Raw genomic sequence first — 288,358 nt, 5'->3', positions numbered from 1 at the left:
TCAGAAGTTTTAGTTTCATTCCACACAACAACAATCTAAATTTAAGTAAAGAAGATAAAAAAACTGGTATGGAGATGTTTAAATAATTAGGGCTTTAGTTCCACAAAAATGAAAAATATAAAACAAAACCCAGCAACACTATTTTCTTTAATTGGGAAAAAAACCTCCAAACAACTTGCCCCCTGCAACACACACACACACACACACACAATCAGACCAAAAGAAACCCCAAGATATTCTAATTAAAAAGAAAACCACAACAGTTTAAATGAAATATGGTATTTGTGTTTCATCCAAATTAGCTAATCTATTCAGTTTTTCTAGAGTTGGGGTTTTTTTCTTATCTTGTTTGAACATTGATCTAGAGAAGCATTAGATTCAAATTAATATTAGCAACAAATATTTCAATTTAAACCGCAAAAACATGAAAGGCTTCTGTTGGAAATAATCCCACAACTTCAAGACTTCTCCTTTTTCAAATTAAGGTAGATTCTTCAGTAGTGCAAGAAACATTGTGTTTAGAAACACAGCCATATCTGTACACATCATTCTTCAAAGAAAACTGGATGGCTTGTTGCAAGCTTGGTGAAATAGGACTGTTTAGGAAAGTGCTGCTTCTTTTACTTCTATAGGGCAGACTATGTTGTGTCATAGAGCAGCAAAGAGAAAACTTACAAGAAAAATCACAAATGCCTACACTTTTGATACATTGGACTAGATAGTTGACTTTGATGAAACCCTTCTCAAAAGCTATGCCTGTGAATGATGAGCCCTGCAGTTTGGTTGAATATCACCATTTATCAAATGGGAAATGAAGAAAAGTAAGAACAACTATATTGAATTAATACAAACGAAATTATGGAAAGTGACGCAGGGATAACAGCACCCTTGAAACTCTAAAATCTACAAATATGAAATTGCATAATTGTTCTTGTGAGATAAAATGAGTAATCTGGGAGAAGAAAACAAATCAGAAGACACAGTAATTTAAAGAAACCTACCAGCCACCATAAAATAATAAGGTACTACACTGCTGTTTTTTGTGACAAAAGACAACTCTCCACTAGACTGCAGAACTTGGCTGAACAGGTTTTTACTGATTTCAAATCCTTCTTATGATTAAGAAAGACCTCCAAATGCAATTTATTTAGAAGAGAGATGTGAAAATGAAACATTTACATTTCAAGTTGTATTCTATTTATGTTCCTAAAACTTTCTAATTTCTTTCCCAGAAAAGGAATCAAGAAGATCAAAAGATCAAAGAGGAACTACTATGACCATTTTATTCCATTGTGAATCAAATAGTCTGAGCAGTTCTTCATGACAGAGAGATGGTGGAATTTAAAGTGTTTTTCCAATATAGACTGATCTCAAAGGTCAAAAAAATGATGTATGTATGTTCTAAAACAGTAAAAAAAAGGTGAAGTTTACTGAAACCAATACAAACCCAGCATAAAAGGAGATTACTGGAGAGTTTCTTTGTTGCAGCTCAGTAAGGGGTTTTGATATATGGATGTTAGCATAAGCTGTTAACAGTTCAATTGATTCAATAAATAAAAAGTAAATTAGTAATAAACATTATTTTGATGACAACTTGATCACAAAAAGGCAAATGGGATTATTTGTCAAGCTTCTGAAAAGTTCACAAATACAAGGCTTAGTGAAAGCAAATAAGTCCTTTTCTAATATAAGAATTCTTATATGGGCATGAAAATTACAGCAGCAGTGTAGAAGGAATATAATGGAGCTTATAGGTGGCCTCCAAAATTCTGAGTAGCTGATAGGTACTTTTTGTAACTAGTGAGCCAAAGAAAAATTAGTTAAAAGCATAAATAAATTACTCTGATGTTAAAAAATAAATACATGTAGTTGACTGACTACAAAGTAAGAGTTAGTCCTGTTGCTGGAGCAGATAATGATTAAATACCTGTTAGAGTAATGCGTGATAACCTTAATTCCATATATGTAAAATACTCCAAGTTCTTTTTGTTAATTCTACTGTTGTGTCCGTTACATGGTTGGGGCTTCTCAAATAAAGCCATAATATAAGCAAATAATAATAATAAATTACTGATTCTTCCAGTTTGATCCAGAGCTTCCCTCAGAATTAATATGTTCTGTCTCTTGAGAAGAAACAAATATATATACCAAGAAAAACATAGGGCATTTCATTTGTGACATAAGGAGAAATCAGACAAGCTCTCTGAAAGGGTGAGAGAGTATTAAGACATTATCAGAGAGCAAATACATTACAGAAATCCTGTTGGATCTTGATTGATCTCTGTGCAAAAGGCAGTAATAATGATATTGGATCCATCTTCAACAGCTGTCAACTTACTATATTTCAATCAGAAATAACAGAGCTGAACAAACATCTAACATTAGATCAGTGGAGTGAGGTTCTGTGGGAGAGCTACAAATGCAAACAAGCAAGAGAATTTATGAACTGAATGAAGCAATTATCTCTACTGAGAACAGTGGCATTAGGGAACCAATGATTTCACATATTTGATTTTATGTACCTTCTACTGCATTGCTTAGGGAAAAGTAATCTTGTTTCACATTGAAGACAATGAGGCAATTTTTTTCCTAATATCCTACATAAAACCATAAAATTTGTGATTATGGTATTTGTGGATCCTTAAGCAATCAATTTAGCATATGCAATCTGAGCATAAAGATGACTAATAAGAGGTAGAACTTCTGGTATAAGCACTAATTACTCAATAACATATTGTAGAGATCTGATTTTATTGAATGCATTAGATGTACTTTGCAGGACTTTGCAAGTACTAGCATTTAACAAGTTCCCTTAAAGAGGAAATGTATCAATCTTTAAATTTATCCACTTCCTTTACACAATCGCAAAATTTCTGGCACAATATCTTTATAGAAAAAGATTATAGGGAAGGAAAAATCTGTTTTGGGATAAAGAATGTGTAATTTCTTAATACAAAAAAAAACTAAATTAATTTATTAAATGTCCAGATTTGAAAGAGTTAAAATATATTATTGCCACTCTGTGTTTCGGGAATGAAGTTTGCTTTTGAGAGGCGCCCATTCATACTGAATAACAACACCATAACTAAAAGTAATGTTGGTGCACCTATGATGGACTAAAGAAATAAGTGAGAAAATGGTTTGTATGGTGAGGGAATATTGTTCCTTAGATCATCTGATTTTCCTAAGAAAAACAAACAGGCTCTCAGATGAAGAATCAGATGTGGTGGGGGATGAATGTAGCTGATAGCTGTCTAGAGCCACACCAGGGGAAGGTCTAGTCATATTCACAGGTATCCAAACCCTGCTGGTATGTAGCCTAATTTTCATAGCTACTGAAAACACTGATGAGTGTTTTCCATAGATGGCCAGGAAGTCTACCAAGTAATTTATAGCATTATATTCTATTACCTGTATTAGGTTATTCCTATTAAACAATATCCACCTATTGTTTGTCTACCTTCAAGAACAAAAATGAACATTGTGAAGATTTGATTTGCTCTCAGATTTTATGGAGAAGCTATGGTCTAATTATCATGTCATATAAATTACCAAAGTGCCTTTGATTGAGTGTGGGATGTACAAAGGTTGTCAGAAGCAGGATGATTTTTCCTAACATTTGACCTTGGGGTTAGAAAACATAAATCAGAATTTTATATTGGTAATATGATTGCTCTGTTAAAGGTTTGACATTTATATTTTGTACAATGAGAAAATATCAATAAGCAAGAAGTTTAAAAGAGCTATTTGTCTTTGAATTTAGACAAGTCAATAATAAAGAAGACACTAGAAGGGGCTCACAGGATTTTTAGAACTGTATTCTTTTATGGTAATTAAGCAATTTTAGTGTTAAATGTTTGGATATGTGCACACAGGCATGTGTACATGTTGTGCAAATGTGCATTTTCCAAGGAATTTCATTGCTCTTAGTTTGATTCATCATTTAACTCTTTTCCTGAGTGCACTAGCTTTACCATTTCCCAGAGGGGCATTTCACTTAATTTCCTTTTGGATTAGCTGGTGCTCTGAGTTTGAATTTAAAGTTTAAAGGAACCATTTGATTTTAATAACTTTTATGTGTAGTGCTCCACTGAGTTTGGATTTTAGCACATAGCACTACTTTTCCATAAGGTGATTTTTAGTAAATCCCTGTGTGTAAAAGAAAGATAAACACACATCAGTGAGTTTGTTACTGCAATTAAATTATTGGATTTTTACATTAGAATATGTTTTGAACACAAAAAAGCATGAAGAAAATGTTTTATCATGTTGGTCATAGACACTTTTCTAAGACTTCAAAACTTGAAATAAGCCTGTCTGGTTTTCTTCAATCTCAGAGAATATTAACATGCCATGTATATATATATGCAGTCCAGGAAAGCAGTGCCTCTTCAAAGACACTGTTAAACCAAATTCTTAAACAGTAACTATGTCCTTAGATTTTGTACTCTTAGAGAAATATTTATTTGATTGCATACTTGAAATTCCACACCCTGCTCAATCTTCCTGTCCTTACTATCTTAGTCTCTCTCCGTTCCACTCATTTCAAGCTGCAAGGATCAAGGTTGCTTTAAAGCAGGATCTAGGCAGTGTTAAACACTGATCCCATGCCCATTCTAGTGTTTTCAAAAACTGTCTTTATTCATATTATTTTGATTTTTTTTCTCTTGCTGCTTTCAAGTATGGATTAAATACAGACATCTATAAATCTTGGTAAATGTGGAGATGGCTGTGCACCCATTGAAATATCATTCTATTAGGAATGCTCCATCAAAGCTGAGGAAACATTCTCCTCCTATTCACAAGAAAATACAAGAAGCCAAGTTTCTCTTTTCTTCCAAAGGAAAGATAATCACATATCTTTAGGAGACTTTTTTTTGGTTGTTTTTTTGGTGGATTGGTTGTTTTGGTTTTGGGTGCTGTTTTTGTTGTTTTTGCTGCTGTTCTTTGTTGTGTCAGTGGCTTATTGTAGGAAAAGAGAGACCACCCTTTCTCTTAATCATTTCTCTTACTCCTTCAGAGAAGCTGCAATTTGTGTCATGGGTGTCACAGTGGACCTTCATAGGTCCTAACTTACATGTGGACACTTAGGGAGGCTCTTGACTGAACTGCTTGATTTAGAAATTTTAGGAAGAAACATAAAGCCTTACCCATTTGGAATTGCTTCTTTTTATCAGAAGACAATCTCTCAGGCAGAAAAAATCATTTTTTCAGGTGCATAAAGTGTTGCACATAACACATCCAACACATGTAAAATTGGAAAAAATCAAACCATGTGCCATCTTCCATTCTCTCAAATGTCTAGGAGAAATTGCAATCAAAATGAGTTCTGTTGGCCACAGAAGTGCAGTACTTTGAGACAAAATGGGACATTATATGAATCAGTGCAGACATGTTATTGACATACTACCATCCTTGTCTGTAGGCCTGTGGGATGGGTCTGCAGTCACACTCTGTTTTCATCATTGATTTATAGCGGAGATTTTAGCAGTACCAGCACAGGTTTAGCGGTATCAGTAAGTTACACTAAAAGGTATGCTTGGAGCTTGGTTTTGCGTTATTGCAAAATTGTGCAGTTCAGGAAAACATCATAAAATCACACAATTTCTTTCAAGGTAAAGGGAATGCAATGAGGAAGAGAAAGATGCCAGTACTATGAAGAGAGTTAAACTGTAGCTGGCTGATGTTCAACTGTAACTGAACGTATTTTTCACAAGTCATTACTCACAGTGGGATCTGCTACAGTTTTCTGTACCACTTTTTCCTGCTACTTAAAAACTCACTTTCTGGATTCATACCTCCCTACTGAAATTGATCCCACCACTATTATCCCACCATTATTTAATATTAGCCATTTTAGATGACAGAGACAGAAAAAATAGAAAATTACTGTGTAACATTACAATTTCCCTTCTTACCTAATGGCTGATGAGGTTTTACTTAATTCTGCAGTTTTTCTGGTCTCTGAAGATACTTCTTTCAAAGTGTAAGAATTCAAAAAGCCCTGTTGATGCTCATGATAATGAAATAACTAGTCACTGTGATGTTTAGGACACTGCTCCCTGGAGAAAAATGATGAATGCATTGAGAATTAATAAACATTTTAAAGTCTTTCCTATGGATCAGATAATTGACATAAGTTTAAAATGCAGCATTATTTAAGATGTGATTTTAGTGTAACAAACCACACTGAGTAATTCCTGTGTAGGTGAGGGAAATTTTCTTTGCTGAAAAGTAAAGTCTTTCTCCTTCAAAACACCACTGTTTCTTTCAATGTCTTACGTCTTGGTAGCTGGAAGTCTTGTCTGCACTCTAACCTTGGTGTTCAGAGGAATCTGATAGTTATCTAGGAAGCACAGTTTGCTAAGAGAACTTTTGTCTTTGGAAATGTGTTTTTGTGTCACATAACCAGGAACGGCACTGTTTGCTCTCTCATTCCCTGCTTCCACTTCTACTCAATTCTGTTCATCATCTATATAAAATTCAAAGAACTTCTCTGTGTTTAAAGAATGAATACTATACAGAAATTTCTTAAAGGCTATTAAAACTATCTTTGTACTCCTCAAATAATGTAGTCAAATGAAAATGAGCTATCACAATAATAATCTTTGCACAAAACCATTGGAAAAATTCCATTACCTGCCTCAAGAGAAAAGATGACACGAGGAGGCATGGTGTTGCAAGATATATTAAAATAAAATGGAGACTCAGAAATTCACTTATATCTGTACTGGTTCATAACCCCCAGGTGTTCTTCCAGCATAGTGTCAATAATCTCAGATATTTATGGTAATTGTCTACATGTTGTATTCTTCTTTTCCACTCTTTATCCATAAAAGTGGAATATATTTAAAGAACTTTTAAAACACCTCTCTGGTAAATTCTGATAATACTTCAGAACAAAATTCACTTCTAAAATAAAATGCATCAGCACTTTAAGAGTACCTTTATATTAATTTTAAGGAAATAAGTATTTATAGAAACAACACAGGAAATTTATCTACTACAGTTACTAATGAAATTGATTATTAAGCAGAATAAATGTATTACTACAATCAGGCCTTAAAATGAAGGGAGAAGAAAATTTGAAAAAAAACCAGATCAATAACACAAATCAAGATAAATCTTATGAATCTTTGACTAAAAGAATATCTAGTTCAGGTCTTATCTCTCCACACTAAATTGAAGGTAAAAAAAATGTATTAGATTTATTTTTATTTGCAGGACTCTTTGCTATGTAATTGTCTTTAAAATTTATCTGATGCAGGGTCAAGCTGATTCAAAAGCTAGTATTGGAGGTTGGATTTAATGAAATTCTGCTTTTAGCTTAGTTCATCCTCCCCTCAGGATCCTGAGCTACACATGAAGTTCTCTGATTTCCAAATATAATATAACACAGAAGATGAATTTGAAAACTGCTTTTATTTTTCACATGTTTTCCATGGTCTAACAGATATGATTCTTGTTTTTAACACCACTGTTATTCAGCATGAAGTTGTCCTCAAGAGCAGTAGGGGCATTTGAGGTCTACCATATTGTTTTATAATATGCACTGGATCCTTTTGTCTTTCAATGGCACCCGTGAGACCCCAAAATGCCAAACAGCAGAGGATATTATTTTTGGTAGCATCTGGCTTCTTGGCTCACTCCCCAGATAATATTGGCAGCTTTGCATTTGCTTTCAGAGCTGTCATATATTTGACTTCCCAATGGGCTGATAACATTACCTTGCCCTTTTAGATGTGATCCTTTGACTTTTCCTTGTTTCAAACACTTTTTATCAGTAGCTTAAAACATTTCAACACAAATGCATTCAAAAGCACGTGAAGAGGCAGTCCAAATTACTATTTGTACAAATGAAACATATCATTTTCTTAGAATAAAAATATGCATGTGAAATGGATCCATTGTTTCATGCTACACAGCTTCATTTTGACATTAGAAAGCAAGGCTCAAAATCCATTTGCAAAACCGTGGATTGAAGCTATCCCTATGTTATTTACATCAAAGATTTAGGAAACGACATGAAGGCGAATCCCATAGTGGATGACAGGAAACCCACTAAGTCAATCACATGTCCATTTTCTTCCAAGTTCATGGAGAAGTTGGATCAAAAGAACACTTCACTATCCTTTGGGCAAAGGCTTGGCACTTAACTGCATCCTACTCAGGGTCCCTGTAGGGTCTGCTTCTCTGCTGGAACCACTGAACCTGGAAAGAATCCAGGCAGTGGCACTTTGAAGGAAGCATATTTGCTCAGCCTGTGATCACATCATAAACAGAATAGGCTGTCAATGCCAGCATACCAGAATGTTGTTGGAGAGAAACATATGGGTGGAAATACTAATTCACTAATGTCAAAGTTTACTGCTCTGACATTTTTAGAATAAAATAATTCCCTTTTTCATGGCTAATCATTCCATTTATATTTGGGTTTCACATCTAGATACTTCCTCCTTCTGCCCCCAGTGTCAGGTTAGTAATTTCTTTATCAAAGATTCATTGGAGGAAACAAAATAAAATAATCTCAGTGAAATCCCCTGGTTCCACCAAATCAATAAAAAATAGATAAATCTAAAAATGTTTTAAGTAAATATATTCAAATCAGATCCCTCAGGTTTTCCCTTTTACTGTTTTGAAATTAGATCACAATTTAAGTTTTTATGAAGTACAATTAAATAGTTAAAACTGCAAAATCTTAAACTAAAAATAACATAAGAAAGGAATAAAATATTTATTAAAATTTCCGATATATTCACAGCTCTAATCAAAAGCAGTTTCTTTCAGTGATGTGGAATAGCTATTAGGTAGTCTCCAAAAAGAAAGAGGCTTTCAAAATATTATAGTTTTAAGAATAGGATACATTCTCTTTAACTGACAACTCAGTTCCACGATTTTGCTGAATGACTGAAGCTTTGGCATTGGCTAATATTTTTTTCTTTCAATCTTAGACTTTTTTTTACAAATATGCTTAAGAAACACTAGCAGCCATGTAATAATCTCTTCTCATTTCAGCACCTGGTCTAAAATTCTTACTGTTGGGAGAATTCATTCAACATAAGCAAACAATTTATCCTTTATCTCTGCAGCAGTGTATTGATTCAATATAAAAACATTTAAGATTATGAAAAACTAAATTTGAAATTTTGTCCTTCATAGTTCACTGTCCCAATTTACTTACTTTAAATTGATTGGTACCTTGTAAATTTGAGAATTCATTTGATGCATTTGGATATTAAGTGTCATGATACTAAATTAATATGAGATGACCCTTTTTATATATATATATATATATACCAGAATAATGATCATATGCTTTTAATAGTATCTTTTTCTACAGCCCTTTAGAAACCTGTCAGTAACTTGCCTTACCAACTTTGCCTTTGTTTTATGGTCTTATGGTTAACAAATGTGAAGTGAAACGAACTTTGACACAGTCCAACAGGCTGTGCCTCTAGAATTTTTCTTACAGCTAAATTGGTGAACCACAGCACTACACTTCACATGTCAAAAATTTTACTTTCCAGTGAAAAGGGTACAGAAGCTACTCCATCCTCCAAGCTGGACCTAAAGCTCTGGAACACCTTAGCTTTTACTGAAAAGCATTTTGTGTGTGACTTCTTTTCCGAAAGAACACTTGCAAAGATTTGGGTTGGTTCTTGCTGTAACTGCCTCCTATGACTAGAACTGACTTAGCTAAAATAGAAAAGCAGTTTGTGATGTCTTAAAAAAACCCCTACACTAAGACCAAATATTCATTCAGTAAAACTTCCTCATCATCTCCTGGATAAAGTTGCTGAAATTACTGTGAGTAATTACTGAAGTAATCAGCATGAAATAAATACACCCCTGGAGAGAATGTGCTGATGATATCATTAACCAATGTCTATCAAAGATAACTTTACTGGAGTTCAGTCAAAGCTTAACTATTTGACCCTTGAGGATAAAGTATATGAAAAATGTGCAGTGAAGCTTGCAAAAATTGAAGTATGAAGTCTTTAGTTTACCTTTTGAAGGCATACCTGCCTTTTTAACTCTCTTTTATTAGGTCCTTAAAAATCAACACAATGCAGACACCAAATTAATTGATAGGTTTTCTTGGGGATGAAAACAGTAAAATTTAATGGTTGTTTCACTCATCTATTTAGTGTCAAGTTTTGACTTTACAATTTAAGATGAAAATGAAATTATTGAACACTTAAATGAAGTCTCTTGGGATACTCATTTTGATTCATGTCCTTAATTTCTTGGATGACCTGCAAAAATTCTAACCTCAAAAACTTTTCAGACAAAGAAGGGAAGGCATAGATGGAAAAAAGCTATCTCAGTTCCTCCTAGTTTTAATTTAAGTTAAAAAATTAAATGGCAAACATAATTTATTCTCAGAAATTGCAAGAGTCTATGCAAATCTAGATGCGTAATCAGAAATAAGAAAGAAGTGGAATACATTTTTGAGTTCCTCCCTGAAATTCCCATTCCTCAACTAGTAATTCAGGCTGGATAAACTAGAGAAAAAATCAGATCTCCTTTTATTATAAATTTTTAAAATATTTTTTGTCCTCCCCAAATTGTCTGCAATATCACAAGATATCAGTTGGCAAAAGTCAGTGTTTAGTAAATGTTATCCCCATGAATTCTGAGATGCCACAGTATTTTGCTCTAATAAAAACCATTACTTTATGTTGTTAAGCAACTATGATACAGTTCCATTTAATAAATTCTAATTTCTTAATGGATATCACCATCTTTGCATGTATATGTGTGTTATATAGAAGTAAAGCATATAATTCTATGTTTTAATTGATTATATAAAACCAGCTAATATTCTAAATTATGTATTTATCCTTAATATGACCAATAATTTTTCATTCCACTTAGGAAACATAACATATACATAGGTTATAGCAGTGTTAAATATAATTTAGAAGTTCTGTACAATGGCAAAAAAGTTAAAGAGGAGCCTGCAGTACTCATAAAACTCAAGTGACAATTGTATGTAACCTTCCCAGACATACTTCAGGAAAAAAGGCATTCAGAAAACTAATATATATCAATCTGCACAGTGGCACTGGAAATAATGTATTTTTAGAGAAACCATCAGCCTTTCCTTGCCTATTAACTCATTTTCAGTGTCAGCTTTCAACCCTGATATTTTTGCAGCTCTGTTGTTAAATATTGAGTGTATGATCTTAACATGGAAATATTAACAGATATTAGATACATTGTTGCTGGTGGGTGAAGCTCCATTATATATTAAAAAAATCATCTGAGACAAGGAAAGTTGAGATATCAGCTACTCACAATACAATCTAACTACATGAAATGAAATGAAAAAACTTTGAAGATGAAATAAAAAGGCACAATACTGAATACTAAATAGTTCTCATGGGATACAGAAGTAATGCAGGTTTTACATTAATAGCAAACAGCAGGAGACTGCCAAGACTTAGGTGCCTGAGGGCCAGAGAAGCTTAGTTATAACTCCATCCAGATTAGCTCCACAAGATTTGTGTAAGTGACATCCATAAAATGTATTGAGAAATTGTTGGAAAACAACAAAGATCATCGTTTTATGAAGTGAGGGAAAGTTGCACATTATTTTTTCTGTAACATATCTTTTTTATTTCAGTATTATCTATCCACTTTCTTCCTTGCTTTTGTTTTGCTCTTTATTCTGCTAAAACATGGGCACATGCATCTACTGGAGGGCTTGTTCTGCCTGGAGACCACACTGGAACCAAACCTACCTTGACTAGGAATGGTAGGGAATCTTGCTTTCTGCTGCAGTCTGGGAATATACATGATTTGGCTCTAAAAATTCTGAAATACAGGTAGATAATGGAAATACTTTACAAGTTATAGTTCTATATTCTTCCAATATGCCTTCTTTTAGTCTTTAACTCTGAATATAATAATTCTATTGAAACTTGAGGTAAATGTTCCACAAAATTCACATATAATGATGCATCATATTATTCAGCTAGACCATGGCATGTTTTTCAGATAATATCACTTCCAACAAACACCAGAACTCTAAATAAATACTGCTTCAGTCCAAAAGAATTATTTTGATTGCTTCAAACTAATAATTTAGATGAATCAGGTAATAAAAATGCAACTACTTGTTCACTGTGCTGCAATACAATATTCTTAATGCAGTCCATTGGTAATGCTATTGGTTTTCTTATTTCTTTCCACAGCTAAGTCAGTGAGGTATAGATCTAGCAAATAAAAAGTTTATATGAGGAAAAACTAGGGCTCCAGTATCCATAATTATTTGAGATTCTACCCCAGTCTTGTATTCCTACTTTTTAGTTCATATTAGTAATTTTGGTAGAAAAATATGTACATAAAAATTTTATGAAGTACTTGTACATTCTTGAAGCTACAAAGCTTTTATATTTAATATTTTCAGAGTTTATCATGATATGATAATGACTGACTATATATTGATAATGAATGACTATTTATTCATATGTCTGGTGTGCAAATGCAAGAGAAACACTTCCAAAAAAACAGTTGTAGAAAAATATATATGGTCACTATAGAAAACCAGGCAATGTCTTCTGTGGATTGGGCCTCTATAATAGCAAGTCTCTGAGGAATTATTTATAGTGAAATAACAAATTTCAGAAGTAATCCCTGAATTGCCCATATAAAAGTTTGTGTTTCTTCTAATATTCATAGATAGTTAATTCTAATTTTAGTCTCAACTAGAAGGCAATATTCTTTGAGATAAATTTTAAATTAATGATCACTAAAATTTCCTTTTTTAAATAAATAAAAGTTTGTGGCAGAGGTAAAATGTTACAGACTAAATAACAAGCAAATAAGCCATTTTCCAGTCTTCAAGATAAGTAGATGCAGGAAACAATTACCTGGAATTTAATTCCATCATCTTAATCTGATAAATGAAGGGAAATTTGGATGAATTATTATTTTAATGATTCCTCTGTTATTATTACTTTTTATTATCCACATCCTTATTGAGACAGTTTTCAAGGTCTGTTGACAGGAGCAGCATTAATTATGTTTTTCCAAGGTACGTAACGAGCTATGAGCCATATACAATTTTAATATGTAAGAAGAGACTAAGAAATTTCCTGTTGGCTCATAGTTATGGATGAAATTTCATTCATGCACAATATAAATTTATATTAACATTAGAAATGAACAAATACTACAACAAATAATCAAATTTTCAAGAAATCATTATAGTTTTCATTTATCCAAACACCTTAATATTTGTTTCATGGTGTCACTTCCTCTTTATTTAAAAGGACACTTCATGATCTTCACTTCAACCTGGACTTTAAGAATTGAATTTATAATACTGCAATGCATTGATAATAGTTAAACCATCAGGTATGTCATGGACTACTACCTCTTCAGTATTCCCTTGTATTGATTTTTGTGCTTTATCTGATCTCATAGGTCACTTTAAAAAGTAGTAAGAGTATTTTTATTTTTTAAATCTGTACTGGTGAGTATCTGGCATGCTACTGCTTCCCACCCATAGTATCCTATACAAGCAAAGCTGCAATAACAAGACAAAAAATTAATTCACAGGTTAAGGCTATTAATTAGAATTAGCAATGCTAGGATGAGTATGATCCAGAAAGGGTTTAAAATGATAAAAATTTGTCTAGTCCAGGTTTGTAAATTAAATTTTTTTCCTAATATCCTTCCCAGTCAGTATGCTTGAATGTTAACTCATCCTCTGGGCTGTATGAATTAGACTCAAATGGAAGATTAAGCATTCACACATTCACACATTCCCTTTCTGTAAATAGATTTAATAGCCAAGGAAGAAACCAGTAGACTTTTCATTTAATCTATGAGTGATTTTTTTTTCAAAAGTAGGAGGTTTAAAACTAAATTTTGGAGACGAGTGGGGTTCACCAACAAATTTAACCAATTCTATTTGACCAACAAAGTGAACAGTGGAAGTCAAATTCATTCAGTTTCAGAGCTGAAAACCAGCCAGATCCCACATGTTCGTTTGCACTGCTGATTACATCTTAATTTTAAGCATGGAATATAGTCAGATGTGATATTGTTAATGAATTTTTCCTTAATTGATAAGATATATACAGACTGCCTTGGCTGCCGACTAGAGGGATGAGCAGTGCTGAGTGATGTAGAATCTCACAATCCTATTTCCTGTTAGCTGCAGGTCTGAAGAACCTGTGTGCTTTTAGAATCTAATTGCCTCACTGCAGCCTTTGGGCTAGCAAGGGAAATGTTTTGGTGCAATGCAAATATGAAACAAGTACTTTTCAGTCTATGAGATCCAGAGTACACCACAAGTTGTAGACTTTCAATTTTACAAAACCATATGTGTACCAGATATAGGAAAGTGAAAGGCGAAAGTTTTACACTATTCTGATGCTGAAATATCTCTAAACTATCATATTTAATCTAATGTTAATTAAGCAACACACATTGAGACACTGTCAGGAGATTATGAATGCCTGGGAGTGGCTTCTAGATCAAAACTATACTTTGTGTTATAAACCTCAGACAATAATTAAACCCCAGAAAATGCCCTAGTCTGAGGTTAATATTAATCTCAAAGAAATTAACTGAGAATTGAAGAAAATTCTTAACCATGTATGAGGTTCTTAACACAATTTTAACAGAAACAATTGCAGTTCTTCCATCCACAGGTTTTTGGTAAGGCTTAATATCCTTCCTTCACTCAAGAAGACCCTGATATCCTGTGTAATCATCCTGTGTGATTTCTTATAGATGTATATATGTTTTACACACAGACACACACAAAATAGTATGTAGTACTTCTCCCAGACACAAAGCCTCTCAGGCTTAAGAAGACAGTATTTCACCTCCAGATTAAATACCTGAACACTCATTCCACACCCAGCTGAAGAACTATTTCCAGTGTTCACTGTTATATTGATCTTAACTGCTAAGAGCTCAGGGTTGAGGTTCTACATGGTTACCTCTTGTTTTCATTTTACACTTCCAGACTCAATTTTTATCAATATGTGCATGATTATGTTTTGGAGTTTGCTCAGATAAATGGCAGAGCATCAAGCTTTGTAGCCCTTATTCACACTAGGTAACAAAAGATTTCCACAAAGCCTAATTAGGAATCTGTAAACAATAATCTTATTTACAGAAGAAAGCATTACACCATGGGAGCCAAAATATGAAAAAAACCACTCTCTCCATCGTTTATATTGTGCTTTGATAAATTAACATGAAGGCAGCTTTTTGTGACTACTGAAATGTACAATTAAAATATATATAGACTGCATTAAGACATTTTCCCTGGATACTGTTTTCCATGACTTTTATGGTCATAAACAGGATTGAAAAATGGTGATTTAGAGCAATGCAAAGAGAGGAGGCAGGAGGAAAACCAATACAAATTCAAATCTAACGGAAAACTCAGAAATTGCTTTCATGGGATATACCAATGGAATTTTTAAAAGTTTTTTTCAAAGAAATTGAAAGAAAAGTAAGGAAAGGAAATTTTGTGGCTTGTTAGGTTCTAATGAATATTCTTTTTTTTCATACATGGTAAATCTGTCTCCAGCTCAGGCACCTGTATAATCAAGACACTGTTAAGTTTCTTTGAACTCTTCTAATTCAGGTTTCATGCATCACATTTGGTTAAAATGTTTAATAACTTATTCACTAATTGCTTGTTTAAACCTACGGTGGCTGCCAAGTATTCTGTTATAACTGATAAAATATAGATCACTCTGAATATTTATGTGTGATTTTTGTGCAAGTGACATTTATGATTAACGCAAACTTAATTTGGTAGTGGAATCAAATAAAAAATGTCTCTGTGTATTCTACTGGAATGATTAGCAGAGGCCATTAATCAAGAAGTCCCTTTTGTTCTTAATTTTATGCCACATGAATGAGTAAAGATACAAAGGAACTGAGTATTTCATCAAGCTCTGGCTTTCTTTATGTGAAATATTCAATTCTCTCACAAGAAACTTCCTCATTTTTAATGCTTTTAATCACTGCTCTTTTGTGTGTGGCCTTCTTTGTGAAGTGAGACCTGCATATCCTCCCAGAAAAAAACATTTCTGGAGTATAGCATAGTCATGAATTTGATTCCAAATGGCTTTTTCTGATTAGTGATATAGAGTCGCATATGAATGCTGAAAAAGGACCAGGTTGATTCCAACAACTTCTTTTTTTAAATCTGCAAAGGTCGCAAATTAACAGAAGAAAGAATTTTATTTGGAGATTTTTGGCAGGGGGAAGGGGTGATTGAGGGTGTGCTCTTCTTCCACCTTAATTTTTTAGCTACATACTCCATGTTTGGTGTCAAAATGCTGATATACTACAGCTAAGGATGATCCAATGGCAAACAAAGATAAAACAACAGTCTGAGTATTCTCCTAATAATATCAAAAAATATCTCAAGAATTAAAAACTTAAAAAGATCTGTTTGCAGTGTATCAAAATGGATTACATCTGAGATAAAGAAATGAAATTTAAAAAGGCTTTTAATTTTAGGCTACTATCAGTAACAAAAGAAAGATAGATATTGAATGGGTGGATAATGACTTTTTGTTCATTGCTGATTTGAGTGAGGATGAATAATAAAAATTATGTGTGAGTGGGGTTATATCAATGTAGTAAAACCCACCACTATGACTAACAGATACACAGCAGGTTTAAATATGACCAAAAAAGAGTTATAAAAGAGAAGAGAAAGTACTTTTTCTCCAGGATGACAACAACCCACTCCAAAGGTTGCCCACTGTTGTCATGTTTTTAAGGTGGGTCATCTGACCACATGAAAGTAACAGGAATGTTTTCACAAGCTTATGTAAAAGCACAACTTCCAGGTCCCACCCTTCCAGCAAATTTCATGCGGAAACCACTGATTTAACAGGAATTTTGCTTGCATGTGTTCAAAACTTACAAAAACAAATGGCTTAGATTTATTTAAGCTGTTACAAAGTAAACTGCAAAGCTAGAAATCTGTACATTTACTGGCTTACAAGTAAACATTTCTCAAAAATTTAACGGGTTTTATGTTTGCAAATTTATACAGTCATAATTAGAAAATAACAAAACATCTGCAGTTGTCAGAAAGTGCGAATATAAGGCAAACAAACTAATTCAAATTCACATTTGAAGACTGCATTGAAAGTTTGTATAGATACATAAATATATGACTACAACTAATTACTACTGTTAAAACAATATCTATCAGTTAAGACTGTAATTCTTATTTTTCATGTCATTCAGAGTGAGAAGGATTTATCTTTGTCTTACAAACTGCAAAAAGCTTACTGAAGATCAGTAAGATCTTCAGAAAAACAGGAATAGATTTTTCTTCTACTACCTATGGCACTAGATTCAAGATACACCATATGGCAAAGTTCTGCAAACTAAGTAGTGTAAAACTGTCTGTAAACTATTTTAAAATGCTGAGAGTTTACCTGAGGCACATGTAACCCAGATAACTTGAGTGGCTTACTGCCACAGTGCAAAATTCAGTGGAGACAAAGCAAAGGACAATTTTCCTTTTTGGCTAATTTAAGAAAAAAGTACATATTGTTTCCCTGATATCATGCAAGATAAAATCACAATCAACTCCTAAAATATATCTTGCATTCTTTAAATTAGGCAACTGTACACATTATGTTCAGATAAGAAGTTATGTCCTGGTTGAGAATACAGAAGCATATAAGAATTTTTACCTTTAATGTTTCTTGATGCGGTTTTATAGATGTGGTTCATGTAGCAGTTTCAGAAATCCTCTGATTTCAGATACTCCTGTTTCTGCAGAGTCCATGCAGAAATCAATGCAGGTTTTGCACCACAGAAAATACAAACTAATAAGCTAATCAGTTGACTCTTTAATAAACTTATCAGTTATATTTCCTGCCATTTATCTTTTGTTTTAAGACTTGTATTTGGGTTTTTTTTTTTGTTTGTTTGTTTGTCTGCTTTTATTTCTAGCACTGTTTTGAAGGACTAATGGAGAACTTGATTGTTAACTATTCTTCACATCTGTGGTAACAGAGACTTGCAGTAAAATCTTATAATTCTTAGTAACACTGATGTCCATTTTTTTCTAAAAACTTCCTCTCTCTAGTAGCTTTGAGAAAGAAAAAAAGGAAGCACAAAACATATTCTTCTTCACAGCAGTAGCGTCTGATTCTCAGTTGTGGCTTCTCTGCTTGTGTCCCAAGGCAATAGGCACCCAAACTATTTTCCACTAAAAGAAATGTACTGCCCATTACTTAAATGACAGTGCTTTTACCCAGTTTGAACATGAGAACCCTGTACAAGGTTTCCTGTAGAGAAAAATACAGTTTTGGAGCTGATGTCAATGTTTCTCTGAGCTCAGTTTTAACCACCTACAAAAAATAAATGTCAAATGACCAGGATAAGAAAATTGCAGAGATTCTTAACCGAGGTCATTTTCTTAGTGGGTGCAAAAAAGTAAGCCACCTTGAACAGGAGTGTATTGAGAAGAAGAGCTCCATAAACTTAACTTCCAGGTACTCTACTAAGTTTGGTGCTCTTGTTGAAAATTTATGTGATATGAGCTTCTTGACTTGACATCACCACCTCATAATCACAAGCAACAGCAAAAAAATCCATACAAAAAACTCACATTCTGCTACGAATGAAGGCAAATATCCATGACTAAACTAAAATAAATCACTATAAATGTATGCCAGCTCTGCCTGAAAAAGCCACTGAATGTTTCTAGTCAGTTTTGCATAAAATATTTTTACAGATTGCTTGCTCCAGGTGAAAGTCATCTCCAAATATGAGCATGAAACATTTTACTGTGGCTGTTGAAATACTAGAATGCAACTTTAAATCAGCAGGACATGCAGGTAGAAACACTCCACTCAGGTTCCAAGGGGGAAAAGTGCAGATAAGCTGAGGAATGAAGTACAACGCCAAGCCTGGGAGTGAGCCGCAAACCCAGATGTCCATTCGAATCTGTAGGTGTATTTATTAATCCCACAGGGCCTCTGTTCAAGGTTCTCATTTGATTTTTTTCCATAAGCTTTACAGAGATACAGTGGAAACACTTTTCTCTGAGTCTCCTCAGGAAGCTCACCACAGAGCAGCTGCTCAGCTCCATAATGCTGCTACTCACTACAGTTTTATGGCAAAGGAGCTCTGACATTTTGCTTTGATGCAGTAAACATACAACCACAAGTGAGTAAAATCAGTAATATTGCTTCCTTGGTAACAGTCCCAGATGATTGCCTGGGAACTTACACTGTTTGAAGCACTTATTGGGTTCAGTTTGCTAAGGTTTACATTTTCCATACAGGATCTGTCCTTTTTGTTGTGTGTCTGTGTAGTCTCAAACCTAATCAGACCTTACGCTAGAATAAAGTCCCCAGATGGTGTTAGACTGCCAAAAGAAAGGTTGGTATTTCAAAAATAAAAAAAGATGTTAATAACAAAAATCTCTCTTAATGAGATAACATCGAATGCTCCAGAATGCATATGCTGTTGAATTTCTTCTTGCTGCACTTGTCCTTGGGCTTTCACATGCAATATTCCCCACACAGAAACAGTCCAGTCTCAGTTCCTTCAAAAATTTTAAGCTGATATGCAGTAGGAGTACCAGGAATTCCTTCCCTGAGTCCCCTTTTTCTTCATTAATGCAAACACTTCCCTTGCTGATAGTGTCACTTTGTAAGCATTCATTACCTATTGATCGGGCAGTGCAGAGTACATGGATGGATTGGTAAACCCTCACAGAGGCCTCTTCATTTCAATGAGCTTCTGACATGCCATGTACAGGATTTCTTAACAGAATATTGACAAGCTCTGTCAGATTCTCCGTTTTATGGACTAAATATCGTACTTAATGCTTGTTTTGTCTGATTTTCTGTCATTTTTTGTCACTCATTCTTGAATTTCTTTATTTATTGTGAGGGTATTGATATGCAATCAATATAAATCAGATTAAAATCAGATTAAAATAAAATTAAAATTAGACAACAGGATATAATAATAGATTTTTTGTAGACATCTATATTTATCTATTATGTATGTGTCTAAATATCTATATAATTGTGATACATGTGCATGTACATGCACATTTAGAGATCTGTGGTTGGCATGCACTACCAGTGGGTCACCCAAGACTTCCAGGATTGTATTCCCATATGCTTAGAAAGAGAAAAGTGCTTCTTTCATCCTGCCATTCTCCAAGTAAGATGTCTCACTCTTGAGCTAGCAATTGAGACATGGATTGTATCCTGACATTATGGAAATGGTGAAAAAAGCACCTCATGAGGATGTGAGGAGATGTCAGGACTGCAGAGGCTGACATCCTCACAATGCAAAACAGAAAGAGAAGGAGGAAGTACCAAAAAGTCATAGAAATATATATCTGTCTATATTGTATATGTCAGTATGTCTGGACTGATGAGATGACATAAGCTTGAGCCACAAAAGATGTATTTTGGGTCTGTGTCAGTAAAGGTGAAGAAATGTAAAAGAAACAAAGAACAAGGAAAAACTAAAGAGGAAGGGAGAAAAGATGTAACACAGCCAAGAAGGCTGCCTGTGTAACATTGGTTAAAGATCGTGCTATACTATCAAGAAAATAATTCTCATAATCATAAAAACGAGTTGGTTTAATAAATACATACAATCAAAATAGGAAGTAATTCCCTCCAGCACTATAAAAATAATAAAAGTGGTGGTGTTATTTTGAAAAATACATGTAAGAATGGCTGAAAATATATTTAAAGTTGTCCTGAAGGAGAAAATATAATAAGGTGGAAATCTTTTGGCACTGAATAAGTTTTTGCTCTACCTAATATGTAAACTATTACACAAGCTATGTTTACAAGACAAATCATTTGTCTTTTGGCAGTAATTTGTCTCTTAAAAATATCAATATTTTATTACCCATAAGCCATTACATTATTAATTTCAATGGCCTGCAGTAAGCAGCACAGGTGTTTGGGTGCCCAGCAGTAAGTTTTTATTACTACCCAAATATCCCATTGATCCCAAGTTGTATTTTAAAAGAACAATTCTCTTTATAAGCGGATATAAAAATGAGATAACAAAACAAAGCAAAATCTAAAATGTATTTTTAAGACATTAAAAAAGATTGCAATAATTTTTAAAGGTATTTTTTGTAGAGTGCATATGAAATAGAATGTCTGTATGTCCATTTATTGTAAGTGATAGTTATTTTCATTTAATCAGTAAAAATAGTGTCATATAAACTACTACAGACATAATGCTGAGGCTTCTTAAAGTGCATGTCATTCTCTGTCTTCTGTATGAACCTGTTTGAATACCTGCTGCCATCAGTGATGAAATTTTCATCCACTGTAATTCACAACACCATGGAGACATTCTCTCAAACACTGCTCAAGTGTGTCTGTAGCTGTGTACACACTAGTTTTCTACAGGATAAGGGAGCCTTCATTAAAAATCATATAATTTATGTTTACAGTTTCCATAGCAGTTGTTGACAGAGATATAAAAACATAAATAATCCTGAGTAATTTTGTGAAATTTTTTTGAAACCCTCTGTTTTTCAGATGAGGTCCCTGCATTTCTTGTATAACAATATATTTGCAGTCCCAGAATATCCCTCTGTTTGTGACTTTGAACACTCATTTAAATGTGAAAGCTTCCAGTGACCAAAAGAAATTATTCCAAGGATCACTAAGTTTTGCTTTTATTTGTGGAGAGAGGGGTTTTGGGTCCTTCTTGGACTGTAACAGGCTTAGATGGGTTTTTAACTTGACTCAGGATGGATATTTTTACTTAGAAAATTTGGAGATTGAAGACTATATTGACAGTCTTCTGTTTACTGTATTGAGATCATCCTTCAGGCAAATGCCCATGTTTCCACATCATCTACAAATTAGCTATCATATTGAGCCTAAACTGATGAGAGTCATGTGTCTCTCCAGGTCAGGAAACCCAGGCAAAGGACTCAATGGTTCACACTGATCTCAACTCCAAGGGATTGCATGGATTCAGTCAGCTGGAGTCACTCAGTCTGAGAGGCTCTGCTTGCTCATAGGTGCAGTTCTCAGGCTATAACCATATTTACCCACTCAGAACCAGTGAGGCTTAGAGCAAGTAATGGGAGTAGGTTTGTCTAGTTTCCCCTTCCTTTTTCTTCTGTAAGGAAAAGGGCTGTTTTTTATTGCTAATCCTCGCTGGCATTTTATCCTTAAAATCAATGGAGTGGTGGGAATTAGGAATGTAAAGGATCATTTGAATTCACATTGAAGTTTACTGTCTGGAGACTGTGTAGGAAATGTGTGAGTTCAAACAGCTGTAGCTGAATCAACACCTTGTGGAAGGATCATGGAGGACAATGAATACGAAGATTATCTAGACTTTAAAAAAAATTTATTTCTTACGTATACATGAAGTGTTGTGCTCTGTATCTATATCACTTGCTTGTCATTAAGTGAGCTTCTGCTCACTCAATGAATTGAACTGATTATGTTGCTATTATTCATGAATTTTTGCCTTTTTATGCTTAATAACATTTTTTTGTCCCAAACTATATAAAAAAGAAAAAAAAATGCATACAATCAAAATGAAGAATATGTTACTGTTAAAATGCAAATATTTTATTAGAAATCCTGAATATTTGCCATCATTTGGTTTCTTTCCAGAAGAATACTTTTCTGATCAGCCACAGAAAATGAAATTGGAAACATTTCATTAATTTTATAAAAAAGGAGAGGTCTGAGTGGCATTATAGTTCCTTTGTATTTTTCCCCTGTTCATTTGTGCAGCTATAATTACAGATTCTTTGTGGAATGTTTGTGTCAATCATTATTAATCTCTAATTTCTAATCACAGGCATAAGTAGGTTTAAACTTCATTGCAAACCTTTTGAGAGTTCTGCGGATTCTGAGAGAGAAATGACGTTGCTCATCTTCGTAATGTTTTCTGGAGATCCTTGTCAGTAATTTTGCCAAAGGGAGAGAAGCTATCAGAAAGAGGAGTGAGGAGAAGAAAAAACAAAAAGGAAAGGACCGAGATTCTTTCTAGGCAAGAAGTTATGTTCCAGGTTTTTTCACATTTCACAGTTATGGCTAGATTTATTGGTGGGTATGACACTTCTTGGTTGTGCTGCTTCAGTGAAAAGGAAGATAAATAAGGTAAGAACACCTGGGAGACATGTAGGCAAGAGTAGATGAGAATTAAGAAACACTTCTGAGATTCAGAAACCTACAAAAAAATCTAGCAGAGCTGAATTGTGGAAGTTTGAGCAACAAGAAAAAATTGCTTGGAAATAAAATTAAAGAATGGTATTTTTAGGTTGTTGTTTTATTTGAAATCAATCAGTGGCAGTGCGGCTAACAAAATTGCACCAACCAGAGTTTAACTTTAAAATTTGAATGCCAGTCATATGTTCCTTAATACAGTATGTTTTTCAATATTTTTTGGATGCAGCCATTTCTGGCAGTAGCTCAGTAACTATTCCTTATATATATAAATATATGCTGTTGTCATGACTTAAGTTTGCCAATACTGCAATTTTTGTATCATCTTTTATATTCACTGTGGCAGTCCTACTTACCTGAACGTCAAATGTGACTTGCAGAACTCGATTACTGCAGGATGAAGGAAGTCAGCCTCAACTTCACTCAGTGTGGTCATGATGCAACATCTAATTTTCTTATCAAAATATAAGGGCCTTATTTCAAGTAATTTACAATTCCAGTGATTTCTGTTGCTTTTATACGGGTTCTAATAACATATTTCATAGATGACCTTTAAAACGAAGACAAACAGCACACAATAATATGAACCAAGAGACTATTTGGTAGTGGAGTCTGGAAAAGTTTAAAACTAGGTGGATCCCCTGGAACAACTAGAGTGCACAGTTTACTGTTCTTTACTGATTTACACACCAAAAAGATACCTTGCATTCCTCTCACTGCTTACTAGTTGTTAAAAAATATAAAATATAACTTGAATGAATAGAGAAAGATTAGAGAACAAAAATAAAACCACAACTGTCGCAAAAGCATTCAAACATTCTCGACACAGTCGAAATATTGTTCCCCCAATTAAAAAAAAAGTGGTAGAACTGCAAAAGGTGAGAAGAAAGTCAACAAAGGTAATTAAGTGATGAGATTGATTTAATCTCTCTCCATCAGTGGAGAGGTTAACTGACCTATCATCTTTAGTTTGAACAACAGACAGCTGAGGTGAATATGAAACAGGTTGTAACATAGGGAAGAGCATGAAAAAGATTGAGAAGGGGAACACTTTAAGAAATAAAGGGCATCAGATGGACTCAGTAGATTTAAAGTACACCTAATCAGGTAGTTAAGATATGGAACTCATTGAGTGGAAGCTGAAGAGCTAAATTTTGTGCACTCTTTCTCCACTTTGTTCTCATATTTCTTTGTAGTTGGCCACAGTCAGGTATAGGATAGTAGGTTAGGCTTTGTTCTGAATAAATATGGTTATATCTATGCTCTTATAAAACACATACTTTTTACAAAAGAATTTAAATATGGGTAAATACATTTCAGACAAAAGACCGGAAAGACAATATTACTCTCCCCTACTGAAAAAAACAGAGAGAGAGAATAGCAAAAATTCAGGAAAGATAACCAGCTGATCCACAAGTGGAAGAATGCAGGAAAAAGAATTTAGCTGTTCAAAATTTTCACAAACCACCCACCTAAGAGGAAAGCAGAAGGCAAGAAAATCAATGGAACAGTAAGTTACAAAAATGTGACTAGAAAGCACACCAAGCAGATCTGTGGGTCTTGGCTAAATAGCATGCAATTACTTCCTTAACTAGCAATTAGGTGGAATAGATAAAGCTTTCACAGATTTTTCCCAAACACTTCCAATGCAAATTAGGTTATAGTATTTATCCAATATTTGATGCTCTTGTTTAATGATCTTAATGGAACACAGTTTAGGACTTTTTAAGCTATCTTGTTTCTTAGTGTAGTGAAGAGTGAGCACAAAGATAATCCTTTCTTGGGATGAACACATGCAAAGTTTTGTCATGACATGCTGTAATTTGAAGTATTCTAGAATCTAATGACAATTGGTACTGTAATTCTCACTGTTATATTGCAGTGGGAAATAACCAAAGTAACTTGACAAAATACAAATGTAACTTTATGACACTTTCATGTCCTTTTATGTCTTCTTCATAAGGGAAGTTAACATGTGAGCCATTTTGGTGACAGTTAAATAAGACCTTCAAAATACTTCTGTTTATTTAGAAAGATCCTTCTGAGTCCAGGTTACATTAGATTTAAACAGGGAGCAGGTTCCTTTTCACAGATCCAAATCCCTTTTCACTTAGCCCTTGGCCCAAATAGTCACTTTCTGTCAGATTTAGAATGATATCTTCAGTACTCTTCTGTCACCCCCCTTATATTTTGGATTTTATTATTTATGTTTTTTGTATCATCTGTCTTGTTTTATACATGACTTCAGCTGCAGCATAGTTTTTCAGAGCTACCACTTCCAGATTTTTCTCTCCTTTTTAGCATCCCCTGCCTCAGAGTAATTCGGAGCAGGTAAATACACACACCTGTCCCAGTTTTTCTTTGCACAGATAAAGGTTAGCAGAAAGTGCAAGATTTATCTTTCTAGCACTTCCGCCATTTACCTGCAGCAAAATGTGAAATTTCAGGCTTCTGCTTCCAAACAATTGGGGGAAAAAAAGATGCAGATTCTTGATTTACAATATGTTTGCACTTCCCAATCTGCTTTTTATAGAATCAACCCAGTGTACCAAATGCTATTTTTCTTGGAACTGAATTTATCTTATAAAGTTGTAACTGGATAAATTCCATGAGAAATAAAGCAAAAGCTCTTCTGTTACTCTGAAAAAGGATTATTCATCCTGTAAAAACACCCATGAGAAATCAGCCAGTAAATATTATCCAGAGGAATAGATTAAAGAGTTGATATTTGCTTTATGATCTGAAAAAAATGCACATGAAAGCAGGGTGAATATTACCCTTTTTTCCTGTATTTACCTATGTCTGTACACTATTCCTTTTGAGAAAAGAATTACATTTTCACATGTGATCATGGTGTGTCTATCATGAGAAATCTCTGATCTTAATCTGGGCCTCTGATCACAAAGTTGAGATTAAAATAAAAGTCAATAAAGTAATCTGTAGAAATCTTTTGGAAAAATGTGTACAGTACAGCCAAAGCAAGACAAATACTAAAAAAAAATTGTAATAGTCTTCTACTTATATTATTCCAAATGTTGCAATAATTGTGCTTTAATTAAGACGAAAATGACATATGTTTATAATGAAAGAGGATCGAATTTATGAAGCTGGGAATATTAACAAGTAAAAAATTAATTAGTTCCAGATACTAATGATAACATAGTCAGTTTGTGTTAAGTCTGCGGTTAGTGTTTAGGCTTAATACCAGACAGCATCCTTGATCCTGGTCAAAAGACACATGGTGGAGTGAAAAGTCTTTCCAACCAACCATGAGAGAGTATTGCTAACCTCATCTTAGTTGGAAGTCACTCCTTGCATATCTTAAGTTGATCACATTGCCCTGTGTCTTTATTTTACAAGGATCAGATCTTTCCATTCACTCTAGCAAGGGGGATAGGAAGGTTGAAATACAGAAGTGGTTTGTAAAGTGCTTTCAAAAGTACTGTCAAAACTTGACATGAAGAGCTGTTTAAACTGAAAACAGCAAGCAAATGAGTTACAAATCTCAAATGTCTGTGTGTATAAGCTGACAGCTTCTGTCTGCCCCTTGCCTTTGCATCGAAAATGCTTTCCTGATGTGGATGGCAAGAACCTCTCCAATCATGCTCTTTGGCTGTTCCTTCTGAAGCTGTCAGGCCCATCATGGGCATTTCAGTGACTTTCCTCTGTTTTCTTTACACTGTGCAAGTGTCAGCTTGCTATGGGGAATCAGAGCAAAGGCAGCTGTACGGCAGAACATGCCAGCTGCATCAGGAATAAGAGAGAGAAGGTCAGGAAAGAAACTCTGGAGGATCTTACAGTCCAGATCACATCACGGGGACTGAGGGACCAGACCAAATGTTGTGAAGACCAGCCAGCTCCATGATGCCTCTGAGGATGCTCTTTTGGGCTGCGTTCAAATTTTGCAAACAGATCTTACATGTTTTCTTTCCTTCAAATAACTTTATCACTAAATTACCTAAATCTGAGCTGTCTTACATCATTCATGACACACGTTAATTTTGCAGGGGAAAAGATATATTTTATTGGAATTTCTCTTAGATTCACTGTGTTGAAGACCATACCTTCTGAGGTCTTTCAAAATGAAACAGACTCCTAATTTGAAAAAAAATCTTCCAACGGCTTTTTTATCAAGGAGTACTCAACACAATTCTTTCAAAAAAAACAGGCCTACTAATATGTAATTTATTCCAAAAAAAATTGCTAGCCTCCATATTGTTATGGTTCTGATCTGCATCCCCTAAATAGGTGCTTGTCCAGTGGGACAAGAAAAGAGAAACCTGTACTCTGAGATAGGTACATTAGAATTCTAAATCTCTGTGCACACAATGGAAAAATCACCTTTTGAGGCATAACTGCTATGAAAGCTGTAACATGTGCCCTCCAAATTTGATATTGATTCATTGTGTTCTATGCAAATGAAGATGCAGGATTCTTTTTGTTCTTGTGAATGAGGTAACTGATCTCCCCCACAAACCAAAATTGGTTTTATTAGCTCTGACTGCAAATACAACAGACAGAAAATGCTGTCAGTCCAGGAGAGATTAGCTTTCTCACACAGAATATCTGACATCTTTGCTGGAATTAATCCCATTTGATCTTATAGTTTTTATTTGCTTCTTCTATCATTTCGTAGTTTAGGAAGCCTTCATTTTCAGCACTGAGAGCTTCTCCAGGTCAGTTCTGTAATAATTTAGAATGACATTTTCTCTTTTGTATTGTAGCTTTGCACTTGGCAAGTTACATTTACATATAAAAGCATTCTGAAAATATTTAATCCAATATTAATGTAAATTTGTTTTGCAGCTCAGTACTTTGTAAATGACTGTTCTTACGTATGTAAATCCATTATATATATTAAATACTCTAGTTCCACAGGTTTTCTTATATGAGCCACTGGATGAAGCTTACAATGAATGTCCTGGAAATGCAGCAAAGGTGCAAAGACACATTATGAAGAGAATCATTCAGAAACTCATTCTTGCCTAAATTGTCATTTTAAATGTCAGTTCAGCCATCTTATATGTAATTTGAAAAGCCTCCTCCTCCTTGAATGCTCTATTTTCAAGGGCCCTTGTCAATCATGACCTGTATGGCAGGGTGGGAGACTGCACCAGAGTCAGGTTGTTCTAATTTCCTCTAAGACACATTCTTCACCCCACAGGGAGCACAAGTTATCATAAATGCCACCGTGCATATGTATTCAGTACTGCAAGAACATTTCTCCAATTGATTTCCTTCTGTGTATGAGTGTGAGCAAGAGAGGCGGGGGTGGCGGGGCAGTACTTCAGCTCTTCACACACTACATAACCATTCCCAGTTCCAGAATTAAATTACAGAGAGAGATCCATAATATTCATTCAGTCACTACAATGGCTCCCTTAGCACTGTTGTTACTAATGGCATAGGCTCATTTGCGGAGATTTTCATGCAGCTTGCTTGAAAAGGACTCAGCAATCCACCACTTCTGAACAAATTACAGACCAACAATATGCTCACCAAAGGGGTCGCCTGGCATGGAACAGGTTATTTAGTCCTATTTGGCTAGGAAAGGGTACACCAAGAGAGGAAAGGAGAGTAGGAAAAGGGGAAAGGCAGTGATCTGTGAACAGCAGGGAGGGGTGAAGTAAGCAATAACGTAAATGGGCTATTTACACTTTTCAACTATGAAAATAAAGCCTCTGCAATTAACAGAAGGCTTTCTTTTGGAGCAAACCTGTTTATGTTAAGTGTATGTGGCTTTAAAACACTTTTGGAGGAAAGAGATTTTTAAAATCAAGGTTTTCATTCTGTCCATGAAGTTTGTGGATGGTAAATCACGGTATGTTCTTTCCCCAGGCAACGACAGCAGATTAGAGAGGATGCATTGGGTGTTCCTTTATGAGTGCCTCACCAAAAGGCAATAAAGCTCCCGCAGTATGTTGAATCACAAAAAGAAAATACATGTTTCAACATCTTAGCAGCAATCTTGACTCTTCCTTTCTGGCCAGATTCATCCTCCCATGATCACTTCTTTACCTCAGGCTCTCTACAAGGAAAGTCATTAGGGCCTGTACTGTCCAACTTCAGTAAGGGTCTTGAGATATCTCTCTTTTTTCTTCTCTACACTGTCTCAGGAGCATTTGATTTCATGCAGTTTGCCTGTTGTACCCAGTAGTGTCAAAGGTTTTGGACAGAAGACAGGAACTATTTTCTGCCACCTCCTGACTGTAGGCTTTGATGGCAAGGCTGTCATCTCCTTGACAGGTCATGATGGGGAGAAGTGAGGGCAAAAGAAAACTTTGGTCATTTCACCAGGAAAGAAGTCAGCTGACAGAGAGATTTCAATTTACTGTTAAGACTCCCTCTTGGCTCCTAAACAAAAGTTATATTCACATTTTGATAATAACTGCTCTTTTATGTCTATGTTTTAAGCGTCTTTATTTTTTTTTTAGCTGTTAACAGAAAGATTAAAAGTTTATTTATTCATCAGGCTCAACAGTCGCAGACACTTAAAATCCTTTATTTATCTTTTCACGTTAAATCCAATGAGAGCTCAGCATGCCACAGAGGTGAACAGTCTATGTGGGAACAGCTAATTCTTGTGTTACTGGCATATCAGAAGCTCAGTCAGAGTTCATTTAAATTTTTTTAGCTGTGGGACTGCTGCAAATGGTGAATATACAGAGGTGAGAAGTTATATCAGCATTGAAGTGGAGACTCTGTAGGTACATGCTTAGTCCTTGTACACTGATGGGCATTACTATAGTTATTTTCTGAAAATTCAGGTAGTCATTCCTTGGTTTGTTCACATGCAGAATTTAAACATGTTTAAAATCTTTTACCTGGGTATCTAGATATTGGACCATGACCCAGTAAAGCACTTATGCATCTATTTAACCAGGAGGGCAGTCCCATTAGTGTTGTGAGTGCCTGTACATGTATTTGCCTGCATAAGGCAGAGCACAAAAAAATGTAGGCCACCTCTGAAATCAAGCCCTTTATGTTAAAATAGATTTTATTAAAGCAATTATCAGTGAAATCTGACTTACAGAACCACTCAAGGGACCTACGAAAACATTGACTGACAACATATGTTCTCTGTTAATGAAGACAGAGCAGTACTGTACTAAGCTTTTTGGAGGTAGTTTTGGACAGTGCATTAAAACAGTAGGTTGCCTATTAAAGGTGGCTTCTTGTAAAACTGATTGGGACAATTTATACCAATTAATTTCATTAAATATGCTATGAATTTCACTGCTATTTAACATTTCAATAACTTCTTAGAAAGATTTTTAGGTATAGAGAGAAATAGCAAATGTCACACACTACTGTCTCCTTAGAATATGGGGTTGAAGTGTAGAAGGGTCAGGTTCAAGAAATATCTCTGCCTAATCAGCAAGGCAGCTCTCCACAGAGGAGAGCAGGGACCTTTGACATCCACATTCCAGATTTAACTCACACAGATAATCTGTATCATTCAGATCTTTCACCTCCTCTTCTAAAACTGAAAACAAGAATTTAAATGAGTTTTATTTTAATGCAGGAAAACAAATACATTTAAACCTTTTAAAGTTGCTGCAAAATTGAAGTGGCATCCTCCAGGCAATACTAAACTCTTGCAAAATTTTCATTCAGTAATGCAATAAGCACAATTGTGCCTTATGAAGGACAAATGCATATTTAGGTAATGTGTATGTGGTACTTTGTAGGCAGAGGCAAATGACCTCTGCCTGCACTTTGTGCTGGCCAGGTGCCAGGACGATGTGATTAGCATAGTGTTGAGCCAGAACCTACCCTAATAAAGCTCCCTGATTGTAGGGGTTGTTACTTGGGCAAAGATCCATACTAATGATGCTTACAAAGCTTCTGGTTACATCTGTGTTAGTGTGTTAGGTCAGAGAATGGATGTGTTACTGCAGGCTCCGGGAGGGTGGCACAGGCTGGCTCCTGCCCGGAGCGAAGTCCCTGGTCCTCATAATTCCACTGGATCTGGAGCGGGCAGCCCCCGGGGTCCCGTGGCGTGGCGGGGTTCTCCCAACCACAGAAATTCTATCAGGAAACTTAGTGAGACAAAAGAACAAACTGGACTCCATGTCTGTTCTGCTAGGGAGTTTTATTTGGGGTAAGGAAAAAGGGGTTCCAGGGGAAGGAGAAGGGAGTAGGTCAGCGGCTGGCAGCTCAGAGATGCAGGATCTCTCTCTGACGCAGACACAGGCTTATAAGGGGAAGAGAAGGGGTGGGATTTTTCTCCCCTGGAGCCAGTCCAGGGAGATGGAGGGGGAGAATTGATGGGGGGAACACACCAATAGGTTTTCAGGTACAGCAGAGTGCATATTTTAAAATGAACCAATAGCATACAGAGCAGGGAAACAAAGGGAGCACATGGAATCCTAAAAACCCACATTGCTACATGGATGTCCTTGTGAAATGAAAGTCCTGATATCTGCTCATTGAATTTTTGTGAGCATGAACTGGGCCCCATTTAGGATGAAAAGAAAGTCCGATCTCAAGGTGCACTGAAAGCAGTGGAGCATTCAGTTTATGAGGTCAGACTAGAAGCAGTCTGAAGTAGAATCCCCTAAAATTTGTACAGCATGGACCCCAAGTCCTCAACAGGCAGTGTTTTGCTCTGCAATTTTCAGCCTCTCTGTTAACAGAGACATAATTGGAGTGGCTCAGTCCTCACAGTTGGGTATACTTAGTTTGTTGTGGTCCCTGGAAAAGGAAGAAAATCAATACAAATCATCATTGTGTTATAATTATGAACTAATTATGAAGTAGAAAGTTTAGAAACATAGATTTATCTTTAAGACTTACGGAAAAATTCATCACAAGGATATTTTAGATCTCTAGTACAGATATTAAAGATTGGTCTTCTCTACCTAAGTGTATTTATAAATAGTGACTGGATACATGTTGCTTGCTAGGGAAAAATCTGTTTCACAGTCATAAAGAATGATATAGTTCATCTATTCAGGCTCTGCCTTCAAGAAGAACATGGAGTAGATAACTCAGCCTAGGTGAGTCAAGTTCTAAATATTAGCAAGTTAAGAGGTCTCTATATAAGCTGTTCTTAATATTTTTAATTTTAATAGATATTATCAGTTTTTTTCTTATTTTACTGCAAATTTTAAAATTCCTCTAAAAAGAAAGATTTCTGTAACGAAGGCCAAGCTCTATGTCTTTTATTGTTTGGGATTTTTTACCGTCTTCTTGTTCCAACACTTAGATAAAGCAACGTTAATTAAATGATTTCCAGATATTCTAGAGCTGCTAAGTATTGTACAGAAAACCACAAAGTATGTTAAAAAAACATGCAGTTTGGAAATTCAAAAATCTGGAACTCTAAAAGTGCCAAAATTGAGGCTGTTCTACATCTCTAATTCACTCGTTACCTTTAAATATTTACCTAAAACCTCCTGCGTCACTAATAGACATCCTGCAAGTCTTGTTCACTTCACAAACATTGTGCCAGCCCAGCACTGGATCTTTATGAGCTTAATTATTGTTATTACAGTCATAACTCATAATTCAGCTAATGCTGAACAAACACTATAGATTTTGCCCTCAGAAAGCTCTTTTTTTTTCATGTTGGATACATATACAAGAAGGGAAACAAAAACGGTTTACAAATGAGAAAAATGAGGCACAGAATTTGGGCTATTTTTGTTTTGTTCTTCTTTGCTTCACTTTGCTTTGCTCCATTGTACAATTTGTACTTCTCATTCTATGTTCATGTAAGGAATTCACACCCTGCCCTGCTGTGCCTACCTGTCCTGGAACTTGCATTTGGTACCTCACAACAATCAGTGAGCTTTTTCTCCTCCAGTTTGCCTATGCTGTAAAGATGCTTAGGAAAAGCAGAAGAAAAGCAAAGGGATGGAGGGAAAGGAAACACTGATTCTCGTGTCTTTGGATATGGTGCCCAGTGTCTTCACTTGGCACTGCAGTGGCTCCTACTTGAACACTTACAGATGGAGCAGTGGCTCTTGAGACACAAGACAGTGTGAGTCCAATTGCTCTGTAAAGGATTGCTGTTTTTTGCTCATCCTGTTTTTGTATTGCCATTTGTTTATTGGCGGTTTGGTGGAGGTTTTTTTGTATAGTGGGGTTGAATATACTTAGGCAAATTTAAATGAGAAAAATTAAGCTGGAAGATTTGGGTCTTTTTTTTCTAAAAACAAAACATCAAACAACAGCCAGTTTGAAAAAAGAATCTATCAGTCCAACAGCTGTACAGGCACAAGAAACCAGGAGAAAGGAAAATTAAAAATAGCTATTTTTTTAAAGAGCATCTCACTGCATTGAATAAAAAAAAACCTCTCAAACATGATAAAATTTCCATTTTATCAAGTACAAAATTATATGAAAGTTCTTTCCTCTAGAGAGCTGATGCAATCGTTAGTTAACAACTGTTTTAAAACAGTTTAAAACCCACCAAAATATGAAAGATTGCATGGAAAAAATGCATGTCGTCTGGCAAAATGGAACAAACAGATAAACTTAATTTTCATATCTTTCTTAAAGAGGTAGAGCCATTTTTGACAAGGCATTTTACTGAATTCATTAGGTTGTTTATAGGCTGATGTAAAGCATAGTTTGAATGAGAACAAAGAAATTTTTCCCCAGCTTTCTTCTCATTTTAAGTACCCTAATAACATACCAGACTTTCTTAAGTCTTGTGAATGGTAGTTATCTCAAAAATTACACTATTAGATCTACTTGTATATGAAGGGCTTCTTTTTACTTAAATCAAGAATTGTCCATCAGATATAAGTGAAAATTACTTAACATTGATTTAAAAACCCCCACTGATTAACAAAGTAATCTGTATACCTGTGTTGTGTATCTTGGCAAATATTAACTATAAGTAAACCAGAAGTAGAGATCTTGATTTCATATTTCAGCCAATTTCATTGAAATAATTTAAGCAACCACTTTAAAAGCATGCAAAAATGCCAACTTGATGGGATATCTTCCTTAATAAGTTAAGTGAGCGCATAATTATATCATGTTGTATATTTGTAAAGAACAAAACTGAAATATTAACTTCCTTTTCCTCAACTCCAACATTGCCTAATCAAGTTGTCACCATCTGCTCAAAGTCTGTGATTTTTGGAATCATCTTAACTCAGATAAGATTCTGGATTCTGCCACCAGACTGATGTTAGAAATAGAACTATTTTATTGAAGGGAATATATAGCAATTCAGAACCACAGAACTTCCTGCCATTAATGTGTATGCGTTGCCTGCATCAACAACTAAGTGACAAGGCAGAACAATTACTTTGCTCCAGCTGTCCTATGGGTCTTTTTCTTTCTGTCCAATTAGAAGCTTTTCTCTGCATGGAATTCTAAATATTCCATGAAATCTTTTGTTACTAGTAGAATGTACTCTCAGCTCTCGGTCTGGCTTAGGGTTCTGATTTGTTACAATATGATGAACATTGTTGCTTCTAGAAAGTCAATAAAACTTTTCTACTTGGGCATCTTACTATTACAACACCTTAGCTGAAGATAATTCATATGACATAGGTACATTTGATCACAAACTCAGAGAAATTCCAGAACCTCTGGAATGGTTTCCGCTGAGGAGAATTATGCCACAGCCCAAGAGCAATTGACAGAGCAGCAGAAGGTGAAGCAGATGCAATGGAAGAAAAATGAACAGGTGTCTGGCACTAAGACAAGCTGGAACTGGTTTTCCTCTCTGTCTGGTGACTAGAAAGGATAATGGTAATACACAGCTTTGCCAAGAATATGTTGTTTACACAGTGTTTGTACACCCACCTGCTCCATCTGAAAATGAGCTTGTGAAACTTGGGAACTCACCTGACTGAAAAAGACAGAAAAACAGATTGATGTGGTTTTGCATTGTGCCTCTTAAGCTGTCAGAAAACACTGAAAATTAATAAAATCCATGTGAGGGAATATCAATGCCTTTTGTTTAAATGAGATTAACTCTCTCTCTCGCATTCTTTAGTTTGGATGTGGATGTGAATATATGTATCTGATATACCTGTTACAAAGACTACCTTTATTTTCACACTTCCCTTTTTCTGTGAAGAAGGTATTAAAATCAGCAATGACAGAACTAAGAGATATATGTTTGATGTATTTCATGCTATGAGACATGAAGTGGAGAAACTCATTTATGTTACAGTGAGAAATGTCCAGACAACTGCTTAAGCATCTGAATAGAATCAGCTGCTAAAAGCAGAGACACTAGAATAAAGATTTGGTGGAAAGTTAATCAATACCTTGTCTGTAGGATAACTGGGAGATGGTTTCTTTATGTCAAGAAAATTTGCATTGTTCAAAAATTGTTGCTACCCAGAAATGTGACCATAAAATTGGGGGAGAAGGGCGTTAGAAGCCACTTCTACAACTCCCACCCAGAGCAGATGAACAGTGTTTCTTCCTGCTTCATAAGTATCCTCTCAATAGCTGGATGTATGCACATACTTTGATCTTGTGCTGGTAGCCTGTCCTGCCACAGTTCCAGACCTTTATAGATATCATCTTTTTCATATAAGCAGTTGCCATCAAAATCTCCCTGCTCTGTTGATTAGCATGTGAACTGCATCTCCCCTTGCTGTATTACCCAAATTTTCCTGTCATTAAGCTTAGTCTAAATTTAAATTCACTAGCAGTGGCTATGGATTTATAATAGCTTAAATGAGGCTATAATTTGGTCTATTAACTCTGTACAGCTGACTACCAAGATATTTTTCTTTTCTGAGTAGAAAATTCATGCTACTCTTCTGAATGAAATTTCAGCATCTGCCAACTATTTTTTTAAATACATACTGAAGTAAATTTAACACATCACATGCTGGTGAATATTTTCTTCAACACATTTTCAGAAATAACAAGTCAGACTTGTGCCTCCAGAAAGGAAGTACTGAGAAATTATAATGTCCATTATTTCATATTTCTCCTCATCAGAAAAATATACAAACCAACTCCAATATCCTGAGTTACTGGAGTGGAGCTGAAACTGTTCAGTGAACTACTTTTAAGAGGGAAATAACATAGTGGAACAAATTTATTATTGAAAAAGTCAATATAGAAAAGCACTACCCAAAATGACCAAAAGCAAGAGTTTACTTTGAAGTGCATATGGTACAACAATGTATTTTCCTTTAGCATTTTAATAACCTAGAGTAAAAAATCTGAACCAGTACTCTATAGTAACAAATTGAACACATTACTTTTTTGTTAAATTATTTTTTCAGTATTTTTCTAGGCATTTTTGGAGGGAATGGGAAAAGCATGTCCTGTTGATAAAGCCAGGAGATCATTTTGTTGCTTTCCATTTTTTTTTCTTCTGGAAGAGTCTGGAAATTCAATCTATTTTTGTCCTTTAAAAAGTAAAAAACAGACACAGAAGAGGATGCATTTTCACATTTCACATCATCACCAAGAAATACAGAGCCCTGACAACCAAGATAAATGAACAACAAACCAAAAAGCAGTGGAGAAGGGTCAAATCCATTTGACTTATAGGCCATTGTAGAGAACAGTGGGTCACACAATCTTTTCTTTTGTTTCTGAAGCTACCAAGTGGAAAGTATATAGGATAAATGCTACCCTGCTTTCAGAGTAAAGAAAGGGGAAGAGAACTTAGAAATGAAGGGCTGGCCATGCCAGCTACTTGCATCCATTATTAACACTTGTTAGTACCTAACAAGCTTGAGTCATTTACTTAATATAGGTTCAGCTTAAGTGGCAGATAGTCAGAACTTACTTTTTGATGTTGAAGCCTTTCATTTACAATTAAATACTGACTTCCTTAGTTCCATCAAATTTTATGTGACTGAAAGTGTCATTGCAGAAAGTAAGACTGGGTGTAGGGATCCTGGGATTTGGTCTTTTGTATTCTTAGCTGTGTTAAAGGTGAGAATATTCATGTTCAAGACTTGCTCTTTTCCTATTCTACATCACTTATGTCTCCTTTGTTTCTGTCTCATGCTTCTCAAAATGCATAATAACAGTGCGAAAAAATTCATTTTGACATTGTTAACACATTTAGGAAAAATACTCTTTTCTCTCCTCTTTTCCTTTCCCAAATGAGAATTTATATTTTCCTGATTGTGCAGAAAGTTGACAGTTGCATATAATGGGAAACAGGAAGCTGTAGTCAAATGATAATATAAATTTGCTGCATCTGCTAGTCAGGAATATGATCATGAAGTCTTGGTCTCAGAATAGGAAAGATCACAGGAGGAAAGAGCTGCTGTCAGACAAGTGGGATAAATTAGTATGGAAGATTAGTCAGTGATTAATATGTTTCAAGGGTTGTTTTTATACTGTTACAATTATAGATATATACTTATCTCCCCTTCCTGGCTTGCCTCTATTTATGGACAGTAAAAAGATGAAAGGGAATGGAGAGAGAAAATGGGATTTTTCAGAATGCTGATTGTGCAATCAAGCTAAATACATGGAGAAGATTCAAACATCAGGAAAAAAAAAAAAAAGAGGAAAGGAAGAAGCTAGCAATGTACAAAAGTCGGATTCTTTATCAGAAATTGGTCTCCACCATGTTGCTTAGGGACTGTTATAACTCCAGCTATTCCTCTCTCTGAAGAAATAAATACAATTACAGCAGTAAAAAAAAAAAAAAAATTCTCCTGACTAAATAACATGCTAGGTTCTGGCATTACTAATGTTTGTTATCTTCATTGTTTTCATCATCATCAGGGCCACCTGTGTCATTGCATTAATGAGACATGAAGGGGTATCACCTTTTGTCCCAAAATCTTCTTCATGTTCCCATGCAGTGATCCAGTTCATGCAAATACCCTGGCTGCAAACTGATGGGCATTCATCTTGATTTGTCTTCAACTTCTTTGATTTGGCTCATTAGATAACAACACAAGCATGTTTTGATGCATGTGAACATGTAGGACTGAGCCATTGAGAAAAAAACTGTACAGAGGAGCTGCAACACGATTGCAAAATGACTGCCATAATGAGAACAGTAATATGTTAGTCTGGATTAGAAAAATATATACATTATAGACAAAACTGTACCCTTTTGCCCTGTGAATGTGTTGAATTGCATAATGCATCTAGAACAGATTATTTAGTTTCAGAAAGACCACAACAGAAATAAATAATTTTCATATATTAAAAATACCTGTAATCAACTAATTAGATACAAATTGTGCTTGTCCTTACTTCTCCCTGTACTTTCCCTTTAGCAGAGTGAATGCAGTAATAATTCTGTTTTGGACTTTGTTATGAAGGTGACCCTGTCTCCATTTCACTGAAATTCATCTTTCAGTCAAATGAGTGGAAAAAGCTGTGAATATTTCCTAGCATTGCAAAATAGCTAAACAGAGAATTACTCTTACCTGAATCAAAGAATCATAAAACAATTTTTGTTGGGAGGGATAGATGAGAATCATTATTTCACTCACCTGCTAAAAAAGGACAAGGTAGATGATTTTTCTGTGTTGTGTTCAGTTATGGTTAAAACAGTCCTTCAAGGATGCAGATTGTACAACCTCTTTGGGGAACCTATTCCAATAATTTAAAGGCTTTTTCCTTACGTTTGCCTGGAATTTCCTCCAGTAGGTGTTGTGTCCGCAGCCTTTTTTCCTGTCACCCTGAACCTTCAAGAAAAGTCTGGTTTCATTCTCTCAGTGTTTTCACATCAGATGTAGATAATAGGCAGACCTTCTTTCATCCTCTCTTTTTAAGACTGAATAAACTCAGTTATGCCAGCCTCTCCTTATATTCCATGTGCTGCAATGTTTTAGTCACCTTGATGGTCCTTTGCTGGACTCACTCCATGCTATGTCAAAATGTTCTACTGGGGAGCCCCAAACTGGACAAAGCAGGCCAGATAAAGAATAATAATGTCCAGATTACTCTGTACACTTGGTATTATTCTCCAAATGTGTTATTTCCATGTAAGAGATCTTGGCATCACTGTGGGAATTCTCTGAAATGCATTCAAAGAGTGATACATTTTGCCAAAATAAACCAAAGCCAAATATAAAACCAGAAAAACATGGTGCCACAGCATTGCTCATTATAGTGAGCATATATAGTGAGTATATATAGTGAGTATATATATTTAATCTTCCACTCTGGTGTCATTACTGCCATTTAGGAAGGTCATGGTGAAACCTGAAAAGCACAGAAGAGGGCAGCAAGGATTATCAGGAGTATATAAAAGTATGTTTCAGCTCAAGAAACCCATGGCATCTGGGACTCCTATAAATATTTTATTTCCTTCTTGTTGTACAAATTCTACGTGTATTGTATACAAGAATATATTTTTACATTCAGCTCATCATCTGGACATGGAAGTTTTCCTACAGTCACATGTGGGTTTTTGCTTTTCAGGGTTTTGTTGTTGTCGTTGGTTTTGTTTGGTTTGGATTTTTTTAGGGTTTTTGTTGGGTTGGATTTTTGTTTGTTTGTTTGTTTGGGTGGTTGGTTGGGTGTTTTTAGCTTTAGGGGGGTGGATTTGCAGCATCTCATCAGGAACTTGTACTCCAATATTAGGTTTCCCAATGTTTCCTCTTCTGAGGCTGCCAGGCTACTTTGTCCTGGGTGCACTGTAGTTACATCAATTCATGTGGCCAAGCTTTTGAGAATTGTTTCCTTCTCTGTACTTTTTGTTTTCGTGTGGTATGATAATGCATACCAATACAAAGGAGTGAGACAGGACATAGTTATTAACATTTGCTGTCACCAGGTGCTCTAAATCACTCTTCAGTCACTGCTTTGAGTTCTGCAGGCATGAACCTTCTTTCTGGCAGTTTAGTTTAATTTCCCTTCTGCTTTTTATAAATAGTCTGTGAATGGAGCCTAATATTTGTCATGGATGCTTGAGTCAAATTTAAATAGAGAAATACTAAAATGAGTATTTCCTCTTCCAGCCAGTTTGACTTTTCTACAGCTGGTGAAAAGCTGGTTGGGTCTGGAATAAATAATTTTCATCTGTTTCAAAGCTTCACAAGATTTTGACATCTGTGGTGAAAGAAGTACCAAAATTAAGCAAATCAAAACAAACCTAAATCCCAGCTGCAAATTTTCTGATAGTTCTTTTTCTGTAAAGTGTCAAATTTGCTACCTCAAAGTCCAATTAGAGTTCATTTTCTATCCAGTCCTGCAGCTGGCAGAAGCTGAGTGAATTTGCCAAACAGCTAATGAAGATTTTCACTGAAATAAATGTTGTTTAAACAGACACAGTTCAACGCCTTTAAATGCTATTACAAAGGTATGGACTCCAGTTTTTAGAGGTTTAGGAGTTATTTGTTCTAGGGCCTTTTCTAGGTGTTTCAAAGGTTTGGTTGGCTCAGGAGGGAGTGATATTTTTGAGTGGCCTCAGTTTTTCTGAGAGGATTTAAACTCCTACAGAAAGTCACAATGAGACCAAACAAAAGTCAGAAATTATGAGATTAGTGGTATGTGAGATGTGTGCTGGAAAAATGATGAGAGCACAAAAGGGACCTGAAGAGGAATTTTCTTTTCATTTCAGGCAAACTGAAAGTAGGAACCACCAAGGTACTGCAAGTTTTCAGAGTAGCATAAAACACCCAGATGTGTATGTACTGAGGAGAGAAGTGTGAGTGGTTGTGAAGCACTGAAGGTCATCTCTGCACTTCATGGATTTCTTGCATAAGAGCAGAGAAATTTTTCCTTTGCCTTTGCATTTGATAAAATTTTTGTTTTGATTTATAGGTATAAAAATACAATCAAGCAGGTATACAGATGATAATTATAGACTTTCCCTGATATACTTGCACTTCTATGGGTACAGAAACCACTGAATTATCATATAAACAGCAACAAATTTTTTGTGAGAACATATCTATATTCCAGCTATTTTCCCACCATTTTAATACAGGATTGCTTCATCTGATGATTATTTTTGGCTGAAATCAGTGATCGTGAGACTAGACACTAATTAAAATTAGGTTGGTCATTTTTGAGACGACGGTAAATCTAAAATAGTCCAAGGGAAATTAGTTTAGAAAGCCTAGTCAGGAATGAGCTTGTACTGCCACAGCTGGGAAAATAAACAATCACTTCTTCAAAAAGAGTTCATAGCCTTGACAAAATAATAGGATATTTACTCTAATAAGCATCGTCCTATTTACATGATGTAGCAACCATTAGAAATTTGGCATTCTTCATCCTTGATTTCTTCAATTCTCTTGTTTATTTTTATGCTGGGTTTTCCTTCTGAAGGTAATGCCTCACATTCTGTGTATTGTAACATTTCATGAGGCCAGGAATAAAGAAAGGAGAGAGAAGCATTATCTAAACTCAGTGATGTTAATATGTATCTTCTGTAGATATTTTTGCACATTTTAGGTTCCTATGTCCCTGTTCAAAGACTTGTATTTGTCTGATCTTGAAGTCCAAAATACTCCAAGCCTGCATTAGATAGGAAACCAATTTAGAAATCCCATTTCCTGTAAGCACAAGCCAAAGAGCAGGATGTCTGATGAATTTTAATCACAGAAATAAGACCTGAGAGACTCAGTGTGACTTCTGAACTGTTGAATAGGAAAAAAATGTATTTAGTTAAATCAGTGTTGTTAATTCTACAAGTTCACTTGCTCAAAATTCACGTGTTCTTTTTCAAAGAAAACATAATGCATATTGATTTAGTGACTCATATTTTTAAAAGTCTATTTTGTGATACCCCAGGTCCTTCTGCAATCATCCTGCATCATCCTCCCACGTATATATTCCTCTCATAGTTCTATTCCCATTTTATAGTTATGTGTGGACATAATTAACGTTATTAATTACTCGTGATAGTAACACAATCTTCACTAGCATGTTAAATATTTGTAAAAAAGCAGCCACTCCAAAGGAAAAAAACATCATGGCAATGTGTACTATACTCACTTAAAAAAATATATGAATGCTCACAAACGCAGAGCAAAAAGTATTGAAATTAAAAAAATATATTGCAAAAATATTATAATACTGCAAGTTACTTCCCAGAAATGCATTAATCTCACAATGTTACTTTTGAATTTTTCCCTGCCTGCTGCAGGCAGTGGTTCAAAGTGGTTGATAGCTACAGTTTGAGATATAGACTGACACTTTCTTCTGCAGCAGTCATGAGTGAGTTATTCCAATCTGTGCTAGCACAGCTGGAAAATTTACCTTCACACGGCTGGAATTCCATTTCAGCCTGTCATGATACACTACACTGCGTCTGTTTCTTCATGAGCTACAGCATTGGTGCAATGTGTTCTCTAAGGTTTCTGCCATCGCAAATACAGTCACTAAAGCCATCTATTAAAAGTAAGTTGAGATTGAAATGCTTTGATATCAAAAAATAAATTATTTTGTAAAGAGTCAGCTCTCTCAGGGTTAGAAAGGCTTACATAATACCATGATCTTATATCACTTTTCTCTTTAAGTTTTTACAACTGCATTTTTGCAGTTAATTTATAATGTTCCTGGACCAAGTGTATGTTAAGATTCTCTTTATTAGCACTTACCAATGGATGGACTGCCTTCGCTTTTATTTTCTTCAGTTCAAGGGAGATGAAAGGAATTAAACCATACCATCATAATTTGCTGACATGAGTGGTATACACATTAATTAATTAATAGGGGTTATTCCTTTGAGACATCAGCAACAAAAAAACAGGTGAGGCCTGGAAAATGGACCAAGCTCAAATTCAGTATGCAAGTTAAGCTTTCGGTAATTATCGTAGCTTCTGGATATGATACATAATTTCATTTAAACACTACCATTTCTAAAGTCCACGGAGAATTGCTATTAAGCACGTGAATTCAAGTGGTAGTTTTCCTCTTTGTCTTTACTGCAAAATTTCAAAATGCTAGTTGAAAGTAAAGCTATGTTCAGTATTGGAATTGATACTCAAGCATCACAAAACAATCCCATCATTTTACCCCCCTGTATTTTAAATGCTAAGCAGCAGAGGCAGTTGCTTTTTCTGATCCTGTAACCTTCACTCACTTCCTCTCCCAATTCACTTAGGAGTTTTTCTTCTAGAGTTACCAGTGACTGCTGCTGTGAAACATGTTCTGTAGTAAATCATATGTGTTCACAGCAGAACTAAGTGAAAAGCACAGCTTGCATCTTGTGTGCCTTCAGCTCAAGTCTCCTGTGGTCAAAATCTGTGTGCTGATCACAGTGCTGTCTTTGTAATGCAGGTAGAAGCAGGAAGCATCAAAAGGAGGAGAAATAAGAGCAGAGCCAGTTGTTTACAGTTAGTGAAGCAAAAGCAAGACCTGTAATATCAGCTTTTTCACCTCTTTAATGGCGATTTGTGTTGCTGTATGTGGCAGATTACAGACATGGCTAACAGTTCTTATGTATTTGTTGACCTCTTTCTACTTTAAATGGGCTAGCCATACATTCTGTTTGTTCAATATGAACTGGGAAGTGGGTGGTAAAATGTTATTTAAAATTTCCTTCTCTGTGCATCAAGAAATGAGCCAAATCATGGTGAGCACAAAGAAATAAGCTTTCACTTGTGTAGGCAGGTTATGGTAAGTACTGTAGAATTTTTTGAGTTTATAAATAGGAAAATGTATTTTCCTGCTGTGGAAAATGCAAACACATTCAATAGCAGAACTATCATTTACAGTTTTCAGAGTTTAGAATGCCAAGGAGTGACCAGCTCTACATTAGGAAGTCTGGTTTTCACAGTTTCCCTCAGAGGTATTTAAAAAGAGGGTTTTAGGATGTCTGAGTCCATGTAAAATTTAGAGCATTCAAAACAAGTTAGCACTGACTCACTGGGTTTTACTGTAATAAACCAATATCATTTCAGGAATACAGTTTTATAATTAAAGGGGAATACTGACTTCAAAGGCTGACTATCAACAGAGTGATACTTTTAGTAGACATTTTGGAGATGTGTTAGAGGAGACATTTCAGGATTTTGAGACAATGAAGATGGGATTTACTTTAGTTAAGTATAGCTACCTAAATGATAGACTTTTAATCTGTGTAATCATGCTAGGAAGAGAGCATCTCCAGAGAAGAATCTGCAATTCCTTTTGCCTCCATTTTTAATGATTTTTTTTGTCCATTCAAAAATCTATGAAGATAGCTCTCCTTAATGGTTTTTACACTGTCTATGCAGACATCCTAGGCCTCAGGCTTAGTCTAGATGATTAAACTGTAGATAGCTGCATCTTGAAGATCTTCCAAATCATATGTTTGTATAATTAAACTCTTGTCTGCTATTGTAGAAGTCCACAATGTCTCGCTTATGGAAAGTTTGTCTTCTGAGTACCTGTAACACATAGCCTTCCTATTCAACAGGCTGCTCTTTCTTTAGCATCATATCTGGTTTTTGTTTGGAGCTAATATTGGTGCACAAATATCTATCTCCTTTCTATAGACATGTGATGTCAGTTTGGAAGTCTGTACGTGTTTCAGTGTATAAAGATTATTAAGGTTTAAAACCACTCTGCTGTTTTGCACTGGATGTTTCACACAAAATGGTAAAAAATAAGTCTACAGGTAAGTACTATGTCAATTTCTAGAGATTGCTTGGGGAGAAAATTAATTAATTCCCCTCAGGGACATCTGCACCTAGGTGAGGCAAATTTCTGCTTTTCAGAAGAATTATTACTAAAATTATCTAGTAATTTTCAAAATTCTAAATTACAGGAAACTTCCTGCACAGATTTGATTATTAATAGAACCCCTGGAAAGAATATATAGAAATTAGGACATGGTGGAAGAAAAATCCCAGCCAAATTTAAGGACTTTAAGATGTGCTGATGAAAAGCACTGTAGAAGAGGTAGGTGCTATCTTTCTCCATTGAATGTGTGAGAAGCTTGTATCTTCTAACTCAAGTCCCTCTGTACACCTATGAAACTTTCAGAGGAAGATTTCAAAGTCTATTTTCACCATTTATAAGTGCAATGCATCCTTCAATTCCATGATATACACAATTGGTCACTGAACTCAGACCTATGGATCACTCAGCGACAGAGGTGGAGGTGATGACATTTCTTCTGTATGAGTGTTCTAAGTCTTCTCCTTGACCTGTTTTTATTATTGCTGAATGAGGAATGCCTGACCTGAGTCACACTATTCTTGTTCAAAACATGCTTGTAAAAAAGTCAGTTTGTAATAGGAGACTACTGCCAACTTGAAAAATCACAGAAGACATCGCAAATGTTTCCATGTTCTTCACTCCCCTTCTGACTCCATGTTTCTGTGCCATGGTGAAGACAAGTGTTCATCTTTGTCTGAATATGTGACCTTATTAATTAGGAATTTCCCTTATTTTTTTAAAATGTACATTTATATACAGGGTTTCTGTAGTGCACAACATGTACTCTGAATCTCAACAATGGTTTTCTGAAAATTTAAGTTTTTAGAAGTGGAGAATGAAAGAAGCAGACATTGCATGTATACATGTATACATGTATACATGTATACATGCAATGAAAAAGATGTAAAAGATGAGTTTTGGATGTTTAACCCATCAGATCCTATTTGATACACCTGCTTTATGATTCAAAGTACAGCTTAAAGTTACATAAAGTAAGTTAAATTACCAATTTCTTGATAAGGTACATTCAGATATCAGAGGGCAAACATAAATTTCTTCATCCAAAGTCTCCATGTAACATATAATAGAGTCTGGTCTTCATTACCTTTGTAACTGTAAAGGTAATTAAGCATTAAATTTTGGTGTGACCTTATAAAACTAAATAATGTAGGATCACATCAGGATTTATCAGAAAATCCACAAGTGTCTATGTGGGATTTTTAGAAGCTGACATGGCTGTGTTGAGTTGTTATGCAGGTCTTACAACCTACTGTTTGGTTGGACACAAGAGGGTATAGAAGACCTCTAAATTAGAGTTCTTGTCATGCTGGGATTATTGAGAATCTCTTGGGCCTTTATCTAAGGGCAAGATGTTACCATTTAAAAAAAAATCCAGTCCACATAATTTCACTCTGTTTATTTTTACATTGTTTGTTTGTTTGGATACAACAACTCACTTTTCATAACTAGTGGGTTACTAAATGTGGGCTGTGAACTGCAGAAAGGAAAAGTGTAGTAAAATCATCTCCAGTGTTCCTTCTTTCCATGTTAGAAGAAGTCTGAAACCTCTTTCGTAAAACCTCAGGTAAAATCCTGATCTCCATTAAAAAGTCACAATAGAATTTGAGTGCATTATTCTCTCAACATACTTGTGTGCTCTCAGTTTGGGAACACAGACACTTTTGAAAATGCCAGCCTTTTATCTTCAGATTGACCCATATCAATCAATTGAGTTGAAATTGTAGGTTTTGTTCCTCAAGCTGAAAAATACAGCTCATTTGATGATTCCTTTCAGAATTCAAAAAAGCCTTCAGAAAATTTTTTCTTTGAAGAAAGATTTATACAAACATTTTCTTTTGTTAAAGAACAAGGAAAAGAAATATTATTTCTCATTTTTAGTTTTAAATATAAAAATCACCTGTAAGAATTCAGAGTAATCTAAGTTTACAATATTTCTACACAGGAATACTTTTCTGTTGCATGTATTTGACACTGATTCTGCATGATGCATTGATTTATTTCCAAAGATTTTGTGAATACAAAAGCTGAAGAGTTCATAGTAATTACGGATCAATGTGATTTACAATAAAGACTTGGCATTAGGATCTTGGCTAGCACATAATAACACAAAATTGTAACATGCAGTTATTATCCAATTCAGTGTCTTTGTCATTCTGTATTTCATACTCTAGAGAGATTTCAAAACCAAATAAAAAATGACACTAAACATGAGGTGCTTCAGCATACAATGTCATTTTGAAACTATCTAAGCAGATGAACCAAAACCAAAAAGAATTGTCTTTACAGCATGAAGCCATTATCATTTCCCTTTTTGAGTTCTACAGTGAAAAGTCATGTAAGTAGCAGTAAATCCTACATGTTTGACTACACTAGCTAATTAGAAAATAATTATGCCATGGCATTTTGTCAAACTTGCTGGTGCTCCATTAATGTGCATTTCAGATTTAGTACATAGAATGCTGAATTATTTCTTATCCTTTGTTGCTTTTGATATGTGATGTGGTTATTTTCTACAATAAATAATTTTTTAAAAACCCAGTTGATGGATGATACAGAAAGTTTCTGTGTTTAATTAGCTTTGAAAAGGGCAGACAAATGAGTTACCACAAAACTCTTTTCAGTGCTTATATCCTTTTGCTTTTGCAAAACACTGACAAGCAGTTCAAGCTGAGAGAGTTTCCTGATACTTATCAGCCACCCACAGTTTCTGCCAGCCATATGAGAAAGTGCAGGCTACATTTAAGTGTTAAAAGAAGTGAGTGAATCCTTCTCTCTGGCTATTGATTCCGATTAGGCTTCCTCCAGCATCTGTAACCTTCCCTCCAGGGTTGGTGTTGTAGTGATTTATTTAATTTGAAATTTTCAGAAACTATTTGTCTGACACTCCTTTATACAAACACAAATCCAGGGACAAATGGGCAATAGAAATAAGTAACAGAAATTGTGGCTTTGTGAATCAGAGTAATTATTCCATCTATCGAATTTCACATTCCCTTATCAGAGTTTTTGGACATTGTTTCTGCCCTTAAGATTCTCCATCTTTATATGATAAGTAACACAGAGCATGTTGTAAAGTTATATATTTATCTTTGTTTTTCTTCCTCTGTACTCCTCTCTGATGAGACCTCACCTGGAGCACTGCATCCAGCTCTGGGGCCCCTAGCATAAGAATGACATGGACCTGTTGGAGCAAGTCCAGAGGAGGCCACCAAGATGATCAGAGGGTTGGATTGCCTCTCCTGTGAAGATAGGAAGAGAGAGCTGGGATTGTTCAGCCTGGGAAAGGCTCCAGGAACACCATGCACCAGCCTTCCAATACCTAAAGTGGGCCTACAAGAAAGCTGGAGAGGGATGTCTTACGAGGGTGTGTAGGGACAATGTATGGGTTCCTGGAAAACAACTGGTCTTGCTATAAAGACTGAAGTAAAGAAGGAATTTTGTGCCTCAACCTCTTCCTCATCCTTTGTCACTGTGTTTCCTCCCACATCCTCTAAAGGATGGAGATTATCCCTAGATCCTTTCTCATTGATGATGCAGTTACAGGAACATTTTTATTGTCTTTTATAAAACTATCCAGAAAAAGTGAACTTTGGCATTTCTAATTTTCTCCTCTGTATAGCCTCACAACATCCTTGCAGTCCTGCTGAGTTTCTGTCCCTTGTGCTGAAGGTCATAACTTTTTTTTTCCTGAGTTACAGAAAAATTTCTCTGTTCAGCCAGGTTGGTCATTTTCACTACTGACTCATCTTAGTCAACTTTGAACAGCTGTATTCCTTTTTCTTTCTGTTTTAAACATTCTGCCAAAAGAGTTCACATATTTAAGACGGCAACAATTCATTTTAAAATTGTGAAGTAATGAAGGAGCTATTTTAATAACTTCTTTTCTTTATTTAAATACTACCACAACATGTTGCTGGAAGTTTTAAATGAAATATTATTATGCATTAAGCAGCAGTTTAATTTTACAAGACAATTTCTAATTTAACATTTTAAAAAATCACTATGGGCTGTTATTTGAAATTACATTCCAAGAAATTATAATTTTTTATGAGATTTTATGAGCAGCTTTCCAATAAAATTTTTTCAATGGTGGACCCATAACGTTTGAATAAGTTCTTATTATGTGTAGTTAGTGCAGTGCTTGCAGTTTAACTTTGACATTACATAATATTTAATATAAACTAAGTAGAGAGCACTATGTATAAACATATAATTATACATACTTCAGATGTTTTATTTTCTACCTTGTTTAGCATACACATGGGTTTTTCTAACAGACATTTCTATGTATATTAACTATCTTTGCCAAATTTACAGTAAAATAATTACAATTAATCAGGCTATTTAAGAATGCCAGAATTTAGGATATATATTGTTTAATCTGCTCTTTTTTACTTCTACTATCCTGGAGTTTGGATTTCCAGAAAGTGAATTAATGTATATGAAAAAAAAACAGTATAAGCATGCACTGCAGCAAAAGATTTCTGTCTTCAAATCATGCTTCAGATATTTTTTGTTTGCAAATGCTGATCTGCATCAATTGTGAGACTACACATACAAAGGAATTCAAAAGCTACAGCCCTGTTTTTGCATGTAACTCCAAGAATCTGACATAAATCTGAAAATGCAAAAGTTATTCAGATCTGGCTGCAGAGTTTTGGAGAGCAGGTAAGTATAGACATTTTTCACTTAACATTCCTAGCAATCATTTTGCTGCACTAAGAAAAAAAATTCATCACATCTAATTTTACAGCTGCTGAATTTAAAATAGCTATTTGGATTACCTCTGTATGCAGCTGGAAAATGAAGAAACATCATAAAAAAGGATGTGCATTTTTGTGTGCGTGTGAGTGAGAGAAGGGGAATACTCTTTTCCTGTGGAGAAGTTAATGTCTTTAATTGTTACAATCCAGTTGAAATACAGAAGAATTAAGAAAGCTAAGCCTCTGTGAGTAACATGGATCGATCAAATAAAGGTTCAAAATATACCCAAAAAACATGGTTAAAACCAGATAAGGTTAGATGTTGGTGCCAAAAAGATTGATTTATTTCATAATAAAAGAGGCAAAGAGTAAGATAATAGAAATAAAACAAGAGCTGTGCAGCTGTGCGTGGTGGGTTGGGGGTACAGGGAGAGAATGATAGGGGTTAGATAGAAATATATAATCCTTCCAGGGGTCCCAATGATGTCTTGTTGGTCCCCTCCATCTGATCTTCTGGGTGGTGAGCATCCCTTGCTGCCACTACGCTGAAGAGTATAGAATCCAGCTGATTAATATAATTTTTTGGGCAGGTGTGAATGCCCAGATGCCTCCCCTGCAGGGAGCTAGGTTTGACACTGTCCTTTGCAACACTGTGGATCTGTTGCATCATGTTGTAGTGTTCTGGTGCAGGGTCTGGGGACCCCTCTGGGTTAGCCTTTGATGGGCCATGACACCCCCTCGGCTGTCCTTCATGAGGATTAACTTTCCCAGGGACAAGAAGCCCCTGCAGCTGGGCTTCTCTGGGAGTTCACTGCCTCTGACCAGAGGCTTTTCCATCATACACCCACAGCCTCTCTCCCCCTACCCTTTGGTGTCAGGGTCTGGGTGAGCCTGGCAGCTGATAGCCTTGGTGCTGTGGTCTCCATCCTGAAGGTGCTAAGCTTGATGCCTCTGCGAATGTATTCTTTTCTCCCCCAGTCTAGACCTGAATCACTATCTTATCTCCATCAGCAAGCCATTCAAGGCCTCAGTGAGAAGGCCTATTCAAAGTGTGGTGGTTTTCTCCGCAGCTTTTTTAATACAGTTGTGCTATAATGGGCAAAAGTCCCTCATGAAAATGTTTAAGTCATTTACTGTAACTTTTCAGTCTCTGACATTAATGAAGACTGGCAAATTAGTTATACCACGCTGGGAAAATTCAAGAGAACTAGTGTGTAGTCAAAACAGTAATCTGAGAGAGAATCAGATGAAAATCTGTCCTCAGTGTGGCAGTTACTCTTTAAGTTGAAAATTAAGCTATACATGATAAAGATAGAGGTATTAAAACCCCCCATTTATTTGTATGGGTTAATATCAAGAAGAGTTACACAGGTTGATGTATCTGTGCTGAAAACTGCAGTTCTGGAAGAATTATTTGTTGGTCTGACTCTGTTGGCAAGAGTGGACCAAGGCAGTAATTACTAGTGATGTATTAAGAAAGGGGGCAGATAAATTTTAGTAGAAAATTCTATTGATGGCTACTAATTACTGAATGACAAGGAAAATATCCTCGGGAACTATCATCGTATTTAACTTTTTCTATACTTAAGCACCCATTACAGCCATTACCAAAGGTTAAAATATTAGATGAAGACTCCTAACTTTGCATATCTCCAAATAGTTGTTGCATTTCAGATATGTGCTTAAGCTTCTGTTTTAGTGAGTGAGAACCAGTGAAACTGTCTGGAGCATCATTTTGCTGACCTGCATCCACTTTCAGTCGTAACAGCAGTTTGTTTTTTACCAATACCTACTGACAGATCATTTCCTGACCTCCCTGAAGCTATTATCTGTTTCTCTGTATTCTCAGGTTTTATTTGAAAGAAAGTAAATCTCTAAACGTTGTGTTTGTGAAGTTTAGACGTGAATTGAATACAAGCAACACAAAGGTATGCAAAGGAAGAACGGAACAACTCAATGTACAATCTCAGTGTAACACAGCATTCCTCTATATCCTTGGAGAAGCAAATATAGAGAAAAACTCACATCTAGCAGATGTCACCGGTCTCAAATCTATAATTTCTGCACCTTTAATTAGCTGATTTACATAATGATGTGAAAAAAACTTTTATTCTCCACAGTTCAGGTTGTCAGGGTTACAGTCTCTTGCTAATTTTCTGTAAAGAAACAATGTGTAATGATGCCAAAAATTTGTACAGCTTTAGCAGTATAGTCAGTTAATTTTTGTACAAGTCTTAAAAGACAAAATGTAAGGATCTTTGCATAACTAGGCATAACTAGGGAGAATCCAGCTTACTGAGCTAACTGAAGCCAAGAGGTAATGCAGTCATATTTTCAATAGATTTAGAGATAGTAATGGAGCCTTCCTGTACTCCATTTTATTTCTCATCTTGTTTTCTTCTTTTAACCTCAGAGAAAGATGAAACATATAGGCAGGAAACAACCCAAGCTGTGAAACTTTTTCCTTTCACCATGTCTACTGTAACAAGGAATGTCTAGGTGCTTGTGTCAGCAAACATATTCATCCCACAGAGGAAGTTATTGCCGTCACTGTGAGCCAGCTTTTCAGTTACAGCAAAATAAAAGTTTATCTTCTGTAGAAGTGTCTTTTGTTTTTCTGAGACAGAATTTCTTAAAATAAATGCTGCTGCCCTTCTGTTAAAGTCCATAACCACTAAATCTGTGTAACTGAGGATTCACTGTCCTATCTCATCTCTTATCATTGGCCAGTTTTAATACCCTGTATCTCCCTAGAATATTTGTCAAGGACTTAGAAATCATATTCAAGGTACAAAGCAATATATTGCTGAGAATCTTTAAAAAAGTGAGTTTCTCCCTGCATAAATAACATTGGAAGAAAAAATATTATTATTATTGTTGTTGTTATTCTTATTCTTATGCTTATGCTTATGCTTATGCTTACTACTACTACATTGGTTGAGAAGTACAGTTGGTTAATCAGTAGCAGTCTACAATAATTAGAAGATTACCTGTATTCTAATCTAATAATTCTTCTAATTCTAATTAGAAGATTACCTTTATTGCTTTAATGGAATACAGAATATGGTGGTACTGATTCAATAAAATAGTAGGATCGTGTTAAAATTTCTCATATTGAGATTATTTCAGCAGAATATCAGAGATCACTTTTTACCTGTGGCCATTTAACATATCCAACTTATCAGTTTCTAATGGCCTTCTAACTCTAAGATAATAGCTATGCCCTCCTACAAAAACCGCTTTTTGCCTGAACCCTTCTGAGGTCTGTGCTTGAGTGTGACTAGATTAAGTATCTCATTGTGTTAGAACGTTTGTTGAGAGCTTTGTTGAGTTTAGATGATAAACCATTGTGTTCATGAAAGCATTTCAACATTTAAAGTGGTTTAGATGGCAGGGTTGGTTGGTGTCAAAAATGGAATAAAATCTGTCATGAGCTGATTGGTATCTGGATTAATCTGATAAAGTGTAGTAAACTACATCCAAGTCTGCCATCTAGATCATGTAGATTTGTTTTATCATGAAATGGGACGAAGAACAACTTTAGTTCACCTTATCCTAAAGAAAATGTCTAAAGTTCATAGAAGTGATACAGACAAAATAGGTCAGATTAACTGAGCTTTGAGACCAATTTTAGCATTTGACTGAAGCATAGGGTGACCCATAGAGATGTAGAAATTAAAACCCTGAAAAGCTTAAACGGGTAAGGTCAGTCCCACTTATCCTTAAATCATAAGCAAAGAACTTTTCAGTGTTTCAGTCTTTTTATGTGACAATACAATTAATAATATTAAAGCACTCATAGGTCCTGCCTGTTAATATCAGTTAATGTGCTACCCAAGAATTAACGTCAATTTTATAGCTGGATCTGGCACTGGACATGAAAGATCTCAGAAATATAGGCTGAAGGAACGTAAATAGGATAGATATACCCTTCCTAGGGAATCTTATAACCCTACATAAATCTTTTGAGTGAACCTTACAGCACACAGGAATTCGAGAAACACCACAGAGATTCAGGTAGAGTTCTAATGTTTTTAATGTTCATCAACACCTTTATTTTTATCAAGTGAAGTAACATTGAGCTATTGTACTGGTTTTCTCAGGCAAGAGTTAATTTTAGTCATAACAGCTCGTGTGGTGCTGCTTGTGCTTTGTGACCAACACAGTGCTGATAGCACACCAATGTTTAACTTTGGTGAGCAATGCAAGTGGGTGTCAGTGGGATGGGGGTGTACAAGAAGCTGTGAGGGGACACTGCCAAGATAGCTGACTCCCACTGACCAAATGAATATTCCACATTATGTGGTGTTGTACTTAGCCAAAAAAAACCCCAAAAAACTGGGGAAGGAAGGACAAAAAACTGGGGAACTTTGAAGTTATGACATTTGTCTTACCAAGAAATCATCACCCTTGATGCAGCCCTATTTCCTGGAAACATCTCCACACACAGCTTTTAAGTCACCTATTAATGTAGTTTTATCACAATCCAAATATTTTCTCTCTCTCACTTTTTGTGTGAATGAACATATGTGTGGGGCTGAGCTGTTTACCTTGGTGTAGCCCATAATAGCTGTTAAAAAACAGAAAGAAAAATTGGCAAAAGCTAATGTTATGCCATACAAAGCTATATCAAAGATTTAATTTTATTAAGAGGGAAAGAATATGTCCAGCAAAAAGAAATGAAGTTCGGATTGTTTTTTAAAGTTTTTTAATAGCCTATTGTGCTTGTTATTTTTTTCAAAATATTTTATTTTCTTTGACTTTTCTAATTCCCTTTTTGAAATTTTAGCCCACCACAAGTGTAAAACATAATTGTAGTGTGCATTTTCCTAACTATGGAATGAACGTTCCACATCCCACGTTAAATAGTTTATAAGAAAATATACACAGCAAGCAAAATGTAGTTGAGCTTCTACCTGATGTAGAAATATCCCAATCCATATTAATTTTTCTCAGAAAACCTTGGGAATATGTATTAATCTTAACATAGCTTTACAGAAGGTAAAAAAGCCAAACTTTTTTGGAAAAGCTCATTGTCACAACTCTTACAGAGAGAAATAAGGGAGAAAGTGCTGAATTTAGGATTTAAAGAACATTAGGTGTGATTAGTCTGCTGGGTCTTGTCTGAAATCTACAGGTACAATTAACTCTTTTCCCACCAAGAATTACCCTAGTGGCATAGATGTGGCCCACTCCCTGTCCCATACCTTGACATGGCAAAGTAGCCAGAGTTACAATTTTTGTTCTAATAGCATCTTAACACTGGTCTGCAAGATGAGCAATTAGGGTTTTCTGACTCTGTGCAAAAGGTTTGCATTGCTAGAAGGGTTTTTCTGTACTTCTTAAAGGATTCACAATGTAATTAAATCTTGGAATAAACCATTTGGTAAAGCAATTGTCTTCATTTCAACCTAGAAGGAACCTAAGGTCATTATAATCTGTTAGAATGATGATGCTGGGATGAATTAACATTTATTTAATGGATAACCATGCTCTACAAGAAGGTCACAGGGTAACCTTATCGCTTACCACAACTATGAGGGCAATGTAGAGGGTAAAGGCACAACTGTACTGAAGTCCACATGTGGAAGAAGTCTTGCAGTCTTGCACTACATATTCCAGAATTTAGTACTTAAAATAATCTGTGTGGTACCCACGCATATTTTTATATCAATGAAACCACAGAACCTGGTAAGTCTGGCCTTGCTATTTGGAAAAGCTTCCTAAGTTACTGATAATAAAATCGCATCATTAAAATTTTTTCCTACATAAATAATGATTGGATACTGTAGACAAAATAGCAAAAGTATGGAATACAACTTTAGGATCTATTTTTCTAAAATTACAGTTACATTAATTTCTGCTCTAGTTAATATAATTAAAAATGTAGACTGAAACATGTCAGGAGCATAAAACAAAATAAGAAATCATATTGAAGAGATCTTTTAAACAGTGTAAGAAATATTCTATTGTCAGATATATTTTAATCACAAATGAATAATACCCCTTCCTGATATTATCCTCAATAGAAGAGAGAAAGGAATAAGCCAAATATTTCCATGTGTCTTTACACACAGAGACATGGGCACACACTCTTACCTGCCTCCTGATAAAGCCTTCACCTTGCAGATAAGAAACCTGGGCTTGCATCCTCTTCTGAGAGCTTTTTTACTCTAGTTAACTATTATGGAAAATTGGGTGGCAGTCTTGAGCACAGGTTAAAAAAAAAAACCGAAGTCTTCATTTTGGATATTTGTGCACTGTGTGGATATTTGGATATTTGTTCATTTTGGATATTTGTGCACTGTATCAAGTCAGTGTCACTGAGTCATATTTTACTTTAAATTTCACAGAGAGGTATATTACAGTTAGGACTTTGCCTGCAAAGACCTGAACAACAACATATTGCAAAATACCAGTGCCTAAGAAACCCAGGCGGCCACCAAACTGCAGGTTTTAGATTCCATTTTCTAATTTAAGATGTTCAATCTTCTTCAGTCTTGCCTTTGATAACCGGCTTTTCCTTTTAATCTCAGCCTTCATCTTTTAACTGGTCTCTGTTTCTTTCTAGTTGGAGTGGAGAGACATCAAATACTGAGTAAAAACCGATTACATGATACTGTCCTTGACTGGGTGCAAAGACAATCATCTTGCAAACAGAAGAGATAATTCATAGATTTTCTTTTAAAAATTTTTGTGAGGTACATTTCCTTCTGCTATCCTTCTTTTTTCACAATACCACATTTCACCGACACATAATGTGCTACTTAATACACCATAGGCAAATTGTTCCTACAATGAAACAGCATGATCTCCACTCAACCAAGAAAAGAAAATAAGATTGATGTACTTTAACTGAATTACATGAATGAAGGTCAGAGTGCAGTTTTGATGCTTTTGTGTCATATTGGTATAAAAAGTAAATCTTAATATGGCTGCTGGGAAATCTGACAATGTTTCATTAACCATTCAAGCTCTTGGAATCTCAGCTCCCAGGGATAAATGTGTACTCTGAGTCTTTCCAAACTACTTCTTAATTCTAGGGGTTGAATGTTAGATACATGGAATAATATAGGTGTAAAAGAACAGGGATTACTTTTGCATATCTAATAGTCCATTCTGGGTACCTTTAAATTTTTACACATTGCAAAAGGAAAAACAGTGTGAAGGTATTCTTTCAGGTCAGACAACATTAGGAAACTATACTGCTTTTCCTGGAGGTTTATTTTAAATCTTATCATGCTGTTTCTGTGCACTATTTGAATTAGGAGCTGCATCATAAAGAAGATGTTGCATTGAGGTTTTGAGGGAAATAGGGCAATACACTCAGGAACAGCTTGAAATCATGGGGGATTTGGGTCTAGAGGTAATGCTTGAGACACAAACAATGCAAGTAATGACTGTGTTTTGAATTTTATTTTGCATTTTTCTGATGGCTGTCATTGTAAGGAAGATGATCATGTCAATGGTGATTTAAAATGACCTGAAGGCATCTCTAATTTACATCAGCTGATATAATATCTTACAAAAATGAAACTAGAGATGGAAGACTGCAATTATGCCCTGTTTCCCCTATTGTGGGAAAAGGTAGTGAGAAAAGGTGCTGTAATTTATGAGTCCTGATACGGGTGTTTTAAGCCACAAAAACATATCCACCCACTCTAAGTATACTTTTTTTGCTATGAAGCACAGCTAATCAGAGGAATCTGAGTGATTCATTTGGAGACATGTAATTCAATGATACAGATGATTCCTCTAGAGTCTAGGTTGATTAAAAAGTAAGGTTGACTTTGTCAGAATTTCTTTGGTAGAGGGAATTCTGTTAAGATCACAGGATTGAAGCATATGTTTTGCGGTTGTGCAGGTGAGTATGCTTTCCCATGACAGGCAGCAGAACCGAATAGGAAGGCCGAATCTTTTCATTTTCTTTCTGTAACCCAAGACTTTGTTATTCAGATCCTGAACATGTGGAGCTTCTAAGGAAGAAGTACTTGTGTGAGTGCAACTCCTTAATTCTTAAGTAAATATATAATCCAATTAGAATAATTCCTTGAAGTTTACTTTAAATCTAGCTGGGAAAATAACCAAGAGTTACACACTACTTTTTCTCTTTTTTAATGAATATTAGTGGAATGAAATCATCTGAAACTTTTCTTCCTTTCTTCTTTTTTGTTTTCCTATCATTGTAAGGAAAAAAATTAAATGGCAATACAAATTTATTTGAATACATTAGCTATAACTTCATAAAATTAACAATCTCTACTGCCATATATAATTTTATTACTGTTTTCCACTTATCCATTTTCAACATGTTTGAATTAAAATCCATATGTATGTTATTGTACTATACTGCATTTTTCCTCCAGTTGATATTTATATTCTGCATTTGAAAGTTTTGCATCCTTAATTCAGTCACCAATATTTGAATATGAAATGAAGTTGAATTTGTCATCTGTGATGATAAAAACCCTAAAGATTAACATCAAAAATGTTTTCATTCTCTGTGTGTGTTACTTTGAAAGCTCCAGAAGACATTATTTTAGGATATTAGAAAATATTTTATGCAGCTTTTCAAAATTTACTAGTATTTTGACATTTAAAAAGATGCTTTCAGCACTAGAGCTTTCTGAATAACACTTACAGTTGTCCTTTTTGCTGTTTGCATTTAAAAAGGATAATCACAATGGTACTTATCAGGTTTGCTGTGAATTACAATGCTTTTGCAGCCATCACTAATCACCAGACCTGCAGCTCACCATAAAATGGAACTTTAGAGATTGGATTGCTGCTGCAACTTCCATCGCTGGTTTTTATATTTTAATATGACACTCCATTATAGTTCCTCCTGTTGAACTCATTAGATATTTATGTGAAGTAGCGTATCTTTATCTCTGTTGCTGAACAGCAATTATTTCAAACAGTTTGTGTTGCTATTAAGTGAAGACAATTTTTAAACTGTTTTAATTTTCTGTGTGCCAAAGTCTATATGCCTGTTCAGCTTTTCTTTGCCTTCCTACTCTTTGTGCTTTTTTTCCCCTCCATGCTTCATTTTGTTAAAGTGAAGGAAGTAGAGCTGGCTTTTCATTTCAAGTGCTCATGAGCACAGTTAATTCAAAGATTTATTGTCTTGGGAAACAGGCAAAGGTTGACATGCCATGTTTCTTTTTTGTAAGAAGTCCATAATTTCAGCCACATGCCTTCCCTCTCCTCCTCCTTCTCTCGCTCCCTCCCCCTCCCCCTTGTGCTGCTTTGAGTTTTGCACTAGGAATCTAATTTGTAGAAACCAGGGTTTGGACAGTACAGGACTAGTGGGACCTGGAATATTTAGTGGTCTGCAAACAATGCCAGATCTATAACTTCAAGTTCACTCAGGAGTTTAGAAAAGGTTTCTGTGCTTGTAGCAATCAAGCATTGCTTAGCTAGATTGCATTGCAGGTTTTATGTCTGCAACTGGCAAATTCCCCTAAAGTAAACTGCAAATTCATAGGGCATTAAATGGGCTTTTTTTTCTACCACTGATTTAATAGATAAAAATAAGTTTTCACTTTGCTCGAGCTCCACTGAGTCATATCTGTCCTGAATTTTCATATATACAAATGTAACTTCTCTTCCGTAAGTACACAGGACTGCTTAATAGTACTGCTCCCCTAATTTGAATTTTACTCCTGTTGCAAAAGCAGCAGGGTAATCATAAAGTACCATGTAAAAAGGAATGTTAAGTGAATTTGTGAGGTTTGGCCTTGTAGACCAACCTAAGCAGAATGCCTTGACTACATGACTCAGTTGAAAGCAACAGATACATCAATCAACCAGATGACAGGCAACAGTTTTAGTTTTGTCACTTTGTCTGCTCCTGCTCCACAACTTCTCTGGAACACACTGGGGCACATCAGCATTTCTCACAGACAAATAATGTGTATAACTGATTCATTAGTGTTGTAGCTGATCTTATGTGTAAAGAAATGTTTTTTTTAAATAGTCTTCGTTAACTGGATGGGAACCTTAGAGATGATGCTATCTTCACCTATTTTTCCAGTCCCAACACCTTATGACCTTTTAAAGAGAAAAATTAAGAGATGGGTTTTATGGAAAAAGACACTGACTATTGAGATCATCATGCCAAAATAAATACACGTCTCCTGATTTAAAAAACAAACAAACAAACAAATATAATAAATCCCAAGCTAACAAACTCTTCAATTTTAGTTTGGAAGAGTGATTGAAGTAAGCAGGTTAAGCATGTTTATTTAATTACATTGCAATCTTTTACATTGTAATCCCTGGTGTATGTATATGTATGTGCTTTTTCTGAAGACTAAAGCTCTTGATTTTTCACTGCTGTTATAGAAGATTGAAATATTGCAGCTCACTTAGAAAAATCATAGCTTGCTTAATATATTTTTTTCCTAAAATCTGTGATTTGTACTAAATTTTATTATGTAAAGTGTCAGTAACCAAGGAAGGCTGGTTCTTCATATATTTTGAGTTTCTTAGTTTTGTAAGAAATTCCTAAGCTATCTAATGTCTCATTTTTGCTACATCACTATCTTTCCTTCAGTTCCCTAACTACAAGCAACTTCTTTCTCATTATTGTGTTTTGTCTCCCAAGACAGACTTTGAGGATAGTGGTTTCTCTCCTGAAATGTTAGCTAGCAGAAAATTGCATTATCTCCTTCAGTGTCTACTTATGCTCTGTTTCTCCATTTATGCTGATTGTACACAATTTTCTGTTTCTGCCTGTTTTCCTTCTCTTCTCCCTGTCTATTTGCACAGCTCAGATTCTTCAGTAGATTTGATGACCTTTTAATCATTGTGTAATCAGGTTGGTTAGGCACAGTGTTTCTGAGAGCAAGTGGTGGAGGGCAACAACTGCTGTTTGCCGAGTTCATGGCATGTCAAGCATGACTGAATCAGCAAAATCATCAGATTCATAGTGGTCCAGATATTATTGAAAACACCTTATGAACAGTCATTCCCTTAACTATGCTCTTGGCCTGATTTCTTTGCTGCTTTGTTTCTGCTTATAGGATCAGTGACCACTCCAGTTATTCTTACTGTGTTGAAAACACAGCCTTGTGGAAGTGCTACGCTGTGTGACAGCCTGAGATATCTTTTACCAGGGTGAGATGCTCCAAAATAAATTTTGGTAGTGATTGGCACAAAGTTAACTTCCGTCATTCTTCGAAGTACAGTTCATGCAATCTGTCCAACTGAGGTGTTCATGGGCCATCATGTATAAACAGAAGCATTTATCATTATTCATAATTCCATTTGTGTCTTACCTGTTTATCCACTGACAGTCAGTGTAATACCTGTGACATCCCAAACATCAGATCCCTAATAGTTCTGAGAGAAATCACATGCATGAGCAATGTACAAGATGCCTTTGCATCTGCCTTGATCCACATCCAGTTTTCAACTTCCTGACCTGATTTTGTAGTTTTTGATGGCACTGAGGTGGGCAGAATATTGACCCCTGAGGGTAAAACATAATACACTTGCTTAAACATCGACTTTCATGTATTAGAGTTATCTGAACTAAAAAAATGCATAAACTGATGTGCGCTTTAGTAGTGAAAGAAACACACCCCTGAAGGAGTTAAATATCCTCAAGAAGGCCAATGGGCAAACAGGGCTAAAGCTGGAAAAGAATATGATCTGCAAATTCACGATAGTCTTTCAAACTATTTTATGACTATTGGCATCATTTTCTTGTATAAGAGGCAGGTTTCAGTTATTCCACGGACCACAAAATAAAATTCTTTGTGTGGTTTTGTTAATTGAATTCTTACAACACAGCCTCCACTGTTCCCCAAATGTACCTCCTATTTAAAGAAACACAAGTAGTAAAGATAATATATATTACCAAAAGTTCTGGCCAATGGGACCTGAGTACAGTGTCACACCAGCAGCCTTCAAAGCCCTAACTAGGGTTTTGTGTGTGTTCCCAGTCCCCAAACTACAGAGAGAAAACCAGCAGAATTGCAAGCAGTCCCATACATGCAAACATTGTTTTTCTAAGTGTTTTTTCTCTTGGAAAAGGGAAAAATTAAAGGTTCTAGTAGATTTATATGAGACAAATAATTATATAAATGACATTGCCACACTATCACTATATCATAAATTGACAATCAATTTTGCCATATTTTATCAACATTATGCCACTGAAGAACTTTCATTTCCTTAACCACTTTTTTTTAGTGCACAATTGGTTGAGTTTTGTTTCAGTTGAAGGAGAATGCAAAAAAAAAAGGGGGGGGGGAAGAAAAAGGATAAAAAAATTAATGAAGTTAATCTTTCAAATTAAAATTTTCCTCATTCTTAAGGGTTTTCATAGTTTTAATTATGACAATTGAAATAATTTATATAATTATACAAAAATTATTGCATTAAATAGTAGCAATATTTTGTGCCAAAACATAAAAAAGTAATTCTCTATTTGCATTCTAAGTTTTAGAATTTGGTTTTAAAACACAGCTCTGATCTTAAGAAGTTTCATATGCAAATGTTGCAAAATTCCAGTTATTTGAGAAATTATTCTTTAACACACATTGCAAAATACAAAAAACCAAAAGTTTTTATAGCAAAAATTATTTTCTAGTTTCTGATTCACACTGAATTTGGAGCAAAGTATTAATTTCAACTTAAAGCGGAAAAATTATACAGTAGGCAACATTTAAGGATGTGGGACTTACATTTTATGTTATATTTGTGACCTTTACTGTCTTATTTTGGAATACAACTAAGTACATTCTTTAAAATAATTTAAACAAGTTGTATGGAAACTTATGATAAAACATCTTTATACTGAATGAACTAATTTCATCTCCTGAGGTATGTTCTGTGATATGCCTTTTGAATCAGGTACTTATCACAATGAAAATTTCTGAATAATTAAAAAGAAAAATTCTCTCAGGATCATTACAATTCTGTCTCCATTTAAGCACATTTTAAGTCTGAAAAAATGAATTGGTGTCTTTGACTATAACTGAAAACTAAGTGGACATTCAGTGTTAGTCATTCACTGGATAGTCAAGGTATCAGTAGTGACAGATGGTTTGTGGGACGGATTCTTAGCTCATGTATGTTTATGAGAATGCATTAACATCAGCAAAGTGACATTGATTTATGTTGTCTGTAAAATATTATTTCTTCCTTTGTATAGTCTTGCTCTGTTGCAAACGTATTGAGATGTCTGTTCATCACAACAGTAAATTAAGTAAAGGGAAACATGTTTGCATGTGTCTTTTCTGTGACAATTATAATGTTTTCACTTCCCAGAAGTGTCCAATAAATTACAAAAATGTTTCTCCTGAGCACAATAAAGAATAAATTTTTCTAAGGGAGACATTACATTCCAGCAGCACACTAGGTATCAATTAAACCTCAAATGCCAATCTGTAAGTAGCTGCTGAAATGAAGAATTAGGCATATGAAATGACAAGGTGAACAGAAGAACTGTGTTGATTCATTATTGGTAGGATTTACACACTACCAAAAGTCTTCTGGCTTCTTTAATACAACTGAAGGTATTACCATCAGTTTAAAGATTGATCAGCTGTTTCCCACAGTGCAACAAAATCTTATGCTCTGCTCCTGTCCCCTGAACAATGCAGCCTTTGTTTGCCAAAGTAGCAGATCCCAACACTTCTGAGCCTTTTAACCTTTATTTGTGCTGGTGATTACATTTGCAATTCATGCCATGTGGATTGTGGATGTCATTTATAAATCTCTGGGGGGTGTGGGGGAAAGAAAAAAATTGGGAAAGGTTAAAAAAAAAAAAAATCTGTGTAATTCCTCCTGAAAAACCCAAATTGTCCAGTTTTTATGAACACCTTTTTATGGAAATGCCGAGCAATTACAGCCACTTTGTCTCATATCTCTGGGTATGGATAAACCTGCTGTGAAGGATGAGCTGTGCAGAGGGTGATACAGTCCTGCAGTCCATTCTAGCAACTGATCTGGAGCAGGACACCCTGTCAGGATTTCCATATCAGGGAAAGTATTTTTTGCATGGGTTTATTGAGTGAAAAAGATTAACAGGAACCACCTAATCTTCAAGGCAGGAGCAACTTCGTTGTTACAACAAAATCCCATTCTGTGTAAAAGACATTCTTGAAGGCAAAACAGGAGTAAATGATAAAAAAAAAATCGGGACAATTTTTCTTTATCTGCTCTCTCACTTCTTGACTTTTGTAGTCCTTGTAAACTAATCTGACAAGGATGAAGTCAAACCAGTTCTTTGTAACTTATGACGCTTGAAAGCAGGTATTTTTGAAGAAACATAGCATTTTCTTGGCAAAATAGCATTTCAGAGGCATGGTGAGGGCCATATGCCTCTAGCCAGGTTCTATTCCATAGTCATCATTAACTTATTTTTGCCTGTGATTAATGGAATTTTCATTCAAGTAGTGCAGTAGAACTATTGTACACATGAGAAGGGAAAGAAAATAAGATACGCAGACCAAAGAGGGTGAAGGCTTTTTACAAACTATTAGTTGAGGTCGTCCCTTTTCATTTCCATTTTTAAACCCAGAATGTCTTCCATGAAAAGGAAAATAAAAGTACTTAGCATACTGGGATGTTAAATAGAGGTGATCGCAAGGAAACAGAAAAACTAAGTTTATCAACTTCTTCTCTGCACAGTTTCAAGTGATCTGTGAGCCAAATTAGAATATCTGTTTTTTCCTGAATTATAACTAAGAGTTCTGCTGAAATTCTAGAGGTACTTCAAGCTGAGAGAACCCTGGTAGGGACAGATAGCTGTTGAGCTCTATCAGTCCTAAAGCCATGGCTCCGAAGAGCAGTGAAGCTCCATTACATAATCCATACCAAACCTATAGATGTTTGTATCTGAGCCAGAAACATTAAATAAAATGACTTACAACACTGCTTCTATATTCCTGCAGTAACAAAATAGACATATATATTAATCTAATTTTATTTTCTTCTGACAAAGACTGAAAGGGGAATGCAAAATAACCTCTCTTTCTTCTTTGAAGAAGTTCTAGCTGACAATAGCTCTAAAGGAGAGAGGCTGGGTTAAAACAAATCCACTGAGACACAAGGATTTCTTACACTTCTCTTGCATTTCACTGAAGCCCAGACCAAAGAGAGAAATATTAAAGGTTATGTTTCATTTTGCTACAGTGGCATTTCTTAACTTAGCAGAACATGAGTAAAGGTGGCCTGTTGAGATTTGACATGACAACCAATGTCGTCTTGTTGAGGTACAGCTTATAGAACAGATGTCCATTTATAGCACAGTACAAAGTCTTTAATGCCTTTTAAAGGCAGAGCTTTTAAAAAATGCTTTTTTTTTGAAGGCATCATTTTTTTTCCAGAGACAAAAAGCTACCATTCTTTAGCCTGCAACTACTGCAGCACAATGCCCTCCTTCCCACCTCTGGTGTTATTATTCTTGAGGAAGTCATAAATAAAGAATAATATATAATTTTCATTCAAGTTAATGGAACAACAAAGAAATCCCAGACCTCTGGCTTTTTAATAACGATTGTGGATTTCACAAAAGGTAATAATTAGTTTCAAGAAAGACGTTGGGGTGTTTTGCAAGATTACCAAGTGAATTCTTCACAATCTCAATGCTTTCATGATTTTTAAAGCAATAGTATATAATTTAATTAAATAAATATTTAATTGACATAAGGAAAGACGTTTGACTTACACTGTGGAAGAGACTAGTTTTAAATGTTTTGATACCTCCAAAATTTTAATTTCTTCAATTCAGTCTCTTATATACTTGTTAAAGTATGGGTTGATTTCTTCATTACTAATGGGGAATTTTTTTTTCCAGGTTATCCAAGATTAATAGTTCTAAACTTTGAGCCATATAAAATACTGAAGTTTGGCAAATTTCTTTCTTCTATTTTTGAAAGAGTAATTCAAAAAGTAGAGTCTCCTATGTTAATGTCTCTTTGACCTTATTTAAGAATTTGCTTATGCCTCATTGGCTTTAATATGAAAGAAATGAGCATAAATCCCAGCATGTGCTTATATACATTTCTGAATCATGGCCAAGATGGTAGAATAACTAAAGGTAAAATCTATTAATCCATGAACATAGTACTTTATTTGAGTCTTATATTGCAAGGACAATGTGTCCTTTAGTCCATATAATTGGGGTCTACCACATCCTTGCTGGTTAATTGATCGTCATGGGATTAAATAGAAAAGGATGTGAGTTAATAATGCCAAACATATACATAAGCAGAAAGGCTTCAAATTCCAATTGACTCTAAATGGTATGTAATTGAGGGTTTTATGCCTTAGAAAATACCTCCCATTATAATATTTCGGCTTGCTAGCTAGAAGTAACTGTGGTTTCAGGTGATTAGGGAAGCTGAAGATGTGATTTTTGAAGTGGAAAGGTATGGACAGCACTTATTCTGTAAAGTAGAAATAGAGTTATCTGCCATTAAATTGTGGAAAATAGAAGCAGCTAGGACAAAAAAAGTAAGATATAACTGGAATAGATACTACCATTTGTATAAAACATTGGGCATTAAATCTTACTTTGAAAAGAATGTAATGCAATTTAAAATTACCTGTTTCAAATATTTTTAAAATGGAACATTCCCATCTCATTAGACATCTAAATATCTCAGTACAGAACTTTATGTTATTACTAGCTGTTTGCTGCTGCAGTATCTATATGCTTTCTAAAAATACTAGTTTGTTAAAGATTACATACCACATCTTTGGAAGTATTGTAGGTATGACTGCTTGCCAGAGAGAGTGCAAATTACATCATACATTTGAGTTAGCTTATATAATTAATAAAATCCTTTGGATGACACACATACTGTCTAGAAATTGATCCTCTTACTAACCTTAATTCCTAGAACATGATATTTATTAAAATACATTTACCCAGTGGTTTCATGACCTTGTGTTCTATTGTAATGTCTACATCGTTAAACTGGGGAAAGCTCTGAAAACCTGGAAAACTAATAAAAAAGACCATGAAACCATCTTTAATCTCATGTTAAAACCTGAGAAATTAGAAAATGAAAGTTAAGTACCCATAGTCTGTCTTTGCAGGCAAGGAAAATGTCCCCATTTACAGAATCATAGATTGCTTTGGGTTGAAAGAGATGTTAAAGGTCCCCTAGTCCCAACTCCCCTGTCACAACCAGGGACACTTTCCACTAGACCAGGTTCAATGCCACATCTAAACTGGGCTTGAACACTTCCATGGATGGGGTAACCACAGCTTCTCTTAAATGGAATAAAAATAACTCTAAAAATGGGAGGTGAATAGCACAGCCAGGCAACAAAACTAATACTTGAGTCATCTCTATATTCTTACCAACTCCTCACTTTGACTCTGTGCTCAGATTTTTTTTTTTTAAGTTTCTCATTGCAAGTAAAATATTAAGTACTTTTTTCCGTACTTAGGAAGATGCTTTCTCACTTGCAGGTGATCTGAGCATCAGGAGCAGCAGTAGTTGCTAAACAAACTTTTTTTCATGAACAACAGAGTAAACAACCTCATAAAATCCGCATGAGCTGTCAGTGCGTGACTTTATGGTTACCTTGGGGCTGCAGCAATTAAAATATGATATTTACTTAAAAAGAAAAATGTCAGGCTCTTTTAGCTCTCAGAACCATGAATTTGTTTTGTGTTTTAACTACTCCTTTTTGCTATGGGACCATCTGTATGCTGAATATTATTAAATTGAATATAATAAAAAAATCATATTATGCAATTCCTTGGGTAGGCTTTCTAAAGACTCCATCAAGTTGGTGAGTATGTCTTTAGAGAACCTGGATGTGCAAGTCAGAATTACATAATCAACATGCTCAGAAAGGTATCTCATTCAAAGCTGAGAGACTTGGTTTTTACCCTGTATTAATTTCTTATAAAATCTTCAGCTGTTGAAAAATCTGGACTTGCAGAGTGGAGCTAAATACTGTGTGCTTGTGTTTCCTTTCTATTGTACTTCCTTCACTTTCCAAGAATGAAAGCTATGAATGATGTCTGGAAGAGGTGTAGTAGAAAATGAAGTACAAAACAACAGAAAACTTTTATTAGTATTTAACTAATTAATATTTGGCTCATCATACCCTGAAAGCAAGGCACTTTAAAGACACAAAAAAACACTGGAAGTAGTGCATGTCCTCCTTCTTTCTCCAAGTCTTCTCTATTGTCTTGTGATGTTTATTCAAGAAATAGACTTGAGCTTCAACCTGTGTAATTCCAGATCACGACATTAACAAAAAATGAATTTATTGATAAATTAATTATTAATAACACCATGTTGCTAATATATTAGTGCAAAATTAATGCATAAAAGACATGCTGTGACATTGCAGACTGAGATATTGATGCCTGAATGACAGTCTTTGAAAACCTCTGTATGCTAGACTTTTTGGATGCAGAGCTTTCTGACTTTATGATTTGCCTCTGCATGTTTACACATACCCAGGCAAAATCACAGCAAGACTCTGAGTGATCAGGTGATATCTACAGAGCTGAAAAATCAGTCAGGTAAAGCAAGGACCTCAGCAAAGCTTTCCCTTAGGTGACTGTTGGGTCATATTGGGATTCCAGCTAAGCTAAGGTATCTCATGTCTTCATAGAAAGATACGTTATTAAAATGACACGTTTCCATTAAAAACCTTTTGCCTAATAAACCATAATGTCTGGCTTTACTAATTGCTACTAACATATCAATTTAAAGATGAGCAGAAAAAAACCCCAGAAGTGAACAAAATATTTTGTTCTACTCATTATGATTAGAAAAACAACAAAATGTTTTAAACACAATTAATTTTTTTCTTTGTAAGAAATAAATACCTCTTATGAGTTACTTTGTCTTCTTTAATTACTTAATGAAAGAAATAACTCTCGTTCATCTACTACCTGCATCCTATTTACATAATCTATCCTAGTTAATAACATGTAAGGTCACTTCCATATTATTATTTTGCCTTCCTGTGAGGCAGTGAAGTATCTCTTCTTTTTATACGACATAGAGGTGACTGCTTTGTACCCTGAAGACATGTGGAAGAGAAATTATTTCAGTCTGCTTTATGGGGAAGCACCTGGAAAAATTACCACATGTGATGGGTCCAGAAGCTGAACTTACTATCTAGTTTTATATTTTTTTCTGAAAAAGAGAAAACAGCTGTCAATTTCTCTCTTTTCTGCAACTAAGAGAGTCAATGTTGTTCAAAAGAAGAAGTATGGGAGGAGCCAAAAGTCCAAAACAGTGAAAAACTACATTTCTTGTGAGGATGGCTTCAGGGTTTTGAAACTCTTGTGGAATTATTGTAAATCTAGGAGAATATATGTGTGGAAAACAGATTCATATATAATATGGAGAAGAAGAAGGTATATCAAACTTCCAAAGCAGGAAAGGATCTCATCAGAAAATTTTTTCATAGCTGTCCATTTTACACTGTATTTCTGTGTAAGTAATTTGGGATAATTCAAACCTCAGTGTATGCTGTAGTATACACTCCCCGTGATACAAAAGCAATTTATGTTAAGGGGTTTTGTGCTTTTTTTTTCTTTGTTTTCTTTCCTTTTTATTTTCCTTTTGCAATATCAGAAGTAAGTGCTCTCTGTTTCTCATATTTTTTTTCCATTAATTATCTGGCTGATGGACTACAGCCAGTTCCACAGCTCGCTGAGCAGCCTAATATTAATATCATGTAGCTCTGTCAGTTTACCCAAATGCTATATAGCTTCTATTGCATAAATAAACAGCAATTCAGTAATGAGAAAAAGTCTCAGTGTCTTTTTGCCAGTGGGTTTTTCAGGGAGGGAAGGGACTAGATTTAAAATGTTTTATGTGTGTTAAGGACAGAAGAATTAAAAAAAAAAAAAAGGTGGATTGGTGAGTACTGTATGTGAAAGCACTCTTGCAGTCAAGCAAATTGAATTAAACAGCTGGATGAGAAACATTTTTAACTTACATGACCAGGAAAATGTTGATGAAAATACAAAGAAAGATTTTTTATTATGGGGCATATTTCTGGAGAAAACACTAATAAAGCAAGATGGTGAGGGCTGGACCACATAATGTATGGGCAGAGACTAAGGGAGCTCCATTTGTTTAGATGGAAGAAGAAAAGACCAAAGAGGTGGATCTAATTACAGTCTTCAAGTATTTAATGGAAGATTACTGAAAAAAATTAAGCCAGATTCTTTTCATGTACTCAGTGAAGAGATTAGAGGATTTGGCACGAGTGTTGGTGAAGCAAATTCTAATTGCATGGAATGAAAAAAAATTATAACGAGAAGTGCCTTTACAGGCTACAAGGCCTTTGTCTTTGGAAATAATCAAAACTCAAGTGGAAATGGTCCTGAGCAAGATATAACTTTGAAGGTAGCCTTCCTTTGAACAGAAGGTCACCTAGTTTGTATATAATCTCCAAAGGTCTCTTCTATAATAAAATATCATATGACACTATAACCTAAGACAAGTGTAGTTCTGTAAATTTGGCTCTCGTCTTTTGTTTGTTTTTGTTTCTTTTTTTCTTAGCTTACACATGGCCAATCACAACAAGTCTGAGAAAATAATGATTTGAAGATTATGAAATAATTACAAAGAGTATGTATCAATTTTCCCTGGGCTGACTAATTTGTATGAGGTTGATTCTTGCATTTGAGCTTTGTGTGAACTTCCTGAACTTGTTGAAAGGGCACCTGGTGAGCAGCTTGTGTCTGAGCAGCTATGACTGAGCCCACAGAGACCATCTATATTTCCTGACTGAAGTTTAATGAAACAATACTTTGCCACTAAAAGGACCATTAAGTTTGAATGGCTCTGTTCAGGATGTGGAGTTGCTGGAGCTGTAGTATGGAAATTCCCCCATGGAAAAGTGAAAATGGGAAAAGACTCCATTTTCTGTTTTGAAAGCTCAAAAGACCATGATACAACAGTCAGTGGAGACACCTAGAAGAATGGTCTGGTCTAAAGTACACAGCAAAAAGAGTTGAGACCAGTGTTCATATGGGTGATGAGAACACTGAGACTGTAATCACCAGTTTTTTCCCCAGTCTGTAACTTCTTTCAGGAATAAAGTGTAATTTTGTGTTTCTTTATTTCACAGTCAATTTCTTCAGAATGGTCTTTTCTGAAGGGAACATGTTTAGCCACTGGAACCTTGGAAATGTTGCACATCTTGACAGCCCACTGCTCCAGAGGGTGTGGATACATTACACACACACACAGACTGACAGACGTAGACACACGTGTCTGGTGTATATATAGTGTGTGTATATATACATATATATATATATATGTATATTAAGTTTTACATCTCTATAGTATACTAAGCTGAAAAGACTGATGTGTAAGAGCAATCCTCAACACATTAGCCACAGATGTCATAGAAGTATATGGTCCCATCCTTTGACAGACTAATTGCAGGATAAATTTTATTCAGAAATATGGATAGACTGAGACATACTTCCCAGATAGCTAACAGAGCTCTCAGCTGCTGTAATTTATTATTATTAGGAACAAGAATGTCCATAGTGAATAGCAAGGCAGTGAAACTATTTTATCAGGAATAAACCAATACACTAATCAACTAAAGTTTTGTTGTACTATTTTTGTATTTGAGGATAAACACAGCACACTGAAGAAAATTTCTACAATTCATCCTCTATTTTGCTTTTTTTTTATTATTATTTCTGAAGTTTGGTCAGGGTAATTCTTCAAATATTTCTGTATTTGACTCTCAAATCAGAAATTTGTAGAGCACAGCTATGGCATGTGCATACATACGTAAACCCTATGAAGCAGACTTGCAGAGCCAGAACTTTCTGTTCATCTATAGAGAAGTAAAGGGAATTTCTTAATTACTCTGAAGTATAGACACAAACCAATGTCAATATTTCAATTAAAAAAGGAAGTTTCTGTGAACCAAGTACATTGATGAGTATTAGAATTAGTGAAGACTTAATCTCTCGTAGATCAAGAAAATACTGAAATGCCCAACCTCAGTCACAAGATGAGAATTCAGAAATTACTTTGAAGGGACTATTTGAAGTGCCATTTTTATAACCTACACAGAGGCATGATCATTGTTTACCTGGAGTGCCCCTCAGATCTGCCCTTCACTTCTACTAAACAAAGGAGATTGATGTGGACCAGCATGCCCAGATCACAGCACAACCTGAAAATCTTTTCTGCTCAGCAGAGAGGTTAAGTTGGAACATATTCCTTGTACAGGAAGTATATATCTGGGATTTTTCAGGTCCCAGACATATGGCAACAATGAACTAGCTTAACAACTTGCTTCATGGTAGGAACTGTTAATTTCTAATGATGGATGGAATGTCCCTTACCCTAACACTCCCCAGCAAAAAGCCAGTGTGAAAACTATCACCACCACTAGGAATAGTCTAACAGTGGTAAAGAGAAGGGGAAGAAACTGTTTCCTAATAGAGCGATATACACCAGCTAGTCTGGCTCTGAACTACTATGCCATCTTTTTCAGCTGTATCCTGATGTGTGTATCATGAACTTTTTGTCCATACAACCACACAAAGTGAAACAGTGCTCTTTAATAAATATAATGATGTTTTATCAGCTAATCTCTTGATATGGTCTTTTCATTGATGACTCTAAAGAGACTGAATGGCAAAGAGTGAATACTGCCTTTAAAATAGTCTTTCAATATCTTTTATCTCATGTTATTTTTCATGTGACCTCTCTTCCTTACTCTCAGCATTCCGTGTATTTTCCCTATTACCATTAGATAGGCTTTTCTTTACTCAGGATTACATATACTGTGTTGCACAGATTTTCTTTAGAGTTTGGTGGTATCAATGAAAAAAAATATTATTCTCCCAATGATCATGCAATGGCACAGGAGTTGTGAACTATAGCTGTAGCTGACTTCATTAAGGAAAGCCAAGCAAAGTGTGAAAAGGACAGAAAGATTATGCTGGACATATTCAGGTCTGAAGTTTCATTCCAGGATCTTTCATCTGGAGAGTTTATGCAATGACTCTCCAGGCAGGAGTGGACCTGTTCAGATTAGTGAAATAATAAAGTAAGCAGTGAAAGTGAACTGGAGAAGCGCTCTCACCAGACTGATTTTATGACACGCTATTAGGCAGTGCAAGATGGTGTAGATCTCATATCACAGTTTCTTAACTCAGTGTATGATGTCATTAACTCAGGTAGAAAAGCTGTTCTTCTGACTTAAAAGAGTTTTGAATGCATGAAGCTACAGCTATAAAGCAACCTGAGAATAAAGAAGGAAACAAATTATTATTAGGAACCTCTCTTACCTGTGAGAAATAGTAGGGAAAGTGAAAAATATGCCTTCACTGTGCAGGCACAGAGATAGGCTTGGAGTAGCAGAAGCAGAAATAGGTTTGGAGTATGACTGCACACATGTATGGAAGAGTGTGTCTGAGCTGCCTGAGCTGCAGTTTGCCTGCCAGCCTGTCTGGAGTACTGGTACCAAAGCAGGCTTTTAGTCAACCCTGAGTTCTGATAGGAAGTCTGAAGCAGGAAACTGATGTGTGGCCTTAAGTTAGGAGCCCAGAGCAGGAGCAGAGAGCACAGGCTGAGAAATCAACATCATCTCACAAAATTCCCTTAGGCTGAAGCTGAAGTGAAAAAGAACAGGATCTCTGGCTCTCTTTCTGAGAAGAGCTTACCTTGTGCCCACAGAAGGATCCAGGGTGAGTTTTGGTAGCAGAAGGACCGTTCCTTCCACTTTTCCTTCCTTTTGCTTTTAGGTTCAAAAAACATGACTTCCTGATAGCAAAAACATGATGGCAAAAGCACAACATCAAAACCCATGACTTCTTGATTTTAGGGGGCATAAACCATTTAGCAAAAGACATGCAAGAATCAGGAATCCCACTTCAACAGCACTACTGGGTGTGGCCTCAACTGTCTATTCTCATAATCATAGCAGCTCAAAAAAAGCATAAATAAACTGCATCTATCTCAAATTTGTTCACTGGTGGCTCCTGTGCCATTTATTTTCAGGGTAGGTCCCATTTCCACCACATACCTTGTTGTCAAGTACCCAGGCAGAGAAAACACAGAGTACTTAGCCATGTGATGTTAGAATTGCAATTATTAAAACAGCTGACTTGTCTCTGATGTGAAGGTTCCTAGGGAAGAAATTGTAATCAAGCAGCACCATATGGACAACAGAGATTTGGGTAAAACAGAAAAGAAAGAGTGACTAACAAGGAGTGATGAGTGTAAGTTATTGTTATTCTGGAAAGCAGAGAGAAATTTACTCCTGTGCCTAAAGACATAGAAGCTGGGGAACCTTCAGTAGAAAAAAAAATTAATTGCTAACAGAGAAGGAATAGCAAGCCTCTCATTTCTCTAAACCTTTGCAAACATAGGCCAAAAGCAGTAACGTTTCTACCTTTTATGTCTCAGGAGAGTTCTAATTTTTGCTTTGTAAGATCTTATTACTGGGTTTAGAGTGTATTACAAAACTCTAGACATTGAAATCTAGTGGTGGAATCAACAGCAAAGGAAAAAGTAGCTTATTGCTTAATATTAATAAACAAAAATGCACTTTAGCTATGTTACAGGAGTTTATGCCTTAGGGCAGCTGCCAATCAAGTAATGTTTTATGTCTCAGCACCTTGCTATTAAAAACAATCAAGGTTACCATGGAAACTGAGATTTTATCACATGGTATTTTTTCAGTGCTTCAGCTCCAGAACATGCAATTAAATTAATATTTGTGAGTAAGGTGTACATTTAGAATTCTTAATATTTTGAAGGAAAATATTTTTAACTCACAGTCAAACTGTGCCTATTAAGCATATTTTTATTTCACTTGTAGCAATATAGAATAAAGACTATATTAATGAATGTTTAAGACCTTATTCACTCCCCAAATCTTCAACTGTACAAAATAAAATGGAAAAAAAGTTTCCCCTTTATAGTCACGATAAAAATATAGTTATTTTAGTTTGCAACATGTAAAATTATTGCATTTTAAATATACTTCTACTTTTTCTTTCATTTAATTCACCTGCAACTAGGTAGGTAATAGCTTAAATTATTATGGGGTCTTTTATTATATTTTTTAGAAGAATGCTAAGTGTTGTATTAAAAGTCATTATTATTATTATAAATTTAATTTATGTACATGGTTATTCTCTTTTTAGGCTTATAAAGCAAAAAGAGTTTTGCTGTTTTGTTTCTTTTTTTGGGAAGATCATTTCTGTTCTTGATAACAACACTGTATAATTGCAAATATATGCAATGTAGTTGCATCTTGATTATTTCAGGTATATAAAGTATACATAATGGTATATAAAGCTCATTAATGTCAGTTACAGTTACTTGGCAGAATGAGTAATCCAGCCAAAATCTAAAATGCTACTACAACAGGGATGATAACTCATGGGAAGTAGACACCCAGCAAAACAAATTAATAACTGTCCTACAAAGGCAATAGCAGGATTTCTCCTAGTCAGCAGGATTTCTCCTAGTCAGCTAACTCTCATATTTAGTTGTGAGAGTATATCAGAGTCAACTGGTGAACTGATTGAAGAAATTAAGTTTATAAGCACAAGTTTTTAAATCTGGATGCCATATTTGATTTAGAATAGAGTCCTCATGTTTATGAAAGTAATTGAGCATAATGAAATTTTTGCTTTAGAACCAATACTAATTTGTTGAAAGAGCAAGCAGGAGCTTTCATGAACTTATCTCCCAAATTCTTCTAACCACAAGAAATAAAAGTAATAAAAATAGCATGATTAAACAAATGGGCTGGGCATATAGATGTGAGCCATGAGAGGAAAGAACATTTAAGGAAACACTAGTACAATAAATATATTAATAGTGAATTCTGGCCAAATTTTACGTTTCCATAATTTTTAAATTTGCAGGCATCCTGCTATTTTTTCCTCCATGGAGCTTACTCTCTTACTCTCCAGCCTACTGTATATAATAATTTGCCCCATAGGACAGCATAGTCTTCATGTAAATACATCATCTATATTTCAATGAGAATGCAATTTATTTCAATTACAGTTCTGCTTTTATTATTAGCAATACTTATTTAATGAATGCCAGTTTAAATAGAGGGCAGTAAAAATTACATAATTTTAGTCATTCTATTTGAAGCCAATGCTTTATGTGCTTGCCTTTATTTGTATACATCAAAATTGTGGTGACCAAGTAGTGATAAACGGCAATAAACCATAAACTTAAATTAAAACCTGCAGCTTTGTGGAGTGAATGATCCTTTTACATAGCTGAGAAATGCTGAGATGGACTAAACAGTCTGCCCTGCTCATTTCAAAGACGTTGGTCCACTTCATATGCACAGGAAAGCACACTGAATCATGCCTTTCTTTTGTTTTAGAGTCAGAATTGGTATCTAAATGAAGAACTATCAGACCTGATCTAAATCAGGTCTGATACTGACTTTACCCTTTCTCACTTGCTTTGGGGGCCCAGTGCTTTGCAAACAGGCAGCTCTAAAAAAGCCCAACATAAATATTTTTCATGTTACTCTAACTGGTGATTATTTTCATAATGTAGGCTGTTCAGCTTCTGGCAGTTTCTGATTTACTGTGTAGAGTGAAATCTGGTCCCTAAGAACAGATGGATACCTACCTGTGCCTGCTTCTCACAGCCTTGCAGCATGTGCTGAGCAGTGGATTGTGATCAGTCAAGAATGTGTAGCTGAAGTGTCTTCCAAAGCACTGTCTTATTCTCTCTCTTCCTCTCTCTCTCTTTCTCATACCTCCCCTCCACTCTTGCTTAACACACTGTTTCTCCATCTTTATGCTGTGCAGTTTTTTCACTAACATTGCCCAGATATTGTTCAAATGGATTCAGCAAGCTGTTGTTTCCATGGGGTTACCTTTGTTCCCTTTGCTGACACCTTTTCTACACAAACAGCAGACTGGATTGCTGCTGCCACTGCTTGAGTCTGAGAAACAATTTTACACTGAGGATTTGCTTCTTTTTCTCTCCAGCTTGCTTGACAGTGATGCATGAGGAGGCTACTGTGAGAAGTGTTGGCCTCCTCCCTCTCCCTACTGACACAGCCATTACTTCTAGCTTTGTCACAGCTTATAGAAGATCACACCAGAGCTGAGGATTTTGCCTTGGTGACCGCTGTTTCTCTCTGATGCTCTGCTCTAAGTGGAATCATTGAACCCTATTTTCCTATGGTGACATCATGCCTTTCTTTCAATTTTCTGGTAAATAACTATTACATCTTCCGCTTGAATGGGTACATACATGAGGTCTAAATAAAGAGAAATGGAGAAAAGACAAAAACACAGGCATCTTGTGCTGACAACCAGAGAACAGCCTGTTTTTCCGATGTCTTGTCTATCTTACAACAAGCAAGATTCTGCTTTGAATTCTCGCTAAACAGGAAATAGGTTTTTTGTCTGCTGAAAATAGTGATCATGCAGTCTTTGTGGGAGTATGGGCAAAGATCTCTGAGATTACAATTGTTCATTTAGAGATAATGCTGAGCCAGGAGAGGACTGACAAAGAAATTAAGTTAATAAAATCAGGGGGAAGAAAATAAACTTACAAAACGTGGGACTGGGAAAATGCCTGCTCTTACTGGTTCTGCCTCATGTCTCTTATCTGACACTGGGCAAGTCACCCACTGAGAAATCAGCTACAATAGTGGCAACGAATATTTGACCACATGGGAATAAACTTGGAGCAGAAAGTGCAGGATACAGTGTATCCTATGATTCATTACTGATATAAAATTTTACATAAAAATTCTTTGCAATGTAGACGTTGATTTCAAATGAAAATAATTCATTTAGATACAAAATTGTCGGTCCCAGAGAAATTAATCTGTGCTATTTTAATAAAACAGGAAGTCTAGGAAGCCTTGTTTTCATCACAAAAACCTGTCTTATCAATGAAAAAAGGTAAGAATAAACATTTTAGATTAAAAAAATGTCTTCTTTTATTACTTATTTTTGGTCCAAATCTCGTAATTTTTCTCTCCCTGCTCCCATTTTTATCCATTCCTCCTTCTTCTTTGTTTCTGATCTCTAGGCTCAAGGCCTTCTGACTATCCCTGGGTGGGGAAGAAGACTTCCTGTCTTTCACAAGTAAGTAAGAAAAAGAATGGGTAATGAATATGAGGGTGACATTTTTATAGAGAAAGACACGAGAGAGCTTTGTCTTTTCTGTCCTTACTGTCTTTACTGTCTTCAGCACATGGGAACTTTGCTTTGATTTGTAGTTTCCCACAGGTCTTTGTATACCATATCTAAGCATATCAAGTGAGATATGCTTAATTTCAGACAGAAAAGCTACATCATAGCTAAGGAGATTCTATGCAAAAAAGATGGTCCACGATGATAGATGGATAATAACTAAGTTTAGGTGTCTAACTCCCTTAAACTCCCTTAAAATCTGGCTGTGAGTTAAATAGACATTTAGATTTAGGTAGACAAACACCACTATTTTGCCTTCACTGCTTGTTTAGCCTTTGACCTTTGAAAATGGACTTGATGGAGAAAACAGTGTACATCAGAAAAAAGTTATTCTATATTTAAATACTTCCAGGATCAAGATAAAATACTAGCTGGGATTTTCATTGTCAGAGCAATACCATTTTATTTTTCCTCCAAGTATCTGCTGCATCAGTAAACAGAACTACAGTTCTACAGTTTAGCTGAAAGGTAATCCCAAATAATTTCTTTATTCTGGAGACATGAATATTAATATCAGTATATAAACTGAAACACAGCAAACAATAAGCAGAGTCCAGAGCAGAGCCCAATCTTTGACAGCCTTTGGGGACCATACTTAGTTCAGTGCACTCAGTCACATATCTGAGTTTTAACTCTTTTATTTCTCTATTAAGGTGAGCTAAACCTTGGTGTCTCAAAGAGATTGGATTTTTTATTACAATTATAGGCCAGAGAGCACTGACCCAAAGCAAGCAGCTTTGGCAAACACAGAATGTATCAGAGGCTTTAAGGGATTAGCAATCCACAGGCAAGACATTTCTCGAAACGTATGAAACATTGGCTGAGCAACAGTGCAAGGAATCATCTGGAAATATTTCCGACTGGCAAATAAAAATTCCACACGTGAAAATGTTGCCTTAAAGAAGAACAAGTAGTTTATACGATGAAGAAGTCTGAGGCAATCTTTACTCAGAACATCTGCACCCCAATGCCCTATACAACACAGGCTAAAATATCACAAAATCTATTTTGCCTTCTCCCTCTCTTTAAAACAAATAAGCAAACAGGCCCATCTGCTGCCTTTTGTTGATGTTGAAGAATACTTAAGGCAGCTGAGAGTGGAATATTTGCTTTCATTACTGGGTAGAATTCTATCCACGTATTTACTGTATAGTTAAAATTAAACACAAGAATGCAAAAGGAGTCCTAGCCAGCCTGAATTTCATCTACATAAGAGGGTGTAAAAGTGGTGCTTGAAAGAGCAGTACTCTAGGGAAGGTGAAACTGGAAAGTTATCCACGAATATAAGTGAACAGCTTTACTGTACCAATCAAGCATGCTGGCAACAAGGACCACCTGCCAGAATAACCTCTCTCTCTGAGACTCTCTTAAGGAACTAAATCACCTGCTTAAAGTTTTATTTAAGTGAAATGGCGCAGAAAAGCAAACACAGTGTAACTTGTCAGCAGGTCCTCAAGGGAAGGGCTATTTGTTGCTTGCCCAACTCACCAGACTATGAGCATTACCTTTTCACCTAGTCTGAATGACTGAAGTTTGTCTTGACTACATGTAGGCACACAGCGTGGCTTATAAGGCGTGTAAAGAGAATAATGGTTTTGGTCAAAGACAAATTTAATATGGGAAAACAGGCATGGTTGTGACAGCTGCCCATGCACCTGAGGTACCTCTAGCCCTTAAAGTAAGTGAGCACAAGTCTTCTCATATTTTTGTAATTTCAGTTTGTGGTCTTCTGAATGAACTTTATACTGAACACTGTTTTAAGATTACTGTACTTATAACAGTAGTGTTTGTATACTCCTTGTGGCAGTTTCACTCAGTCAGACACAGATACATAATATAAAATAGTTTCAGTATTGAAAAGTCAAGTAGGGTATTGTTAAAAAGCATAGTTTTATTTTGCATGTAGAAAACCATAGATGGAAACTTCAATGTCTCACACCTCAGTCAACATAACAAGTCGTAGCCCTGCTAGGACATAGTCATTTTTAATTACAGCCTAATACCATACAGAAAGATTGCTCTTTGTCTACAGTGTGACTGTTGAAGAAAATAGCTGACTTTAGGCAATATTCTGAGAGAATAAAAAAGTCAGCTCAGAATTTATTTAAAGTTCAACAACTCAGAAATTATTTTAAAAATGTGACTGATTTCTTTTATTCTGATGCATGTATTCACAGCATATTTTCAGTGCAGAATCACTGTACTGTAATGTGTCTTAAAGTTTCACAGTCCTTATTCCATGTGAAATTTTTTGTACCACTTGGCACCTGCCTTAAGAGCTCAGTGATGAAGGTCTTTAAGTAGTGCATTATGTCTTGTAAAGCCTTCCTTACAACTACATGCTTAGTTCTGAGCACCAGATTTTGTCATTTTCATTCACAGTAAATTTTCCCTTTACTCTGTGTTGCTCCATTGGTTTTACAGGCTTTGGAGCAAAAGATTGAAAGTAATAGAATTAAGTTCAGTTTCTGCTGGGCTGTACTAATTCCAGGAATGATGAAGATACCATTTTTGTCTTCTCCCTCCATCATTCTCTGTCTGGGCCAAAGGAGAAAACCATAAGAAAAAAACAGCCATTCCACCCCTCCCCCTCCCCCCTCCCCCCATTTGATTTATCAATATAGAGATATTTGAGGCATGTATAGGTTTCAATCAATTTTTTCTGTATATCTGGACCCCATGTTTGGGAGCATTAATTAGTCAGGAAAGGAAGGACTTGAAGTCAAGTGTTTTGCCTAAAATGTGTTGCCTTCTATGTCACAGAAGTAGGTAGAATATAAGATGCTTATTTTTTAATGAGATCTGTAAAAAGCCATCACTGTTTTCTTTGCACTTTTTTCCACTTAATTGTCCCTCAAAATGTAACAAAACAAATAAGCAACCTCCATTAAAATTGCATTTACTGACTGAAATGAATGCAACATTATGCTGTAACATGTTATTTACAAAGATCTCTGAGTGCCCAGTAGAACTGCAGTGTAACAACCCATTAAAACTAAATCCTGTATAACATCTATTAAAAAAAACAAGAAAAAAACCAAGGAAACTAGGTCAGATAATTAGCTATAACAAGCCTTTCAGCATTGTAAGTCTATATTGTTTGTATAAAAGTAATTGCACAGTGTCAAAGACATTTAGCCTCTGAATGCACACAAAAGGCTCCTCTGATGTTTTTAAGTTCCCATTTTTAAAATGTAACTTCCTTAATTTGTTGGTAACTTGAAGTTTATAGTTCATGACAGAAAGACAGACCTTTTCTTAAGAGAAAGAAAACTACATGCAGGATACCCAAGTATGTGAGTGGACATGTATATATCACAATGAAGACAAAAATAAAATAATTCCTCCAGCCTTGACTAAAACTGACAGCACTCTTTAATGACTAGGGAAATTGTTCCTGAAGAAAGTCAGTGAGCTGGGATAGTTTGTACACAATAATCTTCAGAAAAAAAGTGTCAATATTCCTTATTTTACAAAAGAATCCAGGATCTTCTCAAAAAAATTTTGGTGTCATTAATATGAACATTGTAAAATGCCAACCAAGCCTCTTTTTTTGAATGAGTGAGTGCTGTGGTGTTTCTAAGTCCAGTGAATGAAAACTACATCAAAACATAAGAAATTAGTTTCTAAAGCAGAAATTATCCAGAAATTGTGGCTGTGTCAGAGGAAGTTGAGTGTGTTCAGAGCTCAGGAAAATCCATCCTTTTCTTTGATTGTTAATGTCTTGGTAGCTCAAATTTACTGTATAAAGTCATGGGTGATACATATGACATCTATTTTATAGTTTTACTTTGTACACTGATTGCAAAGTAAGAGAAAATTCTAAATAAGTGTTCCAGTTTCTATTTTTTTTTTTTTATTTATTATCTAGGGTAACCTTTACAATTACAAGGCTTCTGCCTCAGACATCTGCTGGATCAATGACCGTTAAGGTGACAGAAAAGGAAAATTTCCTGTCTATATTCCCTACACACAAAGTAATACAGCTGATTGCACAAAAGATATACACTATAAAATTCTTAGAGCCCCTAGATGGCAGTCAATAGAGGGATTAGAAATTAGTTGCTCCTTTCACTTCAGAAAATGAGTAGCAGGGACACCTCTGTGTGTTCCTCTTGGGACACTATGATAGTAATTCCTTAATTCCATATCTTTCGACTAGCTTATTTCCTTCACTTTGTCTTCTATTTTTTGTGAATACCTGCCTGATGCTACCACTAGAGTTGTTTCTTTAAGCCAGCATGAGAACATTTATGTTTACTGCTATACCAGAATGTACAGTTGTAAACAAACCAGTTGCAGCAGAGGAAATTGAGGGACTCAAAGGAACTGATGCTGCACAGGACTGTTCATGTATGCTGTATTCTGCAAAATGCAGCTCACACAGGAGATGTGCCCTGGAGGGCAGACAGTGGATTTATGTGAACTTGCTGGTGATATCCTTCTGTCAAGGACAAGGTCTCTGGGCCTGCTGAAATGCCCAAGACACAGAGACTGACCAAACCACACCAACTGCCCACCAATGTTTAGTCTCTTAATTCCAAATCCCTCTTTCTGAGTCAGTGTGGAAATAATTTCAAGTCCTTTACTTTCTTATGATTTTCCACCTCAAGTGTGCATAACCAACAAGCATAATTTTTAGGGCCACAGTAAGAAATGCAGAGTCCAGTGATCTTTACTCACTCCTACTCCTGTGCATAAAGAAATTTCTCTTTCCATAAAGTCCCATAAAACTTAATTTTATTTAAAAATTGGACTGTATTACAAAGCATTTTAGAGTATAGGAGCTCATGCCTTTTTATTATGTCTTTTATATTAAATGAGCTCTTGTGATCAAGTTCTAGTTTCTGCTAAGCATAAAATGTGATTTGATACTTAAACTGAGCAAAAGCAATTTAATTTTCAGTGTCTTTGAGAAAGCAGAACAAGATCAGTGTGTTCTGTGAGTTATCAGAAAAGCAAGACTTTCAAATAGTATCTTTGGCTGGGATCTGAAAAGAATCCCTTACATTTGTTAGTTTTCATTAAAATTAGTTTGACTCCTTTGTTTAACTTCTGGCCTGTTGGGCTGAATGCCTTACATTAAGCTTGAATATCCTTGAGCCAGATTCCAAGGTCCTTATCAAAGATCCAGCTCAAAAATATTTCGTTCAATTGCATGCTTCTATATTGCAAGAGTGGAAATTTGTGTGTTAAGACCAAGTGAAAATTGAAGGAGTTTAAGCAGCTGGGTTCAGTCTTGCTCCCATGCTGAAATAATTGCTTCAACTGGGAACAGGACTGAATAACTGTTAGAAACTAACAGCTTACAGCAAAACAACTGCTAAAGGCAGAAATGGTGGATTCTCTGTAACAAGTGATAGAAAATAGTAGTATTTGGTTGTCCTGTTTAATCAACTAAATTTGGTTTACTTGCAGTAAGGAAATATCTAATATTTTCCTAAACAAATTTTCTTTTGAGTAAATGTTTGTGAACTGCTTTCATTATCTTATACACAAGTACAATCCAATATTAGGATTAATTCAAATGGAGCTCACTGTGGTCCATACTCAGGCAGAAACAATGACCTTCATGTACACTTCAAACACATCATATGCTCAAATGCTGTGATGAATTCAGATGATTTTCTGGAGAAAAATTTAGCTTTGAAAGTCTTTCAAAAGAACTCTTTCCCAATCAGCTGAAAAAAATTGCTATACTATAACTTTTGTGTTCCCCATATAGATCTATATGATTTCTATTGCAAAGTCTACAGAGCAAATGGTGTGGCTATTAGATTGCCAATTCTGGCCTGAAGAGGTCCATTTTCATAGCCCGAGGCAGCTTTGTATTTTCACTGCTGTTCTAGCCATGGCTCTGTTAAGAAATGATCATAGGTTATTTCCTTTTGATATCATCTGTTGATTTTACTTGGAATTAAACAACTTTTACAAACCTTGGCTATGGCTTTTCTGGGACAGTTCTACCTACTGTCAGCCATCTTGTCAGGCATTTAATCTGAACTGACTAATTTAGATCTGTGTTTCTCCTCGTCTACTGAGATAGAGAGGAAAACATTTCCAGAAGCTTTTATCAAATAATATGTATTTAGAATAGTGAAAATAAACTTTTCCCTGGAGGAATGTCTTTCTATCTTGATGTGCTACAGAGAGAGGCTAAATTATTAGCTTAGACTCAGTGGTTAACTGTTCAATAGTTGTCTTTGTGTGATGAATCAAACCAGCTCTGACCTAATAAACATTTGTCAAATAGGAACCATACTTCAAAATCTCACTAAACATTTCAGATTCATCTCTCACTAATTAAAATATTTCTTGTGAAGATCCCATGCAGAAGATTACATTTTTGAGCTATACCAGCAAAAGGAAAAACATTTTTTTATGGTTGAAAGCTTGATCACCTGGTCACTTCCTAGAATACTTCATTTTTCTTTCATGACAGGCATAATCACAATGTTGACATTTAGTGACCTGTTTGGCTGTCTTTTCTGGCTTAATAAAAAGGCTCTCTTTTATATTTTATTTTTGTATCTGAAAGACTGTTTACCCCATGTTAAAATTCATAATGGTTTTCTATGTCATGCTGAAAGCTACATATTAATAAAATGTCATTAGTAGGTAAAGCAACAAAATGAGTAATAAAAGAGTTTAATGGAAGAGTTATTATCTATGCACTTCTTTTTTTAAACCTCAAGGCCCATAGGAAAAGTAAAATCCATATCCACTATTTCAAAATTATTTTTCAGACCTAGTGGAATGAAGTCATAATCACACAATGGCTGAGGTTACAAGAGACCTCTGGAGATTATCTATCCCAACCCCTTGGGAAAGTAGATTCACCTAAAACAGGATCATGTCACAGTGAGTTTAGTTTCCTGTGTTTCTGTTTGTGCCCATTGTCCCTTATCCTGTCTCTGGAACCACTGAAAAGGGTCTGGCCTCATCCTCTTGACATATGTTTTACAATATGTGTGTTCAGTGATGATGCCCCCTTTTCAGTCTTCTCCATGCTAAACAGACCCAGATCCCTCAACCTTCCCTCTTTAGAGAGAGAGTTGCTTCAAAGCCTCATCACCTTCATGACCCTCCACTGGACCCACTGTAGTAGCTCACTGTCTTTCTTATACAGAGGCCAGAGCTGGACACTGCACTCCAGATGTGGCCTGGCCAGGCCTTAGTAAAGGGCCTGATCATCTCCCTAAAGGATCATCTCCCTTGATCTGCTGGCAATGCTCTTCCCATTGAACCTCAGGACACCATTGACCTTCTTGGCCACAAATGCACTGCAGGCTCATGGTTTACTTTTCCACCAGGATCCCCAGGCCCTGCTCCACAGAGCTGCTTTCTAGCAGGTCGGTCCCCAGCCTGTGCTGGTTCCTGGGGTTCCTCCTCCACAAGTGTAGGACTCTGCACTTGCCTTTGTTGAACTTCACTAGGTTCCTCTCCACCCAAATTCCAGCCTGTCCAGGTCTCCCTGAACAGCAGCACAGCCTTTGGGTATATTGGCCACTCCTCCCAGCTTTGTGTCATCAGTAAACTTGCTGAGGGAGCACTCTGTCCCTTCGTCCGGGTCACTGACGGATAAGTTGAACAAGACTGGATCCAGTACTGAGCCCCAGGGAACACTGCTGGCTGCAGACTTACAGCTACACCCTGTGCTGCAGATCACAGCCCTCTGAGCTCTGCCATTGAGCCAGCCCTCGATCCATGCCACTCTCCACTCATCCAACCCACACTTCCTGAGCTTACCTATAAGGATGTTATGGGCAAGAGTGTCAAAAGCCTTTTGAAACCAAGGAAGGTAACATCCACTGCTCCTTCCTCATCTTCCTGGCCAGTCATGCCATTGTACAAGGCGGTCAGACTGGTCAAGCATGAATTCACCCTTGTTTAATCAGCGTTGATTATTCCTGATAACCTTCTTCTGCTCCCTATGCTTAGAGATGATCTCCAGAATGAGCTGTTCCACCGACTTTCTAGGGCTAGAGGTGAGGCTTACTGGCCACTGGTTTTCTGGGTCCTCCATGTTGCCTTTTTGAAGACTGGAATGACATTGGCTTTCCTCCATACACTTCTCCTGTTCTCCATGACCTTTCAAAGATGACAGAGATTGGCTTAGCAATAACCTTTGGCGGCTCCCTCAGCACTCATGGGTGCATCTCATCAGAGCCCATGGCTTTGTGCAAGTCAAATTTGCCTAAATGTTTTCTAACCTGATATTCCTTGACCAAGGGAAAATGTTCCTTTTTCCAGACTTTCTCTTGCCCCCAGAGTCTGGAATTGCTGAACACTGATCTTAGCAGTAAAGACTGAAACAAAGAAAGCATTCAGTAACTGTGTCTCCTCTGTATCCTCCTTTGCCTTGGCATCCACCTGACTCTAAACCATAGGATTTACTGTAGGTGAAAAGATACATTTACTGCCACGCATTCCAATATTGTGAATAGTAATAAAATTTTAAGTACTGAGTAGAGAAGTAGTACTGGTAGTGAAAGAAAGGTGGACACTCAAAACAGTCTGCTGAAAACATACAGCAACTGTTAATTCCCTTAAAAACCATGGAATTTTCTTTTCAATTTTTAGGGGTAGAATAAGGCCACGTCCTAGTACTCCTACTTGTATTGCTTCATGGTGCAGTACTTTGAATTTATTGGATTTTTTTACAAACACAACGAAACGGAACAAAAACTATTCCACCTACACAAGTTTGTCACCTATTGTAAAGGAAAGGAAAAAAACCCCACTGAATGTTTTGAGATTAAATTGTTGACAGGTTCTTCAATTAGATTTAATGAAATAAAAGTTGAATTGAATAAAAAGGAGAAGCTTCAACAAAGTAGTCTATGATTTGGACTGATTATAAAACTTGCTTATAACAAGTATAACAAAAAAAAGGAAATGAAATGTAGTTTTCTTTAATATGCCAAGTAAGGTTTCTCTCTCCCAGCTAAGCATGAAAAAATAGAAGAATTTGCCACCCAGTCCCTCTTACAGTGACCATGTAACAAACAAAGTTATTTTCATGAAATTAGGTTGCCCAGAGAAGTTGTAAATGCCTCATCCCTGGAAATGTTTAGGTCCAGGTTGGATGGGGCTTTGAGAAACCCGGTTTAGTGGCAGGTGTCCCTGACCATGGCAAGTGAGTCGGAGCTGGATGATCCCTAAGATCCCTTCCAACCTAAACCCTTCTATGTTTCTATGAAATTATCCAAGTCCTTTTTACAATCAGTTAAGTATCTTGCACGCCCTTCTCAGCCATCCTCTTTTGTCTAAATACTTCCTCCATAATTTTGAACTGCCTACAGCAGCATTGATGGCCGTATTCAGTTCCCTTATAAGATTAAATGCAAAACTTTCAAAATTATCCTTTCTACATTTACTACTGTTCTTATTAACATCAGCACCTCCGAGTTGCTCTTTTCCTTCTTTATTGGTATTGCTTATATTAACTTCTAGATTCACATTTATCTGTGATTTTTTTTCCTGCTAAAACTCCATATAGCTAGTACACTAACCTTTCACAACTTCTTTCCCTCCATTCCTTAGGTTAAAGTTCTTCTTATCTCAATTTCCCAAACGCTGGTTCAGAAACTTCCTTTTCATTGTAGCAGTTGTGCATCCTCAGAGCACCTTTACCACCACCCACCCCAGAGACTCATTGCAAAGGAAATCTATATTCTGCCTCAAAAGTGTATTAATGATATGAACTATGGCTTCTCTATTTAGAAAGTAGATCTGAGATCAAATTCCTCTCCGAAAGTATCTCCAGTCTAGGGTAGGAAAAATAGCAACTCACTATTAAAGACGTTGAAGCAATTTAGGTTGCTCCAGAACTGAAGGATGGAAACTCATAGGAGGTCACCATAAGAATCCTTAGAGACTTGTACCAATAAAAACAAGAGCTTTCAGCGTGTGAAAAAAAGAAATGTTAACGTTTTAACTGACATTTTGTTTCTCCAAACTTGTTCTCTTACATGTTGGAGGTAAGCTAGATTTGCTGAGCTAATGAGGCTCTCTGAATTCTCAGTGGTCCACAAGAATTTTGGGTTTTGTTTCTCTCAGTCACTACAAGCCTTCTTTCCATGTCAAAGAAACTGAATCAGCACCCAAGAAAGAATATTATTTGTCAATTCAGAAATAGTTATAAAGACTTGGAATAAATTCAACCATCCAATGGAACACAAAGTCATGCAGATAAAAAAGCAAGGAAGCTATGACTGGTGGAGCAGATTGTGCTGGCAAGAAAATCACTGATATGAAACCAAAGGGCAGTCAGTGCAGGAGAGAGTTTTGATCGAATATCTGCTTGGTAATTTTGAATTGGTACTTAGATTTTTGAGATAGATAGCAATATGCTGAAGGTGGCTCAGAACTATATTGCTATCCTGCTGTCTTCTAGAGCAGACAGTAATCTTAATTAATTAATGCCAATCTACTTTTAATAGAGTATTTCTGAGCCACATTTCAGTAACAAATGTTACACATCAGAAGATAAAACATAGCCCTATCTGATATATGTGGAGCCTCAGCTGTACATATTTGACCCCTATTTTACACAGCTGCGGCTCATTGATTCTTTCTTTTAAACTCCTGGACTGAGCACTCAGCAATCATTGGACCACCCATACATCTTCTGAGCTGATTTAGTCTATGAACTGTAACCCTGCTACAGGGCTGTAATGTTTCTGGCACCTACAATGCTGGCTGCTTGTCATTATGACATATAACCTAGAAGATGTACTTAAGAACAAATAACCTCAGAAGTGTTAACATGCCATCAGTCTTTTCAGCTAAAGGAAAGACAGGGCTTGGAACTATCAAAAAATGAATAAATGAGGAAATTCACATATTATCGCAGTAGCCACCAAAGTTTGGGTTTGGAACCAAAAGTGTCAGAGAAAGAAAGGAACTCAAGAAAGATCTTAATGGCTCAAAACACCCATTCATTTTACTTGATGAAAGGCTTCAAAATTACACAAGCCATTTCTCTTACTTTTACTTGAAAGATATATATTCTTTTATATATAATGTCTGCCATTGCAGCATGTATCTGATGATGGACAAACTTGAATTATAAATATTTCCTTTTCCAAGGTTTATTAGAAGTGCCAATACGAACATAGATTCTTTGAAATAGAGCATCCTAATTTAATGTAATAGAGCTTTCTAAAAGGTCAGGCAGAACATTTTACACTGAAAATTAAAATATCGATAGCACTAGAGATGAAGTTTCTGTTTATCCCACTTCAGTCCTGTTCTTAATAAAATTGCATTGAATTTTTTATAATACATCAAAAAGTCAACATGAAACAATTCACAGAGAATTAAATATATCAACAATATAAAGCTGGGTCAGATAATGGCAGAATTAAACAAAGACGAAAGGTAACAATACTGCCTTCAATTAATGTAGTGAATTAATGAATGATCTCTATTACTCTACTCATGTTCATTAAACAAGTATAATAGGCTTCTGAATTGTCCATGTGAACTCAGAGACTCTATTCAATCAAAATTACCTATGCTTACTGTCAATCCCTTGCTGATTATTCATCATCAGAGGCATACATAACTAGCCCTTTGGCATTTCCAGTCCCTGAGGGCTCAGGCATGCAGTGTTACCAGGGCTGTGTCTGTGAACACAAACTCCCCAAACCAAATGAGCCACCATCTCCTAGAGTGTGTGTGTGGGGGGGGGAGAGTGTATTTGCACACATAAATAAGTTAGTTGCCAGTAGGGAAATTTTCCAGCCATGTACTCTTCCCATCTTTTAGAACAATAGTGTGATTTCATATATGGACTCTCATAGGTAGTAACACTGATGGTCTTAAAGATCAAGTAACTTCTTTCAATCCAAGTAGGCTTTTCCTAGAGAAAGCAAGAAGATGGACAGACGGCATGGACATGGATTACTGTACTCTTATGAGTTAGCAGCAATAAGCTGGAGGTGTCCCAGCTATTGCCAGCAGCTGCTAGAACTACAAACATTTCCATGCAAAGGAAGAGACTGCTTCTTATTTAAAATATGCTGTCTTAGAGGAAGCATCATTATTTTTCTTATGTTTATCCAACTGGTTTCTCACAAGCGATAGAAACAGGATTGTTTTGCCTGCTTTGCTTTCATTTGCTTGAGTTAGGTGATCACAGTTCAGCCCTTAACCTTATGTTTTTCTTGCTGTTTCTGGGCTGAAAACAATAAATCTTTCTCAATAGCTTATACAAGACAGCCCTGTGGTTTTCTTTTAAGATGGTACATTATTTTTGTGCTATTTTATGACAGGAATATTAGAATGAGGTAAAAGCACTAAACTCATGTTAAATGTTTCTGTAGGAAAAATGGTTGCATTTATTAGGATTAATAGACTACTTATACTGGAAACTAAAATCCTCTTTTTATTCACATGCAATGTAGTGTGCAGGTAACCAAAATCCAATCTTCTTAATCCTCAGTGAAGCAGCTTTTTCCCTGACTTCAGCGACAGTTCAATTTCTGTTATGCTAACCATATGCTCCTGATTGATTATCAGTTATATTTAATTATTCAGAGTTACAGATGGCAGTTTTGTGAGGCAAACTGCTGATCTCTAGAGGCCTGTGTGCTGATGCCTCTGCCTCTGCAGTTACATCTTTTGAGTCCCTGAGGTTGAGAAAAACAGGTAATTTAACCACTTCTGTAAGCTGTATTGGCCTATCTAACCAGGAGAGATTGAAAGGATCCTGATATGAAGCTAGTGGACTAAATCCATAGAGATGGAAAAGAGAATATTAAGATATATGTTCTAAAACAACCTTTGTTGCCAGTAATTAATGCCACTTTTTCATCCATTGAAAGAAATATTTCAGTTGTGCTACAATTTTTCCCTCCATCAAGTTTTTCCCATTCTCCACATTTACATGTCCTTCCTTCTGCAACAGTAGGATCTTCATTCTGGACTCTGTGGGGCCCTGCTGTCGTGTTGGAATCACAGTGTGTGCTACAGAACCAGGTGTGGTGGGCAAAGCAAGATGGGTCATAATCATTTGTACCAGAATGGAAGCTATGTAGACTGCTTAAAAAACAAAGAGAAAAAAATATTCCATCTTCCCTTCTCCATACATTAATAGTTAAAAACATTCTTTTAGATCCCCACCTTGTTCATTCTTTTTGTGATCAGTACCACAGAGACAGTGGGAGAGAATCCACTGGCTTTTTTTTTTTCACACTACTCTCTTGAGAGAGGTTTTTTGTTTTCAATTCACCTGATAGTGCAGTCCCAGCAGAATGCACCTAACAAATCATAGTGAGTGTCTGCACCTTGCTATGTATCAAAGTCCCTTAATGTGCCAACAAAGTTCTTCAAGGTCAGAAAAGCAGTTTATCAACCTCTTATATCTCTTATAAGAGACAATAAATTTATTCTACCATTGGAATCTATGAATAATTCAGATGCTCTGTGAGATAAACACTATTGCTTAGGATGCTCTGCATGTCATTGTCAACTAGTACCAAACACTGTCATTGCTCTATGTACTCTGTACTTTTTAGTTTCCTCTCAGCTCAGGAAAATGCGATGTTGTATGGCTTGTATTTTTTTATGTCCTTTAGCCCCTTAAAGTCTGCTTTTCCCTATTAAATCTTCCTGATAATGAATAGGTTGAGAAAATTAATGTTTTTAATAGCTGCTTGTTTCCTTCTCTCTTAATTTCTAAGCAGCCTAAAAATCTACTTCAGAAATAATAATTAAAAAAAAAAAACCAACAAGTTTTCTCTTAAAGGCCTCTGCATTCCTTATTCATATCAACAAAAAAAGCAAAATATCTTCCTTGACTAATTTTATAGCAATCAATCTGGGGCTAGCTTAAGCATATGTATATGATTTAATATGCACATAGGTTTAGCTAGTCTTGTAAGAGCTGTACGCATTCCTTTAAAATATTTAATAACATATTTATTTCACTTATTTCAAAACAATTTGGATTTTTATCCCATTTTATGACAAATAACACCCTAGTGAGCCAAATAAAAGTTTATTTGTATGATCTATGAGATAATGAATATGAAAAAGATTAGGATTTTTTTAACTAACAAACAGGACTTATAGAGCCAAATATAGTATTGGATTCCTTCTTGTACTCTCTCCTTGATCATAACCTTAATATAAAAGTAAGAATAATATAACAATAGTTAACTATGCTGAAATTGTAGATTTTTCTGGGAGATATCAGTGTAACTAAAAGATCATGTGTAACTAACCAAGAGAACTTAATCATCATTTTGAAACTTTAATTGATAAGAATATTTGGTTATTAAACTTGAGAAAGTGATGGAGATAACACATTTATAGACAGGACAATTAGATACTTGGGTCCATATCTACAGAAAATAATGACTATTAAAATTCAGTGTATGATTTACCATGTATTCCACCACCATATTTTAAAATAAATTTAGCCCCATTTCACCTGAAAATACATCTTTCCAAAGTAACATAATAGTAACATTCTCTTCAAAAGCTTGAGGTTCATAATTTTGATAGTGAGCTTTGTATTAGAAAATGTGAGTATGCCCAGCTTTACGTGAAGTAAATATGGTAACACTGGTGATGAGCTCCTTGCAGAAGACACAGATATTTAAAATAAAACAAGTAGATATGCATAAAGAGTTCTACAAGCAGAGATGAGTTTATATCTCCTGATTATTTTTTAAGCAGCAGTTAAATAAATGACAGCTTTCCAGAAAAGTAAGCAAGTCAAAAAAATCTCAAAATTGAAAGAATGCGAGGAATGATTTGGCCTCAAAACAAGAAAGTTAAAAGAAATTGTTTTAGCTTTCCTTTAATGACTTGACTGACGACACACTGCTTTGTGCAGCAATTCTCAGTAAATCATTGCCAATTTAGTAGACTATTTTTTTTCTGCAATAGCTATAAAAGGAAAAGGAATTGTTTTAATTTCATAGATTTTCTGGTCATTCCAAAGTTAATATAACATAAAGGCTTCTTTAAAGGAGCTTTTTTATTTGTTTCTTCACATGTTTGGTGTCATCAGATTCATTAAAAAACCCCCTAGTATTGTATAGCTAATTTGAATCAAATCTTTTAAGAGAGTGTTTCCCTAGACTGAACATATGGATGTAAGATGAATGTTTTGTCAAGGCTGCAGTGTACTATGAGCATGTAGTGTGTCCATGTGGCCCAGAGAGCCAACAGTCTGCAGGGGTGCCACAGTCTGCAGGAAGAGTGTGGCCAGCAGGTCAAGGGAGACAATCCTCCCCTTCTACTCTGCCCTGGTGAGGCTGCACCCAGAGTGCTGTGTCCACTGCTGGGCTCCTCAGTACGAGAGAGACATGGAGCTGCTGGAGAGGGTCCAGTGAAAGGCACAAAGGTGATTAAGGGCCTGGAGCATCTCTTATGAGGAGGGACTGCAGGAGCTGGGCCTGCCTGCTTAGTCTGGAGAAGTCTGAGAGAGGATTTCATCAAAGTATATAAATATCTCAAAGGTGAGTGCCAAGAGGATGGCAGAATCTTTTCAGTGACACACATGGCAGGACAAGGAGCAGTGGCCATAAACTAAAAGAGAGGATCCACCTCCACACAAAGAAGGACTTCTTTACACAGAGGGCAGCAGGGCACTGGAACAGGCTGCCCAGGGAGGTCATGGAATCTCCTTCTCTGGAGACATTCAAAACCTACCTGGATACATTCCTGTGTAACCTGCTCCAGGTGATCCTGCCTTGGCAGTGGGCTTGGACTAAATGATTTCCAGAGGTCTCTACCAACCCAAACAAGTCTGTGATTTTGTTATTTACTTCAAATGCTGCCTTTAAACAATTATATGAAAGAAAAATAATAGTTTTTTCTGTGGTTCACAGTGGCTTACAATATGATGCTTTCATTAAGCACTAGATAAAAATTGAAAGGCAGTTATCAAGAAGATTGGATTTTCTTTGCTTCTACAGCAAAACTTAAAAGCCTCATTAACTAAGCAATGTTCAACCTATGTGAATAAAAGCTTTTCTCATTTTAGCTTAAATGGTTTTCCTATTCTACCTTAAATCACTTTTCTACCTCAAAGTCCCCTTAAACCTAATCCTAATTTTTTTGAGTTGGTTGAAAATTATTTGAATTTTTTTAACTAAAATCGTTTAAATTTAAAAAAAGAAACAAAAACTGTTTAATCTGAAATAAATGCTACTATTCATAGGTTTTGTTTGGTTGGTGGATTTCTTAGACACAGAGCATATCAAGAACTTGGTATGAAATTTTTGGGGTCATTTAAAAGTTCTGAGTCTCAAAATGAGCAAATGAATGCTAGTTGAAATATTTTACTATAAAATATTAATAATTTTCTTTAAAAAATACCCCAAGTGTTTTTTATTATACTTTTTTCAAATTAGTATATGTACTGTGCTAGTAACCAAAAAATCACCATTAAAGCCCACAAATTCAGATTAATTTCTGACCAATATCAATTAAATAGTGTGTTTTCATAAATATTCCATTGAATGAAAAAAAAATACAAATTGTGTAGCGAAAGAGGAAGTGAAATCCAGCCTCAGATTTCTGGGACAGTGACTGAAAGACACAAGAACTTACCTCTAATTTATAAGTTTTACATTCCATCCCTTGCTAGCTGACTCTTGATGACAATGTCTTGAGACATTGCAATTCATGTAAAAGCAGGTTGCTTCTTTTCACTACCCCCTTTTAGTCTTTTTCTGAGTTACAAGCACTAAAAGAGGTAGGTGAAAAACCCTTGGAGCAGTTGCTTCCAGTCAGCCCACATGGAGTCTAGCACATACACCCTAAGTGAGGTGGGACACACCTCAAGAACCAGAGGAAAATCCTTTCTGCCTCTTACTCTGTGAGGCAATCTTTTTTTCTTTTTTTTCGTTCCCCGATAAAAATGTCTCTTCAGTTACTGAGAGAATAATTATGCATGCTCCAGATCTAACAGCTATGAAATGTTCTCAGGCAGCCTTTCCCAGAGTGCATTTCAGATGGTAACCTCAGTATGTCTCTAGATGGAATTTTTTGCCTTCCTCAGACTGGTATAGTCCTTCTGCTACAGTAAATTAATGGACAATGCCCCATTACCTATACTTTGTTGATCTACCTAGGACAGATTTTACACTTGCTGTAATTTGGCCTCATTTTATTCAGGTTGGTCTAGTAGAACACAGTTAAATATGCTGTACACTGTTAAATGAGAGTATGCAGTATTTATTAACTGCTGCAAGAAGTGCTAATAAAAAGAATAAAAACATTGGAAGGCTATACAAAAAGATATTTTTATCTAATTAGGCCTGTTGCAGAATTATTTGACAAAATATTGTCAGAAAAAAGCAGTGACAATTTACATAATGGATTTCCTACAGCATGAAGGGTTTCCCTGTAAACCTGCCTCAGCTGTGCAGTGTAAACAGTATCTACATATTTTCATCTTTACTATGGTTGTAAAGTAATGTTTCTTTTATATGAGGCTTATCTTCCAGCTGTAAATTTAATAGTTACTGCAGACTATACCACTGACATTAGTTTTAATGATGTGAGACTCCAATAACTCCTAAAGAGTTTAAGATTAATGCAAAAGAACTTAACTTTGTGAGTCATGACTTACTTTTATTAGTGACTCTGCAGTTTGATTTAGATTGAGAATGGGAGAGAGTATTATTTGCCCATAGAAATGAGAGGCTGTTCATTTTATTATATCATTCATAAGTAATATGTCGGATTCTAATTTCTGCATGCAATAGGGATTCAAATATTGGGGGGCAAGTAGGGTCAAAATTCTTGCAGACTGCCTAGAACCAGAATAGGACTCATTCAAACTGTGGAAAAAGGGCTTTGTGGGAGGATCTGATCACCAGTTTCAGACCTGCATTTCAAAAAGCAAAGGCAAGTCTCTGGTATCAGAGACAGAAAACCACAGAAAAAATTATTTGCTTTGTTGGTTCAACAGCAGAGAATGGAGTGTGCTATTGCATCAGATAAGGACATTGTCAAGCTGAAGTCTGATAATTTCTTTGTACCCATCTAACCAGACATTGGAAAAGTACCTCCCTACTTCATCTCTTCAGGTAATAAGAATGAGGCTGCCAGGAATTGAATAAGGAAAGAAGAGAAAAAATAGTTTTCATATTGAAGCTGTCTGACAATGAAGTGGCTGAGATACTGACAAAAGTATGTAATTTAATGTGAATAAACTGTTATAGTGCATGGCAGCAGATATATTAACTATCTTTAAAAGACATGTTCATCATGTTTCCAGAGATCTCAGAAAACTGAAATTGACCTCACTACCAGGACAATATATACATTCTTCAAAGCAAAATTGTAACCGTTATTATTTTACAGACAGAGGAAAAAATCCGAAAGAGTATTCTTTCCTGTCGTATAAAATACCAAAACACACCAAAACATGCCTCTCTGGACTATTTGATGATGACAAATAGCAAATAGTGTAAAATAATTCTGAAAAAGGCCAAAGTGTGTATATAAAAAAAAAAAAAATCTGTATAGGCTTTCCATGGTTTTATTAATTTTATTTCTGCAGCAGTTAATAATTATTTTGATGTCAAAACAGCAGTCTATCCCACTGATAATTTATCAGCCATTCTTACCATCAAGGTTCAGAGAAGAGTTATCAAAATGATGTTAAAAGAGATCCATGTAAAGGAATGGGATTAATAATTTGGAATTGTAAAATGTTAAAACTGGACAAAGCAACATGGCCCTATCCCAAATGATAGGCACAGAGAAGATAAATCTTTGTTTTTGTTTCTTCATTCTCAGGAAATACAGATAAGAGATTTATTGACAATGTTAAAATGAAAAAGCCCAAAAGAGAAAATATAATAAAATGGACATTCCTTCCAATGCCATTTTTATTTGTCAAGCTGTTTTCAGACTGAACTAAATGTTCCATCTCTTTTAGTTCCTCTTTACTCAGGAACACCAGCTTTGACTTTTGGTAAATGCCAAGTGGATCTCACCCAGTCAGAAAATAAAGCAGAATAATAACTCCTCACCCTGAATTAAAAAGGTAATCACAGCATGATATCAGGATAGATTTTGCTGTGACAAGACTATGATAGAAACACAAAATTTAACCAAGGCATCTTTGAATCATGTCCCAAGTTCTTGGCATGCTTTTTAAAAACATAAATAAAGAAGCTCCTAAGGAAGTGAGATCTGTGCCACGAAATATGCAACATTACCCACAAAATGACAGTTATCTCAGAGCTGGGTTCATCAGAAATACCAAGCAACACCACAGATACTTTTAATCCCTTTCTGTTTCATAAAAAGCAAGCTCTACAGCACCCACAAAACCAGGCATTTTTAATGGGTTTTGTGCATAGAGACTGCAAGTGGAACCACTCACTTAGTAAAACAATGATTGAAGAATGAGGATACTATTTCTAGGGCATTCCTGGAGAAGTGCTTGCATTCCTATTTCACAGCTGGGAATCTGAGGTGTAGAAAAATCACTGGTCTAAAGTCACTAATGTTTCAGAGAGGAAAACCATGTGAAATCTCTTATGGATTTAATACTTGCTGTTTTCTAGAGCTGAAAACCACATCCATCTATCCATTAAAAAAAAAATTATTTTCTCTTGTTTAGTGCATCTCCATGCAGGTCTCCTTTAGGCCCTCTCACTTAATTTCAAAGACAAAGAATTTTAGTGATGACTGACACCTTGCCAGAAGTACCTGCTCTTTTAAGAGATTTTCTTCCTAATTTGGGAATTGGATTGGGAAATGAACAACTACAATTTCAGAAATTACCTGAGATTAACCACTGCAATAGTTTTATCTTTAGATTAGCTTAGTATGTCTTTCAGCTCAAAGAGGGAACAATAAAAATGAAATATTGACCTGAGTATCAAACATGTAATTGCCAATTTACTACTAGGTTAAGAATGTATTTTTCTTGTTTTTCTGACATTCTGCTTCATTTGTTAGCTGTATTTAAATACTTGTGTGAATAAATCTTGTTTGTGAATAAATCCAGTTGCAGCATTGCTTATAAATAAAAATTATTAAAGGAAATAAAAATCTCAATTTGCTCCTTTGGAAACAAACTTCATTAAATGCAGAGAAATCAAGGTCTAGCTATAAAATCTACCTCTCTTTCTAATAAAGCTTGATTTCAAGATGGTTTAAAGGACTGTGAATTTCACAGAACTTAAATGAACTCAAGGGAGAAGTACCTCTTAGTGAGATTTTTTTACAGTCTGACTTTCATTAAAAGCTGAACAGAGGACTTAAAAAAAAATCATTGTGACAAGAAAAAAATTAAATCTTTTTTTTATTAAATGGTTTATAAATTATAATTTGATGTGCTTTCAGGTTTTCAGTTGTTAAAGGTTCCTATTGACTTTGGTTATCCACTTAGCAATTCCTAATTTCTTTCCTGTAAACCATAAGTCACACACATATATCTGCATAAGCATATTGTTATACCTGTTTTAGAAAAAAAATTCATGTACTCTTTCTATTCTATATATTGTGTCTTTACAGCTGTCTGTACTGTTCATGAAGCACACAGACTCCAGAGCTTGCAGTAGGTAATAACTGAAAAATTACTAGGCAAAAGTTGTTTGTGTAGCCAAGTGCAATGTTTCTTATGAGTAATGAAACAACATGGAGAATTCCTTTGGGCTGCCTCTGGGCAAAGAAGGTAAGATTTTTAACCTTTTATAATCCGTTTTTTAAAAATTTCAAATTAGAAAATTGCTAAAAAAACATGAAATTATTTTTTTTAGTATGAATTTTTCTTCATCTCTTGCAAGAGGTATGAAAAAAACCACCATCAAAATATAGGCCACTTTTAAAACCTATAACATTTTGAAGGCACTGTAGAGCACTTTGTTATATTTCCATTTAAAATTTATCAGACTCTGAACCAGAACCTAACCTAACAAAGAGGGTGAGAATGCCTCCTTCTGTAAGAGCCCCATTTTATCATATGCTTCTATGAAGAGCAAACCATATGGCAAACTCACCAGAAGACTCACCCTAATTAAAAGTTATAAACACCTTTCTTAGATAAACAATACCAAAGGAAATTGAAACTTTGGTGACCAAGGTAGTTAAAACGCAGCATGGCACCAAAGGAAAGCAGGACCAAAATATGTTTGGTTTCAAACCCTTTGAAACAAGTTAGTATAAATTTGGCTGGGGAAACTTGTAGAATATTTAAAAGTCAACCATATAGAAAGTATAAATAAACATAAATAAACACCTCAAATATTGTTACACTTTTCCTCTAACACAGACACAGTTTGACAACTTTCCCATGCTGGCAAATGATCATTGCACGTTGTTAATACAGGTAAAGCAACTAAGAGTAACTGATGGGAAATGCTGATGGGATTTTGAATTAAAAGTAACTGATGGGATTTTGAATTAAAAGTACAATGTTCAATATTATGAACGGATCTTATGATCCCAAAGAAATAAAGATCCCTCTATGCACTAAATCAGTGAAATTCCTTTTCTCTTTACTTCTATTTCTGCATTACAGTCATCCAAGTGTCTGAAAAGTCTTGGGTTTTTTTGTAATAAGTGAAAGGGCATAGTACAGCAGGTATGTATGAGTGACAGGACCTGGCTTTGGACCTATTGGGTAAGTTCTCTTTCAAAGGTTAACCTCTAAAATACACTAGAAATACAGCATGGAAACCCACTAAAGTGAATTTCTGCAAGAGGACAAAAGAAGAAATCGAAGACGTTCTTTCCTAAATCAGACAGAAGTTATTACTGAGTTGGCATTGCAAGCACTAGTGATCTGTCCTCTACTATTTTTATTCATATAAATGAATTGGATAATGCTTCTGAAAGCAAGATTTCCATGTGATTCTAAATTAGGAAGAATAATAATTAATGAGGAACAATGCAGACAGTAACAGGACTAATAGATGACAAATGTAGTTCAATGCAGCTTAATGCAGAATAATGAATCTGGTAGTGAAGTGAAAAAAAAAAAAAAGGAGAGAAAACCTTACCACCTGCAAGCTCAAACACACACTCGCTACAAGAACAAAACAAATGAACCAAACAAAGCAAAGAAAGGAAAACAAAGATGAAGGCATGTCCTTTCCTAAAATGAATCCTTTTCCAGGCTTAAGCCTCCAGATCATGTGAGGATAAGAAAAAAAGGTTAACGTTTTGACAAACTCAGAGAAGATATGGAAAAAGAGATTATGATTATCACATTTAAAAAGAAAAAACTGAGCTTTTGCAGTTCTGTTCTTGGCTTCTCCATTGACTTTGGACCCTAAAGAGCTTGCCAGGGCCTAAGCAGGTGAATGGATAGTTACAGTGATGCACAGACAGCAACTGTTACAGAAATTCATACTTTCTTTTGCAGTTGGTGAGATTGCTGTTTTCAAGCAGTTTCAATCCACCTTTTGCTGTTTGTCTTCAGTTAGCCTGGTAGTCATGGTTTCCAAAGGTTCCCTGTCAACACTGCACTATTGAAAGTTATTTTCATGAGTATATGCAGTGTTTATATACCCCACCGGCATGACTGCTCTCCAAAAGCCAATTCACAAAAGACCAACGGTTTTGCTATTTATTTATATAAATCCATTTGCATGCCTCTATAAAATCATTTGTATGAATAGCTTTTTATAATTATTCTTTTAAAGTTACTAGTATCATGTTAATGAGACCAGCATTCTCCAGTACAGGAAAATTGCTTTTAATGCTGGTTATTTAATCTTACCAGTCTTAAGCTGTAAGAGGTTGAGAGCATTTAATCTGAAAGCTGCCTGGTGTGTTGGTATTCAGATTCACGGTTTTCCTCTGAATCATAAAGCAATTTGGAAAGCACCACTGCATTGTAAAACACGATCTTTATCACAAGCAACTGTGATGTAGCTTCTCTGTGTTATGATATTGGGATGGTAAGGACATTCAAAGCTCTAACGCAGCGCATCGCTTTAGTACGTGCTTAACATTAAAAAACTGAGTATTTCTTTTGATGTAGATATCATCATGCAGTTTCTTAAAGAATTAGTCTTCCTCAACTGATTTTAATTCTTTTGATGTGTCCTTTTTGAGAGTTACCCATTTTGTTTGGGAAATGGTTTGTTTCCTTGAACTTTGTTTTTCTTGGTTGTTCTTTCCCAACCAAGGAAATGGATACTACTTACTTCCCCATCCTTAAAACTGTTGGGTTTTGCCCTAGGGCTTTTATTTTGTACATAAATAACGTTAATTGAATTGCATTATGTTTTTTTCCAAAAGAAAGCTTACTCACTGCTTTGAAAGACTAAACTTCTACTTTCCTGAAAACATAAAATATCTATTATGAAAATATTTGCATGTAATTCTCATTCTTAAGAAAAAACTTTTGTTTATTCTAAAAATCATTTTTCACTTTCTATTCCCTTTTTCACTTACCTTTTTTTTTTTTTTTTTTTGCAAATTTAAGATCAACTGGTTCAAAGCACCATTTTTGATGTACCTTGCAGAGTTGTTGTGCTGAGCTCTTTGACTGACAATATGCTTCTTTCAAACACCGGACCCTGAACATCAAGGCTGATGAAAGCTATTTTGGTCAGATGGGAAGGGAAATTGCCTTGATTTTGTTCCAAGCAGGCAATTAAGAGATGATAAATTGAATCCATGTAAAGCTGGAAACCATAACTCTCAAACGTGTTATGCACTCTGAAGTGTAAAACACCTAATAATCATAATAAATACAGTTACTTATTGTAAAACAATGGAAATGAGCATAAGCTTAATAGAATGATGTGACTTCAAAGGTGGAATTTGTTTGGAAATTTCCATTTAATCTTGTGAAATTAATAATTTTGTCATCTTTTCTATGTAATATTTAAGTCATCTGTCCCTTGTAATGTAAAAGGAATCTTTTAGTGCTTTAACATATGTCATTTTTATAATTTCCAGGTACAGTGCTTCAACTTGCAGCAAGCAGTGGCACTAGAGAACCTGCAGGGAAGTAATGTGGCTTTCTGTTATGCTAGGTGGCTGATTCAAGTCATCTAGCATATCAGAAACCAAATTTCTTAATGTTTCTCTTAGTTGTGTAGGCTACTTCTTAAAGCTAAAATCTAAATCCTAGCTCCTACTACATCTTATACAACATGTTGGATGAACAGCAGTATTTTCCTGAGTGAATTTGTGGATTTTAAGGCATTGTAAAAGGAAAGAAAGTCTATCTTTATGTTCATGCAGAGATCAGATGTGGGAAATCCATTTTCAGTTCTTAGCTTGTTTTATATTTGCAGACTGTTTTATTTTACTCTTCTCATGTGGAATAAACTGTGAATCTTTGCAAGTTCCACTTGGTAAGTTCATTGTTAATGCCACCACAGCCATGGATGTTCTTTGTCTCTGTCAAGCAGTAGGAACAAAATGATTGCTCATGGAAATTTTATTTCCTGATAAGATCTTCTTCCAGATTATTTTGGACTAACACCATCATGCAGAGCAAAATGGCACAGTTCAGGAAAGCACTGCAGCTGCGTGCAGGGAGCACAGCTTGGAAGCTGCTACCTTTCATGCATCCTAAATTTCACTTAAGAGAATCTACCTGTTTCATTGATGTCTATTGCTAAGTGAATGTTCAACATGTTGAAGTTATGAAAATTTTCAAAGCCACTGCAGTTTGCAACCTATAGTTGTCTTGAAAAGAAAAGAAAAGAAAAGAAAAGAAAAGAAAAGAGGAGAAAAGATATTTCAGACCTACTCAGTGATGTTCATGGATATAATGTGACCTAAGTGCATAAGTAAATAATATTGAACATTGTCTAGTACAGGGAATTCTGGGAAGGGAATTTAATTATCCTGATTACCTACTTAAGTAACCTTCTTCAATAGCCAAATAATGGAATTTAATTGTCCACAAAATTATCTGAAATTGAACATTGACTTTGACATTTTTCTGGTCAGAGATTGAAAAAGAAGCAAGTGTACTTTAGAAGGTCTGGGATTTCCTTGCAACCAAGTGTTTTCTCCTTTGTCTATTTTTATTTTCCTCTCTATGCTGAACTCTGGACTATGACTTTGGTACATGGTAACTAACAAGTGTAGTAAAAGCAAAAATGAGTATTAGAAATGAATGTATTTGTCTTTTCATGTGATTATCAACCAATATGAGTTTTAGAATTGATTCCCACTTATCTTTTCCAATGTTACATTACTAGGTTTTGCTTGCAGATTTGTGAATCTATTAAAATTTAGTCTTTTTAAGAGCTCTCTTCCAATTACTTAATCTCTTAAAGGAACAGAAAACACACAGGCAGGGACTATTGTATTTTTGTGAGGTATGATTTCTTCTTTCCAGCTGAAGTTGATCTTCATTAACTGTTTCTGAAAGAAAAATGGGCAGCACTTTAATTGGAGCACAAGGAAGTGCAACTGCAGAGAAACACTTAGAAACAGAAGGTACCTGTTAATCACAATTAGAAAGAACAAAAGATTTAGCTTTAAGGTCATTCAAAGAAAGGGTACCAATAACTTGTTTTAGTTTCTCAATTGCAGCTCAGAATGAATGTGCTGTTTTTGAGGAAAAGCCCTTCAGATAATTCTAAGCAACAATTTAACCTTTTTTTTTTTTTTTTAATTCTTTCATGAGAATAGCTTAGAAGGTGTTTATTTGATCTATAGCTGAAATGCAGTTTTTCTCACCTGGAGAGACAAATGCCTCCTCACTGAGGGAATCCTCCCTTTCAGCAGTGAGGTGTCTGAGGCCAAATCCACATCACCAGCATGACCACCTTCCTCTGCAATGACCAGCTTAAGCTTTGCTCCTAGTTTTAAGCAGCTGGAGTTACATGGAATTAATACACTATGTCCTTAATTTGATTGACGGCGCTGTGAACCAATGATACAATACTGAAGATGTGTGAACATTAGTGTGGTTGAAGTCCAAGACCAAATTACCTGTTGGATTCCTTGAAATTCTTCTGCAATTAAATGTACTTAGGAGCTGAAACTGTATCAGCTGGGAACAGCCTCTATTCCAGTGCTTGTCTACCTGAGTGATAAAAGTTAAGAGCTGCTGTTATGTCTACATGTGAAAGGAAAGGATTTCCTACCTGTTAACAGATATGACTTTTTTGAAAGAAACCTTCAAAACAGAATTCATGCGCACAAAACTAAATATGCAGATACATTTTGGAGGTCTGAGGTCTTATACTGAAAGTTTTAGCAAAGAATTAATATTCATTTGAGCTCATTTCCTGAGATTGTACAGGATTTCACTTACAAATGCTGTAATACATTCTGTACATCAGCTTTAATTATATAAAAAATTATGGAAGGATTTAGAGCTGAAAAGTGTTTTTATTTCAAGCCAGGTAATATTCCAGTCATCTTGTACCTGCTGCTTTTTAGATTTTGTTGCCTGCACTATGAGATTTCTAATTTAGAAAGAGAATTTTCATCTCAATGTCAGACTGTTCCAGACAGTAGGCAGGCCCTTCTGCAGTAATTGACATAAAAAAAATAATGAGTGTCATTTATTAATTTTCATAGTTGTGATAATGTTTATCTGCATTTTCATCAATTAAAGACTCATTTGAAGGACAATGAATTAAAACCTGTATTCTGGAAATGTAGCATTTTAAAAGATGCATGAATACTGATTTTATCATCTTTCCTGTGAGATATTTATACTTTTATTATGTTTTGTCGATGTATTTCCCAGGTAATACTTACTGCAAAAAAAAAGGAGAACAAAAAATCTCTTGTTCTGTCTTGGTTTTTCACTGTTCTTAAAATGACAATGAATTCCTTTATGTTAACTTCTTGTAAGAAATTTATTAGGATGGAGTAAGAGCCACAGTTCAAATTCTGCGATCACAGAAATTTGGTGAAGGTATGAGAAAAAGACTAGAATTTATCTGTAACATTTGAAGTCCTACTTTTACACTGGTAACCAGGAGCTAACATTTCTAGAGTAGCTGAGCCAGAATACCTTCTCAGAATTTGTGAATGTATGGCAAGTCACTAGGAGAGCAGGGAAATTTCCAGTGCCTATTTCTTGTCAAAATAATATATAGAAAACCAAATTCTAAGCTAATCTATTGTGACAATCCTGTGACCTTTCCCCAGGGCATGCCCCATAAGACAAAAGCCATTTCAGAAAGCCTGTAATTGGACAATTACCTTTTTTCATCCTGTAAATGCTGACTTGGGAACTTGTCTCCCATTTATCTTAGGTTTACCAAATGGCATATACATATTTATTTCATAATGGTCACTATACATGCAGGAAATTGCTCTGCCTACCTTTTCTTATGGTTAAAAATGTTTTTCAGTTGTCATTTTTTTCAGTCTCTCAGCAACCCTATGGATTATTGCGCTTAAATCCTTTTACTTCTGGAGACCTGGATTCGAAATTGTTGTATGACTTGACAAGGGAAATGTGTTGGCCTCAAAATATTTCATACCAGATGTTTGTACAAAATAACAAACATCCCCATAATTCAGCATGATTAATAATCTCTGTTCAGAAAAATGTTTTCAGATACAAAGCCACACGACACAGTTCAGATTAGAGCTGAAGCACCACAGCTTCTCACAGGAAGGAAGATGGGAGAGAAAAAAAAGAATAGAAAGGCATTTTCTAATGCACATACCTTTTCCAACTAAATCTTTTATTTAAGGGCCTCAACTTTGCAGACCTTTTTCTGGTAAAACTTCCATAAAGAAAAAAGAGAATTTTACCTGGAGATAATTTGCATCACTGTCCCTGTATTTTTTGTGACTTGTGGCTAAAGTGAAGGAAACATCATCATCATATTTACACAGCCACTAAAATCTCTGAAATTCTCTATTACTAAGTGTGTGTGTGGCACAGTTAGCAGAAAGACACACCAAATATGCATTTTCTGAGAATAGGAAAAAAAAAAAGATAGATGCTTCTGATATTTAGAACTTCCATAAGTTCTAAACATCAAAAATCATGTTCTATTTATTTTAAATAGCATCTTGATTTTCTGAGTCAAACAAGTAAAGGGGACTTCAACTAAACTACTCATTTTATAGTCACAATCAATAGCATTTAGAGTTTAACTACATGATTTGTCTCTTCAATCAGGTATTTGGATATCTCAATACTCCAATTATTTTCACCTGTAATTGACTGTTAGAGCTAAATTAGAGGTTGCATTTAAAAATGTAGACACAATGAAAAACAAAAAGATGCCAAATAAAGATATTCTATGCTATGGTATCAAAAGAGACTAAAATGGCTTTTGTTCAACTATGATGTCAAGCAAACCGCACCTGGCAGCTTCATAGCAGATTCAATCCATTAAGTGGAAATGGTGATGAAGAACATGGAAAGAATAAGTTTGACCAAAAGCAATTTTTGTGACTAATTGTCAAAAGGTTTTTTCATTCTTTGAGTACTTTGCAGACGACTGCTTTATATATGTGAAAATGTAGTGAGAGCTATGTTGTGCTAGGCTCTATGCAAGTAAAATGTATAGATACTGAGGAAGTTTAAAAAATGTAGACAACTAAAAACACAGAAAATATTTGTGAAACTTCATGGATCTATTATGTAACTTTCTCTCATTTAGAGTTTAAAAAACCCTTTCCACCTTCCTGGAATTTACAGTTCTACTCTCATTTTACTAAATTTTTTTGTTGAGTACACAAGACTTGAGTTTTATTTTGATTTTTGTTGTTTTCTTGGTGGGAGTTTTTAAAATATTTCAACATTTGATAGTATTTTGAGGACAACATCAGCAAAAAGGAAGCATTATAACGTATATGAAAAAAATTCAGTATCAATATGTTATTGATATCTGGTTTGAATTTTATTTTTTATAGTTACTTACTTTTCCCTGCCCACAGCAAAATTTCATTGTGAAAAACTCTTGGTCTTCCAATTTGCTGTTGGGGAATATGTTTTTTGTGTTTGGTTTTAAATGTATACTAAGCTTACAAAAAATGTATATGTTTAGCTCTGAAAACCTTGTAAATGGTCTTTACAGACATATCAAATAAGCATATTTATGGACAAGGTCAAATGAAAAAACAGCTATATGTGTGAAGTTTCATTGGGGTAGATGTGGTAGAAGAACTAACAGAAAAATGAAGAAAATCCCTTTTATTTAATGGATTTTTTTATACCAAGTTAAGATTGTTATGAAGTATTTAATTATGAAAAACTATGTGATGTTTTTGTCTTTTATATTCTAGGCCCTTCTTGTCATAGGGTAAATATGGTAAGAATTGGACAGCTAGACTAACTGAAGATGACAACAGGGGAAAGAATAAAGAAAAAAGTCTGTTGTAATTTAATTTTAAAAGGTACCATCATTTATTTTCAGTTGGCATTCAATTTTCAATACACTCATTTTAAAATGCATTACTGTTTAGTTTTGAATGTTATGGTAATTTGGGAATTGACTTAGCTTTTCTCAGAGTTAGAGATTTGAGGCATATTAATGAACATGAGTTTCAGATGACAAATGGTGCTTGAAGTTTCCATGTCTTTTAATTCATTTTTTATTAGAACATGGATGTTTTTCTGAAATATAGATGGCATTTGCCAGCCAAAATGGTCATCTGATTTCAACATTCAATGTGATGCTTCGGTGAAGTTTGAACTTTAGAGTGATTTAAAATTCATTGGTAATAGTGCTATAAAGGCCGTGTTCCCTGGCTCGAAATGCAATAAACTGTGGGATGGTATCCCCTTTGCAGCCACACTGAACCCTCAGTCTATTTAATTTAAGGCTTTTTTCTTTTTTTAGATCACTAACCTGTGATTTTCAGATGTGCTTCATCATGCTTGCATTGTCTGAAGCAGGTTCTGGTGCATAAGGTTTTTGTTGAGGGAAGGAAAATGAGTGGAATAAACTGAATTGTATTTGTTTAGAACACAATAGAAATATATTTATGCCTACCCATTAAAAAAAACTAGCACATAGAGATTAAAAGGAATTCTTCAGAAGATAAACTCATTTTGTTATGTATTTACAAACCCAAGCTTATGTGTATAACAACCAGTCTGGATCAGTTAATATGAAATGATTGAAAAAAAACCATTAAAAATGAATTTTTGACACTCAATTTTCCTTCCTACTCAGCTCAGAAATTATTACAATTGAAAGCATTTTCAAGATTCCCAATGCTCCACAATGCATAAATAAACAAGGTGGTAGAGAGCCTTAACTGACACCTCCCCCCTTTTTTTTTTTTCAAGGAGTACAAACCCAAGTTCTAGTCATATGCACAAGGTGAAATTCACCAGTTCCGTTACCTTTAAAATTGTTTGTCTATACTGTTGTTCATCAGTTGACATTAAATATAGCTGCTCCATTTTCCCACTCTGGATATACAAATTACCTTTTTGCTTAGAGTGTTACATGATGCTCTGTGACTTCTCTGCGCTTAAATCTTCACATGAATCCTGTACTCGCTTGTGCATAACAATAAAAACACTCATCACTCTTTGCTAGAGCTCCAACAGTTTCAGCAAGTGCAACTTTAAATATGTGCATCAGGGAGCAGCAAGAACAGAGAGAGCAGACAGCAGGATCTGAGGGTGCTCCGGATGGGAGCATGTACCCTTCAGTGGGGTATGGTCCCACATGGGCTCAGCCCTGCAGGCAGGGGTGGCTGCTGGTAATGAGGTCCACCAAGAGGCACAGACAAGTGAGTGGTGCTCTGCCTCTGGGGTTTCTGTAGAAATCCAGCCTGGAGGGAAAGCAGAAGAGGCCAGACACCAGGATGAAGACAAAGCCACAGAATGAGGCCAAAGTCCATCGAGGAGACAGGGATGCAGACAGCAGATATTCAAGGGGTGCAGGAGAAAACCCACTCACAACACAGGGCTTGTGTCTAGCCATGGTGCAGGGCAGAGCCAGGAGTGGCCAAAACAAAACACAGGCTCCTCCTTGCACTTTCAAAGTATTTATTTTATTTAGCTGATGGACAATTGCATTCTAATTTATCACTTATGGGAAATTTGCTCCAAATATTTTTAATCCTTTAAACCTCTATTACATCTGTATTAATATTTGAATGTACCTCTATTTCCCCATTTCTCTATGAAATAGTTACCTGTCACCATTTGAGAACATTGTTCTTGAAAGCATAAATGCAAAATGGCTCATAAACTCAACTCATTCCCTGACAATGAGACAGGAAATTTTAGAATGTTCCAGCACTCCCTCTTCAATTGTTTTACCCAATGACATATGTGCACCTTTCAGAAATTGTTTTGCTTCTTTTACTCCTTAAGAAAACATTTTAGGACATTGATGCTTTCTTAGGACCTCTTAATTGGCAGAAATCATTTGCACACTGAGATAAAAAAGACACAAACTATAGTCATGTTAACGCTCAAGCAGTGGGTGGATTCTGGCACTGGTATGCTATTACCTTTGCAGTACATTTCATTACTTTACTTACATCAGCACTGGCATTACAAGGATATTTAATACCTATAGTGTTGTTTGGTTTGGATCTTTTCTAACTTTTTAATCCTACTGATAGCTGTGCAATGAAATCTGAAAACAGACTAGCAATAATTTACTTTGTACTGGATCATTGAATACTTGAATAATTGAATACAAAGACCACTGAAATGCATGAAAAGTGTTCTTGGGAGTTGGACAGTGCCTCTTCATATTCAAGGCTGCTAGCTGATGACAGGCACAAGATGGAAAAGTCTTTTAAAGAAAAGAAAACATTTCCACCCATCAATGTTTATGGAAAAATTTCTCATTAACTGAAGTTGATAGTTTACTATGCACACTGAACAGGAAAAGGAAACTACATATTGCCTGTTCAAATAAAGTCTTTAGTATTATTGATTTGCTGTGATACAAACTCAGGTGAGTATGAAATTTGTTTAGGACTGCAGCATACAATCAAATTTAATTCTCCTTAATCACTTGTAAATGCTCTGTTGACTCTGATTATTTTGAAGGAATTTTTTATGTGAGTTTCCTATATTTGATGTCACGAGGAAACAAATAAGAAAACTGAAACTTCTCTATAATAGAGGAGAACTGAGAATCTGAGGCAAAGATATTGAATAACCACACTTTCAGTGTTTTAGTAGATGTTATTAATTTTACTTTCTTCAACTGAAGTCAACACATAGGATGTTTTACACCATGGCAGACTACAAAATTTACTACAGTTGACATCTTACTCTATGCAAAAACATGAAAGAACTAGATTTTTTGTGGTAAAGAGTCAAGCAAGTCGTGAAGTGCCAGCAGCACGTGTACTCAGCCGAGGTTTCTGAGGTGGTAGACTGAGTTCAATACCCCAAAGTTTAATGCCTGATCATGCAGAAGGCATTGACCATCCAAGTCAACAGAATGGCTTTGTCTGCTACACCATCATTTGTGCATGGCTCAAGGGATCCCCCCTGTGCTGAGCACAGACCACAGCTGTGGATGTATCTGTTTAAAGCTACAGGTTGTGATGATAACTCTGCTTGCATGAATCATGAATCTTTGCCAAGTATTTTCTAGGGCTGGGGCACCAAAAATTGCCTTTCTAGACACCTATTTCTCTGTACAGAAAAATGCGTCAGGCATAAGATAAAGGCCATACTGTGGACAAATAGAGGTGAGGTGCTCTGATCCATATTTCAAAGTATTGTTGGGTAGAACCAAGATCCAAGAGAAAAGCAAGCTAGAAAAATTTATACCTTTTAGTCTTGCAACCAAGAGACAAACATTTTTACACACAAAACCTTACTATCTGCAAAAAGGGAGCATAGCACACATATGCAAGTCTAAGAATTTATTGCTAATTCAATTAACAGTTTAACAACCTCATTGACAAAGAACAAACCTCTCTTGTCAGTCTAACTCCAATAACGTTTCTAGTCTAAATTATGTCATTTTTACAGAAAAGCCTCCTCCACAGCTACAACTGTTATACATTCAAATACCATTTCCTCTGAAGATTTTTTGGGCCCTGAATTTACAATCAAGCTTCACTGAACAATTGTGTGCATGGGGGTGGGGATGGGGGTGGTTGTATTTTAGAGAGGCAACATTGTCATGAGTTCTTTGGTACAAGGAGTGTGATCTTCCAGGCGATGGTTTCTGCTTCAGTCTCAGTGTTCTCTTGTTCATTCCTTGTTGTTTCTCTGAAAGGTTTTAATTATGCAATTGGCTAAATGCACATCAGTTCTCAGATAGAGTTATAAGTCCTTCAGAGGACTTCACCTTGGGACCTAAAACTTCTAAAAAGCTTATACTAGCATACATATAATCTGAGTTAGTTTCAAGTGTTAAAATCCAAGAGTTTTTATTCACAAACTATTTGGCAAATTGAGTATGTGAAACCACTTTTTATGTTACAGCTGTAGAAAATGCAAACAATATCTATTGTGCCAACCTTGTATGTCTTTTCCCTTCAAACTAGACATTCAAAAGCATATTTAAACTGTAGATCAAGCAGCACATGGGCTTAATTACAATCTAATGGTAGAATTCATCCAAGAATAAACCAAGCATTACAGTGACAGGGGTATGAAATGCCCACATAAACACTTCTAATGCTCATTTATTTTCAGATAAACAAAGGTATTGTTTTCCAAAGCATAACAGTTCACAAAACAAAAACAAATTGCAACACCACCAACAACAGCCCAAACAAACAAAACAAAACAAAACCAAAACAAAACAAAAAAACCAAACAGGAAGAAAAATTAATAAAACTTGAAGTAATTTAGATTTCTGTTCTCAGATAAATATATATTTTAAAATTTTCCTAAAGCAAGATTTCTAAAGTTAGTAATTTAAGTTTAATGTACAAGTAGAAACCTCGTTTTGTGGTAGGAGTACCTGAGCTTTAAAATGTTGTTGCAGCAGTCTCTTTGGTTGTAAAGCTAAAATTTCACAGTTGCTCTTGAAAATGCCATTATGTGAATTCAAGTACTTTATAAACCCTTAGATATCTGCCTCATGCTAACAAATTTAGTGGACTATATTTTTCCCTTAGTACAGCATAGTAGGAATGCAAAAAGGCATTACCTGAAGACACCCTGTGCTGCTTTGCACTTAGCACACTCTTGAATTTCCAATGGTATGATTCAAGACAAGAGGGCTTTTGTAGCAGATATTTATTACAAACTTTTACATGAAATGGCCATATGAACAATTCCTCACAAGAACAGCACAATTGATTGAAACCAATTATCTGTTTGTTCTAGTGTCATTCTTCAGAGGTGGTCAGAGTAGTTGTACAAAGAATATGAGTAAATATAGAGATATTTATTCTTACTGTCATATAATAATTTAATTTATTGCCTCTTCTTCTTGAATGGTGAATAATTACTCCCTGTGCTACCCTCAATCAGAGACTCTTCTCAAGCTGTTTCTTTTCCAGGTTAAATAGTCTCAATCTATCCCCCTATTAAAATAATTTCAGTGATCATCATTATTGCTATCTGTCTCTTTTCTAACTGTATTTCATGATTTCTGGCATTGAATAACCAGGATTTTACTGTATTAAAAATCAAGTGTAACACAAAGTATTAAATTGCAAATATTTGTCTCTTACTCTTTTCCTACCAAGCCAAAGGGTTCAGATTGTTACATGTTGGGAGGAGGTGGATTTATCACTATTGAGATTTTTCCCCCATAAAATTATCTAATATTATTCCAAATGCTGTCTCGTGAACTGTAATAGGAACAAGCTTCTAACTAATGACCTGCAATATTTTCAGATACAAGTATTTATATGTAAATCTCTCATGTTCCGTTATCTAGTCATCATATTTGTAAATTACCTATTTTTGTTGCATTGTGGATTTGTGAATACACAACTAAATGTAATTAAAAGTATTGTGATCATATTTTTAAAGGCCCTAGATCTGATTCTGCTTGGCTTCAAAATCTCTTTTGACCAAAATGATACCCCTCTAGAACTACCACCAACATGATTGTGAAGTGTTTTAAAGTAGACAATATTCACATTTCTATTGAAGCTCCTGATAAAACAATTCAAAAAGCTTTCATTTGCACAGGTTAGCTGTAGCTAGAATTTAAAGAGTTGTGTAAAAATGTACCAAATCATAGACCACGCAACACACACCCAGGTTTGCATGACTAGAGCACAATCTCTGCTTGGCTGTGGACTCTAATACTTGCTGCATACTTGCCATGCTTTTCTGTATTTCAGTCCCCTTCACAATTAACAGGAGTTATAGTTTAGAATCAAATTAAAATGAGTTGTAATTTAGGATTAAATCTGTGGCATTGTCATGCCAATGAGAAATTACATCATAAAAGTCTACATAGTCTACACAGTGGCTAACTGTATATCACAAAAGCTTCACAGATTAAAAAAATGGATTAATTAAATAGTGTTTTGTTTCTTCAAGTAAGCAAAATGCTTATAGACCATTGTATTCCTACATGATGCAAAAGATTGGTGACACAGGGAAGCAGAATATTTCCATGAAATTTATTTAAGTATCTGAAGTCCACAGAAAAAACTTCTGCAAAAGTGTGGCTGCAATGTAATAAACAAACAAAATCTTAATCCTCCAACATGATACATTACCCTGTTTTCTCAAAATATTTGTTGAGAAGAGACGTCACAGCTCATTATTTTTTATCTTATAATGTCTTACTCGTAAACAAAGACCTTTTTCAGTTTCCTACTTTCTGAAAATCATATTATATCATTGCCCAGTGCTGATATGAGACATGATAGATAAGCAAATATGTTTTTATTCTTTTTCCATAGTAACCATAGACACCCATAGGTTTCAAGATCCCTTTTCTTGTCCTTCCTCCAGTTATTTTCCCATCTATCTGTCCCAAAACTTCTGTCCTGAGCTACCAGGAGAACTAAAGTGCAATTGCAAAATATTGAATTCAGCATTCACACCATATGGAAAAAAATCTTATGAAAGAATATAAAAAGTCAAAGCAAATGCTTTCTTAATACAGTAACTATATAAGCATGTAATGAAGGACCTGAAAAGATGTGAACAGTTTAGCCTTTTCATAATATTTAATAATAAAAGATACATTTTAATTTATTCCAATTCAAAAAAAAGGCACATTATGTATGGAAGTACTGTGAAAATCATGTTTAAATTGAATGAAATTCAGCCTCACAGTTTTGTAGAAGTACAGATTGGCTTTTGATTTGCCCCAAGGCACTTCTGTTGTATCTCCTATTTAAAATCAGTTGCTGCTAATTTCTTCATGTACTACAGGCTCACCACTTTGGATGATTAAAAATCTTTTATGTTGGAGTGCTTACTTTTTTTCATTAGGCAGTGTTAAAGGAAATTCGTTGGGGATGAAGACCTGAGGGGAATAATCTGAATTTCTGGGAAACCTTTAGATCTTTGGGGATGGCAGGAAGGGGAAGTTTCTGTTTCTTTTGTTATTGTGATTTAAATTCTCTGAAGTTTCTCTTTGTGAAAACACAATTTCTAATGAAGATGTTTGAATTTTTCAAGTGCAGTTCTTCAATAAAACAGATGCAATAACTAAACAAATTTATTCAAAATTCAGAAAGAAGGGTCAATCACAGGTTTTCAAAGCGGGAAAACAGACGTTATGGTCCTGACATGTGCCCAAGACTTCAGGTTCAGCCATTAGAACTGAGGTTCCGTACAGGGTGTCTCTTAGAGCAAGTTGTGTTTTATGGTCAGTCTGGGTCAGCACTACTGCTGTTCTTTCATGGGATTTTGTGGAACCTTAGCTGCTCTTCAGACATCACCAGCAGGTCTACAAGCAGTGTTGACCTCAGAAGAAAATGACATAATCTCAAAATACTTTGGTTCACTGTGTTTGAGCCCATTAACTGAAACTCTATCTAGACTGTGGACCAGTTGCTCTGGCAGCTGTAATATCAGTCATCCTAATCAGAGCTCTGAACTCTGCAACTCCCATTGGACTTCCACTCCCAATTTCCTTCCTGTGGAAACCATGGTATGAGGAAGAAGAGGAGCAGAAGAAACTACCCGTGTCATGTTCTACAGTGAGTCAGTGTAGATCTGGGAGGTGCATGTCACTAAAGACTGGGAGAGTCATCTCAGACTGAGTCATTTGGACACAGCCTTGGAGAGCTCTGAACAGTCAGAGTGACAGCACCTTCCTGTGATCACTGACAAGGTCCAGCACTTCATAAATGTCCACATTGTTTCATGCTGAACCCAAAACTCTGCCCCTTTTACCTTGTGCCCTACCATATATGTTGTGAAATATGGGAGCAGTTTCATAACTATCATCTTCTATCCTTTCTCCAGAAAATCCTGTAACCAGAAGCTGGGAGACTACCACTAAAGACACTGCAAGCATAAGGCAATAAAATATTTTACTTCAGTGTTTCCTGCATAGCTACTTTTGTGGCAGTAGATTATAGCTCTCTGCACCTAAAGAGTGCCTATACCCTAACAACAACATTCATCCACAGAAAGGAGAAACAACTGACCTAATTTCTTTGCAATAGCATGTAAGGAAATATGAGCCCAGTGATGTCCTGTTAGAACTATCTCTGTTGACATAAATTCAATCACCTTCTAATGTCAATCTTTTCCCGTCTTGCTAAAAATGAACGGCTTTCCAGCATGCTGGTAGTGAACAGCATATAACTATATTTGGCTGATAACAGCAATAGGTTGCTTCTATTGCAGAGTATGTATCCTATACATTTTTTCCATGTAAAGTAAATTTAAACCTTCTGTTAATGATAATATCTTTTTAGTTACTAGACCAGTGGCCAGTAATCTTGCCACAAAGTTGGAGAGGCTGATAGGACTCACTCAGAAAAAAACAAGAGAGCTTAGAATAGTTTATAAGACAAGAATTTTGTATCCTGTATTTTTTAGACTGGCCTTTCTGTCCTGCAGTTGCCTGCTGAGACTTGTTTGAAATGTTATCTGTCCCCTACCCTTGGACAATAATAAAGCAGTAAAAAAATGTGCCCACAGGAAAGGGGAAAGGCTTCCTGAGTATACATCATCAGAAAAACGTAGTTATGAACACTGTGACTGTTGCCCCCTGCATGCACCCTACATGTGCTTCATGGGCTCCAAAATTCTGCTTATCGTTGACAGAGTGCTTCATTCACCTGCTCTGCTGGAATATAAATAAGATTTCCCAGGTTGAAAGAAAAGGTTAATATGCAATACATAAAATACACCAGAATCTCAGCTTACAGAAAATAACCTGCTATGCTAGTTGGGTGGAACACAAATTGAATTTCTGAGTAAATGCCTGTTGTTCGAGGAGAGAAAAGTCAATTTGTCAAGAACACAAAGGGTTAAATCACAGTGCAAGGGCTGAAAGCACTGGTCATTGCAACAAATATTATGAGAAAAAGCTGCCAAGATCCAGTACCTAAAAGGAAGATGAAAGAAGCTGCTTAAAGGATAAGTAATTAAATACATTTAAGCTTTTCTTTTAAAGTTGTATTATAATAATTTCCTCTGAGCATGTAAAGAAACTTTTAGCAAGGTTACGAGAAAAAAGCTTTTCCCAACCTCTTTTCTAACTCAAATACTGGTCAGAATAAAGTTCTAAACTTTTGTAGTTGCTAGAAATAGGATAATTTTAGAACTCTTTCAGCTCTTACACATTTTTGGAAATGGAAGCTATAGTTTCAAGATTAAAGCTATAACGATAGTCTGCTATAAATGCAGTGAGCAAAACAAAGGAAGAGAAGCACCTTACTGCAAGTCAGATCTGTTATGAAGCAGAACTCTGGTGGAAATAACATGTTGCTTTCTCTTAAAAAAAACACACTGGTTCTTTCATCATTGCAGTTCCTGAAATCAAAATTCTATAAGAATCCCAGCAGACCTACAGACTCTAGTGGTCTGCTAAAATCCTTTATTGAGTCTTGATCAGCTGTTACGCTTACAGAAACTTGGTTTTCTTATAACACTTTCTGTTCTTCCATTCATATCTCCAGACATTTGGTGAGTAAAGTACTTTATGAAGAATAAGTTTTCTGTTGCAGTCCAAAAGAAACAAACAAAAATACCCACAAAAAGCCCCACCCAACTGTTCGCATCTAAAAGTCAGAATAAATAAAATACTTGAGCATCTTTATATTCATTGCTTCACATTGTTGGTGCCTTTACTTCCATCTTATAGACCCTAAAGAAGTAGTCAAAGCACAGAGTTGAGCTTGAAGGTTCACTGTGCCATGAGGAAAGTTACGAACTTTAGAATTATCCATAAGAGTGGACTAGAGCTGTGTGACAAGAAGCACAGCAATATAACTGAAATCATTAGTTTCTGAAGGTCATCATTCCCATTTCTGAAGGTCATGAACTTGAAGCATAGCTGATAAAACCTTTCCATGATCTGAAACCTGAATGCTTTACAGAGAATCTTTATACCCACAAACAGCTGCTGTAGCACCTGATGAGACCTGAGGAATGTCTCCTGAAGGAGATCCTGGGTTTAAGTAATGTACTAATAGAATTACTGGAATTATTATTTGGTCAAGATGTAGGAGTGATTAGTGTTTGCTTGATGTCTTAGAGAGAGAGAGTCATAGTGTCATAGTCATAGTGTGAGATGGACAATAAGGAAGAATGTTCATACCTATGCTGCCTGGTAATCCATCAGAACCTGAGAGTAAATAAATGCGTAAGTGGATTTTTTGGCTAATTAGACATTCTGTGGCAATTGAATGTGGAGACTACAGTTGCCAAGACGCCATGTTCGGAAGGTATAAAACCATAAAATTTTCTTATTTTTGTCTCTTCCCTGTGGAATGAATCTTACAAACTTTGTTGAACAGTGACCTAGTTTTTTATAAATACAGTGGAGATGTGCCTTTAGGGTAAAGGCTTTATAGCCTAGGACCCCTTGAGCTGGTAAAGTCCCTTCTACTGCATACTTAGGGATTTTTAGAGCATTCTATATACCATAACAGCAGTTCCTTTTCGAGTGGCATTTTCATATTGTTTGAGAAACTACTCACAGTGGTAGCATTAACAGTGCTGAAAACCAGAAGTGTACTGTTTTCCAGAAATAGTTTTAAAAAGGTCATGCTCAAATCAAAGTAGCAGAGGATAGTACACCTGGAAAAGCATTTTAGGCTGTTGATTGGCTAATTTTTTTCAAATATTTTCTTTATGTTTGCTTTATTGTTCTGTGTGTCTTTGTGTTTGCAGTAAAGAAAAAATAGCAACACTTTTCTCAACACTACATATTGGTTCTGCAACTTTTCCTCATGAAACATGGCACATTCTATTGAAAGGAAATACATCAGAATGGTCAGTAAAGTGAACAACAGGTTCATAGAATACATTTTATTCATATCCATTTACTCACATCAATTTTGTGTGTAAGATTTTCCATTTCCTACAATATTACTGACATTTTTGTCTTTTTTGTGTTGTCCTGTCTGGGGCAAAACTGGGAAGTGTGAGTGTAAATCCTTCCTTTGCAAAATTCTGACAAACATCTTGAGCATTCAGTGTGCATGTATGTGGATTATGCACCAGGCTGCTGGCTGTTCTGGATGGAGTAATCAGTCTCCTGGAGCTGTTCCAATTACATAGGATCAGTTATACTGGAAAGAGACTTACACTAGTCCAAGACTATTGGCAAACATTCTGATAATGAGTAATGGGAAAACAGAGGTGTGAAAAAGTCTTTCTTATGTCCTCATGAAAGCTTCTACTTTTATCACAGCCTGTCATCCAAAGAAAAGGTGCTTATTTATGTGAAATCATTTACCTTGTGAAGGAGAGATTGACAGTTTTATGCCAGAATACTTGCTGTATGCATATAAAAGTCAACAGTTATGGGCTTAAAGAGAGTGATCTTGAAAAACTAGCTTTTTAAAGACTGAATTTCTATACTTTGGAATTTTAAAATTTTATATTGTGGCTAAAAGCCATGGAAAATTAAAACATTGGCTAAACTGGTAAATTAATAAAAATGTTTCCATTTTGCTAATTAGAATCTTCCAATTACTTTAAAACCAAAAATTTCTAGTCAGTTCTACAGAAGAGGTACTGCCCTTAATAACCACAATATGCTTTCTCACTTACTTTCCTGACATTCAATCTATATTCTACATTGGTGCTGCTTATGTACTTTTAAAATAACATTGTCTAGTTCCTTTACAGCAGACGTGGAGCTGTGCCTGTTATATAAAAGCACAGTTACTCCAACAGATGAAAAGATGCTTGTCCTTAATCCACTGTGATAGGGGCTGATAGCAAAGAGCTCCAGTCTTGAAATCTTATAGCCACGTTGTAGTGGCACAATACCTAAGTTTTTATACCTTGACATGCAGGTCAGTGTGGGAGCAGGATTATGTCTTCTCGCTAATGGCTACAGTCTTGTTAAGTCAAACCATTAGCAGGACAATTTGCATGTCTTAGACTACAAACAAGTTTCCATCATAACTTCCAAATTTTAAGATTTTATACTCATGGAAAGAAATATTCTGCTTTTAGAATATTGTCTACGGTTTTCTCCCTTCAGAAAGAAGTTTTTCAACTATTATCAAGCAAAATCTCTTTGACCTACTTAAGTTCACCTATAATTTTAAAAGAATGCAAACCAACAGTTCTTAGTGTAAATTTGACAGCTATTTCTTATTTTAAAACTAATTCTAACCAAGTAACTTCACTTGAAGCTTGGAAAATGAGATAGACATAATTTTCTTTGAGTGATGAGATCCTGGGACGAAATTTACCATGCTTGGTGTCTACCCAACAGATAATTTTAATTTTTTTTAAGAGTAAACTTAATTTACCTGTTCAAGGGTGCCTTTGGTGATTGTGCTGTGAAGTAATATAGCCTTCTTTTTAAAAAGGGCTGTAGCAACAAGTACTGTGAAGTTTCCATTGAGTAGCAATACTTCTGTTTCATTTAAAAAATTTTTGAAAATAACAGTCTTTTGAACAAGGCTTTTTGAGCGTAAGCAGTAGAAAAAAGACTATTTTTTTTGCCCCTGAAAGTGTGTTTAATATGCAGTACAGCCCATGTGCATGGTCTAAATTACAGAGAACAATCATGACCAGAACATTCATCTTACCATGCTCTCGCTGCAATGTAACATCCAAAAGTTAAGCACCCCATCCCAGTGAGATGGTCTGGGGCAATGATGGTGCTGTGCAACCCAAGAGATGAGAAGAAGAAAGCAAGTCCAGATCTCTGCAGTAAATGGAGAGCAAGGTTGCCTGTCCCTAGGCCATGAGCTTTCCAGTCAGTATCTCCAGCTCAGGTTCTCACCTGGGCAGGGTTGGCATCCAACCAAGTGACTCTTTGCTACAGTAACACTCACCAGAACTCCATAAGGCAAGATATCAACAAATGGGTTCAGGCCACTGAGCCTCCATCTTTTCCACCTTCCTTATCAGAAGTGCAGCAGCTCATTCCTTCAAACCCCCCATTTTCTATGGCAGAAGTGACTTTGAGCCAGTCTTGAGGATCCAGATCCTGAAAGTCAAAATTTATTTCTGCCTCTACAGAATTTTCTGGGTCTGATGCCTACATTTTCCCTATGTCATGCTGTTCATTATGACCAAAAGGAATGCACACTCCAAAATGGGTCCTGCAGTTCCTGGAACAGATTTCTTCATGACTTTTTTTTTTTTTTTTATTTAGGCATCAACGCTGCATATGAAGAATTATTTCAGATGCATCTTAGGGTTTTCTTCCTGGCCATTACATTTCTAACCATCACCACAGACTTTAAGCACCAGTATTTCTTTGGCTGCTGGTGTGTTGCTAGGGTTGTCTGTAGTACCAGCCAAAGCTGAAGTAACCTTGCACCAAGAATAGAATTGGCAACAAAAGGGAAAACATACCAGATGCTTTGATTCATCAGTTGTACCAAATTATCTTATGTAAGTAAGGCTCCAAGCCTTGTATAATTATGGGCTTTCTTTCATAGGCAAAATCCCCACAACAGTGATTCTAAAGTCACAGAAGTGCTTCTGTGAGACTGCACTCAGAAGTATATTTCAGGTACACATTCATAAGTATTATGTGAGAACTCTGGGAGGAAGCTAACAGAGGAGAGAGACTCTGTCCAGATAAATCCTGGGGGTGATTCTGCTGTAATTATGAGTTTCTCTGCTAACAGATGTTCACATTCAGAATCTGCCTGACTGTGGGTAATAGGAGAGATTAACATTTGCCAACAAGTGACCTTGTGTTTTATATGGCTTTCCACAATTTACCAGCCTCGGAACAATCAATAGCAGTACTAAATAGGCCAAAAAAATGAAAACTGGATGAGCATTTCCGGACATCCAAGCTATATCCATTCAATTTTAATTAAGTGAAAACTGCTTCAGGAGCTAGAGGCTTTTTTTCTCTCTCTTTTTTTTTTTTCTACAGGTAACTTAGAAATGGACAGTTATTTTTCCGGTTTTGAAAATATTCCTGATTTAATCACAAAGTTTTCTTAGAGTATATTTAACTAGGTTGTTGACCTGATTGGCACAGCACACAGTCTGACATAAGTTAACAGAAGAATTGAAGCAAATTCACTGAAGCTTATTTCAAGTTTGATTGGCAGTAACATTTTGCTTTTAGAAGAGAAATAAGAGAAGTTCAAATGATTATGCTTTTGGTTTTTATAAAAAATGTACTGATTTATCTTTTTCCTCTGTAAATAATCTAGGTATCTTTTACGGTGCACAAGGTCATCATTTATAACCTTAAAAAGTAGTTGAGGCTAAGAGGTGATAGGGAACAGAGCATAATTAAAAGGATTAAAGATCAAGCTTGGTGAAAGAAGATTGGAAGAGGTTCATGGGGTATTGGAAGATGTTAAGACTTCGGAGAATGGTTTCTTTTTGTGGTTACCTAGAACTAAGTAGGTAGGAAAAATAATTTTTATCTGGCTTTTCTTTAGTTACTAAAAAATATGATGGAATTCTGTAGATGGACAAGAAGGCTAGCTACTGCTATGTAATTCCTTGCCCATCTTGGGATGATTTCCAGTATTTACAATTATTGCAACAGCTTTTATATGTTATTTGATCAAGGCAGCGTTCTTAAGTGAACAGTACAGACTCAAATTAAAGAGGGTCCAGAAAACCTGTATCTTGAAGTACAGCTGAGGGAGCTGGGGTTGTTCAGTGTGGAGAAGGGGAAGCTCAGGGGAACTTTATCACTCTCTACAGCTCCCTGAAAGGAGGTTTCAGTGAGGTGGGGGTCAGTCTCTTCTGCCATGTCCCAAATAAAAGGACAAGAGAAAATAGCCATAAATTGCACCAGGGGAGATTCAGATTACATATTAGAAAAATATTGTCTCTGAAAGTGTGGTTAGGCTTTGGAATAAGTTGTTCAGGAAGGTGGCAGAGTCACCATCACTGCAAGTGTTCAAGAGATGCATGGATGTGGCACTTGGGGATATAGTTTAGGGGTGATTGTGGTGGTGCTGGGTTGATGATCAGACTAGATGATCATGAAGGTCTCTTCCAATGATGATTCTGTGATTCTGCGATTCTGCAAAAAGGAAAAGAGACCAATTCAAAATTTGAATTTATACTTTAGTAACTATTTCAGTTTAAACTCACAAATAACTTACTTGAATTTTAGGAACTTTACTGCACTGCTAACTCAGCTCATTGTATTATGCATCCTTTGGATGGATGGCTGAATGGCCCTTACAGAAAAGTCTTCAACCTGAATATAAATGTGATGGCAAAACATAAGCCTCACACTCACTGGTTTCTGTCAAACCCCAGTGATTCTGTTTCATATACTGAATATACATTGATCCTTTCCTAGAAGCGAGTTCTCTAATGCTAGAAATATGTCAGTAATCTGGCACATGTAATCTTCTTTATCTACGTGGAAATTCTTTCCTGTATGATTTAGTCAATGAAATGTTTAGTAGCATTGACCCAAAGCAAGTTATAGTTGTTTCCAACATGCAGGCAAGATAGATTCACTCAAACTTCATTAAAGTTTTCAATTCTATCCTGAAGGAAAAAGTCAAACGTGGCTTAAGTCAATTAAATAGATTCTTGTTATGACATGATTTTAATATATAAGAGTATCTCAAATGTCACAAAAAGAAAGAGACTCAAAGCATGTGTAGCAAAGCTTCAGGATCAAGTCTCAGATTTATTAGTCCTTCTTCAATACCTTGAGACCAATTCAATTTGTTAGAGCTGGATATCATTGCCATTTTCCACAGAATCCTGGGTTTTAAATCAAGGCCAACATAGAATCTAACCTTGGAGTGCAAAAGAATTTATAGTATTGCTGGAAGGGCCATGTCTCAAAGGGATTTAAATCTTTTGAATAATCCATTCTGATATTTTTTTCCCCTAGAGGTGTAAAAGAGGACAGCTGCTACTATGTTTAACAGATCAAGTAGTAAAATCACATGTGCAGAAAGAATGATCCACACAGCAGAAATATTACGTGTATCTTCAAAATTTGTCTTAAATTAGGACTTTGCAATAAAAAGATCCTGTGTGGTCTTCTAAATTTTTAAAGTGTTTTAGAGAGGTTTGTTCTCTGCCATGCCCTAATTTGCTTTTCTTGTGTGTGGATGTTTTAGGATGTTTCATACATACACATCCATCTTTCAGGATGATACAAGTAGACACTCGAAGAGTTGTGTTTTGGTTGTTTATATTTCTGCCAAAATGCAACCAACCAAGCTGAAATTTGTCATGTCTTAGGCTCATAGGTTTAATTTTAGTAAAAGATAGTTAAACCCGATCTGAAAACTAAGTAAAAGGACTAGTATACAGTTTCCTTATCTCGCAAAATTGTGAGAGCTCATCTTTGACAGGTTCAAGCACTGCAAATGCCTGAAGAAGAATTTTGAAGTTCACTGAAGAAATGTCTTTTGCCACCTTGTGAATGTCTGCCTAAATTTGGGTAAAATAGCAAACCTTTTAAACAATATTGTGAGTAAATGCTCAGTGAAAACATTTATTAGCTGGAATACTTGATTTTTCTATGCATTGACCATAAGGCTGCATGGGACTTGCTCTCAGCTCTGAGCTGGTGTCAGATCCTGGTGCTTGACCTAAAAATCGATGCCTGTAAGATTGTGCTTTAAACTCTGTTGGTGCCCCGCCTGCCTCATCCAAGGCATGGAAAGTATCTGGAACTATTTGTTCATTCAATGAAGTTTTCCAAACTATGAAATATTAGGAATAAAACAAAGAACTACATAGTAAGAAAAAAAAAATTAAAAGTAAGAAAAATTTGGTTGTTGGTTTGGGTTTTTCCTGCTAATGCTGGCAGTTTGGCTAATGGAATAGGTACATGTCCTTAATTAATCTCTTTTTTTTCTCAAAAATTAAAATTTCTGAAGGCTAGAAACAGAATTTAATTTAAACTAATTACATTAGTGATGTTAGTCAACTAAAATAAGCAGAGTTACTCTTTAAAGTTGTACCTACCTTGAGCTTGAGTAAATATAGTATGGCTTATTTTTCACAACTTTATAGAATTCCCCACATTAGACAATTAGATTGCAAATCCAAATAAAATATTATTTTTCAGGCAAAAGCAAAAATAAAAATAGAGAAACAAAAATGCTACTAATGTCAAAACGGAGTTTAAAAAAATTATTTTTTTTTTCCATTATCATAATGGAAAGAGAAATTTTTCCAAGAGAAATCTTGGATCACACAAAACAATGTAAATTCTCCAGATCCCCCAAGATTCCAAGATTCATAAACTGGAAGGCAGGAATCAGTTTGATGGCTGCAGAATTCATTCCTGCTGTTTCCATGCTTAGTCTGGAATAAAAAAAGCAAGCCAGTTTTTCTCCAGCTTCCTTGGCAATGCAGTGATGACCATGCTATTGAAATCTAAATAAACTTTAAACTATCCTGAAGTTCATCATTTCCTTGGAGTCAAACAGCCCCTAAAAAGAGTTTCCATATTTCAAAATATATTCATTCATTCATTCATTCATAATTTATTTCTCTATAATGTGCAGTTGAATCTACATTTATTAAATTGGACTATTGCACGGACAGCAACAGTTGAAAAGTCACACCAAATTGAACAGAATAGTAGTGAAGTCTCAGACATTAAACACCAAATAGATGCAGGCACCAAAGGCAGTCAGTGTTCTCAATTCCCAAGTGTGTTAAGAGCAGCATGAGAAAACACTTGGAGCAAGATAAGAGTTCTTCACAGCATCAGGGGTGCTGATTGGCTGGTGATTTGTAAGGTTGAATTGCATGGCAATCTAAATGTGTTTTGATTGTAACACAACTTTGAAATTGCTAAGACTTTAAACACTACTGATTATTCTAAATTATTAAATGAGCTAGAAGAAAATTACCTATGAAGCCAAAATAAGCCTTGATGATTTATATTAGTGGTAACAAAAGCATGTTGATATTAGTAAGACTGAGAAATGAAGTACTTTGCTTCTGGGACTGAAATTCATGAAAATTTACAGATGTAGGAGTATTCATGTTTCCTGGAATAGGTATGTATTTACATATATATAATTTTCCACTGTGGAAGAAAGATTGGGAGTCCTCACATCCTGAATATTTCTAACCTTAAATATCTTTTCTGTTACAATATATATTTCAATGTAAAAACATTATAATATAGCAAAGGTAGATGGAGACTGAAAAAGATTGTTTCTTCTTCTGGAAAAAATCTCTCCTCAAAAATATTTCTGGACAGGGATATGGGGTACTTTATATTTTTAAAATTGTTTTGCTGCTATCTAAGTATCTTAAGTATCATTTAGAATTTCTCATGTTTTTCCAACAAAGATTGCAGTAGGTTGAACAGATAAATTAAAAAACAATTCAAGATGTTTTTTTTGAGATATTGGAAAAATTTATTGGAATGTAATAGCTCTGTTACTGAAGTGGCAAAGCATAAAGAAAAATCTGATTATCCATAAAGTTACTAAGGAAAAGTCATGGCTTACACAATATAGAACATGCCATACAATTTTTTATTTCAAGTCCTCCAAAATTTCCCATGATATGAACTGGTTCCAGAACAAGAAATTTTATTGGTAACAATACTGATAAGCAAAGCACTTCAATTATATGTTTAAACCTCTTAAGTTCTGTTTACTAAACAAGGCTAAAGCTTAAAAACTGAATACGTACTGAAGAACCCTTTTTGTAAGTCAGGTCCTTTTTTTTCTTTGCAAGGCTGTTACATAATTCAGGGCTCAGACACAGATTGTCTCTGCAGGAGGCTGTTGTGATTTAATCTGTGCTGGTAACTAAACCCCACACATCTACTCACTCACCCAAAATCAGAAGAATAAAGGGGAAAAAACTTGTGGGCTGAGATAAGAGTAGTTTAATAATTGAAATAAAACAATAAAACAAAATTATGGCAATGATGGCAGTGCAACTAGTATTACCACTACTAATAATATTTGCTCTTATTTGAGTCAGTAGTTTGCAGCCGCAAAAATATGATAGACAGACCTGATGTGGATGGAGCCAGTATGGAGGTGTCTTAAGAACAGGATGGAACATGTTCACAAAACAGTGATTCACAAGAAGCCCTCTGAGACAGCCTTGCCCAGACAGTCCCTATTTTCATGTCAGGCTGTCTAAGCACCCAGAGTTTTGTTTCTCTCAGTGTCCAGAACTGCTCCAGCTGAGTGGTCCAGGGGATTCCACTGCCACCCCTTCCTTCTGGTCAGAAGTCAGAAACCAAGCACTGATCTGTGATTCCAGGAGTGCTGAACTTGGTAACTTCCATGTGTACCTAGAACAGTACACATCCAGATAACCATCTAAGATGGTTTTACTAGGGGCTATTTAGTTTTAAAGCAGGCTTCTTTTCTGTAGTAGCCTCAAGCTTTTGTGGCATTTCAATTTTTCTGGTGTCGCTGTTGAGCAGCTAGCAGAGTAATGAAGGCACCAGTTCTCAGTGGCAAGAAGGAATGACCTGTATTGTTTTGATTTCATCACATATATAGAGTTCTCAAAAGTCACCCAGATTGGTCAGTCAGAAGCCTTCCCCCAGGCCTGATTGGCCAGGCCTGCACTGTCCAAGTTCTGGGACACTGTTCCAACAACATCCAAACTTTATTTATAAAACACAAGAAAATTTCTCATGGGAAAAACCTGTGCTAGCCACATTTCTGGCTTTCATGGAGACTGTACCAAACTACACTGACTGAGATCTTTCTGCTGAAGGTAACGTGAAAGGTTATATCAGGAAGACAAACAGAAAATGCCATATCCATGGACTGTTGACCTGCTTCCTTACCAAGGACTAGGGAGATTTCATCCCATATTTTATTCCAGGACCCTTGCACAGACTTAGACTAAACTTCAGGCTGTTACTCAGAACACAGTTGATGGTGTAAGTTGAGGAACCTTCTGCCTCCCCTGCAAACTACTATTATGTTTTCAGCAACTCCTGATTTGGCTTTAGGTTGCTTCACATTGCAACTGCATCAAAGATGTTAGAAGTATTAGCAATTCTACCTATTAACACATGAAGAGACTTAACTTTGTGAATTCTCTTTCTTGTATATTTAAACCATACAGATTGAAACCTCATTTTGTGCGACTTACATTTTTGCATGGCAGGGTACAATTTATTGATTTTTCAACTGAATTATTCAAGTCACTCATTGGCAGTGAAATTATGCAGCTTCAAAAAAAGTTGAAACCAATACAAAATTCTAAAAGAAAAGTGTCAGGTATACAGAGCTGAGTTGTTTAATGAAATGACAATCTTGCCTGCATGTGGAAAAATCAGTAGTGTCTCAAAAGTGAAATAACAAATTATTGATAGTCTTTAGACCTGATTCACAGCATGGAACAAACCTTACATTTAATCAATAGCATCATTTAATTTTCAAAACTTCTACAAATTTGTAAATCCATAAGAACTTATGACATAGAAAATGATACCTATATCAACTATATTTAAAAATAGGCTTATATGGTGTTTGAAATACTTAAATTAATGTTCCTTTCAGATATTGAGGATGCAGTTGTGTTCTGATGCTCAAGATTTTCCATGCATATGATAGCTGTCCTGACAATATTCATAGCAGATAGGCACCTAAGGACCGGCCCACTGAGAGGAGAATTTAGCCTTTGGCTTGAAGCACTCAGTTTCCATCACAAATCTTCCTATCTATCTAGCCATATCAAGTTGAATAGTGCTGGAGTTGAAAGTCTTATACAGTGTGAAATAAGGAATTTGCAGACATGGATGTTCTGAGTTCAAAACTACAAGAGCTATTTAGAAGTGAAAAAGGTCTAGGATATGTCCCACAAAAGCTAGTCATTAGATGAAGTTTAATTTTATATTGGAACTTCATGACTTAAACTCTTCTCTGGTTGTTTAGATCTGTAGTATAAGCTATCAATAAAGGAGCCTGAGACTACTGTCAAAGCACAGATAAAAAGAATCTCATCTTCCCGCAGTTTTGAGCAGATTTACCTTGATTTGTTCAGATTAGACATTTGCTACATTGTGTCATTTCTTTATACCCAAGTACCACATGCTTTATCCACTTTTCCTTTGGACTCTGATATTTCTTTTCTGTCCTGCCCCTCCCATTTGTTTGCAAACTTATCGTCCTTGCCCATTAACATAACGCCAAAATACAATGAACAGTTCTCATATGGTCCATTCATTCCACACTATTCTCAAGGTTTTAACTTGTGTGTGCTGGAATTCACTTTATTATCTTAAAAGTAATGATCTTTATCATGTTTTGATGGAACCAACAAAACTAAAAATTATTTTATATTTCTGTTTCATTTTCTTCTTCAAGCAGGATCCCACAATATCCCCTCTGTGGTTCAGAAAGGCTTCTGAATTTCAGCGATGTCTGAGGGGAGCTGAAACCCTGCAAGCTTTCCTGTTAAGTTCCCATGTGGTCGCTGTGTTACAATTATGGTCTCCAACAAACTAGGAGGTGCTGTTGACTCTCTTGGGGGACAACACGCCTTGCAAAGGGATCTAGATATGTTGAAGCATTAATGAAAGTTAACAAGTCCAAATATCAGGTTTTGCATCTAGGATGGAGTAACATCAGGCACAAGTTTAAACTGGGAGAGAAGTGGCCGGAGTGCAGCTCTGCAGAAAGGGATTCAGGGGTGCTGCTGGGCAGCAAGCTCAGCATCAACCAGCAGTGTGCCCTGGCAGCCAAGAGGGCTGGCCCAGGGCATCCTGGGTTGCATTAAACACACCACTACCAGGCTGGCAGGCAGGGTGATTATCCCACTCTATTCAGCATTGGTGCCACCTCCCCTGGAGTATTGTGCACAGTTCTGGAACCCCCAATTTAAGAAGGATGTTCAGGTTCGCATAAGTAAGTCCAGAAGAAGGTAAAAATTCTGGTGAAAGGGCTGGAATGAATGTTCTATGAGGAATGTCTAAGAACTCTGGGTTTGTCTAGTTTGGAGGAGGCTGAGGGGTGTCCTCATCACTCAAATTTTCCAAAGGAGTGGAAGTGGAGATGGCAGTGCTGAGCTATTCCTCCTGGTATCCAGTGACAGGACATGTGGAATGATTCAAAGATGGGGCAACAGAGGTTCAGACTGGACACAAGGAAGCATTTTTTTACTGAGAGGTTGATCAAACCCTGGAATAGGCTTTCTAGAGAGGTGATGGATGCCCTAAGACTGAAAGTGTTTAAGAGGCATTTGGACAATGCCCTTAATAACATATTTAACTTCTGGCAATTCGTGAAATGATCAGGCCAAAAGTAGACTTCGTACATCAAAAGTAATTTCTGGTTTATAGTCTCTTAGTTCACCAGAGGCTTCAAGAGCTGTTAGAAAGGCAAAATTCTGTACTGATTGCTTTGATCCAGTAATGACGACTTCTCTTAGCCTGGCCACAGAAGAGGGCTCTTACATCTCATACAGGAAAGTGCCATTCACTGGTTCTGCTGAATGCTGCTTCCAGAAAGAGCTATGAGGTTCTGCTAGTGAGAGAAAATATCTTTATCCTGAGCACTGCATATTTGTAAAGTTTGGAAGACCTCTAGGAGTCCTGTAAAGCACTAATTGCTCAGCAAGGCCAGGTATTGTTTGCCACACTGGTAAGACAGAACACTTCCCTTCTGCTCTGCTTTCAGCACAAACCCCTACCTCTCCCAGAGGCAGTGTTAAGCACTTAACACACATGCTTACTACAAACAGGCCTGCAGAACACTGCCTAAAACAGTGATATTTTTGTCCCCTGAACAACTTTAAGAAGAAGTCTTGTTTTCTTCCCCCACCCCCCCACCTCCCAAATTTGGGGTATAATAAAACAAGCAAACAAAACCCAAAACAAACATGCAAAACCACAAAAAAAAAAAAAAAACACCAAAAAAGACAACTTCTTAATCATTTAGAGAAATAAAGGAAGTTTAAAATGTTACAACATATTTAACAGAAATTTTCATGATAGAAAAAGTGTTTTGTGAGTGACATCTCCATTCAAGGGCTATACATCTGTTTAAGAAGATCTGCTTGCCTGTGAGGAGAGAAAAACCTTTGGCAGTAACTAATCACTGATGTTTAACAGAAAGGCAAAAGGCATAGTGAGTGCTTCTAGACAAACATTAAATTTTGTACACTGGGGTAAATGTGGAAGGAAATGTGTCTCCTGACCTTTGCAGGGATCAGCACACACCTCAACACAGAGATATGTGAGAAATGCAGAATCAGTCATAACTATTAATCATGTGAATGCTTGATTTTTCAATCTGATGGTTAAAAGGAAACTTAAAAAAAAAAAAAAATTATTTTTCCCAAAATTATTTTTTGTTATTGAAATTATATTGTTACCTTTTCACTGAAAATGGAAAGCCTTCCAGAGGAAATGTAATTGGAGAAATACATATATATGTGTATTCTAAAAATAGCTGAAATTAAAAGCTTTAATTTTAATGAAAATATCATCTCCTTTTTTTACTATTCAAAACTAACAAATATATGTGACTTCTTGAACACTACAACAATTTTGATATTTCTCCAAATGAATTTTCCAGTGTAGTTTATGAGATAGAGACACATATAAAAACTTCATTATTTGGAATAATGAATTCAAGGTGGTGTTACATGTTTGAAAAGAGAGAATAAAAAAAAAATAGGAGATTTCTTAGAGCTTGGTTTTATTTATTGAAATAAATTCTTCTTTTCTTCTTTTTCATTTTAAAGTGCTCAATGTTTCTCCCATAGGCTCTCTTCAATCAGGGAAATAAAGTTATTGTAAATTTCAGGATAAAAAAGTACATTCAATTTTTTTAAAAAACAGCACTTTGTTCCAACTCAAAGTGTACAGTTGACACTTCTGTTCAATTCTTCCATTCCTTTCAATTGGATTAAAGAGCCCACAAAATATTTTTAAGGGATGTTAGGTGAATTCCTAAAGTTAAAATGTAGTAAATGGCAAAGGCAAAGGAATTGATGCTTGGGGAAAAAATAAAAATAATTGAAATAAAATGAAATAAAATAATGAAAATAAAAATAATTTAAAAGCTTATCAGTTATAGAGATTACTGTCATTCAGCACATCAAAGACACATTTCTTGTAATAACTTGAACACTAAGTTGATCACAATATGAAAATCCCTATCTTCTTTCAACAGCACCACTGTGAATATAAAGGCAAGAAAACTTTTTACATGTATTATTGACTGAGAGAAGACACTGTGTTTAAATAAGAAATGGGTGCACGTAATATTTTTTTAATCTTTTGTGACTGATCAGAAGAAATCGTTTGTGGTTTGAGTCAACCAATAGTGGTAACTCATAATTGATTTCTTTTATCCCCACTTCACAGCTGCAAGTGGGGATCTCTGCAGAAGGAAGAATCACTTGGGATTTCAGATGCTGAAGACAGCTAAGTATTTCTCTCTTTAAACAGTAGTTTGCTAGTAAAGTTTTTCTACTCTAAGTTTGATGGCCAGATGAAAAGAAGACAGAAAAAAATTACTTTTAGTGATTTGATGATATGATGATATTTATGTATTTAGTATAAATTTTTCATTAATTGCCAAAGGACTACAAGGAGTCCAAGCACAATTAAAAAAGGTATAACCTTTAACTAGTATAGGGTGCAATAATGCATCATCAGCAACTGTAAGGAAAATAATCTCTTTAGAATTTCTGTTAAGGCAGAAATGTAAGTAATATTGAATATTGAGAAAGTTACCTACCTGAGGTTTAATTGGGTAGTTATGCTAACAAGAGAAGATGTGGAAATTTTTACTCTCTCATATTCGAACACTGAGACTTTGGGCATTTAAAAAATTTTTGTGGTAGTTTAAATGGCTACAGGAGCTCTACTTAACCACTATATTTTATCACTTCCACAGAAGAATTAGCCAAAGAGACTATATATCCATAGTATATGTGCTTCCATGCAGGGTCTGGCACCTTAACACAAACCTAATTTAATTGTATTTTTAAGCCAAGGCATGAAATTCAATCCAAGACTCCTACTGATGTGTAGGCAGGTGCTCCCTTCTAACAGTTTTGCTGCAGAAATAGAAATCTCAAGCAGAAAAACAAGGCAAGCAGCAGCATTGATACCATCTTTACTTCAATGGGACTCACCAGAGTTCATCTGTCAGTGTTGTTAGCTCCCCAAGTAGAGATCAAAAGAAGCAATTAGAATTATTTCCATCAGATTTCTCTTTTCAGATAGTATTTCTAATGGGAATTCTGAAACAACATTTTAAATACCTTTCATCTTATTTGCAGATTTAAAAGATTAAGTGTTCTTCAACTTATCTGAAAATCAGGATCTTTTGTGTCTGTAGAGAAATTCCTGGAGCCAAATTAAGACATATAAGCGGAATGCCTTCCACAGTGTTAAGCAGGATAAGATACAAGGTGAGTATGACACCCTGTATGTCCTTATTGAGGGCACCAAGAAGAAAATGTGTCCCAAGAATATCTATTTTATGAACAGTTAATTCACCAGAATAAATCCAGGCCCCTATACATATTTTTCTTTAAATCTGATCTAACCCATGGTTACATGTAGGAACACTTTATTTTTTCTGCAATTTCAGTGTTGTTTTTTTCCTTCAATGAATTATCTGCTTTTTGCTAATAATATTGTCAAAGATTTCTTAGGTGACATACAGTATAGTACATTTTGATGTTCCACACATAATTTTGCTTCAGCCTACAGCATCTGATGTTCCAAGAGATATGAAATATGACATGACCAATGAGACTTGATAAATTATGTTACAATCCAAAACATTGCTCTGAAACCTGAAACGACCTTCTCTTCATTATTTTGCAATATTTTGTTGTTTGTGCATTCTCAGTTTAATGTTTCTTAGTTTGAACAGGTGGCATTAAGGCAATGTGACAAAGTATATATTGTGGTAAGCACTGGTCCCAAATACTGATAACCATGTTGATATGATTCTAAGAAAACAGGACTTTATATGCAGAATGTGGGAAAGAAACTAAGAAACAGATATGGAAAAATGAAATAGTGTATAAATATAATCCATTTCAGTTTTAAAATAATCAATAGACAAAAATGCTACTTTAGAAGCTGTAAATCTGACTGTGAAACCTGATAATAAATGTTAATGGCCTCTGTGAATTTTACAGGATCCATATGTGTATGAGAACACACATGTTTTTATACATATATATGCATATATGCTACAACCAAAATTTCTAAATGCTTATATCTGCATGGTTAAATGAAACAGTTAAATGAAACCAGGAGAACAGGAGTAAGGAAAGAGAAATCTGTAGGAAAAAGAATAGAACAAGTGAGAGTATCTGGATTCAGTAGATATATATATTATTTTGACCCTAGAAAGACAAGAATTGCCTCTGTTTGGAGATAATTATCAGGGATTGCCAATGTACCAAGGCCTAAGGGAGTTCAACTGAGATTGCACTTCAAAACACTTAGACAGGAAACTAAAAATATATTTTTATATTATCATATCCCTGTTTACTAGATGGTCTTCATCTTTTTCAAGGAAAATGTCATTATGTGTAAGAAATGTATCTTAAGATTCTTGATATTTTACTCTTTATTAATATGTATTTATGTAAATGTTTAGTTGGCTGATGGTTACAGCCATTATTCGGTTGTGGGTGAAAAACTGAACCTAAATAAATCATTCAGAAATCAACTGTGCTTAACTTGTAATATAGTTTCTTTGTAATTTCTTACCCAGAAATTACATTAAATGTTTTATGCTTCATCATCAATCTACTTTTCAGCATCTGCAAAATTCAAATGCATCCAATTATATTAATTTCATTGGAAAACGATTGAAATGAAAGAGGCATTTTAATAATGTTTTGCATATTATTTTCTGAACTGAATTCATGAAAGTTAAAATAATGTGAAGTATAATATTACTCATTCATAATTTGTTGTCTTGCCATTGTTTTAAATAATTTAAAGTATTAAAATTTTCTTAGGAATTTAATTGCAATGTAACTTTATGCTCCTGGTAATAGCACACAGTATGTAACTTGATTTCCTGAACACTTCAAAAATAAAATGGTTCATGTTTCTATTAGCCATAGTGTTTTTGTTACAGAATCTCTGCATATTTATTTTGGTAGCTTTTTGCTGCTGCTCAGATACCTCTTTCCAAATTACATCTGTTGACACAGGAAGGAATTATATAAGGAGAGAATTAGATCTTTATTGAATTAATTCCCAATCTTGCTAACTCTGAGTTTTGGTACTGAATTAATTGGAACTTAAATGAGACCTTTACAACAAATTCTGAAAAGCAGCTTCTTATCTCCAGCAGCAAAATTTTATTCTGCTTTACAAAAACTGTGAAGACCTCATGTGATACAGAACTGACATAAGGTTCTTGCTGACAATGAATATAGATCTAGGTTGGATTCATGTTCAGTGATCCAACTTTTGTATTCCTGTTCTACAAAAAAAAAAAACCCAACATTATATGGCAAAGAAGCCCTTTGTAGACATTAAAATTTCAGGCTAAAGTGGAAAAAGGCAGGACCGTGCTATTTAAGTCTTCCATGAGATATTCAGACTGGGATGTACTTGAGATAATAGTATTAGCTTCAAATGGAAAATACTGTGGGTTTTACTGTGTTCCTAAGACTGTTAGAAAGTATAGGTGAAGAGCATCATTGAACAGCCAAATAAAACAGGGGCTAGAAACAATCCTCAATCCCAGGGTCAAGTGGTATAGATTAACTAACCCATAGTGCTTGGAATGCTTCTCCCTAAAACACACTGATCTTATTTGAGCTACATTCTTCTAGGTTCTGAATTGTCCTTGGCCCTAGGAAAGAAGATATCACTACTCTTTTTAATCAATTTAAAGTACTTTAGGATAACATTGTGTGTTACTGGAGTGGTGGCTTAGTTCCTGTGAGGTGGAACCATATGTGTTAAACCCAGGGAATAGCATATTCTCGTTTATCCATGTTAGGAATGAAAAGTCTGCTGGGAGGGTGCTGGTAAGCAGTAGGCTTAGGGAAGAGATAAACCTTATGCAATTGTCGCTGTTGAGCCGCTAGCAGAGAAAAGACCTGGGTTCTCAGTGTGGCAAGAAAAAAGAGCTTTATTATTTTGATTCCAACCTATTTAGACTTTTCAGAGGTCACCCAGATTGGTCAGTCAGAAACCTCCCCCTAGGCCTGATTGGCCAGGCCTGAACTGTCCAAATCTCGAGACACTGTTTTAATAACATCCAAACTTTATCTCTGTTTATAAAACACAGGAGAAAGTTCTCATAGGAAAGACCTGTGCTAGCCACAGCCAATGTTACTCCTGTTGCCTCTTGGTGGAAGAATCTGGAATGAACTGTTCCCATGATTCTGTCCTTTTTCTTGGTGAGGGCTGTCTGGCACAGCCCAAACCAGGATAGTATGGGCTATTCATTGAGCTCTGTGTCAAGGGCACAGGATTCCTTCCCAACACCTCACAGGCTGCTGAAGATGCTCCTGGTCTCACTCTTCCTCATACGGCTAGAGTGTGTAACTTTTCCAATAGAATAGGCAAAGTCCTTGGAGTGACTACATGGGATGATTTTTAACTACTTTAGAACATTTCCACAACTCAGTCTGCCTTCTGGCAAACTGTGTGCAGATCATTGCATGTCTGAGTTTTACATTTCTCACTGCCCTTTTTCCAGTGAAAAGAGCTGAAAGCTATTATTACACACCACCAAAGCACTTCCATTTTCTGTGATTTCTGAGATGTCTCATTTTATGCTTTGTTCCATTTCAGATAATGTGTTTCTCAGATTTATTTTTATGCTTTGTTCCAATTTTTCATTTGTTGTTATTATGAAGAGAGTTTTGAAAAATGATAATGAAATATACACCCATTTGTGAAGACTGATCATGAAACTTGCTACCTACTACAAATAAGCTTCTGTGAGAATCCCAGAAGTAGTTACAAGTGTGCTGTTGTGTTTTATTGACTAATCAGCAAAGAATTGAAGTCTTGATTGGCTTTATTTGTTGGTTTATTGAAACAGGGAGATAGGAAGTACTGGACAGATTAATTAATTTGTACTGGGGAATCTAAATTTGATCTGAGGGATGCTGTCACTTTGATTGATTGCTCTGTAAAATAAGAGATGTTTTGAAAAAAACCCTCATGAATTGTCACTTTTGTAGAACATTAATATTAAGTACTTCCTTTTAACTGCTTCCATTCTTGTTTCTAATATAAATATCAATGTCAGCATCCAGAAACAACTACGTGAATGTTTATGAAGCAAGGGTTAATCAGGATCTGAAGGGTATTTAGAATAAGGAAGTGAAATGGTTATTAAAAAGAGGTGTGTGAGTGTGTATATATGCACACACTTAAACTTCTTTATGTGAATGATACAGGCTTTTTTACACTTGTGATTGAGATCATATTTGAAAATTATGAGAACATCTAAATTGTGATAATTTACAACATTTAGAATATAATGTAATGGGAATAGTTCTAGTCAGTATTAGCTAATATTTTTATAAAACATGACATCAAGAGCAGTGGAAGAATGAACACTATTTTTGCATTCTCATCAAGTTTGGAAGTCAGGGCTACAGTTCAACTATGTTCAAAGTTCACTATTCATTTAACTTAATGGTTACTATTATTCTATGTATTCTTGCATTTTTAGCTACAGATCTGTTGTTTTATACGACAAACTCCAGGTTTGAGCCTTTCAGACAGATTAACATATTAAGCCCTTTCATTACTCCAGCATATAAACACTCCTCCGACAGTAGCTGAGAGAGGACAAGAAATAAGCCAGGAATGCTAAAAGAGATTTCCTGAATTATTATTCTATAAATATTCTAAGATTTGTCCTTTTGTGACAAGAACTAACTTAAAGCATTGCAAATTCATAAATTTGTGGAAGAAACTGTTATACCCTTTTCTCAGAAACACTTTTTTAAAAAAAAAGTCTATTGTAAAGCATTACAAAATAATTTCTTTATCCAAAAGCTCTGAAGCAGTTATTAAACCAGCTGTTTTCAAAAGTACACAAATCTGCTAAGTTGCAGTTGGGTAACTGTTAAATGTTAAAGCAGTGAATGATCAGCGTGTAGCAGATGGCCTGGGAATGGGTTAGAAAATGGCAATGTTAATACCACCAGACTGAGATGTTCATTTGTGCTGTGGTATGTGCAGGCTGGGTGAATAATGAAGGCTCTGTAATAATTGTGTAAATCCCAACATTATTAAATCGATTCAGCTGGGGTTTCTTAATATATGTGAAGCACTTGATGTACTTTGAGAAACACCTCCTCTTTTTGCTAAAGCTGTTCTCATTAACTCATACTGCTTTATTTGCTGTGACCTCAGTGTTCCTGTTTGATAATGAGTGGAATAAAAATTAGACATCCACTTTAACTCTCAATATGAGAGAGGGGAAAATATTCCAGAAACTAAACACCTATCCCACTGTTTTTGCAGATTGGCCATTATTTTAATTGTACACCCTCTTTTTTAGGATTTTAAAATTATGTTTCTCATAACAGGAATAAGGGGAGGAAAATTACAACCTAGTCAACTGATGAAAGTTTTTTTAAGGAGGTCAAATAAAAGAGTACACAAAATCAATAACCCAAATAAGTATCTTGCTCAAACAGCTTATCAAAGCTTGTTCCCACCTGTGTAATGCTAAAAGGCAGAATATTTTTATAATTAGAAAGGACGTAGATCAGGAATAATGCACCAAGAATACCCCATGTAACAACTCCCAGAGGATGATCACCTATGATGGTGAGGTAAAACATGAACCAAAAATAAGCAAAAAGTCAACACACTGTAAACAGGCTACAGGCAGATTCACAGCTTGCAGACAGTGCCTGGGGCACCATACTTGGATATATGCAGGTGTTAGAACTTTTAAAAACTCTTACCCACCTACAGGAGTTTGTGCCTGTGAACTGAAAATTCTCTTTACCCCTCAGCTTTTACCACAGATTAGGTGGAAGTTGAAGATTATAAATACACAATTATTTTTCAATACCATGGGTAATATGTTGCTTTAACTGTGCCTGATGAGACTTATATTGACATCTTTGCCAGGACTGATGGCAGGACAACAGCAATCTGGATGAGAATGAGGCACCATTCGTGATTAACATTTGAGGAAGCTGGAAACATCAATTCTGCCAATTTGTGTCATTAGCTACCACATATACGTTAGGAAACAACCAATAAAGGAAAAGAAAAATTTATTAGTGTTATTTCCATTTTATAATGACCCATAATACAGCCGTCAGAAAAATAAAGCCTTTAAGAAATGTCTATTAATAGTTCTGTTTGAAAATACTGGATGGTGAGGCACTGAAACAGATTGCTCAGCAGTGGATGCCCCATACCCAGAGATATTCAAGGCCAGGGTGGATGGAGGTTTGAGCAACCTGCTCTAGCGGAAGGTGTACCTGTTCAAGGCAGTGGGGCTGGAACTAGGTGATCTTTAAGGTCCCTTCCAACCCAAACCATTCTATTGTTTTTACCTGAAAGATCTGGAGAAGATTCTATGTTTTACTTATCTGCTAATCAGCAGTATCTTGCTACACACAGAAGATGCAGTAAATTTTAATGCTAAAATTCCAAATGTCTGCAAGAATAAGCAGCCTAATATATCGCCCTCCTCAGCGGTGGATCATTTTACAGAAAAAAAATCAAGGAAAGACTTTCTACCAGTTTCATAGAAATCCATCCCAGTCCTTGCATTTGTGTGAAACAGTTTTTCATTATATGATGATGAAAAAACTGAAGCTGAGTAGAATTAATACTAAAGAAAAAGTCATATTTTGCTCTCAAACACTCTGCTATAACACTGCAAATGTTGTAAATGTCACTTGAAGTGTCACATGCTTAGCTAAGGACAGAATTCATCATTCAGGTTGCAGGATAAAAAGGGACTGCACAGCTCTTTAGGAGATGTGTGTTTTGCTTAGCTCTGCAGTATAGTAGAGCAAATGGGAAACTTAATGAGTTTCCATAGCTGGTTTGGCCAGCCATAGTGAACTAGATTTAAGGGTGAGCCAAATTTTGCAGAGGTAATAAAGTGATTCTTCCAAACACTCGTCTTCCCAACTTCAGGTGCTACAGGAGTAAAAAGAGAGAGAATTTGATAAAAAAGTTCTGCCAGAATATCATTATTCTATACCACTCTTCAGACTGTGTTTTCAGGTTCCTGTGAAAAGCAAGGGACAGGACAAACCTACATACCCCTCAGTTTCACTTATCAGAGTGTAGAGAAATTTTCCTGCATAAAGCAGCAGCTAGAAACACAAAGTTTAATTTTAAGGTCTTGAGAATTCTAAGATTCAGTTTGAGACATTCATGCACAAGCACAAACATGCACAATTATCTCCAACACACAAGCATTCAGAATCTAAGAAATTCCTCTTCTACAAAAATGCATGAACCTCCAGAAGAAAAGTCAGTATTTGCACCATGATGGAAGTTTGATAGTGATTTAATGTGTATCTCTATAAGATGTACACATGTAGAGTGTGTGAGGCAGGGAAGCAGAAGTCCTGGTGCAAAACAGAAAACAAGACAAAACAACAGTAGATGCCTCAGGGTCAACACATAGAGACTTATTAAATAGTTTCAATTCATCTAAACCTATTTTTACTTTCAGTACTTTTATAGAAATTTGCTTATGAGCAGGAACAATAGAATGGGACCTGCTATGAGACATAGTTCTTCAGATATGTACCTATGGTGATCTTTTCTTGAAATTGAAGCACAAAAAATGGCTAACATATTGATTGAACTTTAAAAAATTCTCAGAGAATATTACTGGTGGTAAAAGCAGCCAGAGCTCAGTTTTGTTTGCTTCAATCATTTTCCCTATTCATCCTGTTTCCAGATCATTAATGAAGGCTAAAAACAGTCCCAAATTGCACCATTTAGCAAACTCTGTATTTTATATACCCGTGTTTAGAAAACACTCTTTATTTTGTCAGTTCCAATCCATAACAGTAGTTTGCCTCTTATCCCAAAATATCTGTATTTTCACATAGCTTTCTATTAGGAGTTTGATTGCAGCATTTCTGAATAAAAATAAATTATAACTGTCATTTCCTGTTTACCTACTGTTTTGCTGACCAGCTTGACAATATCTATCAAATAGGTTGGAGTTGTATTTTCTTCCTTTCTAAGGTGGTCTAGTTTCAGTCATATCTTATCATTCCAGTATTTCAAAGAAACTTTACAAAAGAATACAAAGTCTTTGTGTGAAGCTTGTATTTTACTCAAATACAGTAAATAATAGGGTTTATGTAATGGAAGATCATTAACTGTGTTAGGTCGGCAGTTGAGCAGAATAATCATGCTTCAAACTTTTAAAGTGAATGAAATCTATATTCACCCAGATATTTTACTGTTTTGGGATTCATTATTTGTTACAAACAATTTTTTTGAAAGCTGTCATAATGTTCACAGTCATTTTGAGAGTAAGGTAAAAAGTTATAACTTCTAAATGCCAGGCATTTTTTAAAAAATTAACTTATTTTTGTAAGTGGCACAGACAGGTAATTCTTCAGTTCCTTCAGAGATTTGAGTGGACAGCAGTTTTGTGGCTTTTTCTTAGAAAAACTAGAAAAATGTATGAAACATGAAACAGTTTCATAATCAAAATGTTATTTTAAAGAGAGGTGGTATTGGAGCATTGGAGAATGTCATTGCATGGGCATTGAAACAGGAGTTAAAAAGGAATTCAGTTCAGTCAACTTCAATTGTGAAAAAGTCTGGAAAAGACAATTAAAGGAATTATTTGTAAGTGTATGGATGACAGTAAGATGAACAGCAGTCAAGAACAAACTGAGTCAAATCTGCATGTTTATGCTGGTTTTTGGCTGAGACAGAGCTCAGTTTCCTTTATAGTAGCTGCTATGGGGCTATGTTTTGTATTTGTGCTGGAAAACTGTGTTGGTAATTCAGGTATGTTTTAGCTGTTGCTGAACAGTGCTTATACAGAGTCAAGGCCTTTCCTGCTTCTCTCTCCACTCCATTACTGAGGTGAGAGTGCACACAGATTAGATAGGGGACACAGTCAGGACAGCTGATCCCAGATGACCAAAGGGATGTTCCATGTCATATGGCATCATGCCCAGCATATAAACGAGGGAGAAGAAGAAAGAAGGACGGGGTAGGGAAGGAATGCTCAGGGTGATGGCATTTGTCTTCTCAAGTAATGGTTACATGTCATGGAGCCTGGCTCTCCTGGCTGAAGACCTTACTGCCCAGAAGTGGTGAAGGAATTCTTCGTTTTGTTTTGCTTGTGTGGGTGTCTTTTGCTTTACCTACTAAACTGCCCTCATCTCAACCCACAAGTGTATTTTCTCATTTTTACTCTTCTGATTCTCTACCCATTCCAATGGGAGAAAGAGAGTGAGTAACTGTATGGGGCTTAGTTGCCAGCTGGGACTAAAGCACAACAATGATAAAGGAACAGGTGTTAGGATAGGAAAGAAGTAATAGAAATTCTGTTACATTTAGCTGTTAACTCATGTCTCACAAAATATTCTGGTAAGCAAGCTGTGGGAAAAGATTCTGGATCAAATTTCTATTCTCTTGCAGCAAAACAGGTTAGACCACTCAGTCCAGAAAATAAGTTTACAACAACTCATTTTACTGTGAGTTGTTGAAAAGACTGTGTCAAGCAGCATTTTGAAGATTGCAATAGTCTTCAGTATTTTAACTGCTAATCTTTCTGACGGAATAAAAAACTGCCGTATTTCAGAAATTATACCAAGCTAAATGAGGATATGCTGGGGACAGTGTTACAACTAAGAAAGCATAAATAAGTTTGAGATATGATCTAGAAAGAGTAAAATTAGTTTTTATGGAGATAAATCAACTGCATGAGTGCTGTCTGGTAGCATTTTTTCAGAAAAAAACTGGGCTTTTGTAGATCACAAGCTGAATATAAGACAGGCATCCCACAACATTGCAGAGAGGGCAACCTGCATAATGGAATAAATAAATATGAGTACAATCTACAAAATAAGAGAAGAAATTTTTTCATTCCATGCAGCTCAGCTGAACTACAGAATTCTATTCTGAGACAAGTTTCTCTGAAGATGTGAACCAGTTATGCCTGTGATAGAGGAGAGAATGATAAAGTTCTACACAACATAGCCTAGTTACTGAAAAAAAGAGCTACTAAATCTAAATAAAAGAAGGAGGCTGACAGGGGATACAGTAATATATGCAAATTTATATATAATCAAAATTGAAAGGAATATATAACCTCAAAGGTCCACCTTGCCTGTTATAATGCTTTTAGTAATGCTCAAAAACAGAATCTCAATGAAAGTAAGTACAAGGAGAGACCCCAAACCTTCTCAACTTTTAACTATTTTCAAGTTAGGGACTTCCTGAACTGGAGGTAGTTTTCATGCATTTAATAACTCTCAGCTGTCAATGTACCTAACAGGGTATTGAAAGATTGGTACAGTGGTAAAGAGAAAAAAATCTGTTCTCCATGCATGGGCTGATAGGACTGTAAGTAACGGACTTTAATTACATCAACAAAAACTTAGGTTATATTAAAAAAAAAAAAATCTAGTGGTAATGGATAATGCAGTACAAGGGCAGTTTGGCTGAGAAGCTTGTAGAGTCTTCAACATTATAGATCATTAAGAAGAGACCAACACTCTATTAGGACTGATATAAGAATTTGTAACCAGTAGCACATCCTGTATGGTGGCAAAAAGGAGACTAAAACCGCTCATATTCCTCTTTATTCTTGTCTTTCTGTATCTCTATTGATTCCTGATAAATTTTCATTATTTTTTTATATTCTTGCAGTGACATTGACTGCTCTTTCTTTCCTAAGACACTAACTCACATAAGGTAGCTCCCCCAGCAACTAACTACACCATGAATCATTAATTTTAATTCTTTAATACTATAGTTTATTGTAGGAAATTCTGGTATGAACACTTTGATTGTTTATATTTAGATTTTTCATTTTTCCAGGTTACTCTTTTTAATTTTTTTTTCTCATAAGTTTTCATCCATCAGTTTTCCGTTATAAATGAAAGAGGAAATTTGTGCATATGTCATTTACTTTATCCATTTTAGAGTAAACATCACAAAGACACTCTTCTAATTAGTGTGTTTTTTTACACGATGAAAATGCCATACTGAAAGCAAATGGAGCCCTCTTCCTGGCTGGCAAATAATTCTGAGAACAAATAACTTCTGTGCAGAGAGCAATATTAAGTCTATGCCTACTTAGTAATGTGGTCACATGCCGCCTCTTTATTGTGATTGAATTCTATATTCATTCAACTAAAGCTGTCTGTCATTTAAATCTTCTGTTCAAATAATCAGACAGAGGAATGTGTGAACAATTAATGACCCTTGAAAGGCAACAGAAGAGTGCTAGATAACATTTTCAGAAAACGTGTCCCCTTTCACTCTACTTATAGTAAAAACAATCACTGAGTGTGTGAAAACATAGATCTCTGTATTCTCAAATCATTTCACATGAAAAAGAAGTTTCTCACTAGCAATCCAGATCAAAATTAAAGCTCTTAAATTATAGGTGAATGTGTGTTGAACAAGTGCTCATAAAGAGGTCTCATTCTGCTTTTCATGAAAAAAGTTAACATTTCTTAAACTCCCATTAACAACATATCTAGCCACCTAGATAGATAGATGGATGTTCATTTTTATATGAAAATATAAAATTGTCAATCATTAATGATAAGTATTACTGAACTAACACAGTGCATTGCTCAGACGGGATGTCCATGTCAATCAATGCCATATCTACAAGCTTAATCAACACTTAATCAGGAAGTGTTCAAAATGTGGAGAAATATCTACTTTTGAGAAGTCTACACTGCAACACTAGCCTTGAAGATTTGAGCTACAAACACCAATAACTTAATAAAACTGAATTTAATTACAAGCCTTTTCACTCTACATTAAAATTAATCAATACTTCCTTTGTGTTTCTCCTCTTCTGCATAACATGTGGGTCCAGATGGTTCTCAAAGACTGTAATTTCTAGGGATTTTGAGCAACACATTTGTATTCTGTAATAGAAGGCATTTGATCCTTTATTTGATGTTGGTTCTCAGAAAATCCCTACCTTTAAAAATTCATGAGAGGATTGGAGTGGTAATCTAAGCAGCTGGTCATTTTCCTGTTCAGGTCTTTTAAATCTAGCCAAAAAAAACCCCAACAAAATCAAGAGAGAAAAGACTTTTAAACAGATTCACGGTTTCCAGGTCCTAATAAAGATAATAGACTGTGAAATTTCATCTGTAGAATTTAAAATGTCAAGAATCTCAGCTAATGAAAACAACAATTGACTACAGGGATAGTTATATTACCTGATCTGTTGAAGCAAAAAAACCACACTTAACTGAAGGGTTTTTTTCACAACTTAAACCCACATTGTTTATGAGTAAATGCATGAGACAAGGGGGTTTGAGAAAGATTAGACAGACCTTTTCTGCTTAGCTAAGTGGTCTGATAAGACCCAAATCAGTACGGAGTGATGGCCAATACTACCTGATGTGTATTATGTGGCATAAAGAAAAGCGGCTCAATGTTTAATTCTAGTTCAGCAAGATCAATTGTTCATTTTACAAGAATGATCAATTGTTCAACTGCTAGCTGATCAGGATGAGAAGCACAATCCAAGATTTTGAAAAGAACAAATAATTTTTTTCTACTTAGGCATACCTAAGCTCCAAAGGAAAGTATATTTGATGGTATATTTGTGTTTTCATCACTTATGACATGTCTGGAAGTGGAAGTGAAAATAGCAGTTTTACCGTAAGAAGATGTGCAAGTGCAAACACTGAATCCTGAAAAAGGGCTGGTTTATTTTAAAGCACCAATGAACCATGTGATACATGATGTGCACATCTCCATGTACTTGTATATTGCAGCGGCCCTTAGGCAGATAAGCTTGGGCGACCAGCTGCACGGGTCAGTGACAGTGAATGAGGAATCCTGGGTGTGAGATCAAAGCCATCACTGGTTAGGCCAAAGCCATATGGTTAGGGTGACAGGCTTGTCACCACCCAGAGGACCCTGCAGCTGGAAGCATTAACATGCACCAAGCAGCAAGTCTATTGGCCCCATGCACTTCCCCGCCTTTGTCCCATTCATGGTTTCTGTTCTAGAATGTTCCCCCAGCACTTCACCCCATTGGTTTAAAAGTTTTGTACCCTCCCTCGCTGTACGGTTATTGGTCTGTACCCCTGTCCTTCTCCCCTCAGACCTTCGGGTTGGCCCTTCGGGTCTGGCCACTCCCCTTTTCCCTTCCCTTTTAACCCAGTGAAGCCCTCTGTTCTGGGCTCTTGAGTCTCAGATTCCTGCTCCCCCTGCCGCCCTCCATGCTCCTTCCTTCTCTGCCGCCCTCCATCCTTCGCCTGCTGATCCTTCAATAAACCCTTGGAATTCCAAGCTCAAGTGCCTAAATCTTTTTTTGCCGCTACCGTGTTTCCCATCACGCTGCCATCCCCCGGGTGCCACAGCTCACCCGCGAGCTTCGCTAGCGTGGCACATCCAGCATGTCTCTGGCTCAGCCGCTCGCCCTTCCGTGCTGCTTCTCGGCGTGCGGCTGCAATCTGAGCGCAAAGCAGCACTTGTGTGTCTTAATACTATATATTATATCCATTACAAATAACTGAAATAAAATTTGTTATAAAATATATGGTAAATGTGGAAACTCTTAATCCAGTTCAATAATACTATGTGGTATTGGAAACCTCATTGAGATAATTTTTCATTAAATGAGTATGAGGTTCTCCCAAAGTAGAGCTTAAGTTGTGAGTATGGTCATCAGTTTACTCAGATTAATGGGTGCAGGAGGGATAGAAAATATTATCATTCATGAATAAAATATTATGAAGTCTGTTTAGAAAATATCTAAATACATAAGTTTTACACTTATGTCACACAAATATGAAGAGAGTTTAAGCAGTCCTAAGGCTATTCTATATTTTAATAGCTTTTCTGTCACTTTAATGGAAATAAAGATGCAAAGCACTGAAATATATAAAGAATAATGTATACATCTCATTAAATATACCAATATCTCATAAATCCACACATTTCTTTCCTAAAAAGAGCATTTTGATAATTTTTATCTCTTAATACCTTTCTTTTATTTTTTTAGCTTTCAAAATGTTAGCTTTTGTTTCAGAATTCCCTATGAAAATTGTATTTGCATGCTTTTCTCTCACTTTATCTTTAGTTCATTGTTTTGTCTCCTTCCTTTTCTTATCCATATTTTGACAATGATTTCTTTTTGTCAAATGGAAAATGCAAGGGATTTTGACCTGTTAGATAGCAGGCTTGGATATTTGCGATTTTATTTATTTATTTACTGGCAGATGCTGTGGCAGCATGCAGCAAATTCAAGTGGGAACAGAGGGAGAGGAGGAAGAAAGGAAAAAGATCATCATTTGGGTTAACAGTGATTGCCATAAAAATGCATGTGGTACTGCTCTCTCCAAATCTAATTACTGACATGAATAGCAGGAGTAGAATTCTCTGATAGGTCGATTCAAATGCACCCAGGGAATTTGTATGAAAGGACTGCATTTGCCAAATCATCATCTGTGTCCCTTTTCTCAGAGAGCTCTGTGGGAAATATCTGAAGTGTAAACATGAGTGGATTATCAGCTTTCATGGTATCATTGCATTGCACCTTTCCCCCAGCAAAGAGAATGAATGACTGACTGTCATTATAATGATCTCTGGTGAAAGATGGTAGTGTTCATGGATTAAATGGAATTTAACATGTCAGAGAGAATATTTCCTCAGTAAAAATAAAGACTGACTTTCAAGGATAACGTATGTAAGTTACTGTATTTCAGTTTTAGTGAATTCAAGTGATTAAGGCAGCAATTTACACTGGATAAAGAAAGTCTATCTAAAAATTGCAAAGCAGAATGTGAGGACCTGGATGCAAAGGGTTAAAATTCAGGGGAATTTAAACTGCAGTTTCAACTTCTTCTTTAAACTGATGTATTAGTCTCTGACTAGATGATGCTCAGATAGGTTTGCTTCCAAAGAGTATAACACACATCCAATTTAGATTCTCACAACTGAAAAAAAACCTCGAACCACAAAAGAGTAGGAAATCAAACCAATTTGTTTGTGTGGCTTAGGAGACAGGAAAGGAAAGACAAATTTCAGATAGACTATAAGGAGTCAAATGCAGAATTATTAGCAGCAATAATAAAAATAGCTATGGAAATTTGCCGACATGAGTGAGTTTTAATGTTTTGCTTGTTTTGCTCAGAATGACAAGAATATGTGAAGTATGTGAACATTCAGCGGCCTCTGAAAATCAGAACCTTCCAATGAAGTATTGAGGAGCTGTTATCTTCTTTTTCTTTTTGTTGTTTTAAATCAGCCTCCCATAAATTCACATTACAATGTCATTTAGTGACAAACAGAACAGGGGTCAATGCAATCAATCACAGGGTCAGAGATTTGAAATGATGCAAGACATAAACTGCAGAAGCGCAAGAGCTGCAGCAAGGAAGTCACCTAGGAGGGACTGAAGGCTTATCCCAGCTCCTTCCAGATGAGCCCCTTGCAGGGGGAGGAGACATTGCCATCAGCATTACCGAGAACAGCAAATTTTGAAAGCCAGCATCCCCTTGTTTCTGCTGATAGTCCAATGCAAACTTAACCTCTAATTAGAGAAAGAAAAATGCATCCTGGCAAAACACTTGCTGCCCTTGGTTTAGAGGATTTCTAGCACAATACTGAGCATTTTCCTAAAGACACAGGAACATGCATGAGGGGAAGGACATGCCTCTGTGCTCTCTTTCCAGTAAATTCAGTAAATAATCTTCACATTCTGTAATGCCATCGTCAATGTGAAAAGAACTGGGAGAGAAAGTGGAAGAGAGGGAGAGAGGAATAAAGGAAGAGGAAGAGGAAGAGAAAGAGGAAGAGGAAGAGGAAGGGGAAAGGGAAGGGGAAGGGGAAGGGGAAGGGGAAGGGGAAGGGGAAGGGGAAGGGGAAGGGAAGGGAAGGGAAGGGAAGGGCATATAAATGAAGATTGGAAGTAGACTTTTTAAAAAATACTCTGTTTTGTTGTAGTGATAGTGATAGTGATAAAAAAAGGAACTCAGACTACAGTTATTTCTTGTGACTTTTGGTTTTGTTTTCATGGATTTTGACATTTCTAAATTGAATTTAAATATATATATACTTCACTTGTTTCTTGATAAGAAAGAACATGGAATCCCTTTTCCATTTATAGATAAAATGTAAACAGATTTTGTTGATCACCTCCCTTTCAAAACAGATTTTTTAAAAATTTCTTTGGCTGAATTATCATGATGAGACATAGCACATCTAGCTACACCTGTCAAGTTGCTTTCTGTAACATGATAGTGCATGGCTGATGTGACAGGACATTGAATAGGACAACACAGAGTTTCCAAATAGGAATTTTACTGTGAGAACATTGTTTTTGCTGAAAACCATTTAAGAAAACACATATCTAATGTCTGGTGCAATTTGCTTCATCTTCAGTTCCAAATGCAAGATGGCTGCACTTAGCTGCAGCTATCTGAAGGTGTTTAATAGACTGTGTTTTTCTTTGCAAATAATTGTGTTCTGGCAAAAATTAACTACATTTATAGCAACTGAATTAGCCAGGAAGTTTTCTGGAACAAGTTGGTTTTAGGCCAAATGCATTTCAGACTGAGCTCACTAATACTGAGACAGCTTGAGAAGCCAAAGTCTTCACACTATTCTGCTTTAATAGTTTAGTTTATTCAGCTTCATAAAGGTTATTTCTCATCCTTATGCTCAGGAAAGCATGATACCTATAAAGAACTGGATTTATACACATCAAAATAAGTGGCAGAGTGTTGAGTACAGCAGAGGCATCGTCAGATAGAGGGGGATTTACATTTTAACAGCAACTCTTCACAATATTTTTGTCATCACCTCCTATTTCATCCACACAGCTCATGTGGGTACATGGAGATTGAACCTGTCTTTAAATCAAAATTAAACAATGAAGATTTTTTCTGCTTTATGGACAGATGGCAGCTTATTACAGGTATTCTTAAAAGGTTTCTCTGTGCTTATGTGGACATATGTCAATGAAAAGCCTGAGTTGCAGTCAGGCTGGACTCTTGACTGAATATACCAATCTCTTTACTGATACCTGAAAAGATTAATAAATTACTTTTCTTAGAGTATGGGGAGCTTTGCATTATGATAAAACCACGAGATTAAATTAAGTCATTATATGTCATTAGAATAAATATTATGAGATCAGTTCAGTAATGATTCATCTTTGACACATTTATAATAGAGCTCTTTTGAACTGTCCTCGAGCTCTTAGGATCCCAGTACAAAAGTCTTGGAAGAGATGAAAATAATTAAACCTAAATCCTTTCCCAGGTTCATAGTGGTATCCTCATCTGAATCACAAACAATTTGAAGCAGACTCTTGGTAAGGAAGCATGGGCTGGTATGAGTTGAATTGCAAATGCTCAGAGAAGTGTTTCTGTTCTTCGCAGAGACAGCGATTACCAGCTTTGAGGAAATGCAATGCTCAGCTGCTCAGCTGCAACTTGGTAGTTTAAAGAGATGCTCAAGTAAATCTCCTCAACCCTCCTCTGAGAGAGAACAGGGAAATGGAGCAGTAGAAAATAAACACTTTGGCTCCAGAAACTAATCTGACCAGCTTTCACTGACGAATTAATTTATGTGGAATTACCCATTAAAGCTTCACTCCTACTAATTACTGAGCATTCTTTCTTTCTTTTTTCCAGCAAAGCACTTAGGCATGTGCTTAAACTTAAACATAACCATTCTTTGGGATTTGCTTGAGTGAGCCAGACTACTCACAGCTTCATGGTATCAAACATGAAAGTGTGGTCTATGAATTTAGCTCCTTGCCATTTTCCCTTAAAACCCTTAAAATTACCTGCTCATTAAGTTTACACTCTGTGAAGCTAAAGTGCAAATATTTATTGGACAAACTAATCTCTTTCCTGGTTGCTGAAGGACATTAATAAAATGATACAATTTCTTCTAAGCTATTTAATATCTGACCTAATAAAATTATAGACTATGATAAAAGAAATAGCAACGCCCCGAATCCCTCAATATGCTCCATTTTTCTGTGCATATTTTACATTTCATACTCCAATGCAGACATGTTGAATACCAGTGACTGCTATTATGAAATTATTCTGCTTCTAGACAAGACAAATATAAGGAGCAGAGTTTGTGGTTTTGATGTTGTGTTAAGTATATCTAAATAAGTGAGGAAAAGCACATACATATCTGACAACTTCAGATCATAAAATAAATTGAGATAAATAAATAATAAATTGGATAAATACTTACATTTGTACTTATATGTTGAAGATAGTTACACATATAGGGAAACTCTCATTTTTATTTTCCAAATAATTCTAGAAGACTGCTAATCCACAGAAAAGCATTGAGGTTGGCAGTCAAAATTCATTATTCTTCAAATGGTATTATTAATCAGAACACTTTTTTTTAATTACTAATTTATTTAATTTTTAATATTCATGCTTCACTCAATAGAGTGCAAGATGCACATGTCCAATATTAGGACATGCAAAAAAAATGGCCTGTTTTCTTCAGTGTTTGAATATCAGCAATTCCATTTACACCTTCCTTGTGGATTTTTTTTCATTAGAGCTCTCTTTCCAAGTAGAAGAGCATGATAGGAAATCGTATTACCTTTGGAGTTCAGTGCAGATGTCCTTAACTTTTTCATCTGTTGTTATTCACTGAGACAAATGTGTTTCCTTGATGAATCTCTTTTCTTCTCAACTTTGTCTTAGAAATACTAAACCTTGTTGTGGGCAGAGGAATATGCTGCACTCCAATGATCCTTTGCATCCCAGTCACTTACTTAAAACTCTAAAATGTTTTATCTGGAGTTAAAATATTAATTGGGACTTTGATAAAAGTTTTTGGGAGGCTAAAATATTAATATTTTTATGACATGCTATCTGTTTCTGTTTACTACCCTACCAGATGATTATAGCATGACCTATTAAAAGGACTGTGGCTGAATACTGCAAGAAGTCAGTGGATTTTCAACATTTTGGCTTTTATACACACAGACAGATAGAACCTGTTGTTCTTACGGAGTGTGTCTTCCCTGGGGCTACAAAGTATACACACCTGGGAGAAGGTAGTGGAGACCTATGATAAAAACGGCAGCAGGACAGAGATGTGGGAAGTGAGGAATCTGTGGCAAAAATTATTATGAGACTAATGACTAAATATATAGCCACATCTCACAATTAAGACTCTGCCAGGGTTCAGAGGTCATTGTGCAGAGCTTGGCCTAATATAAGATAAAAATCTATGAATATTAATGGACCAAAAAGTTAAAGTCCTGAAAAAGTATTTACTGTCAAATAACCATTGAGTTTATCACCTCTTGGAAGAAACAGCACAAGGAAGACAGAACTCTTTAGAAGACTTCTGACAATATTTAGGTTTTAATCTTTTCCAATAAAAGTTTTTCAAGCACATTTTCCAGTTTAGTAATGTAAACATTAAGTGAAAATTAGCATCAACCCCAACTTATCTCTTCCCAAATTCTATTTTATTGAAGTAGTAGCTCCTCTTACTTCATTGGCCAAGTTTCTTCCAAGTTTCTTAAATGTTATCCCTCTTTTTCCATTTTCACTCTCCAGTGTTCTGTGGATGAGATGGGCTTGCAGTAGAGAGGGCTTGAGAGTCCTCAAAGTCTCCTCCTCATGAAACCTCTGAAAACTGGTGGATAAATGTTTGGGCCTTCCTGCTGTGTAGAAGTTCATCTGTCTGCTTCTGGTGTGAGAAAATACAGTGCAGAGAATTCCCCTATTTTGATTTTAATTTGAAAATGGAAAATTTCTACAGAAATTACCACAAAAACTGTAAATAGCAATTGATTTAAAATTTCAACTACAACAATGAGATCCTTCTTAAAAGGTTAGTGCTAGATCAGCAAAAAATGTCATTGTTAGGGTATTTTAACAAAAAGCTTCTTGAGCGTTACATGATCTGTATATATCAGCTTCAACTGCAGAAGTGGACATATTTCACAGATTTTGTTTAAAAAAGGTATAGTGAAATAGGTGACGTATTGCTGGAATTTTAATATTGAAGTTGGTAAAGGAATGTAAACTGCTATTTGCACTATCTAGCATTTTTGTGCAGTATATTTATCAAAAACAAAGAGCAGATAAAAGTAAAGTAAGAGACTAAAAATGCCCTTCCTCTACATGCATTGCTGAGAAACTCAAGCAGAACACAATAGCTGCTTCCCAAGCCAAATGGAAAAACACTGTAATTTCCAATGACGTATTGAACCCTTACACTGCAAATAAATTTTAGAGCAAAAATGCAAACCTCTGCTTTTAGAAATCCTGTTTTGGTCTCAGTGGCTGAATAATCTGTCTTTCAAATGATCAGGGAAAAAGGGTCTGACTGTATTGCTTTGGCACTCTTGGGCATCAGGAATGGGCAGCATTTCAGATAAAATGACTGCTGCAGTGTTCATGGCTCACCTGGGTGCCCCAACCCCCTGGGAGAGAGATGGGGATGGATCCTGGGCTTGGTACACTCCCAGGAGCCCCTGCTCTCCAGGCCAGTTGGAAGGCACCCAGGCTTGACAAGGTGACAGCCACTTCTCTCCCCCTCCCCTGGTTCCTTGTATGGTTATGATTCTAGAATGTTCTTCTTTGTTCATGTTTAAGCAGTTATTTGGTTGGTTTTCTTTTTATAGTACTGTTATTTCCTTGGATATATGATTTGTCGCTCAGAAATCCCCCTTTCCCCATTTGCTCCCCAAATCTCCTCCTTCCCTTTCCCCTCCCCCTATAAAAGTTACTGTACAAGAAGGCTAGGGGCCATTTTGTCGATGCCCCGAGACCCCTCCAACTCCCCTCACCCCTTACCCTAGTAAACCCTCCTTGGAGCACCGACAATCTGGACTGCATCTCCTGTTTGCTTCGCCGACCTGCAGACAGCACCTGCGCTCCCTCGGGGCCCCGCCCTCTCCCGCAGTCTCTCCCTTCCCCGAACTCCGGAGTGGTTGGGGCACCCACGGACGGAACCCCCACAAATGACCTCTATTTTATAGGACAAATATTACAAAATTCTGAGTTGCCTGATTGTCTGACACCAGCAGTGACATGAGAATAGTAAAATAAGTCATATAAATATTCAAGAAGAGAGCATTTGCCTTAATACTTAATTTAGCTTTTTTTTCCTACTAAGTCTGAGTACAGACCTGCTATCAGAGAAGCAATTTACTTGAAAGCCATGCTTCCTAATGTTCTCATTTTGATTTTGTGTTTGCAGATCAAAGAGGAAATCTACCCATACGAAACTTTCTCAATTTATCACCTTGGTGGATTTCACATTTATTAAATTCTTATCCATTTGATCCTATGCAAAACTCAATGTATAATTACCATCATTATGCGTCTGGCATAAGCTATGGCTTGACTTTTTTTTATGTCACAGATGGTGCAGTAGATACAACAGGTCTTAATAACAACTATTCTCATCTTAACTTTCCCACTATAGATTTCATATACATTTTGTTAATTTCATCATATCATTCAGATGTCAAAGCAAGTTAATATACCTATTAAGAAAAATCAGAACTGATTATTTCAACTGGTTTGTAACTTCTTCCATGAAATATTGTCAGCTGGATCATGATGATATTTTCCTAGTGGGAAGAAAATAAAAACAGACCTGGAGGAAAATGGAAAGTTAGAAGGAAACACAAGAGAAAAGGGTAAAACATGAAAAATTACTGGATTTAGTTGCCTCCATTTCTAAACAGCCAACATTTTTGTTTCCAGAAGAAGCAAACACTCACTTTTACAAGTATTTAAAATGTGTAATCTTACCTAAAAACATGACTCTTCTGCTTATTTATGCTTTTACAATTTTGAATCTCTGTGAGGTTGTCATTCCATACTTTTATTTATTTATTTGTTTTCTGGATTCATCCATAAGACAGAAAGGGTTATTTCTGTAATGAGAAGAATCAGAAGTTTTATACCCCAGATTACTGGAATAAGAGAACGTGTTGTGGGAAGATGGCAAATAACACTATAAATCATTTTCTTCACAGGGAAAGAAAGTGCTTTTCCACATTTTTGAAGACACATTGTTAACTGGATTGGCCTGACCTAGTGGGACAATTCCTACTTTATTTTAATTGGTTACTTTTTCTGACAGAGCAAAAAAGGAACAGCGTTTTCCTGATAGATTGGATTATTAAGTAGTTTCATTTTATATGTATATTTTTTGCAATAGATAGATGGCTGTAAAAAACAAATGCTACAGTGAACATGGGCACATCCTAAATGGTCACTAATTGCAACTTTTAATGTTGACGTACATTCTTAAGGAAAATACATTGACAGTTTTCTTTAATCACACTGATAAGGATATGTGCAATACTTATTTTGGAAAGGTCACACACACTACATGAAAGAAAACAGAAAGAAGAAAATTGTTAGGAAAAAACACAAAATTTTTTATGTGAACTGACTTTGTCTTTTAAAGAATGACCTCAAAGCAGCAATGGCATGTTGTATCGCGGTCCGGGAGGGTGGCACAGGCCAGCTGCCCCCCGGACCGGGTCTCTGGTTCTTGTAAATCCCACTGGATCCGGAGCGGGCGGCCCCCGAGGTTCTGCGGCATGGCGGCAGTCTTCCAACCACGTCAATTCAAGCAGGAAAATAGTGATACGAAGGAAGAACTGGACTCCATCTCTGTTCTACTAGGGATGTTTATTTGGGGTAACGGGAAAAGTGGTGCAGGGAAGAAGGGGGAAGGGACACAAGGCAGGGAGGGGATGCTAGCAGCCCAGAGATGGAAAGACCACGAGGTAATCCAGGCTCTGCCTTTTAAGGGGAAGGAGAGGGGGCAGGGGCTGGCTCTCTCTGAGCCAGTCCCAGGAGGACAAAGGGAAGATGGGCAGGAGGGTACACACCAATAGGTTTTGAGGTACAGCAGAGCATATTTCAAAATGAACCAATGGTATACAGAGCAGAGGCACAAAGGAGCACATGGAATCCTAAAACCCACGTTGCTACAATGGCATATCCTATTTGACAAAATACTTTGAATTAATCTGCACCCAACAACAGAATCATCTTGACTTGAATGATAACTTTCCAATAAAACACTGTCTTCCTTGTTTCCCTGTCCTACTAGGAAATTTGCTCCTGCAAGATGCACTGACCACACTGTCTCAGCTAATATTGATTGCTTTCACCCTAATGTATGCAGTAGGTGTGCATCCCTTTGGGACAAGAGGAACATTGGAGGGACCAGGGTAGTGATATTCAATTCCAGTGAAGTGCAATGTAATGAAAATCTCCAAATACATGAATATTTTAAAATACTGAAATTACCATTCCAGTGATAACGAACGATTAACCACTGCAAAGATATTCCATGAGGAAAAAGGGTCCCATGGTGGTTTCAGCTCCCACTGAATCTAAGAAAGACATTAATTACTGAAATTCTAATGAATGAAAATTTTCCACTGGCCAGACTAAAGGAAAGGACATGTAGCTTTAGCACTTGTTACTCTCAGGGAGTTTCACTGTTTGCTTGCTCTCCATCTGATAAAAAAAGACAGCCATGAAAATAACAGTAAAATATTTGGAGTTGCTATATTACTAATGCATGCAACTTCCAGAACACTATAGATAAGAGCTAGAAATATCAAACAAGAATAAAGAGGAAAGAAAAACAAATGTGAATCAAGAATTAAATGATGGCTATTGCTTATCACCTCAGTATATTCCTACACAAAATCCATAAGATGAGGGCCCTCTGGATAAATGCAATATTTAAAATAAAAATTTTCAAATGGAACTGTCTGAAGTACAATGTAAAACAATAATAATAACAACTATGGTGATAATAATTATAATGAAATATTCAAGAAGAGTATGATAATTGAATCTGAACTCATATGCTTGCAAACAAAAAAAACGAGTATGTAGGAAAAAATCCAGAGAGGCCGAGGCAAAAACTGAGTTTCAATTAGAAAGGAACACAAAAGGCGACATGAAATGGTTCTATAAATACACTATAAATAAGAGGAAAACAAAGAGAAGAATAATTTCATTATCAAGTATGAGAGAGAGCAAATAACAGATGGCACAGAAAAAAAAGCTGAAATATTCAATGCCTTCCAGTTTATTTAATCTTTACCAAAACATTAAATTGTGACTAGGTACTTGACTTTATTTAGAAGATAGGAACACAATGCAAATCAGAATGGACTGAAAAATATGCAGGTAGAATAGTCTGAATTTTTAGAGTCGTATGCTTTTCTGAAGCAATCTCTAAATCTTTATTATCATCCCAAATGACTGAAGGAAAGCAACTTTAGGAACTATCTCTAGTAGATGAGAAAAACTCAGAAATTCTCTTCCCTTTTGTCTCTGGAGAGAGTCAGGGTGAAATTATTAAATAATTGAATAAATACCTAAAAATACTAAAGTAGGAGAAAATAATTGAACTTGGTTTGACAAGAACAAATTATCTTTAAATTTTTCCAAGTTCTTTCTTTGACAGAATACAGTGAGTATGGGAAGAAACCTTGTTTGGATATGTAGAATGTGCAATGGTTTTGATGTTATTCAAATGACTTGGCTCCTAAAAAGGCTAAATTCTTGTATAGATGTAACTTATATCAGTGGCACTTTTAAAACAAATGGACTGGTTCATGTACAACAAATTTGAGCAGTAAGTCTCAAAAAGAATTATCAATATGTCTCTGTCAAAGTGGAAAAGGATCTCTTGCAGATAGAATTTATTGTAGGCCAAGTTCCCCTTAACAATTTCAGCAATTTGGATGTCAGAGTGACATTTTCGCAGGAAACTGCAAAGAACAAGACTTGCAAGCTCTTTGGAGAATATGATCATAAATCAAAATGATCTTGGCTAATTGGAGAGAAAGCAAGAAATTGACAAGAGCAAATTAAATGAAAGCATGAGCAAAGATCCACAGTTCAAAGAGAGTATTTAAATGCACTCGTACAAAATGAGACCTGTACAGGAGTACAGAAAAGAATCTAAGGGTTATAATGTCTTTGAAATTAAATATAAGTCAGCTACACGTTTCCATTACAGAAACATTAAATATGCAATGCCAGCAAGAGCTTCAGCAAGAGAAGTATCCTGTGTAGGACATGGAAAATAATCATTGCCTTCTATGTGTCCTGATGAAACTGCAGATAAGTTGATGTACACTTATTTTTAGAAAAAAGTAAAAACTGCTTTTTAATTGTTTGGCTGATGAAACACTGGAGCAGCCTAAATTAGACTGTTGTGAAATCTCCCTTATTTTTGCTATTTATTGCACTGGAATTCAAGAAAGAAGAAAATAATGGTTTTATTCTGCTGTTCATTTGATCCAGCATGTTAGATCTATTCCTTTCAACCAAGCAGTTACTCACTGAACTTGAGGCATAAGTTTTCAATGGATACCAAAATGCATGGATATTATAATCTATTTTTGTTCATTGTAACATTAACTGGAATGCTTTTCAGTCTTTGCATTTTCTTTAGGCTACTCAGGCCTTGTAGATAAGCATGTAGCCTTCATTTTCCGCAAAGCTTTCTTAACATCCCTAAGCCCCTTCTTCACAGTTTTGATTGTTTTAGAATCATACAAGCTTAAGAAACAAATATTAAGAACAAATACATATCCTTATATAAACCAAAATAATAGTCTCTATGCAGTTCTTTGTTTTCATAGCTTCAGAAAAGCCAAAATTTTATTAGCATTTGCAATTAAGTTTAGTGATTGAATGAAGAAACCCAAGTGTGGCTAGCACAGGTTTTTCCCATGAGAAATTTTCTTGTGTTTTATAAATAAAGATAAAGTTTGGATGTTGTTGGAACAGTGTCCCAGAACTTGGACAGTGCAGGCCTGGCCAATCAGGCCTGGGGGAAGGCTTCTGACTGACCAATCTGGGTGACTTTTGAGAACTCTATATATGTGATGAAATCAAAACAATAAAGATCATTCCTTCTTGCCACTGAGAACTGGTGCTTTCATTACTCTGCTAGCTGCTCAACAGTTACACCCAAGTATAATTTTTTTTTTTGTTTCATACAGTAACTGTTGACGTAAGCTATAAGTAAAATTTGAATGGTGGTGTATAATAAAGGTTTGAATCCTCCTAGATGCATACCTTTGGCCCAATCCATCACGGTTATGTATGATATTAAAAAAGATGCAAGGCTGTACAAATGTAACCCCTCATGACTGAAGAATTTTCCTCTTCCAAAAATTTCATCAGTAGTTCAGCTGTGTGGCTAGTGAGTGTTAGTGAAAAGAGGATTTGCTTTATTTTTTTTTCCTTTTACCTATTTTTAGAAGTTAGTGAAAGCTTGCAATATTGAAGTGTTCTGCTAGAAGGGATCCTAAACTAGCACTTTAATTATAGTGCAAATTGCAGAATAAGCAATCATTATTCAATGTTACATTGCTACGTATATTACTGTGAGCTCACAGGTGCAGTAATGTTTGCATCTCTTCAGTTACACTCTGTATTTACAGTGATGTAAACTCTGAAGGACAGAGATGCTATTAATTTCCCTACAAAACATGCAATGTGACTCATATATTTTATTTGGTTTCTTTAGAATATTCCAAAAGTATACTTGGGCATATTAAAAAGTCTTATGTTCTTTTAATTAAGAGGTTTTAAACTTTTTAAAAAAACCTCAGTCTGGAATTTTATCTTTAAATACAAAATTTTTATTTCATAGTAAAGTAAGCGGTTTAATGATTTTAAGTTAAAAGGAAAGTTAGAGAAAAGTATTAAGTGATAAAGATTTTTTAATAGAAAGATACACACCTAATTTAAAAAACATGGCAACAAAGCACTTTGATCCTTTAGTTCAGACGAGTTTGTTTTGATATTACAGTTTCACGAACCAGAGACAAATACGCCAGGAGTATTACATACTGAATGTCGTGGGCAAATGAGAGACTGAGGTAACTCATCTTTGGGGGATAAAAGGCAGTATCCAGACAATGAAACCCAGGTGATGACATAGTTTTTTTTTCTATACTCTAAAAGCAATCTCTACTACAGCCTGAATTTGCAATCAAAATAATAGACCTTGCCACATTACTTTGTGTGGTTAATAGTGTGCTATTAGGAAAGATGTTTTGCATAAAAGTTATATGTTATTAATTAATCATTGAAATATACTGCTACTTTCATCTGCAATATCCCAAGTTATTTAATTATTAGCTAGTTGGGAAATGTCGATTCATCCATTTAAATTAAAACTGCTATTTATCTAGCATACGATCATAGCTGTATCGAGTCTAAATTAAAAATGCATCGAAATGCACTGAAGACACTTTATTTAAAGTGTTACCAAATACGTTACAGGAAGTAAAGCTGTGTAATTACTTAAGGGATCATATTTATAGTGCTGGAGTATCCCAAGCATTAAATGGCTTTTGTAGTTGATTAAATGTTGAAGTGATGCTGAGGTAGAACTGCCAACGCTGCCAGTGTGCAACCCATACATTTTTCTCCCAGTCTATGAAATGCTGTGCTGGCTTCCTTTAGGACTGTCCAATACTCTCCCTTGAAACAGCAATGAATGATGGAAATTACAGGTTACTTGCAATGTGTGGAGGATTCAGAAAGGAGGATGAGAGATTAGGTAGCATATAATGGAAAGTTAGAAATGAGGAGGAAATATCATCATGGAGGTGGAGGATTGATGTACAATGCTAGAAAAAGATAGCTAAGGATGAAAGAAGGTAGAGGTTAAAAGGGCAGGGAGCAGAAAAACAAAGTGGACTTTATTTCATCTTGAAAATATTGTCTAGATGCCTGACAAGAGGGTAGGGACACATAAGAAAATAGTATTTAAAAGAAAATGTATAAGTTCTGTAAAGACAGCAAATCAGTGGAGGTCATTTCGTCTTTATATAGTCATGAGCTAAATAATGGGGTTTTTGCATGATCACAATGCAGTCTGGGTAACATCCTCAGTAAGAACAGGATTCTGCCTCCCTCAGGCAGTGCAGCTGAATGAAATGCAACTGAGCAATAGGGCCATGTATGGTCAAGAAAAAGAGAAAAACTTATCAGACAACATTTGAAATCTCCAAATCAATTACTAGTGGTCAGCAGTGACCACTGATTGGACAACACTACCAGCACTGCTGTGCTATGTTCCTTGCCATGCCAACAAAAGTTGTAGGTGAACAGTGTTATTTTTATACATTATTTCAATTAGTCCATACAAAGTCTGTTTATTCAGATTTTGCCCACAGGAGAAAAAAAAAAGGAAAGGAAAGGATAGATAACTTGAGACAAAACAAAAAGTGTGTTTTTTTAATGTCTGCTTCATATTAAGAACTCCCTTCTGACTCTTCAAATGCTTTATTTGGAAACAACTGATCTATGTATAGAATTATGATATTTTCAGAAGTCATTTGGGGGAAAAGGCAAATAAACTGCATGAAAATGAAGAATACAAGAATAGTAAAAAAAAATTAGAAAGTGGTTCAAAGGTGTTCATTTACAATGGAGGAAATTAAATATGCAAATACATTATTATCACAGAGGTAGTTAACAAACAAATGAGTAGGAAAAAAACATTGTGCCTTCTAATTCATCATTGTTTAGAAGACACCTGTGAGCTCTATCTGAAAAATGACAATGCTGAGAAATGCGGATGGTTGAATTTTGCCTTCTCTCAGTTGCTTCTCTTACACGTTAATTACATGGGGGGACGGGGCAAGAAAGAAAGGTGCTTGTGAGAAGACAATATTATTTAAACACCTATAACACAATTTACATAAAATTTAAATATTTATGTTAAACAGCTGAATAAAAGACTGAAAGACATTTTTGCCTCTCACACTTCTAAGATGCTTTGTCTGTTCCTCAAAGCCACAGGAACTGCTAGAGATCTAAAAGTTTTTTCATGGAAAATTGGAGCAGTTATACACTTTTATTGCACTGCTTCTTTAATACTTCATGACATGGTGGAAACCGAGAATCATGACATGTACTCAGAAAAAAAATTATTATGTATTTATAAATTATTTCCAAAAGAACACTATTTGCTTTTACTTTTTAAGCCAACTCTTGCTGACATCATTTCACATTTCAGCCAAAATAGTTTTTTTGTCCTCCAAGATCTCAATTCATATATTAACATTTTCACACAGCCAGCTCTGGGTTAAGAGAAGAATTCCTTGAGTTTTGACTAGTGGACTGCAGTTGTCCCATGAAGGGTCTATAGGAATATTAAGACAGCCAAGATCCATCTGTTCTGCCCTAAAACTCAATCTTTGAGGAAGACTGAAAATATGATGCTGTTACCACCTCTCCTGTTCTTAAAGAAAAATTTTTCATACAAAATGGTTTGAGTCTATTGGCCTGTAAACTTCAAGAAGCCATTCAAAACTGGAAAGACAATGGCAGAAAATAAAACTGTTGATATAGAAAGACCATTTAATGAACATTTATTAATTAATAAACAGTCAATGCAAGGGTGGTGTTTTAATCTTAAGTGTATGAATTATATAAGCAGAAGAAAAGGTTGACATCAAGTACTTGCAGCAAGTAGCTATTGTCACTTGTTTTGTAAATTTCTTTTAAAAGGAATTTTCGGCATGAATACATTAGCTTGGTTTAGGATTTGGCTGTTAAAAACCAAGGGAAATTGGGATAGTAGTAAAGACAAATAACTACATGAGAATAGTTTAAACAGTAGGGCCATAAACTTTTTAGGACAGACTGTCTTTTGAGCTCACTGAAGCAACTCGTTAAAGGAATGAGGACAGTGTCAAGACAATTATGTCTTCAGAAAAAAAATTCAACAAAGCCAAGTGAAATAGTCAACAGAGGGGTTTCACAGCCACAGGTAGGCATGACAGAGCTTGATGGATGTTAAAGTGGAAGATACCAAGGAAAAGTTATCTCTAACAATGTTTGCATTCTTCAAAAGGTAGAGCTAGACACCTCTTATACTTGACAGTTCTTTAGATTTTTTCTAGCTTTAGAAGACAAGAGCAAAATTCTTTCCAAACATTTGTATATAACACAAACACATGAGTCTGAGAAGAGTTACCATACACCTTACTGTGTCAAGGCTAGGTTATATTTTGTTATTTTAGGCATTTTGCTCACTCCATATTTTATATCAATAAAAGAGACCAAAGATTAAAATAAGAATTGGGGCTCTATGTCTTTACATGAGAAAATCTCAATTTTATTTTATATCTAATAAATATGTCCTTTATATACATCCTTATATTGCCATTAAATATCATTTGAATATATGCCTTTGCTATGATAGAGGTATTAATGAGGATGCTGGCAATTCATTTTAAGAGAAGCCCTGAGAAGGCATTGAGAGACTAGATATCAGGTGAGCAGAGTCTGGGAAAGCCTATAAATCTTTCAGAAGAAAATATTATTAAATGGGGTTGTCCAGGTGTAAAGTGATGGATCAGAAAACAAGCAGTGAAACAGGACTGGACCAGAATATTTGAGACAAATTTAAAGAATTTAAATTTCATCACTCTGATTTCCATGAGTATGAAGGAGATATGGGAAAGGAGGCTAGGAGGTTTAGCAGCTTCTGGAAATAATAACTTCTGGTAAAATCTCACAAAGTAAAATTAGTTTGATAGTCTATTCTATTTCTTGCTTTGTACTTCAACAAAATAGTGCAGGCCTTGCTTGGGTAGGCAGGATGGAGGGGAATATCTGCTGAGAACCATAGGTACTAAACTCGTCTCAGTGTGATATTTGTAATTTGTTTTCACATGTATTCAATATATCCACAGGTTTGGGGGTTTTGTTTGGTGTGTTTTTTGTTTTGGTTTGGTTTGGGGTTTTTTTAAAGAGAAGAAAGGAAAGAAAGAAAAACATTTGCAAGAAAAACCATACACTATTTCAGGAATAATGTTTGCTGGCAAACAAGTACAGTATGTGCTCTAAAACAGTTTAATCTAATACAATATAGACTGAATTGCTTCTTGAATTGCCACCTTCCAAAAGAAACAAGTAATAGTTCAGAGGATGAAAATTACTGATCGATTTTGCTGATTATATATATTTATTGTATGTTGTGCTATAAATGTACCAGGCATGGAATAAGCCAACTCTTTCATTCTACAAAAAAAAACCCAAAACCTTCAACAAAACCAACACACAACATATCATTTTTTTCCTAGTACACTGGAAACATATTTTAGTTGAAATAAACACATTTTGCAACCTTTTCTTTTTCTCCTTTATTTTGATAAAATAAAAGGTACATAGCAGGGTGTCTTGTAACAAACTGTCTCTTGAAATTGCAACAGGACACTCTATATGCCTCGTGGCCATTTAATTTAATGGGATTTTTATTAGGGTACATACATTGGGTTATTTAAACCACAGGGGTCTTTGCAAGTAAAAGCACAATTTGAACATTGAAAAAAACCAAACCAATCACACTTATTTTATTTTAAAAATTAAATATATTTCATTTTGATTCATCTTTTTAAATTGTGTTTTTCCTAACCATTTGATGAAATTTCAGTTCTGTTGCAGTATAAAATATGATTCAGTTCTTTAATTTTCATTGCATAACATTACAATTGCTTTAAGAATCTCAAAAGACTTTACAGCAAAAGGGCATTACCTTTGCACATGACGCCTGTAAGTAAAATTTACATCCCAAATATTCTCTATTTTATCCTACTTGAGGGAGCATTTCTATTTACTTCATACTTTCACATTCTAATATTTATACACATGGAGGCAGGAAAATGGCTATACATGGATGACCACAATAGTCTGTAATATCTATCATGACAGTCTCTATACTTCTGAATCTACTTTATTTGACTGCTTTCCAGGGTTATAGTTATATTTTACAAATGCTCTATTTTATTAACAAGATTAAATCACTTTATGATGATAAGGTTTGCATTTAAGTCCATTAATAATTTCATCTCTTTCTGAAACTTAAGGCTTTCTAAAGTGAAATATCAAAAACTGCAACACAAAATTTTGGGGTTGTAGTAGATTACAAAGAAAAAAACCTCTCACAGGATGTTTCTCACATTCTGACGGGAGTGTTTTATTGATAAATGCTTCATATAGTTAGGGATCATTTGAAGTTCAAAAGATCTTTTTGTACTTTTATGAAGTGAAATTTTTAGGCATTTTGAATATTGTAAAGCACAGTTTAAAAAAACTGCTATTTGTGAGAAATAACCAGTAAGCAAAAAAATAGTAGTACCAACATCTGTAGGATGGCTAAAAATTTTCCAGCTGAGAATATGGAGCAAATGGATGTCAACAAGGTTGTAGCAGTACAACTATTTTTTCAGCTCAAGGGAAAATTGGCTAAGAAGCTACACAGCAACAATATACATTAAAAAACATTATCAGGATTATATAGTCAAACATTCAAGTTTGCAAGAATTTCATGGTGCCACAAATGAAGTGTTACTGTGTTCTGGAAAACCAGTACCAAATACCCAGCCTGCATTAGCAAATATGGAAAGCTTCTGGTGTTAATCAGTGCTCGACCTAGGCCAGTCCTATTACCTCCACAAACAAAAGCAATGAACAACAATTCCCTTCGTAATGGACTATGAAAACATCAAATACTAGTTGTGGCCAAATATGAAAGAAAATTATTATTGAATCTTACAGTTCATTAAAAAAAAAAAGCATGACCATTTCTTTGTGAACTATCTGCATCTATGAACCTTTATACAATGTTTGTACCACATGAATATTTAATATATTCTATGCTCTATGATTCAGTGATTCTGGATGATTAGTAGAGAGATTTGCTCTTCACACTGAACCTGTAAATCCAAACACTTAAAAAGGCATTTATGCATGAGTTTAAGTAGTTGCTTTGTCATCTCCCTGTTTCAAAAATAGAAGTAATTTAGCAAAACAAGGACCAGTTGGATCTTTCAGAGGCAGGTTGCCACTCCTGTCTGCAAACAATGAATAATCAGCTACAAATATTCCAAATGAATGATTTGCTAATGAGAGATGAATTTCAAACTGTTGGCTGACATTGCAAGAACTCACAAATAGCAATTAATAATTTTATTAAAATTGAACTAGAAATCTTTATTCATTAAAATATTTATGATGAGAAAAAGGGCTAAACTGACAATGAGTAGTGGGCATGCCACTGAGCTCACTTTTATAGGATTAATTCCACTGATTTTGATTAAGTCAGAAGGTTTGTTTGTTGGTTGTTTCTAATTCACAACAGTCTAACTGAACAGAGAAGGACAGTAATTTTTAAAGGCAAGATAATAAATTTCTGTTTAAAATATCAAGAAGTATCTGTGTGTAAAGGCCACATATTACAGAAAACAACTTAGTAAATAAGCACAAGAGTCTAACATTACATTATTAGTTGATAAGATTACCATGAAACGAAGATATGTAATTCCAAGTTAAATTACATAATTCAAAGGGTTTCAAGTTCTGTGACTTAGTCTGAGGAAGTGACAAACTAGTGTGCAGCCTTATTTGATTTTAGAAGGTGTGATACTGGAGACTGAACCCCATGTTGCTACTAAACCATAGAGAGGGAAGGTGATGTCCTGCTTCACAGTTGGTTTTATGTTCTTATATTGCTTAAAACCACAGACAACAGGGTTTATTCTGTACAAATTATTTTGTATTGCAAGAACAAATCAAGGAGCATTCTGGGATCATCATAGACTAGTTCAGTATTTGGAACCTGTAATATGATTCTTACAGCATGGTTTCCTTTTGAAGATGTGGGTATACAAGAATTATGTGACTCTTTTCCATTTTGAGAAAAAGCAGGTCCTTGGCTGATACCAGAATGTGAAAACTAACAAGGTCACTCAGAGCGACACTGCCCATTCTTAGTGATCTATGCTTCATTCACTGAAAATGTAACCCAGCATTTTGTCACAATATTCAAATTTAAACCTCTCAAACCGATGTAAATAACAGGAAGTTATCAAGAGGAAATTAAAAACTATAGAGCACACTGAAAAAGGAATTTACAACAGTAATTGAACATCTAATCACAAGTCAGTGGGAGAAGAGAGAATATGTTACTGTCAGTAAATCTGTGAGGTTTATAATTGGGCATTGTAAAGCACATAAGGAAAATAATTGTAATTATATATCTTAATGCAAACCACAGGTATTAAACCACTGGATATTACAGGTACAGATAACAGATACTACAGATTAAATTATCTTCTTTTCTACAAGTTACCACTTTGAATGTGCCAAAAGACAGTTCTCTGATGCTGCCAATCTTACACAATCATAAATCATAGCTTTTCCTTCAGAAACATGCACTTGATTTTAAAATTGGGAGATTTTATTTTGGCATGTTCTCTTCCCTGGTGAGAATTTAACACTTGAATACACATGAAGAAATCCTGTCCTCTCCCGGAAGAAACAGTAAATTACCTCAGTGAAAGTTTTTTATACACAGAGCAGGGGTGGAGAAAAAACTTGGTATCAGTGAAAATAGAATTGTCAAAGCAGAAAATCTGCTTTTAGCCAGCAACATTCTTCTTTTATACAAGTGCTACAATTTACCAACTGTAAAATCCTCGGTACTTCATTTTTATCATCTGATTAAAAAAACCCAAAACAATATTCAGTCTTTGTTGCTGTTGAGCAGCTAGCAGAGTAATGAAAGCACCAGTTCTCAGTGGTAAGAAGGAATGACCTTTATTGTTTTGATTTCATCACATATATAGAGTTCTCAAAAGTCACCCAGATTGGTCAGTCAGAAGCCTTCCCCCAGGCCTGATTGGCCAGGCCTGCACTGTCCAAGTTCTGGGACACTGTTCCAATAACATCCAAACTTTATTTATAAAACACAAGAAGAATTCTCATGGGAAAAACCTGTGCTAGCCACAAGTCTTCCATTGTTCCTCCTCAAAAGGCTTATGCCAGACAGAATAACGTCAATTCCAAGAAATCTAGGAATTTATTTCCATTGTACATCTACAGGAAAGGAATGATATTAAATAAGTAATCATACTGTAAGAAACCCAGAATGCTAGCAGGTAAAATATATCTGAAGCACTGTGTGATCACCTCTTCAGGACAGAAGATCCTGACTGGGACTATTGCACTCAGCTATACTTAATTCAGTGTAAAAAAATCAGTGAGGTTTAAAAGCTTCATACAGAGTCTCTAATTGAATGTAGGTGAAGCAAATCTAATGTAATGTTTGGCATATCTGAATTACCCTCCCTAAAAGAAGCATTTTACTTCTTCCTATGGTTTATGAGCAAGGATTCTGCTCAAAGACTGTGACCTGTACTAAACAAGTGTGTTGATGGGTAGACATGTGAGTTAGAAGCACTCACATGTCTACCCACATAGGCTCTACTCAAAACCACTCATTCACCACTGGCAAACACCCACAACCAGCCCTTAAGATACAGAGCTGTAACTTGAAGTGAAACTGTGTAGAAGGCTGCATAATCTGAGCCCTGTACCAATCACATCTGATCCTTCTCTCTCCATGAGAAATCCTGTACTTTTGAGCTCCAGAGTACAAATATGAAGCACATAAAGTGGGAGGAACCATGTGCACAGCCTCTTTTATTCTATGGAATGTGCAAAACTAAAATGCAATACTGAGAAAATGTTCCCTTTCTCAGAATATAATTAAATTCATGCTCATACTATGCAATACATTTTCTATTTAAAGGCTATATACCAAATTTTAGGGCAAAAGAGGAACTTAGCAATTATCTCCAACTAAAAGAATTAATTTTCTTTATTTTTCCAGTAACACCTGTAGCACATCACTACACCAAATAGATCAGTAGGTGGGTAAGTAGACAGATAGATAGATAATAGATACATATATAGATAGATTAGCAGATAGATAAGCAGGCAGAGACAACTTTTGCAAGACCAGGTTTCTCAAATAACCATCCAACCTGACCTTGAAGACTTTCAAGCATGTGGAATCCACAGCTTCTCTGGGCAACATGTTCCAGTGTATCACCACACTCATAATAAAGCATTTCTTCTTAATATCTAATCTAAAAATATCCTCATGCTGGTTAAAGCCTTTGTTCCTTCTCCTTCATTTATGTGCAATTGTAAAAAATCCCTTTCTGGCTTTCTCATAAGCCTCCTTTAGGTCCTGGAAGGCTGCCCTGATGTCTCCCTCTCTTCAGGCTGAGCAAGTCCAACTCTTTCAGCCTGCCTTTCTAGGAGATGTGTTCCAGCTCTCTGACCATCTTCATGGCCCTTTTCTGGACTCACTCCACCAGGTCCACATACATTTTATGTTGGAGGCCCAGAGTTGGATGCAGTACTCCAGGTGGGATCCCAGGTGAGTGATGTAGAGGGGGGAATCTCTTCTCTTGACATCCTGCCCACACTTCTTTTGATGCAGCCCAGGACAGATTTGGCTTTCTTGGCTGCAGGTGTACATTAGTGGGTTATGTTGAGCTTCTTGTAAACCAACACCCACAAGTCCTTCTGCTCAGGGCTGCTCTCAATCCACTCTCTGCCATGCCTTTATTTGTGCTGGGGATTTCCTTGACCCAGGTGCAGGACCTTGCACTTGGCTTTGCTGAATTCTGTGAGGTTTGAACAGAGCCACATCCCAAGCCTGTGAAGGTCCTTCTGGATGGTGTCCCTTGTCTCCAGCATGCCAATGGCACCACACAGCTTTGTGTCTCCAGCAAAGCTGCTGAGGGTGCACTCAATGCCACTGTCTATATCACCCATGAAGACAATAAATAACAACATCTCCAATAGCTGCCCCAAAGGAACACCACTCTTCACTGGTCTCCACTCAGACATCAAGCCACTGAGCAGAACTCTGAGTGTAGCTATCCATTCCTTTTCCATGAAGTGGTCCATCCATCAAATCCATGTCTCTCCACTTCAGAGACAGTGTCAAATGCTTTGCACAAGTTCAGGCACATGACATCAGTTGCTCTTATCCACAACGCTCTAAACCTTTTTAACATCAAGCTGATTAGTGCTTTTTTCAGTCTTCACTCTTAGCAAGTATAGACCTGCCAGACACTTGGGTAACACTGTTTTTAGTTTTTCTTGTTCTGTTGCTTGAGTCTCTACAAAAGGTTGCTTGTCTGTGCAAGTGCTATTAGTTGCCATGACAGTATTTGTGATATCAATAAAGCAGCAGTCTGAAATCTCCTGTTCCCACAAGGTGCTTGGTGCCCACTACAAAACATGTGAAGACAGAGTCTGTCTTTCATGGTTCAGATCTCCAGAAAAAAATCAGATACCAAGCCACAAATTATTCTTAACAAGCCCAACTGCTTTATTTATGTCTTTAATTCTGTGAGGCAATTCTTTAATTCTTTGATTCTGTGATATTTCACATAAGCAGTGGTGAGAAACCTGATTTCTTGATGGGGAAGGCATACAGGGAAAGACAGAAAGATGAACTCCTAGACCAATGGGCCTTTACCACATAAAGAACTGAAGGGCTCTGTTTTTACAGTAAGTTCTGCTTTGGGGAAGTCAGCACAGACAAGATCCAGATGTCTCATCCAAAATATTCTGTGATTCAAAAACTCATTGGATGGATTCCTTCAAAAATTACTCAGGGTCTTCTTTCAGTCAGATTTAGAGGGTGTTTTCAGAGTGTAGTGGGGGTTGGCATGCTCAGTGTGACCAAATTCAGAGGGCAATCGCTAGTTTTATGTATATGACAGTTTATAACAATAGGGGAAACTACAGCTCAAAGGAATACTTTGAAGAGTAGGGTCTCTCATTTTCAATATCATTCAAAAACAACCAGTGTTGACTACTGTAAAACTATGTCATGAAGAGGCTTCCCATGGATATGAACACAGGTGGAGAAAAGCTTTGTTCTTAAGAATGCAAAGGACAATGACAGGAAAAATTGTCACCTGATGACACAGGTTGTGGTACAGTTCATAAAATTGTTTCACATTAAGCAGATATAATCCCCATTTAAGAATCTGAAACACTCAAAATTCTTTTAGTGCTTAACTCTATCATCTAGAATTATTGCACTAAAATCATCTGTAGGCAGAACTGGAAGAAATAACATAAAGTCAAGCAGATACTTCCATTTTCCTAAATCAGTTATAAATATTATGCTATGGAAGGAGAGTAGCTATGTAATTACTTAAATAAGTGATAAGATAAATAAGTAGTATATGAACTATGGGGCTATTACTAATGAAGTCATTCCATTGTGAATACATTGCAGAGTTTTCTCTTCGTGATTTGCTCTGTTTCATTTTAATATGGGGAAAAAGTATAAATGACTGAACTAGCAATATCTCTTTCTATAAAAAGTATACATAATTTAGAACACAACTAATTTGATAAAAACACATTTTCAGGTCTCTTTTTAAATATATGTTTTGTGCTTCTTTGTATAAGCTGTGGGAGACATAGAATTCTATATAATTAAAACTATAAATAGTAAGACTTTCTTCTTAAGAGTACTGAAGATTTTAATTCAAGGGCTATTTTCTTCAATTTTCACTCATTTGTTGACTAGGCAGAAAAACCTTTAACATTTATCTTGCTTTTAGATCTTATATAATTTATTGCAAAAATGCCTGTGGGAAGAACGGACCAAGAACTGCTATGCTTAATCCCCAAAAGATATCTTAGTGAGCATCAGTTGTGCCTGATTTTTGGCCTTTTTGCCTGTTGACATTTACTGTTCCTTTTTAGAGTCATTAGGAAACTGCAAAACATAGCTTCTGGTATGGTGAATGTCCCCTGTGACAGGAGATCAGGACAAATCTGAAAATTATTTGGTGTAAATGAGCAGATCTTGGAATCCACAGAAAGGTAAAATTTAGGCAATGACAGGTAGGACCTTTTTGGATCATCAGCTTTCCACTTATACCTGAAGAATAGCACATTAACAACCTGAAGATATGTTTACTTCTACAAATTAGACAAGATGGAGAAAACTGAATCATCAAATAATGCAAATTAATGTAAAAAGAAATGTAAATCAAAAGTAGCTTTTATTTATTTAACACTTACTAAAGTTAATTGGAATTAGATGTGTAAAAACTGCTGTGGCCTAAATTAAACTATAAAGAACCAAAATCCCTGTGTCTCCAGATCACCAGCTGATAAGAACTGCACTTCTGAGAATCCAGAGACCCTATCCTGGATTTAGTCTCTAAGTCAAACAGCAAAGTTATTGTGGCTCTGTTTCTCACGCTTGATCCAAGCTCTGCTTCTCTTTCAGCTCCACAGAAGGTGTCTGAAGAACAAACAATAAAATGTTTCAGAATGAAGAATGGTTTTGTAATTAAGAAAGTATGCCAGGACCAGTTCCCAGACCTGCCACAGCCTCCATGTCTGATCTTAATCTCTCTATAATTCATTTCCTTATCTGTAAAATAAGACAGTAATACTTCTGTTCTCCCATTCTTTGTCTGACTTGGTTCCCTGAAGTGTCTGATCTTCAGAACAGCAACTGGCTTCATTTGAGTATGTTTTCTGGTATCCACATTTTAATCTGTCCCAGCTGAGGTGACAGAGGTTCTTTTAATACAAGCAATTTAAAAAAAATCACTGGGTGGTTTTTGGGGATACAATCATGTCTGAAACCTGACAATGTAATTCTGAAATGCTTTCATGATAAAACCACTGGATAAAATGTACATATCAGAACAAAAAGAAGTGTTGGGGGAAGGGGAAATAGTGGATAAAATTGTGGCATAATATTTTGCTGAAGCTCTAGGCCAACAACATAATTACTTGAAATAGTTTATATCAAAGTACCACATTTTACTGAGTATATGAACATATGAGATCCTGTATCATTTTAGACAGGAAAGTTTCCAGTATCCTGGATGCTTTTCCTACATAGCAAGTTAGGCATATTACCCCACTCCCACCGACAAACTCTTAAACTAATTTAAATTAATTGCAACACTAACATGTATCCGGATTAATTGATGCACAAAAAAAAAGTTATTGAATATTTAAAAATTTAGCAAAGTACTTTGATCAAGACTATCTGAAAAGGAGTATGAAGAGGAACTACACTGAACATCTGCAAGGCAGCATGAAGACTAACTGAAACAGAAAAAGATTCCTGGATCATTTCCCAAAATGATACCAAAATGATTCCCAAAACCATACCTGTCATGGGGGACATTAAGTACCAATACAGCTGTTGGATAAAAACAAAACTAATCAAGCATGTCTCATCACAGAGGGCAATTTTATGATCCAGAAAGGAGAGGATTTAACTAGCTTGCTCAAGAAGGAACTAGCAGAAATTGTGAGACATAGTGGCATTCAATAATTTTTGACCACAAGCTGCTCCAGTTTAACAAACTAAGCAATGTTTCACCACAAGCTGCTCCAGTTTAACAAATTAAGCAATGTTCACCCTAAACAGAGCAACATAAAAATACTGTATTTTCTAAATAAAATGTCATGTAATTGAGATCGTTAGTAGTAACTCTTTCTAATGTTCAAAGGCCAAAGCAGTAGTAGATTGATCAGGACGCTATTTCAGAAGCTTAAATACAAAAAATATTTGTTGAAATAAATCTATTTGGAAATAAGTTATGAAAGATGTGAGGCAATTAAAAAAATATTATAATGTAAGGGCCAAGAGAGTAAGGAAGATATCTGCAGATCTGAAAACTAGACAAACTAAAATAAGTGAAATTTAGCTTATCAATAAATAAGGAGTAGAATTAAATAAATTGTAAGAACATGTCCTCCTAAGGCTCAATTTCACAGAAAGAAGGGTTAATGCTATACAAAATGAACAAACAGCTTTGGACAATTAGTAGGTAATAATGAGCTTGAACACAGATTCTAGGGTATTCAGGGACTTTTGTAATGAACCTGCTGAACCACAAACAATTGTTTAAGCCATAGAGAAAGTACTAGGAAAAACAAACCTAAGAGTGATCATAAAAAATGGAATAGAGAGATTAATCTTTAGGAGCCATGTATTTAACTCCATTGCTTAGAGAAACATAAGAAGCATAAGAAAACTGTATGAAGAAGCCTAGAATTTTATAGCATGATTTGAAAAGAGACACAGATTATAACATACCCTCTTCAGCCTCCTCGCTCAGGCAGCAGATCTGGTAACAAACTACAAGAGATAGTCGCAGTTTATCTCTCGAGAAGAGTATTCAATATCCCTCCTCTTTTCCTGCAGATGTGCACATTGCCCTCTCTTCATTCACCTATGTCCTCTGTTTATAGAGTAACTAGGGAGGGATGTGGGGATATGCCTTCCCAAAACTTTCCACCTAATAGTGTGCAGTCACAATGGAGCACCAGCAAATATCCCACTTTTCCCTAGGTGAATAGAGTAATAAGGTAAATATCATCTTACAAGCCTTTCAAATTCTTGTTCCTCTGTGGAACTAACACATCAATGACAATTTACCCCTAAGTGACCATTAAGATTGCGGTCATGGTATTTGGGCAACAGGAGGGTCATAAAATGAGAGGATGAAAGTAATGCAGCACATTGCATACATACACATGTTGGTTTTAGGTAGCATCAACTAAAAAACCAATATGAAATAACATTCTATGAAGGAACAATCTAGAAACAAACACTGATGATGAAAGAACTTCAAGTGATAGTGAACAGTGAATTAGGTGTATGTTTATAAATCAAATTTGCCACAGGGAAAGGTCAATGTGATTTGGTAACTGTTTGAAGGGAGGGATGGGTTAAAAACTCTCTGGACGGCTGGGCCCAGACAGTGGTAGTGAATGGTACTACAGCCAGTTAGTGTCCAATCACTGGCGGTGTTCCCCAGGTCCTGGTATTCCCCAGGGCTCAGGTCCTGGTATTCCTCAGGACCCAGTCCTGTTTAATATCTTTATCCATGACCTGGATGAGGGGATGAAGAGCACCTTTACTAAGTTGGGCAGGAGTGTTTATCTGCTGAGGGGTAGGAAGGCTCTGCAGAGCGACAGATTGGATAAAGGGGCTGAGGCCAATGCTATGCAGTCCAACAAGGCCAAGTGCTGGATCTTGCACTTGGGTCACGACAACCCCATGAAGCACTATAGGCTAGAGAGCTGCCCAGTAGAAAAGGACCTGGGGATGCTAATTGACCACCAGCTGACTCTGAGGCTGCGTGTGCCCTGGTGACCAAGAAGGCCGTTGGCATCCTAGCTTGTATCAATAGCGTGGCCAGCAGAACCAGGGAAGTGATTGTCACTCAGCACTGGTAAGGCCACACCTTGAATCCTGTGTCCAGTTCTGTGCCCCTCACTACAGGAAAGACATTGAGGTGTTGGAGTGAGCCCAGAGAAGGACAATGGAGCTCATGAAGAGTCTAGACAGTGAGTCCTATGAGGAGCAGGCTGAGGGAGCTGCCTGTGTTCAGCCTGGAGGAATGGAGACTCGGTATCTTTCTCTACAATTACCTGAAAGGTTGTAGCCATGAAGGGGTCAGTCTCTTCTCCCAGGACACCAGCAACAGGGCAATAGGAAATGGCCTCAACCTCAAGGGAGGTTCAGATTGGACAACAGGAAGAATTTCTTCATGGAAAAGTTGTCAAACATCGAAACAGGCTGAGCAGGGAAGTGGGGGGTTCACCATCCCTGTTCAAGAAATGACTGGTTGTAACATTTATTGCCGTAGTTTAGTTGACAAGATGGTATTTGGTCAAAGGTGGGACTTGATGATCTTGGAGGTCTTTTCCAACCGTAATGATTTTATGGCTCTGTAGTTCTGTGATTCTATATCATGACAAAGGCATAAAAAGTCACTCTTTGAGGTCTGAACAGCAAATTGCACCTAAAATACTGTAGGCAGATTTTGGTTCTCCCTTCTTAGGAGTGTACAGACAAGTTGAAAGGAATTCAGAAAGGAGCATCAAAAGCCATGCCGCTGCTGCAGCAATTCTCATCTTATTAAAGAGCCAATATGCTTGTATATAAAAGGAACAGCTTCTAAATAATGAAAGAGTATAACTATCAGACAAGACCAGACACTACCAGGATGAAAGGCTTTATAGATGGGTCAGCAAGATGAACTTCAAAATTTGACTTCTGAACAGGAGGTGTATTTGTTTATGTCCAGAACAGAGACAGAAGTCCACGTAACAGACGACTTGAACTATACCAGAAGAAATAAAAAAAAAAGAAAAAAAATGTGCTTTGAAGCCTTTATGATTTTGCAAGAGAAAAATAACACATATTTTATGTGTCAGTATTCCTTTATCTTCTTTATCAGAAGGATACTATTAAGAGAAATATAAAGCACAGTATGCAATGTAGTAGTAAAGAAGAATAATGAAGAAGTTTCCTTTGTTTATGCAATATTGCTTTTCATTAAACCACTACCAAAAAACTAAACCTCTTTTTTGCTCTTAAAAAAGCTCATAAGGAGCAAGGTCCTGTTCTGTTGTCTTTGAAAAATACATGTATTTAAATCTTAGGCAATAATTTTGTTGCTTTTTGGAATATATAATGAAGGCAGCACTTTATAAATATATAGCAAGGACTAGTAACAGCAGGAGCCATTGTGTACTTTGGTAAACATATTAAGAAGAAAGTAGAAAAAAACAGAAGAAATAATAAGAAGAGTGGATAGCAAATTTACCTAAGATTTCTTGGAATTAAAAAATGGGGAAAAGTGGAAGGAAATACCTAAGGTTTCAAATTATCTTTAAAAAAATATTAACATAAATATTCACAATTTTTTAAAGGAATATAAGGAAGACAGTCAGATAAATATCAACACACAAAGGTGGAAGGTGGATGAGAAACAGGCCAAGAAGCATATAATTAAAAATCTGTATTAAGCAGAGATAGCAAAAGATAATGTCAAGAGAGAGTCAATGAATTACAAAAAGGCAGAGATAACTGGCCAGACAGAATGCAGCTGCAATGTCGCTGCATCATCTGAGCCTGCACTGTATGAAGGAAAAGAGTTTTGAAAAGATGGCATACAAAACGGCCAATTTGAAACTTGAGCAAAATTACTGAGAACCAATTGATAAATGCCTACTTGATCACTAATCTTTGCTCTGAGAAAAACTAAAATTTATTTATCACATATCCAGCATGATAGGTAGTTGTTTTGCTGAAAGAAAGAAAAAAAAGGAATTTGAGTGAGAAAATGGAAGGCAACCGTTAACAAATGTTCCCAGAGGTAGAATAAAAGGAAACCCTCATTAATTTTATTTTTCCTGAAATACAAGATTTTTTCCCAGTACTTAATGGCACTATATCTTATAACTGGAGAACTCTGCTGAAATAATGCTTTTGCTCCATTTCATAAAGGTAGTGGGTTTTATTTGGTTGGTTTCAAATCAAACTGGACATGTGCCATGGAAAAATTTGTGCTAATGAAATTCCTGGGCTGAATGCACCATCTCTGAATTTTTAGCACATTTCAAGAAAAAATCAGCATTCATTAATCAGGTAACATAGCAGTGTTTCATTACTCCAAGGTTTTTTTCTCAAAGGGCCAGCAAATTCAAATAACAATTGGAATACTCAGAAGTATCTCACACATTGGCAATCCTTGCTCGTCAAAAACTGAAGATAATGCTTGGCCCTCTTTTCACTTGCTCACAAAGTGATCTGACTTCAAGTTTCTTAACATGTGGCTTGATTTCATGAAGACACACATTTCTCTGAAGCACCTTTCTGCAATCAATGCTCTATTTTGTCTAAATGACCATTAACTTTTATCAGTATTACTGCAAGCTGAAGAAACTTGTTGCAGATATTTAAGCTGTAGGATCAGCAGAATTTGGAAATACAGATTACGGCTCACTTCCCTCTCATCATGGATAGGTAATTCAAATTCACCTTTGGACAAAAGAGACAAAAACAATACTGGATGCTCCTTGGTAGACAACAACCTCTTTATGCAGCAGGAATGTATGTGTCACAGGAAGTAAAAGTCAATAAATAATTTTCCCACTGCCTTCCCTTCTCCCATCTTTCTTGATGCAACTATTGACCATAGCTCCCATTCTGGACTTTATCAGTGGCTGTCATGTCAGGGTAGAATTGCCCAATTTTATAATGAAGTAGCACAGTCCTTGCTGAAGCTCTAGGTTTCAAACAGCACATTTTCTACTAGACCATTAATCATTTTCCAGTACAGGTGAGCAGGAAATACTTTTCTACTGCCAAAGATTTCATTTTCCTTTATTACAAATCAAGATGAAAAATTAAATTTTCCAAATTTTATTAATTGTTCGAGCAGAATATATTTGTGCTCGAAATATATTACTGTTATATTTCTGTTGAGTTTCATTTTGATTCATTATGATCCATTACATTATTTAAATAACATCCATTACATCCAATATGATCCATTACATTATTTAAAAAACAACAGTTTTCAAACAAACCAAAAAAAGATATTTTTGAACTAAGAATTTACTTTATGATATACTTGTTGCAAGTTCTTTGTAACATTCCACGTGTTCCACAAGCAGATTTATTTGGAAGACAACATTTCCCCTACAATGATGAACGTGAACATTTTTTGCTATCTGTTTCTTGGACCACTGCCCATTTACCTTCATCTGCACTGGGGTAAATACTGCCTTGCTGTCAGTCTGTAAAGTCATTTTTGAATGACTTGTTTGGTGTGGTTCATTATCATGAAATTTAGTGTGGTTAGTATTGCAAAGATTATGTGCAAATGAGAGCATCTGTAATTCTAATGCTCACAATTTAGCTCTGGTTTTTGCTGTTAACCAGACTGATTAGCATTTTTAACTTGGAATATTATTTGTTGAATAGAAAGCATTGCAACCGATGATCACTGTTGGGTACAATAAAAAATTCCCAATTTGGTAGAATTAGCTGAGTAACTGTGTTCAATTTCCTTGTAGTATAGCTTTGGGCACAAAATTGCCAGAGAATGGAATAATGCTCTGCTCCAACAGTACATATCCAATGTTATCATATCCCAGTATATGTGACTGTGACCATATCATAGGTCTTCCAAAACAAATAACTCGAGGAAAAATTTAAGTGCTCGGCAACATAATCACTGGCACGGTTTCAGAGTTCCTGTGTGTAAATACTGACCTGAAAAGGAATACTATGTTTTATATTGACTTGAAGATCTAGAATTCATTTTGGGCCAGTGGGAACAAAAGACAACTGCAAAAATAAAAATGTTTGAGGTTTTGGTTTGGTTTTTTTTTTTTAGAGACTGCTGAATTGAACAAATAGGGGAGAGAGGATTGATAAATGCTAGTTTAGAAATACAGATTTTTTTAAGAACTGCAATTTTCAGACTGAGGCATTTATGGTTATTTGCAGAAATAACTCAATAGTACCTGTTTGAATGTTTAGAACTGTTTACAGAAAGTTTGAAACCACCCCAGACAGGTGAGGAATCCCCATGATACTGATATCCCTGTAGGCTTGTTAAAAGTTTCACCCTGAAATAGTATTTATAAATATTCTTTTACACATGTGGACTGAAGCACAGTAATTGAATCCTTGTGTATAGCAATTAGAAAACCAATGCTAATTTTGAGTATAATCCAGACCTCATTCTCCCAGTACTATTTATGAGATGGAAAAATTGCAATTCTCCATACTGGTGTTCAAAATCAAGCCACTACAATAGATAGCTACAATCATGCAAAAGTAAATTTCAAGCTAATCCCACCCCTCGATAATAATTGCTACTTAGCTCTGTTGCTTGATTTTTCAATATACTTTAGGAAAAGGATATTGATTTGGACAATATATTTGCATTTACAAATATTTTATGTATTTAAAATTCACAGATTTCTTTTGAACAGTTCCTCTGATTTTTCTCATACTTCCAGCTACATGAATTTTTGATAAATTGTGCAAAAAGGGAACCCAAGGATAGAGATTAATCATCTGATGAATGTCATCTCTTTTTGTGGACTCAGGAGGCAATGCTGATGTCTACCTAATTCTAGATATCACATCTCTGGATGGAAACTGTCAGATGAAATGGATCCTGTTTGAAAGTTTTAAATTAAATCTTTTTTCTTGTAAAAAGCCTGATCTTTTTTACTAAATTTCTCACTAGAACAATTTTTTAAGGAACACTAAATTTTCTACTAAATTCTCATTGCAGGGAAAGAAACAGAAAAAAGTATTACACTGTAGTTCAGTTTGACCTAAAGCCATGTCTTCTTGAGTTATTACTGTTGCACTTTACTTTCTTCCTGCCTGAATTCTTCTGCATAGATTTTTTTAATTTAAAAATGTATATTTCAAAGTGAAAAATAAATTTAGAATAAAAACCTAAACACTGGGTTAGAAAAAATTTAAAAGTTTTCAGTATTTTCATTTCCTCCTCTCAAAATAATATTTTACAAAAAATTAAGTATTTTATGAAATATATTTTGATTAAATAGAAAGTTCAAGTGCATCCTTAGAGCAGGCATGAATTTTTACTCATGTTTTACACACCTTGGTTTGCTTGCTGGATGCTCATTAGGTAAACTCTAGAAATCACAGAGGTGATGCTGAACACCTTGCACCCTGAAATGAACACTCAAATTCTTGAATTTAAGTCAGGCAGCACTGCGGAATTAAAATTTTTAAATATATTAAATTTCCCTTGATTGCATAGATAAAATTGTCTTTTACAAGAATTGAAATGGGTACCGTACAGTTCAGTTTGTTATATTAAATACATTGATTTAAAGAAAAAATCAAATATTTATGCAGTTCTGGTCTACTCAGCATAAAGGCCAGAACCCTTTATGCTGCTCAGCATAAAGGCAAAAAACAATACAGTATCTATTGACAGCCTGAAATACACTCTGACAATCTTAGTTGAACCATGGTTTTGTTCTAGTTAGAAATATATTTGGGAGGTGGGGGATTACATTAATAACACCTCAGAATTGGAACTGGAATGAATTTCTTATTGTAAGAGAAACACACAGTATTTTACAAGGTAAATATAACTATCCCACTTTTCCTCAGAGTAAGAAAAGATTAGGTGTATTTGAGTTGATTTCTTCTTTAATATGCATTGAAATCTGCTATTGCTTTTTCAAAATTCAAAATCCTACTGTTTCATGTTCGTCTGTTGTAGCATGCCAGTCATACAGGTAAGTGAGGACACAATTCTGTGTCTGCAGACACAATGCAATTCTTGGAACTATGCAGACACTATCCAGCTCCTGAACAGAAAACACTTTATGGCAATAATGCATATTGCCATCTAAGGTGAAAGAATTTAAGCTTATGGCGTTTAAGACACACTTGATTTTTTGAGCGGAAAAATGTTGACTCTCACTATATTGACTGTGTTCATCCACCAACCCTCAGCTCTGTTGAGACAACATGCCTGACTCAGGGGAGAGTTTAGGAAGTCTTAAGCATGTTGCATTCTCACCTACTATTTCATCTACTATTTTTTATCCACTATTTTTCATCCATTTTTTTTCAGGCTTTACCTCATTCTCTTCACTTTCATTTGTTGGTTTGGGCTTTTTTAAGCAGCCTGCAACTTTCACATCAATATTAATAGTTTATTGAAAAACAGAATTTAACATCTTTTCTTCTCTTCCATAGTCCCCTTTACACCATCTCATGGTAAACAAGATAGCTGAACCAGTACAATTAATCACCCTCTCTTCATTCTAATTACAAAACAGAAAAACTTCCACCCAAAACCTGCTAAAAAGAAAGTGCTTTGCAGAACACACATGGTAAATTAATCCCTAGGCAATGTCTGGCTAGAGACAGCTAAGAGATATTTTATTACAAAGTCTAGTACTCTGTTGATACCTCTCTTATTGTTGCACAACCAGGCTCCATCTTGAGTGCATCTCCTTTCCCAAGAATACAGCAAGGCAGCAGAATCCATAAAGAACCTGGTAAGCAACAGACTGAGAGATGTTAACCTTCACTTCACCATGTTAAGAAATTAGAGTAGGAAGACACAAATTCTTTTGCTCTACCAAGTAACACCTTGCTTATTACAAGCAGACCTCCCTCCAGCTGTTTTCAGCTATAACCTACTAAGACTTAATCAACCCTTTATTGTGCATCTTCTTGACTTCATTGACTTATAATCAATCTTCGAGAAATACTTTAATTTAGATAGATAAAGCACTCCTTCCTGTGTATATTTTTGCAGAAATTAATTCATTTTCTCAAGCAACTTCAAAAAAATTTAAAAATTACATTTAAGTCTCAATAGTGTGTTAAGTGGAATGTATATAAACCAAATAAGGTTATTGTCTCTTCAGCAGTGCAGCTATTTCAAGGCTCATTCACTTGGTACACCCAAATTACCCACTTTTGACCATCTAAAGTCAACATAGCACAGCCTACATTACCCCTATTATCTTTCAAAATTAAATATCAATGAGTAAAAGAACACTTTGTACTTGAGGATAGACCATGTTGGCAATGGTAAATGTAAAGGACATTTTATGATGAAAAATCAGCAGCTACTTACAGATTAAGGTAGGTTCTGAAGAATTCTGAGGAATAATCATCTGGAAAATTCCACCCTTTAATTCTACTAGAAATACTTGAACCTGTTGCATCATTTCCACTTTTGATGAGTATATAGCTTTTTTTTTTTGGTCTAATGACTGCAGGTTATTTAATATAGAAATTTCTGGCCATAAAATTATATATTGAGATTCTTAACATATATTGAGATTTTTTTTTTTAGGACATCAAGCACTGTTCGTCTTCGTGGTTTTGATTTATTGCAATGCCATTGCATTGTAATAGATTAAAAAAACACTAACAAACAAAAATTCTAAACTTTTTCCTGTGAAGAAGCAAACCACTTTACACCATGGATAGTTCATGGAGCTGCAGATCCAGTAGAACACATGCGCTGCTAATGCATGTTTTTCTGGTGACAACAGGGAAGCTGTACTTTGTAAAATATAACCAAATTCAGACAGAAGGATATGGCCAAGGTCATTGAGTACCAAAGATATTTAAGATAGTTAATTAACTATGCCCTAAACAGGATTTGGAAAACAATCATTTATTCCCATGAAAACAAACCTCCCAACATACAATCCCTGGCATCACCTATTTTCCTCAGTTGAACCAAGACGCTGAAAAATTATCTTGAGTGTACAGCTTCATGTACTGTCATAGTACACAGTACTGAATGAGATACACCCTCTGTTCTTCCTGGTGCAGCTCCTTTTGATTCTTTAGCTATAAACACAGCTCATTCCTGGGCTAGGAAAATTCCATTCATTTTCCTAGCCCAGGAATGATTTTCCAGACAAAGTTTCCAGATCAAGAGCCAAGATCTCAAAATCAAGCTTTTTTTTTGTTTGTTTTTCTCCCCATTTCTGTTTAAGACATCAACTCTGAGAGAAAAGACTCTTGCGTGGGAATTAATCTGGAAATTCTGCTGATGATAGACAAGATAAAACAGAACACAGCTCGTCCATCTGCAACTCCATTGATCGGCAGTACTGACAAGATAAATGTGTTTCTGTCACTAAGCTAGACAGCACATTCAGAAGCAGACCTCTTCAGGACATAAATACAAGTATATAAAGTTGATTTTTCTGACTACATTCACAGGAAAGGTTTCCTCCTCAAGAGTTATGATTAGCAGGTGACTATATACGTTTACTAAAATAGGCCAGTGAGTATTTTGTATTCACACTTTGGTATTTACTTCTATTGGTCCACCTGACTACAACAGGGAAAAACCGAATTTTGCTAAATTCAAGAAAGCCTTCATCATACCCTAGATTTATTTTCTGTAAAAGAAATTTTTTTAAAAAGCTGGCAAAATATCAGTGAAAAAAAATGAGCAAAATCAGTTTAAAAATAAATATTTAAATTGTGAGAATTAAGTCCCTCTCTTGAACATAAAAGATCTAGCCTATTATTTCATACAATAAATATTTCCTGCGAGAAAGGTATATTTTCAGTAAGTAAATGTTCAGATTTGTTGAAAAGATCTCATTTTTTATTTGGAAAATCATAGTGATGACTATGGGCCACCTGCCTTGAAGACCTGTGAATTTATCTTTTTACCTGCATAAAGACAGAAAAATTGACATGAGTGTTTTAAACACTCCTAGGAAAATAGGGAAGAAGAATGTCCCAGCATTCCAGTCAGCATAGTCTTAACTCAGAGAGGTTCACTTAATTTGATCTACTGCCAATTAATATAAACTTCCAATTCCTGATTGTCTTCAGATTCCCCCCTCAATAGTCAGATAAACAAACCCCTAAAGAACAAACCCTTCTAGCTTTAGATTTCCCTGCTTTGGCAGGGATGAAGGATGTCTAGGATGTTGTCGTATGGTCTCCTTTTCCTAATCCTTGTTTCTTCCTCTTTTCCCCCAGTTTCTCACTGCTCCTCTGTTCTTGCACGAGCTGTCTGCGGGTGATAGACTTGCAGGGTTGCCTGTGTCTGCCCCAGCCTGGGCAACCCACTCACAGGCCACAGTCCTGAGAAAGGAGTAGTCAAATAGAAAACCCAAATCTATTTGCACTTCAACCATTCTTGTTTCTTTGAGCTTTTAGCCCTTCCACCAGCACGGCGCCCATCAGTTCCAGCCTTGTGGATTCCCTTAATCTTATCAAGATAAAAGGGGGCAAAAGGAATCCTTTTGCCATTGAGCACAAGAAATCGCTAATAATATTAATGACTTATGAGAAGTAATTTGTATAACCACTCCTATCCTGAAGAATGTAATGAATATTCATGAATCTTACCTATAACACTGTGTCTTTGGGGTACTGAGGTATGTGTGTTTGGTGGAAACAATTCCCCACACATCCGGTGCACCGAATAAAGCAAATACCCACTTCTCTGACTTGGTCTCTGAAGTATCTCTGAGCTCGATTGGGGCTAATCAGTCCTCAAAGACAAATCTCCTCTGGCAGGGAGCACTTCTCCAGCTGCATCTCCAAAAATGGCTCTTTCCACATCTCAGCTTTCTCCTCCACTTTCTCTTGAAATGCACCTGTTTGAATACATAATCTAAGCATAATCCCAACTTTAATACACTTGAACTGTGAACTCAACCTTTCAGATGACCGAGACAGATTTTATTCAGTGTGCACACACAGAGCACACCTTCCCCCCTCACCCCTGGAGATGACACTGTTGGGTTAAGATTACAGCAGCTAGAGTAAGCTTGCCTCAACCTTCCACTTTAGCCTTTGTAAAACGCCAAGCACAGTGAAATGGAAGATGTGTGCAAATGTCTTTACAAGCAATTCCATGGGTGAGGGTAAGGGTATTAACGCCTTTGAAATGGGTCTTAATGCCTCTATTAACTTCAAGCAGCAAGTTTGTTACAGAGCCCAGACAGGTCTGATTCCTGAAACAGCCAAGTGAGTCTGCACAAGCCTGACTTTCTGAAATGACATGTTCAAGGGGGCATATGTGGTAGGCGGTTCGAGAAGGCTGTACCTTCCTAGTACCTCAGGCAGTGGGGAAAGGAAGAGAGCCACGTGCGGCCGGGAGTTTGGGATGAAAGGAGGCTGCGTCCTCCAAAACCTTGAGAGAGAAAACCCCGCGGGCGTGTGCCCCAGTGACTCTCTCCCTGTATTCGAATAAAGTTGCAGGACTCCTCTGTCTCCTTTGCGGACACTGGCTTCTCATACACGATTTTGCGCACACTGCCAGCCCTCGGTGGGACAGGGCCGGGCGGTGCCGCAGGAGCAGCCGGTGACGGTGTGTCTGTGCCCCTCTCTCTGTCTCCTGCCCCGCAGTCCCGCATCTCCCCGCTGCCCTGCCCTGGAGGGCTCCAGCCATGCCTGCCCGTGCCTAAGGCACCTCTCCCAGCTCCTGGCGTGCTCCCTGCTGTGCAGCCCTCCCCTGCCCGATGGAGACAGCCCCTGACGGGCGGAGGAGCTGCCAGCAGGGCTGGAGCCAGCGCAGGGCGGCTCGGAGCCTCTCCCGACACCGAGTGCCCTCGGTGCAGCCCTCTGCCAGGCCCGCTGCAGCCCGGCGAGCCCGGGGGTTCTGTCCGAGGTGGCTTCTTTTAGGGGCACTGGTTAGTTCTGTCCCCTGAGGAAATAAAGGGACGCACGCAGGGGCCAGGCAGAGATGCGGGCTGTGATGGATGAAAACGAATGCTAGGTCAAACGTAATTGCACATTTCCCCCCTTACCCCACGGCACGCCCACCCTCCTTCAAAACAAAAAGAAGAAGAAGAGAAAACACCATGAGGTTTAAGCCTGTGTATTGTGTTATCAGTTTAGAAGCCTGCTAAGGCGAGTAAGGGTTGTGCTTGAGCCTTGGCCCAGGGCCGGCTTTGAGCAGGGGGAGCTTGGCTGAGCTGTGAATGGGTTTTGCAGGGGCTCCCTCGCTAGGGTGCTCCTCGCTCACCTCACACCCCCGTAGGAAAGCTGGGAAGGTTTTGATAGAGTAAGGATTTCCAGAAGCAGGCCGTTAATGCAGCAGGGTTTTTACTGCAGGAAAGATTGAGAGGGACACCAAAAAAAAAAAAACCAAATCAAAAATAAAAATGCTGAACAAAACCTGATAGACAAAGACCATTACGGAATTCAGTATGGAGAAAACAGAAGGATAAATTCTTACTTGCATACAAGCAGGAAGATGAGGGCAACAAAGTCAAAGTGGAGAAATCAGAACTCCTCTTGATGTTCTCTGCCCCATCAGATAAAGGAAAAGCTATTTGTCACTGCCTTTGTTCAGTAGTAATGTTAACTGTAGGGGCAGTTACAGCTCATGCTGGGGTACCAATGACCATAATAAGAACGATTTTTACTTTGAACTAGATGTAGTTTGTTCCCATGAGAAATGCCCATTAGCAGGTGAAGAACAGTGAGTAACAGTAAGCTCTGAGAGCATCTTCTGGTTGAACTACTTCCGTATCAAGTTTGTTTATTCTGACACTTCTTTGCAATGTGAAAGAAGCATATGTATACTTCGGAGGATTTGCTTCGAAAGCATGTTGCTGATCTGCTCTGAAATATCAATATGGGTGTTCCCTTTCTAGGCCAAAAGCAAAGTATAAAATTAATGGTTTTTTTTTCTAAACTAAAGCAAATAAGTATTAACTTTCTATTGACTTCAGTGTTCTACCATTTAGGACCATGGTAAAAACATATTAAATAGCATTGATTATGTTAAGATTTATGTCAACAAGGTGTGTATCCAGCTGGCCTGGCCAGGTTAACTTCTATGCTACTCAGGAGAAGGGACTTGGCAGTGGAGTCCTCACAGCAGCTCTGGGTCCTCTTGACTGGCAATGACAAACTCTATAACCTTTAGTAGTTATCAGCTGTTAGGATTGTAATTTGGATAAAAATCTTACTTACTTCAGTCTCCATAGATCTTAGGCCACATTTCTTACATTTTTCTTGTTAGGGTTTTTTTCTTTGTTATTGCATATGTCTTTGAAATACATGTTTGCAGTTTGTTCTCCTGAGCAGCTATCAGGAAAAGAGCTGGTATATGTGATAAAATGCAATCTTGCTGCCATCTTCATTGTATTACGACACAGGGTCTTTGTTGACAGTCAGCTGGGCTTTGATTTTTCCAACTTCAAGCCTTTTAGTCTTGACATAATACATTTCTTAATTTTACTGCTGGGAATACCGTTGTAGAAGCAATGTCTTACATTTTCAATACAGGGGTTTTAACCTTGTCACCCTTTTAACCTTTGTTTTATATTTTGGTTTTAGTGCCTTCACATATACTTCCCATCATAATAACTCCAATCTTAGCAATTTTGTTGAAAATTTCTTCACTCTCAAATAGCAATGCCCTGTCTTCCTGCTGCAGAAATGCATCCTTAAGAGCTGCAGATGACATTAAACCTTAGCCAGCTTAGGCAGCACTCCAGATTGTTGGCATGACACATCAGTGTTACCAGCTCCTGTGCCTCTTTCCTGTAGTGCCTGATGAAATGGAAGATGGGTCAAATGAAGGGAAAAAACAGTTCTTGTTCCTGTAATCTTCTGCCATCAGTTGTACAGCAGTGCTCACCCATTAATTCCAGCCTTACTTATCCTACTTTAAAATGTTACAGAAAAAATCAAGTCTGTAAGGTCTCTTTTGAATAGCTTTTATTATTTATAAGTCTAATGTCCAGTAGTTATAGATCAGATGATCCACTGGTGAATTCAGTACAAATTTACTGGCCTAAACCAAGTTCCTTTGTAACTAATGAGGATCCAGCTCAGACAAGTAGCATCTATGAGATGAGTAAAAGATTCAAGTGCCATAGAAAAAAGAAACTAGTGTTTGTGTGCTTTAGGAGTTTGATGTCTGGGGTTGAGAGAAAAAATAAGGTCCACTGTAGAGCTTTCAGTTTTATTTAAAATTTAAAAAGTGACATACAAAAATATACATGTTGTAAGATTAACTTTCACAAGGGTACAACTATCAAATAAATGCAAGAAAATATCAAGGCTAGTGCTGCTTTCCAGTGAATATAATTTAAACACCTGAAAAAATTTAAGAAATGTAGTTTCTACTTATTTTGGAGATATAAATTTCTGCTGTAAAGGCAACATTTACCTGTCTTCTGTGAGCTAACTCAGTCTTTTTCTAAGAATGCCTTAGCCAGATTTCCTGGTATTTTCCTGTCTACACTGTAAAACTTTGGCAAGACAGTTCTTTCTGTATTTAAGTATCCAGGTAAACCAAAATTAAGAACTGTTTGCCTCTGTTGAAAGATGATTAGACCAACAGTGTATGCCAGGGAACATCAACATATCTTAGAATTAGTTTATGAACATTTTTATTGGATCATATTTGGAAATAAAATTGTAAGCTTGGCTGCCTGAGGTGGGTAGGATCATATGTTGGGATCAAAAGCCTGACTACAATTACTATAATTCAAAAAATACCTTTCTATAAAAGGGATGGTCTTCTCAGACAGAGCTTCCTTTATGAATTAGAAAGAAATATAATAACGTATAAATGAAAGGATACTGCTTTCTTTCTAGATCTTTCCTCCTTATAAAATATTGCATTTTCACTTTTTCTTTTAGTTTCTCCACATGTACACCTACTCCCAGACCAAATTCCTATTGAATTTAATGTGGGAGGAAGGTATCTCTCTCTCTCTAGTTGTTTCTTTTTCAACAGCAGAATTACTTTTGTAATCTTCTGTTCTGATGAACAAAGCAAAAAGCATCTCCTTGTACCTTAAAAAATACAGGATTTTAAATTATGGAGCTCTCACCCAAGTACCTAGATTTCCTCAGAATTTATCACTGAAACAGATTACTTGCCTTATTTTAAACCCCACTAAGAACAGTCTATTTTTATTAATGTCCATTGCTTAATCAATCTAATTTTCCCACTGAAATTAAATTGCCAAACTGCTGTTGATATCAGCGGTGTCCTGATCAGACCTACATATAGCACAATTAGTAGTCCCGTCATTCTTAAAGGGTTTTGTTTGGTTTAGAAGTGAAAAGATATTTTGTCAGTGGATGTCCAAGAGCGATACAAGAAGAAAGAGGCAAATTTAAGACTCCATTTCAGTGTGCCAGTCTGCACTGAAAAGATTCACCCGTGAACCTGATCTTGGTGTTTAACAGAAGTGGCTTTAGTGTGCTGGTGGTTAGCTCAGCCACTGGGATGAGGTAGTTGCTCCAGAGCCAGGCTGAAATGCCTCATATGGACAGAAAGAGAGGGCAGCATGATTGCTTCCTAACTGCTCCTTGCTTAATAACCATCCTTCTCTCTGACTCCTCAGGGTGCTTGGCCTCATCACAACTTAATTTGCTGTTTCCACAGATGTGTTTTCATTACATGAAATAAAATAAATCAGTGATCTCCTACACCTCATGGATTTATATCTCAAAGTGACCCTTTCAAAGCTGATTTTTCTGTTAACAGAAACTAAAAATCTAGGCATTTCCTTGTCAAATTTTCTCTGACCTCAAAAAAGGGAATGATTGAGACTGTCGTCATAAATTACAAAAGGGATTATAACACATTGAAAATCAACATAGAAAAAGAATTGAAATGACTGAAATGATCTTAATCAGTGTTTTGCATCTTATTTACTGAAGCACATACAGCATCTGCAGCACTTCATATCAGAATCACTTCAGAAAGGTTCCACACTTCACGTAAATGAAGCTTCTCTTCAGAAATGACAGCTCTAGAACCAATGTTTATTATAGTGTCTTAGTTTTAGGAAAATTTTACAGAAACATTTCTTGTTAAATTCTATCCCGAACCTGATTTTCTTTCTGTTAAAGCTAATAAGAAGGGAAAAGATATTTAAACTATTAAATGTAAGGTTTGTGCCTTTTGAATACTTATGTATGCAGTTGAAAGAAGGGAACAAAAATTGTTTTGAATTCTTCAAAAGAGTAATCATTTCTCCACATAATTTTCAGTCATATTTTATCACTATATTTCTGTTAGGCTGAACTGAAACAGTTTCTTAAATTAGGTAATTCCAACATTATATATATATATATATATATTTATATAACTGTGCCTTGGAAAAAAACCCCAAAACATTTACTTGTATTTTGTATGCTTTACAAATTCAAAGTGTGGAATTCAGAAATACATAAGACATGGACCGTCTCAGACTGTCAGGCAAACACAACTAATTCTGTTTCATGCACTTAGTCATAAATAGCAGGTTACATCTGAGACATGCAGACACTTTCTTCACCAGACGTGATGTGTTATCTTTATCTTTTGCTCAGATTTGCTGCTAAAAACAAATGAAAGGAACTGCCATAGTAGGGAAACTTACGTTTGTTAGCATGAGTTTCAACCATGAGGTGAGAGTTACTCTGTAAACCTTTGAATCTGATGATAAAACAAACTGAACTTGGCCACCACTGAGCATAGGAAATCTAAGAACTTCCAGTATTTTATGGAGATTGGATATATTACTTCACCTGCTTTCAGAAGATTTGTACCCAGTATTTTGAGCGCCTGCACAGAGTATGAGACCATGCACCAGTTGCTTCAGTGTCAGGTCCACTGAATGGCCTGCTTTTCTTTCCACCCTGCTGCCTATCCCTCACCTTATCTCTGTGGAAGTGTTACTACTACCCAGATTTAACTTTCTGGGAAGCATCTATCCCCAAAAAATTATCTTTTTCACATCAGTTCAATGGTCATTGAAGGACTTGCACAGTCACTACAGGCTTGCAGTCAATATTAATACCTTTATCATAATATCTAGAGGTGTTCTTATCATCAGGGAAGAAGGATAAAGTCACTTATATTTGCTGATTTAAGCTTTGACTTGTTGACTTCCTCATTTAATCCCTAAAGGAATAAATGGGTCAGGATTTTCACAGTGTATTGTCAAACTGTTAACAACATTTTAAAAAATTTACAAAAAAAACCCAAAAAAGCCCCATCATTCAAACCAGTCTATTGCACAGGATAGAGTTTTTCTAGGTTCTTTTGAGGTCCAGCCTGGAAAAGAGAAGGCTTGGGAAGACCTTATTGAAGTCTTTCAAAACTTAAAAAGGGCTTGTAAGAAGGATGGAAAAAGATTTTATACTGGGACCCGTAGTGATAGAACACAGGGTAATGGTTTTAAACTGCAAGAGGATAGATTTAGATTGGGTACAAGGAAGAAATTCTTGGCAACAAAGGTAACAAGACCTTGTAAGCGGCTGTCCAGAGCAGTTGTGGATATCCCATGCCCCATCACTGGAAGCATTCAAGGTAGGGTTGGATGGGGATGGATCAACCTGGTCTAATGGAAGATGTCTCTGCCTGCAACAAGAGGGGTGAACATCATGATCTCTAGAAAGTCCCTTCCAACCCAAATCATTCTTGCCTTTGGATGTATATAGAATTGGAATTTTTTTCTCATGGATAAACAGACTATTTTTCGTAACAGTATCACAGTTTGAGGTTATGCTGTGGTAAGTTTTATAATCTTTTAGTACAAAATCATGAGAAAAACTAAAAAGACAAATGACAGCATCTTCTTGTCATATCCCATATCAAGAAAAGTAATAGACTCATACTGGCAATCTATGAAGAGATTCTCGTCTAAGGTTTTGAGCATTTCCAAACAGCAAAAGGTTTCGTGTGTGCTCAGAACTTCCAGGTCCTCCGATTTATTTCACAGAATCACAGAATTAACTAGGTTGGAAAAGAACTTTGGGATCATCGAGTCCAACCTATGACCTAATACCAGCTTCTCAAGTAGAGCATGGCATTAAGTGCCACATGCAATCTTATTTTAAGCACCTCTGGGGATGGTGACTCCACCACCCCCCTGGGCAGCCCATGCCAATGCCCAGTCACTCTTTCTGTGAAGACTGTTTTCCTAATGTCCAGCCTAAACTTCTGCTGGTGCAGCTTAAGACTGTGTCCTCTTGTCCTGTCGCTGGTTGCCTGGGAGAAGAGACTGACTCCTACTTGGCTACAGCCTCCCTTCAGGGAGCTGCAGAGTGATAAGGTCCTCCTTATCTCCTGATCTTCCTTTTCTCCAGGCTAACCAACCCTAGATACCTCAGCCATTCTTTATAGGGTGGGTGTTCCAGACCCTTCGCCAGCCCTTTTCCCCCTCTCTGGATGAGTTCAAGCCTTTCAACATCCTTCCTAAGTCAGTGTGGCCTCACCAGTGCTGAGTACAGGGGAAATATCACTTCCCTGGTCCTGCTGACCACTCTATTCTGCTGGCTCACATTCAGTCTGCCATCAGTCAGTACTCCCCAGGTCCCTTTCTGCCTGGCCACTGTCCGGCCACTCTGTCCCCAGCCCGTAGTGCTGCAGGGTTGTTGTGACCAAAGCACAAGAGCCAGAAACTAGTCTCATTAAACTTCATATTTTTGGACTCAGTCCAAAATCTCAGTCCAAATGGATCAAGCCTGTCCAGATCCCTCTGCAGAGCCCTTCTGCGCTCCAACAGATCGACACTCACACCCACCTTGGTCATCCAGATCAGGGATAAATATGAAGCAGGACTGGCCCCAGCACTGATCCCTGGGGGACACCACCAGTGACTGGTCCCCAGCTGGATGCAGCACCATTCCCCACCTCTCTCTGGGCCTGACCATCCAGCCAGTTCTTAACCCAGCAAAGAGTGCACCTGTCCAAGCCATGGGCTGCCAGCTTCTCCAGGAGTGTGCTGTGGGAGAAAGTGTCAGAGGCTTTGCTGAATTCCAGGCAGACAACACCCACAGCCTTCCCTTCATCCACCAGGCAGGCCACCTGGTCATGTAAGGAGATATTTGTAAAGTTTGGTTAATGATGTGTTAAGAGTTCTTAATCTTCCCTGAGGAAGTAGGAAATAACAAGATTATATTAGCAAAATTTTGACACTAGAAATTCACAATGTGATTTTACTGTTATGTAATTTCTATCCAACAGTAAATTATGCATCTGTTTCTTCATATGGTTGTCTAATAAGACTTTTTGCAGTTTGAAAAAGAAAGAATTTTTGTTCCCAAATGCCATTAAATATTTGGTTTGTTTGTTTTAATCAGTATTGAGAGAAGCTGCGCTGTCCTGACCTCCTTTTTAATCAATGATTATTTCCTTGCTATTTTCCTGTCAACTCACTGTAGCTTCTATATTAGATTATTACAGGAGGTGAGGTCTAAACCTACTGAGGCGTCAATCTCAGAATGATCTATTCTTTAGGAAGCCATCTCTAAGAGGAGTTATACTGCAGTAAGGATCAGAATGACTGCTTTATTTTTCACTACTTGAATGAGCCCACGTACTTGGATAGAAAAAGCTTTGTGGCCTATCAGCTACTCATTAATAATACTATTTCAAGTCAGACATTTCCTTCTTTTTCATACCTTACACTCAATTTCCAAATAAGTGCCCAGTTTAAATTTCCAATTTGCAGTTAAGGGCTTGAACACAGTGCTGGGAGTATTTGATGCTGTCTACATGCTGGTACTTAGAAGAAAGACATAATTCCAGGTTTGTATCCACTGTAAAAATGTAGAACTATTGCAACACAATGTAAACTAAAAGAATGAGGAACAAACAGTCCTCAACATCTGCTGTGGTTATCAGGGCTGTAAGTTTCACTTGAGTATATATTTTAAAATAGCCATACATAAGACTTCTTCCAGTAGAAGTCTAATGGTAATAATTAAGCTGATAATGCAGTTTTATGTCCTCTGCCTGATGAATCTCATCAATCGAGTGACAGTGAAACTCCAATAAAAACGTGAGATCTTATGGATGTGTTGCAGAAAAAACAGTCTTGCCTCAGGGAACTTACATTTAGTTTAATTCATTCCCAATTAATATAAGTTTCTAATCACTGATCTACAATTGAAAAAAAAAGAAAACATAAGCGGTTAAACACCTTTTTTCCCCCACTTCCAAGGCTCATCTTAAGCTGAGCATCTCTCTTGAAACAACTCCTTTGTTTTCACTGTGGGTTAAACTCAGACCATCCCACTTTCTTTGAATGTGCCATGCAGGAAGTTGGAGTCGTGTAAGAGTTTTTTACTGCTGCTACTTGCTCTGTACCAGGCATCCCCCCTCCTCTGCGCTTCTGAGTGTGCAGCCTCCAGCACTTGCCCTTCATGGGCTGCAGTCCCTCGGGGATGTCCCTGTTTGCCCATGGGACACGTACAGGCCACTGCTCATGGGGGTATTCCTCTTCTGCATGAAGTGCCTCCTCCCAACAGCATGTCTCACGCTATGGGCATCCAAATATTTCTCCCCCACAGGTCTTCTCCTAGAGCGGCTCCTTGGTGTGTCCTCACATCTCTGGCACTCCTTCTCCTCCTGATACCAGTGCAGTGAGGTTCATGGCCTCCTCCTCCCAAACAGGCCACCCTGCAGCCCCCTGCTATCCCCACCCTGCCAGGTGTGCCCAGTGTAGTATGCCAAGCTAAACACAATCAGCTGGTTTTGGAAACAATTGTAAATACATTATTTTACCTGACTGACGTGCTTTGAGCTTGCAGCTGTGCATTACCAGTGCCTGCTAAGAGGGTAAATTGGTGCGAATAGACTGATGAAAACCAGGCTGTCTACTCACAGGCGTGAGCAGACAATGAGGGATAATAACCAGATTTGCTCTTGCACATACCCCAGAGAGCTGGATCCTACCACCTGCATTCCTCTCTGCTTTCCAAGGTAATTTTTTTAAGTAGGATTCTTACAGTTGTACTTTCAGCAAAATTAATGCCATGATTTCCTGTTCTGGAGTGCACATTACAGAACTTAGAAATACCCTTTCTCCCTTGATTAGAAATTATTTTATCTACAGGTTAGGAGAGTCATTCCTCCACTCAGCATACCTCAGGTGTAGAATTAGGTGTTCAGTGGGCAGCAAGTCTATTTCTACCTTTGATACTCATCATCTAGCACATGTTACTCTTAACATAGGGTCTTTTAGGAAGGTCTGCTGCAGAAACATCTCTTTCCAGCATTTTCTTTCTTGCCCTCTGAATGGGAGACTTATTTGTGCTTTTGAGTATGGATATTTATGTCTTTCCATTGTTCATCTCACATATAACAATTGAAAATGTAACAAATATGGAGGAAACATGCAGTGTTTTTTATGCTGTTTATTAATATGCGATTTAACTCCCTAGCCAGGAATATTTTTCTTATTGTTTGTCTTGTAATTAAAAGGATATTTTTTGTAACACAAATGAGGAGTAAGCCAAAGTGAATTCCTTTTAATTGTTAGTGATCATACCACATATTTCTACCATCATACTCTTTATTTTTTTTTGTGATCTGTAATATTTACAATGCGGATTTTCTCTGCTTACCATTTAATTTCTAGGGAAAAAACACAGTAGCAATTTTGTGGCTTTATAAGTTAACCCCCTTCTAGATTCCAAGTGTTTTAGGAAGGGTTTCATTGAAATTCAGTTCAAAAATGAATGTAATTTACTCCTAGTTGATAATAAGAGATCATCTGGCTTCAGCAAGGCTCGCGTGACTGAGTTTAATAAAACATTTGATGAAATCTTGATTGGATCACACAAAGCTTGGTATTTGGGAAACATCAAGTGTGATTTGTGCTTTTGTGTCATTCTAACCCTAATGTCCCTTCTTGCCGAATGAAATAATCAGCTTAAATGTATGTACTCTAATGATGTGTTTGTCATGAAAACATAACACAATTCCTTCATCAGTGTCACAGGAAAGCACAATGGATTTAATTCAGTGCTAGTTGCAAAATATTTTTGTGGTGGGATGTTCTTCAAAGGGAAGATAAATTTGAAAAGCTCTTCTGAGTGTAATTTATACAGACAAGAGAGTGATAAGCAGGGTCTTGTAGTAGGTGCCCTTATTCTTCTCATTTTTTGTTTGTTTTACATTTTGGAGTTGGGAAAAATTATATATGGTTCGCTATAATAGGATACGGTCTGAAGTTGGGTTAAATTCACCATCACTCTTCTGTGGCCCTGCTTGAAACAAATCTCTTGATGGAGTAGTCATGAATATAGCTTGTGAAATGTCTGGTAGATTAGTCTCCCCACCTCCTTTCCTTCTGTGCTGGTTTCAGCTGGGCCAGAGTTAATTTTCTTAGCAGTGGCTAGTATGGGCTGTGTTTTGGATTTGTGCTGAATAATATAAAGATGTTTTTGTTATTGCTGAGCAGGGCTTACACAGAGCCAAAGCCATTTTTTTCTTTTCAAACTGCCACACTGGCAAGGAAGTTGGGGATTCCTGGGAGGCTGGGAGGAGACAGAGCCAGGGCAGGTGACCCGAACAGACCAAAGGGATATTCCAGACCCTGTGACATCACACACTGTATATAAAGCTGAGGGCAAGAAAGAACAACTGCGAGGGACATTTTAAGGGATGGTGTTTGTCTTCCCAAGTAACCGTTACATGTGATGGGCCCTGCTCTCCTGGCTGAACACCTGCCTGCCTATGGGAAGCAGGGAATTAATTCCTTGTTTTCCTTTGTGCGTGTGGCTTTTGCTTTCCCTATTAAACTCTTCTTATCTCAACCTACAAGTTTACTTTGATTCTCCTCCCCATTCCACTGGGTTGGAGTGGAGGCAGAAGGGTGTTGAGTGAGCAGCTATGTGGTGCTCAGTTTCCAGCTGCGCTTGAAACATGGCACCTTTCATGGAAGCAAAGCTTTATGCCAATATGAAACATTTCTGTGTCTCTCATTTTAAGATGTTAATTTCAAATGTACATATGGATCAGATGTGAAAAGAAACAGTGAAATCTTATAAAATGTTCTGAGATAATACTGTTTTCACTGAAGAATATGACCTCATTAAAATTAAAACACCTAGGTTTCAATAACATTTCTTTAAAGAACGTTGAAATAATTTCAATAAAGTCAAAGTGTTTTAACTCACCTTCTTTGATGAAACACTGTGACTTTTCATTTCAGAATATTTGTTCAAGAAATTTTCTATGACATTTTATGTTATTTAGTTGCAAGATAAATTGGCAAAGTCAAAATTTTACCTTTCAGTGCCATCAAGCCAAGAGATTAATTTCCTTTTCTTCTCTTTTTTTTAATTCAAAGTCATAAGAGTTTAGAAAAAGGTTAAGATAAGATTCTAATAGTACAAATATATGTGCACATACTTTTGTGGTGCACATCTCTGTAGAATGCATATTGATCTTGTCATCTGTTAGCTGCACTATTAGAAAAGTTTTCATTTTCTTTGTGATCCAAATAAATTAGGCTTGAATATCTCTTTTACAATATATTCTCAGCATTAAAATTTTTTTTTTTTGCATTTTAATTTTGGATAAAGGTGCTTTTTTCCTGGCAGGTCCTGTTTGCTCAATGTGCCCTGTAAGAAATATTTTATTATACCAACTTTTATCATTGCTAAAGCAGCTAACTACAAAGTAAATCAGAACTGCTAACAGTCTCAAGAAACACCTTTCTTTTAAAAAATGTAAATCCATATGAATATAGGCAGAAAATGCCAATCCTTTTAGTAGTCCATTTTATCAATTTTGTGCTATCCTTGTTCAATCCTTGCTTACATTTGTTTTGGTTTTTGTTTGTTTGTTTTGTCTTGTTGGGTTTTTTTTGTTTGTTTTTGTTTTTGTTTGATTGTTTTTGTTTTTTTTCTTTTTTTACTCTGTAGATCTTCAAAATTGTGCATACATTTATTCTTGGACTGGTATGTTGGCAGCAGACACTCCTGGCTGGTAGCATTGTCTTCCCTTGGTTTCTGACAATATTTTTCAAACTAAGAAACTAAGTCCGAAAAGTGAAATCCTGTTTTCTCCATGGTTTCTTTTCCAGGAGGATTGTTAGGAGGAAAGACTAGGCTGAAGTAGAAAATGTCTTCTTTTTTTCTTTTCATGGGGGGAGACATACTGAAGTGGAATGGGAGAAACTTAAGAGAAGGGAAAAGCATTGCATTTTGTGTGAACTGTTATCATTTAGTGCTTACAAAGCCTTGTGCAACTTTTTAGAATTAGTATAACATTTAGTTGACAGTTCTGGTTTAGAATTTCCTTCATGTCAGTAGCATCAAAAGACTGCTAAATGGAATGTTGTAGGAGGGAATGAGGTGAAAATTTACCATGGTGAACCACAATGGATGAAGAACACTCAGAATTCCCTATAAGTTGTCTTTAAATGTACACAAGATGTAATCTTGATTCCACATTTCAAATAACATTTGAATGAACTCTGGATCTAGTATCTGATCTAGTATTTAAAATAGTTTGTATTTCTAAAATCCATACTTGTATATAATTTGCAGTTATTGTGTATACTGCCACTGTCATAGAAGTTCTAGACAAGGATTGGAATTTTATTGTCCTAAATTTTATACAATTCAAAAACATGTCACACTGGGATAGTTAAGTTTTACTGTATAATATTCCTACAGCTTTTAGCAACTGAAATTGTTGAAAGCTTGATATGGAAACTAATAACCACGAAAGGTAATGAGAGCCTGTCTTACAGAGGAGTGTTTCAACCTCAGTGTCAACCTCTACATCTTCAAGTAAATGTAGTACTAAAATTTACAGAGTCCTTGATCATGTAACTTGATACTCACTTAGATCCCCATTTGAATGGCTTGGTTAGTACACACAGAAATATACAGATGAAGGAAATGTCAGCAGAACAGAAAATCTGTCACCAGCAAGATTTATAGTGAATACAGTAGCCTCTGGAAACCCTCTGGCATACAACTTGCAATACTAGCATGTATCTCCATTATTGTTGGAGGGTTCATGTTTCATATTCTAAATTTCTCTAGTTATTTGACAGTAGCAATGTTTTCCTGCTGTGAAATACCATAAAGTACCAAATTGTTTATAGTTGCTGTATTCCAAGATGTAGAAAATTGTTTAGAGAAAGATTTTTAGGGTGCTTTTGTTGCTGTTGTTCAGTGATTGTAGGCATTCAACCTTTTTACTCTTGGAAATTAGGTAGAAAAATAATGAATATTTTAACATGAGGAATAACACCATATACAAGTGATGGTAAAAGACATAGGATGTGAAGTGTTAGAAATACAATGACAAAAAACATCACCAGATATGCAAAGCATTGCCTGACCTCTGACTATGTTCCAGAAGATAAAATAAAACATTTGGGTGGTATCTGAGCCTACTATGAAATGCAACTCAGAAATGCAATCAGCAGTGATACTTATTGCATGTCCTCAAAGCACTTTTCTTTGTTCAATGGCCTCCTCAGGCAGTGGAAACTAAAACCAAATTTCCAATTTCTCTCAAAAACTGCTGGAAAGAAGGGGCAAGAAAAAAATCTTTCCTGTTTCAATAAATGGATTGATATGCAGCTAAGAATGCAACTCTTGTGGCCAGAGGAAAAGAAATTTGGACACTTGGATTGTTTTTCATCGTAGTTATGTCTCTTCCCTCATAACTGGAAAGAGTTTTGCCAGGAACAATACATGGAAAATGAAGATTTTTCCCAAGCCAAAATTCATATTTTAGTTTATAAATTTTTACATTTTCCACACTTACAAACACTAAAAATGCAGCAATTGAAGCTCTTTCCAAAAGTTCACAATATTTTTCACACTTTACGGCAGCTTCTACAAATAAATGAGTATATTTGTAATGTGGCTATTATTAATTTGACTATCTGGCTACTAATTAGATTTACATTCAGAGTGGAATAGTTTTGAAATGTTTGTCCAGATAGGGTGTTATGGCAAGACCTGAAATGTAAATATAATTGTTAGGTTTGTTAAGGAAACCAAAGGACACCAGATCTCTCTTTTAACCTCCTTTAGATCCCAGTAGTAATATAACTGTTACTTAACTGGATAAGAATACCTGCCATGTCTTACATGGATCAAGATCCTGCCAAACACTGTAATGTTTCCGAATAGTGTGTCACAAGCCAGAAAGAGAATAGCATTAGCACAACTAGAAAAGCAGTTGGAGGCAACCTACTGTGTTTCTGCTGCATGTTTCTCACTTCTTGTATTATTTGAATATATGCTTATGGAACCAGAAAATCTGTTTGTGGATGTAGATGAAGTAATTTTAGAAAGTCACTGGGGGCTTTGTATGTGATATGAAGGGTGGGATTAACTTTTCACTAAAAGTTAGTATTAATAAATGTAAATCTATAATCTAGTCTAGGTTTTTAAGTTGTTTCAACAATGAAAATAATTTTCAGCCAGATTGCTCACTGTGTTGTCCATTTAAATTGGTGTATTCCATTTATTTTTCAGGTATGACTGTCAGTAATACTGGCTACCACACTCTTGTCCATTCTTAGGATCCATCTGCCAACAGTCTTTTGGTAATAAGGCAGTTAAAGCAGCAGGAATTGTATGCCAATGTGTGTGCCAAACCCTGTGGAGCCATTTACTGACAGTAATGACATAACCCAAGCCCTGTGTGTATGCTGATGTAAAAGATGCTAAGTTTAATAAAATAATAAAACAGAAAGATAGACAGAAAAAAAATAATACAGAACAAAATGAGTGCCTAGGGATTCCATAGATCCATAGATCCATAGATCTGTAGCACCGTAGCCAATATGATAAGATAGCTCAGCCTTTGACAGTGAACTGACAGTTACTTTCTATTTTTTACCCCTAGATTTCAAATTCTTTAAAACTATTCATAGAATCATAGAATACGCTGAGTTGGAAGGGATCCTGCAGTCCAACTCGTGGGCCTGTGCAGGACACCTCAAGAGTCCATGCGCACACCATGTGCCTGAGAGGACTGTCCAAACACTTCCTGAACTCTGTCAGGCTTGGTCCAGTGACCTGGGGGGCCTATTCTAGTGCTTTCACCCTCTGGGTGAAGACCTCTCCCAACTCAGCTTCATGCCATTTCCTAGAGTTCTGTCACTGGTCATGAGAGTGAAAAGTTTGGTGCTTGCCCCTCTGCTTCCCTTTGTATGGAAGTTGTAACTGCAATGAGGTCTCCCCTCACTCTCCTCCAGGATGAGCAGACCAAGTGACCTGAGACACTCCTCATATGGCTTCTCTTCCAGGCCTTTCACCATCCTCGTTGCCCTCCTTTAGACACTCCTTAATAGTTTAATGTCTTACATTTTGTCACCCAGAACTGCCCCCAGCACCCAAGGTGAGGCTGCCCCAGCACAGAGCAGAGCAGGACAATCCCCTCCCTTGCCCGGCTGGCCATGCAGTGCCTGATGCCCCCCACATTGGCCCTCCTGGCTGCGAGGGCACTGCTGACTCATGTTCAACTTTCTGTTGACCAGGACTCCCAGGTCCCTTTTCACAGCACTGCTCTCCAGCCTCTCATTCACTAGTCAATACACAGTATCAGTTTCCCTGTCCAAGGTGCAGGATCCAGCACTCCCCCTTGTTACACTTCCTATGTTTCATGATTGCCAACAATAATGTAAGGAAGTTTTTATTTAACTCAGAAGGAAAAAGTGACTGATGCCACAGTCTGAATATTCCTATGACTCTTTACTCTCACTCTCCCTCAATTATGAGATTATTTTTTTTCATCTATAACTTGACTTTAAAGGTACATATTTCTAAAAGTTCCACTTAAAATTATCAAACTTGAATTATTTTTTTCTTAGGGTGTACAGAAAGAGATGGATACAAAGATGAAATATCTGATCTTTAGGTTATAAATGATTATGTATAATGTATGGTGTAAAAATAAATACATCTTGCTACATTCAGACACAAAGTATTTTTTTAATGTATTTTAATTGTTTTGGATTTTTTTGTACTAGCCTTTCTGCTTTATCTTCCTCACATCCATGGCTGATTATATACTTACAAATCTTATTAGAAAGAATGATAAAAAAATGCAAACATATGCCAAATACTGCTCTGGAAAATACCAAGTTAACCTCTACTCCTCTGCATGAATCTGAAAACATGAACAGTAGCTAAAAGCTACTGAGCTTTCTCAAATGACAGGTATCTCACCAAAGCCAGAGTATTCCCTAGTCAAAAGGGAGTCTGGAGAACAAACTGAAATTTATTATCTGGACAGCAGTAATCATTTAGCAAATAGCAGCATTTGATTTCTAAAGTAACCTGGGATTCAGAGACATTTTCTATATGTTTGGCACTGTCCAAGTACATTTTCGTAACCTTACTCTTTCCACTATTTTAAGCTTCCCTCCTCTGGGGACAGACTTGAGCACTTGTAAGTAAACCAGTGATTTCATAGGCACATCAAACTGTAATTGTCATTTAGGATGTGATGTACAAAAGGGCATGATTGTGCAAGAGCCTTTATTTTGTTAAGTATCAGAAGAGCTAAAATTATGATTTGGTTTCACTATCTATAAAATTGTTTTTATCATAACTTCTAGACCTAAGAAAGCAAAAATTAATCTGGGAAGAACAGGAGCATTAGGGAGGAACAAGTGGTACAAAGAAACAGCAATGCAGAAATATTGTCAAATAAAAGCCAAACTTGGAATGCAGTGACAGTTATTGATTTTAAAGATGAAATTTACTGCATCCTTGGCAAAAATATTTTCCTCAGTTTATTCCTTGATTTATTTCCTAATGACTTAATAGGCCTTACCACTGCATTGTGTTTCTGTCCACAAAAGCACTGTACAATATGTCTTACGTGTCTCTGTAAGTATAGTGCTGAATACAGAGTTGGGGATATGTAAAGAGTTAGAGTAAGGGTAGTACTAACACATGTGCTATTATTCTTGTGTTATGTACTTACCTGTAGTAAGCAAAAGCCAATGGCTATCATAAGGAGAACTTAACACTTACAGGGAAGAACAAAAGGGACTGGTGTGTACATCCATGCTGAGAAAGTAAAGCTAGATGAGCACGTTAAAATTTGTTGGTATTATGAAAAGGAAAGAACAGTCCAGGGCTGCTTAAATGTGATTCGACTGTGTTGTTGTAAGCCAGGAACCAGGTCTCTGAACCACAGTAAATAATGTAGCCTAGGTAAAATATAAATATTCCTTAACTGAACAAGAATTACACTAATACTAAAAATTTATTCTGTTAAGGCATGTATATACTGCAAAAATTTAAAAAAGGTGGCTGTAAAAACGCAGAAAAGAAATAGAGAACATAAAAGTAGGACAAGGTTTAGTTATGTGTGCCAGCCCACATTGAAGGATAACAATTACTGGGGATAAGAAAGGATTTCCTCTGAATAAAATTTATGATGATTTCTGTTTAGGGTAAGCAAAAAATCAGCAATGTAAAAAAGAATCAGATACTGTACTTGATATAAACATACCATGTATCTACTCAAAGATTTTCTTAGTAGCCTCACGATAATAATCATAAAGGCAAGGGTGAGGCTGACTGGCACAACACCAAGGATAGCAGGTGGGAAAGGTGTGGAGGGGGAGCGGTGTTGTTGCAGTGCCGTGCTCCCCTTGGCACGCCTTTTGCATCCCCATTGTCTCAGGAGCTGTAGGCTTTGTAGCTCCCTGAACCCTAAACCTAACTCTAGTCCTCACTTTTCTGACTAATGTTAATTGCTACCCTTATCCAGTTTTCCATGATGTGTTTCCAAAGTAATGAAATTAATAATTTAATTTTTAGATTGTTACCTGGTTTTTTTATTATTTGGGTTTGGGTGGTTTGTTTTTTTTTGGTTTGTTTTTTTTTTTGTATATTTCTCTCATCTTTGCTTTTATTATTTGTATGTAAAAATTTAGGAAAGAGCTGTGAACATTATTATTCCAGACTTAATCCATGTAACTCTTAGGGGAGATCAAAAAACTGGTAGGGCAGACACTGATACTTGTTCAGCTATAACTGTTGTAAATAAACATGAAACTTTTTACCACCTTTTGTTTCCATCTCACACTTTTTTTTTGGGAATTTTGAGGTATTTGAGTGGAGGTTCATATCTTTCCATTGAAATTCAGAGGAAATAGGGGTACATAGAGCTAAAGGAAATGTAAATCTCATGACTGTGTTCAAGGCATTATGAGAATTAATAGGAGAAAATCAGAACCATCCCCCCAACAAAACACCAAGAAATCCTAATAGTTCTTCTGTCAAGGGAGATACTTGTTTTTTCCCTGAAGCTTTGATATCTTTGGGTTTTCTCATTCTTAGCATTCAAGGTGGCAAGGTGATTTTTTAATAGGAAAATACAGCAAGATTTTGGCAGTTGCTTAAAGATTTGATGTTATACCACACCCTAATGAAGATTAATGTGCACCAAGTGCCAAAGGGCAGTTGAAATTGCACGAAGAATATAATTTGTTCCATCAATCATCAGTTTATCTCAGTAAATATGTGTGACGTGGTATAGATCTTGGAATTTGTCAGATGCTTTAATACTGTCGTTCATTCTTTGGACTAATCAGTAGTAATATTTCACGTATTTCTTGTTTATGCCAGCAAGTACATCTACAAATGATTTCCATGTAGTGATATCTGAACCTCTCGTCTGGAAGTTCCTTTAAATTACAATGGTTTGATTCAGATACTTGGTACAGCTTTATATCACTGACTTCACCATTCAGTTGCTCTTGCAAACATCTCTTGAATATCCTGTTTCTATATGCTCTGAAAGTGAGAAACTGTCAGAAATGAGCTCTGTAAAATAATTTAAAAGTTGTAGTGATTATTTTTATAGACTTGAAAGTATGAGCTTTAAGAAGAAACATAGAAAGTCAATCTTTTATTTCATGCATCTTTTCTGTTAGCATTTTAAATGTCAGTATTTGAATGGAAATGGGCTATAGTACTTCTATGTTGTCAGCAGTCTATCACCAGAGTTATCTAGTCAGGGAGCATGAGAAAAAAGGCTGTTAAAAAAATGGCTTTATAAGCAATCCAGAAAGTCAGGGATATGAGTCTACATATCCTCCTAGGATTTCTTTTCAGCGTTCTGGGGCCTCACTGGATGGTATTATTCATTGTATTATTTCACTATTAATACAGTTGGTTGTTTTTCAGTATAAACTCTACATTTGTGAAATATATAATACGACATTGAAAAAGTTTAAAAGCTCTTTTTTTTTAATCCTGCAAATTGTTTTTTGGCCATTAAATGAGAAAATGAGAATGGTGGCATTTAAATTCCAGTATTTATTTTCTAACCATCTACTTCTTTTTTTCTTTTCCTTTTCCTTTTCCTTTTCCATTTCCTTTTCCTTTTCTCCTCTCCTCTCCTCTCCTCTCCTCTCCTCTCCTCTCCTCTCCTCTCCTCTCCTTTCCTCTCCTCTCCTCTCCTCTCCTCTCCTCTCCTCTCCTCTCCTCTCCTCTCCTCTCCTCTCCTCTCCCTTTTTTTTTTTTTTTTTCTAATTGCTATAGAGTCAAATTATAGCTAAGCTTGTGGATCATAAGGTTGTCAACACAGTGATGAGCTGCTTCTACAGAGTGGTTGGGAAAGCTCCAACTTTTGGTGGTACAGCAGGTAAATCAAGTGGTTGCAGAAAATCCTGGGGTACTGTGGCTTGTGGCTGTTGTGCTTAATTTAGGCTATCCAGAAGGAATAACTGTAAAGCAAATAATATTAAAATTCTTACCCTTATTCCTTTATGTGCTCTCTGCCAGGTTCATAACATGTTAATTGAACTTGGAATTCAGATGCTTTTGACTAACCCCCTTAAAAAGCTGCAAATGGTCAAGTAATTTAGAAATATTTATTGATATAGGCATAGCAGCAGCCCAATAAAACTGTAAAAGAATGCTATTGAAATGAATGACTGTGCAGATTTGTACTTTCTAAATGTCTTGGATGAAAGCTACAGGCTGGCTGAGAAGAGTTCAGAGCCAATATTACAGTCTCCTCGAATCACCACAACACTTGGAGCAGTAGGGCCTCCTGCTGCGTTTGATCTGATGACTGTAAATATTATGAATTCATCAATTTAACATAATAGAGAAAAAAGAATGTTTTAATTGGAGAAAAGAATAATTTAGTAGAAGGTCATTACATTTGTTTTCCAAAAGCATTCTAAAACCACAATCCTTCTGTGCACTGCTTTTCACAATTACTTGAATTGTATTTTCAAAGGAGGGTTGAAGAGTTTGATGTGACGCTGTTGCAGACATGACTTAGAGCTGTACCAGGTTTTGAGTGAGCATTCCCTTGTTACTCTCTTTGCATTTTTCTGTGTATGGCCACCAATATATCTGGATATGGCAAGGATATTGTTTCCTGTTTTGTTTTCTCTACTGTGGAAGGACCAGTGAGGATTTATAGGAAGAATAGTGCAAATATATGAACTTTCAACTGATAATTTCACCTCAATCCTTATTAAAAGAGACAGCACAATTCAGCATTTGACCATATCCCCAGGTGTATGAGTAACCCTTGATTTCAAGTACACATAGTTGCCTATTTGAGGAAAAATCCTTCCAGTGTGAGAGACTGAGAACTGAAAAATGCAGTGATCCTGATGCCCTCTGTATAAAGGCTACTTTTCAAGCAAGATACTTTTTACCACCCAGTCATCTCAAGTCTCCTCCTTTTTTACTTTTGTGTCCTGAACAGTTTTTAGTCCAAATGTTTTCTTTCTTCTTCTATATTTCCATCATCCTCTTCTTCCTGATTTTTCTAAATATCTGTCTATATACCTAAGCCTGAAATGTTTAAGTTCCATCGTTTTAACTTTTTCACTGTCAGAGTTATAAAAATGGAAATAAAATCTTTCAGAATCGCATACATTTAATCTTGTGCTAATATTTAGCTTTCCTATTTCTTTTTCATCAGGTATTTTTGCTCTAAATATGTTTTAGTAATTTCTTTCACTAAAACTGTAGTCTCTGTTGGTCACATCACTCCATTACCCATTAGTCAATCTTCCTACCCTCCAGCTATGTCTTTGCTAGAAAATTAAGTGGTGCTGGGGGACAGACCTAGGCATAGGGATATTCTTGAGCACTAAAACTCTCTTTTGCTGATACATATATTTCTATGATAATTCTTGGCCTGATTCCATCAAGCCCAAATAGGACTGTATTGGGAAATTTCAGGGCACTGTTCTCAAAGATGAGCCGTGAACATAAAATTAAATCCACTGGTTGGTTTGGATGAGACTACCTTGTTGTAGAAAGTAAGAGCATTTATTGGCATGGGCACAGTTTATTGGTCTCATTGCAAACGCTTAGTCCCAGACACATTTAATTTACAGGTGTGCATAGTCTCATGTCTCTTCTCACTGCAATTCATTCCAAAAAGGGTGTATATAGGTCCTATCCATATAGTTCATCCTATCAAACCTACCAATTCTTCTGTGTAATTTTTGCCCAGTATTAACATATTGACCTTTTTTCCATTGGACACATAAATGTCTCTTTACATAAATCTCCCTCTCCTTTTTTTGTACTGCTTCACACATTGAGAGGCTTCCCAGGTTCTCTTCCCAACTGCTCTGTTTTACCCTATTTGCTGCAGTGTAATAAACACTTCCCCTGAGTGGAGCTCAGAAGGCACTTTGTTGTCAAAGTGCTTTTATACTTCACACATTGCTTCCTTGTTGCCTGTAACACTGTTTGATTAATGGTGATTAATACTAATTTGAATTTCCTGTTTCTACTTTGCTTTCCTTTTCCCTTCCCATGAACCTGTCACAAGCGACGTAGAATATGTCTACAAGGGCAACTGTTTGCTACAGAGGTAATTCTAGTGTTTACAGAGTGTCTATGCTTGAAGTGGTACAGTATGAATTTGAATGTAATGCTGATATGCCTGAAGTTTGTTTTTCTTTCATGATAGAATGGATGTGGTATAAACCAGGGCAGTCTGTGAGCACCCTTCTTGCAGTGGAGACACAAGATCCTCAAACAACCAGAACTGCATGCACACATGTGTGGTGTGTGTGCCTAGGAGAGGCAACTTCAGCCAGGCAAATTCATTGCTGCTTAAGTCATCATCAGTATAGTTCTGAACCATAAGTAATCACAGCAAATCAAACCATGGTCCCTCCTATGTATTGCACCTGTTTCTTATATAGTCAGTCCATAGGTATCAGCTCAATGGCAGGAATCAGTTCATGAGGTTGTGCATTCCAAGTAGAAAATGTAACTATAATAAAAACTATAGATTAATTAAAATTTATATAAGCCTATGCATGCATAGCTTTTCTTCATTATACATGGCATAACATGAGAAATAAAGAACTGAATTTTGAGATCAAGTCAAGATCCATTATTACCTTGTTTCCAGCAATGGACGGCTAGGCAAGATTATGTGAACACAATTAAGATCTCTTGGTTCTAAGATCTCCTAGTTTCCAAAGTTTAGTGACTTAAGGTCTTCCTGAATTAAAGACCGTGACTGGTATTTAGAAGACTCCAATAGATTTTTCTCTTATAAATGCTTTCAGCCTCTTTTCAGCTTGTTTTTCCACAGTATTCTGTGGACAAAGCCTTTGCTAATTATCCAGAGGTGACCAAGGATTTTTCTTTTGACCTAGAGCCAAAGACACAGCACAGAGACTTGTCTTTGAAAGAAACACTAATGAATTCACAAGAATTAGAAGCTATAGTTTGGTTTTATTCCATAGCATACCAAAACCCCATCTTCTGGTACAGACACAGTACAGAAATACACTGTACCTACTGTATTGCAGGCTGAAATCTAAAACAAAAGGTGTCTGTCCTCGCAGATGAAAAGATTTCAGGGAGAGTGAGGGAACAAAGATAGAGAAATAATTTGTTGGCATAAGGTAAGAGAAGGGGACAAAAATTACAAGGAAGGGTGTGCAAGTCTAGATGATGACTAGTATGATGATTTTACATATATTCATAGATATTTTTCTGTGTCAGTGAGACATTTCTGATTTAATCAAAGATAAGGAATATCATCAAATGGAGAAAGGTTTCTGATTTAATTTGTGATAAAAGTCTAGAGCAGGTAATTATGCTTAAAGGCATAGCACATAACATCATAATATTGGCATGAAAAATGTCCAGCATGGAAAGGAAAAATAAGAGTAGAAAATAGTGTTTAAAAGTCTCCTGTTAGCTGTAAAGTGACACCAGAAAGTCACCTGTGTAAGCATGCAGTGCACTGACACACTTTGTTGGTCCTCAGTGATATCCGAGCCTTGGAGTCAAAATGAGGGAAAGCGCCAGTTAATGCAGTGGTTGGCCAGAGTGCCTCCGGAGAGAGGCTGTGGCTCAAGCAGTGGAAAAGGTATCTGATGGTAGGGACTACCAGTAGCATCTAAGGAAATGAGGCATGACAAGGAGAAGCTTGAAGAATAAAGATCCATGGAGAGAATTAGTGATGGCTCCAAGCAGAGCAAGGAGCAGTGAGAAGGAGAAGCTATTAGAGAGGAAGCAAGTCACAGCACAGAAAGAGCTGACAGTCCTGAACTGTGAGTAGCAGAGAAAGCAACTAGCCATCCTAGCCATGTGATGCACTTAATAGCTGCACTGAAAAAAGTAATGTAAAAAGGGAAACATTCTGTCATTCTATACTGGGTTATTTTATTTTCCTCATTTAAATTTATTCACCATTTCCCTTGGGCAGGCAGGTATTCAGCCATCCCCAGGAGAGCAGGACTCCATCACAGGTAACTGTGACTCAGAACGCCAGGACTCTGAATGCTCCAGTTTCCTTCTTCCCCCAGATTAATATACTGAGCATGATGTCATATGGTAGGGGATATGCCTGCGGTCATTTGAGGTCACCTGTCCTGAATGTGTGCCCTCCCAGCTTCTTACACCCTCCTCCCCCCTTCATCATCATGCTCACTGATGGGGCAGTATGAGAAGCAAAAAAGACCTTTAACTCTGCCCAGCAATAACTAAAATATCCCTGAATTACCAGCACTGTTTCCAGCACAAATTGAAAACCTAGCCCCATATTAGCTACTCTGTAGAAAATTAACTCTCTCCTAGGCAAAACCAGCACAGGACAGCAGCTGAGCCCACTGTTTTAGTAATAGCTTCTTAACATTTCCATCTAACCCGTATTGCTACCAGTCATTTCTTTCCAGAAAAGTCATGACAGACCTACAACAACCATGGATGGTTCCACTTTGGGGTGGAACATCTCCAAGTCACATCATTGTAATTGCACCATAAAAGTCTTCCCTTTGAAAATCATTCATTTCTTAACTCTGACTGTAATAAGGCTGAGGGATTTGCTATCATTTCTCCATTAGAAATAACCGATGTAGAAGCATTCATGCACATAGTGGATCGTTACCTGGTGATAAAAACAGTCTCTGTTAACACCCAGGACTCATGCATCATACAAATTGAATTATTTCTATGGGTTAAAAAGAACAAGCTATGAAGCTTTGACCTGTGGATCGATAAGGAACTTACATCTCCAGCAAATGTGTGGCTCTTAATCAAAACCATAGCTGCTCATTTATACCAAAATAAAAGGTCATTGATACACTTTCAGAGAAAAGATTGACAACTTTCCAAAACACCTTCATTCTCTGATCCTTAAAATCTTCTAATGAGCAAGAAAAGTACAAGAGGAAGTTCTTCTGACTCAAAAACACAATAAGAACTTAAATAAAAGACAGTAGATATGAAACTGGAAATAAACCTTTCAGTCCTTTGGCTAACAAAGCTGACATGAACAGAAACCTTTGTATCCATGTTCCCTTTAAGAGCAGTGACAATCTGAACTCATCTGGTGACTCTAGGAGCTAAATTTTAATACAACAGACATCTCATAAATCTTTAGGTAAAAACAATTAAAAAACACTTAACATTTAAAGTAACGCCTCTCTGAACAAATGTTGCTCTGCACAGTGTTAATCTGGTTCTGTATGAAACCACATTTTATTTTCCGTACTATCAGTAAATGTTTGAATAATAACCACAATATTTGTACTGTCTTGGCATAATTACAATATCTGTAAGCTAAGTTTTTATGAAAGTTATGCAGCAATGTCAGTAATGAGTTTCAGATTTATTCTGTTAAGAAATGTATAGAAAAACCACCTGCCTTCATGTAAACAGAGGAACACATCATAAAGATCTTGTTCTTGTAGTTACTCAGTTTAACTGTGACAACTTTGTCAAACTGAGAGTTAAATAAAACTTCACTAATTGTGGAGTAAAAGTCGAAAATGGATAATAGGTCATTCAATTCCCATAAAAATTAAATGTGCAAAATATCACTGGTAAAAGTAGTGTATCATATTTTGGTCATTGTATAACAGTCAGTATCAACAGGGAAGTTTAAAAATGGTGGAAAGTTCTGGCCATATGTGTATAATTTCTAATACATGCAGAGGTTTTTTTTTTTTTTTAATACCAGTAAAACATGCATGGATATATTAACATAATAGACCTTGTAACATATAAAATTTAATCTTCAGATTTTTTGTCTTGGGAGAATAAAGGACAAAGATTCTAAATGAGCACAGATTTCAGTGACTCTGGGTGGTTAAACAACAGTAATAACAAATGAAATCTTTTTTTAAAAGAGTATAATGATGGAAATGGAAAATAAAAAATACAACAAAAAAGGACTAAAAAAAGATTAGGGAAAGCAGAAGAAGGATGTGAAAGGAGAATAATACAAATGCCATACAGTGATGCATGTAACATGAGGAACAGACAGGAGGAATTGGAACCCTGTGTGAAGATACAGAACTATGACCTAATGAGGATGAAAGGTGTGTGTCACAGGAGTGCAGTGTTGCAGCGGATGGATACAGGCTTTTGGGAAAGACAGAGAAGGCAAGGAGAGGGTGTTGTGAGAGGACAGCTGGAATGTATGGAACCCTGTTTTGGAGTTGTAGTTCAATCCTGGTGGGCTGCTCAGCCCCACAGAGCTGCTCACTCACTCTGCCCTGGTGGGATGGGGGAGAGAATCAGAAAGACAGAGCTGTGAAAACTTGTGTGTTGCTATACGGACACTTTAATAGGTAAAGCAACTGCTACATGCGCAAGAAAAGCAAAACAAGGAGTTAAATCATCATTGCCCAATAGCAGTCAGGTGTAAAGCCATCTCTAGGAAAACAAGAAATCTCACATTCACAGGTCTAGGCCCATGTGAAGTCTTCTGGAAGGGTAACATAGAAGGAAAGAAGCATTTTTGAAAGAAAGATTTTTGGAGTGGACTGTAAACTTCCTGACATAAATGATCCAATGAACCAACAAAGGCAAATATTATGTGCTATGTCTGTGGGGGTATGACTGGAGGCACCTGAACATGCAGGGGTGGACCTGCTGGCAAGCAATCCGCAGAAGACCTTGGAGTCTGTGTGGCCAGCAAGCTGACCATGAGCCAGCAGTGCACCCTCAGGCAAAGATAAACAGCATCCTGGGCAGCAGTAGGAAGAGCACTGCCATCAGGTCAAGGAAGGTGTCCTTCCTAATCTGCTCAGCAGTAACAGGGGCAGACCTGGAATAATAGATCCAGTTCTGGGCTTCCCAGTACAAGAGAAATAATGGGCTTATTGGAACAAGTTCAGTGAATTGTGCAGCACAACTTGGCACTCCTTATTGAAAACATATTGATACAAAGAATTTGATGCAACACCAGAGGGGACAGGATCACCACAACTGATACACAAAAAAAATCAGTAAGGAATCAGTTTCTGATGAATATTCTCTCATGACAGACTGTTTGTCAAGTGGGTAACAGGGAAATCCTATGGCATGGGGGATTCAAAGAGAACAAGATGAAAAGCTTCTGTAGGCAAATCATAGAGCAGTGAAGCAGCTTACATAGCTGTGTAGTGGAAGGTTTTGGTGGCTAGACACAGCCATGGTTAACCTGAACTTGTATAGTGTCAGTCCAGCTTAGAGTGGAAAATTAGACTAGATGATTTACAAACATCCCTTTAAACCAATATTTCTATAATCCTATGAATGCTGCATGATGAAGAAAACCATTTTTAAACCCATAGGTCTGTAAACCTCATTTTCTACCTGCTGCTAATTTGAAATACCAAAACCAACTCCTTATGTGATATTCATGAGTCAGATAGCAATGCCTAGACATGACATGTCATTTCATCATTAGAGAATACAAAATAAACTCTTTTGCTAAGCTGGTAAGAAATAAATTGCAAGGAACATTACAGCTCAAGTAAACATCCTCCCTTTTTTTTCTTAAGAAAAACCAACCAAATAAACAAAAAAACAACCAAAACCCACTATAACCAAATAAACCAAGGCTTAGAGCAATATTAAAAAAATTAATTATGTAGCCTTTGTAAAGTTTTTTCAGTAAGGTATAGCATTCCTAAGCAATTAAAAATATCGCTGATATATCGAAGCCACCTCTTTTGACTTTTTATTTTCCTTCTTAATACATATTTCTTGTGAAAATTGCATTCTGTTTCCTGGTAATTATATGTTTCATTATTTTGATGTTTGAAAATGCAAATTATGTTTAAGTAAACATTGTATTTCATTATATTTCATATTAGATAAAAAGTTTTCCTCAGTCTGGTGCTCCATCTTTTAACATATTTTTTCCAGAAATTTAAAGAGATACATTGGTTTCATTATTTCCTTAGAAACTCTATGTAATTTTATTTCAAGAGGAATATTTTCTCCCTTGACATGCTATGAATGAAATTAATTAAAATTATTATGTTTGGACACTTGTGAGGGTGACAAAGACCACACTGGCATCATTAGATTATCCCTGTTTTATACATATGTATATCAGTTTTCTATGCAGCAGGGTGAAAGTTTTATTTTAATGAAGAATCTTGTTGTTTCATATGCTAAAAGAAACACTGAAGAAACATTATGCAAGACATGCCAGCAGACTCACATCTTAAAAGAATTATTACAAATACTGAATTTTGGCCTGACAAACCATACTGTGTTCAGACAAAATACACTTCAATTAAATATTTTAGCTATTACTGAATTTCAGTGTAAGTTGAATACAGCAGCTTCCAGAAAATTTGGAATGTTGTCCCGTGAATTCACAGTATGTATTCCTGTGGAAGGGATGTAATTTATTCTCTTGGGACCAGTATTTTTAATGACAAGTCCTGTGAATTTTACATCCTGTGGATAATTGTTAGAATTGTGTTTCGGTTTTGAGTGTTACAACAAGACATTTAATGAAACTTATTAAAAATTCACTACATTTTCTATTTTTTTTTCATTGATCAGATCACAAGAGCTTTCACAGAAAGAGCCTACCAATAAGTCAGAAATACACAAAACTAAAACAATTGTTTACTTTCCTAAAGGCTCCAACTTTCCACACACAAAACAAGATGTACAGTTAAAAGGGGAGGAAATATTTTTTCATATAAAATAGAAAGAAAATAAGACCAAGAATTATTACACTGAAATCAGTTATAGAATCCCATGTAACAAGACTGGTAGATTGTGTTCTGAGTTTTGGCTCCCTCAGCCAGTTGTATGTGTAGACATTTTATTCATAATTTTATTTTGTTTTTCTACTTTCAAACTTACCTCATAACATTTAAAACTGAACAGTTATAGGGATGAAAAATCCATCTCATAGGGCCACTGCAATTTTTGTGTTATATAAATTCCAGATAATTTAGATGCTAATAAATAAATAAAGTTGCCAGGTTCGAACCATTTCTGCAAAACACATGCAGCACTCAGTTTGATTCCCTGCAGGGAATTCAGTCATTGCTGTGTAATAATTCATATTCCTCCAATGCTCATATAAAATGGGGATATAAACTCAAAGAAAAACTTGATTCACAATTAATTAGTAGAATAAGGTGTTTTGCTTTCAATTTGTCCTTAGTAAATTGTGATATGACTTTTTTTTTTTTTTAACCTTATCAAAACTCAGCACACTTGCTTTTTTTCCTGAAAAGAATATTTTCTCCCAAAGTCATTTTAGGAGTGGCACCACTAGAGGAAGAAAATATATCCTATAGTAAAGATCAAGGGCTTAAAATTTGTGTTCATATTCAAATAATGTGTTCTGAGAAATATGTTCAGTGCAAATTTGTGTTCCATGGCCTCCTCACTGAAGAAAACAGGGAAACCACATAAAAGGTTACCCAGTCATAGCCTGTATTTAAATCTGCAAAATGAATTGGTCTCTCACTGCTTCCTCTTGTTTACTCCTCAGGGAGTAATCCAGCTCTCTCCAGAAGAAGAGAAGAGAGGCAATTTTCAAGACAGATTCCAAATATATTTATGTAAAACAGATGAACAAAAAAATCCTTTTTTTTTTTTATCAGGATGGTAAATTGGAAGGCAGTAAATACAGGGTGGAAATTTTCTGTCATGCTGGATCCTTGAGCAGTGCAGGTATGTACCAGTATCATGCAGAATCATTTTTAAATACGAATTAGCTGCTATTGTGATCTAACTCAGTAGAGTAACCATCAAAATAAGAACCATGTGCACAATCCTTTATCAATTTTACTTCATCCTGTTTAACTCATAAATTTACTTTTAATAGCAAAAGGTAAAAACAGAGACTTTTGATGTAGTCAGTGAAGCTGAGTTCTTTGACCCCAACAATTCATGCAAAACCAAAGTCTGAGCTGCTGTATGTAAAGAGCGTGGTGGTTTTGTTTTGGAAAGGAACAATCTGTAGATACTTCATCTGACATGGAGAACCCTTTCACACCTCTCGTATCTGAGAGTCTATATGGTAGATGCTGAGATAGTAGCATGACACAGACTACCATTAAACTCTAATCCTGACATAAATCTGAGTTCACTGTATTACAGCCAAACACTCACAGTCCAGAAAAAAGAATGAAGTTCCTTTAAAATTTTTACCCTATTTTATCAGACCACATCCTAGTTTTCTATCACTGACTATTTTAGCCTTAGTAAGACAGACCTTATGAGACAATAAACAATCTAACAGTGTCTTATAGGACAGTGTTTATGCATCCATCAGTCTCTCTGTTCATTGGTGATATTCTGAGCATGTCTGTCACCCTCCAGGAAATCCAGGTCTCTTAGTCTTATTTCATGTACTAATTTTCTGTAATACTTCACTATGTGGTACAACTCTCTGTGGCAAAGCAGCAATAAGTATTCACATTAATCCCTTCCCATTATTCTCTGGGTATGTATTTATGATTTTTTCTTTCAGCTGACAGAAAAAAAAAAGGGATTTCATTAACATATTTTAAATTACTTATAGCTCCGTCATGTCACCAAAATCCACCATCAAACAAGTTATTTACTTGTCCATATCATTCTTTTCTATACAAAGTTTGTTAAGGGCAGTTAATCAAGCCAAAATAAGTAAAATGTTAACAGAACGGAGGAGACTACAATCCTTTATTTGTTCTTAAACTTATATGAAGAGGTCATAAAATAAAGCAAGACTATCAATGTCTCATACAGTCATTTGGCAGGAAATTCTGTGAGCTGCTTAAAATATTGTCCTTGTGAATTACTTGTGGCATTTTTCAAAATGGTCCTTTTCTGTTCTCATTTTCTACACCTATCAATTGACCGCTTCAAGGAAAGGCATTTTTTATTGCTATACTCATCCAAGAAAAAGGGAAAAAAAAATTAGTGACAGACCTTGAGAGAAATAGAAAGCAGCAATAACTTGTGTCAGTCTATTTGAAAGCAGATGAATAAAAAGACAGTAAAACCAAGCTGGTAATATTGCCCAGGTAATACATTATGCCAACCACAACTTTATACAGTATTAGTTAATGTAGCTTTCACATAACTTCTGGGAGTTTTAATGTACTGATTTTCCTTTTCTGCCTTAGAAGATGAATCAGCGAAATCTCTCCTAAATGCTCAATATCAGTATGATAAATTTTGGTGCAGATTTTGCCTTTTGCTGTGAATATGAATTCCAGACAAATAACATTTTTAGTTTGTTATATTTTCTGCATAATGTTGCTGTTTGAATAGATCCAGAATATTTGGGCTCCTCTTTCACACACTTTTTTCAATATTTTAACATACTGACAAGTGTTTTCCCAGATTTGCTACTAGACTGGCTGATGGGCTGTGATTTGTGAGCAGTGCAGTGGGTCTGTTGGAATCAGCTGGAACCAGCTGTGTCTCACACAGGACAGCCCCTGGCCTCTTATCGCACCACCACCTCTCCAGCCAGACACCTCTGCCACGTACTATACCCAATACACCAGTATGTGAAGAAAATTCCTAATTATTTTGTCTGTGAGATCTGGGCTCAGTAAAAGATTACTTTCCTTTGGGATATTTAAAGTAATGTTAAAGCGGAGCTTAAGTACAAATTAAAACAATCCTTCCATCAAAGAGGTGAAAAAGACAGTCAGTCAGAGGAAAGTAAAACAAATCTTGTTGCCCCAAGGCGCATCCATTTCTTAAAGAAAAAAATCTCAAATGTGTTGTAGCCTACAGGAAGTTAGATTTGGCTTATTTTTAAAAGTTTGGAAAGTGATGATTATTTTGCTGTCAAGGAGGAATTCTGACTCATCAGACTTGATGAACTTGTACAGAGGACTTACACAGACCCAGTATGTTGGATTTATTGTTCATTTCAGATCAGCAAGGTAGTACGTGAGCAGGAAGTCTGATATCCTTGAGTGTTTAGTCTAGTGTACTCTGACAGCTTGTGGCCAGGTTGTAAATCAAGTTAAATAAGAATAAACTAATCAAGCATCAAGGAAAGCATTGATTAACTTGGTATGTAAGTGTAGTCCTTCTGTCGTCTTTTGCTTACTGAGTTTGGATAAAACCTGAGTCAGAACTTGGGCCACCTTCATCTAGATGATATGCCATAAATCTTTAATTTAATGTGAGTGTTCCTTAGGATTATGTAATGGATGGAAGTGCGTAGAAAAAGGTATTGATTAATGGCTGTGACAATGAGACCTGTAATGTACATTGACAATGCTCTGGAAGTACTTATGTTGCCCACAATGACAAAGTACAACTGTGTTGATAAAGTAGTTGTTCCCAACAGAAGGAGGGGAGGTCAGACAGAAGCATAATGTATTAATTACCTCTAAGTAAAAGACAGGCATGAAAAATATCTGTCTAAAAGAAATATTTATTATTTAATAAGATAATTTTTGTCCAAGCTTTTTTTCTGTGGCTTTTTAAACAATCGACTGAGTACTTTGGTTCTGTACAAACTGTATCATCCTTCAAAAGTTGTAGAATATTGTTTTCCACTGGGAACTTAATGTGGTAATGTTTTGTCAGGTGTGGTCATGCATAAACTTTATTCATAGCACCATAACACCAGTAAGCTTATATTTAAAAAAGAATAATTTTAAGGTAAATATCTTCCAGAAGCACTTCTGTCACACTAATACATCGTGTTAGTATGTACTGCTAAACAATATAAAGAACTAAAATTTTCAGTAAAACGCATTGCTTTGTCCTGAAAATCAATATTTCTTCTTAAAAATGAAATCCAATATCTTTCTTCCTTAGAGTGGAAACTTTGTGCTGGAGAGAAAAGGAGAGCAGAACACAAAACCGTTTATTCCCTTGTAGCTATGCAAATTCCCATGAGTGTCAATGGATGTATAGTGAATGAAGTATAATGAATAGAGAATAGATGCTATCATGAACAATTTAAAAAAATTATTTTGAGCTAATATACTCTAGGAAATCTTCCTGACAGCCCATTAGAATTCCAAGAAACCGTAGTTATACCACTCCTGCTATGTTTCTAATGCTTGATGTGCCTTTTTACCATGCTTAATTGACTCTAACGTTCATAGGGAAAGAGGGAGAAACTCCACTATGTTGAAATTCACATCTCCTAGACAGAAAGAACATCAACACTGCTAGTGCCCGTGCTACTTTCTTTGTCAATTTGATATGAAATCTAGGTAGAGCATATCTCCTTAGAAGGCAGAAGGGTAACACTGGCAATGTGAACAGCACCAGGAAGCAGATGAGAACTGTAATTCCATTTACAGTCAAAAGAGACATCACTCACTGCCAATGAATGTGATAAGGACCCATGTCTGCTCTGCCTGTTTGGCTCACAGTCTGAGGGCTGTGATTAGTGTAGGTGCCACAAATATATGAGATAAGAAATGTCTGGTGTCCCATCTCTAGGTTTTCACAGAAGCCCTGTCCTTCTCCCACCAGCCTCAGGGGACATTTTCCTGCTAGTTATGCCCAGGATCAGACACTCTCTACCAGTTTTGCAGGAAGAACACCAGCTCCAAAGGCCCTTCCCCTCTCTGCACAGGGGACTGTCGTATGTTTCAGCCACCACTCATGTCAAGTCTTGTCTCCATTTTATGATAGGTAGCTGTGACTTTGTTAAATATCATCCTGTTCAATGACTGGCTGATGGCCATTTCTTGGCATCATCATACACACATGTTCTTCTGAGATTGACCACTCACTTCCTTTAGACCAGAAGATGTTCAAATATAAATATATGTACTTCTGTATACTATATATATATATATTTGCGTGTAAATCATATTGTATTTAATTATACCTAGATACACTATTTACAAAATATACACATCTATATATAAATATATGTGATATATATATATTTATGGAATTATGAAATTAAATAACTGCAGTCATAAAATCATAGGTACAAAATGGCTAAAACAGGTTTATTGAGAGCTAATGGAATAGAGAATTAAAGTTTAAATAAAAACACCAAGTCATTCAAAAAAGTAGAAGAAAAGTTCAGTGTCCCCACTTTACCAGGTTGCAGAACAAGCCATGGCATACTTGATGTGTGGGAAATTCAAGAGCATGGGTGAGTGATGAATGGGATAGGGGACAGGGCACAGGCAAAGCTGTCTGAAAATGGAAAAACAGAACAAACGCTAACTTCAGAAAAACTTGTATGGATGGACATTAAGAAAAAGGCACAAAGGGAATCTCCCAGAAGACTGCTTTCTATTGCTTTGTTTTGGTGTTTGCACTGACATGTACTTCAGGCACAAAAGTATCATATAGGTGGACTGGTTGAGACAGTGGAGAGATTTAACATTGGTCTCCAGTACCATAATATTTAATAAATTGTGCACTTTGTGGTTACAATTCACTACATAATCTTTTGTTTCCAAAAATTCTGTCTATGAAAATACAAAGGTTCGTAAATAATGGAATGCACATTGCAATTAGATCAAAGATGTCTGAATAAAACTTAGCTTTGCAGGTTTTTCTGGATGATGATGAAATTTATCCAGAATGACTAGATTTACGAGCTGTTGGAGGGCTCTAAACTAGCTAATATATCTCTAAGTACAGAGCAACTCAAGAATCCATATGCCAAGATGACAACATCAATACCAATACCATCAATACAATACCAATAGATTCTTTCATTTCACTGTGTCACATCCTAGAACTGAGTATTAACTTCCTTGGTTAGAGTTATGCTACCTAGAGTCCACCAGTGAAGATTCTTCCTTTTCATGATTGGAGAAGCCTTTTGTAAACTGAGATCCTACTCCTACTTGATTTGCAATGGAGAGCATCTGGCTTGTATCTGAAATAATAATTATCTTCTTTTGACACATTTATGAGTTTTCCCTTCATTAATTTTTATCTGGGAAATATTCACTGCTATGGTAGGGTAGCTTTAGAACAAACACCTGGTTTTTACAACTCTTATCAGAAATTTGCAAGGTTTCAGGCAGGGAACAGCTTAAAATTAATGAAGTGAAAAGCTTAACCCTTTGGGCCTCCTTTTGAAGTGTCTCAGCAGTACCCTTTCCAGTAGCTTTGAAGGGTAATTTTTCCTTTACTCCATATATGTTATTCTCCCTCAGTGACTCACAACTCACAAGGCGCCATTACTTTCTGCAAACCAGAAGTAGCAGAAAGTGAAATACAGAACAGAAGTCATTTCACCTGAAAGATCTGAAACTTTTCCCAGGATTCAAAATTTATTCCGAATTTATTGTCTTTCTGAATGCAAACAAAGAATGAATTTAATGCCTTTGAACCCCCTGTGATCAAGCCTCTATACATTTCCCTGTATTGCTGTTAATAACCTCTAACAAAGAAACCTTGATTTTTTTTTTTTAAATGGTTCACAACATCTGGCAGCAACCATTAAAGATATCTAGGCTACCTCCCTTAAGTCAGTACAAAGCACTGTGTGAAAAATGCAAAATAGTTATTCTGTGAGGGGAACAGAATTTGCCGAAATTATTTATCGGCTCATAAAGTAGCAAACAAATTTATTTGGGTAGTGTACTAGGAACAATCTGAAGCTGTTTGGATAAAGTATTTTTTTCACTTCAATCACCATGTAAAATGTACAAAGACTGCAATCTCTCCTAAAGAGAGAATCCTTGACAAATAGAAGTACAGAACATGTTAAATTGACAGACATTCTAATGCATATGGTCTCATAACACACCAAATTATGATAGTATTCAGCATTCAAATTACTTCCCATATTTATTATACACACAAATATATATTGTTTCATAAAAAAAAAAAAATCAGCAGAAAGAAACTTATATTTCTTTAAGTCAAACACTGTTTTTCAGAGTTAAGGTATAAACCATTACAAAACCTGGTATTTGAGGAAGGGCTGCAAACTCACTCTCTTGGTGACAAAACAAGCTTTCATGATTTCTGAGTCATGGTGCAGATATCTTTCTGAGAGCTGGGAGAGATATTGTGTATTCTGTTTTGAGCAGCTCTTTTTTTTTTTTTTTTATTTTGCTTTGAATTATGTCTGGATAATATTTCTCAATGTATGTAGCTAAAAGTTTTTGTTTTGATGTTTTCGAATGACAAGTTTTGACTTCAAAATATCTCTTTCCAAAATTTTTCTATGAAAGCCTCATGAAAAAACAATGGCTGTCTTAGTACACATGCACACAACTAAGATATTTGGTTTGCACAAGGAGCTGCAGCTCTAGCATTTGCTGATCTTTCTACACTTGATTTGAATGTTAGCTGATGATTTTAACTTTCAGAATACAGTTTTCTATGCTTCCTATAGAAGAACAAGGAATAAAAAATAAGAAAGGAGCAATCTCTTTAATCAGTTGACACATCTCATGCACTACCAGCACAATTAAAAAAAATACAAAATGACCAACACTCTGTTGTTCATAAAGAATCTTTGTAGTCCTATGCAAAGGTGCTTTGTGTCTTCCACAAAAAAAAATTCATTTGAGCCTTTAAATAAGGTTTGCATCTTTCCCTTCCATGGATATGTTGTGCTTTTAAATTACAAGGTCAGAAGAAATTCCCATTATTGTTAAATGAATGAAATTCCACCGGTGTGCAACAAGTCTATATTTAAATACCAAGTCTATATGCCAAGTTAAATTACTTGAAATATTTTTAGCATTAAAAAAAATATCCTGTTCCCTACTGTGCCATACTTGACTGTTTGCAAAAGGAAAAGACACACATTTTGCATATTATGCAGGAATTGTAAATGCAAACATGCAACTTTTAAGAATTAAAAAGAAAAATGAAAAATCCTACTGTTGCATCAGTTCTTTATTTTAAAACACAGAGCATGGTTCATTTTCAAGAGCCTACTGTAATAAGAGCAAAGATTTGAACAGCTTGATGTCATAAATTTAAGTTCTTAGCTTCAACTGTGAACAGAAGAATTTACCCTTAATAGATCAGAACTTTACATCAAAAACTGTAGAGCTGCATTCTTAAAACCCCTAATTTTTAAATGTTTCAGTTCCTGCTACTGGACTTACATTGTCCTCTTACTTCACTGAAGTAAGGACTCTAAACAGAAACATAAAATCCTGAGCAGATTTAAGATCACACAGCACTTACTAAGTTGTTTTTCTTAGGGAAAAACATGGTTTATCCCCAGCTAATGGTTTTCAAACATACTAAACAATTCAGCCAAATTTTGCAGAGATCTTGAGTATTTCAGGAACTATATGGGATCTTATGGAAATTTGACTGTGTAGTTCTATTTATGCAAATTCTATTAAACATTTGAACTAATAATTTGGCCACTTTGAACTGAAACAGAAGTTGATGGTTTCATGCTACAATTCCACCCGTTTTTTTTAACGCCAGGAATTTCCAAACAAAATCCCATCTGTTTGAACTCACTGTAAACTAGTTATTTTATATATTTGTCCTTAATTTGAAAAGATACAAAATAAATTTTTAAAGAATTTCTACATACAGGCCATATATGTGATCATATATGTTAATGTTTTGTGAGTTGCTCATGAATAATTATGGAAATAACCATAGTCAAATTTAATTAAAAAAGATTGTTTCATCTGCAGAAAAGACAAAGATATATTTGTGACAATCAAAAAACCTAAAGATCAAAGAACACTGATTTCTACCTGATCTAGCAGTGTTCATGGCTTGATTAACTGAATGACCTAGTATCATTCCATCACTTCATTTCTCTTTGCAAATCTTTGTTTATACATAAAACAATAAGCTTGTAAAATTAAGAAGATGGTCAAGTTCCATAAATTAGTTTTAATAAAAATCAAATCATAAATGTTCAATTACTTTTCTTCTTCTATCTTCCTCTTTTCATGGTAATACATTGGAGATAGTTGTGTGCATATCTTTTCTGCTACATCAGATGTAAAGATGGTAGAAGATAGCGCAGTTATGAGTTACCCATGCCCTGTAACAAAATGCTGTTATGGAGGTTCAGGTACCACACTCAGTACCTGCTCTTATACAGAGTGGTAGCAAGAGTAAGTAATAAGTCAACACTGAGACAGGTCTCAGCCTTTTTCCAGGATACAAGTTAGACCTACAAAGAGCTCACCAAAGCCCATCATGCTCAGACTATCAGTAGCTGACCTAACTAGATAAATTCTAGGTTTTGGAAAAGCCATGTTGCAGGCTGCACTGCAGTACAGGGAAACTCAAATTGCTCTTAGAACCTTGAGTTCTTAGGACACCTATCTAAAATTCCCCAATAAGAAACTTAAGTTGAAGTAATTGCCCCCTCATTCAAATTACCTCCCCCTAAAAAGGTTACAACTTAGTTTACAAAAACATGTTCCAGGCATGGGGCTCTGTTCAAGGTTGGTGCTTCATGTTCTTGAGATTGTGGAGATTGTTTCGTCTTCTCCAGAAAATTCTGAACTAGGCTATAGTATGAGAATTATAAACATGTGGGGCTAAGATACAGGGAGTAAAAGTACAGGAATAGGAAAGGGTAAAAAGTATATTAAAAGTGTATAAAAAGGGTATAAAAAGAGTATAAAGAAAAAGGACAAAAAACCATCAGGCATCACTGCAACAGAACAACCCCAAGCACAGACTGAAAGCAGCCATGTGGAGAAGAGTTAGTGTGGTTGGTAGGTGACAAGCTGGATGTGAACTGGCAGGGCACACTTGCAGCCCAGAAGCCAACTGTATCAAAAGGTCAAGGAAGGTGCTTCTCCCCCTCTATCCCGCTCAAGTGAGACCACACCTGGCATACTGTGCCCAGCTCTGGGGCCTGCAACATAAGGGCATGATGCAAGTGCACACTGTAGAGCAAGTCCAGAGGAGACCACAAAGATAATTGAAACACCTCTCCTAAGAAAAAAGGCTGAGAGAGCTGAGATTGTGCAGCCTGGAAGAGAAAAGGCTGTGGGGAGACCTCATGGCAGTCTTCCAGTGCCTAAAAGGGGCCTGCAGAAAGCAGGAGGGGGACTTTATGCAAGGACATGTAAGTGATGGCTTTAAACTGAAAGAGGGTTCATTTAGATTAAATATTAGGAAGAAATTCTTTGCTCTGAGGGTGGTGAGGCACTGGAACAGGTTGCCCAGAGAAGCTGTGAATGCCCCATCCCTGTAAGTGTTCAAGACCAGGCTGGATGCAACCTTTAAGCAACCTGGTCTAGTTGCTCTCCTTGCCCATGGCAGGGGGGTTGGAACTAGATAATTTTTCAGGTTCTTTCCAAGCCAAACCATTCTATGATTCTATGATTCTATATACTTTTCATACAGAGTGATGAGAGGAGGATGCAAACAAAATATGCTGGAGCTAACAATACTTGCCATGAAGGACTACTCTAGCATGTCCAAAGAGAGACAAAGAGGATACAATGTACAGGATGCAAGTTCCGGAGATTTTTCCTGCTCAGGTGTCTTGGTAAACTCTATTTAAACTAAATCTTTTACAGACTACCAAGGACAGGCCACTAGAACACTTTTAGTCACTGCATTTGAAAACTTCAGAGGTTTTCCTGTTGGACTCTTGTAGAAAAAATGGATAACAAAGGCTTAAAGTGTTTTTTATCAAGTGCTTCCTTACCATCCTCTCAGCATAAGTCAGCACAGTGACATTCAGCTGCACACAGCTGAAGGCACATCAACAGAAACAAAAACATGTTCCAGAGCACAATTACTGAAATTATAAACTTTGTTTTAAAGAGATCCACTCGATTTTGTTTATGAAATGCCTTTTATTTTTGGTTAGATTTCTTTTGTCTTCTTTTCTTTAATTTTTGTTGTGATTCACTACTTAACAGCTTAGAAACATAATTCTGCTTTGCTCACACACCATCAAAAAAGTGAGATTTTTTTAAAAGCACAGAGTGTTGACCCAACTGTGTCTATTCATGCCAATATGAGCTTTACCTCTGACTCTGGGGGAATGGATTTTTTTATATTTATTGTTTGCCTCTCCTTCTAACTGAAGTTCTTTCAAAAAAACCAGGAAAAGTTTCTGTGAGGGAAACAAGGTTGAAAGAATGAATTCAACAAAAACTGGGCAATTCAGCCCTAGCAAAGTAAAGAATTAGCAGCTAGGAACAGTGTTAGAGTGCATTCTCTGGGCCAAGAAATAGCATTAGAAATAATAACTGTTGAACACTACTGATTTCCTGACCTGGTTTCTCTACCCTTTGGTGCCAGAGATTCAGCAGGTGATTAGCAAGTCTTCTCTGTCTACCTTCCTGGCCATCTTTTGCCATTGCCATATAAATTGTAACTTTCCAAACACAGAATTTCTTCTGTACAGCAGTAAAATGTATAACACAATGCAAACCCAGTTTCACTTTGAAACGTAGACACCACTATGTTACAAACAAATAATATTAGTGACAAAAATATAGATGTGTTCAAAGTTCAGCAGATAAAGTAATGGAAGAAAAATAACTTGAGAAATTATAAAAATCCTGTTGTCAGTAACATTCTTATTGATTTTAATGGAAAAATACTTTTGCAGCTAATTTATGTTAAGACTGATGAAGAAAAAACCACATGAATGATTTTCTGAGAGAAAATGCATTTTTCTCAAAATTTAAACTTTCTGAAAAACTTCACTTTGAGGAAAACGTTAATTTACATCTGAAAATCAAATTAATCATTAAATTTTAATATTTTTCGTTGCTATAATGACCTAAAGGGTTTCAACCATATTTCTCTAAAAGTAATTGGCTTTGCTATGTGTAGACTCCTTGCCTTGAAGACTTATATGTCCCAGAATAAATTGGGATATATTCAGTTAAAAAAATAATGGGCATTTGCATACCTCATAGCAATTCTGCTAAACCTGTTGTATGCATTCCTTTGCCTGGACTAAAGAAAACTTAGATTCAAGTTTTACCTCAGTCTTATTTGTAGAAACCTGGCATGAAAAATTGTACTGGGAAAGAGGCTGAGCACAAACTTGTCCTGCATGCAGCATATTCTTGCTCAGGATAGGTTCCAGGACATTTTCAGTGTAGTTTTGGGAGATGACAATTCTGTTTTCTCATTCCTTCAAATATCTGGCTTTGTTCTCAGGAAAAATAAAACACTTTTTGTTTTGGAATAGAATTGTCATGCTCCTTTCAGTACTCATTACACTATGTTTTGAGCTGAGAAGAAAACTATGTAACATTAGGATATCCCCTAGTAATATGTACAAATAGGATAAAACTCCAGTTATATAAATCTTGAACACTGGATATTAATTTCACTAGCAAATATATAAAGCTCTTTTCTCTGTTTGAAAAGGTTACATACTAATCAGATTATGGTTCTCAAATTTATTCTAATCAGAGTTATTGCATTATAGCTCTTGATAGTTATTTTAAACCCTGAAGAACTTGCATATCCTTTAAATATAATTTATTTTGGGTTGTTGTTTTGGGTTTTTGGGGGTGTTTTGTATAAGAACATCGTGAGATGACTAGTAGGAATAAGTTTAAAGAAACATGAATTTTCATAATCAGGTGAAAGAAAATTCAAAATGCTTAATGTACTCAAGCATGGACACAAAGTGTTGACCATACTAGTTTTCTGAAATATCTGTCACATGAAATCATAGATTCAGTAAAAAGGGTTTAGAATTATGTCAGGTCAGCAACACTCGTGTACAAAAATGGAATGAAAAAATAGTACCTGCATTTAATAAACTAATACGAGTGATATGATTTCTATAACACAAAGATATTAGTATGTGTCACATAGTAAATGTTTGTGTAGAATGAAGATAAATAGAAGAATAGAATGCTGATTTGCAAGAGTTCATTATAGAATAACTTGGTAGATTCCTCTGAGCAGGTTAGTAGCTTTCTACAGAGAGATTTATGTCGGCTGCAGATAACTTGAGCCTATCATTTGATACTGGCCATATGGGAAACAATTAGGAAGCCAGAAATGCTGGTTAATACAAAATAATAAGCTGAACAAGCAACCCATTAAATGAAGGGCTGTGAGGCAAAAAAAAAAAAAAAAAAAAAAAAATTAAACTTTTAATGGCAAATAGTCTGGATGTATTTTCAGTACAGAAGAATGAAATACAGGAAAATCTGAGTAGCCCTGACAAACCAAGTCAAAGGATCAAGGAACAAGGTTTTGAGTTTTCCTTCACTAGAATTCTGCTGTTCCAAATCCTCAAATTGTATAGTTAATAGTATTGAGTAATTGCCATAAGTCTTGTCTAGATTCCATCAAGAGTCTGAGAATATATGCTGCTCTTTCTTACATTTCCAAATACAACATTTTTTTTAAAATATTTCATAGGTGAGGCCTTGCTCAGTGATGAAGAATTTACTTTTCCCCTTTCACTGCAAACCCAATGGCTACCACCATTAAAAAGTGTAAGGATAGCCAGGTCTCTTGAAGGAGATTTGAGCTTGAATTCTTCATCTCCTATGCAAGCATCCTTTTTTCACGTTTTAGGTTACTTTAGGATAGCACTTTTGATATTTCTTAAATGACTATATGAAAGAGATTGACAAGACCTTTAGTTAAATCCATTCATATCACAGAATCATAGAATATACTGCATTGGAAGGGACTCACAAGTATCACTGAAGTTTAATCCCTGTCCCTGCACAGGACAACCCCAAAAATCATACCATGTGCCTGAGAGCATTGTCCAAATGCTTCTTGCATTCTGTCAGGCTTGTTGCTGTGACCACTTCTTCTGGGAGCCTGTGCCAGTGCCCAGCCAGCCTCTGGGTGAAGAACCTTTTTCTGATATCCAACCTAAACCTCCCCCGACACAACTTCAGGCCGTTCCCTCAGGTCCTGTCACTGTCACCCCAGAGCAGAGATCAGTGTCTGCCCCTGATCTTCGCCTCGTGAGGAAGTTGTAACTGCACTGAGATCTCTCCTCAGTCTCCTCCAGGCTGAACAGACCAAGTGACCTCAGCCACTCTTCATAAAACTTCTCCTCAAGGCCCTCCTTTGGACACTCCCTAATAATTTTTTTTGCATTGTGTCACCCAAATCTGCACAGAATATTCAAGATGAGGCTGCCCCAGTGCAGAGCAGAGCAGGACAATCCCCTCCCTTGCCTGGCTGGTGATGCAGTGCCTGATGCCCCCCAGGACAGGGTTGGCCCTCCTGGCTGCCAGGGCACTGCTGACTCATGGTCAACTTGTCATAGACCAGGACTCCCAGGTCCTTTTCCACAGGGCTGCTTTCCAGCATCTCATTCCCCAGTCTGTCTGTACATCCAGGACTGCCCTGTCCCATCTGCAGAGTGCAGATCTTTCCCTTGTTAGACTCAATACAGCTGGTGATTGCCCAGTCCTCTCATTTGTCAAGGTCTCTCTGCAGGCCTTTGAGGAAGTCAGTGCCTCCTGCCAATTTATTATCATCAGCAAACTTAGTAAACCTTGAGTCCTGCATCCAAGTAATTTATGAAGATGATGAAGAAAAGATTGCTGTCCTGTTTCCTCCTCTGTTTTTATATTGAATGTAGATTTTTTATTCAAATATTTAATTTAAATAAGATTTGGGTAGCAGTAATTAGAACTCAAGATTGCTCTTTCCTATCTAAATTACCAAACAATGGAATATAGAGTCATATTTAGTCTTATAATTGCAACATTGGGCTTGGAAGAGTCTTCTGGAAGTCCAAATCCCACCCTTAATCCTGACAGGATTGGATTGGGTCCAATTAGAGCAGGTTGAACAGGGCCATGTCCAGTTGAGTATTGAATACCTCCAAAGATCAAGGTTTCATTAGCTCTCCAGGTAACGTGCTTCAGAGCACCCTTGACCACCCACAAGGTAAAAAAAAAAATTCTTTGTAATACTGCCTTGAATTCACTCTCTGATCCAGTCCACATTTTGCACTTCTGTCTGCTTGTTAGGTAACTTCAACTATGAGTAGAAAATGATGTACTCCAATATATTCTACTGTCCTCTGGAGCAGCATCAATAGGCTTGAGAGAATTCAGGTTTTGAATGAGCGTGTTCCACACCAGATTACAATATATAAATAGTTGATACATGCTGCCCAAAAATATATTTTGCTTTATTTTAGAAGTATGGGTTTATGTGTCTTTAAATCTTAGGAGGTTTTGAAATCTGACTTTCAAAAAGGCTCAAGAATATTGATAGGGTGATGAGCTTTGCTTGCAGGCAGTCCTAAGTGAGTGGTTACAATAAAAATACAGTCCCACTCTCCTTGTTTGCTAGTTTTAGGCAACTGCAAGCTAACCTGATGTGAACTGGCCCTTTCTACAGAGGGTCTTTGCCTTTGAAGATGCCAAAACTTCCCTGCATACTGTTATTGAAGCTGACACACCACACACAGATTCCTGGATCTCTTTCTGATGTCTCTTACTGTTACTGTACCGAAACTAGATGACAATTTTTCAGGAACTAATTCTTAGTCTTTAGCGTGACTAAGACTCACCCTGAACAACAAGAAAATTGATTTGATTTTCTACCAGTGGACCATAAGACACGTGCCACACATATAGTGCTTTTAAAATAAATAAAGCCCTTTAACCCAGCCAAATGCCTTTTCTATATCTGTTGAAAGAATTTTAAGAATCCTAAAAAAAAGTACCAAACTTTAGCAGTACTTTTTACCTTTACAGTCATCCTAAAGAATGACTACTGACCCCATATAAACAGAATATAATATTTGTGAAGCAGGATAGGAGACTACCTTTCCTATGGTAAGGGTGATACTGTCTCTATACTTAGTGGGAGGGATGAAATCTCTAGCTGGGACATTTGTCTCTTAAATGACCTTGTAGTCATATTGTGACATCTAGCTCCTCTGTGGAAGAAAACTAAACAAATTAGCCATAACAAAAATCAGTGGCGGGGAGTGGGAAATGTGGGCATGGTTTATAATGTATCACTGCAATTCATTAAAATTGGCAGCTTTACCTAATTTCCTTACCTTCATTTTAGTAACTGCTTTCACTGTTATATTTGTATGTAAAGAGATAAATTGTTTTGAGGATAATTTAGGTAATTGGATATTTTTTTGGATTTTTTTTCACAGTGGATTATTCTTAGAATATTGGTGCCATGTATTCAGCTGTGATAGAAACAAAGTTTTAGTTAACATCCTTGTTACTCTGTAGAACAATTAACACACAGCTTTTTTGCTGATAGGAGACCAACACCTGTTTCACAGTAAAAACCTATGGTGTATGTACTTTTGAATTATTCTGTTTACATCAGTGTGTTCAGTTTGTCTTTCAGTTTCACACTTCCTCCTTATATTTGTGGTTAAGCTAACAGAAACCTCAGTTTAGGAAGAAAATGTCTTTTTTGCCCTACTTTTGGCAAATTTGTTTGCTCCTTTCCTTTGTTAGATAAATAAGGAAAGCACTGGACTAAAATAGCATGCCACGTTCCTTTCTAAAAATTATTTTAGATATTCACAGATATTTACCTTTTTCCCAGTAGTGAATGCAAAATATTTTGAATATTAAAATATACTATGATGACCATAGCCTTTCTGTGGTTTACTGGAGAACTCCTGCCTCATGGCTTGCTAGCTGTTCCTTTTAGCTTCAAGAAAGTCTCCATAGAGATAAATTTTTATAATTTTTACATGTGATCTGTAAAGCCCTATTCCCCTGGAACTGCATGAACAGGGTTGATGATGATGATTCTCTACTACAACATGGAATATCAGCCAGAGTCAGAGCACTTTTTGCAATGAATGTGCTTATTTTACAAATGGACCCATGCATGCTGTGTTATAACAGGCAAGTGGTGAAAATCTCCAACTGAGGAATGCCCCTAAGCCAGAAGGTCTCCAGGATATCTGATGAATGACCTCCCATTGCTTTATTTGGCTCTTGCTGGTACCCATTTCACTGCTGACTGGACAAATGCCATTCAACAATAAAATATTCTTGCCTGGAGGACTTGACACAGATGGGTCTGGTCAGATTAGTCTGTTTAAGGGTAAGGAATCAAGCCCATGACCTTTTTTACTGATAATGGTATTGTATGTCATACTTTTCACAGAACAGCTGTTCACAGCTGTTCACTCTTTGATTTTACATTGTACTTCTATTTAATTTTTATTTCTTTGGGCTTTCTTACCTAACACTCCGTATCATCACAGATCAGTGTGTGGCAGCTAAAGAGAATACATTATTCTTCTATGCCAAATATAAAACAAACCACATTTTTTCCTTTTGCTTTTTTGACAAGTGCCAGTTTTTATTAAAAACTGAATAGTCAGTATGAAGATTATTATACCCAATCCTTAGAAATAACTTTATGCTGATTGGATGCAATATAATTATTATTCCTACCAAACTGGCAAAATGTTACAGAGTAACATTTTATAAATTGCCATGTATTGAGATAGTAAAAACTGGTAAATCAAACCATTCCTCCTTTGACAAAAATATAAACTAAGAAATACTTCACTGAAGTCAGTAACCTGATTCAAATGAGAGGAGAATTAAGTCATAACCTTATCTATGGAGTTATGTGGTGAATGACTAAACTCAAAAAGTTTCAGAAGTTCTCAGAATGTAGTTTTTGTAGATCATATTAAACATAATTCATTCTTCTAATTGCCTCTTGTTCTTAATTGGAGTCATCTTGAAAAAGTAATCTTTATAATCATATGTAAGTAAACCCAAATACATTTCTGTCTATGGTACCTAGAGAAATATTTTTTTTTTTTTTACCATGAGGTAAAGGAATTTTACCATAAGAAAAGGAATGTGACTCCATAAAGCATCTTTCATAGTGAAAGTAACTCTTGTAAAATGATTGCTTGAATCTCAACATTACAGAATATTACAATTCCTTGCCATGATATTTTATGTTACATCCCTCTGTTTAGCAGCCCGAAATCAAGGAAATGAACCCAGGTTTAACATTTAACTGAATGTATCAGGACGGCCAAGCCACAACTGTTGGATTGTAAAATTACATCCCATCCCATCTTAGGACTCTGGCAGTCTGAATACCTGACTGCAGAAGTCAGTGATCCAGCAGCAGTAATTGAGACAAATCACTGGAAATTTTGGTAAATACCTCTATGAATTGCTCCTGGAGTGTTGGCAAGTGCCTGGGGTGTGCAGTAAGGATTTTGTGTCTCTTGGTGAAGGATAATAATTTTGCTCTTGATCATGTGTCATGTAGGTCAGGAACATGTCACCACAGTAGACAATAATAAATAGTTACCTCACAGTACACCACACCAGAGTTTTGGTATGGCAAGATAGATTTACTTGTAAAATAAGGTAAAATTTAATATAGGGATCTAATAGGAATCTAGTTTAAGAAATTTCAAATGTGCATGTGTGTAGTTCACTAAATGCACAGAGTTTTTCTAATTACTTGCTCATTATGAAATGTTTACCCAAATCTGATGATTAGTTCTTCATTGGCAGAATTTAATCTTCAGAAATACTAGAAATATTTTTATATAGATGCAGCACAAGTGATTGGAATGTAGGTTGCCTCGCTTTAATGTCTGTACATTTCAGGTCTAAATTGTTACTATAAAGTTGTTTTAAATTAAAACTTGGAAGTTCAAATTGAAAATTGTCTTGTATGTTGTAATCCGTTTTTGAAAAATGTAATCCTAGCACAAGATTCCATTTAAATAGTTATTTCCCATGGTGTAATTACAAGTGAAGAAGAATAGAGTGGCTAAACTACAGTGAGATTGAATTTACAGCTGCTAATGCAGCTCTGCTTCAGAGTATACTTTTGGCTGAAAGGCAGACGTGAGATCTCCCAAGGTTACAGGTTCCAAGTCTCAAAGCCTCCAGCAGATTACATCCTTCATAACAACATGTTTCAAAGAGCTTGGAGGCTTGACTTTAAAACAGAAATAAGTATCCCTCAGAGAAGCTCCAGTTCATGACATTCAAGAAATTTCAACATTAAAACTATGATGTAAGAATAAACATATGTTCATAAAAAAATATTCCAAACTTTTGTCTAACTAAACATTTCCTGTGTGAAAGGTATGTGTCTCCTGCTTTTCATGCCTTTTAATAAAATTCTAAACCAGATATATAAAGAGAGAGAAGGCTGGAAATACAGCCACAATGAACCATTAGCAGACATAATGAGGGATATGTAGAGGTGTCTATGCGTCTCTGATTATCTTTGTATCTTCAGACTTCTCTTAACCATTACTAGCAGTATGCTTTAATCCTATTTCAACAGTTCATTTGGATATAACAACCTTATTGTTCCCTTCGCTTAAGATCCCATAGGTGATCTGTAAGATGATGAAAGGAGCACTGTCTGCCTTATGTTACACAGTTCTCTGCTCTATTGACCATGATCAGAGTAGCTTCAAGAAACTATCAAGCATACAGATTTCCTTTCCCCTGTGGTTACCTTTTGCTTACAAAGGAACACATACACCTTCCTAAAAAGCAGCATTTATGTAAGTATAGGAGAGAATATATGTCAGATAAAAACACTGCAGCTGCTGAATATGTTTTTATATATTAAAGTATTTTAAGATTTTGGGTATATTGCAAGTAAATGATTTAACTACATTCAGCTGTCCTGTAAGTTGTTTGTAATTACTGATTTTGCTTTTCAGATGTGCATAATAAAGATCTCATCGTAGCTCTTTCAAATGCAGCAGCAATGCTGACTCTTCAGTACTTGATAGTTTAATCACACAGGATATCTTCATATTCAAATGAGAAAAAAATAAGAAAGAAAGATAGAGGCAGCACAAGGTAATGCATGGTATTATTAGGGCCTCAAATTCATTTGCTTTGCAATGATAGCTACAGTCTTTGAAAAATTTTTATATTTTTAATCATATCTGTGGCAGCAGTCACAGCTTTAATATTTCAGTAAACCTATAAAATATTTCTTTTGTACAATGATAAATTTTCCTACATAGTCTGGACTAAAAGTTTCCTTCTAGTCAAAAATTATATCAAAATCTCTTGTCCTAAACAAGTAAGATGCTCACTCTGCATAAAAACAAAGCAAATTTTTCCAAGTGTTGGCATAAGTTAATTTGGCCAGTAATCAACCATTTGTACCACAGCTTATCACCATGATATTCAAGCACCTATTTTGTTTTCCATTTTCCCCAGTAAGTTGCTTTTTTTGGTTTGTTTCCTATAGAATCAAAACATATGCATTCATGCCCTATATGTGTCTAGCTGTTGATAGCATAGCAAAACAAAATAATTTATGGAGCCCTCTAATTATAATTAGTACACTAAAACTTCCTTTCACAAGAAGTATAAGCAGATAGGCTGACACAAAACAAATTGTGATTCTGCCAACATATTCATCAGAAAATATGCAAAAACATGAGTTTATGAACTACCAAGAAATTTGATAGACCAAAAGATGAGAATTAGAGTGGGACTGAGGCCCAGATAAGAAATTACAGCACTTCCACTCAATCTCAGAGGAGATCATCAAGAAGAGTCCATCCTGAAGTGTATGTTTAGCTTTGAAGAATTATTTAAATCTTTTTTTTTAGACTTTCATTTAAATTAATTTCCTGACAGATTATTCTTTTTCTGAAGATGAGGGGCTTCTGGTGGAAAAACTCTATCACTACCTTTTTCTAACTCCCCTTCCTCTTCCATCTCTTCTGCTCTTCAGATGTCAGTAGATGTATTCCTCTTGTTTTAAATGGGAACCAAAGTTTCATGCTCTTTGCAATGAAAATGAACTCTTTCAAACTAGAATTGGAATTTTACCTAAATCACTTCAGGAGATGTTGCACAAGTGAAAGCACTTTTCAATCTGCTTTAATTTGATGCCAGAAAGTACACATAGTCAGAATTAATAAGCATTTTTTTGTGTGTGCTTATGAAAAAGACCAGATACACAGACTAATGTCTTGTTTACCTGCAGACCATGCAGCATTAAATTGAGTTTGACGAGTTAATTTTAAGAGGAGATTAATTAAAATGGAAAGTAAGGCAAATAAATGTCTTCAAAAGTGCTTTATTTTCAAAGGCTCTTCAAATTCTCAGCAAATACAAAATAGCAATTATGAAGACTGGTTTGTATATAAAAGGTAAACCTTTGTCTGTCTTCTCCAAGCAAGTTCTGCAATCAGATTTTTACACAATATGCCCTTTTCTTAAGAGAAAACTGATTTTCAACTCTCTGCGCTGTACAAAGAACCAGAATCCCCACCGTAGTGATGTGTGAATGGCTGAATACAGGACTATTTGAACAGATATGTTCCCTTCAGTGAGCTGTATAGTTTAACCTGTAGGTAAATATATTTTAGAGAGATAAAACACAATGCAAAACTAGGGCAGGGGCTCAATAAATTGAGCTCTAGTTGCTCAGGTTCTTGGCCTGCAAGAGTGCACCCCTGAGACAAAGTATCAATGTTTATGTTCTGATTCAACATCTTTGTCCAGTGTCTGGCAAACAGTGAAGGAGTTTCCCTTCTGTGTCAATCTTCTCTGGCCAGAGTAACTGCTTGAAAACTTGTTGGAACAGATCACTGTGCTGTTTATGGCTACTTCTGTCCAAGGACTGGTTTATATACTGCTCAATAACTATTTATGGGGGAGATAAAACCAGGCTGTGCATCCTCAATAGGCAAACTGTGGTCCATCATAAGCCACTGCTCATCAGAGAAGCAGGAGTCAGTTAAATTAAGCTGTCCCTTTGAAACCATCACTGACGCTATCTAAACAACTGTTAACACTTAACTACACTGAATCTGCTGTTCAGTTTAGTGTTGCCAGAACTTCATTCAAATCCAGTGAGCCAGTATAATCACAACATAGAGGACGGACCTCATTTAAGAAGTGGCTGTAGACACTAGTCACTTTAACTGCTTTTCTTTCTCATGTCATGCACCCAGGTTCACACAATTCCATTAAAAGGTAAGACTTGTCTCACATTTATTCACTTGCTCAAAATTTAAGTATCCAGGTGTTCTTTTTAGCAAGGGATACCTCTGGAGAGCAAGTAGGTATCTGAAATGGTTAGGCTACTTCACACTTCTGAGATTAATTTGTAGTTTGTTTTGGTTTTTTAAAGCCCAGAGACTATTAATAACCAAAATGTTTAGCTCCAGCTATGTATTGTCCCACTAGATAATTGTGTTATCTGATATAAAACCTTTCAAAATCTCTAGGACTTTTCCTTCTTTTCACAATTGCATATTTCTTTTTACTTGCATCAACATTTTGATCTCACAGTACTATTCCTTTCATTCTGCCATTGATTCTAGGTTTGACAGCACTGGTCTGCTGCAAAGAAAGTCCTAATAGTCCACTAGGGGGACTGAATGAATACTGGAATTCTCATTTAATTGCTTTTTCTGATAAACCATTATTTATTTTTTTTTAAATTTGGAAAAACTTGTCTTATTTTTTTTTTCCACTGTTTATTCCAAACCAAAGTATGTATTGACTGTCAGCCTCAAATGAAATGCTGAACTCTATTCTAAATTATTCAACCCTTTTAAGTCATTTTTTTGGGGGGATGGAAATAATAGCTTTCACTACAAAATTAAATATTAAACTGGTCAAGTTTTCAAAAAGGTTGTAAAAATCAATACAAAACATGGCAACATTTCTAGAAATTATGTCATATTGATAAGGGACTCATCAATGGAACTCAAATTTAGGAATAGTTTCTACATGGCAGCATTTACTATTTGCTAAAAAGAGGTCAGCATTCAAACCCATGGCTGAGTTAGCACACCCTGAAATGTTACCAGGGATCAGACAAACTGTCATAATTCCATGTGAGGTCTCCATCTGTGGCAAACTCCACAAAGTTAATTACCATGAGTTTAAACTGGGGAAATGTGACAAACCTGAACATATTAGTTGTTGAGGCAGTAACTTGATAGAGAAGAGTTGTATGCTATTATAACTGAATCCTCAGCTTAGTTATTCCTGCAAATTGCAATACTAACATTTTTTAAAAAGTCTGTTTCACTGCCTTTTCCTATTTGGTTTTACACAGAAGAGAGGAGGGAATTCTCAAAATTAAGGCTAATGCACAAGAATAATTTCTAAAAAAACATGGAACAACTATTGAAAACAACTGAACATGTAACAAGCTTACAGCACTGTAACAGCAGGATACAGGAGAAAAAAAATGCAAAACTAACCACTTCAAAAAATTGTTTTTTACAGCACTCATCTCCACAGCAGGAAATAAGAAAAATACTGGAACGGCCACCTTAAATATAATTTATTAAAAAATGCAGCACCAGAGATGTACAGAAAGAAAACAGTTTACCAACCAGCTTAAAATAAATTTATTCAGCTACGCACCAGCAGGAAATACTATAAAAACGAAAATTTCCACTGTGTGAAATAAATAAATAAAATTATTTTCAAACAAGGGGAAAAAAAGTTCTTTTAAAATAGTTTTATATAGCTTGCTCTGCATTGGTTGAGCATTACGACTGCTCTATTCACCAGTGGCTTCACTCTTCACAATGTCACATTCCCTGCCCCATTTAACAAGCATGTCCAATATGCATTTAAACAGAAGTGTGTAAGAGGCTGCTGCTACCTCAAGTTTACATGTTGATAAGCTCGCCATCTTTAATAGCTGACCTCTTTGAATTAAATTATATTTTAAATTGTTTCTTGCAAGCCTGTTTTGAAGAGGGTGATAAAGCTGTTCCAAGAGTTCATTTTCCAGCCAAGTCATGATTTTCAGACTGAGAATCTGTTGTCCTTCATGGTATATTTCAGTTGTACTTGTGTGAGGGTGGTACCCAAAGCTATATGGAAGTACACCATCTTTAAAGGAGACAAGGACTGCCTAATTACCAGGCAGGAGCGTGCCAGGGTCTCATCCTACCACAAAGTTATGTCATTCCACTGGCCCCAGGGGCTGGTTCTGATACATAGTGGCAGAAGTGACAACACAGTCATTCCTCTGGTTGTCAACTTGGTTTTGCCATCGACTGTTAAGCTTAGATATACTTGTTAGCCCCATAGATTATGGTTACTTTTTTTTACAAATTAACAGTGACCAACCAGCTTTGCTGCACTTAGGTGGAGCATTCAGGATCTTTATTCCAGGCCATTGCCTCACATGCAAGTACAATGAACTTCATAAATACTTATGCTCTACATCTCTCACTGGGATTTTTGTTCCACCAGTGTGAGCTAGGTTTGTCAACCCAGAGAACCTGTTTAAGATCTAGACTACCCAAAACTCCCCCTGGGTTTAGTAATAGGCTTGGGGCAACAAAGGACACAGTGATTCTGCTGTGTTTCAGCAGACCTAGATTGGCTCTATTCATGCCTTTTCCAAGCCTTGGAAAGCCACCATGCCTACTGATGCTATGCAAAGTGAAAAGTCAGATTCCATGACTCCTCCCAACAACACTGCTATTCCAACATGCCAGGATTTCTGTCGTACTAGGAATCAGAAACCCCTGCTCTCAGACATGTTACTCTAATATTTATTCTATATGTCCCTGATCTTCCCCACTGAGGCCAGAAGTCAGGCCCTGGACTCCCCTTCTTGATGAAGATGAAATAATCACACTGATAAGAAGCTCTGATCTGTTTGTATGAAGAAAAAAGGGAAAAAATGACATGACAAATATGTATGGTCTTAGCAATAATGATGAGCTGAGAATTGAGCCTTCTAAGTAGCATTACTATAAAACCAGGGAAGACAAACTCACATTATATAAACAGTAAATACCTCCATAAATGTAAATAGATATATGTGTGTGTATAAGCACAGAGAGCAAAGGAGCTAAGAAAAAGATGAACATCGACCAAGGCCTACTGTGTGACAATGTGGTTATTACAACATATACACCCATGACATTAAAACTTTTCACTACTTTTAGGGAAAGCTAAAATAAATGCAGTGAACCTCTTAAGAATTGATTATGCATACAAGTCAAGCAAAGTTACTATTTGCATGAATAAAGACTTCAGGATCAGGTACAGTGCTCATTTATTTCTTACCCTGTTGTATAATTCAATAACTAGAACTACAAGGTAAAAATGTGTATAAAATGTAACTTATTGAGATGTGGATGATCACTTTATCAAAAGAAGAGGATTGTGCTGTTGGATTATGCTAAATCAAACTTCAATCTCTTCATGATCTTAAAACACAGCATCAGAAATAAAGATCATCTGCAGAAAAACTGGTGTTGCTGTTTCAGCAAATTATTTGGGAGTGGCAGTGATTATTATAGCCAAGAAAATAATTCCTAGCAAATTATTTATTCTATGAATTTCACCATTTCTTCTGTCCATGATTTGTCTGAGATCAGACAACAATTCTCTCAGTGTTATTCGTAATTCAGAGCTGTCCAGGGATGTCATCACTGAGCGCATCGTGATCTGAAAGACATTCACAAACAGCTCTTCAGATTACACCACAGACCTGAAGCCTGTGATTGTCTCCAAGAGTTTCCAGGTAGGTGTCTCAACTGAGCCTTTTCTTACTGACTTTCCACTAATCTTTGTCAAATGTCTTGAAGAAAAAGTATGTGACCTCATTTCAAGAAAACTGCCCCACAGACAATGCATTTCTAACTCTGGAAAATAAAGGTTTAACATAGGTTACGGGGAGAAAGCTTAAAATATTGAACACCACAATTTTCTTGACTAATTTATTCTTGAAATCCAGTCACTTGGAGGCTGTGGAGAAAACAAGTAACACAGCTGATAACTCCTCCTAGAAAATCCTCATTGTACTTTCCTCCTGATATTTCATAATTCACCTGTAGGGTGACAAGAAAGGAAGACTGGAATGTTGAAATCATCAGGTGGTCTCAAATACCATAAAAAAGAATGAAGCAATCTTTAAGGTGTAAATTGTCTCCAAAGTCCTCCTTTCAGCATCCTTCTTGGTCAATCTGCTGTGCATAAATAGTAATATCCAATAAATATTCAATAGCAATATTCAGTAAACAGCAATTTCAAGTCCATGGTGGTTAAGAGTTACTTGAAACTCCATCTTACACATTTCCTGTTTACAAATACTTTGTATCTACATGAAAATGTCAGTAGTGACACAGAACACTGACTTCAAACATTAGCAAAATAGCAAAAAGAGCAAAGACTTCAAACAATAGCAAATCGCTGTAGATTCGTTTTAACACCCATATTCAGTACAGTAACATTTACTAAAGATGCCAGTGATTGGTAAATCGATGTAAAAAAAAGGCATTTTCATGTCTCCAGCAACTTTCTATTCACCAATCTAATGTTTTCTGCCTGTTGTACAGAGATTGCTAGCTGGCTAGTAAAGGAAAATTCTCATGGGATTTCACCTGCATAAAGTAGTAAGATCTAGCCATCAACAAAAGGAAAATTTTGTAATGTTTCAGGTATTAAAGCTTTCATTTAGAATACTTCATATCTCAGTGAGAATATTGGACATACACTTTAGCTGTGTTGTATACTTTGGATGTGCGCTACCAAATACTATTTTTCCCATAATGGTTTTGGAAAAGGAAAATATAATGTTTTGTAATAGGCTTATAATAGGTTCTTATTGTTTTTGATTTTTTTAATAACCATGTTCAGGAGATATTATTGTTCTCCTTTTATAGGAAAATTCCTTTTTGGTTGTATTAAAAACCATTCATCTAAGGAGTTTAATAACAATCCTATATAAAGAAGTTCTTATATTAATATGTGTATTTTATGCCACTTCAGCTGTAGTTCTATCTTTAATTTCATATAAGCTATTTGGAGTTGATTAACTACTATATAATCTCTGCCTGCCAAATACATGAAAAGTTGGTAGTGTATTTTTAATCATCTATATTCAGGGCTGGAAATTAATTTTACTTCTTTTTTTTTAAACATCCCCTGATTAAAACTTAAGCAGTCAAACATCTCAGGCATTTAACTTCAGTGTTGTGTCCTCCTCTATCAGAACAAAATTGGGCATTTTCCTATACACAATAGAGGAAAAAAAGCAATTACTATCAATCAGTGACTAAGCAACAGATTGGAGTATTTAGAAAGACTCATTCATACACAGATTTGCAGCAGTGTTCAGCTCTTCTGATTAGATTCCATAGATTTTAAATTGTAGCTAATTAGGCTGTCATAGGTTCATTAATGGCTCTACTGATTCAGCACTCCCTCACCTGCATGCATATTAAAGCTCATTAGCTCCCTTGTCTAAAATACCACCTGCATTAATTGCTGCTGATGCACTAGGGCTCTTCAGAAGGCTCTTCTGACAACTAGTCTACCTGCTTGTAATCCCCATTGCCCCCCGAGCTCTTCAGGAGAGCGAGCACATAAAGTTCATGGTGTTTCACACATTGTAATGCCGCAGCTGTTGTGAGGGCAGTCAGGCCTGTTTTCTGCTTAACAGCAGGAAATAAATAATTAGCAATGCCTATACTGTAATGCTTACCACAGGACCAGATTATTTGCTCGAGTCTCACTACTGTAACCTACCCAACAATATCATGTACTAATGAAGTACTGGGGGAGATCCAAAGACATAAATAATCTGTTATGACTGAGAAGAGCAGATGACCTCAAGTTGGAATATGACTGATGTTCTGTGACCTCTCTAGATGAAATGTTTGGTGAATTATCTGCTGTAAGGACAGGGGCCAGGCCTGAGACACTGTCCTTACTAATCCTTCAGTCATTTGTTGTATATTGGTGTCCTCATAGGTATCAGAGCTGCATTATGTACCATAGGGGCTACAGTCTGCAGCTGGAGTGACAAAGCAAGGCTGTACCTGACTGGAAAATCACTCCAAGAAACAGTTCTCCCTGGCCCCTGATTTCTAAGCAGATACAATCAAAGATAGACCAGTAAGTTAATATACATCATAAATCCAAAACACACTCGGTAATGTTACTGACAGCAACTTGCTTTGCTGAAAGGCTGTTAAATTGCAGACAATGCCTTGCCATGTCATGGAGAGTTTTGGGATAAGCTAGCTAACCATTCATAGAAGGTGCCCTCAAGTATAGTTTTATATTTGCATTAATTGTGCTGAGGAAGCTTTAGTGTTTTCTCCCAGCCATTAAACATAGCTCATTTCAAAGTACATTTTCATATTTATAGTCATATTTTCATACGTAATTGTAGTATCAATTTTCCAAAGTTTCTTTTTTCTCATTTCTTCATAAAAAATTAAAAAATATTTTGAAATAAATGTAATTTATTATGCTGGTTTTATGATAATTAATTTATTATTATCATTATTTCCTTTAAATTTCATTGAAGTAATTTAATTTTAAAAAATATTGAATTTATAATAATTGATTTTTTACATTTTCTTTCTTAGTTGGTTTATGTGAATGTATATGTGTATGCATTCACAAGCATCTATATCCTCCCAGACTTTTGTGTAGATTACACAAGCAGAAAATTCACAAAGTTTTGCTTGGCTTTTGCTTACTGTAAAGATATTTTGGGGCTGAAAAGGAACCATCCTGGGATCTTCTTTCCCTTGGAAATATTCAAAATATCTGCTGAAATTTCCTATCTTTTGTCAAATTTTGAATAAGATATTTGGAAGAAGGAATACTACAAGTGAAAAAACCTCTCTGTTTCACATCCATTATTCTGTACTTACCATACAAGCTGACATTTCAGATTTAATTATTTGATGTTGAAAATACTTGATGGAACAGAGAATTGCTGTACAGTAAAATCTAAATCCTGTTTTGGTAGAAACCACTGCCAATATATTGACTTAAGTGACTAGTGATTCCTCAGATAAATAGAAAAATACAGAAAGTATTAGAACTTTACAATTACTGTTTGAAGCTCTTCTTCTGACAGTGAATTCTTTCTTACCTGTCCTTTTAAAAACATCTAAAAAAATAATTATCAGTGAAAAAAACCACTGAGTAAATTCTCAGTTTGCTCAACAGGCACTGCCGTAGTTGGAAGACTTAGAACAGTTAGAGCTTCCAGTTCTGTTCCTCTGCCCTTTTTTCTGGACACATTCTAGTGTTGGATGACACAGCAGAGTTCCTGTTGTGAACGCTTTGACATCCTGTTACCTTTTTTTCTTTACTATCATAAAAGAAAGAAGGAACAAAATGTTATTTAGTTCAACCTTCTTTAGCCCACCTGGGTCCAAGTCTTGAGTGAGAATGAGTGCAGAAAAAACAAGTCCATATTGTCAGTATAATTTTGTGATGATCAAAGGCAGCATCCGTAGTTATAATAGTAGTGTCACTATGGTGAGAAATGAATACCTCAGAAAATGTCCCAGCCCATCAGGGGTTAGTGTAATGGGAATCTAGATAGGCAAGTTAAGGTTTAGGGGTAATACTAAGCCTTTCACTGAATTTTGATCAATACTTTGATCTTGAAAGTCTGAATGCCACTCTGGAAGAAAAAAATAAAAATGAAAGAAACCACTGTATCAACAGCAGGTGGCTTAAAAATACTTTGCATGTGCACTGAGGCACAGGCAGATGGAACCAGCAGAGCAAACTCACCAATGATGTTTTAGAGCCATTTTGGCAAGGTCCAAATATAATCCCTTCTTCCCACCTGTGTAACTGCTGACAGATGTCAGCAGACCTGGGGTAAGAAAATGAGAGTTCAGTTCCCCACTTCTTCCCACCTTAATCATTCTTTCCCATTCTGCAGAGCTCCAAATTGTGACAGGAGTGGCTTATTCTAAAGGACTTCATGTGAAGCAGAGTTTTATTCTTGTCAAAGGGGTGGCAAGTGAGGAAATGACTCCTTATGCTGTATTTTCCTGTGAGTTTTATTCCTTCTCCTTTCTATCTTCTATTAATTAAATGCACTTGTAGACTGAAAAAAAAAAAGTATTGGCTCTTAATTTTTCAACTTTTTCTTAGAGCCTAGTTGCATTCTAGAGGTAGTCAGATTTACTAATTTCTTTGGATTATATTCATCAATTCAGACTGGCACAGACACAGCCTTTTTTCAAATACGGTTATGACCAGGAATCAGTTTTACTGCATATGGAAAAGTCACTGATTCTCAGGTACTTTTTCATTAAGTGTTTATTTTCCCATGCTATAACACATATCAAGTAATGACAACTGACAGCAATTTGCACCTTTACTGTCAGCCTCAGATGAGTGACTACACCAGAGAGACCAGTGCGTTTCTTTATCCTTAGGTGTGGGAATTGGGACACAGCAGTTAGCAACATGAGGATAGCTGCTGCTTTTTACCAGTCAATGAAGGAAATTTTTTTGACAGTCTAGTGTTTTCAGAATATATTTCTGTAAGAGTTTTTGAAGTATAAAACCACTCAAACCCTTCTGTTTCTTCTACATCTAGTGTTGTGTAAAGTTTCTGATATTTCCCAGAAGTGCTGTCTGAGAAGATCTGTCGCATTGCAAGAGACTTCCCATAAGGGAAACACACAGGTGCTTCCAGCACTGCACAGAGAATAACAAAACATATATTTTGTAAGCATATACAGGATCAAATTGTCACTCAGTGCTATAACCAGGAAGACATGGTGTTAGAAAGAATGTATTTCTTAGCCCACAAACAGATTACCATGCAAATGCAAATGCTTTTATGTACAAATCACAGTATTTATCTATACTGAACAATAGGATTATTTCCTTCCACTCACCTGCACATACACACAAACATCCTTTTATTCTGGAAGAGAACAGCACAGTTTGAAGGATCAAAAATTATTTTTCTCCCAACATCTGCCTTTGAGCACTCCAAAAACAGTGTTGTGCAAAAGAAAAATCAGAGGCACTTCTGGTAGGGAGAATGTAGCTATTCCTAACACTTTTTCTCATGGAGTTCATAGTAAAACCTCTCCTCAAACCTGGGGTTAGCTATTAGAGGCTGCTCACCAGGGCACAGATAAGAGCCGCTGGCTGCCAGCCAGGAAGCACCGTGGCCACTGCCAGCTGCCCAGCCCCTGTCAGAGAGCTGCTCTGCAGGGACAGTGTGTGGGCACACACGACCTGCACCGATGGTTTTGACACATCCCTGGTCATGCAGCTTCCTGTGGGCCCCAACTGCAGTCTCCTTTGCACCAGGCAGTTCCATCCAAAATGTTGACATTAGGAAATATTGTCATTGTTCATTAGTGTCAGTGGGAACTGGCTTTGGATTAGACCTGCATATTTTGCACTCTATTGGAAATGTGCATTTCTCTCCTTCATTTTTCTGGGCGTAGGAAGAGAGTACAAGGGCCTGTCATTTTTGTCTCTTTTTTTTAGTGGCCTGTTCGGCCAGAATATCTAAAACAACAGACTAATATCTATTACAGTCAGGTATGAAGCAAAAACCAGTTTTGATGCACATTATATTTCTATATTTGTTTTAAACAAACTAGAAATTCCCTACTTTTCTTTTCTTAAAATGTTTTGTCCATTTATCTTTGAAACTGCAATGTTAGCAGGAAAAAGATCCTCTCAATTTCTTGCTGCAATGTCTTTTTTTTATTCTGACACAAAAGGGAGTGCACAGTGCCTTTGAGATCTTAAAGAAACCCGACTAACAGGACAGGCCTTTGAAGTCTAAAAAACATGTATAATCTACTTTTACTTAGTCTAACAGAAGAACCATATTTACCATGCTCATGTCATTATGGATTTTAGGTTTTTGTTCTGAGTACAAGGTGTATGATAGTCTGGAGATTATCAATTTGGGATACATTTGAAAGTTGACTTTGATCTCCTTAAAGCTATCAATCTCAGCTTTGGAGGGAACAAAGAGATAAGAGAAACTAGAAACCTAATTTGCATCTGATACCTCTGGAAAAAAAGAAAACACAGAAAACAGGGAACTAAATAACTAGAAAGCCAAAAGTCTTGCTCTGTGTACCGCAGGGTCTTTGTAAAATTGCTTGTTTTATAGCTAGAGAGACACCCAACAGACTGTAGTGAGATAAAACCCAGCAACTCAATTATAGCCACGGGCAGCCTTATTCTTTATATGGCTCATAAAACTAGGATTTGTTTTTAATGATGAACTAGAACCTGTGTCTTCTGCGAGATATAAGCCAGAAGCCACACAATAGGGGCATTTATTTAGACTTCAGAAAGAAGCCTGATAAAAACTGGATGTTAATTATAAAAGGGAATACAGGCATAGCACTCTGTTAAGAGCTCTGCTTGAAAGTGTGTTTTGATGATTTTTCTTTTGAATCAATTTCATCCACTCTCTTATCACATCACACCACATCTTCACCAATGATTCAATACCAACATACAAATCCTGCATGCCTTTCTTCCTATTATCTATATGAATGAAGTGCCCTACCAGAATGGGTCAGGAAAGCCATTGCCCTTTCCTTTTGTAATTGTCTCCTGAAAAAAAAAATACTTCTCTTCTCTTGTCTGCAAGGAAATGACCAGGTCAACACGCACTTCTTCAACCTTGTAAACTCTAACACAAAAAAAATAACAGTATGTACATTGGAGAACAATGCCAAATGCCTAGCACGGCTGAATGCTTTACTACACACAATTCTCCCCTAAGAATAAATGGAAGGTATTTGAAGGAGATGCTAGCAGCATCATTTAATGCAAAAGGGTGCACAACTTTCACTGTATGGCACTCAGAGTTTTCAAATGGCTGAAAGACTACAAAACACTGCACACAGTTGAGAGGATGAAGAGCTCTGGGAATTGTGTGTGAGTGGATACACAGCACCAGTTACCCAGCCAGCTCACAAACCTGCAGGGAAGGATGGCTGCAGCAGAGCAGCTCTGGGATGATCCAGCCTTCCCATCCCCTCCAGCCACATCCTTCTGCACCTAGAGACTCTCTGTGCCCTGTGGTTCACACTGTAAATTCACTGTCAAGCCTTCCAGGCACACAGTGAGAACCTCCATGTCTCCATGTATGAAAATACCTGCGGCCAGGAGCAATAGGTGTCTGTGTCTTACACTCTGATGATTTCAGCCAGTGATTAGACCAGAATAGACTCTCATCAACCTCATTTAATTATATCGTAAGAGAATTGCTCGTGGATCAGTGGGCATGAATTAGGGGACCTACAGACATCAAATGAAATCCTCCTTTTACACTTACTGCTAATTGCAAAACTCTCACTGATAGAAATGGGGGGGGGAAATTTCATCTGTTTAAACTAAAAATTGAAATCCCTGTAGGAAAATGAGAAAGGGTCACACAGAGAGTTAAGGAAGGACATTTGATTGTCAAGTCAAAGAATTTGTATTGTATAACATGATCTGTTCACTTAGATGAGGCAATATATAACACTTCATTCCTAAACAGCTTCTGGGATGTGTGTGGTGTGTGGGTCTGCGTGTGTGTTGGGGTTTCAACAGGTCTGAGGGGGTTCACTGGAAGGAGGGTGTGTTCTTTTTTCCACCAAGGATAGCCTGTAGGTTATTTAAGTCAGATAAGGAACTTTCACCTTATTTTTGCTTAATATTCATACCCTCAAATTCTGATTAGAACCTAAAGTAATTTTAATGGCTGCAGCAGTGCAGAACCTGAAGGCAGCTCTCCCCTGCTGCAGGGGAGGGCTGCCCTAGAACCGGAACACGCAGGATGGTCATTCCATGGCCACGAGCTGTGGGGCTGGTCAGACGCGGTCCTTGTAGAAGCGTTGCAGGTTTAGAAAGGCAGCTGTTTGGTTCCTGGTCTCCATGGTGTTTTTATTGAGGAAAACAGGGGAGGAATGGGGAGACTGGGGAGGGGGAAGGGAAGGCGAGGGAGGGTACAGGTTCCATATGAGTCCAGAACCAAAGAGGCCCGTTCCAGATCTGGCTGGGGTTTTTATCTCTAGGGATGGGGGGCGGTCCTGACTCACATCCAGTCAGAAGGGGTCAGGGGGGCGGGGTCAGGGACAGGAAGGACACACGTTACAACAAATGGCATTTGGTCAGAATCAGATGAGATATATAACATGCTAGTTTTAGCATTTTTACCACATTTAGCACATTCTTTTCTCTTGTGTTTCAAGCATTCCTTTATTATCCCTCCATCCTGTGAAAAAACATTTTCTTTTTCTCCTCCATTCTGTGAAATATTTAGTGAATATAATTCTTGTTATTTCAAACTGTTCTACAGCACCAAGACCTAAATACTCACTGATGTATTTGAAAGCTGTGTAAGCTGCTGTCTGAAACAAGGATATCTAGGGGGTAATGCATTGAAATATGAGACCTCTCTGGATGAGGAATTCTATTTCTTTATTTTTATAAACATGTTTTCTAAATTTAAAATTAATTCCATCTAGCAGTCTTTTGTTAAACTCTTATATTGTCTGAAGATTTCCATTTATGGGATTGATCACTGAAAATATTTTAATTATTTTCCAATAATATAAATCAAGAGCAATTTTGAAAAATGCCTGAAAAGTTTTTGCACCTTGGGAGCTCAACCACTTTTTAACTTGTCACTTCTGGTGCCATTCAAAACGGGGTGCAAAATAACACCATATTGGCAAAAATTTGTTACACTATTATGAGTAAAAACAAGATTAACTACAAGGAATCTGGTGACCTGAAAATTCTTTGGAGCAGTTTATAACCACGAGGATCATGTTCTCTCATTTCTGATTAGTGTTGATGATCATTTAATCAGTATATTTTACTTGTTCACGTAAGATATGAGGTTTTAATGCTTTGATGCAAAATTCCCCATTTTTGTTGTGAATAAACTTCAACAGATCCATACTCTAGTTTCACCCTAATAGATTTTTCTTACTGAATTGTTTCTAATTAAATATATAGAACTAATTCAATAAAAAATGTTGTGATTAGTAAAACAGATATATGGGTAAGTTCCAATACAATCAATGAAGCAATTCTGTCAACTCTATATTGGAATTCCAGTGTTGAAATTCAGTGGACCAGAAAGCATGACAATGAAATATAATGTGATTATTTTAGAGAAAATAGGTACAGAAATGGAGAAGAGTAGAGGAAAAGGACTGAGACAATCATTCCTTAACAAATACATCATCAGTGGCCTGGTTCAAAACCCCTAAAAACCAATGGAAATCCCTGTAATACCACATAAACTGGTTTCAGATTAATATTAGGTTTTGTCTCAAAGATGCAAAAGTTGAAGCCTAGTGAATGTCTCTCTATTTCTGGTTTACAGACAACATTTTTATTTCTTTACTTGGCACAGAAGACTTATGTAAAATCTACAGTGTTATAATAAGACCTGATAATTGTTCACAAAAATGGTGAACTACTGATCTCTTTCCTGAACAGAATAAATAGAAAGTTGCTTCCTTTGATGACTGGAGTGCTTGGTTCTGATTAGTTTATTCATCTTTCCAGACCTTTTTTTATCCTTATGCCTTCTTTTCCAGCACATGTCTCTGCTCAAGCTTCAGTACACCAGAGCTGAACAAGCCTAGCAGGCAGCCTTTAAGTTTCAACAGACATGGAAAGAAGATGATGCACTGCAGCAGAAAATTAGGTAAGCTTTATTCACACCCCCTGTAATAAAATACATTACTGACCATGAGGACTAAAATGTGTAGACCAGACCTCCCAGAATGAAAACACGAGCATTTCCACTAGGAACTAAAAAGTCTCTCCCAGGGAAACTCTTGCTCCCCCAGTTCTTGTGTCAAGGATGATAAAATATATCACACAGATTTATTGAGACTAGCTCTGTGCCTGTGCGTAAGGAAAGGAAAAGGACACAAAAAGTCATGCCTCTCTGCACTTGCCTTGCAGCAGCATTCCCTTACTGAACAGTTGTTAAGATTGCGAAGATTGCTGGAAGCAAACGCTGGCATTAATTAGCCCAATCAAACCAGGTCAGGAAAAGAAGAGGGTTATGACCACATGACCTGACATCTTCTGGCAAGCGATTTAGGGCCAAACAAGCCTCTTTTAATCTTTGCAGTTTCCTGGAAATCCATTGAAAATATTGTTCAGTTCTTACTAAAGATTTAACGTGAACCAGACATGAGGTGTTATCATATTACTACTTGTCTAGACATACTGCACAGATTCAATGAAAGAAAGGCCTGGAAACTTAGCAAGCACAGTGAAGTTTCTGAAATAGTATCAAGGGTTTGATTCAGTTTAATTTTCTGTTTCTATACATCTGGCGTTTTATGGAGTTGTGCATGTATAGGGAGCTATTTTGGAAACCTGAAAAAGTGTATCAAATAACACATTGAAAATGGGTCATAAAAAATTAGTTTCTATTATACAGTGGTATCCTACTCTTACAAAACTAATTGCCAACATTTCCCAAGGCTAAATGAACTTAATTTATTTACAGTTACATTTAATTAAATAAATACATTTATGATTCACACCTTTTTTGAAAATGCTGGCCACCAAGTTTCTCTCCCCAAAAACAAGCTGGAGATTACATAGTAGGAAGACATTTGTTATGAATCATGTTAAGAAATATTTTTACCTTGGAACCACAGGCTCAGAAACTGTCTTGAATTCCATATAGAACATACAGTAAAAAAGTAAGAGTAACAATGGAGAAGAAGGAAAAGAAGAAAAGTTGAAGTGCAATCTCAAAAGCTAGGTAGATTGCAGGGAAGTTTAGCAATGCCATTTGAAATAATTTTTCCTCCTTTGAAGTCAGCAGTTTTGAGATGTTATCATGTGCTGATTGTGAAATCTTATGTGATCATATTCTGATTAGTTCTTCCATTCCCCATGGATCATTGCTTGCATAACACTGTAACATTTTCTGGCTTGATTCAGTAAATTATATATAGAATTAAAGTGTAAAGCAGAATAATTTGTACTCTCTATCTTTCAGGATAATCCCTTGTGGGACTGATCAATCTTATGAAAACAATTGCTTTTGTCTTAGGTGAAGTGGTTTTGTAGTCAAACAGAGGAAATTCCATAGAGTATTTATATAGCAGCTTTTACCAGTGTTGAAATCAGTGATGCTATGTTTTTTTGAACAGTCAAGAAAAAAAGTGCAATATTACACTGTTTCATCTCAATAAAACTTTCCACCTTCCTGAGATGATGTGTCCATGTCTCATGTAACACTTGTAATCTGACCACTGCAATGTTATGTTGTAAAAGAAGCCATATTAGAATAGTAGGAGAAAGATTCATTTTCACATTCATAAAAGTCACTACTATATTCATTATTAAAGCTTAAGCTGTAAAAGTATATGAAGGCTGCAATGATGATGAGTCCCTTATGCTGGATATGCATGAACACCTAAAAAAGTTCATAAAACTTCTTCCAAATTTCAGTGCAGTCAGAACAGGAGATTAAACCACCACTACTTGACATTTCAGAAAACTTGCAAGAGAGAAGCTGCATCAGAAGGTTTTGGCACTGTAACACTGTGGAGCATGCAAAGTGGCAGTTGTTTCTTCTAAGGTTTTCAGCTAATTTTCAAAAGCTATAGGAATATATTGCTGATGAAGACGCAGCACTTCAGTGAGTATGCAAACTGTACTATTACATATTTGTGGTTCATCCATCACCACACAACATCTGACACCTTGATTAATCATCATTTATTTCTAACTTAGTTTATAAATTATTTTTCTGCAATGTAGCTGATTATACTTGTTACGGATCCTAATTTTCAAAGGTTTGCAAAAAAGTAGATCCTTTTCGAGTCCAAGTCAGAGAAGAGAGTAGTAATGGGAGATCTGTAGCATTTCTCCTCAAAGCGAGCAATTCAACTTGGTATCAAATCAGAAGAAACTAAAGTTATAACTACAAAAAGTTTTAATTGTCTCCACAAAGTGAATTTATTGTCTCCATTCAATTCCCAGCATCCTATGCAAAAAAAACCCCAAAACCATATGTAACTTCCCCCCTCCAATTGCTGGCATAATTTCAGTGAAAGGATGTTCCTTTTACAGGCATAAGTATTTTTGCAAGTCAGAACAAGTGTAACAGAGAAAAACTGAAAGCATTTTATTTCTGCCTAAATTTACAGACAGCATATTCTGTACATTTAGTTTACATTGCAGTCCATGGTTTATTTTGAGGTATGTTCATACTCGTAGCAATGACTGTATCTAAAACCCTAGGTGTGTATGAGCCCTGCTATCAAAGAGCTAGAATCACAGAATCACAGAGTCATTAATGTTGGAAAGGCCCTCTGGAGATCGTCTAGTCCAACCCATCTGCCAAGGAAGGGTCACCTAGAGCAGGTGACGCAGGACTGCATCCAGGAGGGTTTTGAACGTCCCCAGAGAGAGAACCTGGGGAGCTTGTTCCAGTGCTCTGCCACCGTCAGTGTAAAAGAAGTTCATTGTGTTGAAGTTGATCTTCTTGTGTTTTAGTTTATGGTCATTACTGCTTGTTCTATCATTGGATATCACTGGAAGAGTCTGGCAACATTCTCTGGACACCTGCCTTTGAGATATTTATATGCATTAATGAGATCCCCTTTCACTCTTCTCCAGACTAAATAAGTCCAGATCCCAAAGTCTCTCCCAAAATCTGGAGAGATGCTCCAGATTTTGGAAATTATGTATAAGTGAAGATTTTATCTAAGAGTGAAGCAATAAAAACAAGACATCAGCGGTGGAATGTCTACAAGGACAAAACTGATATCATATTCGTGTAGAAATCACGTGTGGGTGAGTTCAAAACACCGATGTATTACAAAGGAATGTTTTAAGGCATCCCAAAACCTCACATTCTGCTTGACTCAGCCAATGATATTTGGCTGATTTTCTGTGGAAATCGGAAAAGAAATAAAACCTGAAGACAAGAAAATAAGAGTGTCCCTCTATTCAGGGAAGGCATGCCATGATTCTTTATGCAAAGGAAAATTCCACCAGTACAAAACTAGAGAGACAAGAGTTATGCTGCATCTTGAAACTAAAAGTGAAGGAAATCTGTTACATACTCAAGGCTATAAGGAAAAGCTGATCTGAGCAGTTAGGTTTTGTGCATGGCAGAAAAACATGTTTCATTGAAAGTAGGAGCAAACTAATAAGAGAGAGTTCTGGTGGTTTGGATGGACATTTTTCTTGATGCCACAGAAGAGAAAGTAACACTGACAGAAAAATTATGGGTATTAACCAAAAATAACTGATCGCCTGTCATTCTGTCATTCTTAAAGTATTTACACGTGAGTAAACTACTTATATACAAAGTATGCTAGGCTGGAATTTCTAGTAATATTCTATATCATTTTTAAATAAGACTGTTCTGGTTTAACAGTCTGGAGAGGATAACAGAACTTGCAATGCTCAGAGAGTGTAAGGTTTTTTTCACAATAGAGACTATACCGAAACAACAGTAAATATGTATTTAATAATTCGGATGCACTTTCAAATACCCTGAGGAGTTCCCACATACTTTGTGACTTGTTTTTAAACATCACTTTTATAAAAGTCAATACATTTCAGAAATTGCCTGTAGGTTCACACTACTCTAGTAGTAGCGTATGTTTCCATTGCACCAATCTAACATAATCACTGCTATAATACCTATTCCCAAAATAATTCTCCTTCCACAACTCCCTTTTCCCCTAAAGATTAAAACTAGTAGCAAATCTGAGTCTCTACCTGCAGAGAAGGATGTCTTTTGAAGGATGATGTCTCTCTCAGGCAAAGGGAAAAGAATAAAGAGGAAGCTGCAAGTGAGCTGACAGCATCAAGCGAGTACATGATGCTTGATCAATGCTTGCCTTTGTCAGAGATGTTCTTTAGGGAAATTTTCCATTGCAGATGTCATACACTAAATGAAGTGGAACAGAATTAATACAGAACCTGCAAGACTAACAATGAAATCTTCAGGCCTGCAGTCCATTGTTGCTCTTGTCCTTCTATAACTTCTCTTTAAATTGTCTAGATTTAGGAATGAATTTCTATGCCCTTGCTTTAAGTACTAGTTATTTAATCAGCTTATGGTCTCAAACAAACATCACAACATTGATTTGTTTTTAATTGAAAAAAAACCCAACAAATTTGTCATGTATTCATATAGAATATTGATACCGATTTACAATGAAAAATGTTGAAATATTTTTGCAACCAACCAAAATGGCAGCAAGACAAATTTGTTTTACTCCTTCTCTGTTTTTTTTTTTGTTGACCCAATACAGGTGAGGGAGATTGGAGAGAGCAACAGCGGTGGAGAACACTACAAAATTTGTGTTAAGGAAAGGGATTGTGTAGGGCTTTTTACAGCTATCCCCAGGCCAAAAACAGAAATAAGACATCCTTCAGATAAAATGCCATAGAAATTTAACAGGTCAATCAATATCAGTAGAGGACATGTAACAAGGAGTAATTCCATCAGCAGTACAGGTAAGAAATAAAGGCGATAAGGTTTTCTTACATTAGAGTATTGTATCAAATCTAACATCTTGGTCATGATCCCTTGCTGGTGTTGTTGCTTTCCTTGATGCACACAGTGGCAAAAGATTATGATAAAATTCTGAAGAACAAAATGGTGTTTATTATATACTCCTTCACACACAGAGATGGGCATTGTCTGTTGTGTGTCAAATTAAAATACTAGGCAACCATTTCCACACTCATGCTGCAATAAGCCTTTTCTTTCTCTCCCTTTCTATTTCTTTTCCTTCCCTTTTTTAACAGGATATTTCATTCGTTTCTAATTCCGCTTAGGACCCACTTTAGTAATACTTTCTGCCTTAGATTAATTACCCTGATCTAATTCATTTAGTGGAGGACAGCTGTGGTACGTGGGTTGCCCACTGATGTATTGTGTTAAATGACGCCCATCTGTCATTGCAGCATATCAGCATGGATGCAGTGTCATCCACTTCATTGGCTCTGCTGAGATGTGAAGTACAGCTACAATGTTTACCACTGTTGTTAATTTAATATCTACACCTTTAATAACCTGACTGCTGTCATTTGCTGAACAATGATACATGATGGCCAGCAAACAGCCAGATAGAAGGCATTAACATGACAGTGGAGTAGACCATTTGGTACAGTTAATTAGAGCACTTCTGGGCAAACTTGCTGTTGAGGGTCTTGTAGGGCATTCCCATGCAAAAATGCCATATTGAAAATAAAGGTAAAAAAATACTTTCCTGTTAACAGTGGTTCTGACAAGTATGATCATTAGCCCCTTCTCTCGACTCAGAAATGGTATTTTTTTATAATGGCTACCTTCTCTTATGACTGATCAGTCTCCTTCTCCCTCCTCTAGCCTGCTTCTTGTCTCTCATTACTTTTCTCCTTTCTCTCTCTAAAAAATGGAAATGTTAGGGGTTGCACATACAAGCACATAGTCATTTCAGTGCAGAGGTTTATAAGCATGTGTCCAAAACCAGTGTGGATTTCTCATTGTACAGTGTCTGGTTCAGTTATTGACCATTAAACGAATGTGAAGAAGTAACCCATTCAAAGGATTCTATCTGTTGTTTTCTTTCTGAATGGAAAAGGTAATATCAAAAGAAAAATTGCTAAATTCTTGTCACAAAAGTTCTCTTACACAACAAAAATATGAAAATTGATGTTCAAGTATTCTGTAGAGGGATATTTTATAATACCATAAGGGTTTATCTGTAGGCTTACATGAAGACTTCACTGAACACAAAAACATATACTTATGAAAAAAGCACTGTGTACTCTTAACCCACTTTCATATATCTCTGCAGACAGAAATAGACACACATATCTGACCACACTGTGGCTATCACTTTCAGGGAGCTGGGGAAACCCATATGATGATTGCCTGAATCTGGCAATGTGTGGCTAGTGTTTTAAGGCTCTCGGCTATGTGCCTCAAGCACTCATTCAGCTTTGGAGCAAGACTCCCACCTTGAGTCTTACTGCTACTTACACTAGCTTGAGAAACCTCAAGATTAACACAAAATAATTTGGAGTATTATTCTGAGAAGAATTTTGCTGAGTCCTTTGCTTTGTTTCTTTTTTAGGATGGCTGAAACAGGAAGAGTGCCTCAATGGTAACAGGGTAGAAGAAATTGTTCTTGCATATATTCCCTATTCTATTTTACATTGCCTGCAAAGAGAAGGATTTGCTGGTGTTAGGGATCTGGGACTTCATGTTTGTTTGCTGCAGTCTTCTAGTTGCAAAATTGGGACTTTCCTATCTCAGCTGGCGTTGCAGTAAATGCCTTCAAGATCTTCATTTACAACACAGATGGAAAACACTGATTGATGCCTGAGCTGGCTCCTAAAATTCTGTGTTATGTGAGATGACCCACCTTGTCCCCAGCCTGGTTTAGTTAAGATAAGGCTGGAATCTTCTGTAGACAAATATTAAGATTAATTCACTGTAGCCAACACTGCAGAAATTATATGACTACATTAAAATTGAACTACTTCTCACTATTTAGTCTGAATGACCCATTTACAGCTGGATTAGGGTGGTCTTAGGAATGAATCAGAAACAAAAATGAAAATCCCTCCTGCAGTATGGAGACCTGCAGTGAGAAGCCTGAGGGTATGGTAACAATAGAGGCTTAGAAAGCTCTGTAAAGAGCAGCTTCATACCATTCATGAAAGAAAGATATGGTTCCCCATTTCCCCATACTGAAATAAAGTAAGCCCAGTATCTTCCTGTGGAGATCGCTTTCCCAGAACTTGCAAGAGTTTTTTTAACATGTTCCTGAAAAATAATGATGTAATACTAGCAATTGTCTAGGATTCACAATACTGATACTAGGAGGTATATTTTGAAAAGTATATACATTGCCACACTTTTCACAAAACAGGCAAAAGAGTTCTAGCTGCAGAGCTAAGGGTTAATTAACATCAAATCTCTCATTTCAACTCCCCAAAATAACATTCATCTACTCCTCTTCTTTTGAGAAATAATCTATAAAAAATCAATGTCCACAACAATTTTATTATGCCAATTTTCAAAGTAAGGGTGTTTTTTTTATTTTTAATTAAAAATCTCAGATTAGCAGAAACATCATAGAGAATGAATTCCAACTGATAATATCCAACTGTTATTTTAATACATTTTATACCTTTTTCTGACAAACAAAGGCATATTATAAATGACCAAACTGTGAATATGGTGTCTGTAAAGATCCTGAACATGAAGCCAGAGAGTCACTCCATATATAAATACCTTTGCTGACTGCTGTGCAATGTACATAGTCAGCTATGAATGCAGATAAACAGCTCCTTGAGTACAATACCATCACTACAAAGCTGTTGAATTTTGCTCCAAAACATTTACATGTTGAAAATGAAAAATTTGCATGGCTTTGAGAAGAAACATGGTCCCATACCTTTCCATTTTTAAGGCCTTTTAAAATGGCTTCCATGCTTATGATTGCAAGAAGGAAACTTTTTGTGTGTGTCCTCCTACCTTTCCCTGAAAGAATAAAATAAGACTAATCATAGGTTGCTTTAATTGACCGGGTGATCCTTAGGTTCAACTTAAAATAAGATTTGTCTTTAAAACAGTCTTCCTGAGATCTCATATGCACAAAACACTTGGAGACAGACAAATAGGGTCTGGAGAAAGACAAAGAGGCAAGTATATTTTAATAGGCCCAGTTTTTAACTTCCTTTTCCTTTTAGAGCAACAATATGTCTTGCCTGACAAAAATACAAGCTAGCTGAGTCAAAGGAAAGCAGACAGGTCTTGGAGAATCAGACAGAAAAAGGGATTTGATTCAAACCAGACATGCAGTCATTCTTGACTCTCTTTAAGACAGGTAAAGGCATCTTGGGTAGTATTAATCTGATTTTAGAAATTACACCTAAAAAAGACCAGATAAATAATTCTGTAAAGAAAACTTAGCTCAAGAGAAATCATAACCCCTTGTTCCAGTGGAGAAGGATACTTTCCATTCAGTAGGTAGAAAATTTCCACAATTTACAGCCAAGAAGTCTCTGTGGGGCACTGTGGAAGTTATATTAAGAATATATTTGCATCTGTACCACTATCTGTATGACATATTGCTTCTGCCATTCTTCCCAGCTAGAGTTTGTCTTTTATCTAGCAATCTCATGCAGTTTAACAAGACCAAGAGCACAGTACTACACCTGTGTCAGGGCAGGTCCCAGTATCAGTACAGGCTGGGGGCTGAGCAGCTTGAGAGCAGCCCTGCTGAGAGAATTGGGAGTGCTAGTAGATGAGAGGTTGGATATGAGCAATATGCACTTGCAGCCCAGAGCGCCAAACGTGCCCTGGACTGCACCCAAATCAGTGAGGGCGGCAGGGCCAGGGAGGGGATTCTGCCCCTCTGCTCTCGTGAGACCCACCTGGAACACTGCATCCAGCTCTGGGGTCCCTGCACAGGAAGGACATGGACCTGTTGGAGCAATTCCAGAGGAAGCCAACAAGATGATTAGAAGGATTGAGCACCTCTACTATGTGGAACAGCTGAAGGAACTGGGATTGTTCAACCTGGAAAAGAGAAGCCTTCAGGGGTTATCTCATTGTAGCCTCCCAGCATCTGAAGGGAGCCTACAAGAAAGTGGTAGAGGAACTTTTTACAAGGACAGAGACTGCCAGGACAAGTGGGAATGGCTTCAGACTGAAAGGGTTTGTTTAGATTAGATATTAGGAAGAAATTCTTTACTGTGAAGATGATGAGGCACTGCAAGAGATTGCCCAAAGATGGGGTTGTCTGGTCTCTGGGAGCGTTCAAGGCCAGGTTGGTTTGGGTTCTGAGCAACCTGATCCAGTGGAAGCTGAAAGCAAGAAACAGTGCTATGCAACATAAAGCAGACTTTTTCCTAACTAGTCTGAAGAAGGAAGCAAAAATGTTTAGGAATGGCACATGGATGCATGGGATGCAGCAGGGAAGGTACATAAATAGAAAGTAACAGCCATTTTCCAAAGAGACAGTGAAGTGTTAATGTCATCATACAAGACAACCTTGACAAAAATGCAGGTCCAATCACCTTTCTTCAAAAAATGTTATATTTAAGCTGCAACAATCACAGAAGAGATCCACCAAAGTATTTGATGGAGCAAAGCACCTGCAAACTGAGGTAAGAAGAATCTGAATTAGAGAGTATCCACACTAGAAAATATAAAGGTAGGAAAAGAACATGAATGCATTAAGGAGGAAAATTCTGTGTTTAATTTGAAGTTAACATTGGTGCATGGGAATAACTGTATAAACTAGTACAGACAAATTAGGGCTGGAAGTTATAAAACTAAACTGTTATAAAATGGCTCCTGATCATTAACGTCTCTGCCACTGCATTCCAAGAGGAGTGACTAGAGCTAACGGCTGACCTGATTTTAGTGCAGAATTTTATAAATGTATAACTAGAATCATTGGACAAAAGACCTATCTATCTAGACTGTGGAATGGGTTAAAAGAACCCTGTAAAAACCTAGAAAAATTGCATGTTCCCATGGCCTAGAAATGCTAGCTCAGATTTCCTAAAACAGAGTTATGGCACTGTCACCCTGCTCATAAGCTGTCAAACTGCCTCTTTTCATTTTGCAGGGTTAAATGAATATTCACTGTGACATATACTGAAATTGAGAAGCCTCATCCCTAACTACCCAACCAGTCAAGTAGAGGATTGTTCTGAAATTTTGTCTCTTGCCCAGTCTCAACATATTAAACTATTTTCTACAAGAAAGGATGTCTTGTGCAGGGTGGAGGGATGTACCTCTTCATGTCCACAATGCAGAACATTTGATTAAGCCATTACAGAAGAGTGAGAGCTCTTTGTTCAGAGCATTAAGTCAAACAGAGGGCAGTACCATTGCAGTGCTTAAATTTTTGGAACATTTTGAGATAAAAGAAGTTATTAAATTCCTTTAAAATGCAATGCTTGAAGTAGGTTTTAGCAATGAAGTGGTTAAACGCAATTATGTGCATATACACAGTGAAAAATAGATCTAGAGCCTGTTTTACCAAGCAAGATAATTGCACACCTCCTGTATGTAATTTGAATGATTTTACTGGGTATCAATGATCTTTGGATCATTGGAATTTGATTAATATTGCTATTCTTTTCAGTTCAAAGACAAAGAAATATGTAAGGAAAGAACTCTATGGAAAAGGCTTTTTGTGACTTCAAAGAATTTTAGCTTTTGGCTAAAGTTTCTGAAAAAATGTTTCCCCTCAAAAAAAAAGTCACCCTTGTTCATACATCCTAGCTACTTTCAATTTAACACTGTACATCATAAAAGCAAGAACAATCTAAGGTCAAGAAAAGAAAGTTCTTTCTTTTCTGAAAGAGATCTGTGAGCAGGGCAACAGCCCTTGAAAGGGACAGCTTCCTAATCAGAAGCAGTTGCATCAGAACTATTGAGGGAGGGGGTAGGGGGGAAACAACTTGAAAAATCAATGAGACCCTTTAAATACTTTTTAGTCCCTTCCACACTCAGCTGATCCATACAAGTTTAAGGTTAATTTTGCAGACAGCTCGCTGGTTTTTAGAATTTAACATTTTCAAAATATATCCAAGCCCTTGGAATTCCTGCCTGTATGTGTTACAAATCAGGAAAAAACATAGATGACATCAAAAATACCAACATTGTTATGCTATAGATGCCCTGCCAGCCTTGTTGGTGGCCTTGGACATGACTTGATGTGCAGTCAGCTCCTTGATCCCTGTCATTGATCAGTACATTAAGTCTCAAGAGGGTAAACATATGAAGGTACACAGAGTGGTAACAGTGAAAATTGTTTTTGCAGCAAAGCAGGAACATTTATCTGGGAGAGTCAAGCAAGCCTTAGACTTCAGTCTCTCTAGGCAGGAGATTGAAAATGGGTCCTTGGCCAGCACTATTGTTCAACCTGTGCCAGAAACCTTGCACACCTCTGTGCCAGATTTGTGTATATTGACTCTACACCTTCCTCCAGGCTTCATTAAGGTTTTCTGAGTCCCACTGCTGGGATCGTGTCAGTCTCAGCATCTAATAAACAGAGTTATCCACCTATACAAATAAGCTAAGCATCACAAAGAAAGTCACGTGTAAATGTTCTGGGTTCACACCATTTTTGCTGTGTGTTTCCAATTTTTTTGCTTTCTCTTTTAGACACTGGCTAGCTGCAGCAGGTGTTGTATCCTACCTAAAATGACCTGTCAAGCTGCTTCCCTTAATGTACAAATGAAAATAAAAACTGTCTACACAAGGAGAAGTTTTGCATAGAGTTGTTTGCACAAGAGTTTTATAAATTAGTAACAATGCTGCTTGAATTTTTAACAGTATTTTATTTGCAAGACTACTGATTTTGTTCACCTTACTTGGTTGGAATACTCTACTTCAAAAGCATCTTTGACTCACTGACAGACTAGTTTTACAAGAAAGAACACAAGAAAATGTAGTGTTTCTTCATTTCACTTTCCTCTTCTAAAACAAGGCAACAAACATCCCTGAAAAAAGAACAAAAAATCTCCTTATTTAGATTATCCGTGTGTCGAACAGGAGTCACACTTACCCTGAAATAAAATCCTAACTTTAGAGCCAAACTTGGACATTAATGAAGGATAACATGAAGAAAAAGCAAGCAAGTTAATATCATGGTCTTCACAATAATTTTGGTGGATTTCACATAAAATATTCTTCTGTGTAGCCAACAGGTGTAACCACAGTTAATCTAATTCTGCACAAGCACAAAAGGAAGAACATTTCATAAAATCTTACTCTTTGTGTCAATCCATTCTTAGAACAAAAACTTGATCCTTTTAAAGAGAAGAAACCTCCTGATGCCTTCCATGAGTCAACTAAAGATCAGCTAAAGATTAATTTCCATTCACCTTTGCTCATCTATGTATAATGAAGTCCTTGGCCAATTCAACTGGGCGTAATCAGATTCATATCAATGAATCTATGCTGGTGATGTCTTTAAAACTTCAACTTTTTTATTAGCTGTAAGTAAGACTACTTTTTTGCTTGAATTTTGTGATATTTGACAAATATAAGTGACAAAATACTTCCTGGGGAAGTAGTATCTGTCCAGTGTCATGTTGACGACTTGGTTCTCATATTTTAAAAAACAAATGGGTATATGTTACATTAAGCAAATGAAGTTATAACAAATATTTTTAAAGTTTGTTTAAAAGACCTACTATAAAATAAAATATAAGTAATATTATATTAATTCTGTATCCTTTCCTCTAGAATATATTTCAAACGTGTAGTGTCTTTTGGCTCTTTGGGATTAAGTATATTGAAAACAGGAAAATTATTAAAGGTTAAGTACTGTATTTTTCATTATACATTTCCTCTGCACAGTAATGAAAACTGAATAAGCAGATTAAAAACTGATTTAAAAATTAATCCTCAAATCTCTTCTTCTAGAGATTTTGGTCTTCAATTAGTAACTCAAGATTTATAAAATTCACATTATGGAGACCAAGATTTATGTTATTGTCATGGCTGTTGCAAATAACCTGGGTATAACTGACATGAAAGGAAAATATTTCCTCAATCCTATTTTAATATCAGACTTAATGAGTAAAATAAAAATAAATTACATATTAATTTGCTCACACTAATATTCATTGGGAAGAAATTGTTGTCACACTAGCTTATCTCAAAAAATTCTTTCTAGAATAACTAAGTTGTTTCTAGAAAAAATAGCGTTCTGACAGCTTTCAGATAAGAGAAAATTCAGAAGTAGATGTTTATTGACTGAATTTGAAATACAGAGTAAAATCCTGATCCCACAGAAGACTACGGCTAAACGTTCAATGATTGAAGCAGCATATTTTCACCTCTTTTGAAGAAAAGTTTATTATGTTCGATGCTTTTGAGAATTTCATTTTTCTTCCTCCTTGGTATGAAAAATCTGTAGATATTATCATATATCTAGCAAAATCACTTTAAATGGGAAATAATTCTAGACTTTTTACTCTTTTCTCTCTTGGTAAATTTGAAATAAATTTCTCCCCAGAAACATTGACTACTTTGGTAACTGAAATACATTATTGTTATTTTGGTGAAAATACAGAACCAAAGGTCATCATTACTTTTTAAACTAGTGAATGTGAATCTGTATGTCTTAACATTATTCCTTTGTGTCTCTAAATTTTACAGTAGTAGACTTTATAAAGAAGTTATTTAGTGTAAGTTATTTTACTTTCCTTATCTATTTTTAGAGCTAAACTCAGGGAAAAAAAAACAACCAAACAAATAAACAATGAAAACCACAACATGAAAAAATATAAAATAAAATGCAGAGACTGCTTTCCTTCTTCAGGGTTATTATCAGTTCAGTAGACACTGAATGTTACAGGTTTTTCTGTAGGGCAGTCATTTGTTTCTTTCATAGCTATGGAAGTGTGGTTTAGGTTTACTAAAGCACAATCATCTCCAAGTGCATCAGATTTCCTTTCATTTTCCTACCTGCCTTTAGCAATGTTTTACAATATATAGAACATGCCTGCTGATAGACATAAAGAGAAAGTGTCCTATGTAGATAATACCATTCTCTTTCTTATTCCAAAACATCCATTGAATTTTCATACTGAGAGACTGTACTGAAATAAGAATATCCTTTCTTTTTTGTCTGGCTCCTTTTTCATTCAGGTTCAGACATGGTTGATTCAGAAAAGTGATGCAAAGTTGTGGGTTACAACTCAGTGTCATTCAGTCAATGGGACTTAGAGACAATTCCTACTCTGCTGGGGGACAATAGGAGCTAGGATCATAAGTTTCAATTATGTTGTCAAAAATACAACACATGCATCCTCTGAAATAATCTCACCAGGAAAAAATATCTAACTTGGCCCAAAGGACTACCTCCAAAGATCTGAAAACTTCAGGTGTGATATTGGGAATAGCCTAAGAAGAACTTGGTTTGCAATTTTGATCTATTTCACTGCTGCTGTCAGTGAATGAGGCATCTCGCTTCGTTTGCTTGTACTCCAGATTTTGTAGCCAGAGGCAGACCTGCCTAGAAGGTAGATAGCCTTGTTAGTGTGTAATGTTGTGCCTGAATGTATATATTGTCTCCAAACCCATCAGATTAAGTAATTGAACGATGAGAGATGGGGCACAGTGCTCTGGACATGGTAACATAGCCATATGCCTTACAAACAAGCTGGTTTATGCTTAGTGACTCAAATCCCAGACAGACAATTCAGATCATTTTTAAACAACCTCAAAATTCCTGAGATACCAAGAACTGTGATTTTGTTTTCCCCCTGGGAGTTTAGGGTAAAAAGACCCCCACAGTTACATAACGTAGTCTAACTTCCAATATTACAATAATATTCCTTTAATTTCAACCATACTGAGTCCATTAACATATCCTTGATGGGAGGACACCCTCCAAAAAAAGCTAATTTGAGGATGTCAGGAGAGAGAAAACCCACCATTTAATTTGATTCTTTATCTAACAATTAAACACCATCACGGTAAAAAAAAAAAACCAACCTGTTTTATTTTGGAAAATAAAAATAAAATCAGCCTACTTCTCCTCTTTTGGTGTATAAATCTGTGTCTACCTTTTTTACCCACTTCAAAGATATTTTTAGACTAATAATTTAAATTTTTACAAAGGTGTTGATTGAAGGAAAAGTAAAAGGCAAACTAAAAAAACAAATGCAAAAATATTCTTTCTTAATAGTTTAACTCTTCTTTGGAGATAGAAGATCAGATTTAGCAAAACAAACTTAAAACAACATTTACATTTCCCAGCACACTTTTATATTAAGTTAGGACTCCCCTTGACTTCAGAATGGAGCCATAAGAAATGTTGCTGTGAAGCAGAGTCTCACCTGCTCAGGTTTAAACCTGAGCATTTGAAATCCAAAGCTGGATAACCAAAATGGTTGAAGACTATTCTTCCACCACTCTTCAGCCACTTACTTTTCTCCTTGAACACTCCAGTTATGTTTCTTGATAAGAAGGGCAGCAAGAATCCAGTCAACCCTTTCTATTTGATATGTAGAGGTGACATATTTCGGCAAAAGATGGAAAAAAATGGAAAGTGACATTTGAAATGTACTGTGGATGATTAAAAGGAATCTGCAGTGCTCAATTGCTTTATCACAAAGATGTAAGATCTGGCTGTCTAAATCATCTCGGTGTTAGGGACAGAAAATCACTGACCGAATGCAGGATTCAGAGAAGAGAACATTGCCCTATTTACCAAGGAATTACAGAGCATGCAACTCATTGCAAAGTATTGATTGTTTTAAGGCTTTTTGCTACCCTCTCTTTGTATTATCAGGAAAAGAAACTATCTTGAAATGACAACCTTGAAGTGATTTGGGAAAAAAAGGCATGTAACCTTTTGGTATTGACATGAGGAAAAGAGGTCAGTTAGTCATGAATCTATTTTGTCCCTTAAATGTTTTCTCCTTAAAATATTAGTCCAACTTCAATTCTAGATCTTTTCATGCCCAAATAGTAAGTCTTATTTTTCAGAGAGAATGTGAATGGCAAAGAGCACTGTGTGCATTTGCATTTGCTGACAGTGCACATAATAGCCAAATTAAAAATATACCTGCAAATGCATTAGTGTGCTTCTTTATTTCCCATAAATCCAAAATTTAACAAGTATGAAAGTAACAGCTGTACTGAAAGGTATGTCTAATCTTAAATTAGAGATGAAAAAATATGTAGCTAAGATACACGGGGAAGAATCTCTCTTTAGGAGGCTTTGTCTTCCATGTACTACACTTAATTCCTGGATGATTAATTCAGAGTAATTACTTAAACTCTAGGTGTCCGATTTTCATGAGATTATTTTTATCTGGAGTGGCTAGATTTACAATTTAATTCTGGAATCTTTTTGTTAGATCCATCAATATTCTAATTACCTATAATATAATTTGATTCAGAGAACTGTTTCACCATGTGTCACTGTTTTTGGTTGGCTGACCATAGCTCTGCATTAGGCACCATTACTCTATCTGATGACCTGAACCTAAACCAGTTGGACCAGTGAGTGGTTACATCAGTGCAAGAGGGATATGTTGCCTTTTGAAATAAGTTCCATGAGCTCAGTTTCACATGTTACAGAACAGTTAAATAAGTGCACTTTTTCCGTATAAAAACTTTTGTCTAACAGAATTTCTCTGTAATTTCAAATTTTTTACCTTCTACGAATCTGCCCCTGATTTTCTGTATGCTGGTCTGTTCTAACCAAACATATGAGTTTTACTAGAGTCGTGTTACTATGTGTATGAATCAAAATGGAAATTGTGTCTTTTGTATTTTGTTTTTAGGGTTGTTTTTTTGTTTTCCTTCTTTCAGAAATGGCAGTGGTGATTCTTTCATTTCCCAATTCTTTAAAAAATTTTTTTTCTTATGGCTCTTTCATGTTCTGCCAATCCAGTCCACAAATCTAACACACCCTAACTGTCTGTGCTAGTTATCATATTTAATCTTGCTACTTTGAAAAAGTCTGGAAAGTCTTTATTGTCACGATCTCTCTCTTAGCCCAAAGAAGGGTTATGAGAGTGAATTTTTTCCTTCTACAGAGACAATTCAAACTCTAAAGGACAACTGGAAATAAAAAGACTGGAGTCAGTGATGACACGACTGTGATTTGTGCTGCCAAAAGCCTTTAAGGAGTTCTAAGAAACACCGTTTTTAAAGAGCACTAAAGCATTTTGTCTTTCCTTGTAAATTCAAAGCGCACAAGCTTTTCTGTTCCCTTGACCTAGCACTTGCACATTTCATCCTACCCAGGATTTCCAGTAGATCAAGAACACTGATTGAAGTCCTGTAGGCTGTTGCTGGTTCAGTAACACATTCTACATTCTGACAGGAAATAAAACCCTGTCATTTTCTATTGTGCTGTTTCCATGTGCATAAATGGGAAAAGAAATTAAGATTAGTAAATGTTATTTATTCCATGAACTTGGGAAGATGCAATAGAAGGGAATACAAATAAGACACCTCTCAGCAACACCTGCACTCGATATGGAAAACAAAAGTTACTTCATTATCACAGAAATAGACCACAATATCTGCCTAAGGTGGTAATGGCTCTTCCTAAGCTCGCTTAAAATTCAAACACAAATGTCAAACTGTAATGTCTTTCAAGAAAGCTGTACCTTACTTGAAATTTATTCATATAAGTTCTAAGAAATATCCCTTGGGAGAATAGAGCCTCAAATGTTTATTGCTTCAGATAAAACAAGAAGATATCTATGGGGCTAGAAACATAAGACCCAAAAGAAAGGAAAGAAGGCCTTGCAAATGGCACTGAATCCCAAAGAAGGCACTTTTAAAACTGGTAATTTGCTCAGTTCTTACCGGTTTAACCTTCTAATTTTCTCTTATTTCCAAAACTGAAATCAAGCCTCTCTGCTTTTCAGATCAGTCACTGAAGGTTTTATATTTTATAGTAATAATATTCAAAAAGCAATTCAGATATGAGTGAACACAGTAGCTTATGTTTTCTAAATAATTTGCAGCAATCATTTCAAAGCAATTCACATAGCCTGCATATTTGTGTGGATTTCTTACCCTCAGACAGCGGCAAACCCACACAGCACATAACCCCAAACCAAAATGGCAATAACTGTAAGACACTAATAACTAATTTTATCAGGTATAAATGAAAAGGGACTTTGGAGGATTAAGTATTGTGAAAGTTGCCCAGTTATTTTCAAACTGAACTGCATTTGAAACACATCCTCTGAACTACTTATAGGAATCTGGTTTCCAGAAGTCATTACTGACCAACATTTCTCAATGGCAAAGACACAGCTTTTAGATGTGCTAAGGGTGAAACCTTCAAAATGCCTGCTTCCCCGTGATATTCTCCTACAAATATAGATGGGATTTGGACAAATGGCATATGCATTTTCAAATGAAGAGAAAGAAGAAATGGTAGTTAAAAACAATAATCTGATTTAAATGGAAAAGAAAGACAAAACCTATATGTAGTTACCATTTTGCATACTTTAATCAATGCTCAAGAAATTTATGTTCACTTTAAGGAGGGAAGACTCTAGTCCAGTGTTAATACTACAGCATGACAATTATTTTTAAACATTAAGTTCAATTGAATCAAGTACAGTTGTTTAAATTAAGAAGCTTAATGACAGAATTTTCATTAACCACAAGTCTCAAAGGCAAATGAATTTTAAATTATTTCAGAGATTTATTTTATCTGTAAAACCTCATAACCTGCTTTTATGTTATTCACTCCCATGAAAAGCTATCGAATGAATTCTAAAAAAATAGAAAACATTTAATACTGCAAACAATTTGTATGCAATCAAATAAAGAAATAATGCAGTGCTAAATTTAAAGCATGACCTTTTCTAATCTTGCAGAATCCCTCTGAATTACAATTCATTTTTGATCTTCTTACTACCATACCTTCAAACCAATAATCATCACTTACTTTCATCAAATATTTTTTAGCAGAGCCTAATGCCATTCAAACGTTAGGAAGATATTTGCAGCAAGATAAAAACAAGTAATAACAGGAAAGTTCATTGTGCAATATTTAGAAGTTACTGACTCTACATGGAGAAAATTACCCTTCTTCAACAACCTTTTTCACAGGTGAATGCCTGATTATGTAAACATCAGTTTATGAGAGCATCAGAGTAGTTTTAAGTCTGTAAACAGGACTACAGGAGGAAATTACAAAGGCATGTAATTTATCTGGTTGGAGCCTAGAAGTTGGCCAGAACACAGTATTAACTCAAATAGAAAAGAGTATGTTAGATACACTGCAGTACTACCTTTTGCAGTACTACTTCAAAATCCCACCTTTTGAATTTAGGATGAATCTTATTTAACTTTACCTATCATAAAAATTAGAGTCTCATTTGAAGCTAGTCATCAAGGCTCCTATAATAACTATAGAAAGAGGTACACATCTCAAAAGAACACCTTCAGGTAAAGGTATAACATGACGACAACTTAGTTTCAGACAAGGTAAGATGATTCCCCAGTCACACCTGTTTAACACACAATGGGACTGATGATAACAAAATACCACTAAACTAAGAAGAAAGAAAACACTTAGAAGTAAAGAAGCAATTTTGAAATATAATCATTTTATAGACTGCTCAGACACTGACTTTTACATTCTGTCATCACAGAAAGACTAGAGAAATTGTAACTATTGCCACCATTTCACAGCTAAAAGCAAGACAATACAAACTCAGATTTCCTTTTTCTTTAACACAGGCTGGTGTTACAGCCCCAGAAGGCCTAAAGAAGCATATTTGCATAAGCATTTCCCAGTAACATTCGTCAACTTTTTACCACTACTGGAAAATAAAAAGAGGAGCTCACTGCTTGCAATTTGCCAATAAAATATGCTTGTCTGAGTGATGGACTGTACTGGTTGAAACCAACTCAGTACAAACTGTGCTAAGTGTAAGGCCTTGTACCTGGGAAGGCATAACCTGGGAGAAAAGCACAGGCTGAAATCTATGTGGCTGAGGAACAGCTCAGTGGAAAGGGGCCTGGGGAGCCTGCTGGACAGCAAGCTCAGTATGAGTAAACAGTGTCCCCCTGCAGCAAAGAAAGCCAACAAGATGCTGGGTTGCATCAACAAGGGCATCACCAGCGGAAATTAAGAACTTATTATCCTACTATACTCAGCACTTGCCAGGTGACAACTGGAATGTAGTGTTTACTTTTGGTTCCTGCTGCACACAACAGATCTGGCCATGCTGGAGAAGATCCAGAGAAGTCCAAAAAGATGACTAGAGGACCAGGAAGCTTGATATATGAAAATGGCTGAGAGGGCTGAGTAACCTTGGGGAAAGCCTTGGGTCAGATCTTATCACAGCTTTCAAGTATTTAAAAGGTGGATACAAAGAAGATGGAGATTCCTTTTTCACAAGAAATCACACAGAAAAGGTGAGGGCTAGTGGGTAAAATGTACCCTTGGGGATATTCTGACTGGACGCAGGAGGAATATTTTTCAGAATGAGAACAATCAGCTATTTAAATAATCTCCACAGGGATATGGTGGATTCCCCAACATTGGACAGTTTGGAGATCCACCTGGTCCAGATGCTGGTTCCTCTTGCTTTAAGCTGAGAAAGTTTGACCCAGATAATCCTTGGGGTCCCTTCCAACCTGGTAGTCTATGATTTAAGTAATACCTTCTGCCTCTGAATTTGATCTTGATGACTGATCCTTTGAAAAGCAGAAGAGTGAGGAGCTAAGTTAAAATAGTATCTCAATCTTTTACTCCTTAGGTATCATTGAATCACATGTATGAGTATCGCAAGATTTTAAGGAAGTTTAAGACTGGTAAGAGAAGTACCTTTCACTTTGTGTGGGATGACAGAACTTGAACTCAGTCAACATTTTCTGACTTTAGCAGCTGGGAATTATTTACTCTTAAAGGTAACTGTGTGTCTTTTCACCTATTTGTGATGATTATTGTGGGTTTGATTGAAGCCCTAATAGAGAGGTATTACAAGATATTGTTTATCTTGTAATACTTTCTTTGTCTTGAATACTCTGAAGCATTACAAAGATGAAATTTGTTCCAAGCCTAATATGTTTTGAACAATTCTGGTTTTTGTACATCTGGAAGCCATATATTTCTCTCTTTGCCACAACTCAAAGTATTTGGAATGACAAATAAGCTAGTTTTAAAAGAACAGTGAGAGTTAGTGGACAAGTCCTCTCATGATGAACAATAGCCCAAAATACACCATAGCTGAGTAAAGGATTTATTTATATCCACATTTCATTGTACTTAGGTCTGTCATAAAATGATGAGACTGTATGGCAGTTGTGTATATTGAAGATGTGTTGCTGAAAAGAAGAAGAAAGATCTATAATGGTTCCCTTCACAGAAATGAACAGCATAAATACATTATATTAAACTTGGAGGAAGCAATGGGTGTAAAAGAAAATATTGTTTTCCTGTATCTGTCTTAGCTGATGAGACAAGACTTTCATGAAGGCTCAGAAGTTCTGTAAAACTCTGACATTTGCTGAATATAGTTTAATGACAGTGGCATTTTAGCCTAATTTGTTCTTTTAATAGTTTTTCATTAAAAATGCTTCATTTACTTTAATTTCCCATCTCCGTCTCTTTCTTTTTAATGCATTTGTTCATTTGCTACTGGAGAGAGTGGCCTAATCCAAACTTTTTCGATTTTGAAAAGTACAACTTAAAATAACAAACATTGTAAATTTGCCTAGATATGGGGTAACAAACTCTAAGAATGTTATGGGATTTTTTTTTCATTTATTACAATGACAGTAAGTCATTATGTCCAAAATAACTGTTTCTGTTAATCCATGTGTATATGCCAAGGGTTACCCCTGGAAACAGATTCATATATTATTATGAAACTCCAATTTATAACACATATCCTTTCCTAAGAAAAATCTTTAATAATGATCTCCTGTAATGAACATGATGAATTCAAGAATCAGAGTTAGAGTTTTTCTCTCAAGATCTTCCTACAAAAGCAATTAGAACTCATAGAATGCAATAAGGAGGTTGGTACATTAAAATGCTGTGGGCTGAATATAACCTGACTTGGGGCAAAGAAAAGATTGAATGTTGATGTGAGGCTAAAACTCTGAGCAGGAACTCAATAAGTTCATATTCTACATCACAATATTGCCATCCATATTCTTTGTGTCCCTGAATCTAGTATAAAAAATTTCTGTGCCTCTGTGGTAGTATACATAGCTTTTAGAAATTCATTGGATCAAATGCATTCCTCAGCTAGATTAAGGATTTTAGTCCCTTTCATTTCTGCTGGAAATAGTGGGAATTTATCCAAGAATCTAATAATTTCTCTTACTGTAATTATCATTCAGGTTACATAAAAGAAAATCTAGCATTTCAGTCTACATAAAATGTGTCCCAATTCACGTTTCTTTGTAGTTCTTCAGCTTAAAATGTTTAATCCCTTGGTGTTGATCATCCATCACATTTTTCCCACTCTATTATATACTTTTGGATAGCCTCTCCCTACAGACACTCTCTGCATAATTTTTCTAAGATAAACAAAATTTCTGAGTCTACTCCCTTGGGTTTTCATCTATTCAAACAGATTTGTTTTGCATCTGCTTTGCTGCCGCACCTTTCTTGAATCCATGTGTCTCACCAAACAGTTTGATGGCTTCAGTCTTTATTACTGAACCTTATGCATTTAGTAAAACACACCACTGGGCAACATGCAATATTCTGATTATTGACAATAGAAGACCCAGTAGACCTAAGTCAGTCTGTTTTGTAGGCACTATTTCCAATTTCCCACTTAAAGCACATTGAGTGCCTATCATTACTCTTTCAGTGACTAAAACACAAAGTCATTCCTCTTAATTTCCAACTGATCAATTTTCAGATAATAGAAAAGTACCAAGTTACCAGCCCCCATAAAAATCCTATTTTACTGCTTTAATTTTCAATTTCTGCTTTGTTTTTTTTGTGAGATACCATGCTGCTTCTCTATATAGATGACGTCCTCTGGGTTTGTGTACCAAATAGGCATATTTCCCTCATTCAATTGGCTTTATGATAAGGTCACTAATGAAAACACTATATAAGTTCACATGTATTTGTTGAAGAACCCTGGTAATGTTTTCTAGCTCCTAAACTTATTGTCATCTTCCATGCAGGCAGTTTATTACCCACTTCATGCTTCTTTTACAATACTAATCTTCTCCTTACTTGAAGTGAGCAGGAATGCATGCATTTCCACTGCTACTTCGAATTGCAAAATCTGCATTTAGGGAAGTGATTAAATTATTCAAATTTTCACTGGCCCAAGTCCTTTCCACTCCTAAGCCAGGTTCATCTGTTTCTGTTGACCACATTTCCTATTATCCCAGTTTATTCCCCACACTTTCTTTCTACGCCAGAGTCTGGTGGATTATTCACATTCTGCACTTGTACATGCCTTCAGTTCTACCAAGCAGAAATATGGGCAGAATTCAGTTTCCTTGAGTATGGTGGTGAATATCATAATTAAAAAAAAACCAAACCAGAAGTAGCTCAAAAGTCTGTGTCTGAGCACTTTTAGCAGCTAAACTTCAAGAATAGATTTCTCTTTAAGTTCAAACTCAGGTCACTGTGAAGTTTAATCTATTAATCTGTGTGAAGAACTATGGCACTACAGTGATCGTCTCCATGAAAAAGCTTGATGACTTCTGAGAAATAAATGTCCATATTTCTGGTCAACAGATGAAAAGCTGTAGTGTCTTTGATGTTAACCCACTGCAGAAGTTACATGATATTCAGCAGATAGACCACAATTTTCCAATGCCCTGGATTTGAAGAAAGCCATAGTTAATCTGGATGGGGAAGAAAAAGAATTTAAATAATTCTACCAGAGTCTGGATTGAACAATGATTTGCCTAAGAATTCTCAAAAATAGATGGAAAAATATAGCTGATGCTTTCACTTTTTACTAAACAGAGACACACTTTTCAATTAGAAGCCAGTAGATGCAAGATAAAGGACAAAAATCAGATGTCAGCAAAATTGTTTCAGTCATGAAGACCATGTTGAAAAAATCACAGGCTACAACTTCAGACTGTGTACAAAAAGAATTCACATCCAGTGACACAAGCCACATATGTATAAAGCTAATGATATAGGTTTCATGACTAATCGACAGTGGTGAAATAAGCCCCAATTCAGTATCCCATGTAATAGCTTCATAAAATTATTTCTTTCCCATTAAATCAGAGGAAGAAAGCATCCATTAAAATATTTTATTTATACTTTTATTTATTGAAAGCAAACCACTAATTTCCTTAGTGTAGAGGCATAGAAATGAGCTATCCATTAGAACAGCATGAACTATCAGCACACATCACTAGCAATATTCTCATCTGCAATTTTTCTGTGGTATGTCTGCCGCAATGAAGGCAGCTTTTCATTTTTATTAATTTAAACCTTTCTGGTTTACTATATTTTAACTTGTTTATGTTCTGCAATATTTCAGTGACTTACCTGAAACCTGTTCTACCAATTGAAAGGTAAGCTCAGTGCTTACCTTTTTTTATGGCAATATCAGTTTAAGGAGTTGTCACTTTTAACCTCTGTCAACTCCCTCATTTATATACAAGACAGTTTCATATCAGGTTCATGAAGTCAACTGGTGGCAGGAAGGCTACAATCAATGGACAGATGGAAGAACTACTACCAAGTTACTACCATGAAGAAGGTATGTGCACCTGAGCAAGATTTTCATCCGTGCCAAAACATTAGTGTGTCAGTACTATTGTTGACAAGAGATACAACCCTCTAGTTTGGTGACTGAGTCTTAAAAGTTCGTTAGGCAACCTAGCTACTGAACTAAACAGTTCATGTTCCTTTACTGGACATGAGAAATGTGGAAAAAAAGGACAGGCCACATGGGAGGAATATGGGAACATTTTCAAAGTATGCAGCAATGCAACAAGTAAGGCTAAGGTCCACCTGAAACTAATTGTGATATATTAAGGACAATACAAAGGGTTTCTGCAAGTACCAGCACTTTAATCAGTAGCAAAAGGAAGACCAGGAAAAATGTGAGCACACTGCCAAATAAGGTTGGTGCCCTTTTGATGGAGAATACAGAGAAGACACAGTTACCAAATGCCTTCTTTGCTTCAGTTTCTACTGCTAAAGCCAGCCTTCAGCAATCACATGCCACGGAGGCAAGAGAATGTTTGGAGAAAGGAAGATTTTCCCTTTGTAGAAGAGTATCAGGTTAGAGATCATTTAGGCAAGCTTAACATCCAAAAATCTGTGGGCCCCATGGATGCTGAGGGAGCTGGCAAATGTTATTGCTAAGCCAATCTTCATCATCTTTGAAAGGTCATAAAGAGCTGGAGAAGTGTCTCAGGACTGGAAGAAAGCCAGCGTCACTTTGAAGGCAAGAAAAAGGACCCAGGAAACCAGTGGCCAGTAAGCCTCCCCTCCAACCCTGGAAAGGTGGTGGAACAGCTAATCCTGGATGTCATTTCTGAGCATGTGGGGAAAGGTTATCAGGAGCAGTCAATATGGATTCATCGGGGGAAATCATGCTTGACCAGTCTGACCACCTTGTACAATGGCATGACTGGCCAGGAAGATGAGGAAGGAGCAGTGGATGTTGTCTCCCTTGGCTTCAAAAGGCTTTTGACACTCTTGCCCATAACATCCTTATAGGTAAGCTCAGGAAGTGTGGGTTGGATGAGTGGAGAGTGGCATGGATCGAGGGCTGGCTCAATGGCAGAGCTCAGAGGGCTGTGATCTGCAGCACAGGGTGTAGCTGTAAGTCTGCAGCCAGCAGTGTTCCCTGGGGCTCAGTACTGGATCCAGTCTTGTTCAACTCATCCATCAGTGACCTGGATGAAGGGACAGAGTGCTCCCTCAGCAAGTTTGCTGATGGTACAAAGATGGAAGAGTGGCTGATATCCCAGACTACTGTGCTGTCATTCAGCAGGAATGCTCTCATGGCCCTGTTCCTAATTTTTAGGAAAGTGAAGAGGGAATAAAATCTTTTCTTGTACAAGTTCTTTAAAATTGCTGAATCCAAAACTTACTGAAATCAAATCCTGTTATCCTAATTGGGCATTTTCAATACAGCCCAAACAGGAAAACATACCCAGTAAAATAGAAGTGAACACACAACTGAAAAATTCAGGTCTTTTAGTAGTAATGGTGTTGTAAAGTGGAGGACAAATCACCTGAATCATTGGAGAAGGTGGTAGAGGGAGGAGGAAAGTGAAGGGGAGGATGAGGAGGCCCCTCTGCAGTGATTTACTTCCTTTGCTATGCAAGGTAACTCAGAAGTCAAGGAGAAAACCATGTTTATTATGGTCTAACCTGAGCTGGTTAGTGAGTGCATCCCGTGGAGCAAAGCAGCTAATCAATTTCATGACATTTTTAAGCCTAAACATCTAAATGATAAAAAATGGCATTTCTTCTTTTATTTTCTTCTTCAGTTATAAGTCACATTAAATAAAAGAAAAAAACAATAAAAGGATTTTTTTTTTCTTGAAACTTAACTTATTAGATCAATAGTTTAAATATTTTATATCAATGATCCTGTGGAAAATAACAAATTGCCCTTCTTCATTCAAACTTCCAGTAGCACTTGACTCCTGAATTCTTTCTAATTTTTTAAGAATCTGATCAAATGAATCCCACTTACTGAGCCAATTGGAAATATTATCAGTCATGACTAGAAAAAACTAATTAAGAAGTGCAGAGAACACAGGAGCAAAGATTAAAAATGCATCTTCCTTAATTTTGAGTCATTATTTTGCATAATCTTCAGTGTTCTTGTGATTGAAGGCACTCCTGAAAAACCATGCACATGGATTTAACAAGTGGTCTGATCTAGACGTCAGAAATTATTTAAGATTGAAAAATCAGAACTGCCTCTATCATAAGAAGAGCTGTAAAGGAGATTTGCACCCAGGAAGATATTTTGATTTCAGTAATAACAGAAGATGACTGAGGAACTTTGAAGCTTTCCAACTTTTTCTGAGTTAGAAGAGGGATAAATCTGTGCACGTAAAAAAGGCTGTGAAGATTTTCATGCTCACTCTTCCTCTTTCTTCCTTTTCATAAAATCAGATAATCATTAAGGTTGGAAAAGGTCTCCAAGATCATTGTGTCCAGCCTTTGACTGAACACCACCATTCTAAAAGCACTAAAAGCATAGCACTAAAAGCCACATCCAGTATTTCTTGAACACTTCCAGGGATGGAGACTCCACCACCTCCCTGGGCAGCCTGTTTCAATTCTTGATAAAATCTCTCAGTGGAAAAAAAAGCACTTCCATGCTTTTAGGTTCTTTGCATCCCATGATATAGGGATACAAGCTATAGTGAATATTGATAAAAAAGAGGGTTGGAACACCACTAGAAGAGAAATGCATAGCTCAGTGACACCTACTCACAAATGTATTAACTTGACTGGATATGTGTTGGGAATGGTACAGCAACTCTTACTCCACAAAACATGCACATGAACCCAAGATTAATCCCCTAAATCCAATTTAGAGCAGTAAGTCATAGGGCCAGGGAAAGAGGTCACTTGGACCAGTTTCATGAGGTTAGAGCCTGCCTGGCACTTTTTATTCATTTTCTGGCAGCACTTCCTCAGGTTCTGCCTTCCGTGTGGCCTCGGGCAACTGTGTGTTCTCCTCCCACATCATCAGCTACTGTCTGCACTCTCTATGGTTTTCTTAACTAGTTTGTCAGCAAAAGCAGCCCACAACCTCACCATCTCAGTTTTGACAAAGAAATTAGGACTGCCCTCAGTGAGAGTGTAAGGGATGCAGAAGTGTGGTGATAAAACATGGATATACCATAAGACCATTCACTTGCATAAATTGTCACTTTTATCACCTTATTGGTCCAAAAGATATGTCAGGATCCTCCTGGTCTCTTATAAATAATAATATGCTGTGGAAGAAACAAACCCTCTGCATCCTGATCTTAGCTGGCAAAATCCTGCTATCCCAACTCTTAGGTAATTATACCCTGTCACAAAAAACCCCCATGAATACAATAAGTTCTCATCTTCTCAACAGCAAATACTGTGGACAGCTTCAGTCCTTCTGGAGCACCATCATGAGAACCCAAAACTGTCTCTTGACACAAGTATAGAATCACTTGCTTTTCCCTCTCTCTGCACAAGCACTAGTTTTGTTTTACTTTTTGTTATCTGAGGATAATTCCATCAGTCTGATTTCTCTCCTGTACCTCAGGTGCTGTTTTCCCTGTGTGCATTAACCATGGTATCCAAAGAGTTATATTGAAAAATGTAATACTTACAAAAAGCAAAAGCCTTGAAGAGAAAAGCATATCAAAATGATAAACCAGACTATGTGTGTGATACATATGCATGAATTTTGTTCATATGGTGTTATGATTCTGGTAGTTCTAATCTTTTTCTGGAACTGATAGGGTGCAGGTGTTGCTCTCTTCCTGGAATACACTGTTACCTTGACTTCCCTTGTCTTCACTGGAAAGTGGAAATAAGGAAATAAGTGACTGCTGATCTATTTACTACCACAGTCAGAGGAAAGAAGTGACAAGGTCAAAGATTCCCCAAAACTTACTTTGCATTCAGTCAGGATAAAAAGCTTTCATACTCAAAACCTTCTTTCCTGAATAACTGGGGCACTATTTGTTTGTTTTTCTTCCTTGTATTCCTAATATGTTCAGTATGTGCAAAAGCATGTTCAGGCTGCCAGGCTGTAGCTGCTCAGAGATAACCAATATGAAATATGTGCCCATAAAAGAATTTCATATTTCACTTTACACAGAAGTGCCACTACTGTTTCTTTCAAAGACCTGAGATGGTACTTTCCTATGAACTAGGATGTTAGGGTCTGGAGACCATTTGTCTTGTTTATTTGGTTGAATTAGATGATTGAGTTAAGGAGTTCAGCTGGTTGAACTCTTTCCTATTTCTTGGATCCTACCCTGAAGATTTCATACTCCTATTCTGGCATCTTAACCTTCTATCTTTTTGATGCCAACAACCTTCAGCCACTGAAGGAGGCATCTAATGTTGATCACTTCTTCCTAAGATCACTGCCCTCTTTCTCCTCCCTGTCTTCTTCAGAATGTGGGGGAAAGTAGATCTCTGATGATCAGCAAGGATGCTGAGTGACAAATAAACATCAGGATTGTTAAACAAATAACATGACAAATAAACATCCAGAAGCTGTGATCAGAGTCAGACACAGGACAATGATCTCCTGGCAAGTCCATGGTGACAGGGAAGGCCACGAAGCCCAGTCTGCAGGTATGGATCAGGGGAAGGATGGATGGATATGAGACTGAACACACAATTCACTGCTTCCCCTCCATGAGGATACACAGGCTGGGGCTGGCAGTAAAACCTCTTAAAAGCAGCTCCCAGTGGAAAGAAGAGGCTGCCCCTCACTTTTGGCTTTCATCACAACAGCTTTTATCAGAAATAATGACCTTAGGCTCAGCCAGCTCAACACCTTAACTCAGCCACATAAGTTCCACAAAGGGGTGAAGTTTGCTCAGGGCCTTGACACAGGCTGTGAAATGTACAGGAGCAGAGGAAGTTGGTAGATTCTGTTTGGGTAGTGTAAGTTAAATTAAAGAATATGAATCATTTTGTGGGCATCTCGGTAGTATTCCTAAAATAGGCTAAGATTCTCAGATATAAAATGCCTTGGAAGTGAAAAACATTTTTTCTTTTCAGGAATTAGGTACTGAGAAAGAATTTGAACAGAAATTATGATGAATTTAAGGGCTTTCCAGAACATAATAGGAAGTATAGAACATATAGGAAGCATAACACAGATCTCATGAGCAGCGATTAATGGGCTTTCTCACGTTGAAAAAGAATGAAAATAAATACAGAGAAGACTATCCAGCAAAGCTACTTACCTCTGCAAATACCCATTACTGAACAGAAGCAGAAGATTAGGTGGACCAGGGCAGCAGAATAAATCCAGAGTAACTACTGAAGACAGTGAAGTTACTCCACATTTATACCAGTTTAACTGAGATAAGGAAAAGGTCCGTTGAGTATAATTGAATCAAGGAGTTTTCCATTAAGACCAAATGACTTTCACAGCAGGAGCCTCCTGAGAGCTCAGAAGAGAGCAGCCATTTCAGAAAAATAACTTTTCACTTTTCTTCTGCATTTAAGTCTTTACTGTTTGGACACAGCGTTTTAAAATACCCTCAGGATGGTTTTTATATTAGCTATATTTGATGCCAAAACCTCTTGAATTCCAGAGGTTTACAACATCTAGATTTTCTATAGATATTTACTTATATTTTCTGAACTTTATGTCTTTGGAATTTGTTGAGTTTGTTTGTCTTTTTTTTTAATTAATTTTGTTACTGTATGATTTATATGGACTTGAGTACTGTATGTTTGACATACTTTCTTTTGGAGGTTCTGGACATGTGTGAGTGAGACACATCAGAAATCAAAATGTTTAAAATTTTCTATTGTCTTACTGAAGGATTAAACATATGACTAAAAAGCAAGGTTCAAATATTCAAAATCCCAGTTGGTTTTGCATAGTGTCGAGATGAAATATATTAAAAAACCTGTTAAGGATTGCATTAATTTCCAAATACTCCAAAGGTTTGTTCTTTCTGAGGGTTTCTTTTGGAGATGGGAGGGAAATGGGTGCTTGTTTGTTTGTGGGTTTTTATTTTTTAATTTGTGAGCTCCAGTTTGGATACGTATCGTACCTTCTACCCATCAGGAAATACCTGGGGAAAAATTAAAGTTATAAAGATACATGCACATAATGGTTTAATGAATAATTCCAATACCTACAACTATTAAAGGAAACAGCGAAGACAAAAAAAAAAAAAAGAAGATAAGTAGATATTTCTGAAGCTTTAAAGTTTACCCGTATGTCCTCATATTAACAAGGCAATTTCTGGCTCTATATAGATGGTAATTTTGCCCTGGAGACCATCCTTCTTAAACATAATAAGACTACTTGCCTAAATAAAAGTTATTCGTATTTTTGTCACAGTAACAAGTCTCTGAATTCTTACAATATATGCATATGTTTATGTAGCCATATACGCACATGCAATATGATAATTATATATATATAATATCCTTAATACAGTAATGAATGTGCAATGTTATAAACAAGTAGAACTATATGGAAATGCTAAAGCTAGCATTTATTTATTTATTTAAAAATGTTCTTGATATAAATATTAGTCAACCAATTATTGGAAGATACATTACACAAAAATTGAGTTTGGTGATAACCAGGGATACTAAAGTCATTAATTTTTGAAAACTAGTTTCTAAAATCAAGCAAGACTGCTGAAAGCAAAGTTACAATGGAATTAATAGTGTGCTTTCTTTTTTAATTGAAAGTGCGAAGGTAGTTCTGGCTCAGCAACTGTGTCTACTTCAGGTTTTACTCTTTTTCATTAAGCAAATCCTTTTCATTTAGCTGGTAGAGACAGTAGGAAATGCAATCTTGAGCTGACAAGTAAAAGAGCACACTACAAGAAGCCCTGCATCTCCTTTTCTAGGGTCAGACCATATTTAGGCACATTTTCTTTTTCCACAGTGAAAGCCTGGTTAAAAAATGCATTGCTTTTTCAGAGTATGATTAATTTCTCCACCTCAACTTCAGGCACTCACCCTGATTTATATGAATCTGATTATTCGTTGCACTATTTTATGATTAATTATCTGATTCTAAGGAGCAATCAATGAGGAAAAAAAGTAGGTTTTCACTTTGCACATATTTGTTAAAATTTTAATAGTGTCTTTTTTTTTTTCTTATCACTCTCTTATCCCCCAAAAGAGAGAAGAGATGCATGAAGGTCACTACTGAAGATTCATAAACCATTGTGAATAATGTCAGAACTATAATTTAATTAGCGGCCCATCTGTCACTTTCTGTTTGATGAGCACTAAATGTCCAATTATCATTTAATATCTGCTCTAATCAGCTCTGGCAAATTTCGCAGGCACACTAGAGATGACATTAATAGATGGAAGTGAGGCTACCTTTGCAACATTATCAGAGAGAGGAAGCTTGTGCAGTTCTGACTTACAATGGGGAAGGCATGAATTCATTCCAATTAGCAGAAAGACCTTTAATGCAGATTCTGTGACTGCATATTGCTAACTAAAGCTTTTAGTCGATTTTTTCAAGAGTTTGGTAAAACACTTTTAATTTCTATAGAATTTTTTATTTTGGTGGTGTCCAGAAATAGTATTAAATACTATATTCTCAAAACCTCTATCTTTCATCTCTCTTTCTTTATCGTTTTAATTAATTAGTTTGCACCTTTTGTTTCTTCAGTCTCTTTCTGCCATTTTTCCTTGCAAACAAAAGACCCACAGGGTTCTTTACAAAGAAAGAAAAAAATGTGTTGAATAAATATAAGTAGATTTGATAAAAAATCCAAGGGGAAAAAAAAAACCAGGAAAAAAAGCCAACAAAAAAAACAAACCCCACAAAACAAACAAAAAAAAAAAAACCCACCAAAAAAACCCCAAACAGAAAAACAACCTGAAATATACAATATAGACAAAGAAAAATACTGGGCTAAATTTTTAGTCATTTGCTGGGACAGAAGACTAATCCCCACCATGACCTTTTTCTGGTAAAGGAAAAGCAAAAGAAAACTCTTTTAATGAGAACCTACAGTAGATGTGTCTTTTTAGACAAGACAAAGAAAATGACCACGTTAAAGGCATAGAATAACATGCTGGTAAGGCTGATGTTCTATGAAATATGTATTGATAGCATCCTAAAATGCACTTTTCCTCTAACAATAGGAAATTAAAAACCCTACTTTTTCCACACCTTAGGTCAAGGTCAGGCAGCCTATACCTTCTCAGATTTGAGATCAATAATATAAGTCTCTGAAAAAGGCTTTTGTCTTGACAAGAAGTTTCCCCTAACAAGCAGGAGCTGCTCACGTGACACTTTAGATTTAGTCCCCAACTCTAGTTCAAAGTGAAGTCCTCCAGCACTAGGAAAGAAAATATGGCAAAAAAATCCCAGTTTGTAATATGACTCCATTGGTTTGATGCTGAGTAGCTAATAAGATTGGTGTTGCTGCCTGGCAGATCCACTGCAGTGATAAAATAGTCAGCTAGAAGATATAAAATAAGTCCCTTTTCCACCCTGCTATATGTTTTCGCAGCAAATCAAAAGCTAGAATGTCTTTTCTGATACTTCCATATTTCTAGTAATACAATTGAATCTGAGATTGTACCAACTGTGGCTTGAATTTGTAAGAACTTGTCAGGATGTTGCAACCTCCTTGACCCCTCATTATTCTGCTCAAACCAACATGCACCATAGCACTGAGTATTTAGAAAACAGAAATCTGCTGTTTGATGCTGTGCAGGTTCAGCTAGTGCCCACGAAGAGGAATTCTCATTATGTGTGTCCTCTCAGGTTTCCTATAGTTTATAACTTTGTAAACCCACCGTGCATATGAGGCACTGATTTAATAGTCAACTCCTAAAAATGGTCACGAGACATCCCTGAATCAAGCCATAAAAAAGGGATTTTTGCATAAGGACAAACTAGCAAGAATACACACAAAGCAAACTAGCGTCACCCCAGGGGAATGGAAATTAAGAAGGAGATTATGAGTTCCCAGACATGATTGATCCTCATTCCTTCTCCTGAGCTTTGGCTCAGGAATTCGGCTCCAGAAACAAGTCTGAAGAAGATATAATTCAAATGCAGGCATTTGCTCATGAGAAACCCAGGAAAGAAGTGGTCCACTAGAGCTAAAGGCAAATCCAGGAGTGAAAAATATGGTTGTCAAGGACTTTCTCTGGGGGGGACAGAGAAGTGCCTTGATTCTAAAGACAATTTTAAATGCCCTTGAGAAATAAGAGAAAGGCTTCAGGAAGAGAGGACATTGTTTGTATGTAGGATTGATATAAACAAGGACTAAAATTAAGGTCAACCAGATCTTTTCCTTTGATGAAGTATAGCAGAAATCTTCAAGCATCTGTGAAAGGTAGGCAATATTCAAATAAAAAGTGAGTCTGGAGGACAACAAACTGGCTCTTCATGTATACATGATGTCTGATCGACACTGTACATGCTTTTATTTCTGATTATGCAATGAACATCAATGAACAAATAAACTGGTCATATGGAAATGTAATATCAGGTATACAATATTTTAAATTATTTTGAGAAGTAATTTTGGCTCCTATTCTCTTATGTAACAATAGGGGCATGTAGACATACCTCAAGCATCTCTCATTATTCTGTCTGTTTTCACAGGCATTCAGACTGTACTTTTCCATTCTAACTCTGCACATTTGTAGAAATAGCTGGAATAAGTAGGTATAAGTACCACAGAACCTGCACACCTTGACAAAATTTTAATGCAGCATTGTCTTGACTACCCTTTTTGCTGGAAAAGAAGCACTGAGTCAAATGGACTAGTGAATTGCTAAATATTTTACAAAAATTGTAGCATTTAAAAAAAACCCTGCTGATGTCAGCACATCCTAAACTCCACAGCTTTGTTGGAAGTTCGTCAGATGTTGTGGCAGAGACAAGTTATATCTTGTCATGACCTCTCTGTGACAGGTATAATGGATATCTAAATCCTGATGTGAGTAGGCTTCTTAGTTTTGCCTTGTAAGCACAATGGTAATACAACTAGATATTTCCAAATGTTTTATCTATCATTAAAAAAATTGTTCAATTCAGCTGAAATGGAGAAGTAATTTAGACCTGTAGCCAGAATTAGTTCTGGATTACTGAAAACACATATTCAGGAAAAAGTTAATTTGCTTTAAAAAATTCAGCTCACACTTATGGGGGTTTTTCTCTCTTTAAAGTATATATATACTTTTAAATCAGTACAATGAATGATAGAAATTCAATTAACACTTATTAAAAGTTTAGGATTGCTGATACAATGAGACATTCTTCAGTATGATAAATTATAGGTGTGGACCCCATTGAAAAGTAAAAATTTATCTGTCTACATAATGGGGAACACAGCCCTTAAATCCAGGTTTTCTAAAACATGAAAGAAACCCATTACAAAGAAGCAGAACACCTCTAGGATGTTCCATACAAAATGGCAGCCAGTTTGGAAAAAGGGTGTTGGGGAAAGCAGCTTTCACTGGTCAGATAAATATTTTTCATTAGCGTTAGATTCTGCCCAGAGGGTCAGCGCTTAGACACAGTGTTGGATGAGTATGATACCTCACCAGCCTAAAGGTTACAGTTTTGGAGGGCTTTTAGCGCTGGTTTAGCTGATAGATCTTAACCTGGAAGACCACACTTGCCTAACAAAACTAATGATATGCATCTAAATTATGGAAAAGGTCTGGGTTATTTTATGACTTAGTCCATTAGCAGAACAGGTCCAAACGCTATTCTCATTTCTCTTTCTAATCACGTCTTAAGTTTTACCATTCTCTATTATCGCACAGTATGTCTGTAATATTTTTTCAATATCAGACACTATATGAATGAATTAATAAGTATAAAAATACTACAAGGGATCCTCTATTCAGATAATATAAAATGTCATAATAAATCCATATTTTCTTTTTAAGAAACAAATTAACAGGGAAAAAAAATAACTTCCAGAGCATTGTTCCATCATTTGGCCAGGATTTCAGTATAACTCTTTAAGAAAGTTATGAAAGTCAGTCAGAAATCACAAATTAATGGTGCTTTTCAGTAGCATGCTAGGAGATAAATAGATAAACAAACAAACAAATATAAAAAAAAAAAGACTACAAAAATGAAGAATGACATGACTTGTTAGAAAAAAAAAAAGAATGAAATTATTAGTGTTTTAGAGAAGAAATACCAGCCAGTAGACAGTGGTCTTACAAGTATACCAATAAAACACTGAACTGGCACATTTTCCCTGATACTGCAGGTAACCCTGGAGAGCCTTGCTTTACCTCTCTGTCTTCCTGTGCACCTGCTGCCTATTCAGGAATTTTTGTGGCTCTGTTTATGAAGGACATGGCCTTGTTACCTTTGATGTCAATGGTCAAACCGTCATTACTTCCTTGGAAGCAGATGGAGCCCATATGGCCTGCTTGCATGATCATTGCTCATGTACAACACCCACAGAGTTAACAGGTTTCTAACTGGGATGAATTGCATTGTGAGAAACAGTAAAATGAATGAAAGAAGCCAAAACAATGTGAAAACTTTATAGGAAGCAGAGAATTTTATAATCCTCTTCTAGGTACATCATGGCAACTTCACACCTTCTGAAAGACTCACTGGAGGGATGAGTTGTGAGAGGCCATAATGGGGCAATGAATAATAGCAGGATGTTATGGGAAAGGCCTGTTACTGTGGAAGCTGAAGCAGTAAGACTTAATTAGAGGACTATTAGTCTCTTTGGGTTGTTAGTGTATGACCCTGGTGATGTCATTCTCCACTTAGGACACTCCTGCTTCTTCTGGATTGTGAAATGTGGTAGTTGTGAAGTGCAATGCAGCCAGTGTTGTTCTCTCCAAAGCAAAAAGGGGAGTAGTAGATGCTGCTAAGGAGCATTAAACTAAAACCAGTTTTCCACCTGTGACACTGAGTGTATTAATTGTCAAGTGGAGTGCTGAATGAAGCACCAAGGAGTGACAAAAGGAGGTGTTTCAGGGCAAGGAGACAGAACTGCCATCTGTACAGTTCTATATCAACTGCACTTAAAGGATGTGGCAGCAGGATACATAGTTGTGAAGGCACACAACATCCAAAACTAGCATGGAGTAGGTATGTTTGAGAAAGGGTGTAGCATCAGCTGTAGCAGCTAAGCCTTGCTAAAAGGCAGGGTTAATTAGCTGAAGTGAGACAAGATGTGGAGCTAAAAGCCTCTCAGACAATAAACAGTGTATACCATGTTGGGAGAGATGCACTGTATCACCTAGACAGAGTTTGCTCACTGCTAACTTTGAGAATCTCAGGATGAAATGCAAGTAGTGCTGTGAAGATGCTCTGTCCAGATGTGAGTTTTTTCACTAACAGCCTGCCAGTGACTAGTCAAAGCAACTGATCTCATGGTCCTAACTGATAGGAAAACACTTGCACAAAGAGATTTGTAGTTACAAACTCAGGGCAAGCAAATCAGATACAGCAACAACTTTCAATATGCACACCAAGTCATTGCTTCAACACTCCCCAGCTTTCTGCAGTTTCACCCCTTCTCAGGATACATTTCTCTTGATGAAAACAAATACAGTTCTATGATATATTTTTATCATGCACAGTGCTTCAGTTTGGCTATGAAAAGTTTTGGATGGTTTGAGCAGTTAGCCCCAGAATCCAAGGTCTGGCACTGACTGCCTTAGATTTTTAGCTTTTTTAATTTTTCCTATATTTTTAGCTTTGTAGATAGCTAATGCATGGCTGTAGCTCCTAGTACTCTTCCTACCCTTTCCCCCTACATTCAGGAACAATAAGCTAACCTTCTAATACATTCCTGAAATGCATTCAGTCTTATTCAAAGAAGAGAACTGACTACAAGGATGTTCTATTTTCCAACCACAATCTGGGAAGACATAACAAAAGTTGGGCAGAGAAGCCCCTGGATTGATTCCAGTGGATCAGTACCTGGGAAATTACTACCTAACCAACTAACCTTCTAATTGGACAATATATGATACATACACTAATAAACTAAACTTATAAAAATTATAGAATTACTGTGCCACGGGTGAGTTTCACCATATTGTGTACATGAAGGCTTTCAAGTAAATATTTGCTTATATTATTATTCTAACATTGTTTAGGAAGATTTTTTCTATTCCAAGGCAACAGAACCAACAGTTGGGTTTAACTCTTAGCAAGGAAAATAACAGTAGCTTCCTCCTGTGGGCCCAAATCATCAGACACTGCAGAGATATTTTCATGTTTGGCAATAATATATTAGTTTAGAAAATCAAGCTTTGACTTATAGTCATGAAAACAAGTAACATATTTAAACTTCATGCAGTGGTCACCTATAATCAATGTAACTATTCTCACCAGCTGTCCATCACAAATTGCATGGAGAGAAAAGGGATCTAAACTAAACACAATGGAGAGTTACCACAGCTACATTTTTAAATGAGAAATATTTATGTTTTGCCAACCTATAATTTACCTAGAAAATGTTGTAGTGTGTACCTGATATTATTTATTTTTACTTGCATAATCATCAATCTGCTTAAAAATTAAATATATTAATTACATACATAGAATATGGGCCCACTGGTACAAAGAAAAAGAAAAAATAGTTTGACATTAAAAGAATCTGTATCTAACAAGGCAAAATTTTCTTATTTATGTAATTAGTTTGCTTTGGGAATAGGTGAGGGATCTTTCTTTTTGAAAACTAAATATTTGCTATTCCCATTTTATAAAAATCACGAAGATGGTGATAATGATATAACCTTCCAATAGGTCCTGGAAAACTGAATGTTCAATGCCCAGCACCCTGCTGTGACAGAGTCATAGAAGCAGGAAATACAAATATTAACTTCAGGCTCTTTCTGTGATGAGCTCTAGATGATGAGTCAATGGTGATGACAATGACGTTGCAGTGACATTGCAGAGATGGCTGTCTGTTTATCTCAGGGAGTTTATATGTGGATTCAGGGAAGTTTTAGCTTGTGTATCCAAAGGGTTTTGATGTTCCCCTTTCATGAAATCTAATGAGTTTCAACACTTTCACATCTTTTTCAGAGGTCACCTGCTTGTGGTCAGCACTTCCGTCACAGCTCATGAAGCTTCCTAAATAAATTTTAGAAATGACTGACACTATCTGAACACAGAAATTGACAGAAAACTAACAAGCACAGGCTTCTTAACTAGCTATCAAATCATCATCATTACAGAGGCATGGGTGCTTAAATTTTAAAGGGAAACTCAAACAATTTTTCATTTCTCTAATGAACTGAGAAGTGCTACACACTTTCTAAAAAACCCCTCCCTTGTTCCATATCAAACTAATTTTTCATGTAACTGATGTTTTAAGGGAATTCTTCTTTCTCTGTTCAGGTATTTTAACATTTGAATCTGCTTTATGTAGAGCTTCAATTTGGAGCTCCTCCTTTACAACTTTTTAAGGGTCCAAAACCATGACAATTTCCTTTTTCTATATTTTACTTATGCTGTCCTTCTGCCCATTTTAGTACATGCCTTCTTTCTTTCTTTCTTTTTTTTTTTGTGTGTGTTTTTTTGTTTTGTTTTGTTTTTTACATTCTCGGCTATCAAATATATTAGAACAGAATATAATAGGTCCCTCTGGGAAGAGATCATCTGGTCCAACTCCTTGGCTACTTCTGGGCTGACCAAAAGTTAAAGCATATTGCTAAAGGCAGTGTCCAAATGCCTTTTAAACACTGAAAGACTTAGGGCATCTAGGAAACCTTTTCCAGTGTTTGAT

This window comes from Lichenostomus cassidix, chromosome 2 (assembly GCF_008360975.1).
Source record: "Lichenostomus cassidix isolate B80296 chromosome 2, HeHo_3.0, whole genome shotgun sequence".
In the NCBI taxonomy this organism is placed as follows: Eukaryota; Metazoa; Chordata; class Aves; order Passeriformes; family Meliphagidae; genus Lichenostomus; species Lichenostomus cassidix.
This window is presented reverse-complemented; position numbering follows the sequence as displayed.